General features: G+C 43.3%; 2 protein-coding genes across 3 annotated transcripts in view; one reads left to right on the top strand and one right to left on the bottom strand.

Annotated features, from left to right (window-relative positions):
- Window positions 1-2,202: 2,202 nt before the first annotated feature.
- On the bottom strand, window positions 2,203-195,086 carry pkd1b (polycystic kidney disease 1b). The gene is made up of 40 exons (XM_073026674.1): window positions 194,969-195,086; window positions 180,604-180,713; window positions 177,362-177,518; window positions 173,656-173,930; window positions 166,552-167,313; window positions 159,734-159,865; window positions 158,077-158,252; window positions 153,374-153,510; window positions 147,933-151,564; window positions 146,092-146,241; window positions 136,570-136,707; window positions 134,350-134,632; window positions 130,912-131,131; window positions 115,959-116,118; window positions 108,654-108,788; window positions 105,858-106,002; window positions 104,556-105,143; window positions 99,019-99,175; window positions 95,577-95,832; window positions 94,135-94,330; window positions 89,195-89,362; window positions 81,454-81,597; window positions 67,823-68,033; window positions 67,389-67,512; window positions 66,876-67,025; window positions 66,670-66,734; window positions 64,588-64,808; window positions 63,222-63,342; window positions 61,032-61,177; window positions 57,532-57,734; window positions 54,621-54,815; window positions 52,423-52,577; window positions 45,687-45,799; window positions 36,596-36,734; window positions 29,193-29,318; window positions 24,472-24,646; window positions 20,490-20,777; window positions 12,491-12,625; window positions 10,841-11,155; window positions 2,203-4,921 (listed from the first exon to the last, which is right to left on the bottom strand). The coding sequence occupies exons 1-40, from the start codon at window positions 195,015-195,017 to the stop codon at window positions 4,196-4,198; spliced, it is 11,778 nt and encodes a 3,925-aa protein (XP_072882775.1). The 5' UTR covers window positions 195,018-195,086; the 3' UTR covers window positions 2,203-4,195.
- A 69,357-nt stretch (window positions 195,087-264,443) lies between these two features.
- The window catches only part of LOC140714971 (ras-related protein Rab-37-like), a 387,517-nt gene continuing 363,602 nt past the window's right edge, over window positions 264,444-288,358 (top strand). The window contains exon 1 of one of the 2 annotated variants that reach the window (XM_073026681.1): window positions 264,444-264,957. In XM_073026681.1, the coding sequence (XP_072882782.1) occupies window positions 264,802-264,957 (156 nt within the window). In that variant the 5' untranslated portion in view covers window positions 264,444-264,801. The remainder of the gene's footprint in view (window positions 264,958-288,358) is intronic. The other variant, XM_073026678.1, reaches the window with a different exon arrangement.

Raw genomic sequence — 288,358 nt, forward strand, 5'->3', positions numbered from 1 at the left:
AAGATAGCCAAGGCTATCTCCTCTATGCAATTAGGTAAAGCTCCGGGACCTGATGGTTATACGGTAGAATTTTATAAGACCTTTCACGCAACGCTTATACCACATCTTCATCAAACCATCTCAAACCACATCTCCCATTGATGATGCAAAGATCATCGCCAGAGGCTCAGCAATCTCCTCCCTCGCCTCCCACAGTAGCCTGGGGTACATCTCATCCGGTCCCGGCGACTTATCCAACTTGATGCTTTCCAAAAGCTCCAGCACATCCTCTTTCTTAATATCTACATGCTCAAGCTTTTCAGTCTGCTGCAAGTCATCACTACAATCACCAAGATCCTTTTCCATAGTGAATACTTAAGTATTCATTAAGTACTTCTGCTATTTCCTCCGGTTCCATACACACTTTCCCACTGTCACACTTGATAGGTCTTATTTTTTCAGGTCTTATCCTCCTGCTCTTCACATACTTGTAATATTCCTCGGGGTTTTCCTTAATCCTGCCCGCCAAAGCTTTCTCATGGCCCCTTCTGGCTGTCCTATTTTCCTTCTTAAGCTCCTTCCTAGTAGCCTTATAATCTTCTAGATCTCTAACATTACCTAGCTCTCTGAACCTTTCGTAAGATTTTCTTTTCTTCTTGACTAGATTTATTACAGCCTTTGTACACCACGGTTCCTGTACCCTACCATAACTTCCCTGTCTCATTGGAACGTACCTGTGCAGAACTGTACACAAATATCCCCTGAACATTTGCCACATTTCTTCCGTACCTTTCCCTGAAATCTGTTCCCAATTTAAGCTTCCAAGTTCCAGACTGATAGCCTCATAATTCCCTTTACTCCCATTAAACTCCAATTTGGGGGAGTAAGTTTAGGATGGAGATGAGGAGGAACTGCTTTTCCCAGAGAGTGATGAATCTGTAGAATTCTCTGCCCCATGAAGCAGTGGAGGCCACCTCAGTAACTATATTTAAGACATGGTTGGATAGATTGTTGCATAGTAGGGAAATTAAGGGTTATGGGGAAAAGGCGGATGGTGAATATGAGTCCATGGCCAGATCAGGCATGATCTTACTGAATAGTGGAACAGGCTCGATGGGTCAGGTGGCCTACTCTTGCTCCTATTTCTTATGTTGTTATGACATCCTCACATGTCTGTCACCCCACCCATATTGCTGGCTTTCAAGCGTGGAGTAGAGGCCTGAACTCCAGATGCCCTTTGTCACCTATCCACATCACTGGACTTCGAACATGGAGCAGAGGCCTGACCTCTAACTCTACCACATCCCTATCCCCAAACCTTCACATGATTCGTAATGTCCTTCCGTCTCCGATATCATCCCTATGAACTTAGAGACACAACTAAATCTGAGCCACGACCTCGACAGAGACCATTAGAATTGTACATAATTTCCATAAATTAGCAGCCTTGGAACAAAAACAATCCCATTGTATGTGGTATGTCATTACTGTTTGAAAACAGCCAACAGCCCAAACAGAAACATATTAAAGACAGAAGCCATGTTAACGAATACTTCTCTGTATTGTAATAACAAGGAGCAAAGTGTTTTGTGGAATAGTTGACTAGAAATTAAGACCGCTTTACAAATGCTCTGTTACTTCTCTGCTGACAGCTAGGAAGAGTGGCAAAGTTTGAGGAACTCTCCCCAGGTTAGCTGCTCTGGAAGTGTGAAAACATGGGGGAGACATTCTGTTTCTGGAGACACATGCTTTGATTGATTCGCATCCTATACCCCGGTGAAATATAAGATAAATAAAGTCTGTAGCTCAGACGTGATTTATACAAAGCAGCTGCAATCAGTGTAGAGAGCACCACTGATGTAGATTCCATAACCCCAACCATTGAAATCTGAAACTGGTGAATGGCCCAAGCAAGATATTGATAGGATAGTGTAGATGACCTAAATGCTGATCCTTAAACAATGTGTGATGAGGTTTCCTGTGAGTATTCAATTAAGCTCATAAGTTGCAGCAACCATGAAAAAAGATGCAATCTGTTTCATGGCATGTTCTGTGACTAATACTTCTGCCATGCTAAGGTGAACATTGCGATGGCTGGGTTAATTTTCCTATGGATGTGATTTCACCTGAACATGGTTACTAACACAATCTACTGTGGGAAAATCACTCGGAAAAAAAGGTTCAAATGGATCAGATTTATAAGCTTGTATAATAAGTGTTTATTTGATGGTGTTTGACACAAAGTAGTTTGCTGCTCAGTTCCTGTAGTCATGTTCAATAGTAAATATCATATAATGCAAAAATCTTTCACAGTAAGTGATCATATCCATTCTCCTACTTCCTGCTGACCACTCTAAAACCTGCATTATGGGTTTATTTCAAAGCAACATATGGAGCTTTTGCAGAAACAAAATTAACACTCCTCCAATGGTCCCAATAACTTAATCCCATTTGTATCTTGCCTGTACATAAGCCTTCAGACTCTGTTGTTTTATAAGCCTAGGCTGTTGCCTCTATCAGTTTAAGACTAATTATCTCCTGTTCTGGTGATATGTTCAAAGATTAAAGATTATCTTTATTTGTCACATATACATGTAAACATGCAGTGAAATTCATCGTTTGTGTTAAATCAAATCAGTGATAATTGTGTTGAGCAGCCTCCAGTGCCAACATAACCTGCCCAAAACTCACTCACCCTTAACCGTACATCTTTGGAATGTAGGCGGAAACTCACGAGGTCAAGGGGAGAATGTATGAACTCCTTACAGGCAACGGCAGGAATTGAATCCCAATCGGTGATCACTGGCTGGTGCAGGAAAGTGATGCATTAACCACCATGCCGCTGTTATAAATTGGTAATATTAATGAGATACAAGCTATGTTGACTAAACTATGTTGGGAATCTCTAATAAACATTATATCCTATTTATAACTATTGCAGCTTTTGTACAAGCAGCTTCAAGCTCAGCAGACTATCCTTTCTGATTTTTAATGTTAACTCCTAATGAATACATGAAATATTGGCTCATTAAACTAATATTCCATTCCTTTCACTGACATCTTCAAACAATTTAACTGAGCACTGTAAAGCAAACTGTATTGCTTCCATTGGTTTATTTAACTAAGAGCAAGATTTTATCTTGTTTCTAGAAGGGGTTGGTGAGCAAATATTCTACAGCGTCTCCCACTGCCATTCCCATTTTATCATTGCTTTTGTAGAGGCTGAAGGTTTACAATGCGAGGGGCCTACAATGGAACAGGTTCTTCAACAGGATCTGTCAACAGTGATTTCCCATCAGGCAGAAGCAGAACAGCAGCTGATGTAAAGGATGGATGGGCCTAGAAGGTTAGCTGTGCTCCTCTGCCTGGTGTCCCTCCAGCTTGAGACATCCTTTGCGCACATCCATTTCACTTACCTGCAAGGTAGCAAGTGGCCAAAGCCTAGGTATTTTATGCATGTAGGAAGTAAGGCAATAGCAATGGAGAGGCCTGGAAACCAACATCTTATGGGACAAAAATGGACTTGAGCCCCTTTCACATCCACTCTGCCTGCCACTTTTCTAAAGACTCAGTTTAAAATTGATTTAAAAAGTCATTCCTGTAGTGATTTCAATAAACTGGTTCTACCTCTGGTACCAGGACCAGAACACTACCCCAGTGGAATTCTTATTCAGTTTTTTTGACATAATTTGACCCTCGTACTGAATCCTACCAGGATTAAAACCCATCATGTAGACTTTCTTTCAGAGTCTGAGTATTGCCCACTTTAGGTCATTAGCATTCTTGATCTCCAATTATTATTTATTGTACTTGTATATATAGCCTTTCTACTGATTTTCTAACAAGGTGAAGACTGGTTAATCCATTATGGACCCCTATTTTGTTATGCATCTTACTAATAGAAAGGTCCTGCAAGAAACATGTAAAAATGCTCCTTTGCTCAGACACCCACTCAAACATACTTTCAAATCATGATATAATCATATTTAAATCAACAACTTAAAACAACTGCAATCCTACCATTTCATTATTGCCATTGTCAACTTCATATAAGATGACTACCCCTGGATCACTAAACATAATGAAGCATTCTCTCTTCTATGCAGAATAAACTACTAATTGAGCCTTGCTTTAATCAATGAAGCACTGGTCATAAACAGTGTCATTGAATGTCTTTAAACATTCAGTAGAGCATCCTTATGGTTTCCATGTGTAATCATGGATGGTTTCCCTCTGCACTTTCAGTGTGCCATGCTCTCCTCATTACTGGGGCCAGCTGCCTATCAAGTCCTCGATCCTGGCCTTCCTCACTTCTGGGCCGGGCCTTTGAAACCAGCCCTGAGCATGCCAGTGACCTCTGGTTGACGCCCGCTGACAGTGGTAGTCCAAACTGCCAGACTTTTTGCCTAGAGGCATCAGCAGGCTTACATTCACCTTGTAGGTCCCTATGACCTGATGCCACCACTTCTGCACAAGCTGGACCTTTGCTTGGCTGGTGGCTGGAGATTGCTGATTTGGAGGTTGCACTATATGTTCTGGGCTGAAGGAGCTGCATGCTTGGTAGAGGAATAATTCTCTTCTCAGCATTGTTTTTCCCTCTCGTGCACTGTCCCCTCTTCTTCTTATTCATTCTGTCCTGTAATTTCTCCAGATCGGTTTCAATACGATACAAGTCGTCGGTGACTTTATTGACACGGTCAAACTGATCAAGGAGACTATTGATGGTCGGCAGCAGTCGATCCAGATAGGTCTGAACACCATGTGCCTCTGTGCTCGGACTCTCGGCAAGGTTCATCTCCTCAGATTGCACCGAGCCAGATGAAATGGTGCATTCGGAACAGTGGGACTCGGTACCAGCAGATGGGAGCCGGGAAAATCTGGAAGTTTGGGTATTGCCTGTTGGCAGGGACTCCATCCCTTCAAACTTCACTTTGTGACGGAACTACAATAAAATTAAGGAAATGTCACTGAGAGCAATGATTAAATGAGACAACATTTCCATTTTGATGTTTAACTGCTGTGCAGAATGTGGCTAGTTGAAGGAGCTGAAAGGTTTGTTGGAGCGATTAATTCCCATACAAGTCGAACCACTGGTCCAGCATTCTGTGCACTGACAGGTTTTGAATCTGTACTAATTAACTAATTGAAACTGAGCTCTAACATTAATTAACATTTGTACTGATCAATAGCTAATTAACCTACCAGTGCAACTTTTGCAATATCAGTTTACAGTGTTTCCTATTTACAGAAATTCAGTTTACAGACAGTTCGCAGAACCCTTATAGGACCCTTATAGGAGTGTCTATACTCAAAAAGACCAATTTGCCTGCTCAGCAGGTGTTCAGGGGCAATTTTTGTGGTTTGGATGTTCTGTGGTCCGGTACCAATCAGGTGAGAGTTCAACATATATTTGTTTCTGATGCTGATTGAACAAGTACCACCTTCTTCTTTTGGGTCCTATTCCAGAGAGCTGGAATAAATAAAACCCAGTGTTGGAAATGTCAACCTTGATTTTGATTTCTTAATTTATTTGCTTTATCCTTCATAACTAAATGTATCCGCATGCCTAAGGAATGAGTTTAGTTTAGCAGTTTTCTGACCAGAAGCACAGGTTGATTCTGCTTTATAATTAAGCTGAAGGAGTCTGACACAAGTACATTCACAGGGTTTTAGACTACAAGATCACTATAGCTCCTGCGAGATCAGGGAATTTTACTATTGACATGCATATAGATTGGGAGAATGTGGGAGTTAGGATGAAAGGGAGCATAAGAACATAAGAAATAGGAGTAGGCCATCCGGCCAATCGAGCCTGCCCCACCATTCAATAAGATCATGGCTGACCTGTCTGTAAGCTCGGCTCCACCTACCTGCCTTTTCCCCATAACCCTTAATTCCCCTACTATGTTAAAACCTAACTGTATCTTAAATATATTTAGTGAGGAAACCTCAACTGCTTCCCTGGGCAGAGAATTCCACAGGTTTACCACTCTCTGGGAAAAACAGTTTCTCCTCAACTCCACTCTAAATCTTCTCTCCTGAATCTTGAGGCAATGTCCCCTAGTTCTAGTCTCACCTACCAATGGAAACAACTTTCCTACTTCTATTTTATCTATCCCTTTCAAAATTTTGTATGTTTCTATAAGATCCCCTCTCATTCTTCTAAACTCCAGAGAGTACAGTCCCAGGCGACTCAATCTCTCCTCATAGGTTAACCCCTTCATCCCTGGAATCAACCTGGTGAACCTCCTCTGCACTGCCTCCAAAGCCAGTATATCCTTCCTCAAGTATGGAGACCAGAACTGCACACAGTACTCCTGGTGCAGCCTCACCAGTACCCTGTATAGTTGCAGCATGACCTCCCTACTCTTGAATTCAATCCCTCTAGCAATGAAGACCAACATTCCATTTGCCTTCTTATAACCTGTTGTACCTACAAGCCAACCTTTAGTGATTCATGCACAAACACTCCCAAGTCCCTCTGCACAACAGCATGCTGCAATCTTTCACAATTTAAATAATAATCTGTTCTCTATTATTCCTTCCAAAGTGGATGATCTCGCATTTACCAACATTGTATTCCATCTACCAGACCTTGGCCCACTCACTTAACCTATCTATATCCCTCTGTAGACTCCCCCACATCCTCTGTACAATTTGCTTTTCCACTCAGTTTAATGTCATCAGCAAATTTTGCTACACTACACTCAGTACCCTCTTCCAAAATCATCAATGTAAATGGTAAACAGCTGCGGCCCCAGCACCGACCCCTGCGGCACCCCACTCACCACTGACTGTCAACCAGAGAAACACCCATTTATACCAATTCTCTGCCTTCTATTGGTTAACCAATCCATTATCCATACCAATACACTTCCTGACTCTATGCAACCGTATCTTATTTATAAGTCTCTTGCACAGCACCTTATCGAACGCTTTCTGAAAATCCAAGTATACGACATCCACCTGTTCCCTCTATCCACTGCACTCAATTTGCCCTCAAAGAACTCCAGTAAGTTTGTCAAACAGGACCTGCCCTTTCTGAAATCATGCTGTGTCTGTCTAATGGAGCCACTCCTTTCTAAATGTTTCTCTGTTTCTTCCTTAATAGATAGATAGATAGATAGATAGATAGATAGATAGATAGATAGATAGATACTTTATTCATCCCCATGGGGAAATTCAACATTTTTCCAATGTCCCATACACTTATTGTATCAAAAACTAATTACATACAATACTTAACTCAGTATAAATATGATATGCATCTAAAATCACCCTCTCAAAAAAAAAGCATTAATAAATAGCTTTTAAAAAGTTCTTAAATAGTTTACTAAAATACATTGAATGGTAACTTAAGCTCAGTCATAACCCCGGCACTTTAACATATCTTTCCCCTGGCGGTTGAATTGTAAAGCCGAATGGCATTGGTGAGTAATGATCTCTTCATCCTGTCTGAGGAGCATTGCATCGATAGCAACCTGCCGCTGAAGCTGCTTCTCTGTCTCTGGATGGTGCTATGCAGTGGATGTTCAGGGTTTTCCATGATTGACCGTAGCCTACTCAGCGCCCTTCGCTCTGCTACCGATGTCATACTCTCCAGTTCTGTGCCCACGACAGAGCCCGCCTTCCTTACCAGCTTATTAAGACGTGAGGCGTCCCTCTTCTTAATGCTGCCTCCCCAACACGCCACCACAAAGAAGAGGGCGCTCTCCACAACTGACCTATAGAACATCTTCAGCATCTCACTACAAACATTGAATGATGCCAACCTTCTAAGGAAGTACATTCGACTCTGTGCCTTCCTGCACAAGGCATCTGTGTTGGCAGTCCAGTCTAGCTTCTCGTCTAACTGCACTCCCAGATACTTGTAGGTCTTAACCTGCTCCACACATTCTCCATTAATGATCCTTGGCTCCATATGAGGCCTAGATCTCCTAAAGTCCACCACCATCTCCTTGGTCTTAGTGATATTGAGACGCAGGTAGTTTGAGTTGCACCATATCACAAAGTCCTGTATCAGTTTCCTATACTCTTCCTCCTGTCCATTCCTGACACACCCCACTATGGCCGTGTCATCAGCGAACTTCTGCACATGGCAGCTTCAAGCATTTTCCCGACTACAGATGTTAAGCTAACTGGCCTATTGTTGCCCGTCTTTTGCCTATATCCTTTTTAAAAAGTGGCGTGACATTTGCTGTCTTCCAATCCGCCGGGACCTGCCCAGAGTCTAGAGAGTTTTAGTAAATGATTACCAACGCGTCTACTATAACCTCTGCCAATTTATTCAGCAGCCTGCAATGCATCCCATCAGGACCAGGGGACTTATCTACCTTCAGGCCCTCTAGTTTGCTCATCACTATCTCTTTAGTGACAGTGATTTTATCGAGGTCCTCACCTTCCATTTCATCAATAACATCCTTCTTTGGCATATTAGACATGTCCTCCACCGTGAAGACCGGCACAAAATAGCCCTTCAATGCCTCAGCCATTTCCTTATCACCCGATATCAATTTCCCCTTCTCCTCTTCCAAGGGATCTACGTTGACTTTAGCCACCCTTTTCCACTTTATATATTTATAAAAACTTTTGCTATCTATTTTTATATTTTGTGCTAATTTGAGCAGGAGGGTTGGAGAGAGTGGATGGATGACAAATGGGAAATAATACAACTTCAGGTCAGAGACTAGCAAGATTGGAGCAAGAAGGAGAAGCAGGAAGCTGAGATACAGAGAATGACATGAGCCAAGAAGGACTGAGGACAGGGAGAGATGCCAGCAGTTGGAGGAGGGTGTAGTGATGAAAATCAGACAGGAGAAGGAGACCTGATCTCTGACATGGACAGTGTGAGGTGAGATTTGAAGAAAATGAAGGGGAGACTGTAAACCACAAACATGAGAAAGTCTGCATACTGCTGGAAATCCAAAGCAACACACACAAAATGCTGGAGGAACTCAGCAGGCCAGGCAGCATCTATGGAAACGAGTGCAGTCAACGTTTTGGGTCAAGATCCTTCTTCAGGACTGAGAGGGAAAGGTGGAAGTGCCTGAATTATACAGTGGGGGGTAGGGGGGAGGGAAGGAGGCGGGGCTGGAAGGTGAAAGGTGATGGGGGAGACTAGCTAGTGAGGGACAAGTGTGGAGCAGCAGATGGTAGCGGATGGTGGTGAGCTCACAGAATGAATGAATGAATCATCTACAGCACCCAGAACATTTATGTTGACCAGCTATAACTCATCCTTGCCCAAAATAGTTCCAAAGACAAATTTCCCAGGCATACACACATTAAGAATGTGAGAAATGGAAGCAAGAGCAGGCCAGGCCATTCAGTGCCATGTGCCAGTTCAGCAATTCAAGAGAATCATGGTTGATGTTATGAAAATCAAAATAACGTCGATACTAAAAGTTGGAAATAAAATCAGAAAATGCCAGTACTTCTGGAAAATGGAACAGTATTAAAATTTAATTTGGAGACCCATCTTTGCTACTTCATAGCGAATCCTTCATTTTGAAATTGTGATCCTGGTTCTACACATCCCAGCCAGGGGAAACCTCATCCCAACATCTACCCTCTCAAGAATGTTGTATATTTCAAAGAGATGATTTGTCTAAATTCCAGAGGGTGTAGATCTTGTCAGATTAATCTTCGTGATAGGGAAAGCTCCTAATGTAGGAATTAAATTTGCCAACAACACTACATTGGCCTTACCTCAAACAATAACGAGGTGGCCTACAGGGAAGCAGTCATCAATCTGACACAGTGCTGTTAAGTAAACAACCTCATCTCACTGTCACAAAAACAAAGCAGCTGGTTGTGGACTACAGGAGGAATGGAGACCTCTATTGACATTAATGGATCTGGGGTTGAGAGGGTAAACAGCTTCAAGTTCCTCGGCATCCACATCACCAAGGACCTCACGTGGTCTGTACACACCAGCTGCGTGGTGAGAAAGGCACAACAGTGCCTCATTCACCTCAGACATTTGAGATTAAGGAAGTTTGGTATGGCCCCCCAAATCCCAAGAACTTTCTACAGGGGCACAATTGAGAGCATCCTGACTGGCTGCATCGCTGCCTGGTATAGGAACTGTACCTCCCTTAATCACGAGACTCTGCAGAGAATGGTGCGGACAGCCCAGCGCATCTGTAGTTGTGATTCAGGATATTTACATGGATAGGTGTGAAAAAAGGGCCCGTAGGATCATTGGGGACCCAAACCATCTCAACCACAATCTATTCCAGCTGCTACCATCCAGGAAATTGTATCGCAGCATAAAAGTCAGGACCAGCAGGCTCCGGGACACCTTCTTCCACCAGGCCATCAGACTGATTTGAGTATACTCTATATTACATTGACTGTTCTATTTATTATAAATTACTATGATTGCACATTGCACATTTAGACGAAGATGCAATGTAAAGATTTTTACTCCTTATGTATGTGAAGGATGTAAGAAATGAAGTCAATTCAGTTCAGCCTAGTGAACCTACAATGCACTACCTTCCTATAAAACATTTCAGATGCAGTCTCACCAGGGGTCCATCTCTTTTCAGTATTTGGTCTTTAGTCTTGTATTCAAACCCACGTGCATTTAAGGTCAAATTATCGTATGTCAGCTTAACTGCTTGCTGGCTTGAACATGTACAACGATACTTGTGGTCTATTGAACAGCAATGACTTTCAATCTTTCACCCTTTAAACAAATACTTTGCATTCCCACTAAAGTGAATGGCTGAACATTTTTTCACTTTATATTTCATTGCATATGCCATCAGCCATTCACTGAACCAGATTGGCAGAGTGACACTTTTAAAACTCCAGTGCAACTGACATGGTGGCCCTGACTAAATTCTACATTTACCTCCTTCGCTTTAGTTAGTCCAATCCAGAGTTTAAACCTTTTAATGAAGAACTCAATCATCTCATAATCTTGTGGCTCAATGGCAGGACGATACATTTCTGCTCGGACATGCCTGTAATTCTGGATGATGATGGCGCTGAAGAGGTTCCTTGTAATCCACACCAGACACAGCAGATAGCTGGCGAAGTAGACCGAGGCGGTGAAGGGAAATTTGCGAAGTGCATGCTGCAATGCCACTGCTCCTCGGGAGAAGGCAACCAAAGATAGCACGGTGTGTTTGAATGTTCTAAAGTCTTCCAGAGTTGGAGAGAATATCTGCAGGAAACACCAGCGAAAGAGAGTTGGAGTCATTCCTTCTAGCAGAATTACATAAGAGATTACACCAGGACTCAACCCAACCTGTCAATACTTTCTGCAATTCTCCATTGTGTGGGGATTCTGTTTCTGAGGAGACAACTGTAGGCATGCTCCTATGGTGGGCTTTTCCTGCCACCTTAACTCTCACTGCATCTTCCTAACCATGTTTCTGAGTAAGTTATGTGGTTCCCTTCTGCTGAAGTGTGTATAACTGCTCTGGGCAGTATGCCCTTAAAAGCTGATACTCTTTGAATGCTGAGTGACAATGTTAGGAGATGTATGGAAGTCAGGAAACTCGCTTATCTCTTTTAACATTTATTTCAGGGTGTAAACCAATCAAAACAGAATTTGATCAGTTGCATAGATGTTTTTCAAGGGGTCTAACTAGCCATTAGCTTAAATGTGGCCGCATTTCAGTGTACCAAAAATAAGTACAATCCTATTTCGAGCACTAGTGGCCCAAACTGTGGTCCCTTTGTGACTCCTGTCCTAACTGTGGCTCTCACCTGTCACCTCTCTGGCATCCTGACCTTTGTCCTCTGGTCTTGCAGCATGGATTCAACCCTCACTTGAGGTTCTCGTGCTTTGTGTCCTGACTCTGGTGCTGTGTACTGGAAGCCCTGACCCTCTGCCACACTTGTCCTGTGTTGTGCATCTTGCTAGTTTTCAGCATCACATTTCCTCCTTCATTCACAGATGGTGGAAGTCACTGTAATTACCAGCAATTATTGCCCATTCCTAATTAGCTCTAAACTGCAAATGCAGTGAATAACTAACCTCTCTGATAGGTCTGAACTCACTACAAGCCAGGCTTGACAAGGATGACAGATTTTGAGAAAGTCTGTAGATGCTGGAGGAACTCAAATGGTCAGACAGCATTTATGGAAAAGACATTTCAGTTCAAGACCCTTCTTCAGGAATGGAAAGGAAGGGGGAAGATGCCTGAATAAAAAGGTAGGTGGAGGGGAAAGAGGCTAGCTGGAAGGTGATAGGTGAATCCAGGTGGGTGAGAAAGGTCAAGGGCAGAAGAAGAAAGAATCGGAGAGGAGAGTGGACAATTGGAGGAAGGGAAGGGGAAGGGGACGGGGGGGGGGGGGGAAGTGATCAGCAGGTAAGAAGAAGTGAAAGGTCAGAGTGACAGGTTTCCTTCTCTCACTGGCTTCTGTGGTTTGAAATTCAGCTCAAATCGTCACTTGGATAAAATTCCGAAGGAAACCCAAATGCCAAAGAGCATCCAACCGTAACTGGCTGCTACTACTCGTTTATTGTACTGTACAAGGTCCCAATACCCACCATGTAACCACACTGTGCATAGGCCAGAACAAGCAGGAAGAAGACTAAGGTGGCCACTGTCAGCTCTTGGAACGTATACTGGAAAGTTTTCCCGAACACACACCACCTTCGGAAAAAACGAAGCTGTCCTACGATCTAAAGGAAGGAAGAATATATTTAGCACCTTCTTCCAGCTCTTGACAAAGTAAGGCTAAAACTTTCCTTGGCTTTAAGAACTGAAATGAGAAGCTTCTTCACTGGGTAATCTTTGGAATTCTCTGCCCAGGCGGTATGGGGAGGCTGTCACTAAGTATACTCTGGAGGGAGTGGAATAGCATTTTAAATATATAATGGAACCAAGGAAAATTATGTCCATACAGGAAGGTGGCACTGAGATAAAGGATCAGTTACCATCATACAGAATAGTGGAGGAAGCTTCCATATTTTACATTCATCTTCCACAGTATTCCAAATCATATTATCCAAATTATAAATGCTTTGAAGACCAGTCACCGTCCTAGGATTTACTGCAGCAAAGATGCACAAGCAGCCATTTTTATATATAAAACAGAATAGTCCTTCAGCCAATCTCATCCTTACTGACCGTGATGCCTATCTACATTAATCCCACTCACCCATGTTAGGTCTTTATGTCCCTACATTTTACCTATGCAAGTACCTGTCCAAACACCTTTGAAATTAAACTTTATCTATTTCCACCACCTCCTCTGGAAGCACATTCCAAATATTCACCACCCTCTGTGTGACAAAATACCCCTCAGAAATCCTTTTAATTTCTCCCCTCTCACCTTAAATTCGTGCCCTCTGGCCACTCCTGCTGGTGCTGCCCTCTAGTGTTAGTTCAGTGGAATTACAGGCTGGGCTGCAGGGAACCATCAACCTGCAAGACTTGTTGTTCAGGGTCTTGGACTAAAAATGTGCTTTTTTGTGTGACTATGTTCTTTTTTGTTCTCCCTCTCTCTATTTTGAGAGCAAAGTTTTTGCACTTTGGTCCCAGAGGAACACTGTTTCGTTCATCTATACTTATGTACAGTTTGAATGCCAATTAAAACTGATTTGATTTTTACTCCTCTGCTCTCTGGCCCATCTACACTCAGTGGCAACTTTATGAGGTACACCTGTGTTCCTGCTTGATAATGAAATATCTAATCAGCTAATCATGAGGCAGCAACCCAAGAGGGAGACATAGTCAAGAGGTTCAGTTGTTGTTCGGATCAAACATCAGAATAGGTAAGAAACACAGTCTAAATGATTTTGACTATGGAATGATCGTTGATGCCAGACAGGGAGGTTTTAAGTATATTTAAAACTGCTGATCTCCTGGGATTTTCATGCACAACAGTCTCTAGAGTTTACAGGGAAAGGTGCAAAAAGCAAAGACATCCACTGAGCAGCAGTACTGTGGGCAAAAATGTCTTGCGAATGAGAGGGGTCAGAGGGGAATGGCCAGACTGGTGCAAGCTGACAGGAAGAAGACAGTAACCTGTTACTGCAGAGGTATGCAGAATAGCATCTCTGAATGCACAACATGTTGAATCTTGATGTGGATGGGCTACAGTAACAGAAGACCATGAACATACACGCAGTGACCACTTCAGGAGGTATAACTATATAAAGTGGCCACTGAGTGAATACCCCTCAACCTCCTGTGTGTCGGCAATAATAAGCACAGTCTATCCAATCTCTGCTTATTGCTACAGCACCTGGCAACACGCTAGTGAATTTCTTCTGCACTCTCCCCATTACTACCAGCCCCTTTGTAGTGTAGATGTCAGAACTGTTCACTGTACTCCTGTCAGCATTTATTCCTTTACTTCCTCTTCCTGCCTCCTCGGGAAATGTTGTCCCTGTATTGACTAGCTTTGCATGAAGTGTTTGAATCTCTTGTGTGATCTCCTTCTTCTTGGCCCACTTTATTCCTTCACAAGATGTGGCAATGCTAGCATTTATTGTCCACCTTCATTTGCTCCTCAAGCAATGGGGCATTTGAGGAATCACATAAAGACCGGACCGGGGTGAACAGCCTGAAGAACATGAGTGAATTGTGTAGTTCTACAACAGCTTTGTGGCTACTATCCAGACTAGTTTGCCGAGTTTGTTACTCAGAGAGAGGTGGATGCCTGGTACGACAGTAGAGGCTTTAGAGGTCCATGGTCTTCTGTTGCCCTAGCCCATCCACGTCACGGTTCAACATGTTGTGTGTTCGGAGGCTTTTGAGAGGTTTAGATAGGCACATGAATATGAGGAAAATGGAGGGATATGGACATTAGGTAGGTAGGAGGGATTAGTTTATGTTTTTTAAATATATTTTTCAGCGTTGTGGGCCAAAGGGCCAGTTCCTGGCTGTACTCTTCTATGTTCTGAATTCTGCAGCTGCTGTTGGAGTTGGACTCTTGCCTCCACATCGGTATACTACTGCACTTGACTTGAACAAAGGATTCTCAGTCAAGTTGAGTTTACTGTCATGTACACAAGCACAGCAAGGTACAGGTTTCTGAAAACTCACAGGCACAGAGATGCACAGAGCACACAGAATATAAGTTATTTGTAAATTATAAAAGATAGTGAAGAATATTGTGAAGATATTAGTGCAAGAAGTAATTAATTGGTCATTGTAAATTAGGCTAGGGTTAATTCGGGGGATTGTTGGTCAGTGCGGCTCAAAGGGCAGGAAGGGCTCGATATAGGGGACTCGATAGTTAGAGGTACAGACAGGAGGTTCCGTGCTCGTGACAGAGACTCCCGGATGGTTTGTTGCCTCCCGGGTGCCAGGGCCAGGGATGTCTCTGATTGAGTGCATAGCATTCTGAAGTGGGAGGGTGATCAGCCAGATGTCATGGTACACATCGGTACCAATGACGTAGGAAAAAAGAGTGAGGAGGTCCTGAAGAGTGAGAATAGAGAGCTTGGTAGGAAGTTAAAAAGCAGAACCTCGAGGGTGGTAATCTCAGGATAGCTACCCGTGCCATGTGCCAGTGAGGGTAAGAGTAGGATGCTCTGGAGGATGAACATGTGGCTGAGGAACTGGTGTAGGGGGCAGAGTTTCAGATTTCAGGATCATTGGGACCTCTCCTGGGTCAGGTGGGACCTGTACAAGAGAGACAGGTTACATCTGAACTACAAAGGGACCAATATCCTTGCAGGGAGGTTTGTTAGAGCTACTGGGGAGGGTTTAAACTAGACTTAAACTAGATAGTGGAGCAGGGGTGAAAATGAATGATGTTAAAAGTTCCTGCAAAGTCACAAATGGAAGGTTTGTGCATGGTGGTAATAGTCTTCTGAGGTGTGTATATTTCAATGTGAGGAGTATTGTGGGGAAGGCTGACGAGCTGAGGGCATGGATTGACACGTGGAATTATGACATTGTAGCCATTAGTGTAACTGGGCTACAGGAGGGGCAGGACTGGCAGCTTAATGTTCCAGGCATGATAGAGGCAGAGGGATGAAAGGGTGGCATTGCCAGTCAGGGAAAATGTTACAGCAGTGCTCAGTGCTCAGGCAGGACAGATTAGAGGGCTTGTCTACCGAGGCCATATGGGTGGAGCTGAGAAACAGGAAAGGTATGACCACATTAATGGGGTTGTATTATAGACCACCCAATAGTCAGTGAGAATTGGAGGAGCAAATTTGCAGAGATAGCAGACAACTGCAGGAAACATAAAGTTGTGATAGTAGGGGAATTTAATTTTCTACATATTGATTGGGACTCACATACTGTTAAATGTCTAGATGGGTTAGAGTTTGTAAAATATATCCAGGGAAGTTTCTTAAATCAATATATAGAGGTACCAACTAGAGAGGATGCAATATTAGATCTCCTATTAGGAAACAAGTTAGGACAGGTGATGGAAGTGTGTGTAGGGGAACACTTTGGTTCGCAGTGATCACAACACCATTAGTTTCAACTTGATCATGGATAAAGATAGATCTGGTCCTCGGGCTGAAGTTCTAAACTGCAGAAAGGCCAAATTTGAAGAAATGAGAAAGGATCTAAAAAGAGTGGATTGGGACAGGTTGTTCTCTGGCAAGGATGTCATTGGTAAGTGGGAGGCCTTCAAAGGAGAAAATTTGAGAGTGCAGAGTTTGTATGTTCCTATCAGGATTAAAGGCAAAGTGAAGAAGAATAAGGAACCTGGGTCTTCAAGGGATATTGGAACTCTGATAACGAAGAAGAGAGAGATGTATAACATGTATAGGCAACAGGGAGCAAATGAGGTGTTTGAGGAGTATAAAAAGTGCAAAAAGATACTTAAGAAAGAAATCAGGAGGGCTAGAAGAAGACATGAGGTTGCTTTGGCAGTCAGGGTGAAGGATAATCCTAAGAGCTTCTACAGGTATATTAAGAGCAAAAGGATAGTAAGGGATAAAATTAGTCCTCTTGAAGATCACAGTGGTCGGCTATGTATGGAACCAAAAGAAATGGGGGAGATCTTAAATGGGTTTTTTTGCATCTGTATTTACTAAGGAAACTGGCACAGAGTCTACGGAAATAAGGCAAACAGGTAGTGAGGTCGTGGAACCTATACAGATTGAAGAGGAGCAGGTGCTTGCTGTCTTGAGGCAAATCAGAGTAGATAAATCCCCAGGACCTGACAGGGTATTCCCTTGGACCTTGAAGGAGACTAGTGTTGAAATTGCAGGGGCCCTGGCAGATATATTTAAAATGTCGGTATCTATGGGTGAGGTGCCGGAGGATTGGGGGATAACTCATATTATTCTGTTGTTTAAAAAAAGGCTCTAAAAGTAATCCTGGAAATTATAGGCTGGTAAGTTTGATGTCAGTAGTAGGTAAATTATTGGAAGGAGTACTAAGAGATAGGATCTCCAAGTATTTGGATAGGCAGGGACTTATTAGGGAGAGTCAACATGGCTTTGTGCATGGTAGGTCATGTTTAACCAAACTATTTGAGTTTTTTGTGGAGGTTACCAGGAAAGTTGTTGAAGGGAAGGCAGTGGATGTTGTATACATGGACTTCAGTAAGGCCTTTGACAAGGTCCCGCATGGGAGGTTAGTTAGGAAGATTCAGTTGCTAGGTATACATGATGAGGTAGTAAATTGGATTAGACATTGGTTCAATGGGAGAAGTCAGAGAGTGGTAGTGGAGGATTGCTTCTCTGAGTGGAGGAGTGACTAGTGGTGTGCCACAAGGATCAGTGCAGGGTCCATAGTTATTTGGCATCTATATCAATGATCTGGATGAAAATGTGGTAAATTGGATCAGCAAATTTGCTGATGATACAAAGATTGGAGGTGTAGTGGACAGTGAGGAAGGCTTTCAAAGCTTGCAGAGGGATTTGGACTGGCTGGAAAAATGGGCTGAAAAATGGCAGATGGAGTTTAATACAGACAAGCGTGAGGTATTGCACTTTGGAAGGACAAACCAAGGTAGAACATACAAGGTAAATGGTAGGACACTGAGGAGTGCAGCAGAACAGTGGGATCTGGGAATACAGATACAAAATTCCCTTAAAATGGCATCACAGGTAGATAGGGTCGTAAAGAGAGCTTTTGGTACATTGGCCTTTATAAATCAGAGTATTGAGTATAAGAGTTGGAATGTTATGGTGAGGTTGTATAAGACATTGATGAGGCTGAATTTGGAGTATTGTGTGCAGTTTTGGTCACCAAATTACAGGAAGGATATTAATAAGGTTGAAAGAGTGCAGAGAAGGTTTACAAGGATGTTGCTGGGACTTGAGAAACTGAGTTACAGAGAAAGGTTGAATAGGTTAGGACTTTATTCCCTGGAGCATAGAAGAATGAGGGGAGATTTGATAGAGGTATATAAAATGATGATGGGTATAGATAGAGTGAATGCAAGCAGGCTTTTTCCACTGAGGCCAGGGGAGAAAACAAAAACCAGAGGACATGGGTTAAGGGTCAAGGGGGAAAAGTTTAAACATGGGGGGGGGGACTTCTTCACACAGAGAGTAGAGGGAGTGTGGAATGAGCTGCCAGATGAAATGGTAAATGCGGGCTCACTTTTAACATTTAAGAAAAACTTGGACAGGTACATGGATGAGAGGTGTATGGAGGGATATGGGCCAGGTGCAGGTCAGTGGGACTAGGCAGAAAAATGGTTTGGCACAGCCAAGAAGATCCAAAAGGCCTGTTTCTGTGCTGTAATGGTCTATGGTTCTAAGGTCCTTTTCTGGGCTGTATTTAAATAAATTAATAAGTCTATGGTAGTTTAAGAGATGACCTGTAGAGTTTCATTGCTAAGGTAGGATCAGGATTGTACTTCTTGCATCTTTTAGCTCTGTTCTGTGCATCATGGAGGTGATGAGCAGCTCAGCAGCCCCTTGTAGCTCTGTTGCATAGATTGGCTGCACTTACCTCTTGCTGGCCAGACTGAGACTGAGATCCCATGGGGGAAAGACTTGCTATACTAGAGCAGTTTTGTCCGATACAACAAAACTGCCAATTTCACCTTCATTCACACAGTTCTTTTCAAGGAGTGTGTAAATAAAGACTTCACTAAAATTTTCACACTACAAATTTCAGCTTTCTATTTGGTGCAGCTGGTAGAGCCTCTGCCACACAATGCTGAATATCCTGACCTTGTGTGCTGTTTGTGTGGCGTCTGAATGTTCCCTCTGTAATAATATGGGTTTACACCTGGTGCTCCAGTTTCTTCCCTCATCCACTGGGCATCACGTTAGTGTGACACTATTACAGCTTGGGGCATCAGATTTTGGAGTTTAGTTCTGATGTCATCTGTAAGGAGACCGTGGAATGCATGGGTTTCCTCCAGGTGCTCCAGTTACTTCTCACAGTCCAAAGACGCACTGGTTAGTAGGTTCTAATCCTTGCAAGTGGAACAATTGCTACACCTACCCCTACACCTCCTCCTTCCCTACTATTCAGGGCCCCAAACAGTCCTTCTATGTGAGGCAACAGTTCACCTGTGAGTCTGTTGGGGTCATCTACTGTATCCAGTGCTCCCGGTGCAGACTCCTGTATATTGGTGAGACTGTTTCGCCAAAGAAGCCAGAGATCTGGCCAGAGAAAGCAGGATCTCCGGGTGGTCACCCATTCCCATTCCAACATGTAAGTCCATGGCCTCCTCGACAGCCAAAATGAGACCACAATCAGGCTGGCGGAGCAACAACCTATATTCCATTTGGGTAGCCTTCAACCTGATGGCATGAACGTCCATTTCTCAAACTTCTGGTAATACCCCCCCTTCACTATTCCCCAATCCAGCTTTCCTCTTTCACATCTCCCTACCTGCCTCTGGTGCTCATCCTCCTTCCCTTTCTTCCATGGTCTTCTGTCCTCTCCGATCCGATTCAATTCATCTCCAGCCCTTTATGTCTTTCACCAATCAACTTCCCAGATCTTTACTGCACCTCCTCCCCCTCTCCCAGTTTCACCTCTCACCTACCACCTTGTACATTTCCTCCCCTCCCCCCACCTTCTTACTCAAATTTCTCCTCTCTCCTTCCAGTCCAGATGAAGGGTCTCGACCTGAAACTACGACTGTTAACTCCCTTCCATAGATGCTGCCTGGCCTGCTGAGTTTTTCCAGTATTTTGTGTGTGTTGTTTGGTTAGTACATTAATTGGTTATTGTAAATTGTTTCGTGATCAGGCTAGGGTGAACTGGGGTTTGCTGGACAGCATGCCTCGATGGGCCGGATGGACCTATTCTACACTGTATCTCAATAAGTCAATCCCAAAGACATGCAGGTTGGTGAGTTAACTGGCCATTCTTAGTTTCCCCAGTGTGTAGGTGAAGAGATGTGGAGGAAGGTTGGTGGGAATATGGGGAGAGTAAAGGTGGTTTGTGTAGAACTATTGTAGAGAGAGCACAGACTCGATGGGTTGAGCAACGTGTTTCCTTGCTGTATAACTCTATAACTTTAGAAAATGAGCAGAGGATTGGATAAATCGTTCAATGATCTAACACGGTCCAAAGGGCCAAATAGCCTCAGGCAGTAATTTTCTAGTCCTTGTCATGTCTTGCTCTGACAGATTCACTCAGTTGCTGACCTACCTTCAGGGTGAGAACAGTGAGCAGCAAAGCTGCAAAGCCAGTGGCTGTCTCAGACAGCAGGGCAACGCGGGAGAAGCTGACAAATGCCCAGCGGTTCCTCTTGTGATGGTCGAGCTGCATGTCAGCCAGTCTGAGGCGGCTGAAGTGGAAGATGGGAATGAGGATGGAGAGGAGGATGATGAGCAGCTGGAGGTACTTCTGTCTCTCTTTGAAATAAGAGAGACCCGCTCTACGCATGGCAACAGCTTCAGTGCAGAGGAAGACAAAGCTGAAGAGGAGAAGCAGCACCTGGACGGGAAAGACAAAAGTCATTTTGCTAACAACATGAACTGTCATCAACCTACGTCAGAGCTGAGCTCAGATCCGTGTGCAAAGAGACTCGATGGCAGTACAGATTTGAACTCGGCATGCTGGAGGATCTCAGCAGGTCAGGAAGCACCTATGTTGGCAATAAACACCTTTGGAAGGACTGCTTATTTCCCACCATAGAACTTGCTGAGTTCCTCCAGCATTTTCCTCATATTACTCAAGATTTTCAGCATCTGCAGCCTCTTGTGTAAACAAGTTCAGAACGACCTGATTGGAACCTGCAATTCTAGTGCGGATGAAAACTTAGAGCACAGTTTTCTGAACAGCTTCTTTCTTCATTCTCAGAACACTGTACCATTTCTTCCAGAACTCCAACATGCTTACCAGACCACATCATCTCTCCTTGGGCCCTTGGTGAGATGGGACCAAAAAAAAACTGGAGCAGTCAACCAAGAACTAAGTGAATGCAATTTTTAAATTATGTCTGTTCTTTGCACTACTATTTTTAAATGTAATTATTTAATATACATTTATATACTTAGTGTGATTCATTTATTTACAATTTTTTCTATATTATCATGTGTTACATTTTACTGCTGCCACTAAAAACAAATTTCATGACATATGTCATTGAAATTAAACCTGATTCTGAGTAGGAAGTGGCAGAGTGTTCAGAGTGACTGAAGCGTAAAGAGGGCTCAGCCGAGGAACGTGAAATAACTAAAGTTCGTGTCTAACAGTTAGGAAATACAAGGCAACTGGAAATTAACACAAGCAACTGGGTTCCTCCCTCTTTTTGGTGCACACGTCATCTCACATGAGCACACACTTGCCAATCTCCCAAAAGAAATTTGTGGAATTCCATTAAAAGCAGCAATATACTGTTTGTCCAGGGTTATGTGCTAAAACAGGCCATCAGACCATCATTGTTGTGCTGCTCCCTTGGAGAAAGGTCAGAACCTGCAGGACCTCTATCCCTGGGAGGCACAGAACAGTTGACTGGACTAGAGATGCCAAGGAAGGGAGTGGAAATATGGGGAGAGGGAGATGGCAATCCCATGTGTTGAATGGCACTCGTTTCCATCTGTCTGTTCTGATGAAATCCAATGCCCTGAGTGACAGCCTATTACTGTGGGGCCTGGGTTGATCAAAGGGCTTTGACTTCCGCAAGGCCATGATTTGTAGCAGAACACTACACTAGGAGGAGGAGGGAGTATGTGTGACTGGTAGGTGCTGTGGGCAAAGATTTAACGTCATAATTCTATCTCCTTTACAATAGCATTGGAGAGAGATAGGAAACAGACAAATTATAAATGCATTTAATTGGAGTAAGGGAATTTTGAGGCTAACAGGCAGGAAATTGGAAACTTAAATTGGAAACAGATGTTCTCAGGGAAAAGTACAGAAGAAATGTGGTAAATGTTCAGGGAATATTTGTGTGGAGTTCTGCATAGGTACGTTCCAATGAGACAGGGAAGTTATTGTAGGGTACAGGAACTGTGCTGTACAAAGGCTGTAATAAATCTAGTCAAGAAGAAAAGAAAAGCTTACAAAAGGTTCAGAGAGCAAGGTAATGTTAGAGATCTAGAAGATTATAAGGCTAACAGAAAGGAGCTTAAGAAGGAAATTAGGAGAGCAGAAGGGGCCATGGGAAGGCCTTGGTGGGCAGGATTAATGAAAACCCCAAGGCATTCTACAAGTAGAATGAGAGGTGACCTGATAGAGGTGTACAAGATGATGAGAGGCATTGATCGTGTGGATAGTCAGAGGCTTTTTCCCAGGGCTGAAATGGTTGCCACAAGAGGACTCAGGTTTAAAGTGTTGGGGAGTAGGTACAGAGGAGATGTCAGGGGTAAGTTTTTTACTCACAGAATGGTGAGTGCGTGGAATGGGCTGCCGGCAATGGTGGTGGAGGCAGATACGATAGGGTCTTTTAAGAGACTTTTGGATAGGTACATGGAGCTTAGAAAAATAGAGGGCTATGGGTAAGCCTATTAATTTCTGAGGTTGGGACATGTTCGGCACAACTTTGTGGGCCGAAGGGCCTGTATTGTGTTGCAGGTTTTTCTGTGTTTCTCTGTTTCTATGTCACAGGACAGGCCCTTTAACTGATGGCACATTGCTGATCCGTGCATGGTATGCCCTATGTTTGGTCTGAATGAACAGCAGAGGTAGTAGGTTGCATCCAAAAGCACCTGTTCCCACTGGACGTGTGCACTGTAGGACCTGTGAATTTGTGAACAGTAAGACTGACACCAGGGCATTGGGCAGAAATCCACTGATCATTCGATAATTCTAAAAGGTTTTTTTCAGTCATCCAAGAAAGAGAATGGTGTCATCGGAGACACTGCCTTCCTCAGACAGCAGAGGAGAGTCATCGAGGTACTCGCTCAATACCATGCAGTAGGGCATGAGTACATCGTCTCTGACCCTGACGAAACGGTGCCACCATAGAGCTATCTTTGACAGAACAAGAAGCTGCCAGTAACATCAAATACATAATGAGAGAGGGGGTGTTTGAACTAACATAACATCAATTGTGGTGTCCCACAAGGATCGGTTCTGGGACTTCTACTTTTCGTGATTTTTATTAACGACCTGGATGTGGGGGTAGAAGGGCGGGTTGGCAAGTGATTTTTATTAACGACCTGGATGTGGGGGTAGAAGGGCGGGTTGGCAAGTTTGCAGATGACACAATGGTTGGTGGTGTTGTAGATAGAGTAGAGGATTGTCGAAGATTGCAGAGAGACAATGATAGGTTGCAGAAGTGGGCTGAGAAGTGGCAGATGGAGTTCAACCCGGAGAAGTGTGAGGTGGTACACTTTGGAAGGACAAACTCCAAGGCGGAGTACAAAGTAAATGGCAGGATACTTGGGAGTGTGGAGGAGCAGAGGGATCTGGAGGTACATGTCCACAGATCCCTGAAAGTTGCCTAACAGGTAGATAGGTTAATTAAGAAATCTTATGGAGTGTTAGCTTTCATAAGACGAGGGATAGAGTTTAAGAGACGCGATGTAATGATGCAGCTCTATAAAACTCCGGTTAGTCCACACTTGGAGTACTGTGTCCAGTTCTGGTCGCCTCACTATAGGACGGATGTGGAAACATTGGAAAGGGTACAGAGGAGATTTACCAGGATGCTGCCTGGTTTAGAGAGTATGGATTATGATCAGAGATTAAGGGAGCTAGGGCTTTACCCTCTGGAGAGAAGGAGGATGAGAGGAGACATGATAGAGGTATACAAGATATTAAGAGGAATAGACAGAGTGGACAGCCAGCGCCTCTTCCCCAGGACACCACTGCTCAGTACAAGAGGACATGGCTTTAAGGTAAGGGGAGGGAAGTTCAAGGGGGATATTAGAGGAAGGTTTTTTACTCAGAGAGTGGTTGGTACGTGGAATGCACTGCCTGAGTCAGTGATGGAGGCAGACACACTAGTGAATTTTAAGAGACTACTAGACAGGTATATGGAGGAATTTAAGGTGGAGGGTTATATGGGGGGGCAGGGTTTAAGGGTCGGCACAGCATTGTGGGCTGAAGGGCCTGTAATGTGCTGTATTGTTCTATGTTCTATGTTCTAATTGATGTAACCCAATAATGGTCTTAACTTACTGTAGGCTGAAAATGTACAGTTTATCCAATAACTTTGTTAAGTTTACAGAGTGATGCTTACCATAGACATGAGCAACAGGTTCAAGCCCTGGTCTGAATGCAACAGAGAGAAAGGTTTAATGTCTATGGTTGGTCTTGTAGGTTTCGTTGGCTGGAATTCCACAACTAATTTCACCACTGCATACAAATTCACATCCTGGCTATACTGGGTGAACTCAACAAATAGGGCCTGTGTCCTGTGATGGGGAAGGAAGTAGAACAGAAGACAGTCACATTAAAATCCAATATCAGCAGAAAATATCTACAGAGTACAAGTATGTGGAAATTATTACCACAGGATAGATCCATTTATGGGAAAACTGGATATACATAGAAAGGAAGAATAATCTAGGATTAGAGGAAAAGAGATGGGCAGATGCTTTTGGGGAATATCCACACCACCACAGATGAGCTGACTGAAGCTTCAATACTTCGCTGAGCGTAACATTCCCTGAGCAATGTGGCATTGCGAGAACAGGAACTTATTCTATACAAATAACTGCAGAGAAAGAGACCACTAGCCAATGCCAGCAAGAATTCAACTAGTCCCCTTCCCTCTCCCCTTTTTTCCTTGAAGCTCTGCAACTTATTCTCTCACGTGCCCACCAACTGCTTCTTTTTGCCACTAACCTGCACCAAAGGGTAAAAGCCAACAGCTAATTGACGTACCAACACATCTTTGGGACGGAGAAAGAAGCTGAAGCACTAGAGAGGTCGATCCCAGGTCCTTCAGGTTGAAATGACAGCATCACCAAGTCACCCTGAACTGAAGCTATGCCCTTTGCTACACAACATGTGCAGGGCCAAATAACATTGTCCAAGCACTGAGGTGTTTTTAAAAGGAAGATCATTTTCTTCTGGCAGACGTGCCATGGATAAGGAGACTCAAACTGGTAAGAGCCTGAATAAATGTATTTACAGGAAACGTATTGCTCAAAGGGTGGTATGGAAGACAAAGGTACTGATTCAGAGGGCACTGATTCCAGTACTGGATTAGTGGCAGTTCGTTCTTTGGGAGCAGATCTACTTAAGCCTGGCTGGGACCAAAGTCCTGGCAAGCCTTATAATTAGGGCCATACAAAAGGTTTCAATTGAGAAAAGTTAGGGGTGGAGTTGAAGCTTTGGGGTTCTAATGTTTTTACTGTCACTCATTCTTTGAGGCACTCTTCTGTTTTCATGGATGTCTGTAAAGAAGAAGAATTTCAGGATGTATATTTATACAATCACTGATATTAAATGTAACTATTGAAAGTAACAATCTGGGCAGAGTGAGTCTAGCAACAGCATTCACCAAGACTCCTTAGACAGCACTTTTCAAACCTACACCTTCTACTAGTTAGGACAAGGGAATCAAATACGGGGACATAACCACCTGGAAGTTTCAGTCCAGTCACACACCATCCTGACGTGAAAATATATTGCTGATCTCTTATTGTAGCTGGACCAAAATTATGGAACTCTCTTCCCAACAGCACGGTGGGTATACCCACACCTCAAGGATGGCAGCATTCAAGAAGACTGATCACTGTCAGCTTCTCAAGGGCAGCTGGGGGTGGACAGTTAAGTACTGCCTCAGCCTGCAAGGCTCACACCTCTGGGATGAGCCCAACAGTAAAAGTGCATTAACAAGTCAGGAGAAACATTAGAAAGATAACATTAAAACATTCAGGATGAAGTCTTCTGCATTAATGAATGTATTCAGAGAAATGTTTACATGGTGGGTGATCAGGAATGAAAACTACAAATTCCAGGCTAGTTGACATGTAGACAGACAAAATAGGGAGAATCTAGGTAGATGGGGTTAGATTCGTCAAGCTCAAAGACCATCAGATTCTATTGGGCCTATTGCAGAGAGAAATGTCTGAGCTAGGAAGAGCTGGAGAGACAGCAACTTCCAACACAACCAGCAGGGAGTTAACGCCACTTATACCAACCAACTGGATGTCACCCTGCAAGGCAGCCTCTCCAAAATAAGCCTTTGTTCGGCAAATGCCACCTGAGTTCCCAGCTCGAGAAGCACACAGCCTGAATTAATGTCTGTTGATGTCGGTTGTAAAATCTGTGTGCTGGGAATAGAGATTGGCTGCTGAATCAAATTAGCACTCTGTGAGGCAGTGCAAAGCAGGGTATCAGTGTAAAATTAGCATGAAATTAGAAGCAAAGAGGGATGGAATTACCTGATAAAATTAACAAGTGAAATCAGTTCATACTCAAAGATAAGGAACATAAGTGGAAGTGGTATTGTTAGACCAGAGCATTAGTCAAGAAATAAGAGCTTGTTCTACAATAATCATGGGAACTTTAATTATGTCTTAGGCAGGCCAACATGGTTTGGAGCACAACTTCAAAGAACAGATCTGAGTAACCAAGGAACAGCTTTATTTTAGATGGTGCGTTTAACTAGCTAGTTATCAATTTCATACCAAAGGATACGCTGGTTAAAACAATCACATTATATTAAAACTTAACAGGTACAAAACTAGAAACTTAAATAAATGCAAATATATAGTTATGACTGGTCTTTTGGTTAAGTCTGGGAATTTGGCTTAAATAATAGAGCAATAAATAAGCTTTAGCAAACATTTAAACACATTATAGTGTACACTGAAAACAGATGCAGGAAAAAGACTATCTATAGAAAAATGTTCCTTCTCTGGGCAGTTAAAGGGATTAGAAAATACTTTAAACTTTTAAAACAAATCTGAAGATGGATAACCAAAATTGTGAAGGAAGGAAAATAAGAAAATGAGTAAATTAACAAAAAATCTTTGAAACAATGTTGTTAAGTCTATCTAAGACTAAGGAACTAAAGAATGAAAGTTCATAAATTCCTGAGAGACAAATAGAGGAAGTTTCAGACGTGGCTTAGAAGATAAACAAGTATTATGTATCTACCTTCAGAAAAATCCTGAAGAAATCAATAGGAGTAACAGCTAATAAATCTCTTGGGCCTGACTGCATACGATCCAGAATTCTAAATGAAGTGGATTTCTAAATGAAGATACATTAGTGATGAGCTTCTAAAATTCCCTGAGACTGAGACAGCTAGAGTATATGAGAAATTAGTAAATTTAACAGTAGATTTCAGGTCAACAACCTTTTCATTAGAAAACAGGAACCTCGCTGATATGAAGTGAGACCATAGCTCACTCCACAGATGCTGCCAACTTGCTAAAGGTTTTCTGCCTCTGTGCTTGTCTTTATTTTGGAATATGTTGAAACTTTATAGTGATCCTACTTACAGTAAATTGTAAGTACAGGTGATATCATGAACTTAGAAAAGTGTAGATGGGTCGCAATAGTGCAACTAAATCACAATTATGGAACTTTCTCAGTAGGGTAAGTGCTCCTGATGAAGCACATGTAGAAAACAGTGAACTAATAGGATTAACAAGTACAGTCGGCCCTCTTTATCCACGAGTTCCGCATCCGCGAATTCAACCAACTGTGAATCGAGAAAACCTGGAAGTGCTCTTCCAGCACTTGCTGTTTGAGCATGTTAAGACTTTTTTTTCTTGTCATTATTCCCTATTTTACATAGCATTTAGATTGTATTAGGTATTATAAGTAATCTAGAGATGATTTAAAGCATACGGGAGGATGTGCATGGGTTATCATGGATCGGGATTAAAAAAATCGGAAGTTCTCTTACTAAGTCGGAACAGGTACATCCAGTATTATTTAGCTTCAGTTAGTCAAACGTTTGTCTTAGTATGTAGTATATATTTTACCTTTCTATGCATATAAAACACTTAAGAATGTATGTTTCAACTGAAATTGAAACTGAAGTTCCGGAGTTCAATCCAGTGACAGACCGCTCCCGAGAGTTGATGTGGAGGATCAAAAACTCAAAACCCCAAAACCCAATAATTAAACCACTGTGTTGCTTAGTTATAATTGTAGCTTTCATCGGGGCAGGGCCTTTCTCACTTTATCCTTTAAAATTGTTCCGATCATTGACCGACTGTAGCCTAACGCTTTTCCAATGACCGATGGCATTTCACCTCTTTCTGATCACTTTATTATTTCCACTTTATTTTCAATCGTGATCGTGATTATTTTCGTGAACAGAAACACTGCAGATTCAGAGCTCTGCTGCTGGGTCCTAATGTCCACCGCACTGAGACAGGTTAAATAATGTCTGGGGTTCCGCTGGGTCCTAAGGTTCGCTGCATTGAGACAGGTTGAATAAGGGGCTTGTGCATCCACGTTTTTTGGTATCTGCGAGGGGTCCCGGAACCAATCCCTCGCGGATAAGGAGGGCCGACTGTACTTCCCCAAGGCTCCAAACAGAATTCTATCTCCACCAGCAGCTTTCAGACGTGGTTGCCTCTTCTGCCATACCACCAAAGCTTTATGGATCCCTTCCTCTGTATAATCAGAGCATTCATTAAGACTCTCATTTCTCATATCTCAGCAGGACCCTGCAGTGGACAGCACATCAGCAGGTCTGGTACCAACTCTTCCACACATCTTCAGGGATAAAGTCTGCAAGCCACTCCCTCACATAGCCAATTCTCAAACTAGGCGTCTTTAACCTTGGCACAGCTGGGTCACAGATTGGAACTTCACTCCAGGCAGCCCACTGACCTGTTGCTTCCTAATACTGAGAGAACTCCCTATTGTGTCTCCTGGAACCCCACACCTTATCAGAGCCCCACACATCTCTGCTCTTAGGACTTATCAATTTACTCTAGCTAACTAAATAATAACTATTCCTTTAGTTAAAAAGAAGTTACTTACTTTGCATCAATCCAACCATTCTGGTTCAAGTCCTCCAAAATTGCTCTGCTTACTTCGGAATTATTGCCAAGCTCCAGCGTATATCCATCGCTGTCGTGGGTCGCCATCTCTTGAGTGGACCATCGACTGTAGAGCATAGGAGCAGACATTTCATTCACCGCTGGTTTCCAGTTAATGTTTTCTGGCTTATTGTTCATCAGAGGCTATAATATCACAAACTGCCCAGTGTAACATCACTGAGTTTTCCTTTATTTACAGTCACTATCTGGTAATGACTTTTTGGGGTATACTTTTCATTATAACAAATAGCACATCATTCTCCATGCAGAGGAGAGTTTATAGGCATCCGTTAGTCTTGAGAGACCATGCAAGACTTCTCTCTCCACACCACCGATGTTGTCCAAGGGAAGGCCAAGGGCTGATACAGCTTGGCCCCAGTGTCGTTGCAGAGCAATGTGTTGTTAAGTGCCTTGCTCAAGGACACAACACACTGCCTTAGCTGAGGCTCGAACTAGTGACCTTCAAATCACTAGACCAATGCCTTAACCACTTGGCCACTTGGTCACGCAGAGAAGAGATCTGTATCTAAAATCCCATAGTGCAGTTTCAGCCAACTTTTTCTATTTAAGGAATATTATTTCATAAAATGTTTTCTAGGAAGGTTTTGAGAGATACAGTGCTCCTTGCCCACTGGTCACTCAGAATTATTCAAAATGTTTACTCCATCCTCCCTGGAGTCGAACAATACTGCTTCCCAAAATTCAACAAGAAGCTGATGATGAGATCTGCATTCCAGAGCCAACTCACTGAGGCGAGGAAAAAGAAAAAGGAATGAATCCTTAACCAAGAGGGCATTAAATAAACTGGATGCACGAGTCCTGGAAGGTCGGGTGCACTCAGAGTTTGGCCCCCTGTTCAGATTTCCAACACTGTCAGCTACACATGGGATAACATTTCAGCAATTCTTCCTTGCAAGAGAAAAATGACTCATGACACTGATTTTTATTACACCTCCACTGGCCCCTCGAAGTAAGATGCTGTTCAAAATGGGAAGAGCATGAGGCTCCTGGTTTCATTTACTTTAAACCTTGAACCTACTTCATTTCAGCCTAAACTTAGCAAGGTCAGGAGTGGCAGAGCTCTGGGTACACTGATACCCCGCTTTGCACTGCCTCACAGAGGGCTAATTTGATTCAGCAGCCAACCTCCATTCCCAACACTCATGGATTTGTACTTTACAACAGACGTCTATTCAGGCTGTGCGCTTCTCAAGCTGGGAATTTAGCTGGCATGTGCTGAACAAAGGTTTATTTTGGAGAGGCTGCCATGCAGGGTGACATCCAGGTAGCTGGTATAAGTTGGTATTCCTGTTGGTTGTGTTGGAAGTTGCTGTCTCTCCAGCTCTTCCTAGCTCAGACATTTCTCTCTGCAATAGGCCCAATTGAGTTTGATGAAAAGAGACTATAGGATTGCAGTGGTCTGCCTGCAGACGGAGCAGATACTGCCCTGCCAGACAGAGTGACCTCACAGTGCCAGCCCCTCCACACTAAGCCTCAGCTGATTCAGCGCCCCAACATCAGAGTAAGAATCACATGTATAATTACTGTCACATATGGCATTAAATTTGTTATGTTGTGGCAGCAGTACAGTGCAAAGACAAAGTTTCAAAATAAATTAACAATGCAAAAAAGGCATAAACACGGAAATGGTTCACGGGTTTGGAAGGCCGCAGGTCGGCAGCGTGGCAATATGCCGGTCACTCTTCATGGAAGGACTGAGTTCGAATATGACGGGGGCATGTTTTCAAAATTCTAAAACTGATGTAATTATTGGACTGTAACTATTATTGCTCTCCTTCAGTTTTCGGTGTTAACTTCCTTGTTGCCGTTTGGTGGGTTGGGGTTACAGGTGGGCAATATGTTAGTTTTGTGTGAGGGAGGGGTTGGAGATTTAGGGTATGATGTTCTTGTTAGTTTTTCTGTGTGGACCATGTTGCTTTTTGTGTGTGGGGGGGTAGGTGGGGTTTGATGTTATTGTAGCTGGGATTTTTTTGCGTGGAAGGGGGTTGGCGGTTTGACATTATTGTCATTTTTTTTGTGAGAAAGCGGGTTGGGGGTTTGATGTTATAGAAACATAGAAACATATATCCGCCTCTATCACCGTTGCCGGTAGCCCATTCCACGCACTCACCACTCTGAGTAAAAAAATTACCCCTGACATCTCCTCTGTACCTACTCCCCAGCACCTTAAACCTGTGTCCTCATGTGGCAACCATTTCAGCCCTGGGAAAAAGCCTCTGACAATCCGCACAATCCATGCCTCTCATCATCTTGAACACCTCTATCAGGTCACCTCTCATCCTTCATCACTCCAAGGAGAAAAGGCCGACTTCACTCAAACTATTCTCATAAGGCATGCTCCCCAATCCAGGCAACAGCCTTGTAAATCTCCTCTGCACCCTTTCTATGGTTTTCATGTCCTTCCTACAGTGAGGCAACCAGAACTGAGCACAGTACTCCAAGCGGGGTCGTATATAGCTGCAACATTACCTATCGGCTCCTAAATTCAATTCCACGATTGATGAAGGTCAATACACCGTATGCCTTCTTAACCACAGAGTCAACCTGTGCAGCTGCTTTGAGCGTCCTGTGGACTCGGACCCCAAGATCCCTCTGAACCTCCACACTGCCAAGAATCTTACCATTGATACTATACTCTGCCATCATATTTGACCTACCAAAATGAACCACTTCACACTTATTTGGATTGAACTCCATCTCAGCCCAGTTTTGCATCCTATCAATGTCCCGCTGTAACCCCTGACAGCCCTCTACACTATCCACAACACCTCCAACCTTTGTGTCATCAGCAAACTTACTAACCTATCCCTCCACTTCCTCATACAGGTTATTTATAAAAATCACAAAGAGTAGGGGTCCCAGAACAGATCCCTGAGGCACTCCACTGGTGACCGACCTCCATGCAGAATATGACCCGTCTACAACCACTCTTTGCCTTCTGTGGGCAAGCCAGTTCTGGATCCACAAAGCAATGTCCCCTTGGATCCCATGCCTCCTTACTTTCTCAATAAGCCTTGCATGGGGTACCTTATCAAATGCCTTGATGAAATCCATATACACTACATCTACTGCTCTTCCTTCATCAATGTGTTTAGTCACATCAAAAAATTCAATTAGGCTCATAAGGCATGACCTGCCCTTGACAAAGCCATGCTGACTATTCATAATCATATTATACCTGTCCAAATGTTTATAAATCCTGCCTCTCAGGATCTTCTCCATCAACTTACCAACCACTGAGGTAAGACTCACTGCGCTATAATTTCACGGGCTATCTCTATTCCCTTTCTTGAATAAAGGAACAACATCCGCAACCCTCCAATCCTCAGGAACCTCTCCCGTCCCCATTGACGATGCAAAGGTCATCACCAGAGGCTCAGCAATCTCCTCCCTTGCCTTCCACAGCAGCCTGGGGTACATCTCATCTGGTCCCAGCGACTTAACCAACTTGATGCTTTCCAAAAGCTCCAGCACATCCTCTTTCTTAATATCTACATGCTCAAGCTTTTCAGTCTGCTGCAAGTCATCACTACAATCACCAAGATCCTTTTCCATAGTGAATACTGAAGTAAATTATTCATTATGTACCTTTGTTATTTCCTCTGGTCCCATACACACTTTCCCACTGTCACACTTATGGTCCTATTTTTTCATGTCTTATCCTCGTGCTCTTCACATATTTGTAGAATGCCTTGGGGTTTTCCTTAATCTTGCCCACCAAGGCCCTCTCATGGCCCCTTCTGTCTCTCCTAATTTCCCTCTTAAGCTCCTTCCTATTAGCCTTATAATCTTCTAGATCTCTAACATTACCTAGCTCTCTGAATCTTTTGTAAGCTTTTCTTTTCTTCTTGACTAGATTTATTACAGCCTTTGTACACCACGGTTCCTGTACCCTACCATAACTTCCCTGTCTCATTGGAACATACCTATGCAGAACTCCGCACAAATATCCCCTGAACATTTGCCACATTTCTTCCATACTTTTCCCTGAAATCTGTTCCCAATTTAAGCTTCCAATATCCTGCCTGACAGCCTCATAATTCCCCTACTTTTCCCCTTACTAAATACTTTTCTAACTTGTCTGTTCCTATCTCTCTTCAATGTTATTGTAAAGGAGATAGAATTATGATCACTATCTCCAAAATGCTCTCCCATTGAGAGATCTGACACCTGGCCAGGTTCATTTCCCAATACCAAATCAAGTACAGCCTCTCCTCTTGTAGGCTTATTTACATATTGTGTCAAGAAACATTCCTGCACACACCTAACAAACTCCACCCTTTGCTCTAAGGAGATGCCAATCGATATTTGGGAAATTAAAATCTCCCATCACAACAACCCTGTTATTATTACACCTTTCTAGGATCTGTTGCCTTATCTGCTTCTCGTTATCCCTGTTACTATTGGGTGGCCTATAAAAAAACACCCAGTAAAGTTATTGACCCCTTCCTGTTCCTAACCTCCACCCACAGACACTCCGTAGACAATCCCTCCATGGTGTCCACCTTTTCTGCAGCCGTGACACTACCTCTGATCAACAGTGCCATGCCCCCACCACTTTTGCCTCCCTGCCTGTCCTTTCTGAAACATCTAAAACTGTCATGGTCTGGATCGGTTCCCCTTTAAATTTAGTTAGGTTGCCATCCAGACCATTGACTCCTTGTTCCCTTCTAATTCCGTTTCACGTGTCCCTTGAGCTTGGCAATCAAGGTAATCTACCCTTGACCTGAACTGGCAGCTTATAAGCCCCTGGCTTTAGCTGTTCGGGGTGAGAGTGTTAAGAAGCCTTAGAAAGTTGCCGTCACTACCACAAGCCAGAGTTATCCAGCCCGCATCGGAGTACAAGCGATTCGCCTTTCTTCACCAGAGTGGGTCCGGGCAAGGTCAATCTGCCAGGGGTGAGTTGAAGGCGGAGTCCTGACTCGATGTTCATGCCCATTGTCTGTGTCTATCCCCCTCGAGGAGTACCGGCTCGGTGGCTGAGTGGAAGGCGGAGTTCTGGCTCGATGTTCATGCGCATTGTCCGTGTCTATCCCCCTCGAAGAGTTCTGGCTCAGTGCCTGAGTGGAAGGCAGAGTCCTGACTTGATGTTCATGCCCCTGTGTCCGCGGCTGTCCCCTTTGATGAAGAGTCCCGGCTCGGTGCCTGAGTGGAAGGCTGAGTCCTGGCTCGATGTCATGCCCATTGTCCATGTCTATCCCCCTCGAAGAGTCTCGGCTCGGTGCCTGAATTGAAGGCGGAGTTCCGGCTCAATGTTCATGCCCAGTGTCTGTGTCTGTCCCCTTGAAGAAGAGTCCCAGCTTGATGCCTAATCTGGAGTTCCTTGTCCTGTGTTTTGGTGTCCACATTTCTGGCTGCGGTGAATCAAGGTCCTAGTCTCCTAGTCCAGGGTCCGCGATGATCCAGGTTCCATGTTCCCGGCTGCGGTGATCCATGGATCCCAGTCTCCAAGTCCAAGGACCATGGCAGTCCCAGTCCCCAGAGTCCCAGTCATGGCCGCAACGATCCATGTTCCCACTGTCCAAGTCCAAGGTCCGCGGCTGTCCATGTTCCCACTGTCAATGTCCAAGGTCCGCGACTGTCCACGTTCCCACTGTCCAAGTCCAAGGTCCGCGGCTGTCCATGTTCCCACTGTCCAAGTCATGGCCGCGGCAATCCCGTTCCGTTTCCAAGTTCCAGGTCCGCGGCAATCCAAGTCCCTAGTCCCCTAGTCCGAGGTTCGCGTTCCTCTTTGTCCTCCTTGATTTCCCGATCTTCTGTGTAGTGAGTAATAAATGCTATTTTATTGTACCTAAGAAAGACGTGTTTGTGTCCTGCTTGTGGGTCCTCTCTCCCAACACCCTTGCCCCCACTTCGTGACAAAAACAGTGTGAGGGGTGGTGGGGTTTGATGTTATTGTCACTGGATTTTTGCGACGGAGTGTGTTGGGGGGTTCTGGGGTCTGTGAGTTTTGTTTCTTTTTCCTTTTCATGTGGGGAGGGGTTGATGTCTTTCTCTTTTCTGTACTTCATGACTATCTGGAAAAGCATAGTTGGGTGTATAAAAGGAAGATGGGAGGATGAATACAGGGCCCTGGTGGAGGACTTTGTCAAATGGTACAAGTTGAATCATCTGCAGCTCAACATCAGTAAGACATAGGAGATGGTGATGGACTTTAGGAAGACTAAGCCTGCACTGCTCCCTGTTACTACTGATGGTGAGATGTCGGTGTGGTGAGGACCTCACTCTTGACTCCTCAATGAGCACTGGTGTGTGTTCTCCTGATTTCCACAATCAGTTCCTTGGTTTTAGTGATGATGAGTGTGAGCTTGTTGTGACACTACTCAACCAGTTAATTTATCTCACTCCTGTAAGCTTCCTTGTTGTCATAGGACAATAAGATGTAGGAGCATAATTACACCAGTCAGCTCATCAAGTCTGTTCCACTGTTCCATTACGGCTGATTTATTATCCCTCTCAACCCCATTTTCTTGCCTTCTCTTGATAACCTTTGATGTACCCAATGACTTGGCCTACACAGCCAAGTGTGTAAGCACATTCCATAGCTTCAACTCCCTCTAGTTAAAGAAGTTCTCCATCTTTGTTCTAAACTGACACCTATCTATTTTGAGGCTGTGTCTCCTGGTCCTAGACTCCCCCACTACTGAAAACATCTCAATGATACTCTATCTAGGTCTTTCAATATTTGATAGGTTTCAAAGACACACCCGTCATTTCTCTGAACTCCAGTAAGTACAGGCCAAGAGCCTTCAAATGCTCCTCACACATTACCCCGTTCATTCCGGGAATAATTCTCGTGAACCTCTTCTGAACCTGCTCCAATGCCAGTACATTTTTTCTTAGATAAGGGTAATCTTTGATTCCACCAACAACTGCAGTAACTTGGGTGAAATTACAGATGGTATCTGAGCTGTGCTTAGCCACACAGTCATGAGCGAGGATGTATAATGGTGGGTTAAGTATGCATCTCTTAAGGTGTGCCTGCCTGGATTGTCAGTGATTAGGCGGTCAGTTATTACCAATCTACACTCACTGTAGTCTTAGCATCCCTTGATTAATGATGGGAGAGGGCGTATATGGAGTAGGGTTGGCACCAGGATCCCAGCATAGGAGCAGTAATGTCAGTAATGCATCTCCCTAAATACAATGTTATAACAATCCCATTTGGTGCCAATTTGTTCCGTGTTCTCGTTCCTCGCTCAGCATCCTGTGCAGAGTCATCTCCAGTGTACACCAAGAGAATTTTAAGATTATGTGACTGGAAAAATACAGATAGGGCATACAAAAATCAGCAGTACCATCAATAGTAATAACTACTCTTACCCAGCAGAGTCATCTGATGCATAAACCCCACTGCGATTGGTACTCTTGGCCATTGCTTTGTCTCTCAGGTTATAATGGCTGTAGGTAACTCCAGGACAAATGCCAGACATTGGCCTGTAAACCCATGAGCACCAATATCCTGAAATAGGTACATACAGAGAGTTAAGACATTTTCACCTTTTGTGACTGCTGAGTGTTTATATGACAGTGACAGTATATCTTTGTAAAATGGAATGAAAATTGCTGAGTCTAAAATTTATGTTAACAGGAAGTATGGTCGTAAGAAAGGGGTATCAGGTATAATTGCTTAATTGGTTGAAACTACTCAAGGTATTGCTTGTTTTTGGAGGCTCTGATTCACATTCACAGAGCCTTTAAAAACTCTTCATTCTGTAGCTCCAGCTGAACTCCAGGCTCAAAGGTCAGACTACAAGGTAAAATCAGTTCCTTCAGAGTTGGACATACAGGTTATATTGCACTTCTTAGTAGAGATGTAATAAACCCATAAAACCATTAACTTTTTGCAAAGACAATTACTCATGTTTATACATATGCAAATTCATCTACATACATTTTCTGATATAACTACCTTTTTTGTTTACTGGTCCTTTAAGTGCAAGTTAAATTTAACGACCCTGATAACTCCTTGTCAATCACTTTTACTCACTGACTTCATACACATGTTCTCACATCCTGTTCTACAATTAAAGATTCAAAGTACATTTATTATCAAAGTATGTATGCAATATACAACCCTGAGATTCATCCTCCCATGAACCAAAGAAAACCATGGAACCTGTTCAATGAAAAACATCAAACCTCGAACACGAGAAACAAAAATAACAAATTGTGCCAATGATAAAAAGTAGTGAGAAACACAGAATATAAAACATCAAATCACAAAATCATCAAATCAGTCCAGGAATGTTCAGTTTCAGCTCAGTTCAGCATTATAATAATTTTATGTCTATGAATACACTGCATTACATATTGTATGACGTAAAATGTCATAAGACCATAAGACATAGGAGCAGAATTAGGCCATCTGGCCAATCGAGTCTGCTCCACTAATCAATCATGACTGATCCTTTTTTACTATCTCCTCCTCAACCCCAGTTTCTGACCTTCTCCCCGTAACCTTTGATGCCATGTCCAATCAAGAACCTATCAATCTCTGCCTTAAGTATACCCAACAACCTGGCCTCCACAGTTGCACGTGCCAACAAATTCCACAAATTCACCACCCTTTGGCTAAAGAAATGTCTCTGCATCTCTGTTTTGAAAGGGCGCCCCTCTATCCTGAGGCTATGCCCCCTTGTCCTAGACTCTCCCACCATGGGAAACATCCTTTCAACATTCAAAAAGTTTCAATAAGATCCCCCCTCATCCTTCCAAATTCCAGTGAGTACAGACCCAGAGCCATCAAATGTTCCTCGTATGATAACCCTTTCATTCCTGGAATCATTTTTATGAACCTCCTCTGGACCCTCTCTGACACCAACACATCTTTTCTAAGATGAGGGGCCCATTCCCTAGATTACAATACTTATTTCAATCACTACCAATACAATTACCCCAGAAGTTTTTTCAAGAGCTAAATAAATATGTGAGGAAGTTTCTTTGGAAAGGTAAGATGTCAAGAATATCGTTGGAAAAATTGACATGGAAATTTGAGCTAGGAGGGTTACAACTTCCAAATTTTAAGAATTATTATAAAGCAAATCAACTTAGATTTATTGCATCTTTTTTTTGAGAAAGATAAACCAGCATGGATTAGAATAGAACTAGATAAAATAGGAGAAAACACACCAGAAGATTTTATATATAAATGGGAATCTAAATGGATATGGGAAAAGAAAGAATCTCCTATATTAAAACATTTGATTGATTTATGGAATAAGATAAATGTTGACGATGAGACAAAGAAATCCTTATTAGCAAAGAGATCTTTAATTCAAAATAGACTTATTCCTTTTACAATGGATAATCAACTTTTATATAACTGGTTTCAAAAAGGGATTAGATATATAGGAGATTGTTTTGAAGGAGGTATATTAATGTCATTCGATCAATTAAAGAATAAATATAAAGTATCAAACAACACTCTTTTTTGTTACTTTCAACTAAGGGCTTATTTAAGAGAAAAATTAGGTCAAACAATGTTATTACCGAAATCCAATGAAATAGAAACTTTAATTCAAAAAGGAAAGATTTAAAAATTTATCTCTTGTATGTATAATTTGATTCAAAAACAGGCAATTAAACAAGGAGTCCATAAGTCAAGACAAAAATGGGAAAGTGATTTGAATATTAAAATTGAAGAAAAAAATTGGTCAAGACTATGTCTTGAGAGTATGACAAATACAATAAACGTCCGATTAAGATTAGTGCAATACAATTTTTTACATCAATTATATATTACACCACAAAAAATAAATAAATTAAACCCAAATTTATCTGATCAGTGTTTCCGATGTAACCAAGAAATTGGTACTTTTTTACATTCTACTTGGTCTTGTTCTAAAATTCAACCTTTTTGGACAAATTTAAGAGTTTTATTGGAACAAATTATTGGAATACAACTTCCACATAATCCAATATTACTTTTACTAGGTGATATTGAAGGGATAAAACCGATATCCAAATTGAATAAATATCAGAAAGAATTTATAAAAATTGCATTGGCAGTAGCCAAAAAAGCTATTGCAGTTACTTGGAAATCGGATACATATTTAAGTATAGATCGTTGGAAGAAAGAAATTTATGGCTGTATTCCACTTGAAAAAATTACTTATAATTTAAGAGATAAATATGAAACATTTTTGAAAATTTGGCGCCCTTATTTACAAAAGATAGGATTTAATATATAGGTGCTCCGAAGATGAAATAATTGGTTACTTGGGGAAATAAATAAATATATATACTAAAGTTATTATGAACTCCATGGAGCATGTGGGGATCTTCCAATATCCAGGCATTCCTTTTTTTTTCTTTCTTTCTTTTTTTCTTTCTTCTTTTTTTTCTATAGGGATGTTGGGGGGAGGGATTAAGGGGAGGGGGATGGGTACACATATTTTCTTTTTCACACACTTTTATTCTGTAACTATTTGAAAACACAATTAAAAAAGTTTTTAAAAAAAGATGAGGGGCCCAAAACTGTTCACAATATTCAAGGTGAGGCCTCACCAGTGCTTTATAAAACCTCAGCATCACATCCTTACTTTTGTATTCTAGACCTCTTAAAATGACTGCTAACATGGCATTTGCCTTCCTCACCACTGACTAAACTTGCAGCCTTCAGGGTGGTCTGCACAAGGACTCCCAAGACCCTCGGCATCTCAGATTCCTGGATTTTCTCCCATTTAGAAAATAGTCTGCACATTTATTTCTACTACCAAAAGTGCATGACCAAGCATTTTCCAACATCGTATTTTACTTGCCACTTTCTTGCCCATTCCCCTATTCTGTCCAAGTCCTTCTGCATCCTACCTGTTTCCTCAATACTACCTGGCCCTCCACCAATCTTCGTATCATCTGCAAACCTGGCAACAAAGCCATCTATTCCATCATCTAAATCACTGATATACAGCATAAAAAGAAATGGTCCCAACACCAACCCCTGTGGAACACCACTAGTCACTGGCAGCCAACCAGAAAATGAGGCAGGAGAAATAACAACGGGGGACAAGGAGATGGTAGATGAACTAAATGAGTATTTTGCATTAGTCTTCACTGTGGAAGACACTAGCAGTGTGCCTGATGTGTGTGAAGGAAGAGAAATGGATGCAGTTCCTGTTATAGGGGAGAAGGTGGTAAACAAAAAGCTGATAGACCTAAAGGTACATTAATCACCCAGACCAGATGAACTGCACCCTAGGGTTCTGGGATTGTGAGTAGAGATTGTGGAGGCATTAGAAATTATCTTTCAAAAATCATTGGACTCCGGCATGGTGCCTCCAACCAATCAGCCAATGCTCTAACCATGTTAGTAACTTTCCTATAATACCATGGGCTCTTAACTTGGTAAGCATCCTCATGTGTGGCACCTTGTCAAGGGCCTCCTGAAAGTTCAAATATACAACATCCACTGCATCCCCTTTATCTATCCTACTTGTAGTCTCTTCAAAGAACTTCAACAGGTTCTTCAGGCAGGATTTTCCCTGAAGAAAACCATGCTAACCTTGTATTATCTTGTCCTGTGTCACTAAGTACTCCATCACCTCATCCTTAACAATTGATTCTAACATCTTCCCAACCACTGAGATCAGGCTAACTGGTCTATCATTTTCTTTATGCTGCCTTCCTCCTTTCTTAAAGAGTGGAGTGACATTTGCAATTTTCCAGTCCTCTGGCACCATGCCAGAGTCCAATGATTTTTGAAAGATAATATCTAATGCCTCTGCAACCCTAGGGTGCAGTTCATCTGGTCTGGGTGACTTATGTACCTTTAGGTCTTTCAGCTTTTTGAACACCTTCTCCCTTGTAATAGTAACTGCACCCATTTCTCTTCCTTCACACACATCAGGCATACTGCTAGCGTCTTCCACATTGAAGACTGATGCAAAATACTCATTTAGTTCATCAACCATCTCCTTGTCCCTCATTATTTCTCCTGCCTCATTTTCTAGCAGTTCTATATCCACAGTCATTTCACTTTTATTTTTAACATACTTCAAAAAACTTTTACTATCCATTTGATATTATTTCCTAGCTTGCTTTCATTTTTCACCTTTTCCCTTCTAGTGATTTTTTTGTTGTTGTTCTTTATAGGTTTTTAAAAGCCTCTATCTTCCCACCAATTTTTACTTTGTTTTATGCCTTTTCTTTTGCTTTTATAATTGCTTTGACTTCCCTTGTCAGCCATGGTTGTACTATTTAACCATTTTTGGAATACACCTGTCCTGTACCTTCCCCATTTTCCCCAGAAACACACGCCATTGCTACTCTGCTCTTATCCCTGCCAGCATCTCCTTCCAATTTACTTTGGCCAACTCCTCTCTCATACCACTGTAATTATCCTTATTCCACTGAAATACTGCTACATCGGACTTTACTTCCTCCCTCTCAAATTTTATGTTGAACTCAATCATATTATGATCACTGGTTCCTAAGGGTTCTTTTACCTTAAGCTCTCTAAATTCTCTTTTCAGGATCTCATTGCTTTTCCTTCCTATGTCACTGGTACCAATATATACCAAGACATCTGGTTGCTCCCCCTCCCTCTCCAAAGTGTTGTGAACACTCTTGACCCTGACACCTGGGAGGCAACATACCATCCGGGTGTCCCGTTCATGTCCACAGAATCTCCTGTCTGTTCCCCTCATTATCGAGTCCCTTATCACTCCCATTCCCTTCTCCTCTCTCTTTCCCTTCTGCACCACGGACCCATGCTCAGGGCTGTCGTGGTGTTCTCCCAGGAGGTCATCTCCCATAAAAGTATCCAAAGCAGTATACTTGTTTCCAAGGGGAATGGCCACGGGAGTGCTCTGCTCTAAGTGCTTGTTCCCATTTCTTCTGACAGTCACCCAGCTACTCATCTCCTACAACCTCGAGGTGACTACTTCCCTGTAACTTTGATCAATTATCTCCTCACTGTCCCATACAAACCAAAGGTCATCAAGTTTCTGCTCCAGATCCCTAACACAGTCTTAAAGGAGCTGCAGCTGGATGCATTTCACACAGATGTAGTTCCCCAGGAGAGCCTGGGTCTCCCAGTTCTCCAACATCTGGCATGAAGAGCACAACACAACCATACAGTAAGAGAGGAAAAAAACACAAAAAGGAAACCTTAATAGACCCTTTACACAGAGCCGACACCTCTTCCGAGCCAAAGCCTACCACTTCTACTCTCGCCACTGGCCTACTCCGCTTATCCCTTCTGTACTATTATTTAGTTTGTAGAGCTTGGTTGTCGCCACTGATAGGACACGTACAATGGACAAACACTCTCAAAGCTCTCTTTTTAAATAACAACCGTTGACCTGCATGTAATCCCTCTTGGTAGAGCTCTGTTGACACTTTGAAGACACTGAGATATTCCTCAAAGCTATTGCCAATCATTTTTCACTCAGTACCGTCTCACATCACTACAATGGCTCATGTAGCTATTGTCCTGAAACTTTAATGAATTGTTCTTTTTCCACCAATCAAACAATAATGGGACCTTCCTCTAAACTCTTGCTATTGATGTTTCTAAATATTGCTTTAACATTGCTGTCATTCTCAGATAATGATTTTGACTCAGACCACAGAAAAGATTACCCTTCACTGCTGATGGGTTTAGAATATCTTTTCCTCTGGGACATCTCACCCTGCACTGGTTCTGGAACTAGCTTGTTACTTTGCTTTGCGGGTTTCTTTCTCAACAGTGGTCTTTTTCTCATCTACCAAAATATCACTGCCATCGTGAAGCCACAATGTTTCACTTTGACCCACAGTGAAATATAAACATAGTCAGCCCACGTGGACATCCAGACAAGAGTACTGTAAGTCCAATGACTCTTGAAGAATGCCCTCAATGTCCCTCTCCCCATTTGTGAAGAATTATTCTTTATATTTTTTTCTACTCATTGAAAAACTGTCACGGAGATATCATGTTCCGTTGTGATGAGATCTGAAGGATTATTCTAAAGTGGACTCTTCCTTTAACAAGAGAGAGAGGGAGTGAACAGCCTGTGTGCTAATTCAGCAGCAGAGAGAGAGAGAGAGAGAAAGTCTGTGAGTTGCCTTGGAAACTGAGAGATGGAGCTAAATGTTGGACAGTTTGTGTTCCGCACTTGTGAGATATATACAAGGTTGATTGACTTTGTAGTCAGACACACAAGAGACACACGACGCCAGAGGCAAGGAGGACCCAGGTGAGCTTTGTGTGCCCACGACAAGGGTGGGGATTTTGCTCACAGTGTGGACAAAGGAGTGACCCGGTGGAACGCTATCAGTGTGTTTAACCCTGGCCTGGGTTGATAGCATTACCGTGGAAACAGTCCCCTTTTTGTGGTCACAAGTTGGTGACTTTAAATGAGTTTCAGGAGCAGGAGGACAACTTGGAGGATTGGCATTGGGAAGACAAACCAACTCTCTCTCTCTCCAACTCTACTCAAATCAAATTCCAGAACTGAACTGATTACTTACTATACCACCGTTAAGACTGTATCACCTAACCAACCACCTGAGCTGGGAAGCTTGGGAACTTTATTTGCTCACTTATATATGCATATACTCTGCTAACCTGTTTACCTTATCTTGTTTTATATTACTTTATCATGTAGTTACTAATAAAATTTATAATGGAAGACTCAGACCCCAGGTGTGTCCATTTCTGCTGGTTCTTTTTAACCCGTTACAGGGTACGTAACACTGTTCACTGCCAACAGCTCCATAACAGCTGTGGCTTCATATCTTTTTTTAATATTCCTTCAAGGGATATTGGCTTCACAGGTCCAACCAGCACCTAACAGCCTATCCCTAGTTGCCTTAAGACGGTGGTGTTGATCTGCGTTCTTGAACCACTACATCCCGTGAGGTGTGGGTATACCCAAATGTTGTTAGGCAGAAAGTGCCAAGATTCTGACTCAACACAGGAATGGCAACATATCTCCAGGTCAGCACTGTGTTTGGCAGTTACACTGAGGGTAACTTCCAGGGGATGGTGTTCCCATGCTTTTGCTACCCTGCCCTTCTAGCTGGTTGTAAGTTTGAAAGGCACTGTCTAGGATTCTTGCCGAGTTGCTGCAGGTGGTACAAACTGCTATGACTATCCATCAATAGTGGAGTGACAAATGGTTATGGATGGGATGCCTATCCCGTGGGCTGTTATGTCCCACGTGGAGTTAAACCTCCTGAGCGTTGTTGAACTGCACCCATCCAGGCAAATGGAGAGTATTCCTTCACTCTCCTGACTTGAGCCGAGTAAATGGTGGACAGGCTATGGGAGGTTAGGAGCCCAATTACTCACTGTAACCATACTAGCCTCTGACCTGAACCTTCATTTGATCTTCTCTGCAACATCTGCTGCTTTAGCCAGACCACAGGCGTCCCTCATCCACTAAGGTCTCATGCTTAGCACCCTGTCTGGGTTTTTTTTAGCTTAAACTTTACATTCCTCATCTAATGGAATATTGTCAAACTCCATCTGCAGTGCTGCTGGTGCATCACTGCCTGGACCTCCATCGTCAGACCTGCACTCAGAGAGAAAGCCTCCTGTTATTGGAGCTTTCTCTCACTGTCACAAGTCACTGATGGTAACTAGACTGCCGCCTGGAACCCTGGTCTGCCAGTTTCCATTAACTGAGCATTTACTGCACCTCCCAAGGCCACCTAACCAGTGGTGGGACCAGGGCACCCCTGAAGTGTGAGTGTCTCCTGGAAATTCTCACCGTCTAGAGTAATGATCCTTCAAAAACAAAACTCCTTCAATTGGATTACTTTATCCAATATACTGTATATGTCCATGACCTCTACAACCGCTCACAATGTATGTGAGACGCCTGACTCGTCTGTCTCTCAATATGTCTGAGACGCTTGACTCGTCTGTCTCTCAATATGTCTGAGACGCCTGACTCCTCTCTCTCAATGTGTGTGAAACACCTGACTCGTCTGTCTCTGCTTGCAACCCAACACCTCCTTCATAGAGCTCCCTCCACACCCCGTCTAAATGCTGTATCAGTTTAACACGGCTTTGCTTCACCTCAGTGAAGCATGGTTGAATCAGGTTACATGTCCTGGTCAACAACAGAACAACCCACCACAGTTTCAATGTACATGGTTACAGTTGCCTCCCAAGTCTTAAACATCCTGTCCTTATTACCCTACGCAGTTATGCAATAAATACCAGTCAGTACTCCTGCTTCCAACTCCTCATTATCTAACCCTACTGTTTGAATAGTATCCACTGTGACTATACCCTTGCGTCAGAGGCAAACAGGGTCTCCCAACTTCACTGGTAGTTACCTTCTTGAAAGGCTTCCACCTGCATACATTATAGTCCAAACCATGCCAGTTGCAGCAACATCCCAGTCTCTGTTGGACATGTTTGACTGGAACATAATAGTCAGCAACAACCTCTGCTGGTTTAAGCTGTAGATGTTCCTACCTTCTTTCGACCGGACTTGTTGTAGCTGTGGTACTCCGAGTAGTGTCAGCCGAGAGTTATTATACAAGTGAGGGAGTAGTCTGGTCCCTATCCATTGCCAGGTTTCAGTTGGCCTGTGAACAAATTAAATCTATTATCATCAAACATTCAGACATCAGAAACAGTCAGTCACCTCCCATGCTTCTCAAACCAATGAGTACTCAATCTTTTATCACATATTACCACTTTGTCCCAGGAGTCAGCCTCTTGAACATATTCGACATTGCCTCTAATGCAAGTAATATCATCCTAATTAAGACCAGAGCTTTCAGCAATACTCCAGGTTCAGTTTGAGTGACAATGTGTAAAGTTATAGCAAAACTTTTTACACTCCATGTATGCATTGGTCTTTATAGTTACTCATCTGACTTTTTTGTTTTAAGTAGCAGAACTCCAAGTTCACTTTGTACAACATTTTGTGACATCATGTCACTTAAATAATAATATGGGATTTCATTACTTTTTCAAAAGAAGATAACCTAATTATTCCTCATAATACTCCATCTGACAACTCCTGCCCACACACATACCTAACGATAACCCTTTGTGGACTTCTAACATCCTGTTACCATATAACCATATAACAATTACAGCATGGAAACAGGACATCTTGGCCCTTCTAGTCCATGCCGAACACTTACTCCCACTAGTCCCACCAACCTGTACTCAGCCCATAACCCTCCATTCCTTTCCCGCCCATATACCTATACAATTTTACTTTAAATGACAATATCGAACCTGCCTCTACCACTTCCACTGGAAGCTAGTTCCACACAGCTACCACTCTCTGAGTAAAGAAGTTCCCCCTCGTGTTACCCCTAAACTAGTGCCCCTTAATTCTCAACTCATGTCCTCTTGTTTGAATCTCTCCTGCTCTCAATGGAAAAAGCCTATTAACGTCAACTCTATCTATCCCCCTCATAATTTTAAATACCTCTATCAAGTACCCCCCTCAACCTTCTACGCTCCAAAGAATAAAGACCTAACTTGTTCAACCTTTCTCTGTAACTTAGGTGCTGAAACCCAGGTAACATTCTAGTAAATCTCCTCTGTACTCTCCGTATTTTATTGACATTTTTCCTATAATTTGGTGACCAGAACTGTACACAATACTCCAAATTTGGCCTTACCAATGCCTTATACAATTTTATCATTACATCCCAACTCCTATACTCAATGCTCTGATTCATAAAGGTCAGCATACCAAAAGCTTTCTTCACCACCCTATCCACATCAGATTCCAACTTCAGGGAACTATGCACCTTTATTCCTAGATCACTCAGTTCTACTGCATTCTTCAATGCCCTACCATTTACCATGTATGTCCTATTTGGATTATTCCTACCAAAATGTAGCACCTCACTCTTATCAGCATTAAACTCCATCTGCCATCGTTCAGCCCACTCTTCTAACTGGCCTAAATCTCTCTGCAAGCTTTGAAAACCTACTTCATTATCCACAACACCACCTATCTTAGTATCATCTGCATACTTACTAATCCAATTTACCACACCATCATCCAGATCATTAATGTATATGACAAACAACATTGGACCCAGTACAGATCCCTGAGCCACACCACTAGTCACTGGCCTCCAACCTGACAAACAGTTATCCACTACTACTCTCTGGCATCTCCCATCCAACGACTGTTGAATCCATTTTAATACTTCAATATTAACACCTAAAGATTGAACCTTCCTAACTAACCTTCCATGTGGAAACTTGTCAAAGGCCTTACTGAAATCCATATAGACAACATCCACTGCTTTACCCTTGTCAACTTTCCTAGTAACCTCTTCAGAAAATTCAAAAAGATTTGTCAAACATGACCTTCCACACAGAAATCCATGCTGACTGTTCCTAATCAGATCCTGTCTATCCAGATAATTATATATACCATCTCTAAAAATACTTTCCATTAATTTACCCACCACTGACGTCAAACTTACAGGCCTATAATTGCTAGGTTTACTCTAAGAACCCTTTTTAAACAATGGAACAACATGAGCAATACGCCAATCCTCCGGCACCATCCCCGTTTCTGATGACATTTGAAATATTTCTGTCAGATCCCTTGCTATTTCTACACTAACTTCCCTCTAGGTCCTAAGGAATATCCTGTCAGGACCCGGAGATTTATCCACTTTTGTATTCCTTAAAAGCGCCAGTACTTCCTCCTCTTTAATTGTCATAGTTTCCATAACTTCCCTACTTGTTTCCCTTACCTTACACAATTCAATATCCTTCTCCTTAGTGAATACCGAAAAGAAATTGTTGAAAATCTCCCCCATCTCTTTTGGCTCCACACATAGCTGTCCACTCTGATTCTCTAAGGGACCAATTTTATCCCTCACTATCCTTTTGCTATTAGCATAGCTGTAGAAACCCTTTGGATTTACTTTCATCTTACTTGCCAAAGCAACCTTTTATCTTCTTTAAGCTTTTCTAATTTCTTTCTTAAGATTCTTTTTACATTCTTTATATTCCTCGAGCACCTCATTTACTCCATGCTGCCTATATTTATTGTAGATCTCTCTCTTTTTCCGAACCGTTTCCAATATCCCTTGAAAACCATGGCTCTCTCAACTTTTAACCTTTCCTTTCAACCTAACAGAAACATAAAGATTCTCTACCCTCAAAATTTCTCCTTTAAAAGACTTCCATTTCTCTATTACATCCTTCCAATAAAACGAACTGTCCCAATCCACTCCTTCTAAATCCTTTTGCATCTCTTCAAAGTTAGCCTTTTTCCAATCAAAAATCTCAACTCTGGGTCCAGTCCTATCCTTCTCCATAATTATATTGAAGCTAATGGCATTGTGATCACTGGACCCGAAGTGCTTTCCAACACATACCTCCGTCACCTGACTTATCTGATTCCCTAACCGGAGATCCAACACTGCCCCTTCTCTAGTTGGTACCTCTATGTATTGCTGTAAAAACCTATCCTGCATACATTTTACAAACTCCAAACCATTCAGCCCTTTTACAGCATGGGCTTCCCAGTCTATGTGTGGAAAATTAAAATCTCCCACAATCACAACCCTGTGCTTACTACAAATATCTGCTATCTCCTTGCAAATTTGCTCCTCCAATTCTCACTCCCCATTAGGTGGTCTATAATACACTCCTATAAGTGTTACTACACCTTTCCCATTCCTCAATTCCACCCAAATAGCCTCCCTAGACAAGCCCTCTAATCTATCTTGCCAGAGCATCGCTGTAATATTTTCTCTGACAAGCAATGCTGCACCTCCCCCTCTTGCCCCTCCAATTCTATCACACCTGAAGCAACGAAATCCAGGAATATTTAGTTGCCAATCACACCCCTCCTGCAACCATGTTTCACTAATAGCTACAATATCATATTTCCAGGTATCAATCCATGCTCTAAGCTCATCCACCTTTCTTACAATGCTCCTAGCACTAAAATAAATGCATTTAAGAAATTCTCCACCTCTCCTTTTGTTTATCTCTAATGGTGCAAACAACTTTACTATCTTCTTTTTCTTCCTTCTCCCATACATCTGTTCCTACACTCTGGTGCCCCCCCCCCCCCCGTATCTAGTTTAAATCCACTGGAGCCTCTCTAGCAAACCTACCTGCAAGAATATTTGCCCCCTCCAGTTCAGATGTAAACCGTCCCGCTGGAACAGGTCCCACCTTCCCTGGAAAACTGCCCAATTATCTATAAATCTGAAGCCCTCCCTCTTGCACCATGTCTTCAGCCATGTGTTGATCAGCGCTATCTTACTATTTCTAAACCCACTTGCACATGGCACTGGTAGCAATCCTGAGATTGCTATCCTGGAGGTCCTGTCCTTTAACTTGGCACCTAGCTCCCTAAACTCACCTTTCAGGACCTCCTCACTCTTCCTACCCACATCATTGGTCCCTACATGGATCACGACATCCGGCTGCTCACCCTCCCTCTTGAGAATACTGAGAACTCGATCTGAGATATCGCGGACCCTTACACCAGGGAGGCATCAGACCATCCGGGATTCTCGATCTCTTCCCCAGAACCTCCTATCTGTCCCCCTAACTATCGAATCCCCTATCACTACTGCTCTCCTCTTTACCCTCCTTCCCTTCTGAGCTGAGGGTCCAGTCTCGGTGCCAGAGATTGAACCACTGCAACTTGTCCCTGGTAGGTCGTCCCCACCAACAGTATCCAAAATGGTATACTTATTATTGATGGGAATGGCCACAGGGGTGCTCTGCTCTTCCTGTCTATTACCCTTCCCTCTCCTGACAGTCACCCAACTACTTGTCGCCTAACTCCCAGGGGTGACTACCTCCCTGAAACTCCTGTCTATTTCTGCCTCTGCCTCCGGAATGATCCGAAGTTCATCCAGCTCCAGCTCCAGTTCCCTAACTCGGTTTGTCAGGAGCTGCAGCTGGATGCACCTTTTGCAGGTGTAGTCATCAGGGACAGCTGTGCTTGCCCTGACTTCCCACATACTGCAAACGGAACACTCAACTGCCCTAACTGCTGCCTCCATTACCTACTCCTAAGCTAATTAGATTAATTAAAGGAGCTTACCCGGCCTTACCTCACCTGGAGTGAAGCTCGTACACAGCCTCTGCTCGCTTTTTAAATTCCCCCACTGATCTCAGAGGCCGACTTTCACGCACTTGCGCAGTCGTGCCCCATTCAACCTCGCCTCTGCCTGTTCTCTCCGAAGCCTGATTGAGCCAAGTGCGTCCCACTCTGCCTCAGTCCACTCCGACGATGCCCGCTACAACGATGGCCACTGTACATGGCAGTCTTTTTTTTAAACTTTGGTGCGCTACGTCACATGTCTGTGCAGTCTAGCCTCTTTTCCCCGATCAGTTAGAAAAAACGGCTTTTCTCCGAGATGCCTTTACTTCTTCCCTCTCCGCCTCTTGCTTCGATTTAAAAGACCGTTGAAACCCAACCTTTGGCAAATTTCACCACAGTTCATTCTGTCTCTTCAACATTACGAACATAGATTGTATGTAGTTGATACCCCAGCACTGACCCCTATGGATCTCCACTGGTTACACATTGTCAGTCTGAAAATAATCCATTAATCACATGAATGTAGCCCCTATCCATTTTACACTGCCAGCCCCAGATACTCTTACCATATAAAAGGTTACAGCTGAAATGGCATGTCTGGAATGTCTCTAAAATGCAGTTTGTTCTAATCAAACTATGATCATTTTGCTTGATTGTCTTGTGACTTTCTAAAAGTCCTGTCTCTTTAATAATGAAATCCAGCATTTTCCCAATGAAAATGGCCTAAAGTTTCCTGATTCTGTGTCTCTCCTTTCTTGTTTGGTGGTGTTACATTTGCTGTTTTTCAGTGCCCTAGGAGCTCTCCAGAACCACTGGCCTGACTCCCCACAGGAGATACAGTGGCTGTCAACCCACATCCGAAGTGATGGTGCCCAAACCCACAGCCGTTTCCTTTCCTGCTTTACGACTGCAGTGACCGTGCTACCAGCAATGGCCCGAGAAGCCGTATCTGACCTGCAGGAGGAGAAGCACATGCAGTGCTGTCACACAACTAGGTCAGCTTGAGTAGCTGTGTCTGCGAGGGGTGGTGGAAAGGGAGGAGAAGCACTCACCTACTTCCTATAAGTATGGTTTTGTATATCCTGTGCATTAGCACTTCACATTCATCCTACAGCCATGGTATTATCGACAAAAGCGCATATGGCACTGGAGCTGTGCTTAGCTATGCAATCAGTAGATCAGGGGGCTACTAGGAGAAGATATTGTTACCAAGCCTCACCGACTGAGGTTTACTAACGAGGAAGTCAAGGTTTCAGTTGCAGAGACAGGTACAGAGGCCGAGGTCTTGAAGGATGATGGTAGGTTTGGAAGGGATTGTGTTAAATGTCAATGAACAGCAGCTTGATGCACGTGCTCCTGTTATGTAGGTGGTCCAGAGTAGACTGGGGAGCCATAGTGCAACCTGCTCTCTGAAGATTTACTCATTATAATCATTCTACACTTTTAAATCTCTGCATTCTGTTACTGTCTACCCTCAATGCACTGTTGTAATGAAATCTGCATGGACAACAAGCTTTTCACTCTACGTCAGTACAGTTGTTGTCCTGTTGTGGTGCTTGACAAACTGAGGTGGATCCAGGTCTTCTGAGGCAGGAAATAAGTAACGGCAAAACCAATTCTCTAAGCACTTCATTTGGCTTACTCTCATACTATACAGTTTTTTTTTCTTTTTATAACCATTTTAACCATTTAACCATTTAACCTTTTAACCATTCTTTTGTTGGTTCCAAAACATCTCCCAACCCTCTGGCCTACCACTAAACATCATACAAGTGAATACAACCAAATGACCCTCTAACTCTGTTCAAATTGAGCCCACTCTGATGAGTGGAAGAGTTCTCATGCTACTGTCTGTACATAGAATGAGTTTGGTTATTTAAAATGTACCAAGATACACGGCATGTACTTGATTGGGATTAATTTTGCTCAGAGAAGAATGTATGGGATCGAGAAATCTGGGACTGAGGAAGAAGATTGGCCATGACCTTACTGAATGGTGGATCAGACACAAGGGACAACAGGACCCATCCTGCCTCTGCTTTTGCTCTGATCAAAGCCGAGGAGCCAGCTAGTGCAAAGAACAAGATAGCACAAGTTATTTAGAGTCAAACATGTAATCCAGTTCTTGGAATGATGTAAATCACTGACCTCGGAGTAACACCAGTGTTGGTTGCACGTGGATTCTTGCCAACTATTGACTGCTGAATAGCAGCTCGCAGAAGCCGTGCATTGGTGTTTTCAGAGCATCCCTGGTAGTTGATGATGAGCACTACCAGCAGGAAGAGCATGTGCACAATACAGTTCTAGAGAGAAAGGAATCCCAGTCTGATCACATCAAGTAAAAACATTCCTGACCCTTCTCTATTAATCCATCCAAGGCCTTGCCTCTCTTTCTCCAGATCATATCCATGCTATTGCATCTGCCCTAACCCCATGCCTTCCTTCCATTCAGTTTGCCCCTATATTCCGGAGCTGTGCTTCATTTCCTCCTGCCTTCAAAATTCACCTGGAAGACTCCTTCTACAGCCCATCCTCTTTATAATTGTCTGAATTTTTTTCTGCCTCACTGCTTTGCAAATGCCATGTTACTCCTGGACTTTAGCTAGGTCTCGGATATGGTTAATAGATACTGCCAATGATTAAATAAGATCAGCGGTAGCAGGGTGGGATGTAAAATTCCTAGACTTATCTGGGGTATGAGCAGAATTGTTGTATCTGACTCAAGAATAAAGGAAGAGGATGCAGCCCTTCAGTTCTTAATGTAGACATCTTGGACCCTAACCTCAAATATCAGCTTGGCTCTGTATCCCAAAATGCCTAATAAAACAAAACATCAATTTCAGTTTTCAAGTTCTTAATTGACTCATAATATTTTCTTTGGGCAAGACTGCTTGCAATTTTCTCTTAAGGCTACCCCTACAAGAGAAAATAAGAACGTAAGAAAGAGGAGCAGAATGTAGGCCATTCAGCTCATCGCGTCTCCTCTGTCAATGAATTGTAATGAGTGACCTTTTGCTTCAGCACCACCTTCTGCAGTAACTCCTTATCTCTACATTTCTTTAATATCAAAAATTCTATCAATCTTTATCTTCAATATGCTCAGTGACTGAGCCTCCACAGCTCTTTGATAGATAATTCCAAAGATTCACTATCCTCTGCGAGAAGAAATTTCTTTTCATCTCTGTCTTGAATGGCCAACTCTTTGATTTTCAGACTGTGACATTTGCTTCTGGACACCCCAGTTATCATCTCTTCATTTACCCTGCCTTGTAAGACTATGATCACCTTTCCTTCTTCTACACTCTAGAATTTAGGTTTCATCTCTTCTCTTGCAACAATAAGCCATTCCATTCGTCAATGTGGTGAATCTCTCTTAGATTCCTCCTACAAGAATGTCCTTCCTCCACTGAGGAACTCAGACCTATAAACAATATTCCAGGTGGGAGCCCTATATAATATTTATCGTATTATTGAAACCCTGTTGCATTGAATCCTAATCACTTATTGTACCTGCACGCCAGCTTCAGGTGATTTTTATACACTGCCTGTCAAGCGCTTTCGACGTTTCACCATTTAAAACAATCTACCTCTTGAATAAAATTGCCTCAGTTTTCCACACAATCTGCTACGTTTTCATCCCTTCATTTAGGCACTTTCTGATTTTCCCACACAGGAGGAATTAGTTTGGTAAGAAAGAGCAGCAGGGACAAGCAGGGGTAAAAAGCCCTTCAATATCAGGGTTGATCTTCTACCTCAATGTTACTCTTTTTCCTATCTTTATAACCTTATACATTTAGCATCCCAAATATTATTGTTATCTGGAATACATCCAGTAACTTTTGTACCAATGTTATCATATTGTGAAATGGGACATCTCTTTTTCTCTTTATGAGTGAGTGAGAGTGAGTGAGTGAGTGAGAGAGTGATATATATATATATATATATATATATATATCCTGTGGTACGTAGAACTGTCGGGTGAATGATTAGTTTTTGTTGTACTGCAGATCTTGGTCGTTCTTGGGGGGGGCTTACTATTACATGCTTGGTGGGTGGAGAGTGCTGATGCTTTTTTGCGGAAGTGGGTGGGGGTGGGAGAGGGTCATTGTTTTGCTATTGCTTGTGCATGGAAGAGGGCCCGGGGGGGGGGGGGGCTTTAGGGTTCTAACGTTTTAACTCTCACTCATTCTTTGGGGCACTCCTCTGTTTTTGTGGATGTCTGTAAAGAACAAGAATATCAGGATGTATATTGCATACATTTCTTTGATATTTTTAAAACTACTGAACTATTAAACATCTCAATCAGTTGAGGTTATGCTATTAAGAATGAACTGCAAATCTTGTACCTTCATCAGTGTGTACAATACTCTCACTTTTCGCGCCTCTTCTTTGGCTTGAAGGAGACTGTAACCATATGGTGCTCGAACTTTACTGATTCTTTCTGAAGTTTTCTTAATCAAGGGTTCTTCAACCAGTTTATCATCCTCATCAGGGTCTACTGGCTTGGTAATGAGAGCAAGGATCAGAGCTTCACACAACACCTGCATGAGTTTCAATAACAGGATATCAAATCAATTCCATTCCTTTTTCAACACTGAGTTCACAGGTTAAAACATCCAACTCTCTACAGCGTAGGATCTCCTTCCAAACTTCACCTACTTCCTCTTCATATATCATACAGTTTCTAACATATTTTCCGAGATTAATATTATTCTCAAGGGAAGAGCTGGCTCTAATGCAACTATTTTTTTTCTTTTGTTGGGAATAAGCACACAAAGAAAAGAATGGCAAAGATGCAACAAACTGTGGAATGGGATGGGTGTGGAGTGCTGTGGAATGGGACTGATGCGGTGTATTGTGGAATGGGACGGGGGACAGTATTGTGGAATGGGACGGGGGAGAGTATTGTGGAATGGGACGGGGCAGAGTACTGTGGAATGGGACGGGGCAGAGTACTGTGGAATGGGGCGGGGCAGAGTACTGTGGAATGGGGCGGGGCAGAGTACTGTGGAATGGGACGGGGCAGAGTACTGTGGAATGGGGCGGGGCAGAGTATTGTGGAATGGGACATGGGGTGGTACAGAGCATTGTGGAATAATCCTCTGGGCTTTCAAACAATTGATCAGAAAATAAACTCTCAATGTGAGAATTAGATATGCAGAAGATGGATAGATCAGAAGGTTAGGCTGTCTGTTTTATGATACAGTAACTGAAGGGCAATTTATGAAGGAGCAGTAAGTTTATTAACTTGCCATGACTAACACAGCTAAGATAAACTGTTAATCTGACAAGATTACAATGCTACCATGTGAACATGCTACCATTAGTAAGGAGAACACAGCCCAGGTGGATTATCTGTCTGGAACCAATAATGCAGTTTTACTTCAGTGGTTGGTAAGTTGATAGAGAAGATCATGAGAGGCAGGATTTATGAACATTTGGAGAGACATAATATAATTAGGAATAGTCAGCATGGCTTTGTCAAGGGCAGGTCGTGCCTTACGAGCCTGATTGAAATTTTTTGAGGATGAGACTAAACACATTGATAAAGGTAGAATCATAGATGTAGTGTATATGGATTTCAGCAAGGCATTTGATAAGGTACCCCATGCAAGGCTTATTGAGAAAGTAAAGAGGCATGGGATCCAAGGGGCATTGCTTTGTGGATTCAGAACTGACTTGCCCACAGAAGGCAATGAGTGTTTGTAGATGGATTATATTCTGCATGGAGGTCGGTGATTAGTGGTGTGCCTCAGGGATCTGTTCTGAGACCCCTACTTTTCATGATTTTTATAAATGATGTGGATGAGGAAGTGGAGGGATAGTTAGTAAATTTGCTGATGACACAAGAGTTAGAGGTGTTGTGGATAGTGTGGAGGGCTGTCAGAGGTTACAGCAGGACATTGATAGGATGCAAAACTGGGCTGAGAAGTAACAGATGGAGTTCAACCCAGATAATGTGAGGTGGTTCATTTTGGTAGGTCAAATATGATGGCAGATTATTGTATCAATGGTAAGACTCTTAGCAGTGTGGAGGATCAGAGGGATCTTGGGGTCCGAGTCAATAGGACACTCAAAACAGCTGCACAGGTTTACTGTGGTTAAGAAGGCATACGGTGTATTGGCCTTCATCACTCGTGGGATTGAGTTTAGGAGCCAAGGGTAATGTTGCAGCTATATAGGACCCTGGTCAGACCCCACTTGGAGTACTGTGCTCAGTTTTGCTTGCTTCACGATAGGAAGGTTGTGGAAACCACAGAATGGGTGCAGAGGAGATTTACAAAGATGTTGCCTGGATTGGGGAGCATGCCTTATGAGAATAGGTTGAGTGAACTTGGCTTTTTTTTCTTGGAGTGACGGAGGATGAGAGGTGACCTGATAGAGGTGTATAAGATGATGAGAGGCATTGATCGTGTGGATAGTCAATGGCTTTTTCCCAGGGTTGAAATGGCTAGCACGAGACGACACAGGTTTAAGGTGCTGGGGAGTAGGTACAGAGATGTCAGGGGTAAGTTTTTTACTCAGAGAGTGGTGAGTGCATGGAATGGGCTGCCGGTGACGGTGATCGAGTCGGATACGATCGGGTCTTTTAAGAGACTCTTGGACAGGTATATGGAGCTCTAAAAAATAGAGGGCTATGGGTAACCCTAAGTTAATTTCTCAGGTAAGGACATGTTCAGCACAGCTTTGTGGGTCAAAGGGCCTGTATCGTACTGTAGGTTTTCGATGCTTTTATGTTTCTAACCAAGGTCCCCAACTAATCTAGTCTCATTTGCTTGCATTTGGCCCATATTCCCTAAACTCCTCCAATCCATGTGCTCATCCTCATGTCTTTTAACTGTTGTTATTTTACCTGCCTCGACTAGAGGACTTTGTTTGCCAGTTCATTCCACACACCCACCTCCCTCTGCATGAAGTTGCCCCTCCAGTTCTTTTAAATGTTTTCCCTCTCACATGTCTTCTAGTTCTTTTACAGAGGAATTTAAGGGAATTCCTCCTTCTACAGAGGAATTCCCTTAAATTCCTCTGTATCCTTTGCAAGCTACACTACAGCCTCCCTGCACAAGGTTGATGTCCTGTGCCAAATCTATTCAACTAAAGCTTGGACTGAGAAAACACAAACTCAATTTACATTGGATCAGTGCCAAAGGATCTTTACCCACAACTAGTTGAGCTGTGCCTAAAAGGAAATCCCAACATAACGAGCATGTGATTACTCCCCAAGCCTTTGGCATTTTGAGAGTTGGGCAAACTTACCTTTAGAGGTTCCAGGAAGAAAAATGATGTCAGGAAGGAGAAGGAGGCAGAAATCAGCCACATGAGCAGAACGTGGTTGGGGAATAACATGCCATAAGAGATGGTCAGACTGATGCATGTGGCAATGAGAAGGAAACACAGGATATAGATCACATAGAGGGCTGAATGAGGGAAGAGCCACTTTCTTGGTTTCTTTGAGATTCCTGTAATACATGAGCAGTGACATCAGATCCAACCATTACAGATGGCTTGTGCAGTTATAGCACATTCATTCCCAACTATCTTACCCATTTCAGATTCAGATTCAGTTTATTGTCATTTAGAAACTACAAATGCAATGCAGTTAAAAAATGAGACAAAGTTCCTCCAGAATGATATCACAAAAGCACATGACAAAACAGACTACACCAGAAAATCCACATAACGTTTGGTAATCCCCAATCCAGAGTCCGGAGAGGCTGCTGCGTATTAATATCACGCTACCATCTTAGCGCGTTCCCCGGAAAGGAGCTCCAATTCCACCAGACAAAACAAGACCAAAACCTAAAGCTACAAGACCTGCACAAAACCACATAGTTACAACATATAGGTACAACAGTGCAAACAATAGCATAATTGATAAAAAAAACAGACCATGGGCACAGTAAAAATAATCCAAAGATGTTTTGATGACGTCTGGAAAGAGAAGGAGGCAGAAATCAGCCACATGAGCAGAACGTGGTTGGGGAATAACATGTCATAAGAGATGGTCAGACTGATGCATGTGGCAATGAGAAGGAAACACAGGATATAGATCACATAGAGGGCTGAATGAGGGAAGAGCCACTTTCTTGGTTTCTTTGAGATTCCTGTAATACATGAGCAGTGACATCAGATCCAACCATTACAGATTTTGGATCCAAAGATCCAAATAAGTTCAAAAGAAACCACCACACAGTTTCCACAAGTCCTCAGGGTCCCCAATAGACTCGTCATCCCATGCAGGCGGCAGAAGGGAATACCCCCGCTATGGACTTCCACAGCGCTGCCCGACTCAGCCTCGCAGACGCAGCACACAATGAAAGCTCCGTCAAACCCAGCCTTGCAGACACAACACACAGTGAAAGCGACCTGACCGCAGCGGACTCCGAGTCTGTCGAACCTCCGACCATCCCCTTCAGCACAGCTTTTCCGAGTACCATCCTCTGCTGAGCGTATTAAGACGTCCCCACCAACGGCCATCGACAACGCGACCCTGAGGACTGGGGGCCTGTTCTTCCCAGCAGAGACCCGGACCTCACAGCATCAGCAGCAACGAAGAAGGTCTTCCTGGAGATTTCCTGATGTTCCTCCGTGCTCCCACGTCCGTTTTCAATCGATTATGATTGTGCACGGCACCCCACTTCACAAATAACAGATAATCAGCTCCGGAGCGGCCACTGCAAGCTGCGTCGCGCCGCCATCTTGGGATGTCACCTCCCATGATATAAAATACTAGTGGCTAATTGGGAATTAACTTTCAAAATCAGCAGAAGGACAGAAGATGTGTTAGAGTACCTATTGCTCATGCCACAAAGCACCCATCAAGTTTTGCATGCAGTGAGGGAGTAGGAGGTGTGGAGAGGAACAGTTGTTGCAACAGGAAACTGCAAGCATAAACAATACCTAGGGCAGTGGGGAGACCTGAGAGAAAGGAAGCAAAACCAGAGGGAATTGGCAAGGGTTGGAAATTTCACAGCAATGGACTGATAGCACACACTGATAGATGATTCTCATCTGTTGTAGGCTGGGACTAGTATATTGGGAGAAGCAGCTTTGAGGTGAACCAAATATGTATGTTGGTACAGTCCAACTCCCATGCCCACTCTCCCCACATGGCCCAGTTCAGAAACAAGAAAAAATGAAAATGTTTGCAAAATCATAATAAAATACAGGTTACTGAAGACACAGCAAGGGCATACCTGAAACGTTAATTTACGTTTCCTCTTCCCAACCTGAACTGCATCTCCAATCAATATTTTCTTTGTGAATAAACTAATTCTTAGTAAAAGGGTGCAGTTCCCAGAATGACATGGTTCGAGGGAAGAAAGAGATGCTCGTAACAAACAGCAGGAGCTTATTATAGCAGAATTATCAGGGCATGGTAGTGTTCCGGTTAGTGCAATGCTATTACAGCACCGGTTGTACAATCGGGCTTCAATTCCCACTGCTGTCTACAAGGAGTTTGTATGTTTTCCCTACGATCAGGCGGGTGTCCTCTCAGTGCTCTGGTTTCTTCCCACATTCCAAAGGCACACGGTTAGGATTAGTAAGTTGTGGGCATGCTATGTTTGCGTCAGAGGCACGGTGATAGTTGTAGGCTGCCCAGCACAATCTTCACTGATTTTTGATTTGTTGGAAAACGATGCATTTGCCTGTATATTTCAATATACATGTGACAAATAAAGCTAATCTTTACTATCTTCAGAATACCTGGTAGAGCATATGGAGTGTAGTGATATTTAAGGCAAACTCAGGAGTGTAAAGAGGATGAAGAGGACATGCAAAATAAAAATAATGTTTTGTATGTTCGCAAGAGCAAGAGGATGTTTAAGGAAAGATCAGGAATTATATACATCTTTGAAAGGCTTAGATGAAATATATTGTAGGCTGTGAAAAGGACCTAGGGCTGCATCAGTTAAGCAGCCAGCCTAATCAAAGATATTCTTTCTTTTCTCTCTCCCTTTGGCAGAAGATACCAAAAGCTGAAGACGTGCACACCAGGCTCAAGGAAAGGCCTAGAAGGCATTTCAGCAGAGTGATGTAATAACTTCCGCAGTTCTGGATGGGTAAAGCTCCAAGAACAAGCAAGAAGCTTGATTCAATCCTGGTCAAAGCAGCCCATTTGATTGGCACCCCGTCAACCAATCTAAGCATCAATACCCTTCACCACAGGTGCACTACACCTGCAGTGTGCACATCTGCATAACAGCACTGCAGTTACCTGTCAAGATTATGTTGGCAGCACTTCTCGAGCCTGTGATCACCACCATCACAGGGTGTCATAATGACTAGGGTAACAAAAATATGGAAACGCCACTTCAAGTCACACAACATCCTGACCAAGAAATGCATTACAGTTCTTTCACTATCCAAACCCTGGGACTTCCCCACCCCACCTCCCACCAAATGGCCCTCACCAGATCAAGAGGGAGTTCACTACCCCCATTTCAAATGTATTTAGGAATGAGCAATAAATACCAGTCTTGGCAATGACCTACAGTACAGTACATGCTGAAAAATGGATAAATGAAAATCTAACTGTGAGAGGAAATGAACTCCTACAATTTGAAAAGGAAATGAAAGAAGATTTGTTTGTTTGAGATGTAATGTATTTTAGAGGAAGAAACTCCAGGTAAAAATTTCTGGAATATATTAAATTATGTGTGTATGTAAATGCTACAAGGAGGAGTTGTTACTTGAAGTACTACATTCTCTAAAATTATACAACTGACTACTGGGATTGGTGGAAACTCCCTCACCGATACGAGTGGAAAAGGCTGAGCCTGGTTTGAGCGTTGGCTCCAGACGAGTCAAGCAACTGCTGGCTATTCTTCCAGATGAGCTGAACGATTTACACGGCTTCTTCTCTCCAAGGTCAGTCCAGGTACTGAGAGAGCTCCCCCAGCTACAGCAAGGTAAAAGAAAACCGACATCAGTAAACACTGCTTACCCATGATCTTATCAATATTACCACTGGCCTACCACCAATGCCACTCTACATCTCAGTGACGGCAGCAGGTATTCCTCATCAAAATAGAACAGCAAGGAACACAAGGTTTGCTTCCTTCATCCTGCTGCTTTCGGGGAACACAGGCAGCACCAGGTACACAGCTAGCAGTTAACACTTGGGTGCTTGTAACCTCCTGACTGGTTTTATCAGTTGATTAATTTCTTTAGAATTATTTATTACATTAATGACTCTACATTTTAAAGTAAACTGCTGATTTGCTGAGAGACATGGCTATGGCAAAAAAAGTTGCCCTGGACTCTGAGGTGCCATAGGATCATTTATGTCCCAAAGACAAACAGTTTAACCTTTGTTTGACAGTCACATCTCCAAGCAGCATTATCCCAGTGTCTCACTGGAGCCTACAACTTGATTAGAGAATACAATTCAAAGTCCAATTCATCCCTGTCAATGGCGAGCATCTTTTTTGCACTTGGAAGAACCTGACTGGACATTCCAATGAAGGCCTGCTTTTGGTAGATCTTCACAAAGAGTGAAAGCTGATTCCTGAAGTTTTGATTACAAACTGAATTGGCAGGTCTGTAAGGACTTAGTGAACCATTCAGCTGTACTAAATAACTCTGTAATAAAAATGGATATAGTCAGCATTCCTGCATCTGCGGGTTTTCTCATTTTCATCTATTAAGCAGGTCTGGCAGCATCTGTGGAGAGAGAACTGCAGAGGATCAGGTTACTACATCAAAACTAAGAATGTTAGAAATGGAACAATTGAAAAGTTTTGGTGGGAAGTATTTCATACCTTCTCTCAACTTTTTAGGGTCCAATTTGACCCAAATCCCCTTACTGCCTTGTTTGGTATTATTGCAAATGAAGATATAACTTTAAATACTCCTAACCTACAGGTTTTAGTTTTTACCTCTCTTTTAGCATGAAGAGCAATCTTGCTTAAATGGAAGGAGTCTACTCCTCCTACACATCTTCAATGGCTACGTGATATTATGTCGTATTTAAATTTAGAAAAGATCCGCTGCTCAGTCTTAAATTCGAAACAATCTTTTTATGATATTTGGGGACCTTTCCTAAATTACTTTTCCAATTTATAAAGTTTAACAGTGCACAGACTTTTATGTATATTTTTATCTTCTATTCTTAAGTGAATATGTTTTTTTTTTCTAATTATCCATTGTCATCCATCAGCTTTTTTCTTTGGTAGTTGGTAGGGGGTTGACTTTTTTATATATAAAAAAATTCTTTTATGATGTATGACCTATCTTTAAATTTTTGATTACAGAGTGGTATACCTTTATGTGTTATGCTATAACATTTTGATCAATTTTATTACAATATACGACTGTACACAAGTTATGTTGAGATGCATCTATGTGTTGTACTCTGTAAATCTTTTTTTTCTTCTGAATAAAAATATTGTAAAAAGGAAAAAAAAAGAAATGGAACAAGTTTACAGTTAGAGAGAAAGGGGGTGCCAAGGGCAAAAAATAAGAAGGTAACAGAGGAAACTAAAAGACTGAGTAACATTCTGATGTTGGCATTAACTGTAACTACATTTATGATAGGCCATTTTAAATGAAGAAGACAAAGGGAGTCTCATATTTAGAAGAGGGTTGAGGTTCTCTTGCATTTCTATTTTTATTTCAGATTTCCATCATCTGCCGTAATTTATTTGTTTGATGCACCATGGCATGGTACGGACACTTCCCACTCCACTGAAAACCAAATAATCTACTAGGGGATTAAATATTAAATCTAGACAAGTGCAGGCCAGTTTCAGAAAATATAATGTGAAACTGTAGAAAGCAAATTAGAACGCAATCCACCGAGTTCTGGGATAGGAACCACTTCCTCACATTTAAAAAAACAGGTGTATTGACATAACTTGCAACTTCTACAACCTCCAAGAAATATGGTCTCTATCTCTTTTACAGCTTAATTGATCAAAGTGGTGACAATAAGTTAAACACACTTCTCAGAGACAAGGTCCTGCTCCACCCTTGGTGAGAAACGTCCACTGTCTGAGGTCACCTGGTCTGATGGCCTGTCATTACATTTTGCCTCTTCTGCAATGCTTCTCATGAGATCTTCTTCTGGGAATAAAACACAAGGTAAGTACCAGGAACTCAGGCATAACAACATTGAAAGACGTCAAGGGCTGATTCACAACTGGGAGTGCAGAGGTTGTCCATGTACGTGACCTATGGTCTATGCCCCATGTGCCCTGTGTATGTGTTCTATGATCTGTGCTCTATCGTCTGTGCTCCATATATGTGACATATGGTCCATGTTCCATGTGCTGACTGTGCTTAGGATCTAAGAAGTGGCAAATTTACTTTGATACTGCTATGAATGGGGCCTTCACTGGTATATTGGGAAGTGAAGGTATTACCAGAAAAAATTCTCTATCATAAGAGGTATATGACAACAGCATAAATTTTATAGCAGTCTTAATGTGGCATAACATCTATTGTGTTTTCAGTCCAAACCAAAGGAGTAAATTGTAGAGCAGGAGACCAGAAATGGGATGATTTAAAAGAACATATTAATGGAGGAACAAGATACAGGAAGGTTTACTGATGAAAATCCAAAGCTAAGGGCTCCTTTTCCTCAGAGAGTGCCTCAGGATCAAAGATACTCTCCAGTTCTGAGGACTTTATGAGGCTGATGTGGAAGCTACTGATTTTACTACAGGTGGATTGGGTGAGTGGGATGTTGATGTCAAAGTCCGTTCTCAGAGTAATACAGTACAAATACAGGTCCTTCAGCCCATGCCAACCATGGTGCCCAACAAACTATTCCTAATTTCATGTATTTAGCTCAAGTCCTTCTAAACTAGAGATTCCCCACCATTTTTTAATGGTATGAACCCTTACCATTAACCAAGTGATCTGTAGTCCCCAGGTTGGAACCCCTGCTCTAAGCCCTGCCCCTCTATGTACCTTCCGAAATCCTTCATTAATGATACCATTGTATCTGCATCACCACTTCCTCTGTCAGCTTGTTCCATAAGCTCACCACCTTCTACATAAAAATGTTGTCTGTCAGATCCTTTTTAAATCTTTCTCCTCTCACCTTAAACCTATGCTCCCAGGTTTCAGATTGCCTAAAGGAGAAAAGGTTTATCAACCACCTTCTTTATACCTCTCCTAACTTTAAATACTTCTATCAGTTGCCATTCATTCTCCTTTGCTTTGTTGGTTTGAATGCTGGCCTTCATGTGCTGCTGATGAATGAATGATCAATGTCATCTCCAATGCTCCTTCTGCACACTATGTGCCATCCACCAATGAGGCTACTCCCAATTATTGAAGAAGATTACTTTCTCTTCTTCTTACCCGATGCCATAAGGTGACTGTGCTTCAAAGTCCTGCTGTCGTAGGAGTCCGAGATGGAAAAGGAGAGTGCATCCTCATCTGAGGATGAACAGGGCAGAACCCCTCGTTTCTGCAAAGGTTTCTTCCGCTTCAAAATTTTGTTCCGACTTAACAACGGGTCATGGTTCAACAGGTCGGGCAGATTGAAAAGACAGTCATATGATGGCCAACTGTTCAAGAGGCTACAGGTTTGAAGAAGGAGAGAACACAACACTTAAAGCAGCAGTATTTATTTATTTGTTTATTTATCAAGATACAGCACAGAATAAGCCCTTCCAGCCCTTTGAGCCACACCACCCAGCAAACCCCAATTTTAACACTTGCCTATTTGCAATGACCAGTTAATCCATCAACTGGTATGTCTTTGGACTGTGGGAAGAAACCGAAGCACCCAGAGGAAACCCACACAGCCACGTGGGGGCATGTAGACAACAGTGGGAATTGAGCCCATGTCACTGGCACAGTAAAGTGCTGTACTAACTGCTACACTACCATGCCTACAGTTCACACAGTGAGTTAGTTCCCAGTTTTAAGGAGGGATACAACCCACTTAAATTCTGAATGGTGTTTACAGCATCTTCTTCAACCTTAGGGTATATATTTTATTTACACGAGAGATTCTGCAGATGCTGTAAATCCAAAGTAACACACACACCACACAATGCTGGAGGAATTCAGCAGGTCAGGTAGCATCTGAATAGCTGGGAGGGCAGACCTAATGAAAGGACTAAGGTCAAAACATCAACTCTTTATTCCTTTCCATAGGTGCTGCTTGACCTGCTGAGTTCCTCGAGCAGTTTGATATAATATAGTTTTTTTAATTTATTCATTTTCAAGAATCTGATTATAGACAACATTTATCACCTAGCCCAAATAGAAACACAGAGAACCTACAGCACAATACAGGTCCTTCGGCCCACAAAGTTGTGCCGAACATGACCCTACCTTAGAACTACCTAGGCTTTACCCATAGCCCTCTATTTTTCTAAGCTCCATGTATCCATCCAGGAGTCTCTTAAAAGACCCTATCGTTTCTGCCTTCACCACCACCGCCGGCAGCCCATTCCACACACTCACCACTCTCTGTGTAAAAAACTTACCCCTGACATCTCCTCTGTACCTAATTCTAAGCATCTTAAAACTGTGCCTTCTCGTGCTAGCCATTTCAGCTCTGGGAAAAAGCCTCTGACTATCCACGCGATCGATGCCTCGCATCATCTCATATACCTATATCAGGTCACCTCTCATCCTCCATCAAATGTCCTTGGAAGAGTGGGACATTCTTTGTCACCCTCTTGAACCACAGCAGCAGTGCAACCATACACTCGTTCCAACATCCCTCAGCTCAAACCACAGAGCAGATGGTTCACCCAACAACCACTTGGACTAACTATATCAGTTGGACAAATATTCATTAATAGATAGCTCAGTGTTTGAGTAATCCCATTGAAATCAGTCAAGACTCCAAGCTCATCTCACAAGAAACTTAGTGCTTAAAGACTTGAAGAGGATTTTATCCCATTTGTATCAAATGGATGCACAGATTGGTCCAAAAAATGATATTCAATCTAGACCCAAGGGATGTAACTAAAGGAAAGGTGTACTGTTTTGTAGAGAACTGGGGCAGGACAGCTATGACAGATGGATAAATGTTGTTCTATTTTGTCATACACTCTAGCCATAAGCCATTTTTTCCAAAGTCAAGCATCTTTGCTGACATACATTTGGACTCATCACCTGTGATTAACTTACTGTGACTGTCTTCCATGCATGAGATGTGAATCAAGTGTGATTCAATTACTCACCCACACTGCCGCTGCAATGTCCTCAGCCAGTATGTGCTCAGAAATAACCCATTAGCCATCTAATGCAGGGACAACTAGACTGCCACTACTTAGACCAGGGACACTCAAGCAGGACTGTGGTTTTCTCAAGTGCTGACTCAGCTCAGAACGGGTCAGCTCTGGGGTTTTATGCTGGTGTCAAAAGCAAAGCACCTACTCTACCATGAGGTGGTTTTTGAAGAAAGCAAAGCATCTTCACCTCTCATTGAACCGCTTCGGAGCAAATCCAAAACCAGGTTCTGTCTGTTCACTGCCAAGGGATTCCTGCCCGACACAAAGATACAGAGTTACTGAGGAGATTCCATTAGTTCATTAACCAGCCTGTAACTCACCACAAGATATCCGCTGTTTTTTATGTGAGTTTCTCTTCACAGACCATCTTAGCCACAGCAACTTCACACTTACACAACTGTCTGAGCTTCCATCCAGAATGGAGTCCTTTCCCCTGGGGATGGACAGAAAGGAGGAGCCGCCAAGCTCAGAGTGGTCTAAGTACACATCCATTTCCACGGACTGCGTCTCTTTGGTGGAGGGTTCAAGGTTATCCACAGTGACCTGAGATAGAGTGACAATGTCATCATTGGAAGCTATATTCTTCAATAACTGAGTTGTGATACCATGAGTAGCCTGCCTGCTCCCTCTGTATCACTGGAGTAAGGCCAAGCATAGCACCACACAATACAAACCCCAACATTATAGACCAACTCGAACACCATCCCAACATGAAGGAGGGGATGCAAAACTCAGTGTCTTAGTTCACAACCTCTGAGCTAACAGAAAAGTGAAGAGAATATGAAACAAAAAGCAAACATTTGTTTGTGATGGAATAAATATTATGTTAAAGAAACAATGGCAAAAATGGGAACTAACTGCTTCCACCCATGGTCTCAGACAGCAGATATATAACACCAACCTCACCTTGCTACGTGTTCTCCTGAAAAGGAAAGTGAAGAGGAGGTGGACTGGGAACACCACGCCAGCCAGGACAATGCCAACTGCCACCGTCTCACCTGTGACAGTGGCCAGGTACGCCACTGGGAGGCTGTTTACAAGACAAAATCAGTTAAGTATGTTTCTCAACGTAACAACAAATTTTATTGTTTTCCACTGTTAGAGAGGGTTTCCTGCAGCAGTTGGTTTTGTTCCTACCCTGCTCCACTGAGCCAACAGCAAGGTAATGTTCTGGACATGACACTCAAGAGGGTCAGCACATTATTATCTATCCACACATCAGAAAGCAGATCACAGGAAGATGAATCCTTGACCCCTACAACAACTCATTGACCTGGATCATGGGCCACTGACTCAGTTACAAGAAGGGGTACAAGAAGGAATTTTGACCGGGTACAAACCTCTTGCTTTTGATTCCGACAGCTCCATACCACACTGCCCCCACAGTAAAGAACAAGTATATGAGGAGAGTGCAGCAGGTGACTCGCTGGACTCGAGTGAAATGACTCCGTGGCAGACGATCCCACACCGAGAGCCAGATGTGCTTCTCTGACATACCTCGCTTTAGCTGTGAAGTAAAGATGCGGGAAAAACGACGCAGCTCCTGGGGGCCTGGTGACAAAGCAGCAGGTAATGTGAGTCAGCATCACCCATTTTGCCTGCATCCAGTACTCAGCCTTTGATCTCCTGCTGAAGCACATTATGGTCAAAGCTGCCACCTAGTTAACACACAAACACTGGTGAAATAAACATTCAATTAATCTGCTCTTAGTGAGTTTATGAGGGATAAGCATTGTACAGGATCCCAGGGAAAACTTTCTTCTTCAAATACAATCATGAGATCTTTAAGCTCACATGACGGAACAAAAAGGACCCCAATTTAACATCTCCATGAAGTTATACCTCTAGCAGAAAGGCACTTCTGTAATCAAGGTTAGTGCTTCTGCCTTTTCAAGAGCAAAACCCTCAGCTTTCTGATATCAGCCAAACACTCCACTACAATGAATCTCTTATTGCTCATGAGAGCAAAGGTCCCAAACTAATGGAATAAGCAATTGGTGCTCCAGGATTCCAGGAAAGGCCATGGAATTTCCGGAATGAAGGAGTTCTGGAGGAATGAGGAGACTATTCAACTCAAGTGGACGTAATGAGAGGACAAGAGAAGAATTTGTCACCACCAGCCCATTTTGAAATAAGGTTTTTGAAAGCGGCGAGTACAGGAGACTATCTGCAGAGAGAACGGGCTCCCTCAAAAACACTGGAAGCTGACCAACAGCCTGAAATAAAGGAGCTGCCCCTACCCTATCCTCATTGTGCTCTCCCTAGGGTGCATCAGGTGATGAAGTATTTTGCAAACAAGAAGATCGGAAGATCACCCATTTCCATGCTTTCAATCATGCTTTCTCACCACCTGCAATGATCGGAAGATCAGCCGTCTACAGACCACAGAACCTGCTGACTCCAACGCCACAGTCCCGGAGGTCTCCAGATCATAATCCCTGCTACTGACCTCAATGGCTCTAACGACCCAGAGCAGGTTCAAAACCTGGACTCCATGACCATCAATGCAGGTTCCAATGATCTCAGACACTTCCAAAGTGCTGACAGCGTAATTCCCAACTTTGACTCCAGCCTTGACCTCCAAGCCAGGTCTTCACACACTGCTGCTTGAAACCCTGTCTCCCCTTCCCCCACCACCACTCTACAATCCTGTCTCTCTCAGGTCCCACTGCCAGCTCTTGGGCCCTCGGAGACTCCACCTTCCTCTCACCCACCATCCCTGAACAGCCCAAACTTCCCTTTCCCTCAGATACAACCAACCCCCTTCTCCCCTCTGATTCCAGCTCTCATCATGCCAAGTCTTCACTATCCTCTTCAAACTTCCCCTCTCTGAGGCAGAATGATCTGTCCTCAGGAAGGGCCTCACCTTTGTCCACCTACACCCACACCTCCGTGAGCTCTGCGCCTGCCTTAACACTAAGCTCTTCTTCTGCCACCTCTGTCTCTGTGCCTACTTTGGCAAGGGCTCTCCACCCCACACTGATGATCCTTTCTCCTGTCTTAAAACCTTCCTTCTTCCTGGACACCCCACCCTGGTCTTCTGCCTGGTCTGGACCTCTTCATTGCCAACTGCCGACGGGACATCAACCGTCTTGACTTCACCACTCCTCTCTCCTATTCCACCCTCACTCTTTCCGAATGCTCTGCTCTCCACACCAATCTTAACCTCACCACCAAACCTGCAGATAAAGTAGGTGCCATAGTAGTTTGGCGAATTGATTTCTACCTTGCTGAGGCACAGCGACAACTTTCAGGTACTCCCTCTTACTTACCCCTTGAACAGGACCCCATTAAGAAGCACCAGACCATTGTCTCCCACACCATCATTAACCTTATTAGCTCTGGTGACTTCCCATCCACTGACACCAACCTTATAGTTCCCTCACCCGCAACTCCCATTTCTATTTCCTACCCAAGATTCACAAACCTGCTTGTCCAGGTAGACCCATTGTTTCAGTTTGTTCCTGCCCAACTGAACTCACATCTGCATACTTCAACTCTGTTTTATCCCCCCGGTTCAGTCCCTTCCCACCTACATCCATGACATCTCACACACTCTTGATCTTTTCAATGATTTCAGGTTCCCTGGCCCCATCATCTTATTTTCAACTATGGATCTACAGTCCCTATACACCTCCATCCCCCACCAGGAAGGCCTCAAAGCTCTCTGTTTCTTTCTGCACACCAGGCCCAACCAGTTCCCCTCCACCACCACTTTCCTCCACCTAGCGGAACTTGTCCTCACTCTTAATAATTTCTCCTTTGGCTCCTCCCACTTTCTTCAAAACAAAAGAGGTAGCCATGGGCACTCACATGGGCCCCAACTATGCCTGCCTGTTTGTTGACTACGTGGAACAACTACATGTTGGTTCTCCCTCCCCACTTATCTCCCTCCTAGCATTTATCCTTGCAAGCAGAATAAGTGCTACACCTGCCCCTACACCTCCTCCCTCACTCCCATTCAGGGCCCTAAACAGTCCTTGCAGGCGAGGTAACACTTCATCTGTGAGTCTCTTGGGGTCATTTACTATATCTGGTGCTCCTGGTGTGGCCTCCTGTATATCAGTGAGACCCAACATAGATTGGGAGACTGCTTCGCCAAGAATCTATGCTCTGTCTGCCAGAACAAACAGGATCTCCCAGTGATCACCCATTTTAATTCCACTTCCCATTCCCATTATGTGATGAAGCCACACTTAGGTTGAAGGAATGACAGCTTATATTCTGTTTGGGTAGCCTCCAACTTGATGGCATGAACATTGATTTCTCAAACTTCTGGTAATGTCCCCCCCACACCCCCCTTCACCATTCCTCATCCCCTTTTCCTTCTCTCACCTTATCTCCGTGCTTACCCATCACCTCCCCCTGGCAATCCTCCCCCCCCCCTTTTCTTTCTTCCATGGCCTTCTATCCTCTCCTATCAGACTCCCTTTCTTCAGCCCTGTATCTCTTTCACCAGTCAACTTCCCAGTTCTTTATTTCACCCTTCCCTCTCCTGGTTTCACCTATCCCCTTGTGTTTCTCCCTCCTTCCCCCCACCTTTTAACTCTACTCCTCATCTTTTTTTTGTTCAGTTCTTTGAAGGGTCTTGGCCCGAAACATTGACTGTACTGCTTTCCGTAGATGCTGCCTGGCCTGCTGAGTTCCTCCAGCATTTTGTGTGTGTTGCCAGTATTTTGCAATAGAGGTAGTTGATCTGACCTTATGATGACTGACATTATTTTTCCTGTGGAAGTTCACTGACGTGCAAAAGTTGGACATTAATCTGCACCCCTCCACTTCCTCAGGCATTTTAAATGTAGTATTTTAAATGCAACTACAAACCAGATTCTGTTGCATGGATGTTATTACACACACACTGGTGACCATGTCCCAAGGTAAAAGAAGCAGCTCAGTGGACACCTGAAGGATGAAGTCCAGCAAAAAAGCTACAAACTAAAGAATAGATGGTGGGTAAAAAGAGTGCTTTAAGTCTAACAATGAAAATTCTTCAAGGCCACCTATGGGCTAAACACCTACAATTCGTGCCACCCCAAACCATGGAGTTAAAGATCCCATTCCACTGAGAAGCAGGAGAGATGGGTAAACATCAAAATCAGAGAAGCCACGAGCTCCAACTGGAAAGAATATCAAAAGCTTTCTCGGATGCAAAGTTGCCCTTGATTACCTTCCAGAGCAATCTATTCAGTCTGGCCTTGCTGTCATTCCTGATTGACAAGCAGCTGAAAAAGTCATATGCCTTGGGAGCAGATGGTATCCCTGCTGAAGTCAATGGTAAGGAACTTCAGCTACAAATCCAGAATTTTATTATCCACACCTGGGAAAAATATGTTGGGGACATGGTATGTCACAACCACAGACTTGGCTTGAATGCAAGCAGGCTTTTTCCACTGAGGCTAGGGGAGAAAAAAAACAGAGGACATGGGTTAAGGGTGAAGGGGGAAAAGTTTAAAGGGAAAATTAGGGGGGGCTTCTTCACACAGAGAGTGGTGGGAGTGTGGAATGAGCTGCCAGATGAAGTGGTGAATGCGGGCTCACTTTTAATATTTAAGAAAAACTTCGACAGGTACACGGATGAGAGGAGTATGGAGGGATATGGTCTAGGTGCAGGTCAGTGTGACTAGGCAGAAAAATGGTTCAGCACAGCCAAGAAGGGCCGAAGGGCCTGTTTCTGTGCTGTAATGTTCTATGGTTCTATGGCTGAGCAGCAGATTTAGCAATTTGACTCGTAAATATGCACATCAGCTAATTATTATTTCATTATGCTGGTATTTAACTTCTTTCTTTTCGTTGTAGCACTTGTTGAGACTTGAACAAACTACAGCAACATTACGCTGCCTGCTTGCCTTCGGCCTTGCCTGAGAAAGTGGACTATCACGTCAACTGACGCTGAGACTAGTACTATTCGTTTTATATTTAGAAATTTCTTTCATCTGTGGTGATGGCATAGAGATTTCCATTTGAGAGTTTTAGTTAATGGCCCTGTTTGGCCTAGCATTTATTGTTTTTTTTCCCCTTAAAAACTGTTTGTATTGAAGTCTGGAATTATCGACTCACTTCAGTGCCTCTCTCTCTGCACTTGGGCCACATCTGAACGTACTGACAGCAAGTCTCAACGACACAAAGATGGACCCAGCAGTGAGAGGGCAGCTGATCTTGGGATTGAGATTCACTGATCAGGTCGGGATCAAGCTGCAGGCAATTGAATCTATTCTGGATGAAGTTACTGAAGCAATGAGGCAGATAACTTTGAGCCAACAAGCTCTGTCTCATCTAGAGGAACAGGTATCATCTCTGACGGCAACTCTTCAGCAGCTCACCAGAGACAATTGAAGTCAGGTGTCTGCATCTTCTACTCTCACAGCCACCGTCCTCGAACCTCACTGTGGAGAGCCTGGATCAGCTGACTGCTATTAATGGTCTTGCCAACGCAACTCAGTAGCCTTTGGTTGCCTCAGCCGCACCCCCAGCACCTCCTTTTCTGCTGCCCTGACAACCTCTACCACTACTGCTCCCACTCCCATGCCCAGTTCAGAACTCACTCCCATGCCCAGTTCAGAACTGACTCCCACTTTGGACACTCTAGTGATCTCGATTGTTGCTGGAATTTTACTACCCAATGTGAGCTGACATTCCAAGCCCAGCCTGGTCATTTTGGTGATGATGCACGAAAACTGGCATACGTGCTTAATCTTCCAGATGGACCGCCACTTAGCCTGTTCAACGCTTTACGACAAAAAATGATTCCCACAGCCCAGTCATTCAGGCATTTCGTGGCAGAGCTAAGAAGGCTTTTTGACCTTCCAGTACGTGATCAGGAGGCTGTCCACTGAATCCTGGACTTGCACCAAGGCAGAGGTGCGATGAGAGCCTATGCGGTCAAATTCCACACACTTGCAGTAGATACAGGATGGAATGAGAGATCTCTCATCACTGCCTTCCAGCATGGACTGAATGCAGGAGTCCAGCAATAGATTGCTGTCCACGATGAACAGGATAGTCTGGATGATCTGATTAATCTGGTTTAATTTCATCCTCACCTATCACCCCGGCAGCCAGAATACCAAGACCAACACTCTCTCCTCGCAGTTCAACGGATTTGAGGACAATGTTAATCCTTCCTCACTCATGGAACGCTGCTCCAGTGATCTGGGGAATAGAGGCGGAGGTGAGGGCTGCCCAACAGTTAGACCCAGGCCCTGGTGGGGGACCTCCCAACCAGCAGTTTGTCTTTGTTGCGGTGTGTTCCAAAGTGTTGGAATAGTGTCACTCCTTACGTCTGGCTGCCATCCGGGAATTCAATGGACCAAACAATTTGCAAAGAGACAATTTTGGTGACCATCTATGTCCAAGGATATGCACGACTTGTATCTGCCTGCCACACCTGCATTCAGAACAGGATGTCACACCAGCATCCTGAGGGTTTGCTATGTCCATGCCTGTACCCCACCGTCCCTGGTCCCACCTCTCGGTAGATTTCATCACTGGTCTGTCCCCATCTAATGAAAATACTACCACTTTGGTCATTGTGGATTGAATTTCTAAGGCTGCCCACTTCATTGCACTTGCTAAGCTCCCATCGGCTATTGAGACTGCCACACTCATGGTTCAAAATTTGTTTAGGCTTCATGGCTTCCCTTAAGACATAGTGTCTGATCGTGGACCACATTTTACTTATCTTTTCTGGAGGGCTTTCTGCTCTCTTGTAAGAGCCACAGTCAGCCTCTCATCTGGTTTCCACCCCCAATCCCATGGCCAAATGGAGAGAGTGAACCAGGAGATGGAGACAACCCTGTGCTGCCTTGCCTCTTCCAACCACATGCGCTGGAGCTCCCAATTGGTATGGGCAAAGATCGGCCACAATAACCTCCAGTTATCCTCCACAGGTAAGCCCCCCCTTTAACTGCCAGAGGATTCCAGCCACCGTTCTTCCCTGACCAGGGGACTAACATGGGAGTTCCTGCTGCTGAGCAGCTGATCCAGCGCTACAAGCACACCTGGTGATGGGCCAGGGCTTCTCTGCTGCGTGCCTAGAAACAACATTCCCAGTACACTGATCGGTTGTTCCGTTAACAGGTGAGGCCTTTCGAGCCTGGACAGGAGGTCTGGTTGGCATCGAGGGATCCTCCCCTGGAAGTCGAGAGCCGGAAATTGGCTCTACACTATGTAGGACCATTTGTAGTGGAAAAGGCTGTCAACAAGGTCTCGTATAGATTGCATCTACCAACACCACTGAAGATCCATCCAGTATTCTACATTTCCCAGCACAGGCCAGTTACTACCTCTCCCCTGGCCCCAGTCACCCCACCTCCCCCTCCTCCACACTTGGTAGACGTTTCCCTGGTATATACTGTGCAGCGCCTCCTGACATCTCAGGGGTAAGTGGTAAAGTCCTGTACCTTGTGGATTGGGGTGGATATGGTCCTAAAGAACATTCTTAGATCCTGGTGAAGGACATCTTGGACAAGTTGCTCATCCGGGACTTCCTGTGCCGCCTCAGAAGCTGCGCCTAGGGAAGGTTCCCCTGTCACAACCTTGGATTCGGCAGCGCAACAGATTTGGAAATTGCACTCATGAATATGCATGTGTCAGCTTATTATTTCATTATAGCTGTATTTAACTCCTTTCTTTTCATTGTAGCGCTTGTCGAGATTTGAGCAAAGCACAGCAACATTATGCTGCCTCCTTGCATTTTGCCTTGCCTCAGAAAGTGGACTATTGAGTCGACTGTCGCTAAAGCGCTAAAGACTAGCGGTATTTGTTATTAATTTAGAAATTCTGTTCAGCCACAGTATTGGCATCTAGTTTTCTGTTTGAGAGTTTTAGTTAATGGCTCTGTTTGGCCTCCTAGCGTTTATTGTGCTCTTTTCTCTTAAAATCCTATTCACATTAAAGTCTGTGAACTACCGACCCACTTCAGTCTCTCTCTCTCTCCACACTTTGGCCATATCCAAACTTACTAATGTAGTAATCATGATCACCTTCAAGGAAGGAGATAAATATGGCTTTGATATCTACTGTGGTCTTCATGTGTCTGCCATGGTGAAAGTCCTTCTCCTCAACCATCTCCGCCCATAAACAAAGAACAGCTCCCTAAATATTAGTATGGATTCTATCTATTTAGAAGAAATAGCATCAACCACTAAACGTGACCTTTTGATACAACCACAGCCTTTAACTTCATCACCTGCATGGGAGTGGAGCAAGATCCTTAAACTCAGCAGTCTGCAAAAATTTGTCAACACAAAGTACACTGCAGATGCTGTGGTCAAATCAACACGTACAAAAGCTGGATAAACTCAGCAGGTCGGGCAGCATCTGTTTATTTCAACGGATGCTGCCCAACCTGTTGAGTTCATCCAGTTTTTGTACATGCAAAAATTTGTCCCCGTCTTTTGCTTGTTTTACTACAGCATGCAAGTCATGATGCTAACTGACAGAGCTAATCTCAGTGAGAACGTGTCACCAACTGTCCTGGCACTTAGTCATTGCTGCATCTCACCTTTAATGCATTTCCTGCAGGAATGGAGCTAATTCTCAAAACCAATGGGAAACTGTTCACCCTACATCCTCTCTATTTCAGAACACCCCAACCTCAACAGTTGAGTTGCAGTACAACAATGACATTCGAACTGTGCACATTCAGAGGATGAGCTCCAAGTTACTACCAACTGGTTCCTCACAGCAAAGAGAATGTCGGGGATGGGGTACTGGGTAGCCTCCAACCTGATGGCATGAACATTGACTTCTCTAACTTCCGTTAATGCCCCTCCTCCCCTTCTTACCCCATCCCTGACATACTTAGTTGTTTGCCTGTTCTCCATCTCCCTCTGGTGCTCCCCCCCTCCTTTCTTTCTCCTGAGGCCTCCCGTCCCATGATCCTTTCCCTTCTCCAACTCTGTATCACTTTTGCCAATCACCTTTCCAGCTCTTAGCTTCATCCCACCCCCTCCGGTCTTCTCCTACAATTTCACATTTCCCCCTCCCCCCACTACTTTCAAATCTCTTACTATCTTTCCTTTTGGTTAGTCCTGACGAAGGGTCTCGGCCCGAAACGTCGACAGTGCTTCTCCCTATAGATGCTGCCTGGCCTGCTGTGTTCCACCAGCATTTTGTGTGTGTTGTTGTTTGAATTTCCAGCATCTGCAGATTTCCTCATGTTTCCTATCTATAGTCAGTTGGCTCTGTTTCATCCACATGCCCAACAACACTAGATGCTGAAAACAGACAGCCTGTTCTAGTTCCTGCAGAAGGTAGATCGAGAAATAGATTCTCAAAGCCCTCTTGGAAATGGAAATTGAAACATGCCCACTAACACCTGGGAAATGTGCAGAAGGATCATTGGGGACAGCACTGGGAACCTGGAGTCCAGGCATCAGGAATATCATGTTAGGTATCCACAGAGCAAGAACGACAATGGAGTAGTTTGTGAGTCATCTTAGCCCCTGTACACACTGGGCAACTTCAGTGCAGGAGCAATGAAGCAGGTCCGCCCAGATGAAAAACATACACACTTGAAAACCCACGCAATGACAGGGGCTTTCCGCACATAGGAGACCCAGTCAACTCATCATGTGATCAATCGGCAGGCACACGTATGTGCATTTGCCATATTCTCACAATCAATCCAATACAGTTCACACAGAAACCCAGTGTAAATGGCAGAAGGAGGGCACCAGCCAGCTCCTAACTTACCCACCAGATACTCCCCTATGTCTAGAGTAGTGCCTGTGGGTCCCACATGAGCCTCATCAATAAGAATGGGAGTGATGTGTGGTGAAGTGCCTTGCTCAAGAACACACGCAGCCTCAGCCAAGGCTCGAACTAGCGACCTTCAGATCACTAGATGAATGCCTTAACCACTATGTATAGAGTAGTGTCTGTGGGTCCCACATGAACCTCATCAATAAGAGTGGGAGTGGAAGCAAGAATGGGTGGGGCTGCCTAAGAAAAAAAAAGATTTTTAAAGAGAGCTTCTTTCTTTCTTTTTCAATCTTTTTATTAATATCAACATGATAAGATTAATACATAGTTATTGGGATTACAAAATTAAAATGAACATAAAAGGATACCCAAGCAATAAGTACAATATAGTTAAGTCTTCCCAAATCATGAATGATACAACTATCATATAAACGAAACAAAAAAAAACTAGGTATATCATGTTGAAAAAAACAGAAAAGAGAAAAAGAGAAAAAAAAATATTACCCTAAGAAAAGCTAATCTAACAAACTAACCACTATCTAATAAAGAAAAAAAAAAGGAAAAAAGGGAAAGAAAAAAATGGGATGTTTATAGTATCTATAAAAAGACAAAGAATCATCAGTGTCCCCAACTCCAATCCTCTCAACATATATATATAATCAAAACCGGAAAAACAAATAGGATTGGAACAGGGTCAAATTACATCATGTGAAAATATTGAATAAATGGCCTCCCAGTCTTTTCAAATTTAATAGAAGGGTCATATATGACACTTCTAATTTTTTCCAAATTTAGACATAACATAGTTTGAGAAAACCAATGAAATATGGTAGGGGGTTTAATTTCTTTCCAATTCAACAAAATAGATCTTCTAGCCATTAATGTAAGGAGTATGGAGCTCCTCTTAACATTGGGCAGGTGTGACCTATACAAAAAGGACGGGTTGCACTTGAATCCCGGGGGACCAATATCCTGGTGGGGAGGTTTGCTAAGGCTACTGGGGAGAGTTTAAACTAGAATTATTGGGGAGTGGGAACCGAACTGAAGAGACTGGGGAAGAGGAGGTTAGCTCACAATACAGAAAGCTTGTAGACAGTGTGAGAGGGAGGATAGGCAGGTGATAGAGAAGGGACGCGCTCAGACCAAAGGCTTGAGATGTGTCTATTTTAATGCAAGGAGTGTTGCAAACAAAGCGGATGAGCTTAGAGCATGAATCGGTACTTGGAGATATGATGTGGTGGCCATTACAGAGACTTGGATGGCTCAGGGACAGGAAAGGTTACTTCAAGTGCCGGGTTTTAGATGTTTCAGAAAGGACAGGGAGGGAGGCAAAAGAGGTGGGGGAGTGGAACTGTTGATCAGAGATAGTGGCACTGCTGCAGAAAAGGTGGACGCCATGGAGGGATTGTCTACAGAGTCTCTGTGGGTGGAGGTTAGGAACAGGAAGGGGTCAATAACTTTACTGGGTGTTTTTTATAGACCACCCAATAGTAACGGGGATATCGAGGAGCAGATAAGGAAACAGATCCTAGAAAGGTGTAATAATAACAGAGTTGTCATGATGGGAGATTTTAATTTCCCAAATATCGATTGGCATCTCCCTAGAGCAAGGGGTTTAGATGGGGTGGAGTTTGTTAGGTGTGTTCAGGAAGGTTTCTTGACACAATATGTAGATAAGCCTACAAGAGGAGAGGATGTACTTGATCTGGTATTGGGAAATGAACCTGGCCAGGTGTCAGATCTCTCAGTGGGAGAGCATTTTGGAGATAGTGATCATAATTCTATCTTCTTTACAAGAGCATTGGAGGAAGATAGGAACAGACAAGTTAGAAAAGCATTTAATTGAAGTAAGGGGAATTATGAGGCTATCAGGCATGAAATTGGAGGTTTAAATTAGAAACAGATGTTCTCAGGGAAAAGTACAGAAGAAATACTGCAAATATTCAGGGGATATTTGTGTAGAGGTCTGTATAGGTACCTTCCAATGAGACAGGAAATTTATGGTATGGTACTGGAACTGTGGTGTACAAAGTCTGTAATAAATCTAGTCACGAAGAAAAGCTTACAAAAGGTTCAGAGAGCTAAGTAATGTTAGAGATCTAGAAGATTATAAGGCTAATAGGAAGGAGCTTAAGAAGGAAATTAGGAGAGACAGAAGGGGCCATGAGAAGGCCTTGGCGGGCAGGATTAAGGAAAGCCTCAAGGCATTCTACAAGTATGTGAAGAGCAAAAGGATAAGACGTGAAGGAATAGGACCTATCAAATGTGACAGTGGGAAAGTGTGTATGGAACCAGAGGAAATAGCAGAGGTACTTAATGAATACTTTACTTCAGTATTCACTATGGAAAAGGATCTTGGTGATTGTAGTGATGACTTGCAGCAGACTGAAAAGCTTGAGCATGTAGATATTAAGAAAGAGGATGTGCTGGAGCTTTTGGAAAGCATCAAGTTGGATAAGCCACCAGGCCCGGATGAAATGTACCCCAGGCTACTGTGGGAGGCAAGAGAGGAGATTGCTGAGCTTCTGGCGATGATCTTTGCATCATCAATGGGACGGGAGAGTTTCCCGAGGATTGGAGAGTTGCGGATGTTGTTCCTTTATTCAAGAAAGGGAGTAGAGATAGCCCAGGAAATTATAGACAGTGAGTCTTACCTCAGTGGTTGGTAAGCTGATGGAGAAGATCCTGAGAGGCAGGATTTATGAACATTTGGAGAGGTATAATATGATTAGGGATAGTCAGCTTTGTTAGGCTTTGTAAAAGGCAGGTCGTGCCTTACGAGCCTGACTGAATTTTTTAAGGATGTGACTAAACACATTGATGAAGGAAGAGCAGTAGATGTAGTGTATATGGATTTCAGCAAGACATTTGATAAGGTACCCCATGCAAGGCTTATTGAGAAAATATGAAAGCATGGGGTCCAAGGGGACATTGCTTTGTGGATCCAGAACTGGCTTGCCCACAGAAGGCAAAGAGTGGTTGTAGATGGGTCATATTCTACATGGAGGTCCATCACCAGTGGGGTGCCTCAAGGATCTGTCATGGGACCCTTACCCTTCGTGATGTTTATAAATGACCTGGCTGATGAAGTGGAGGGATAGGTTAGTAAGTTTGCTGATGACACAAAGGTTGGAGATGTTGTGGGTAGTGTGGAGGGATGTCAGAGCTTACAGTGGGACATTGATACAATGCAAAACTGGGCTGAGAAGTGGCAGATGGAGTTTAACTCAGATAAGTGTGAGGTGGTTCATTTTGGTAGGTCAAATATGATGGCAGAATATAGTATTAATGGTAAGACTCTTGGCAGTGTGGAGGATCAGAGGGATCTTGGGGTCCGAGTCCATAGTATGCTCAAAGCAGCTGCGCAGGTTGACTCTGTGGTTAAGAAGGCATATGGTGTATTGTCCTTCATCAATCGTGGAATTGAATTTAGGAGGCGAGAAGTAATGTTGCAGCTATATAGGACCCTGGTAGACCTCACATAGAACACTGTGCTCAATTCTGGTTGCCTCACTACAGGAAGGATGTGGAAGCCATAGAAAGGGTGCAGAGGAGATTTACAAGGATGTTGCCTGGATTGGGGAGCATGCCTTATGAGAATAGGTTGAGTGAACTCAGCCTTTTCTCCTTGGAGCGAAGGAGGATGAGAGGTGACCTGATAGAGGTGTATAAGATGATGAGAGGTGTTGATCATGTGGATAGTCAGAGGCTTTTTCCCAGGGCTGAAATGTTTGCCACAAGAGGACACAGGTTTAAGGTGCTGGGCAGCAGGTGCAGAGGAGATGTCGGGGTAAGTTTTTTACTCAGAGAGTGGTGAGTGCATGGAATGGACTTCTGGCAATGGTGGTGGAGGCAGATATGATAGGGTCTTTTAAGAGGCTTTTAGAAGGTACATGGAGCTTAGTAAAATAGAGGGCTATATGTAAGCCTAGTAATTTCTAAGGTTGGGACATGTTCGGCACAACTTTGTGGGCCGTAGGGCCTGTATTATGCTGTAGGTTTTCTATGTTTCTATATTCTGGTCAATATCTGTCCGATTACCTACAGTACCAACAAATGACTTATCTAGTCCTTATCACTGATCTCACTGTATACAGGTACTGTTTTTCCTCTTTAGAACAATGATCACATTTCTAAGAGTACTTCATAAGCTATGAAATGCTTGGGGACATCCAGAAGTTTGGAAAACCACAATATCAATGCATGTGTCATTTTTTCTTATACTGTTAATTTGATTGACACAATATATGACTTCATATGTACTTACATGCTGCCAACACATCCTTCTCCACCATCCCTTCATTCTTCTCATTCTCAACAGACAGCCAGTCCTGAGCCAGGAAGTAGTACAAATTATCTGTCTGCTTGTCCCAAACTGCCACATGCTCCAGATACCACGAAGGGTCTAAGCCTGCACAGAGCACCAAGGTTAAATCAAACATTTGGCTCATCATACAAGTAAGGTTCTTGCAAATTTAAAAATGTTTGGAAAATAGCTGTCGAGTTTTTGGTGTTCTTCCTCAGTGAGCGAAGCACACTGCCTGCAGAACATTAATGAGAAATTACTCCAGTTACAAGCCATCAACTGCAGTATTTCTAAGAAATTTAACTGTTGCTTGTGTGAGAGTCAGTAGCATCTCTATCTTGGTAGTTGCTCTCCTGAGGGAGCTAATTATGATATTCAGAGACAATTACTTCGCTCACAACTTCTGTCTCCCCTTCCTGTCAGTTCACACTGATCTTAAATACTGCAGTATGATACTTTAACTTGTTTTAATTAGACACTCACACCACCAGCAACCAAAGTTCAATCCCGACCTCGGGTGTCATCTGTATGGACATTGCATATTTGCCCTGTGATGGCACAGGCTTCCCACCACACACCAACGATGTGGGAGCTGCTAGGTTAATGGGTCCTGTAAATTGGTCCGAGTGTGTAGGTGAGTGGTAGAATCTGGGGAGAGTTGAAGGTGGTGTGAATAAAATAATATGTGGTTGGTGTCAAGTTAATGTACATACGTGTTTGATAGCCAATGTGGACTTGGTAGCCAAAGGGGCTGTTTTCATGCTCGACGACTCTATGACCTGTGTGAACATACAGACATGGATTTATGTGTGGAAGGTCATGTTCAACAAAACTTACTGAATTTTTTGAAGAGGTTATTAGGAATGTTGACAAGGGTAAAGCAGTGGATGTTGTCTATACAGACTTCAATAAGGCCTTTGACAAGGTTCCACATGGAAGGTTAGTTAGGAAGGTTCAATCATTAGGTATTAATATTGAAGTAGTAAAATGGATTCAACAGTGGCTGGATGGGAGATGCCAGAGAGTAGTGGTGGATAACTGTTTGTCAGGTTGGTGGCCGGTGACTAGTGGTGTGCCTCAGGGATCTGTACTGGGTCCAATGTTGTTTGTCATATACATTAATGATCTGGATGATGGGGTGGTAAATTGGATTAGTAAGTATGCAGATGATACTAAGATAGGTGGCATTGTGGATAATGAAGTAGGTTTTTAAAGCTTGCAGAGAGATTCCGACCAGTTAGAAGAGTGGGCTGAAAGATGACAGATGGAGTTTAATACTGTTAAGTGTGAGGTGCTACATTTTGGTAGGAATAATCAAAATAGGACCTACAAGAAGGGCATTGAAGAATGCAGTAGTACAGAGTGATCTAGGAATAATGGTGCATAGTTCCCTGAAGGTGGAATCTCATGTGGATAGGGTGGTGAGTATAGGAGTTGGGATGTAATGTTAAAATTGTACAAGGCATTGGTGAGGTCAAATTTGGAGTATTGTGTACAGTTCTGGTCACCAAATTATAGGAAGGATGTAAACAAAATAGAGAGAGTACAGAGGAAATTTACTAGAATGTTACCTGGGTTTCAGCACCTAAGTTACAGAGAAAGGTTGAACAAGTTAGGTCTTTATTCTTTAGAGCATAGAAGGTTGAGGGGGGACTTGATAGAGGTATTTAAAATTATGAGGGGGATAGACAGAGTTGACGTGGATAGGCTTCTTCCACTGAGAGTAGGGGAGATTCAAACAAGAGGTTAGAGTTAGGGGCAAAAGTTTAGGGGTAACATGAGGGGGAACTTCTTTACTCTGAGAGTGGTAGCTGTGTGGACCAAGCTTCCAGTAGAAGTGGTAGAGGCAGGTTCGATATTGTCATTTAAAAAAAAATCAGATAGGCATATGGACAGGAAAGGAATGGAGGGTTATGGGCTGAGTGCAGGTAGGTGGGACTAGGTGAGAGTAAGCGTTTGGCACGGCCTGTTTCTGAGCTGTAACTGTTATATGGTCATATGGTGTGAAGTTCATTAAAGAAAATATTCTTAGATTGGAGCAGTTAATTTCCAACCTGCCAATCCAAGAACATGCCCTTGTAACCTATCACCTATTCCTGTGGAATCAGTTAGCAAGTCTCTGTACTGAGAACTATCACCTTCTAGTTATCCTCCTTCCCCTCCCTCCACCTTTTTATTCTGGTGTCTTTGCACTTCCTTTTCAGTCCTGAAGATTGTGGAGGAGATGCATTTGCCAATTCAAACTGACTGGTGTCTACATCTGAGGAATTCCAGGATCCAATTGCACAAGGGGCAAGGGGGTTGTTGCGAAGACTGGGTGAACCCAAGCGCAGGACACTGACACGGGGGTAGAGTAGTCTGAAGAGTGTTTATTAATGGATGTAGGGAAGGCAGGGGATTGAGGATTAGGCAGAGGAAAACAGAGGAATGAGCGAGGCTTGACTGGGGATCGAACCCGGGTCGCTGCGATGAGAGTGTGGCGTTTAACCACTGAGCCAGCAGAGAGTGTAGGTGGGTGGTGGGACGAGGCAGAGCAGGGATGCAGACCAGGGTGTGAGTGTGGCTGGAGGAGAACAGCAGGCAGGAGGATGAACGGGAAGGCAGGCGGCATGCGATGCTCCTATTAACCCGGAGAGACAGAGTTAACACCGGCAAACAACAGCGCAGAAACAAAACTTAGAATACACAGTTCTAAGTGGCCTAGAACATGAACTACCACACTGGCTGAAGCAACGATCTGGCGATGAGTGGATGGAAAGCCGGGGTATTTATGCTGCAGGTTAGATGAGGTTCAGGTGCACCGCAATCAGGAAGCCCGTGAGAACAAGAAGAATGCCACTAAACACAAAGTACACTGCAGATGCTGTGGTCAAATCAAGACGTACAGAAAAGCTGGATGAACTCAGCAGGTCGGGCAGCATCCGTTGAAAGAAGCAGTCAACGGATGCTGCCCGACCTGCTGAGTTCATCCAGCTTTTTTGTACGTCTTGAAAAGGTACGTCACGCCCACCGCGTACACACACACACACACACACACACACACACACACACACACACACACACACACACACACACACACACACACACACACACACACACACACACACACACACACACACACACACACACACACACGGACGGACAGACAGACAGACAGGGGAGCAGGAGAAACATAGGGAAAAGGAAATTAGGAGAACACGAGGAATGAATGGCTGGGACTGTGAGGGGTATTGAGTCGCAGGTCTTGGAATCTACTGATTAGTTTTGAGGGGATGATGGCGTTAAATGATGAGTTGTAATCAATAAAGAGCATTCTGATGTATGCATCTTTGCTGTCCAGATGCTTCATGGTTGTAGGAAGAGCCAACGAGATAGCATCTGCTGTAGACCAGTTGCTTCGGTAGGTGAATTGGAGCAGATCAAAGTTCCCATTAAGGCAGGAGCTGATATACTTCAACACCAGCATTTCAAAACCCTTCATCCTTGTGTAGAACACCCTGAAGGTTAACTTGCAGGTTGAGTCGCTGGTGAGGAAGGCAAATGCCACATTGGCATGCATTTCAAGAGGTCTTGAATACAAGAGCAGGGATGTGATGCTGAGGCCTTATAGAAAAATAGAAAAATCTACAGCACAATTCAGGGCCTTTAGCCTACAATGCTGTGTTGAACATGTACTTACTTGGAAATTACATGTACTTACCTAAGATTACCAATAGCTCTCTATTTCTCTAAGCTCCGCATACTAAAGGCACTGGTGAGGCCTCACCTTGAGTATTGTGAACAGTTTTGGGCTCCTCATCCTAGAAAAGATGTGCTGGCATTGGAGAGGGTCCAAAGAAGGTTCACAAAGATGATTCCAGGAATGAAAGGGTTATCATATGAGAAACATTTGATGGCTCTGGGTCTGTACTTGCTGGACTTCAGAAGAATGAGGGTGGATTTCATTGAAATCTTTCGAATGCTGAAAGACCTAGACAAAGTAGATGTGGAAAGGATGTTTCCCATGGTTAGGAAGGTTAGTTAGGAAGATTCAATCATTAGGTATTAATATTAAAGTAGTAAAACGGATTCAACAGTGGCTGGATGGGAGATGCCAGAGAGTAGTGGTGGATAACTGTTTGTTGGGTTGGAGGCCGGTGACTAGTGGTGTGCCTCAGGGATCTGTACTGGGTCCAATGTTGTTTGTCATATACATTAATGATCTGGATGATGGGGTGGTAAATTGGATTAGTAAGTATGCAGATGATACTAAGATAGGTGGTGTTGTGGTTAATGAAGAAGGTTTTCAAAGTTTTCAGAGAGATTTAGGCCAGTTAGAAGAGTGGGATGAACGATGGCAGATAGAGTTTAATGCTGATAAATGTGAGGTGCTACATTTTGGTAGGACTAATTAAAATAGGACATACATGGTAAATGGTAGGGCATTGAAGAATGCAGTAGAACTGAGTGATCTAGGAATAAAGGTGCATCGTTCCCTGAAGGTGGAATCTCATGTGGATAGGGTGGTGAAGAAAGCTTTTGGTATGTTGGCCTTTATAAATCAGAGCATTGAGTATAGGAGTTGGGATGTAATGTTAAAATTGTACAAGGCATTGGTAAGGCCGAATTTGGAGTATTGTGTACAGTTCTGGTCACTGAATTATAGGAAAGATGTCAACAAAATAGAGAGAGTACAGAGGAAATTTACTAGAATGTTACCTGGGTTTCAGCACCTAAGTTACAGAGAAAGGTTGAACAAGTTAGGTCTTTATTCTTTGGAGCATAGAAGGTTGAGGGGGGACTTGATAGAGGTATTTAAAATTATGAGGGGGATAGATAGAGTTGACATGGATAGGCTTTTTCCATTGAGAGTAGGGGAGATTCAAACAAGAGGCCATGAGTTGAGAGTTAGGGGGCAAAAGTTTAAGGGTAACAAGAGGGGGAATTTCTTTACTCAGAGAGTGGTAGCTGTGTGGAATGAGCTTCCAGTAGAAGTGGTAGGTCAAGGCGGCATAGCCTCAGGATAGAGGGGAGCCCTTTCAAAACAGAGATGCAGAGAAATTTCTTTATCCAAAGGGGGGTGAATTTGTAGAATTTGTTGCCACATGCAACTGCGGAGGCCAGATCATTGGGTGTAGTTAAGGTAGAGATTGATAGGTTCTTGATTGGACATGGCATCAAAGGTTACGGGGAGAAAGCCAGGAACTGGGGTTGAGGAGGAGATAGAAGAAAATGATGAGCCATGATGGGCAAGATCTGCTCCTGTCTTATGGTCTATCACTGCGGATATGTGCCACTGAGAGATAGTCATTTAGACAGGTTACTATGTTCTTCTAGGCACCAGTATGATTGAAGCCTAATTGAAGCAGGTGGGTACCACACACTGCCGGAGCGAGAGGTTGAATATTCCTGTGAACACTCCAGCCAGATGTTTGGCAGAAGTCTTCAGTATTCAGACAGGTACTCCATATGGACCAGATGCTTTCCTTGGATTCACTTTCTTCACATCATCTTCAGATACTGAGACCAAAGGATCATCGGGAGACATGGGGGTGCACGATGGTTCCTCCTTGTCCTGGTGATCCAAATGAGCATAGAAGGCATACAGCTCATCTGGAAGTGAAGCTCTGCTGTTGCCTTGTAGGAGGTTATGTAGGAGGTCTTTCAGGTTCCTAAGGTTGTCATAACCGGGGATGGTGGTGGGGATAAACTCCCACTATCTATAAAGTGCTCCAAATGGCGTGCGTCTCCAACAGCCTCTGACAACCAAGTCCAACTCTTGGCCTTCACATGTGGCTTAGCTACTAGGCCCAGCAGCACTGTTTCTACTGACAAGAGAAGGAGCAAAGGCAGGCCACTGGCGCCTCAAAGCCAGTTGCTTTGGGCAGGTGGGGCTCGTCAGCCCACCTCAGAGAAGGAAAACTCTGACTTTAAACCTCCGCTGCCTTGCGGCCATATCTACCCATGGGAAAAGCTTTGGGAGTAAACCCTGAAGAAGAAATCTGGAGATGTTGTTTACAACTTCACTCCAGCAACCTCGGCGACGACACTGGTGTCAAGCTGTATCAGCACTTGCTCTTCCCTTGGACTACATCAGTGACGGGGAGAGGGGGAACCCACTGCATGGGCAACAGCCGGTTCTTCAAATCTTCCCACCCAGGCTTGCACCCTGGAGAGGACACGGTCCACCAGAGGCGCAAACCCATGATCATCTGGGATCAACGGCTGCCTACTACTACTGGCATTCAAACCCTGCCACAGCTATCGAACATCCATCATCGATTCCAGTCTAGTCCAGAATCTCCACTTCACCTGAGAGGTGGCTTTCTGGAGATCGTACCTGTACATCTTGTAGCATTCTTGATCTCCAGACTTAAATGCCTCTGATCTGGCTCACAGCAGGTTCTGGATTTCATTGTTCATCCAGGGCTTCTGATTGGAGAAAACCCTGAATGATTTCCGTGCTGTAATTGTTATATGGTTATATATGGTTATTTTGTGGGGTCTCACTACAGTTGTTTTAATAAAGTCTGTAAGAACTCTGGTGTAGTCATCAGGTCCTAGATGAGTTCTTGAACACAGCCCAATCCACTGATTCAGGGCAATCCTGTAAGCATTCCTCTGCCTCTCTCAACCACCTTTTACCTGTCTTGATCTCTGGAGCCTTGCTCATTAGGCTTTGTCTGTAGATGGGTATCAGGAGTACAGCCAAATGACCTGACTGGCCAAAATGTGGTCTCAGGAAGGAATGGTAGGCATTCTTTATCGTAGTATAGCAGTGGTCTTGTGTGTTGGGACCGCTGGTACAACAGGCTACATGCTGATGATAACCGGGCAGGGTTTTCTTCAAATAGGTCTGGTTAAAGTCACCGACTATAACTTGAAATGAGTCGGGATGGGTTATTTCTTGTTTACAGACCACATCATGCAGTTTCACGAGTGCATGCTTATAATTGGCTGGTGGTGGTATGTAAACTGTGGTCAGGATCACAGATGAGAACTCCCGAGGCAAGTAGAATGGTCTACATTTAATTGTTAGTGTTCTAAGTCAGGGAAACAAGAAGTTGACATAACACCAATGAGAATTGACTAAAAAGCATACACTGCCACCCCTTTCCTTACCAGAATTTGAAGTTCACCCATTCCGAAAATCATAAACTTTCTGGTTGGATAGCTGCATCCGGTGCATTCACTGACAACCAAGCGTCAATGCAACAAACAATTGAGATTGCCCTCATCTGCCTCTGATACAGCCGCTTTGCCCTGCGATCGTTAATCTTATTTTCAAGTGACTGTACGTTCGCCAACAAAGTGCTCGGAAGAGGAGGCCTCATTCTTCTGTGCTTCTACCTGCTCTGAATCCCACCTCTCCTGCTGCGTTTTCGGCCACGGCTCTGATGCCTAAAGGCACCATGCTTAACTGCTCCGCACTTAACCGTTGAATGTCAGGTCTGAAGATCATTGATGTAATTTCGTACTTCGATGCTAAGAGGAACTTTACATGCTGCAGATTGCAGCAAAAGTAGTTTCAAAAGGAGTATACTTAAGAGGAAAACCAGTACAATTCGCTATGGCCCACAGAGAGTCATCGATGCACACATAATTTCTATTGGAACCAGTCTATTGGAATGCTCTGTCGGGTGGGCTGCTGAATCAAAGACATTCAATAGGCAGCCGTGGCTTCACACCTGATGTGTTGGGCAGTTTGCTCATTTACACCTACCTGTGTTGTCATGCCAGATTCGGATTTTCCATATCTCACCCAGGTTGGCATCTGTCTCAACCTGGAAAACATCCAGACTGTTCCTTTGGAATGCTCCTTCTTTGTCCAGGTGGCGAGACCCACTCTTGTTCACCCCATACAGGCTGATGCCCACGTGAGCTGTAGTACCTGCAGGAAAGGAAGAACCTTAATTTAAGAGCAGCACACACAGGTAGAGGCAGTTCAGATCAAATGAGGTGCTTGAGGAGTATAAGAGAACACAAGACAGAAATCAAGTGCTAAGCAGGTGAGGGAGGGGGGCAGTGGGAATGATGAAGGCAGCAGGGAGGTGATAGGTGGAAGTGACATGGGAGAAGGAAAAGAGATGGGGTGGTGAGGATCAGGAAATAAGACAGAAGGGACAGAGGGGAAGTTAGGGAACTTGATGTTCATCCACTTGGTCAGAGACAATGTTAAATATGAGACGTTGTTCCTCTTATCTGTGTCTAGCTTCAACTTGGCAGTGGAATTGTGTGAAAGACATGTTGGTGTAGTAACATCTCCTTTGTTGGCTTCTCCCTTCTCATCGATCCCTCTCCAGGCACTGAATCCTGCAAACGTACTAAGTTTTATAACTGTTCCTACATCTTATTCAGGGCCATAGGCAGTTCTTCACGTGTGACACACACAAGATGCTGGAGGAGCTCAGCAGGCCAGGCAGCCTCAATGGAAAAGAGTACAGTCGATGTTTCAGGCCCAGACCCTTCGGCAGAGGACTCGTATGTGAATTCAATGGTGTTATTTATTATATTCAGTGCTCCCAGTACATTCTCCTCTACATCACTGAGACCCAACGCAAAGTGCTGGGGGAAAAAAATCGCTTTGTCAAGCTTGTTCACTCTGTCCACCAAAACAGTCAAGATCTCCTAGCAGCCAGCAGCTTTAAGTCCACTTCCCATTATCAGACTAACATGTCCAGCCATGGCTTCCTCTACTGCTAAGTTGAGGCTAGAGGCAGGTTAGAGGAACAGCACCTCTTATTCTGCTTTGGAAGTCTCACACTTGAAGGCATGCACATTGATTTCTCTAACCTCTGGTAATCATTCCCTGCTGCCCACCAGTTTTCCCTACCTATCCCACTCTCATCTCTTTCCCTACCCCACTCTATCTGCCCATCACCCACACATTCCTCCCACCAGTTCCCCTCCTCACCTCCTTTCCTTTATTCTACAGTTCACTGCCCTTTCATATTAGATTCTTTCTTCATCACTTCCACCTATCACATTTTGCTTCTTACATCACTCCCTATTTGCCCCTCCCTCATCTGCCTATCACTCTCACTCAACTAGATCAGCCTATCACCCATTAGCTTTCACGCCGACCCCATTCCCCACATTTTTATACTGGCTCTCGCCCCCCCTTCTTTCCAGGCCAGAAATTCAATTGTTCATTTCCCTCCAAAGAAGCTGCCTGACCCACTGAATTACTCCAGCAATCTGTAAATTGTCCAGACTTCCAGCACCTGCAGTGTCTTATGTGTCTCTTCCCCTCCACTATACAAAGATATGATCCGAATGCCTGAGTATTTCCACAATTTCCTCTTTATATTTCTGATTTCCAACATTAATTTCCTTCAGGATAAATATAGTTTGATCTTATTATGTGAATAATGATGCCATTAATAAGAAACAGATAATCAGGTACTTGTACAGATATAACTGTTTACCAACAGCCAGTCATTAGGAACTGTATCATACAGCCAGAGTTTCCCTTCCTGATCAATATCCAGGAGAACCCTTGCAGCTACTTGCATTTGGGAGATGGAAAGTGAATGACAAAGAAAGAGATTAAGAGTCATAGAGCACAACAGAACAGAGAAAAAGCCCTTTGGCCCATCTATTCATGCTAGCATGGTCTTCTGCTTGTTCTACCTACACTCAGATCATAGCCCTCCATACCTGTCTCATCCACGTACCTAATCAAATTTCTCTTGACATCGCATCTACCACTTCTGCTTGCAGCTTGTTCACATTTGCACCACGCTGAGAGAAGAAGGTCCCCCTCAGATTCCCCTTAAATATTTTGCCTTTCATCTTAAACCTATGACCTCTAATTCTAGTCTCACCTAATCTGAGGGGAAAAAAGGCCTGCAAGTATTCACCCTATCCATAGGTCTCAATTTTGTACACCTCCATAAGATTTCCCCTCATTCTCCTGCACTCCAGTGAATAAAGTTCTAACCTATTCACCCTTTCCCTGTAACTCAGGCCCTCAAGTCCTGGCAATAGTCGGGTAAAATTTCTCTGCATTTGTTCAAGCTTATTGCTATCAAGTGACCAGAACTGCACACAATACTCCAAATTTGGTTTCACTGTCACCTTACAACTTCAACATTTCTTTTCATTCCTCAGTTCCAGTCAAATTGCCTCAGTAGACGAGCCCTTCAATCTGCCCTGTCTTAGCACTGCAATATTTTTTCTGACTAATAATGTCAACCTTCCTCCTTTAATACCTCACGCTCTATCATGTCTGAAGCAATTAAGCCCCAGAACATTTAGCTGCCAGTCCTACCCCTCCTACAACTAAGTCTCACTAATTGTACACTCTACGTTCATTTGCCTTACCCACACTAGTCCTTGCATTGAAATAGACAACTCACAACATTAGTCCTACAATGCTCAACCTTTCAGTTCCTATCTTTGCTTGAAGGCTTAACGTCTACTTTTCCCATTACCTGTCCACTTGCTTTTTTGCCACTCCAGTTCCCACACCCCTACAACTCTAGTTTAAGTCCCCCAGATTATTGCAAGGAATATTGATACCCCATCCGGTTCAGACACAAGCTGTCCCATTGCACAGGTTCCACCCGCTCTGGAGGAGAGTCCAATGATTCAAAAACTGGAGCCCTTCCTCCTGAACCATCTGTTCGTCCGTGTGTTAAACTGCAGTATCTTCTTTTTTCTTGCCTCACAAGCATGTGGCACAAATAGCAATCCTGAGGTCACCACCCTGGAAATCCTTGTTTTTTAACTTAGCATCTAACTCTATGAGCACACTTTGCAGGACCTTGTCACCCTTCCTATGCCATTGGTATCAATGTGAATGAGAACTTCTAGCTGCTCCCCCTCCCCCTTAAGGATGCCTTGGACTTGATCTGTAGCATCTTTAACCTTAATACCTTGGAGGCAGCAACCATCTGCAAGTCTCAATATCATCCACCGAATCTCCTGTCTGTTCTTCTAACCAATGAATCTTCCCTTTGAGCCACAGGGCCAAACCCAGTGTTGGAGACTGGGCCATTGCAGCTTTCCCCTGGTAGGTCATCCTCTCCAACAGCATCTAAAATGGTATACTTTTTATTAAGGGGTATGGCCACAGGAGTACTCCGTGCTGTCTACTTATTTATTTTCACTCTCCTGACAGTTACCCAACCAATTGCAATCTTCAACTTAGGTATGATTGCCTCTCCGTAACTCTTATCCATCAACCCCTCAGTTTCCTGAATGCTTTGCAGGGAGAGTGGAGTAGTAAATCTGTGGAGGCCAATTCCGTGTGTATATTTAAGGCAGAAGTAGATCGTTTCCTGATCGGTCAGGGCTTCAAAGGATATGGCGAGAAAGCAATGTATGGGGTTGAACAGGATCTGGGATCAACCATGATGGAATGGCGGAACAGACTCGATGGGCTGAATGGCCTAATTCTGCTCCTGTGACTTATGGTCCCTGACTTCCTACATCATGCAAGAGGAGCACACCACTGCTGACACTACAATTCCCACTGCTCAAGCCTGTGAAATAATAAATAATAAAAAATAAGCCACCAAGTCTTTGCTCACAACCTCCGCTTCTTCTTACTGCAGCCTCTTGAGCCAAAGCCTCAAGGTCTTCTTCTTACAATCAGCCACTCCTACAATGACCACTCCACTTGAGCTGACCTTTTTACTTGCCAGAGCTTGTCAGTGCTTTTTATAGGCTCCTGACATTCACCTCTTCCAGAAGTTCCAGTGTCTTGTTCTGAGTCCCTGTACCTGTGAGCTGAACCTAAACCGTCCTGCCAGTCACATCTTATAGAAGTTCCAGTGTCTTGTTCTGAGTCCCTGTACCTGTGAGCTGAACCTAAACCGTCCTGCCAGTCACATCTTATAGAAGTTCCGGTGTCTTGCTCCGAGTCCCTGTACCTGTGAGCTGAACCTAAACCGTCCTGCCAGTCACATCTTATAGAAGTTCCAGTGTCTTGTTCTGAGTCCCTGTACCTGTGAGCTGAACCTAAACCGTCCTGCCAGTCACATCTTATAGAAGTTCCGGTGTCTTGCTCCGAGTCCCTGTACCTGTGAGCTGAACCTAAACCGTCCTGCCAGTCACATCTTATAGAAGTTCCAGTGTCTTGTTCTGAGTCCCTGTTCCTGTGAGCTGAACCTAAACCGTCCTGCCAGTCACATCTTATAGAAGTTCCAGTGTCTTGTTCTGAGTCCCTGTTCCTGTGAGCTGAACCTAAACCGTCCTGCCAGTCACATCTTATAGAAGTTCCAGTGTCTTGTTCTGAGTCCCTGTTCCTGTGAGCTGAACCTAAACCGTCCTGCCAGTCACATCTTATAGAAGTTCCAGTGTCTTGTTCTGAGTCCCTGTTCCTGTGAGCTGAACCTAAACCGTCCTGCCAGTCACATCTTATAGAAGTTCCAGTGTCTTGTTCTGAGTCCCTGTTCCTGTGAGCTGAACCTAAACCGTCCTGCCAGTCACATCTTATAGAAGTTCCGGTGTCTTGCTCCGAGTCCCTGTACCTGTGAGCTGAACCTAAACCGTCCTGCCAGTCACATCTTATAGAAGTTCCGGTGTCTTGCTCTGAGTCTCGGCTCCTGCAGGCTGAACCTAAACAGCATGTTATATCTATACCCACATCCTTTTTCTACCTCTTACCTGCTGTTATCACAATTGTCAATCCGTGCCCATTACAAGTTCTCTCACCTGAGTTCCTGTACCAGCCAGTTTTCACCATAACTTCATACTTGTAGCGACCGTGCTGCCCACAGAGAGGGACGATGCCAACACGGTTGATATCGATGTAGTCCAGCTTGTTGGCGATGAGAGCTACCATGACATAAAGAGCAAAGACCAAGGCACAGGTGATTGCCACAATCGAATTCTGCACTGGGCTGTTCACCTGCAAAGGAATCACTGCTGAATCATACAGGGTACCTGCAGCTACTTGGAGATAGTCAGATTCCTAACAGTAGCACACACATTATCAGCATGTTTCTGACGACGAGAACAGAAAGACAGAAACTTCTATCTAAGCTAGCTTTACCAGCCAGAATCTTGCAGATGGACCACTTACACTCCAGGGCAGGACAGCAGACCAAGTTAAATGGACTTCAACCCGCTAGAATAAAAGTACTTGCCCAGGGAAGGGGAAGGGGAAGGGGTTGGTTAAACTAAATTGAAAGAGTTTAATACTCAACTCACAGGGCATGCATTTGAGCATTTAGTAGCAGAGAAAAAGAGCTGAAGAGAACAAGAATAGAGGAGCATTAGGTTGTATTGAAAAGGTGGTTGAAAGGTATTGAATAGGTACAAGCTGAGACAGACTACACCAAACGCAATAATAGGTTTGCATCCATAAATGGAAATACAGAAAATGTCGTGAATAAATGTGAAGAGCTGAATTTTCACAGATCTGCTTGGGATCATAATGCAAAAATCAGAATTAAATAATGACTCGAAAACAGGTCAGGAACTGGGCACCTAATATTCCATAATACAAGGAGTTCAGAAAAGATACGGAAGGGAAGAAATGAAGTGGGGCAGCAGTACTGGTTAAAGCTGAAGAGAGGGAATGTCTTTAAGTGACAAAATGCAGCTAGTTAAAGTGAAGAAGCAGGAATAGTGTTATCACATGACAAGAAGCATTCACTAGGTCACTGTAATGAGAGGGCATCGGAGGAACATGCTGGCAAGAAATAGGTAATTAACAGTGTGATCAAAACTATGTTAGATGAAGGGTAAAAACTGGGGAAACATTGAAAAGTGTTCTGGAGAATTTTCGTGATCAGTCTGCTTCTGATGCAAGGAGAATAGAGATATTGTTGAATCTGTTTTTGGGGAATGAAGAGGGCCAAGTGACCAGGTGTCACTGAGGGAAAACTTAACAAGCACCAATCATTAGATTATACAGTTAATATTGATAATAGAAAAGGGCAAAGAGAACTTCTAAATTGTAAAAGGATGATACAAGGAGGTAAAATAACATTAATTTAAAAGGATGCAACCCAAGAAAGATGCATTAGTAGGAGGATAGAATACGGGCTGTATAATTTACAGGGTATCCTCCTCATTAGGATAACTCTGAGGCTGTTCTACTGTTGGGACAGAAGTTTATAGATGTGTTGTGGAAATATCAGTGTTCATACAGGAGGCAGAAACTGGATAGCCTCTGGATACACGAATAAGCTTGCTCCAAAGACGGTGAGGTGCTGAGTGAGGCACACTGTTTCCCCTGGCCTGGTCCAGTGTGTGGGGAAGATGCCGTCTGTTCTCCACCGAAGGCTCTGGAAGTCAAAGTACTGACACAAGGAGGTGTACACAATGACGGAAACCTTTACTGGAGCAGAGGAGAAGTGGCTGGAGATGGTGACACTGAGCTCCTCACTGGTGGTATCATACACCCTGTAACAAACAGAAGACATCAAGTCAATGATAGGATCCCAGCACAGAGCGGAGAGAGCAGAAGTACATCTGTTATCACAGAATATGATTGCTTGGCATTTCTAGGCATAATAGAATCTTAGAGTCATACAGCATAGATACAGGGTTTTATCACACCGTGACTACACTAAATATCGAGTACCTATCAATACTAATCCCATTTAGCAGCATAATGAGCTGAACCAGCTCACTCTGAATTCAGTAGACTAGGTTAAGTGCTCATAATTGAGGTCATAGAGTCACAAAAAAGTACAGTGCAGAAACAGTTCATTCAGAATCAGGTTTGTTATCAACAGGATGTGTTGTGAAATTTGCCAACTTAGTAGCAGCATTACAATGCAATACACGATAATACAGAAGTAGATTACTGTAAACATATATATGTATATTAAAATAATTAGATAAAAATAGAAATAAACAGAAATAATATATGTAAAAAGTGAGGTAGTGTTCTTGGGTTCAATGTCCATTTAGGAATCAGATGGTAGAGGGGAAGAAGCTGTTCTTGAAACCCTTCAGGCTTCTGTACCTCTGTCCTGATGATAACAAAGAGAAGTGGGCACGTCCAGGGTGTTAGGGGTCCTTAATAATGGACACCGCCTTTCTGAGGCACCGCTCCTTAAAGATGTCTTGGATACCCATCTAGTCAGTGCTGAACTACTTAAACTGCCTACTCCCATCAACCTGCACCGGGACCACAGCCCTCCATACCCCTCCCATCCAAGTATCTATTGAAACTTCTCTTAAACCTTAAAATCGAGCTCACATGCACCACTTGTGCTGGTAGCTTGTCCCACACTCTCATGACCCTCACGACCCTCTGAGTGAAGAAGTTTCCCTTATGTTCATCTTAAACTTTTCACCTTTCACCCTTAACCCTCTAGTTGTAGTCCCACTCAACCTCAGTGCAACAAGCTTGCTTGCATTTACCCTATCTATACCCCTGATAATTTGTGATGGGCTGATCCTTCCAGTGAGAAAGTGAGTCAGTGGAGGGGGTTGTCTTTCAGATGAAACCTACTATCCTTGGCCTTGTCTGTTCCTTCAACGCGGATATGGGAAACCAAGTCAAATCTACAGTGAAGGGAGCTTTCTCCTTAGCTCCTTAGGCAGTGCTTCACAAAGGCAGCATCCATCATTAAAGACCTTCACAATCCATGACCTGCCTTCTTTTCATTATTACCATTGGTGAGGAGGTACAGGAGCTGGAAGACCCACGATCAAAGAACAGCTTCTGCCATTCCATTACCAGATTTCTGAATGGTTCATGAACCCATGAATACTACCTTTTTATTTGTCTTTTGCTCTATTTTTGTAAATTATAGTAATTTTTATGTCCTGCACTAATGCTGCTGCAAAACAGCAAATTTCAGGGCATATTCCAGTGCCAATATATCTGATTCAGCTTCTCATTCATTGTATACAAAGCAGCTTGTGATATCTTGTGGTTAAGTAAGACATGACACAAAGTTTGTTACTTATTTCTCTCTAATTCTACAACAAGATCTATTTATTTGCCAGTGTATAAAGTGGTTTGAATTAAACTTATTGCAGCAAAGACTGGGAAACCCCTGCAATTTGCCTATCACCACAATGGGTCTCTGGTGGGAACAATCTCATTGGCTCTCCATGTGGCCTTGGATCAGCTGGACAACACAAAGACCCGTGTTGGGATGCTGTTCATTGATAAATGCTGAGAACTTAACACAATCATTCCTACAGTTCTGATCAAAAAGCTCCAGTACCTGGGCCTCTGTAACCTCCTCTGCAACTGGATTTTCAACTTCCTAACCAGAAGACCACAATCTGTGTGGATTAGAAATAACTTCTCCACCTTGCTGACAATCAACACTGGCGCACCTCAGAATTGTGTGCTTAGCCCACTGCTCTACTCTTTCTACACGAGTGGTTCCCCACCTGAGGCCCATGGACCCTCAGTTAATGGTAAGGCTCTATGGAGAAAAAAAGGTTGGGAACCCCTGCTCTACACCCATGACTGTGTGGCTAGATATAGCTGAAATGCTATCTGTAAATTTGCTGATGATACAGCCATTGTTGGCAGAACCTCAGGTGACAAAAGAGTGCGCCGGAGTGAGATATACCAGCTAGTTAAGTGGTGTTACAGCAACAACCTTGCACTCGATGTCAGTAGTCCAAAACAACGACTTGTTGACTTCAGAAAGGGTAGGATGAAGGAACACACACTAGTCCTCATAGAGGGATCCAAAGGTGAGAAGCTGAGCAACTTCAAGTTCCTGAGTTCTCTGAGGACTTAACCTAGACCCAACATATTGATGCAGCTACAAAGAAAGCAAGGCAGCTGCTATATTTCATTACGAGTTTGAGGAGATTTGGTTTGTCAATAAAACACTCACAAATTTCTACAGATGTACGGAAGAGAGCATTCTGACTGGCTGCATCACCAACTGGTATGAAGTGGGGGTGGGGAGGGTCTACAGCACATGACCAAAGTAAGCTGCAGAGCTGTAAAATTAGCCAGTTCCAATATGGACACTAGCCTAGCCTCTGTAGTATCCAAGACATTTTCAAGGAGCATGCCTCAAAAAGGCAGTGTTCACCATTAAGGACCCCCATCACCCAGGACATGTCTTCTTTTCACTGCCACCATCAGGAAGGAGGTATAGAAGCCTGAAGGCACACGCTCAACGATTCAGGAACAGCTTCTTCCCCATTGCCATCTGATTTCCAAATGGACATTGAATCCATGAATACTACCTCTACTTTTTTATTTCTGTTTTTGCACTACTTATTTAATTTAACTATTTAATATATATATTATTTACATACTTACTATAATCCAGTTGTTTCTCTCTATTACTGTATATTCTATATATTGCTGCCGCAAAGCTAACAGTTTTCATGACACATGCAGCTGATAGTAAATTAGATTCTGATTCTGAATCTGATTCATTTCTGGTAAAGTAGCTGTCTGATTGCTGTACACACACACGCATCACATGTTCCAGTTTGGAGAATAAACTCTGCAGCTGCCATGAGGGAAGTGCCAGTAATTGCTCCTCTCTCCACAGATAAAGCATTTTCCATTTTTATTACTATGGACATATTCAGCCAAGCAACAGATCCTAACTATTATCAGGAAGCTGATTTTGGACCAAATCCACTCACTCCGGCAACAGGAAGATTGTGTGCTCAGCACTCAGACTGCCAGTATCAGAAGGTAATACGACTCCTTTGGTCATTTTGTAGTGAGTCCCATTAAACCGGGAGTCATTATGAACACGAATATGGATGAAAGGATCCAGGTCCTGAGCTCCTCCAAGTTCTAGAGAAAGAGAGAAAAAGATTCCAAAGTAATTAGCCACATGATTATAGTTCCGTTGTTTAAAAAGGGCTCAAAAAGTAAGCCGCGAAATTATAGGCCGTAGGTTTGACGTTGGTAGTAGGTAAATTATTGGAAGGAATACTAAGAGATAGGATCTTCAAGTATTTGGATAGACAGGGACTTATCAGAAAAAGTCAGCATGGCTTTGTGCGTGGTCGGTCATGTTTAACCAATTTATTAGAGTTTTTCGAGGAAGTTACCAGGAAAGTGGATGAAGGGAAGGCAGTGGATGTTGTATACATGGACTTCAGTAAGGCCTTTGACAAGGTCCCGCATGGGAGGTTAGTTAGGAAGATTCAGTTGCTAGATATACAAGGAGAGGTAGTAAATTGGACTAGACATTGGCTCAATGGAAGGAGCCAGAGAGTGGTAGTGGAGGATTGCTACTCTGAGTGGAGGCCTGTGACTAGTGGTGTACCACAGGGATCAGTGCTGGGTCCATTGTTATTTGTCATCTATATCAATGATCTGGATGATAATGTGGCAAATTGGATCAGCAAATTTGCTGATGATACAAAGGTTGGAGGTGTAGTGGACACTGAGGAAGGTTTTCAAAGCTTGCAGAGGGATTTGGACCAGTTGGAGGAATGGGCTGAAAAATGACAGATGGAGTTTAATGCGGACAAGTGTGAGGTATTGCACTTTGGAAGGTCAAACCAAGGTAGAACATACAAGGTAAATGGTAAGACACTGAGGAGTGCAATAGAACAGAGGGATCTGGGAGTACAGATACATAATTCCCTAAAAGTGGCGTCACAAGTAGATGGGGTTGTAAAGAGAGCTTTGGGTACATTGGCCTTTATAAATCAAAGTATTGAGTATAAGAGTTGGAATGTTATGGTGAGGTTGTATAAGACATTGGTGAGACCAAATTTGGAGTATTGTGTGCAGTTTTGGTCACCTAATTACAGGAAGGATATTAATAAGGTTGAAAGAGTGCAGAGAAGGTTTTCAAGGATATTGCCAGGACTTGAGAAACTGAATTACAGAGAAAGGTTGAATAGGTTAGGACTTTATTCCCTAGAGCGTAGAAGAATGAGGGGTGATTTGATAGAGGTGTATAAAATTATGATGGGTATAGATAGAGTGAATGCAAGCAGGCTTTTTCCACTGAGGTTAGGGGAGAAAAAAAAGAGGTCATGGGTTAAGGGTGAAGGGGGAAAAGTTTAAAGGGAACACGGGGGGGGGGGGGGTTTCTTCACACAGAGAGTGGTGGGAGTGTGGAATGAGCTGCCTGATGAAGTGGTAAATGCAGGCTCACTTTTGACATTTAAGAAAAACCTGGACAGGTACATGGATGAGAGAGGATTGGAGGGATATGGGCCAGGTGCAGATCAATGGGACGAGGCAGAAAAATGGTTTGGCACAGCCAAGAAGGGCCAAAAGGCCTGCTTCTGTGCTATAATGTTCTATGGTTCTATGATAACTTCAATCTGTTATGGAGAGACAGCCACAGCCACTGGAACTGCACTTCATAAGAAGCAACGTCTATATGTCCTTGGGAAAACTGCAAGCTGGAAATGTGTTGTTGGGATCACCATTGTGACATTCTTGGAATCCTTCCACTAACTTATTTCATTTCCCAAGACCACCTTGTCTTTCCTGAAAGTGACAGCTTACACTGTATGCTGTTAGGTAGCAGCCACTCCCATCGTAGAATTGCAAAACCCCTGACTGGTAGAGCAGAGATTTTTAGGGATGGTGCATGTAGAAGGCTCAAAGACAGTAACATCTGGATGAGGCTACAAAATTCCAAGGAGAAGGTTGGTGAGGTCAATGTGGACTTTCAGTATGAAAAGTTGTGGCTTACTAACTTGATTCAGTTTTTTGAGGTTGTGATGAAGGCAAAGTTCAAGTTTAATTGTCATTCAACCATACATAAATACCAATGAATACAGCCAAACAAAACACTGTTAAATGAACAGTGAAAGTAGAGCTGTGGATGTTTTCTACATGGAGTTTAGTAAGGCATTTGATGAGGTCCCTCACAGCAGGCTCATCCAGAAGAAGCATGGGATTCCCAGGGAATTGCTGTTAGGATTCAGAATTGGCTTACTCATAGAAGATGGAGGGTAGTGGTCAATGCTGCTGGAGGTCTGTGACTAGTGGTGTTCTTAGTGCTGTTTGTGATAAAAGACCCAGGTGAAACTGTAGACATATTGCAGGAAGTATGAAGGTTGGTGCTGAGGACAGTGTAGAAGATTGACAAAGGATACAGCACAATATAGATAATTTACAGATATGGGCAGAGAAATGGCAAATGAAGTTTAACTCAGCAAAATGTGAGATGTTGTATGTTGGGAGATAAAATGTAAAGGGGCGGTAGACTGTGAATGGAAAACCTTTAACATTGTTGATGTGCAGAGGAATCTTGGGGTCTAAGTCCATAGCTCCCTGCAAGTGGCTACATTGATAGGGTGGTACAGAAGGTATGTTGCATGCTTGTCTTTATCAAGGAATTGAATTTGAGAGTCTGGAAGCTATGTTGCAGCTTTATAAAACTCTCGTTAGGCCACATCTGGAGAATTTTAGAATTGTTACCACTTCTATGTCAATCTAACTAGTCCCATCTACTGGCATGTGGTCTGTATCCCTCTATTCCCTGCTGTTCACATGTTATCATCATGGTTAGATAGGATACCAAGACTGTAAACAAGAAACACAACCTGTGACAGACTTCCTATACTCTACTAGAACTGACAGGCTGCTTAACATTAGAAACAATCTGAAGCAGATCATCTCTAAACCCCTTCAGTTAATGTAACATAAATTAATAAACCTTCAGCCCCAGACCCATTCTGGTGAATATACAGTAGGTGTGGTGGCCACAGACCAGTTGTACCGACAGATATTTACAAATCCAACAGTGTTGTCATATAGAATAAGTTGGTATTTTTTCAGATTTTGAATGTCATTTTCTGCTCCAATTATATCACTAGCAAAGGCAGCATTTAACACTGGTCATTAACTCTCCCCAAGGACAGGGTGGTGTAGCTATATTTTAAGACACCTCCTATGTTTGATACATGGGAAAGATATACAAACTGCTATCAGTAATGTCCTGGTAAGTTTTGTAGTCAAGTGCGTCAAGGTGGGAGTCTGACTGTGAGTCTATTGGGCTGCTTAGTCCTAGATGATTCACCAAGACAAGCACTAACACTATCTATGACACCTTTTCATTTCATCACTTCATTGGAAGCAGGTTGCTGGGACGGTAATAGGTGACATTTATTCTGCTGTTTATGATCAGGATATACTTAGTTAATTCTACATTGTTGGGTGGACACTAGCGTTGTAATTAAACTGGAATAGCTGTGCTAAAGAGAGAACTAATTCTGGACTGCATCTTCAGTACCACAGCTGGTCAGTTATTAAATATTCAAAGCATTAGGTGTTTCCTATTTTCCCAGTCATTTCTGGAGATACATAAATGAATCAAATTGGCAGAATTCCATTTGTGATATTGTCAAAATTCCTGTTCCCTATGACCTTTAGCTGCTTCTGTAAGAACTTTCCTTCCATCATACAGTCATAATTGGGATGCCAACTTATGACTGTACAATATCCAGTTCTATTATTCTCTCATCAAATGAAGTAGTCTATGCCTGTAGGCAGGAAGACTTCAGGAAGGTGACAATAACTGCTATACAAATGCCTAGCAATGGCTACCTGCTTCTGATAGTCAATGGCATTACATCAGTGAGTTCACATCCATTAACATCATGGTATCACCTTTGATCAGAAACTCATCTGGATGAGCCAGACAAAAGTGTGGTTACATAGGCTGGTTGTAGTCCTGGTACCCTGCAGACTTACCTGCAGACACTGTAAACTATTTCCATCTATAAGTTACAGGTCAGGAGTGTGATGGAATACTCTCCTCTTGTCTGGATTAATGCAACTCCAGCACACTCTCCAGAAGTGTGACACCATCCAGGATGAAGCAGCCTGATATATTAGTATCCCATCCACATTTCCTTCACCACTAACACACTTTGGCTACACTGATAATACCAACAAAACATACTGACTACAAGCAGAGCAAAGGATCACAGTCAGAAGCAAGGAAGGACCCATATTTCCCAACCTCAGAGGAGAACTTTAAACTTAGTCTACATGCCTTTTTTTTCAAATCTCTGATCCTGCCTCTAGTGGGGTTGCCTGGATTAAGGTGGTAATGCAGGGCTGCAGTAACTCTGCTAGAAATAGTTCATCTTATTAGTTTGCAGAAAAGGAGTCCCTTCAGGCTGAAAGTTACAATTCCAGGTTTTCATTTTGAATCAGGAATTGAGTGGATAACTTCCCCCATTTAAGTTCCTTGGGCCTCTTGAGGACTGAGCCAGAGTCAAAGTTCCTGGGAACAGAGACTGAGTTCCGGTTGTATGCATGTCTGAACACAGGCCCCTTTGGCTGGTGCCCCATGGTCATCACCAGACACTGGCATACCCAAGGTCAGAATCTGAACACGCATCAGCTGAAGCCTGCCATCTGGACCCATCTCCTGAAACATTTGCAGGCGATTCTGCACTTCAGCATAGCTCTACAATCTCCAGCAATTAATTGTCAAACCTTCTCCAGAAACATTATCATTCAATTTATCTCTACAATCTCCAGCCGTTAAAAACTAGTCTCCACTTTGTCTTCTTTTGCTATTGGTCATTTGTCAGCCTTTGTCTGTTCAAGTAGACAAAGTAAAATTGGATAGGTATATGGACAGGAAAGGAATGGAGGGTTATGGGCTGAGTGCAGGTTGGTGGGACTAGGTGAGTGTAAGTGTTCAGCACGGACTAGAAGGGCCAAGATGGCCTGTTTCTATGCTGTAATTGTTATATGGTTATATAGATTTTCATTAAATTATCTTGTATTTCTATATTTTTTCTATGAATGCATGCAAGAAAATGAATATCAAGGTAGTATATGGTAACATATATGGACTTTGATACAAATTTACTTTGAAATTTGATTAAAATCAATTAATCAAAACATCTTTGAACATTTTGGTTATTAGGTAATAATCAGCTTGGGATAAAAAGGATAAATGGATGAGATGAAGATCATCCATTCAGGTGATGGAGAGTCTACTTGTTATCCAGCTGGGCGAGGAAGGCTGGTTCCTTTGGGGCTTTGATAGGAAGGAAGCCAGATGATGGCTGTTGAGGAATACAGCTCTGTAGCTACTCTATCTAATAGATCATCCACTCTCCCTCCACAATCCCACCCCACACATCAGCATTTTCCATTGCCTGAGAAGTAAAGCCAATGGGAGGATTTATACTCTAAGCAGACATCACAGCACAGGAATGACTGAACGAACACTCACCCAGCAGGGTGAATCGCAGGCAGACATGGAGTCCAGCTGCATGGTTGCTGCTCACGGGCTGGACTGTGAAGTTCGTGCTCTCTCCAGGACCAAGGATCTTTGTCACTGCACCGTGCCGCCAGTGTTGCGTTCTCCTGTCTGGTAAGATAACGCGGATAGACGTCTCTGCGGACAGGCCGCTGATGGGGACAGGGAGGCCCTGTGGACTGCTGAACTCCATGGATCCGAGGTGGGTAGAGATGCTGTCATTGCTGACAGAGCCCATCAGGAACGGGTTGACTCGGAGGCTCATTGTGATCTGGATGAGTTCACGGTTTGCTGACAGCTGATGGGACAGTGCCTGGGGGACATGGAAGTGGCAGTGGTCCTGAGGCCAGGCACACAGCAAATTGAAGGGGTCTGTTCTTTTCCCATGCACGTCAATCTCTCGGACAGACAGGGACAATAGTTCCTCATTGAACACACGAGAGCGCATGAGAGACTGGACAAGATCGTTGGTCAGCCTGAAGATGGAGGCAGAAGTGACAAGGCCACTGGCTGCATCACTGCCATTATTCTGATCGGAATTTACCGCAGCTATTACAGCACCTGCATTCAGAAACAATAAACAATTATTTATTCCAGTCTTCCCCACCCCAGTTAAATCTGCTCCTGTCTCCTTGAAATTGGCCTATTCTGAGAAAGGGTTTTCAAGCTGAAACATTTCTCTCCACACTGATGATGGTTCCATTTAATATTGGAGGATGTATACAGTAAACAACCTGAAACCTGATTATACCTAACATGTTAGGTTTTCAGTATTTTCTGTTTTCATTTTAGATTTCTAGCATTTGCAGCTTTTTTGATTATGTTCTTCTCTTATTGACTAATTTACCTTAAAATTGGCCGGCTGGTGGCGCAGTGATATCAGCACCAGGATCCGGAGCGAAGGTTCCCGAGTTTCAATCCAGTCGGGCCGCTCCCGGTCACGCTTTCCACCCATGCCGGGTTGAGTGTCGACCTCGCAACTCGGTCTCATAAAAAAAAACACTGCGCTGTGAGAAGGACGTGGGGGACCACTCACAGAATCTTTCCTCCAGGACAACAACTTGAAAAAAAAAGTGGTCGCCTAGGCTCTGGCAGAGTATGGCACACAAAAAAAATCTTAAAATTCAACATCCTCTTTAATTGCTACCCTAAACCTTGTCTACCTTGTACAGCGTCTCTAGCCAGGTTTGATACAATACTGGCAATGTGAAGAATTCATCACCTACAACAAAATATAATAATTATAATACAGTATTATACAGAAGTTCCAGGTACCTAGGACTCGCAAGATATTTCTTCCAGCTTCTGTGGGTGTGGCTGATCCTTGACCTGTCTTATTCCCAATTATGTCAATCATTTGTCTGCTCATCGCCAAACTTCTGGCTAATCCTTCTCCCCTAACAAACTCTTCAGGGAAAGCCTAGGAAGAAGAAAGATGTAAACTCATGAAATGACCAGCATCCGACTGTGCTCTGACTGATGATTTTGTTTCTGGAAGAACATTGTCCTGGCATCACGCATCTCATCCCAACAAGAACATAAAAGGCCAGCAACAAATAAAGAAAAAAAATTTCATAAAGGTGGGTTAGCGGATTGGTCTTAAGGCAATGGCAACAGATGAGTAAAAGATGAATTAGAAAGGGAAAATCAGATTGTGAGATAAAGTTGACTAGAAATGTAAAAGACATTAACGACAGAGCTAACAGTGAACATTAGTCTTATAGGTAGTCAATCTGGAGAATCAGTCATGGAGAACATGGACACGGCAGATGAATTAAGCAGGTATTTTGCATCAGCCTTCACTACAGAGGAAATAAAATTAAATGCAAGCAGTGTACGATTTTTGGTCAGCAATTCACTAGCATTTCTGCAATCTAATTGCATTCAGAGTTCAAAATGCAGACCGAGTGAACACTTTGCAGAAAAAATGCACTGAACATGCATGGCTAGTGTGTAGGTGCTCAGCGAAGTGGTCTCCCAGATTGGATTTCCAGCATTTGCAGGTTTTCTTTTGTGTGTAATAATTACTCAGTTTTACTTTTTTCATTGACTTGAAAACTGGGTCTGTCCTATAACTCTACTATACATTTCAGTTACATCCTTTGATTGTCTTATCTTTCACCAACTGCCTCATTAATGTATCAACCAGGTAACTTCAATAGCTTGCCTCCATGGCAACTTCACCCTAACCCTGTCCCAGATACTTCAGCCAATCCCTGTCAGAGATACTTCAGCCAATCCCTATCAGAGATACGTCAGCCAATCCCTGTCAGAGATACTTCAGCCAATCCCTGACGGAGATACTTCAGCCAATCCCTGTCAGAGATACTTCAGCCAATCCCTATCAGAGATACGTCAGCCAATCCCTGTCAGAGATACTTCAGCCAATCCCTGTCGGAGATACCTCAGCCTGTCCCTATTGGAGACACATCCTTTGTCCTATCCATCCCTCCTCCACCATCTCTGCAACTTAAAATTACCTTGATTTCCCCCTTTCCCTGTTCTGATGGCCAGACTTTGACCTGAACTGTTTAATTGGTTTATATATGCTCTACCAGATCATGAAAAATTTTAGTGGCCTAACTCACTGCTTCCAGAGAGCCTGAAATGAAAATATAATGAACTACCACCTCTGGAAACCTCACATGGCAATCTCCATTCTGAACTGCAGCAAACGGGAAGGCTCTACAATGGGTAGTTAAAACTGCCCATCGTATTACCGGTGCCAGCCTACCCAGCACCAAGGACAAACGTACAGAAAAGTGCCGGAAAGTGTCAGTAACCATGAAGGATCCCTCACACCCTGTTCATGGACTGTTTGTCCCACTTCCATCAGGGAAGGGACTACATACCATCCATGCAAGGACATCCAGACTCAGAACCAGTTACTTTCCCCAAGCAATAAGGCTGATCAACACTTCCACCCCCTAAAACCCCAACCACTGCTACTTTATCACTTCCTGTCGGTCATGTTATATACAGACAATCAACACTTTGTGGATATACAATCAATGTATATAAGTTATCTTACAAGGGGTGATTGATAAGTTTGTGGCCTAAGGTAGGAGGAGTCAGTTTTAGAAAACCCAGCGCAATTATTTTTCAACATAGTCCCCTCCTACATGTACACACTTAGTCTAGTGGCTGTAAAGCATATGGATCCCTTCTTTGTAGAAGTGGTCCACAGCAGGGGTGATTGATAAGTTTGTGGCCTAAGATAGAAGGAGATTAGTTATTAACTTCAAACTTTCTTCATTATCAAAGAGTAGAACTGCACGTGCATGTAACGAGAGCATCTTGGACCTCCAGGTGGTCTACAGCAGGGGTGATTGATAAGTTCGTGGCCTAAGATAGAAGGAGTTGAGTTATACAGCTCTCATTACATGCACATGCAGTTCAGCCCTTTGGGTGAAAATGCAGAAAGCTTGAAGTTAATAACACATCTCCTTCTACCTTAGGCCACAAACTTATCAATCACCCCATGCTGTGGACCACTTCTGGAGATCCAAGACACCGACTTCTACAAAGAAGGGATCTGTATGCTCCATGACCGCTGGACTAAGCGTGTAAATGTAAGAAAAATAAATGTGCTAGGTTTTCTACCTTAGGCCACAAACTTATCAATCACCCCTTGTATGTGTTTTTTATTATTGTGCTTTTTATTTTATTGTGTATTTTTTGTGCTGTATCACATCTGGAGTAGCAATTATTTTGTTCTTCTGTGCACGTGTACTGGAAATGACAGTAAACATCATTAATCTTGAATTTTTTGAAAAATTAGAGCCCAGAGTCACTTCATCAGTAAGATAGGGACAATTTAAATACAAATCTGCCTCTCTTTTACTTTTACCTAAGACCTGAGTTCACAACTTGCTATAGTTCCTCTCCTATCTCACCAATCTGATCAGCTTTCTCAGTGAGTGCTAGTGAAGCTGCCTCTGAGCATGAGTAAAAGAAAAAGAATACTTCCTAACTTGTGTATGAGCTGAGAAAATTGGACCTGATTTTGCAAACTGCAACATGATTGTAGCTGAGTGGTGAAGACAATGAGAGAAGTTTCTGTGTTCTCACCGCACACTGAGCCAGCACTGCGCTGACCTGGGTCACCTCCTCCAGCGTGGAGATGCGCAGGGATGTCATTGCCAAGGTCACATTACTACGGATGGCGATCCGGTCCTGCAGGACGTCTCCCTGAGCACCAGAGTGCTGGAAACAAAACATCAAACAATGTAGTTGAAATAAAGCATCAAACAATCTGCCTCACTGTGTAAGAGACTGTGGCCACAAAACATGGAGCAATGGCTTCCTGCACTGTGGTATTTAATCATCACCTCTACTGCAATCCATTTACAGTCTACACAACCACACACCTTTAGTAAAAGTGGGTGGAGAGAGAGAACTAATTTAGCCATTCATAGAAATAAACATAAGTATGTTGGACTTCTGTATGTATGTATGCTTGTCTACTGAGGCCATATGGGTGGAGCTGAGAAACAGGAAAGGTATGACCACATTAATAGGTTGTAATATAGACCAGCCAATAGTCAGCAAGAATTGGAGGAGCAAATCTGCAGAGAGATAACAGACAACTGCAGGAGATAGAAAGTTATGATTGTAGGGGAATTTAATTTTCCACACATTGATTGGGACTCCCAAACTGTTAAAGGTCTAGATGGGTTAGAGTTTGTGAAATGTGTTCAGGAAAGTTTTCTAAATCAATATATAGATGTACCATCTAGGGAGGATGCAATATTAGATCTCCTATTAGGAAATGAGTTAGGGCAGGTGACGGAAGTGTGTGTAGGGAACACTTTGGTTCCAGTGATCATAACGTCATTAGTTTCAACTTGATCATGGATAAAGATAGATCTGGTCCTCGGGTTGAAGTTCTAAACTGGAAAAAGGCCAAATTTGAAGAAATGAGAAAGGATCTAAAAAGCATAGATTGGGACAGGTTGTTCTCTGGCAAGGATGTGATCGGTAAGTGGGAGGCCTTCAAAGGAGAAATTTTGAGAGTACAGAGTTTGTATGTTCCTGTCAGGGTTAAAGGCAAAATGAATAAGAATAAGGAACAAACACGAGGAAATCTGCAGATGCTGGAAATTCAAACAACACACACAAAATGCTGGTGGAACACAGCAGGCCAGGCAGCATCTATAAAGAGAAGCACTGTTGATGTTTCGGGCTGAGAACCTTCGTCAGGACTAACTGAAAGGAACGATAGTAAGAGATTTGAAAGTAGTGGGGGGAGGGGGAAATGTGAAATGATAGGAGAAGACCGGAGGGGGTGGGATGAAGCTAAGAGCTGGAAAGGTGATTGGTGAAAGTGATACCGAGCTGAAGAAGGGAAAGGATCATGGGACGGGAGGCCTCGGGAGAAAGAAGGGGGAGGGGAGCACCGCAGGGAGATGGAGAACAGGCAAACAACTAAATATGTCAGGGATGGGGTAAGAAGGGGAGAAGGAGCATTAACGGAAGTTAGAGAAGTCAATGTTCATGCCATCAGGTTGTAGGCTACCCAGCCGGTATATAAGGTTTTGTTCCTCCAACCTGAGTTTGGATTCATTTTGACAGTAGAGGAGGCCATGGATAGACATATCAGAATGGGAATGGGAACCTTGGTTCTCGAGGGATATTGGAACTCTGATAAAGAAGAAGAGAGAGATATATAACATGTATAGGCAACAGGGAGGAAATAAGATGCTTGATGAGTATAAAAAGAGTAAGAAAATACTTAAGAAAGAAATCAGGAGGGCTAAAAGAAGACATGAGGTTGCTTTGGCAGTCAGGGTGAAGGATAATCCTAAGAGCTTCTACAGGATAGTAAGGGATAGTAAAAGCAAAAGGATAGTAAGGGATAAAATTGGTCCTCTTGAAGATCAGAGTGGTCGGCTATGTATGGAACCAAAAGAAATGGGAGAGATATTAAATGGGTTTTTTGCATCTGTATTTACTAAGGAAACTGGAATGAAGTCTATAGAAACAAGGCAAATAAATAGGGAGGTCATGGAACTTATACAGATTAGAGGAGGAGGTGCTTGCTGTCTTGAGGCAAATCAGAGTAGATAAATCCCCAGGACCTGACAGGGTATTCCCTCGGACCTTGAGGGAGACTAGTGTTGAAATTGCAGGGGCCCTGGCAGAAATATTTAAAATGTCGACATCCACGGGTCAGGTGCCGGAGGATTGGAGGATAGCTCATGTCATTCTGTTGTTTAAAAAAGGCTCAAAAAGTAAACCGGGAAATTATAGGCCGATAAGTTTGACATTGGTAATAGGTAAATTATTGGAAGGAATACTAAGAGATAGGATCTACAAATATTTGGATAGACAGGGACTTATTAGAAACAGTCAGCATGGCTTTGTGCGTGGTAGGTCATGTTTAACCAATCTATTAGAGTTTTTTGAGGAAGTTACCAGGAAAGTGGATGAAGGGAAGGCAGTGGATGTTGTATACATGGACTTCAGTAAGGCCTTTGACAAGGTCCCGCATGGGAGGTTAGTTAGGAAGATTCAGTCGCTAGGTATACATGGAGAGGTAGTAAATTGGATTAGACATTGGCTCAGTGGAAGAAGCCAGAGAGTGGTAGTGGAGGATTGCTACTCTGAGTGGAGGCCTGTGACTAGTGGTGTGCCATAGGGATCAGTGCTGGGTCCAGTGTTATTTGTTATCTATATCAATGATCTGGCAAATTGGATCAGCAAATTTGCTGATGATACAAAGATTGGAGGTGCAGTGGACAGTGAGGAAGGTTTTCAAAGCTTGCAGAGGGATTTGGACCAGATGGAGGAATGGGCTGAAAAATGGCAGATGGTGTTTAATGCGGACAAGTGTGAGGTATTGCACTTCGAAAGGTCAAACCAAGGTAGAACATACAAGGTAAATGGTAGACACTGAGGAGTGCAGTAGTACAGAGGGATCTGGGAATACAGATACATAATTCCCTAAAAGTGGCTTCACAAGTAGATAAGGTTGTAAAGAAAGCTTTTGGTACATTGGCCTTTATAAATCAAAGAATTGAGTATAAGAGTTGGAATGTTATGGTGAGGTTGTATAAGACATTGGTGAGACCGAATTTGGAGTATTGTGTGCAGTTTTGGTCACTTATTTACAGGAAGGATATTAATAAGGTTGAAAGAGTGCAGAGAAGGTTTACAAGGATGTTGCTGGAACTTGAGAAACTGAGTTACAGAGAATGGTTGAATAGGTTAGGACTTTATTCCCTAGAGCGTAGGAGAATGAGGGGTGATTTGATAGAGGTGTATAAAATTATGATGGGTATAGATAGAATGAATGCAAGCAGGCCAGGGGAGAAAAAAACCAGAGGTCATGGGTTAAGGGTGAAGGGGGAAAAGTTTAAAGGTAAAATTAGTGGGGGGCTTCTTCACGCAGAGAGTGGTGGGAGTGTGGAATGAGCTGCCAGATGAAGTGGTGAATGCAGGCTCACTTTTGACATTTAAGAAAAACTTGGACAGATATATGGATAAGAGGGGTTTGGAGGGATATGGGCCAGGTGCAGGTCAGTGGGACTAGGCAGAAAATGGTTCAGCGCAGCCAAGAAGGGCCAAAAGGCCTGTTTCTGTGCTCTAATGTTCTATGGTTCTCAAATTCAAATTCAGGTTAAATTATCATTCAACCATATATGAACACAGCCAAACAAAACACTGTTTCTCTGGGCCAAGGTCCAGGACCTACTGTACATAGGACATTCAAAAGAGCATGCAAAATATAGTCACCAAAAAAACACATAACACATATATTTTATAAACTTATTGATATTTTTATGGGAGCTCATCTATACGTGAGGGTGTCTACAAGTTGAGCGTTTGTAACCTATATCTGTACCATACTCCTGCCTATCCTGTACTACACCCTATCATGTGCTCCTTGTACAACACAAGAGTCAAGAACTTCTACAAGGCTTTGGCAAGGACAGGTGGAGGCAGGGTAAGTAGGTAAGTTCATTCCATATTTCTTCTTTCTTTTGTTCTTGAAAGTATGGGTATGTCTGCAGAGACAGTGTTCTGTTCTGGGTGTCAGATGTGGGATTTCTGGGAGACTTCCAGCCTCCCCGATGGCCACATCTGCACCAGGTGCATCGAGATGCAGCTCCTCAGGGACCGCGTTAGGGAACTGCAGCTGCAGCTCAATTACCTTTGGATTGTTAGGGAAAGTGAAGCAGTGACAGACAGGATCTACAGGGAGGTAGTAACTCCAAGACTACAGGAGACAGATAAATGGGTGACTGTCAGGAGATGGAAGGGAGAATGTCAGAAAGCAGAGAGCACCCTGTGGCTGCCCCCCTCAACAAAAAGTACTCCATTTTGAGCAGTTAGCTCAGATGGGTAGGGAGCTGATATGATGGAAGCAGTAATAGGGAACTCTACAGACGGGAGACAGATAAGCATGAAAAGGAAACTCAGATGGTAATTTGCCTCACCGGTGCCAGAGCTCATGATGTTTCTGAATGCATCCACAAAATCCTGAGCAGCCAAAGGTCATGGTACATATTGGCTCCAATGACAGGTAGAAAAAGGCAGGAGGTCCTGAATAAAGAACACAGGGAGTTAAGAAAGAGACTGAGAAGCAGGACCTCAAGGGTAGTAATCTTGGGATTGCTCCCTGTGCCACACGACAGTGAGGATAGGAATAGAATGAGGTGTCAGATAAATGTGTGTTTGAAGAATTAGAGCAGGGGCAGGGATTCAGATGTAAAAAGGGACAGGCTGCACTTGTATCCAAGGGGGACCAATATTCTTGCAGGCAGGTTTACTAGAGCTGTTGGCAGTGGTTTAAACTAATATGGCAGGAGGATGGGAATCAGGATGATAGAGCTGAGGATGAACCAGCAGGTTTACAAGTAGATGATGGGTGTAAAATGAATGTAAGGAAGGACAAGGCAATGATTGGGCACAAATGCAGACAGAGAAAAGGGTATGCTTAAAGCTGAAGTTGATAGTTTGCTGATTAGTCAGGGCATCAAAGGATATGGCGAGAAGGCAGGTGTATGGGGTGAGTTGGATCCAGGATCAGCCATGATGGAATGGTGGAGCAGACTCGTTGGGCTGGATGGCCTAATTCTGCTCTTATGTCTTATGGTCTTGATGGACAGTCCATGTTGGCAGCAACATCTCTAGCAGCATCATGCTGATCACTGGCAACACCACCACCCCCCCACCACCTCCAGAGCTGTACGCTTAGCCCGCTGCTGTTCACACTACTGACGCATGACTGTACTGGTAGTTCCAGCTGTAACCATTAATCCAGCTCATCTTTAATGATGACACAACAGAGATAGTCCTCATCAGCAACAATGAGTCGGCACACCTTCAAGGAGTATGAATTTGGACCCCAAGATCTCTCTGCTCAGCAACACTGTTAAGGATCTTCCATTAAGTGTGCACTGTCTCCTTGCAATTGCCCCACTGAGGTGCAACACCTCACATTTATTTGGGTTAAACTCTATCTGCCATTTCTCAGCCCATATCTGTAACTCATCTATATTGCACTGTTTTCACTGCCAGTCCACTACACTGTCCACAACTCCACCAATCTTGGTATCATCTGCAACCCACCTGTCTATACTTTCATCTAAATCATTTATATACATTACAAGCAGCAGAGGTCTCAGCACAGATCCCTGCAGAACACCACTAATTACAGACTTCCAGTTCAAATAAGTCTCTTCAGCCACTAGCTTCTATCTTCTATGAGCAGTCCAGTTCTGAATCCAAACAGCCCTTGCATCCTGATCTTCTAGATTAACCTCCCATGAGAGACTTTGTCAAATGCCTTACTAAAATCTATGTAGACCGCATCTACTACCCTACTCTCATCAATCTCTCTCGACACCTTGTCAAAAAGATCAATCAAGTCGTTAAGGGATGACCTGCTCTGCACAAAACCATGCCAGCTCTCCCTAATTAGGCCATGGGTTTCCCAATGCTCATATATCCTATCCCTTGGAATTTTCTCCAGTCAATTCCCTACAACTGACATGAGACTCACCAGTCTATAGTCCCCGAGATTTTCCCTTGTTATTTTCTAAAATAGAGGTACATAGTCTCTTATCCGTCCTCTGGGACCTCACCTGTGGCTAGAGAGGACAGAAAGATCCTGGTCAAGTACCTCTAATACTTAATACTCATTAGGAGGCCTCCTCCTCCTTGACCTCAAAACTTCCAAAACTTTACATACATTTCCTTTTTCTTCTTGACTAAATTCATCACCGCTCTGGACATTCATGGCTCTCTTATCTTTCCATTCCTTCCTTCCTTCTGAGACACCTTTCTTGTGCTCTGTGCAATTGATCTTAAGCACTGTCCTCATGTCTGATGTGGATTTGCCAGAGAAAAGGTGTTCCCAATTAACACTTCTTAGTTCCTGCCTAATGCCCTTGTAATTTGCCCTACTCCAATTTAAAACTCTCCCACAAGAACCATACCTGTCCTTATCTATACCTATCCTGAAAGTTAAGGAGTTGGGGTAACGATTCCCTAACTTTCCCTCACTGTTCACCCACTGAAAGGTCAGTCACCTGGCCAGGCTCATTACCCAACACCAAGTTCAGTACAACCCCTTCTCTCGTTAGACCGTCCGCATATTGATTTAAGAAACCTTAAATAATGCCCCATCTAAACCCCTTACATTAAGAAGGTCCCAGTTTATATTAGGGAAGTTTAAATCCCCCATGACAACAACCCTATTATTTTGACATATTTCCTTAATCTGATTATATATCTGTTCCTCAATATCCAGGGGTCGGTAGTACAATTCCGTCAGTGTGGTTGCACCCTTCCTATTCCTGAGTTCCACCCAAATGGGCTCAGAGTCTGACCCCTCCATTATGTCTCCTCTGAGTGCAGCCGTGATATTGTTCCTGATTAGTAGTGCAATTTCCTTCCCTCTCCCAGCTTTTCACCTCCTCCTCTATCTTTTCTAAAACTTTGAAAGCCTGATACATTCATCACCCTTTCCTACCCCTCTCACAACCAAGTTTCAGTAATGGCCACAACATCATAGTTCCCTGTACTGATCCATGCTCATCCGAGTTCATCACCCTTACCCATATTACTCACGTGTTCACTCTACTTCTGTAACTGTACCATATAACACATACACTCCTACTGTATTTCACCAGGCATGTAACATGTATTTCTGCTGTGTCCTATATTATTTGCTTCTGTTCTCTCAGTCCTACCATAGTCTACTCTACACTCATCGTGATATACTCTGCCTATGTCATTGTTTTATGTGGATGTCATAACCTGAAATTATATTTTTGTGCTAAAGGCTTCGGCTGTATTTTGAAGAGACAGTAACACTAAGAAGAACTGGATTACTCGAGGATAATGCAAGTTGCCGAGTACTCTCACCTGGTTTAGAGCGCTGATGAGAGCGACGGAGAACGGGATCACTTTATCAGGATTCCCCTGTTGTACCAGGCCCCATAATCCTGACTGGCTCTTATGTTTCAACCAGTCAACGACAGAGTGTGAGTCTAATGGGAGATCCGGCGTTACAACCATCAAGGTCCTGTGAGGAAGGCAAGGACACGATGAGACAGATATTGAAATGTCACTGACATTAGACCGGTTAATCGGACAGTGGGACTCTGCCACTGACTTGTGTGGATCAGCTACCGGTCTGTGCAAATACATTGTTGTTCCTTAAGAAGGGAATCATTACTCCCTCCTCAATCAATCCCAATGTGACTTCAGAGTAGTGGTCGCCAACCCGTCAATCGCGTTCCTCTGGTCAATCTTTGAGACTTCCCCAGTAGATCCCAAAAAAAAATGAAGAATAAATACACAAATACTGTTGAGAGATTGTTTCAGGGTTGCGGGGTTTTAGTTCCGTTCTTTCTGCCCAGTGCGCATGTGTGTAGCTCCACCGCCATGCACCGCAGTAGAAAAGACCGGAAGTAAAACCCCTCAACCCGGAAGCAACCTCTCTTTACAAACAGCTTCCATAGCAGGGCGTATTGCTAGATTATCATTATCCTAATTTGTATTAACTTATCTTTATAATGCTCACTTTAGAACACTTCTCCCCCTTTAAATTCTAACATTCCCCAAATGTAAATAACTGGGAAACAAAAAACAGTGTCATTATCTTGAGTACCTCTGAAACTTATACTGATGTCTCAGTAACAGTTTAGCAACACAAAACACCTGAAAAACGTGGCAGGTTCAACATTCAGTCTAACAAAGGAAACTGTTCATTCAAATATTCAGTCTGTCAGGAGGTTTGCGAGGGCGCTGTGCTGCAATAGATGAAAATTATGGAATCTAAGTACAGGAGCTGTCTTACTGATAGACACCTCACAGACTGTCTCAGACTGGCTGTCTGGAGTTATGAGTCAAATTTCTCACTCCCAAATAAGGGACAAAAGTAGCAGTCAAATACGGGACATTTGTGTTTACCCCGAGAAAGACTACCATGACTATGAAGCCCTGCATGGGCACCTGTGTGCGCATGCTTGTATGTGCTGATTTTTTCCTCTACAATTCAGTTTTGGCTTAATCTTCCCGATTCTGTTCAGTGAAACTACACAATATACATACATTATTTCTACTTCCAGGTTGCGGGGTTTTACTTCCGGTCTTTTCTGCCTGGTGCGCATGCGTCTGACTAACTGATTTAGTAGGTCGATCTTGCCTTTCACTAAGGCCGAGGTAGTGGATCTTAGGCTTAAAAAGGTTGGTGACCACTACTTTAGAGCCTGCAGTCTGTACAAGTTGTTTCTAGCAGAGATGGGCAGGCTGAGACCTAGTGTCAGGCTGATCAGCCAAAAATTCCAGTCCTAATCGCCATTCAGTAACAGCTGGGAGTAGTCACCCTCTGCATTCCACTGCAACCCTGTTTATGGTGCCATTTTTCCTGACTAAAGGGAGCTTACTCCTTGTTCAACAGAAAGCAGGCAAGGACACAGTACACTTGGACAGAGTGGGTGAGGTAGGAGGGGTGTGGGAAGAAACCCACAACATGTGCAGCTACCAATACCCACAGGAGTGTCCACACAAAGGGTGTTTATCTACTGAGACCTCTGCATCATTCAGCAAAGGCCGTTATCAGTAAACTGCACATAAAAAGTAATAGTGACCCTTTATGATCAGCCAGCCCAACAATCCAATGCTCACTTTTGCCCTGCCTATTATGAAACTCCCATGGGCAAGTATGATCCACCTCCACCACAAAACTGCCTGATCTGCATGTCCCTGTAACTCTAGGGTCACTGTATAGACTGCCTGTCCCCGTAATCCTACAATCACTGTGCAGAATGCCTCTCCCTGTAATCTCACGGTCACCGTGCAGTCCACCTGTCCTCATAATCCCATGGTCACTGTGTAGTCTGCTTATCACTAGTATGCGAAGAGCAAGAGGATAAGACATGAGAGAATAGGACTTATCAAGTGTGACAGTGGAAAAGTGTGTATGGAACTGGAGTAGATAGCAGAGGTAACTTAATGAATACTTTGCTTCAGTATTCACTATGGAAAAGGATCTTGGCGATTGTAGGGATGACTTGCAGCAGACTGAAAAGCTTGATCATGTAGATATAACCATATAAACATATAACAATTACAGCATGGAAACAGGCCATCTCGGCCCTTTTAGTCCGTGCTGGATGCTTACTCTCAACTAGTCCCACCGACCTGTACTCAGCCCATAACCCTCCATTCCTTTCCTGCCCATATACCTATCCAATTTTACTTTAAATGACAATAGCGAATCTACCTCCACCACTTCTACTGGAAGCTCGTTCCACACAGCTACCACTCTCTGAGTAAAGAAATTCCCCCTTGTGTTACCCTTAAACTGTTTCCCCCTTAACTCTCAACTCATGTCCTCTTGTTTGAATCTCCCCTACTCTCAATGGAAAAAGCCTATCCACGTCAACTCTATCTATCCCTCTCATAATTTTAATTACCTCTATCAAGTCCCCCCTCAACCTTCTACACTCCAAAGAATAAAGACCTAACTTGTTCAACCTTTCTCTGTAACTTAGGTGCTGAAACCCAGGTAACATTCTAGTAAATCTACATCTTTCCTATAATTCGATGACCAGAACTGTACACAATACTCCAAATTTGGCCTCACCAATGCCTTGTACAATTTTAACATTACATCCCAACTCCTATACTCAATGCCCTGATTTATAAAGGCCAGCAAACCAGAAGCTTTCTTCACCACCCTATCCACATGAGATTCCATCTTCAGGGAACTATGCACCATTATTCCTAGATCACTCAGTTCTACTGCATTCTTCAATGCCCTACCTTTTACCATGTATGTCCTATTTTGATTAGTCCTACCAAAATGTAACGCCTCACAATTATCAGCATTAAACTCCATCTGCCATCTTTCAGCCCACTCTTCTAACTGGCCTAAATCTCTCTGCAAGCTTTGAAAACCTACTTCATTATCCACAATGCCACCTATCTTAGCATCATCTGCATACTTACTAATCCAATTTACCACCCCATCATCCAGATCATTAATGTATCTGACAAACAACATTGGGCCCAGTACAGATCCCTGAGGCACACCACTAGTCACCGGCCTCCAACCTGACAAACAGTTATCTACCACTTCAATATCAATACCTAACAATTGAACCTTCCTAACTAACCTTCCATGTGGAACCTTGTCAAAGGCCTTACTGAAGTCCATATAGACAACATCCACTGCTTTACTCTCATCTATTTTCCTAGTAACCTCTTCAAAAAATTCAATAAGATTTGTCAAACATGACCTTCCACACACAAATCCATGTTGACTGTTCCTAATCAGACCCTGTCTATCCAGATAATTATATATACCATCTCTAAGAATACTTTCCATTAATTTATCCACCACTGATGTCAAACTTACAGGCCGATAATTGCTAGGTTTACTCTTAGAACCCTTTTTAAACAATGGAACTACATGAGCAATATGCCAATCCTCCGGCACCATCCCCGTTTCTAATGACATTTGAAATATTTCTGTCAGAGCCCCTGCTATTTCTACACTAACCACCCTCAAGATCCTAGGGAATGTCTTGTCAGGACCCAGAGATTTACCCACTTTTATATTCTTTAAAAGCGCCAGTACTTCCTCTTCTTTAATCATCATAGTTTCCATAACTACCTTGTTTGTTTCCCTTACCTTACACAATTCAATATCCTTATTAGTGAATACCGATAAAAACAAATTGTTCAAAATCTCCCCCATCTCTTTTGGCTCCGCACATAGCTGTCCATTCTGATTCTCTAAGGGACCAATTTTATCCCTCACTGTCCTTTTGCTACTAATATAACTGTAGAAACCCTTTGGATTTATTTTCACCTTACTTGCCAAAGCAACCTCATAACTTCTTTTAGCTTTTCTAATTTGTTTCTTAAGATTCTTTTTACATTCTTTATATTCCTTGAGCACCTCATTTACTCCATGCTGCCTATATTTATTGTAGTTCTCTCTCTTTTTCCAAACCAAGTTTCCAATATCCCTTGAAAACCATGGCTTTCTCAAACTTTTAACCTTTCCTTTCAACCTAACAGGAACATAAAGATTCTGTACCCTCAAAATTTCACCTTTAAGTGAACTCCATTTCTTTATTACATCCTTCCCATAAAACAAATTGTCCCAATCCACTCCTTCAAAATCCTTTTGCATCTCCTCAAAGTTAGCCTTTCTCCAATCAAAAATCTCAACCCTGGGTCCAGTCCTATCCTTCTCTATAATTATATTGAAACTAATGGCATTGTGATCACTGGACCTGAAGTGCTCCCCAACACATACCTCTGTCACCTGACCTATCTCATTCCCTAACAGGAGATCCAACACTGCCCCTTTCTCTAGTTGGTACCTCTATGTATTGCTGCAAAAAACTATCCTGCACACATTTTACAAACTCCAAACCATCCATCCCTTTTACAGTACGGGCTTCCCAGTCTATGTGTGGAAAATTAAACTCTCCCACAATCACAACCTTGAGCTTACTACAAATATCTGCTATCTCCTTACAAATTTGCTCCTCCAATTCTCACTCCCCATTAGGTGGTCTATAATACACCCCTATAAGTGTTACTACACCTTTCCCATTCCTCACTTCCACCCAAATAGCCTAGACAAGCCCTCTAATCTATCCTGCCAAAGCATCACAGTAATATTTTCTCTGACAAGCAATGCAACACCTGCCCCTCTTGCCCCTCCGATTCTATCACACCTGAAGCAACGAAATCCAGGGATATTTAGTTGCCAATCACACCCCTCCTGCAACCATGTTTCACTAATAGCTACATCATCATATTTCCAGGTAGATATGAAGGAAGAGGATGTGCTGGAGCTTTTGGAAAGCATCAAGTTGGATACGTCACCGGAACCAGACGGGATGTACGCCAGGGTACTGTGGGAGGTGAGGTAGGAGATTGCTGAGTCTCTGGCAATGATCTTTGCATGTCAATGAGGACAGGAGAGGTTCCAGAGCATTGGAGGGTTGTGGATGTTGTTTCCTTATTCAAGAAAGGGAGTAGAGATAGCCCAGGAAATTACAGACCAGTGGGTCTTACTTCAATGGTTGCGAAATTGATGGAGAAGATCTTGAGAGTCAAGATTTATGAACATTTGGAGAGGTATAATATGATTAGGAATAGTCAGCATGGCTTTATCAAAGGCAGGTTGTGCCTTATGAGCCTGATTGAATTTTTTGAGGATGTGACTAAACACATTGATGAACATACAGCAGTAGATTTAGTGTACATGGATTTCAGCAAGGCATTTGATAAGGTACCCCATGCAAGGTTTATTGAGAAAGTAAGGAGGCACGGGATGCAAGGGGACATTGCTTTGTGGATCCAGAACTGGCATGCCCACAGAAGGCAAAGAGTGGTTGAAGATGGGTCATATTCTGCACGGAGTTCAGTGACCAGTGGTGTGCCTCAGAAATTTGTTCTGGGACCCCTTCTCTTCAGGATTTTTATAAATGACATGGATGAGAAAGTGGAGGGATGGGTTAGTAAATTTGCAGATAACACAAAGGTTGGGGGTGTTGTGGGTAGTGTGAAGGGCTGTCAGAGGTTACAGTGGGACATCGATAGGATGCATAACTGGGCTGAGAAGTGGCAGATGGAGTTCAACCCAGATAAGTGTGAGGTGGTTCACTTTGGTAGGTCAAATATGATGGCAGAATATAGTATTAATGGTAAGACTCTTGGCAATGTGGAGGATCAGAGGGATCTTGGGGTCCAGGGGCATAGGACATACAAAGCTGCTGTGCAGGTTGAGTCTGTGGTTAAGAAGGCAGATGGTGTATTGGCCTTCATAAATCATGGGATTGAGTTTCGGAGCTGAAAGGTAATGTTGCAGCTATCTAGGACCTTGGTCAGACCCCACTTGGAGTACTGTGCTCAGTTCCGGTTGCCTCACTACAGGAAGGATGTGGAAATCATAGAAAGGGTGCAGAGGAGATTTACAAGGACGTTGCCTGGATTGGGGAGCATGTCTTATGAGAATAAGTTGAATGAACTTGGTCTTTTCTCCTTGGAGCAACAGAGGATGAGAGGTGACCTGATAGAGGCATATAAGATGATGAGAGGCATTGGTCATGTGGATAGTCAGAGGCTTTTTCCCAGGGTTGAAATAGCTGACATGAGAATGTCAGGTAGGTACAGAGGGGATGTCAGGGGTAAGTTTTTTTACGCAGAGGGTGGTGAGTGTGTGGAATGGGCTGTGAGCAACGGTGGTGGAGGCGGATACGATACGATCTGTTAAGAGACTTTTGGATAGGTACATGGAGCTTAGAAAACTAGAGGGCTATAGGTAAGCCTAGTAATTTCTAAGGTAAATAAATGTTCGGCACAGCTTTGTGGGCCGAAGTGCCTGTATTGTGCTGTAGGTTTTCTATGTTGCTAAATCACTTTTCCAGCCTGTCTCTGCAATCTGAGTCATTATGTAGTCTGTTTGTCCCTTTAATTGCATGGTCACAGTGCAGTCTGCCTGTCCCGTTAATCCCATGGTCATTGTGTAGACTGCCTTTCACCATAATCCCATGGTCATTGTGCAGTCTGTCTGTCCCTGTAATCTCACATTCACTGTTTAGTCTGCCTGTCCGTCATCCCACATTCACTCTTTAGTCTGTCTGTCCCTGTACTCCCACGCTCAATATGTAGTGTACCTGTCCCTGTAAACATACAGTCAATCTCTCATCTGCACATCCTTGTAATCCTACTGTCACTGTGCTGTCTGCCTGTACCTGCAATCCCAATGTTCACTGCATGGTCTCTCTGTCACTGTAATACCATGATCACTGAGTAGTCTGCCTGTCCTTAAAATCCAACAGTCACTGTGTAGTCTGACTGTCCTTGTAATCCAGTGGTCACACTGTAGTCTGCCTGTCCCTGTAATCACACAGTCTCTGTGTAGTCTGCCTCGTGTTCCTGTGGTCACTGTTTAATCTGCATGTCTCTGTAATCTCTTGGTCACTCTTTAGCCTATCTGTCCTTCTAATCCCATGGTCACTATGTAGTTTGCCTGCCCCTATAGTCACTGTGTGGCCTGTCTGTCCCTGTATTCCAATGATCACACTGTAGTCTGCTTGATGATGTAATCCCATGGTCACTGTGAGGTCTGCCTGTCCCTGTAACCCCTTAGTCACTCAGTAGACTGTGTGTCCTTGTAATCTCATGGTCAATATACAATCTGCTCATTACTTTAATTTCACAGTCACTGTGTATTCTGCCTGTCGCCGTAATCTGATGGTCAGGTATAATTTACCTATCCCTGAAATTCCATTGTCACCACGTAGAATGCCTATCCCTATAATCCCACATTCTTGTGTAGTCTGCCTGCCCCCGTAATCCCATGGGTATTGTGTAGTTTGCCTGTCCCTGTAATCTTGTGGTCACTGTGAAGTCCACTTGTCCTCATAATCCCATGATCACTGTGTAATCTCTCTCCCCAAACAATCCCACAGTCACTGTGTAGTCTGCCTGTCCCTGTAATACAATGATCACTGTGTAGTCTGCCTGTCCCTGTAATCCAGTGGTGACTGTTTAATCCCATGGTCATTCTGTAGTCTGTCTGTACTTGTAATCCCACGGTCACTATGCAGTCTGGCTTTCCTTGTAATTCCATGGTCAATGTGTAGTCTACCTGTCCCCATCATCCCACAGTCACAGTGTAGTCTGTGTGTTGCTATAATCCCAGGGTCACTGTTTAACATGTCTGTCCCTATAATCCCACGGTCACTGTGCAGAATGCCTGTCCTTGTAATTTCACCATCACTGTACTCTGCCTGGTCCTGCAATCCCACAGTCACCGTGTTGTCTACCTCTCCTTGTAATCCCATGGTTATTGTGTGGGCAGCCTATACCTCTAATTGTATGGTCTCCATGTAGTGTGCCTGTCCCTGTAATCCCACAGTCACTGTGTAGTCTGCCTGTCCCTGTAATCCCACAGTCACTGTGTAGTATGTCTGTCCCTGTAATCCCAGTCACTGTGTAGTCTGTCTGTCCTTGTAATCCCACAGTCACTGTGTAGTCTGTCTGTCCCTGTAATCCCACAGTCACTGTGTAGTCTGTCTGTCCTTGTAATCCCAGTCACTGTGTAGTCTGCCTGTCCCTGTAATCCCATGGTCACTCTGTAGTCTGTCCCTGTAATCCCACAGTCACTGTGTAGTCTGTCTGTCCCTGTAATCCCACAGTCACTGTGTAGTCTGTCTGTCCCTGTAATCGCACAGTCACTGTGTAGTCTGTCTGTCCCTGTAATCCCACAGTCACTGTGTAGTCTGCCTGTCCCTGTAATCCCATGGTCACTCTGTAGTCTGTCCCTGTAATCCCATGGTCACTCTGTAGTCTGTCTGTCCCTGTAATCCCACAGTCACTGTGTAGTCTGTCTGTCCCTGTAATCGCACAGTCACTGTGTAGTCTGTCTGTCCCTGTAATCCCACAGTCACTGTGTAGTCTGTCTGTCCCTGTAATCCCACAGTCACTGTGTAGTCTGCCTGTCCCTGTAATCCCACAGTCACTGTGTAGTCTGTCTGTCCCTGTAATCCCATGGTCACTCTGTAGTCTGTCTGTCCCTGTAATCCCACGGTCACTCTGTAGTCTGTCTGTCCCTGTAATCCCACAGTCACTGTGTAGTCTGTCTGTCCCTGTAATCCCAGTCACTGTGTAGTCTGCCTGTCCCTGTAATCCCAGTCACTGTGTAGTCTGTCTGTCCCTGTAATCCCACAGTCACTGTGTAGTCTGTCTGTCCCTGTAATCCCATGGTCACTCTGTAGTCTGTCTGTCCCTGTAATCCCACAGTCACTGTGTAGTCTGTCTGTCCTTGTAATCCCAGTCACTGTGTAGTCTGCCTGTCCCTGTAATCCCATGGTCACTCTGTAGTCTGTCCCTGTAATCCCACAGTCACTGTGTAGTCTGTCTGTCCTTGTAATCCCACAGTCACTGTGTAGTCTGTCTGTCCCTGTAATCCCACAGTCACTGTGTAGTCTGTCTGTCCCTGTAATCCCACAGTCACTGTGTAGTTTCCCTGTCCTTAATCCCACACTCACTGTTTAATCTGCATGTCCCTGTAAACTCATGGTCACCTTGTCGTCTGTCTGTCCCTGCAATCCCACAGTCACTGTGTAGTCTGTCTGTCCCTGTAATCCCACACTCACTGTGTAGTCTGCCTGTCCCTGTAATCCCATGGTCACTCTGTAGTCTGTCCCTGTAATCCCACAGTCACTGTGTAGTCTGTCTATCCCTGTAATCCCACGGTCACTGTGTAGTTGGCCTGTCCCTGTAATCCCACGGTCACTGTGTAGTCGGCCTGTCTTCATAATAGAATCATTGAACACTACAGCACAGTACAGGCTCTTCAGCCCTCCATGTTGTGCTGACCCACATAATCCCTAAAAAAAAGAGTACTAAACCCACACTACCCCATAACCCATTTTTCTTTCATCCATGTGCCTGTCCAAGAGGCTCTTAAATACCCCTAATGTTTTAGCCTCCACCACCATCCCTGGCAAGTCATTCCAGGCACTCATAACCCTCTGTGTAAAAAAACTTACCCCTGATGTCTCCCCTAAACTTCCCTCCCTTAATTTTCTATATATCCCCTCTGGTGTTTGCTATTGGTGCCCTGGGAAACAGGTATTGACTATCCACCCTATCTATGCCTCTCATAATCTTGTAGACCTCTACCAAGTCCCCTCTCATTCTTCTACGCTCCAAAGAGAAAAGTCCCAGCTCTGCTAACCTTGCTTCATATGACTTGTTCTCCAAACCAGGCAACATCCTGGTAAATCTCCTCTGCACCCTCTCCATAGCTTTCACATCCTTCTTATAATGAGGTGACCAGAATTTCACCAGAGATTTGTAGAGTTGCAACATGACCTCTCTACTCTTGAACTCAATCCCCCTGTTAATGAAGCCTAGCATCCCATAGGCCTTCTTAACTACCCTATCAACCTGTGCAGCAACCTTGAGGGATGTATGGATTTGAAACCCAAGGTCCCTTTGTTCATCCACACTCTTAAGTAACTGACCATTAATCCTGGACTCAGTCTTCTGGTTTGTCCTTCCAAAATGCATCACCTCACACTTGTCCGGATTAAACTCCATCTGCCATTTTTTTGCCCAACTCTGCAGTCTGTCTATATCCTCTTGTAACCTTCAATCACCTATAGGTCCATCCACAACTCCTCCAATCTTCCTGTCATCTGCAAACTTACTCACCCATCCTTCCACCTCTACACCCAGGTCATTTATAAAAATCACAAATAGCAGGGGTCCCAGGACAGATCCCTGTGGCACTCCACTAGTCACCGACCTCCAGGCAGAATACTTTCCTTCCACAACTACCCTCTGCTTTCTTCCTTTAAGCCAATTTTTTATCCAAACAGCCAAGGTTCCACTTATCCCATGTCTCATGACTTTCTGGATGAGTCTTTCATGAGGGACCCTGTCAAATGCTTTGCTAAAGTCCATGTAGACCACATCCACTGCCCTACCCTCATCAATTTCTTTTGTTACCTCTTCAAAAAACTCAAACCGGCTCGTGAGGCACAATCTTCCCTTCACAAAGCCATGTTGACTATCCATGAGTAGACTGTACTTCTTCAAAATGCTCATAGATCCTATCCTTAAAATCCTTTCCAGTAGTTTGCATACCACTGACATAAGACTCCCTGGTCTATAGTTCCCAGGTTTCTCCCTATTACCTTTTTTAAACAAGGGAACTACATTTGCCATTCTCCAGTCCTCTGGCACTTCCCTTGCAGCCAAAGAGGATTCAAAGATCATGGCTAATGCTCCTGCGATCTCTTCTCTCAATTCCCACAACAACCTGGGGTGTGTCATATCCGGCCCTCAGGATTTATCAATTATAGAACATAGAATAGTACAGCACAGTACAGGCCCTACAGCCCACAAAGTTGTGCCGACCCTTAAACCCTGCCTCCCATATAACCCCCCACCTTAAATTCCTCCACATTCCTGTCTAGTAGTCTCTTAAACTTCACCAGTGTATCTGCCTCCACCACTGACTCAGGCTGTGCATTCCACGCACCAACCACTCTCTGAGTAAAAAACCTTCCTCCAATATCCCCCTTGAACTTCCCACCCTTTACCTTAAAGCCATGTCCTCTTGTACTGAGCAGTGATGCCTTGGGGAAGAGGCACTTGCTGTCCACTCTATCTATTCCTCTTAATATCTTGTATACCTCTATCATGTCTCCTCTCATCCTCCTCCTCTCCAGAGACTAAAGCCCTAGCTCCCTTAATCTCTGATCATAATCCGTACTCTCTAAACCAGGCAGCATCCTGGTAAATCTCCTCTGTAGCCTTTCCAATGCTTCCACATCCTTACTACAGTGAGGCGACCAGAACTGGACACAGTACTCCAAGTGTGGCCTAACTAGAGCTTTATAGAGCTGCATCATTACATCGCGACTCTTAAACTCTGTCCCCCAACTTGTGAAAGCTAACACCCCAAAAGCTTTCTTAAATACCCTATCTACCTATGAGGCAACTTTCAGGAATCTGTGGACATGTACCCGCAGATCCCTCTGCTCCTCCACACAACCAAGTATCCTGCCATTTACTTTGTACTCTGCCTTGGAGTTTGTCCTTCCAAACTGTACCACCTCACATTTCTCCGGGTGGAACTCCATCTGCCACTTCTCAGCCCACTTCTGCATCCTATCAATGTCTCTCTGCAATCTTCGGCAATTCTCTACACTATCCGCAACACGATCAACCTTTGTGTCATCTGCAAACTTGCCAACCCACCCTCCTACCCCCACATCCAGGTCATTAATAAAAATCATGAAAAGCAGAGGCCCCAGAACCGATCCTTGTGGGACACCACTAGTCACAACCCTCCAATCTGAATGTACTCCCCCCACCATGACCCTCTGCTTGCTGCAGGCAAGCCAATTCTGAATCCACCTGGCCAAACTTCCCTGGATCCCATGCCTTCTGACTTTCTGAATAAGCCTACTGTGTGGAGCCTTATCAAATGCCTTACTAAAATCCATGTAGATCACATTCGCTGCACTACCCTCATCTATATGCCTGGTCACCTCCTCAAAGAACTCTATCAGGCTTGTTGGACACGATCTGCCCTTCACAAAGCCATGCTGACTGTCCCTGATCAGACCATGATTCTCTAAATGCCCATAGATCCTATCTCTAAGAATCTTTTCCAACAGCTTTCCCACCACAGACGCAAGGCTCACTGGTCTATAATTACCTGTACTATCCCTACTACCTTTTTGGAACAAGAGGACAACATTCGCCTCCCTCCAATCCTTCAGTACCATTCCCATGGACAACAAGGACATAAAGATCCTAGCCAGAGGCTGAGCAATCGCTTCCCTTGCCTCATGCCTGTGGAATATTCCGTCAGGCCTTGGGGACTTATCCATCTTAATGTATTTTAACAACTCCAACACCTCCTCTCCCTTAATGTCAACATACTCCAGAACATCAACCTCACTCAAATTGTCCTCACCGTCATCAAGTTCCCTCTCATTGGAGAATACCAAAGAGATGTATTCATTGAGGACCTCGCTCACTTCCACAGCCTCCAGGCACATCTTCCCACCTTTACCTCTAAGGTAATCCCGTGGTCACCGTGTAATCTGCCTGGTCCTGTAATCCCACAGGCACTGTGTAGTCTGTCTTTCCTTGTAATCCCATGGTTATTGTGAAGTCTGCCTGTACCCGTAATCCAATGGTCACTGTGTAGTCTGTCTGTCTCTCTAATCCCACTTTCACTGTGTGGTCTGCCCGTTCCTGTAATCCCATGGTCACTGTGTAGTCTGTCCTTGTAATCCCATGGTTATTGTGTAGTCTGTCTGTCCCCGTTATCCCATTGTCACTACTTGACCATCTGCCCCAATAATATCCACATACATTGAGCTGTGTGGTAAAAACAAAAGTATAAATTAACCTTTTCATGCTTTCTAATTCTTTAAACTTGTTGTTAGCAGCCTGAATGCAGATTATTTCATTAAGTATTTAAATTCAGAAGCAAAGCGCAAAGTAAAGAATTTCAATGACAAACAAGAGCAAATCTGCAGACGCTGGACACACAAAATGCTGGAGGAACTCAGCAGGCCAGGCAGCGTCTATAGAAAGAAGTAAAAACCCCATTTCCAGAAAAGTTGGGATATTTTCCAAAATGCAATAAAAACAAAAATCGGCGATATGTTAATTCACGTGAACCTTTATTTAACTAACAAAAGTACAAAGAAAAGATTTTCAATAGTTTTACTGACCAACTTAATTGTATTTTGTAAATATACACAAATTTAGAATTTGATGGCTGCAACACACTCAACAAAAGTTGGGACAGAGTTAAAATAAGATTGAAAAGTGCACAGAATATTCAAGTAACACCGGTTTGGAAGACTCCACATTAAGCAGGCTAATTGGTAGCAGGTGAGGTATCATGACTGGGTATAAAAGTAGCGTCCATCAAAGGCTCAGTCTTTGCAAGCAAGGATGGCTCGTGGCTCACCCCTTTGTGCCAAAATTCGTGAGAGAGGAACATTTCTCAACGCAAGATTGCAGAGAATTTAGGTCTTTCAACATCTACAGTACATAATATTGTGAAAAGATTCAGAGACATCTCAGTGCGTAAAGGGCAAGGTCGGAAACCACTGTTGAAAGCGCGTGATCTTCGAGCCCTCAGGCGGCACTGCCTAAGAAACCGTCACTACTGTGACAATTATAGCCACCTGTGCTCAGGAGTACTTCCGAAAACCATTGTCACTTAACACAGTCCGTCGCTGCATCCAGAAATGCAACTGAAACTGTATTACGCAAGGAGGAAGCCATACATCAACTCTATGCAGAAACGCCGGCGAGTTCTCTGGGCCCGAGCTCATCTCAGATGGACCGAAAGACTGTGGAGCCGTGCGCTGTGGTCAGATGAGTCCACATTTCAGCTAGTTTTCGGAAAAAACGGGCGTCGAGTTCTCCGTGCCAAAGATGAAAACGACCATCCTGATTGTTATCAGTGAAAAGGTGCAAAAGCCAGCATCTGTGATGGTATGGGGGTGCATCAGTGCCTACGGCATGGGTGAGTTGCATGTATGTGAAGGTACCATTGACTCTCAGGCGTATATTAGGATTTTAGAGAGACATATGTTGCCATCAAGGCGACGTTTCTTCCCGGGACGTCCATGCTTATTTCAGCAGGACAATGCCAGACCACATTCTGCACGGGCTACAACAGTGTGGCTTTGTAGACACAGAGTGTGTGTGCTTGACTGGCCTGCTGCCAGTCCAGATCTATCTCCTATTGAAAATGTATGGCGCATCATGAAGAGGAGAATCAGACAACGGAGACCACAGACTGTTGAACAGCTGAAGTCTTATATCAAGCAAGAATGGACAAAATTTCCAATTGCAAATCTACTACAATTAGTATCCTCAGTTCCAAAATGATTTAAAAGTGTTATTAAAAGGAAAGGTGATGTAACACAATGGTAAACATGCCTCCGTCCCAACTTTTGTTGAGTGTGTTGCAGCCATCAAATTCTAAATTTGTGTATATTTACAAAATACAATTAAGTTGGTCAGTAAAACTATTGAAAATCTTTTCTTTGTACTTTTGTCAGTTAAATAAAGGTTCACGTGAATTAACATATCACAGATTTTCGTTTTTATTGCATTTTGGAAAATATCCCAACTTTTCTGGAAATGGGGTTTGTACAATCGATATTTCAGGCCAAACCCCTTCGATTATAAACTTCAATGACAGAGTAAGATTTGGCATTATATTTGCAAGGGCAATGCTGTTTTACTTTTACTGATCTGTTATCAGTGCCTTGTCCTCGCTTACTTGTTGATGGCAGTGTTACGGGCACCCAGTATGTCTTCCACCTCAATGATCACAGTGACTGCTGTGGCTTTGCTCCACGAGCCCACAGGCAACAAAGCACTGAAGGAGGGTTTGATGCCCCAGTACAGCCGGAACCTTTCACAAATGGAGTCTCTGGAACAGGTGACAGCCACCAGGGAGTAAACCAGTTGATCAACAATTCCATCCTCATCCCACCAGCCTTAGAAAAGAAGAGGAAAGCAGAATTAGACTCCACAGGCACACTCAGACACATTGCTGGCAAAGTTTTTGTTCCTGAGATATGAGATTATGAAGCAAAATGCAAACTGGGCCTTCTAAACTCGGTTAGAAATCAGAGCAAAGAAAAAAGAAGATGTGACAAAAATTTCTAGACAATTGACATAGAATGGTGTGTCTTCAGCATAATAAAAAGACTGGAGAGAGTATTCCAGAAGTAAAGAACTTGACAGTTAAAAATTACAGTTACAGTACAATCATGGAAAAAAGGCAAGTTGGACTGTATAATGCGTTTGAGAAATGCAAAGGGTACATCTCAAAGTTAGGGAAAGGGACCACAGTAACACTGATGTAAGGAAACATGTGTGGCTTGATGTGGATGTCACTTGTTGACTCAGTTTAATCACGTTGCTCCCTCCACAGTCTCCAATGGATTCATTTCTGACCAAGTCATTAGCATACAACTTTCCTGCATTCTTCTGAATATCTCTTGAAGGGATTATTTTTGTGCTCACTTCCCTCTCCTATTTTAAGGAAAATATTTCTTTTTACCTGAGAGCTGTTAGATGGTGTTAGCATGTGAGCTCTACAATGTAGCCTCCCTTTTAATTTGAATAATAATTTCATTTCTGCATCAACTGTTCTTTTTTTTACTCTCCCCTCAAGATTTGACTTAACTAAGCTGAACTGTGTTATGAATCTAATGTGCATTGAGTTCACTTCGAGTATATGCAATTGTGGAATGTGGCATCCTGCTGAAGTTCAGCAAAAATCTCACTGATCAATGTATCCTCATTAAAGTTCAGCACTATTGTAATATTTGTTCCTTCAGTGTTTCTTTGTCAATTCTCACTGACCCCTCAGCTGCACCACTTGAATAATCTGGTGTCTAATAATGTATGTGTTTAATTATATTTTGTTTCATAAGACAGTCAGACAGAAATGAATGAAAGGATGTACAGATATTAGAAAGGAACACTTAAAAACCATTGCAAATTTGGACATAGGATCAGATATGAAATTCTATGTGTTTAGCAACTTTAACTTCATTTGCTTGTTGATTAAATCACAGACTTGCCATTCTGTGTGCAGTCTAAATGTCAGATCTGCAGTACCCAACAGATCTTTCAAAGAGATGATGTACACACTGAATTTATAACTCACATTCTGGAGTTAGAGATCTCCACTATATCTGAATGGATTAATGGGACTATTGAACAGTTGCTCTGCTTCACTAAACAAGAATTGATGATATGGTATTTGCTAACATGCAACATGTTTCTGAACCCATTTCACTGATCTATCAGCAGCTTTCTTATCCCAGTGCACAAAACACACCCAAAATTCTTCCACCAGCTGCAGTGTATCTGTGTAGCCTCACTCGTCCCTGGAAGAAATGTGCCAATCATCAACCAAATAATTTACCCAGGAGCCTTCCAAGTAATGGCCAACCCTCTTCTTCGGTAGAGTTTTGGCTGGATGTTCTTTGCTGTGTCCATAATCAGGGTTGGTCACAGCTGGTGCACAGAATGTCGCCAAACCAATTAACACCCCCAGTAAGTCATCTTTTTTCAACTATCTGTATTTCCTCTCATGTGGGGCTTGTTCTTTATTTTTCCAACCCTTGTTGCCAATTTATAACATGTACAAATTTTTAGTCTACACAATGATAAGAGACACGGGCAAGTGCTACATATTCCATTCATTCCAAATATATTGCACATGCCCTTAACTTAGATGAACCACATAAAGTACAGGATAGCATTGTGATACACTGGTAACTACCCAGGTGTATCCCTGACCACAGTCACTGTCTGTGTGTAGTCTATACAGGGAGCGATGTGATACACTGGTAACTACCCAGGTGTATCCCTGACCACAGTCACTGTCTGTGTGTAGTCTATACAGGGAGCGTTGTGATACACTGGTAACTACCCAGGTGTATCCCTGACCACAGTCACTGTCTGTGTGTAGTCTATACAGGGAGCGTTGTGATACACTGGTAACTACCCAGGTGTATCCCTGACCACAGTCACTGTCTGTGTGTAGTCTATACAGGGAGCATTGTGATGCACTGGTAATTACACGGTAACCATGGACTGATTCCTACACAGCTTCAGTCTTGACTGTGCAGTCTGTACATTCTCTTCATGGCGATGGAAGTTTCCTTAGAAGCTCCCCCCATGCCCCAGAGATGCTCTGGCAGGTTAATCAGCCAAATGAAAATATACTTTGGCAAAAGAACCAAAGCGGAGTTATTGGGCACATGTGAAGAGAATAAATAAGCTACCATGAATTAGAAAGAAGGGAATGTTACTGACGGGAACTCGCATTAACTCAACGGCCAGATTCTGTGTTGATCTGATAAGTCTGGGGCAAACTTTGCCAAGTCTTGGTCACTTGGAACTTCCTTCTCATGGTTGGTGAATTGAAGATGAAGATGTAACCAATTAAATATTTTAAAAAATCAATGCATTAAAGTTCCACAACAAAATTCTTTCTCAGCTAAAGCAGGTTAACATAACATAATAAGGACTCAGTCCTCCAGCAGTGGTGGGATCTCCCTGTGTCCACACACTTCAATTCCACAGACCACTTCCACTCCGACATGTCTGTCCATGGCCTCCTCTACCGTCAAGATGAGGCCACGCGCAGGTCGATGGAGCAATACCTTATCTCCCGCGTAGGTAGCCTCCTACCTGCTGGCATGAACATCCAACTCACAGACATCCGTTGATACCCCTGCCCCCCCTTACCCCCATTCCTATCTATTATTTTAGTCTGGTTCTCTTTCTCTCTCTTTTCCCCCCTCACTATAATCTCCCCCCAGCCCTACCTTTCTTTCTCTTTTATTTCCCATAATTCTCCATCTTCCCCCTAGCCCATTTCCCTCCAGCCTATCACTTCCCAGCTCTCTACTTCATCCCTCCCTCCACTTCTTATCCCCTCTCCACCATCCCATGTTACTTCACTCCTGATGAAGGGTTTCGGCCCAAAACGTTGTCACTACCTCCTCCCATAGGTGCTGTCTGGCCTGCTGAGTTCTGCCAGCATTTTGTGTTTTTATTTATTTCCAGCATCTGCAGATTCAGTCGTGTGCATGATAAAACTTGCCTTAAACAAAATCATCAGAGGAGGAGTGCAGGTGGAAGGAAGGAGGTCGGAACTAGTAGTAACAATCAAAAATAAATCACTAGTTACCTGTGCAATTAAAACTAAGAGGGGTTTCCAACAGATAGAGAGCTTGATCTGGATGGATGGTACAGTGTCCCCCACTGGGAGGGTAGTTAGGGCTCAGAATGATACTGGAGAAGCCTGAGGTTTCCTCTTCAAGATCAGTTATGTTCAAGGTGAAAGTGTAGTTGACTCCATCTTGGAGGACCCCCTGTCGAATGACCAGGTTAGCATTCGAGTCTCCTGTGGAGGTGGTTTGGTTGTCTAAGATCAAAGGGTGGCCATCAGGATTTTGAACCGTCCACTTGTACTACAGGGAAAATGAAATATGAGTAACTCTAGTGAATAGGCTGCCCACAGAGAAAGATGCAGAACAGCTAGCCCTTAGAGTAATTAAATTCCAATCCTTATGTGTTATCAATTATGGAGAATGAAATCAATGATGTGCAACTCTACAGAGCCTTTCACAATCTCAAGACATCCCAACAGTGCCTCACAGTCAGTAAAATACTTTTAAAGTTAAGTTGTAATTTGGGAAATACAGCAGCTAACTAGGGTACAGTAGACCCCATAGCAGAGTAAATAGAACTATAGAACATTATAGCACAGAAACAGGCCATTCGTCCCTTCTTGGCTGTGCCAAACCATTTTTCTGCCTAGTCCCACTGACTTGTACCTGGCCCATATCCCTCCAAACCCCTCTCATCCATGTACCTGTCCAAGTGTTTCTTAAATGTTAATAAAAGTGAACCCACATTTACTACTTCATCTGGTGGCTCATTCCACACTCTCACCACTCTGTGTGAAGAAGTCCCCCCCAATGTTCCCTTTAAACATTTCCCCCTTCACCCTTAACCCATGTCCTCTGTTTTTTTTTCTCCCCTAGTCTCAGTGGAAAAAGCCTGCTTGCATTCACTCTGTCTATACCCATCATAATTTTATATATCTCTATCAAGTCGCCCCTCATTCTCCTAAGTTCCAGGGAATAAAGTCCTAACCTATTCAACCTTTCTCTGTAACTCAGTTTCTCAAGTCCCAGCAACATCCTTGTAAACCGTCTCTGCACTCTTTCAACCTTATTAATATCCTTCCTGTAATTAGGTGACCAAAACTGCATACAATACTCCAAATTTGGCCTCACCAATGTCTTATACAACCTCACCATAACATTCCAACTCTTATACTCAATACTTTGATTTATAAAGGCCAATGTACCAAAAGCTCTCTTTACAACCCTATCTACCTGTGATGCCACTTTTAGGGAATTATGTAACTGTATTCCTAGATCCCTCTGTTCTACTGCACTCCTCAGTGTCCTACCATTTACCTTGTATGTTCTACCTTGGTTTGTCCTTCCAAAGTGCAATACCTCACACTTGTCTGCATTAAACTCCATCTGCCATTTTTCAGCCCATTTTCCCAGCTGATCCAAATCCCTCTGCAATCTTTGAAAACCTTCCTCACTGTCCACTACACCTCCAATCTTTGTATCATCAGCAAATTTGCTGATCCAATTTGCCACATTATCATCCAGATCATTGATATAGATGACAAATAACAATGGACCCAACACACCACTAGTCACAGGCCTCCACTCAGAGAAGCAATCCTCCACTACCACTCTCCAGCTTCTCCCACTGAGCCAATGTCTAATCCAATTTATTACCTCACCATGTATACCTAGCAACTGAATCTTCCTAACTAACCTCCCATGTGGGACCTTGTCAAAGGCCTTACTGAAGTCCATGTATACAACATCCACTGCCTTCCCTTCATCCACTTTCCTGGTAACTTCCTCGAAAAACTCTAATAGATTTGTTAAACATGACCTACCACGTACAAAGCCATGTTGACTCTCCCTAATAAGTCCCTGTTTATCCAAATACTTGTAGATCCTATCTCTTAGTACTCCTTCCGATAATTTACCTACTACTGACTTCAAACTTACCGGCCTATAGTTTTTCGGATTACATTTGAAATAATGACTACACTTAGTTTTAAAGTTGTCTCAGGCATAGACATTGGTTGGGAACATTGGAGAGAAATCAGCAGCTCACCTCTATTATTATAGCCTGAGTTTCTTTCACAGACCTTGAACATCTTGTGACCCCTGATGCACCACGATGGAATAGCACCCTGGATTACCACATTCCTCTTAAAGGGCACAATGGACACATCTTCAAAATGGCAAAGACCTGTGGTGACAACCCCAAACAAGAAAGCAACACGGCGAGTGGGAATGCTTACCAATAACTGGCTGCTGCAATTGGCACACCTTCCAGCCAACGAGACATGCGTACTCCTGCTCACTCCATAGCTCCAGCGGACACGGCAGGAGATACACTCCAAAAGCACGCTCGGGATCTTTCCAGCTTGGACCAGAACCTGCATGTTAAAATGTCACAGTCAGCACAGACACATAGGGACTGACACAGAGAGTCAGCACCAGATATAGGCTCTGCAATCTTCCACACTGGGTGAGACCAGACCAGCACTGACACATGACTGTTCAATACCTGTGACAGACACCGCAGTGACCAACACCAAGCATGCACTTACAAACATTGTTACATATGTTCAGTAATAGGCAGAGATTGAAGATTAAGCAACACACACAAAATGCTGGAGGACCTCAGCGGGCCAGGCTGCATCTACAGAAAAGAGTGCAGTCAACATTTCAGGAAAACAACTCTTCAACAGGACTGGAGAAAAAGATGATAAGACAGTTAGAAGGTGGGGAGAGGGGACGGAGGAATACAAGGTGATTGGTCAAACGGGGGGGTGGTGTGGGGAGGGTGATGAAAAGAGCAGGAAGGTTGATTGGTGAAAGAGATACAGGGCTGGTAAAGGAGAGGACCTCTCACCCCCCCCCCCCCCCACCACCTTCTAACTCTAACTCCTCATCTTTTTTTCTCCAGTCCTGCTGAAGGGTCTTGGCCCAAAACGTCGACTGTACTCTCTTCCATAGATGCTGACTGGCCTGCTGAGTTCCTCTAGCATTTTGTGTGTGTTACTTGGGTTCCTTGTTTATGAGAGGATTGAAGATTAGTTTTATTTGTCACATGTACATTGAAACAGAGTGAAATGTGTTGTTGTGTCAATTCAAATCAGTGTGAATTATGCCACCTCCTGACTAACACTAGAAACACTTGACCAACAGAAAGGGCTGAATCAAGGCTTTTACTTTAATATTTTACATACTAATTACAACATCAGCACCGACCCCCTCTTTTGTGAAGCAAACTCAGAACCCTACACACTATCCCACAAGTAGGTTATTTTTCCCATATCAGTCCCAACTCTCTCCTTAGTCATTTTGTTGTGATTTCTGTCAGAGGCACAGAGTTGTATAGCACAGAAATAGGCTCTTTGACCCATCACATCCATGCTAAAACCTTTGCTCAGCTACACTAATCCCAATTACCTGTATTAGCATGGGAGCCTAATGATTTCCCTATTGAAGAAACTACCCAATGGCTTCTTGGACATAGTGATGTATCTGTGTCAACCATCTCCTCTGGCAGCTTGATACTCTCATTGCAGGGTTGATTTTCAGATTGCAGACCTGAGCTCAGTTGTGGCCTAAAGGGATTCCTACTGAGTCCTTTATCATACATGTTGATGGTATGGATGAGAATGTAAGTGGTATGATTGGACGATTTGGAGAAGGCTGCATAAGTGGTGGTATAATAATGGACAGTGAAGAAGGTTATATGAAGCTACAATAGGATCTCCAGATCAACTGGGCAAGTGGGTAAGAAATGGCAGATGGAATTTAACTCAAGACAAGGTGAAGTGGGAAGTTAAACTTGGACTCACACAGTGAATGGCAGGACCTTGGAAAGTGTGGGTGATCAGAGAGACCTTGGGATACCAGAAAAAAGCTCCCTGAATCCTCTTAAATTATGCCCTGACTATGAAGATAAACATTTACCACCTGTGTCAGTACTTTCAGGAAACTATTGGTATAGACCCCGCAGACCCTCTAATCATGAACTTTCCTTAGCCCCTATCATTTACTGTTTATGTCCTTCCCCATTTGACTTCCTAACAAACATTACCATGTACTTGTTGGAACTAAATTCCATTTGCCAGCACTCTGCCCAACTTTCAAACAGATCTAAATACTGCTTCCTTGCTATACACAACGTTAACCATTTTTTTTTGCATCATTTGGAAACTTTCTAATCATACCTCCTGAATTCACATCCAAGTTATTAGCATAAATCAGTAACAGCTGGCATCCCATCAGCAATCCCTATTGTACACAACTAGTCAGTCAGTAAAACACCACTGCCCTGAGCCATTCCAACTTTGGATCCAGTGGACAGCTTAATCGTCTAGATCAGCTTATCATAGGGAACCTCGGCAGATGACTTACTGAAGCCATCTACCGTGCCGTCATCAATCTCCTTTCTTTAATTCCTCAAAAGTACATTTATGTTAGTGAACAGGATTTTGCACCACAGAGCCATGCTGATGATCCCTAATCAATCCCTGCCTTTCAAAATGTATAGAGATCCTGTCTCTCAATAATTGCTCTACCACTAACATGTTTACCATTTGTAGTTACCTAGCTTATCCTTGCTACCTTTCTTAAATAACAGAACAATACTAGCCACCCTCCTTCTGGCACCTCACCTGTAGCTAATGAAGATACAAAAATCTCTATCAGGGTCTTAGTGATCTTCTCCTTTGTTTCCCATAACATTCTGGTAGATCGCAGCCAGAGATTTACCTGCCATTGTGTATTCCAAGACATCTAGCACCAGACAATGTTCCAGCCAATCAACAAGTCCCTCCCTGAACTCACTAACGTCCACATCCTTCCCTTTGGTGAATACAAGTGAGAACTTGGACCCATTACAATTTGCCGATTGCCAGAATAGGTCAATGGCAAATGCAATCTCAATGACTCTTCACACAGCATTAGACCACCTGGACAACACAAACACCTATCTCAAGATGCTTTTCTTCGAGTACAGCTCGGCATTTAATACCATCATTCCCACAATCCTGATTGAGAAGTTGAAGAACCTGGGCCTCTGTACCTCCCTCTGCAAATGGATCCTCAACTCCTTACCAGAAGACCACAATCTGTGCAGATTGGTGATAACCTATCCTCCTCACTGATGATCAACACTGGCGCACCTCAGGGATGTGTGCTTAGCCCACTGCTCTACTCTCTGTATACACATGACTGTGTGGCTAGACAAAGCTCAAATACCATCTATAAATTTGCTGACAATACAACCATTGTTGGTAGAATCTCAGGTGATAACAAAAGGGCATACAGGAGTGAGATATGCCAACTAGTGGAATGGTGTCTCAGCAACAACCTGGCACTCAACACCAGTAAGATGAAAGAGCTGATTACAGATTTCTGGAACGGTAAGATGAAGTAACACAGACCAATCCTCATAGAGGGGTCAGAAGTAGAGAGAGTGAGCAGTTTCAAGTTCCTGGGTGTTAAGATCTCTGAGGATCTAACCTGGTCCCAATGTATCAATGTAGTTATAAAGAAGGCAAGACAGCAACTATACTTAATTAGGAATTTGAAGAGATTTGGCATGTCAACAAGTACACTCAAAAACTTATATAGTTGTACCGTGGAGAGCATTCTGACAGGCTGCATCACTGTCTGGTATGGGTTGGGGGGGGGTCTACTACACAGGGCTGAAAGAAGCTGCAGAGGGTTGTAAATCTAATCAGCTCCTTCTTGGGTACTAGCCTACAAAGTACCCAGGACATCTTCAGGGAGCAGTGCCCATTAGTAAGGACCTCCAGCACCCAGGGCATGCCCCTTTCTCACCGTTACCATCAGGTAGGAGGTACAGAAGCCTGAAGGCACTTACTACCTCTATATAATTATGATCTGTCTTACTTTGTCAGATCTTCTCTCACACTGTCGAAATCAACCATCCCATAATTTAGGACTTTGACTTGAGGACCAACTTTATCCCTTTCCATAACCAAATTGAACCTTACAGAATTATGATCATTCTTTCCAAAATATTCCCAAACTGGATCTAGTGTTTTCCTGGCGTATATGGCAAATAACTTCTTCTCAGGTTTCCAGCCAGGTACAGGTATCGACTTTAACTGATGGTTCGATCACAAACTCCGCCATCCTCATCAGGGATGATGCCTAGGTGTGTCTAGTCAGGTGCTCTTTATAACCTTATCGTTCCTCCCTCCTGACTGGTTACTCCAATCAGGTTTCCACTGTCCAACTTTGTTTACAATCGAATTCCAGTTCTTACTTTGAACTAGACATTCGTCCTTGTTAAAATTCTTTTCCTCTAGTTTTATTTCAATGGCTTCCGTTACCAGGCCATCCCAAAAGTCACTGGTGCAGCACATTGGTTTTGTGCTGAAGTCAATCCTATGACCATTTCAAATGTAATGCTCTGCTATTGCCGATCTCTCTGGGTAACCCAAGTGGATACAACTCCTGGGATCCTTGATGCAGGTTTCCACTGCGTGTCCCGTCTGGCTGATATATGCTTGTATTTAATTGGGATTCGATTGTAAATAAGGTGGGGCAGCGGATGAGACTAACCAATCAGAAAAGATGGACAACGGGATTGTATACCACCAGACTAGACATGCCCAGGCGTCACCCCTGATGAAGATAGCAGAGTTTGTCATCAAAAAGTCGGTTAAAATAGTACCTGTACCCAGCTGGAAGCCCAATAAGAGTTTATTCCCAAACTGACCGCCCAGTCTCATTTCCAAAGTTAAAGTTAAATTCAACAATTTTTCTGGTAGGGTTGTATAATACGAAGACGATCAAAGCTTGCAACAGGATCTGGAGCAGGTAGTGAAAGGGGCTGAAAAATGGCAGGTGGAAGTTAATGCAGCTGAGTGTGAGGTATTGCGTTTTGGAAGAACAAACCAGGGTAGGACTTACATGGTGGGCCATAGGGCACTGAAGAGTGCGACAGAACAGAGGGACCTGGGAATACAGATCCATAATTGCATCACAGGTTGATCGGGTCGTAAAAAAAGAATTTGGCACCTGCCTCGGAAGGTAGTGGAGGCCAATTCTCTGGATGCTTTCAAGAAGGAGCTAGGTAGGTATCTTATGGATAGGGGAATCAAGGGATATGGGGACAAGGCAGGAACCGGGTATTGATAAGGAATTGATCAGCCATGATCTCAAAATGGCGGTGCAGGCTCGAAGGGCCGAATGGTCTACTTCTGCACCTATTGTCTATAAATCATTATACTGACTACAGGAATTGAAATGTTATGTTGAAATTTTGTGAGATATATGTGAGGCCTAATTTGAAGTATTGTGTCCAGTTTTGGTCACTTACGTACCAGAATGATATAAATAAGACTGAAAGAGTGCAGAGAAAATTTACAAGGATGTTGCCAGGACTTTAGGACCTGAGTTACAGGGAAAGGTTAAATAGGTTAGGACTTTATTTCCTACGAAGTAGAATATTGAAGTGAGATTTGATAGAGGTATACAAAATTATAAGCTTTATACTTAGGGTAAATGCAAGCAGACTTTTTTCCACCGTGGTTGGGTGAGACCACAACTAGAGGTCATGGGTTAAGGGTGAAAGGTGAAATGTTTAAGGGGAACATAAGGGGGAACTTCTTCAGTCAGAGGATGGTGAGAGTGCAGAACGAGCTGCCAGCACAAGTGGTGGATGCAGGTTCAATTTCAACATTTAAGAGAAATTTGGATAGGTACATGGATAGGAGGAGAGGGAGTGCTATGGGACAAGGCAGATTAATGGTTTGGCATGGGCTAGATGGACTGAAGGGCCTATTTCTGTGCTGTAGTGTTCTATGACTCGATGGCTTAACCCCAGCATAGTGATTGTCCCCTATAAGGCCTCATTGGGTGATCCCTCCAGAATATCCTTTCTACATACTTCATGATGTTTCCCAGTTCAGTAGTGTGACTCCTTCTCCTCCTTTACATTGCACTCCGTCACAGCTGAAACTCCTATATCACAGAACATTGAGCTGTTGGACTTGTCAGTCCTTCAGTTAGGAGGGACAGGACAGCAGATGCTGGAAATCTCAAAAAAATGCTGGAGGAGCCTCTATGGCTGCAATAATGTTGTAATTTTATGCCAGTGGATAGATAGATAGATAGATAGATAGATAGATACTTTATTCATCCCCATGGGGAAATTCAACATTTTTTCCAATGTCCCATACACTTGTTGTAGCAAAAACTCATTACATACAATACTTAACTCAGTAATAATATGATATGCATCTAAATCACTAACTCAAAAAGCATTAATAATAGCTTTAAAAAAAGTTCTTAAGTCCTGGCAGTTGAATTGTAAAGCCTAATGGCATTGGGGAGTATTGACCTCTTCATCCTGTCTGAGGAGCATTGCATCGACAGTAACCTGTCGCTGAAACTGCTTCTCTGTCTCTGGATGGTGCTATGTAGAGGATGTTCAGGGTTTTCCATAATTGACCGTAGCCTACTCAGCGCCCTTCACTCAGCTACCGATGTTAAACTCTCCAGTACTTTGCCCACGACAGAGCCCGCCTTCCTTATCAGCTTATTAAGACGTGAGGCGTCCTTCTTCTTAATGCTTCCTCCCCAACACGCCACCACAAAGAAGAGGGCGCTCTCAACAACTGACCTATAGAACATCTTCAGCATCTCACTGCAGACATTGAATGACGCCAACCTTCTAAGGAAGTACAGTCGACTCTGTGCCTTCCTGCACAAGGCATCTGTGTTGGCAGTCCAGTCTAGCTTCTCGTCCAACTGTACTCCCAGATACTTGTAGGTCTTAACCTGCTCCACACATTCTCCATTAATGATCACTGGCTCCATATGAGGCCTAGATCTCCTAAAGTCCACCACCATCTCCTTGGTCTTGGTGACATTGAGACGCAGGTAGTTTGAGTTGCACCATATCACAAAGTCCTGTATCAGTTTCCTATACTCCTCCTCCTGTCCATTCCTGACACACCCCACTATGGCCGTGTCATCAGCGAACTTCTGCACATGGCAGGACTCCGAGTTATATTGGAAGTCAGATGTGTACAGGGTGAACAGGACCGGAGAGAGTACGGTTCCCTGTGGCGCTCCTGTGCTGCTGACCACTGTGTCAGACCTACAGTCTCCCAACCGCACATACTGAGGTCTATCTGTCAAGTAGTCCACTATCCAATCCACCATGTGAGAGTCTAATCCCATCTCCGTTAGTTTGTGCTTTAAGATCTTGGGCTGGATGGTGTTAAAGGCACTAGAGAAGTCAAGGAATGTAATCCTCACAGCACAACTGACCCCATCTAGGTGAGAGAGTGATTTGTGCAGCAAATACGTGATAGCATCCTCCACTCCCACCTTCTCCTTATACGCAAACTGAAGCGGATCCCGGGCGTGCCTGGTTTGTGGCCTCAGATTCTGTATTATCAGCCGCTCCATGGTCTTCATCACGTGCGACGTCAAGGCAACAGGTCTGAAGTCATTCAACTCCTTTGGTTGTGGTTTCTTCGGTACCGGGACAATACAAGATGTTTTCCACTGTCTGGGTACTCTTCTCTGATCTAGACTCATGTTGAAGATGCGCTGTAGTGGTTCTCCCAGTTCAGTCGCACAGGCCCTCAGTAATCGTGGGGAAACTCCATCCGGTCCAGCCGCCTTGCTGGTACAGATCTTCCTCAGTTGACCTTCCACCTGTGCAGCCGTAAACCTGGGCGTGGGCCAGGTCTCCTGTGAGTGGATATTTTCCTGTGAGGGAAGTAAGCCTGTTTGTTTGTTTGTTTGTTTTTAGCTGCCAGTATTTTCGTACCCTCGCTTTACTTTCCACATCTCCCTTTGAACTTTTTTGCTATTTCCATAAAACTCTTAGCTTCTAACAACATTAATTTGTGGACATCTGGCCAACTTCTCTTGCTTTTTAAGAAAAACTTTTCAACTCTTTAAGAAGGGAGGGTGGCAGGAAAAAGGATTATATAGGCCAGTTTACATGACTTCAGTGGCTGGGAAGGCAGGGGCCCTATAAAGAAGGTGGGGGGAGGGTGGGAAGGAGAAGGCTGGTAGGTGCCAGGTGAAAAACCAATAAGAGGAAAGATCAAGGGGTGGGGGAGGGGAAGCAGGGAGGGGATAGGCAGGAAAGGTGAAGAAGGAATGTAAGGGGAAAGCACTATGGGTAGTAGAATTACCGGAAGTTGGAGAATTCAATGTTCATGCCAAGGGGCTGGAGACTACCCAGACGGTATATGAGGTGTTGTTCCTCCAACATGAGTTTGGCCTCATCATGGCAGTAGAGGAGGCCATGTATAGACATATCCGAATGGGAATGTGAAGCAGAGTTGAAGTGGGTGGCAACCGGGAGATCCTGTCTGTTGTGGTGGATGGAGTGGAGGTGCTCGACGAAGTGGTCCCCCAATCTGCGTCGGGTCTCGCCGATGTAGAGGAGGCCGCACCGGGAGCACCAGATGCAATAAATGACCCCAACAGACTCACAAGTCAAGTGTTGCCTCGCCTGGAAGGACTGTTTGGGGCCCTGAATGGTGGTAAGAGAGAAGGTGTAGGGACAGGTGTAGCACTTACGCTTGCAGGAATAAGTGCCAGGTGAGAGATCTGTGGGGAGGGACATGTGGACCAGGCAGTCACGGAGGGAATGATCCCTGCGGAAAGTGGAGAGGGGTAGAGAGGGAAAGATGTGCTTAGTGGTGGGATCCTGTTGAAGGTGGCGGAAGTTGTGCAGGATAATATGCTGGATCCAGAGGCTGGTGGCGTAGTAGGTGAGGACAAGGGGAACTCGGTCCCTGTTGTGGTGACAGGAGGATGGGGTGAGGGCTGAAGTGTGGGAAATGGAGGAGATGTGTGTGAGGGCATCATTGATGACGGCAGAAGGGAAACCATGATCCTTAAAGAAAGAGGACATTTGAGATGTCCTGGAATGGAAAGCCTCATCCTGGGAGCAGATGCGGCGGAAATGGAGGAACTGGGAATAGGGAATAGCATTTTTGCATGTGGCAGGATGGGAAGAGGTATAGTTGAGGCAGTTATGACAGTCAGTGGGTTTATAGAAGATGTCAGTGAACAGTCTGTCTCCAGAGATGGAGACCGAGAGATTGAGAAAGGGGAGAGAAGTGTCCGAGATGGACCAAGTGAATTGGAGGCCAGTTGATGAGGCAACAGTTGATGAAATTGAAGCAAAGTTGATGAAATTGATGAGCTCAGCATGGGTGCAGGTTAATACTTGAGGGCTTAACATCTTCCTCTATTCCCATGTAGGTTTTGTGTGCAAGGATGTTTCAACTGCCGCAGGAACTGCTGGTGCTGCTTTTCCTGATGGTTTCCAGAATCTGCTGCTGATTGTCATCTATCACACTGCTGTTATTTCTATGCAAAGGCACATTCCAACGCAAATGTGCATGCATGCACACAATTGCACATGTACACACACATACACAGCACAAGCCTGCACTGGCACTGCCCCTCTCTAGCCAAGCTGTGTAACTCTGTTGTATCCAACAGCTGATACAATATCTTCTGAGAACAAAAGCTGTGGTCTTTCCTATTGCCATCCACACTGTGTTGCCTCTGCACTATCCTGCAGATTTCACCATATAACTGCAGGTCTGCAAGGGCTGATAGGCAAATACAGGTATGTATTGGTAGATATGTAACTGCAGATATGTATTGATAGAAAAAGAATGTTGAAATGTGAACTTCCATTCTCATGTTATCCTTGTTCCTCAGTGTATCTGCACTCTCCAAGTCCTTTCTGTACAACAAGTCCATTATCAGTCAGGACTCACCGTTTGAGTGGCATGGACCTCCTCCCTCCCAGGCTTGCCGACGGTCAGTGTGAATGTGTATGTAGCACCCAGCACCAGTGTGTGCCCAGGGATGGTGACAACAGAATTGCAACAACTGGGAGCAGGAATACAGAGAGAAGTGGACTGATCCTGAAGCAGAGAATAAAATGGTAGTTATTCATATGAGTAACACAACAGCCTGCACTCAGGTTTCACCCCTCTCCTTCGCCCCTACCACCTTCAGAGGTAATTGAATGGACAAAAGTTTGACTCTCTCAGCTAGATTTTGATCTAAGCCAGGTCTGATATAAGATAGTCAGCATCATACCCACAGCCTCACACCTTTCCATCTGTTGACTAAGAAAGAGTTCTCATCAGACAGAGGACAGGCAGTTTCACAGGTACCATTTGTCCTGTCTGATCTCTAGACTGGCTTGATTTCCCCAAGGGGTCAGACAATTCTCGCAAATATTTTCTCCCACATTGGTTCTGCTTTTCATTTCTCGCCTCACTCTACCTGATAATAGGAAATGGCCATGCTTGATTTGCAGGACATCGTGGTATGGTCAGGCTCAGAGCACACACTGACCCATTCCAGGCCCTTTACTTTCCTGATGTTGACAATGAATTTCAAGTAACTGTTTTATCCAACTAGCAGTTAGGATCTAAAAATCACCCGAGGCTGGTGCAAACAAATCCAATGTTAATCTTCAAAAGTGAATGGGATAAGCGCCCCGAGGACCAAATGTAGAGTGGATAAGTGGGGTTACTTGGATATTCCTTCAAATCTGACTGACTAAACACAATGACTCTGCCATGTGCAGAGAGTAGCACAGGGAACTTGGAAGTCTACAACAGCACCACCCTTGTCTGCAGGCTTGATAGTGAAGGTGGGATTGGTATGGAGAGCAATACGTTCCCTGGGTGTGAGGCTGGAGTGAGCGAGGGGAATAGAGAAGTCATAAATGGATTCTCGTTTTTACCACTAGCCCCATTGCCCATGTCTGTCCAGTGAAGGTGAGCTTTGCCTTACTGTGCTCCAACATCCGTCCGGTGAAGGAGCTGAACTTTGCCTTACTGTGCTCCAACATCCGTCCGGTGAAGGAGCTGAACTTTGCCTTACTGTGCTCCCTGCTTCTGTCCAGTGAAGGTGAGATTTGCCTTACCATGCTCCCCCGTCTGTCCAGTGAAGGTGAGATTTGCCTTACCGTGCTCCCCCGTCTGTCCAGTGAAGGTGAGATTTACCTTACTGTGCTCCCCCGTCTGTCTAGTGAAGGTGAGATTTGCCTTACCGTGCTCCCCCGTCTGTCCAGTGAAGGTGAGATTTGCCTTACCGTGCTCCCCCGTCTGTCCAGTGAAGGTGAGATTTGCCTTACCGTGCTCCCCCGTCTGTCCAGTGAAGGTGAGATTTGCCTTACCGTGCTCCCCCGTCTGTCCAGTGAAGGTGAGATTTGCCTTACCGTGCTCCCCCGTCTGTCCAGTGAAGGTGAGATTTGCCTTACCATGCTCCCTGCTTCTGTCCAGTGAAGGTGAGATTTGCCTTACCGTGCTCCCCCGTCTGCCCAGTGAAGGTGAGATTTGCCTTACCGTGCTCCCCCGTCTGTCCAGTGAAGGTGAGATTTGCCTTACCGTGCTCCCTGCTTCTGTCCAGTGAAGGTGAGATTTGCCTTACCGTGCTCCCCCGTCTGTCCGGTGAAGGTGAGATTTGCCTTACCGTGCTCCCCCGTCTGTCCAGTGAAGGTGAGATTTGCCTTACCGTGCTCCCTGCTTCTGTCCAGTGAAGGTGAGATTTGCCTTACCGTGCTCCCCCGTCTGTCCGGTGAAGGTGAGATTTGCCTTACCGTGCTCCCCCGTCTGTCCAGTGAAGTTGAGATTTGCCTTACCGTGCTCCCCCGTCTGTCCAGTGAAGTTGAGATTTGCCTCTTGCAGTGCCAGCTGTACACCAGGTGGTCCTCCTCTCGCATCTGGATGTCTGGGTCATAGGACTGGGAACCATCCAGCACCAGGTCCTGGTGTATAGCCCAGCTTCGGCGTGCACCCCCTTCAATGATGGCTACCAGCCTGCTTCGCACCACTTGGACCAGTGCTTCTGCCTTCCCATGCAGCTGAGTTCCACCCAGTGCTGCCGTGACCTGCAGGCAGATTGGGCCCAGGGGCAGGGCCAGCCGAGGAAGGGTCAACAATGACTTGCTGAGTTGGACAGTGGGGAGAGGCAGGGGTCGGTGGTGACCCGGCCTGTGGCAGTCAGCCCCCATTACCACCTGCCAGAGATAGTGAACTGGGTAGGATGTGCACCCGGTCAGCTCAACATCAGCCTCAAAGTAACTGGGTTGGGCTCTGGCCACAGACGGGGGTGGCTGCACCAAGCGGACAGCTGGAGCCTGGCAGTTGGGCTGTGGCAGCACCGTGACCAACAACCTCAGCACCCCAGTCACGCTCACCTCATTGAACGTTCGGGCGTGCACGGTGTAGCGGCCAGCAGCCCTGTAACGGTGTTGGGCTGTGCAGCCCTGACTAACGAAGGTCCCATCCCCATCCCCAAAGTCCCACCAGTACTGGACATTGCTACCCCCAGCTGCCGGTAGGTGGATGGTCGCCAGTTCACCCGCTAATAGCGGAGTGCGGTTGATCCGAAGGCCTTCCGCTGCCATCACCACCGGCAACTGCACCCGAAAGCGTTGGGTGACAGTCAATGATCCTAGCCTGCTGGCGGCCCGCAGGCGGACAGTGAGCAGCCCGGCAGTGCCAGGTGTGTAGGCGACGCTGGGCCCGGCCAGGCGGCAGTCGGAGGAACCGGGCAGCTGGAAGAACCAGATGAGGCTGGCAGCCCCACCAGCCCACAGCTTGGCGCATATCCTCAGCTCTTGGTGCACCTCCACCGCTGGCCATTGCCGACTGGTTTGCAAGAAGGCGAGGCTGTGGGTGTCCCTGGGCAGCCAAGCAGCCGTTTCCAGGACGGGGATAGAGAGGACAAAGCGTACGATGCTACCCTGTTCCACTGACAGGTTGAAGGCAACAGCATCCACCACCCCAGCGACTGTCTCGTTTGGCATTATTACCAAGCCTTGAACCGCGATGTCATGGTGGACCCATTCCCAGCTGATTCCATTGGAGGCATTGAGACTCAACAGACAGACACCCACTCTCCCGAGGGCGTGCTCCGTGGTATGGTTCCCCTGCCAGGTCTGGATACCTCTGTCTCCCAATAGACTCCATTCCCAGGCTATGTCAGTGCCTGTGCCCACAAAGCCATGGAGGAAAGTAGTGGCATTGGGTGGCAGAAGGAAGAAGGGTGACCTGCCCATGGTGGAGGAGTTAGCTTCAGAAATGGGGTCCAGAATCCTCAAGGTCAATGAGCTCTCAGCACACCCCAGCTTGTTGCAGGCAGCTGCCGTCACCGTTGTGGTCCCTGCAGAGGTGGGAAGGTAGGCCAGTGTGGAGGTATTGGTCCTGGTGTGATTCTCATCTCCCTCAATGGTCCACTCATACTGCAAATCTGTCCCTGAAATGACAGCCACCTTCAGATGCACCAGTTGTCCCGTGACTACCTCATGTGCTGATGCAGTAACCTCCATTCCATGGATACGTTCTTGCACAAAGATCTCCTTGCTTTGGTTGGCCTCTCCGAGACCATTTTTGGCCACCAAAACTGCCAGGTAATGCCCAGCTTCCTCTGGTTGAAAGACCACAGTCGAACCTTGACCAGTAATGACTTTGACAGGACCCCGACTGATAATCCACATATAGGACAGATTGGAGCCATGGGCCAGGTGTGCATGCAGCAGGCACGCCTCTCCGGTGGCAGAAAAACTGCCCTCAATCAGGTCACTGCTGGATATCTCCAGGTCTCGGATCCTCTCCACAGCCTGAACAGTGATGGCTCCTGTCTCTTCACTCACTTCATTTCTTGCTGTCACTTCTACAACATAAGTGCCAGGTTCTTCAAAATTGTACTTGAAATTGGAGGATCCCTGGTGTTGGGCACGTTCTCCCTGAACAGCCCACAAATAGGAGACCCCATCACCTGTGCCCAGCCGGGTGGCAAACACTACATCCTTTCCCATCTCTACTGCTGACCGCTGGGTACTAATGCTAAGCTCTGTGATAGGCGTTACCACCCGGATGCTCAGATGCTTCTCTAGGTGACTGACCAGGTTCTCCCCAACAACAGTGACAGTGTATGGGCCGGGTTTCCAATATATGTGTAATTGTCCTTGACCCAGTCTCGGCACAGTGCCGTCGCCAAAGTCCCAGCGGAAGGTGGAGTTTGTGCCCAAAGCCCCGCTAAGGTGGAAAGTGTAGGTCTTGTTCAGGGAGAGGTATTGCTGACCATGCCCATCATGGGAGATGGTGAAGTCCCCAACCTTCTCCTGGACAATCAGTGAGCAGGAGCTGCTTTGCTGGTCGACATGGTTCCTGAGGTGGACCGTGACCAGGTAGATACCTGCCTGGCTGTAGCTGAATGTCACCTCCCTACCACCGGACCAGAAGGATCCTGACACCCCCAGATCCCATCGGTACTCGTAAGGATGCCATTCATCTTCCCTGGGAACCACTTCGGCTACCCACTGCACCTGCTCCCCCAGCAACGCTGAGGAGTGGCTGGCCGAAAGGTGGACAGAAATGATGGGCGCCTGGATGCAGACAGTAGCTTGCTGGTGGGCCTTGCTGTAGGGGCTGCTGGCAACAAGTGTGACGGTGTAGTTGCCAGCAGCGGCGTAGGTGTGGTGAGCCCTAGAACTGCCCAGCACAACCAGGGATGGGCTGCCGTCTCCAAAGCTCCAACAGAAGCGGGTTCCATTTCCCACCCTGGTCAGCCAGGCCTGGAGGGATACTTGGCTCCCTGAGGCCATGCAGCCTGGACCTGTGATGTTCACCACCCTCAATACATAGACCTGGGCAACCACCGATCGGCTGGCTGAGCTGACTGCGTTTCTGGCGATGACGGTAATGGTATAACTCCCTTCGGCTGCATACGTATGGGAGATGGTGGCTGATGTCAGGTTGCCGAAGGAGTTGCCATCTCCCATGTCAAAGGTCCACAGTATGTTGGTCCCAGCTGAAGTCTTGGCATGGACCAGCATTGGGGAGCTCACCTCCCCTTGACCACTGATGGTCACCGTAAGGCCAGTGATCTTCTCCTCCACCCTTACCACCACATGGCAGCTCAATACACTGGCCATGTTATCGGCCACCAGTGAGACATTGTAAACCCCCTTCTCTTTAAACCGGTGGCACATGGTGGCATTCATCCCCTCAACTGCAGGAGTTCCATCACCAAAGTTCCACGTGTAGAATATCTCATTGGACAAGGGTTGAGGGGAGGCTTCAAATGTAACAATCCCATTGACACTAGGGTGGTCTGGAGCCAGGTCACAACTCAGGTCTAATAGAAGGCTACGGACATACACAAGGATGCTGGTCATCACACGGCTCCACTGAGCATGGATCTCCACTTCCACGTGGTAGACACCTAGAAAAACACCATTTCAATTATTGGTAGAATTCTGGTGCTTCTACACAACTGCTCTCCAATGATTTTTGGGGGACTGATGTAAACTTCCCATTTGAGAAAGTTCAAAAGGATGGTGCCAAGCAAAGTCGTGACATGACAGAATGGGGAACAGAAAGGAGTGAGACTTGAGAGAGGGGGAGGGAAATAGTGGCAGTGTTTGAAAGAAAGAGAAAAGAGACGGCAAAGAGAGGCAGGTAGACATAACAAAAGAGAAACACATGATCAGGTCATCAAACCCTTCAGCCCATCTCTTCCATGCTGCCCAAGATGCCCATCTAAGTTAGTCCCTCTAAATCTTTACTATTCATGTAGCTGTCCAAGTGTCTTTTGAACATTGTTGATGTACCTGCCTCAACCACTTCCTCTGACAGCTCAATCACTCTCACGTTCTTATTAAATCCTTCACCTTAAACCTATGCCCTCTAACCCAAACCTGGGAAAAAGACCAAGTGTATTCATCATACCTATGCTGCTCATGACTTTATACACCTCTGTTTCAATAGATTGCTAGCTGCAAACCTCTATAACCCAGTTCCCCCCCCCCAAAAAAAAAAATCACTGTAACTCTCCTCTTCCCTGCTTATGGCATCTCTCCTATTGCAAGGTGACTGTAACTGAACGCAATTTTCCAAATGTGGCCTCACCAACATCTTGTACAACTGCACCATAACATCCCAACTTCCATATTCTGACTGATGATAGGCAGTATGCCAAAAGCTGCCTTCACCATCCTATCAACATATACTACCACTTCCAGGAAACTATCTCCATATACTGCTAGGTCCATCTCTTCTACACTTCCTAGGACCCTCCCATTAACTGTGAAAGACCTACTCTTATATGTCTTCCCAAACTGCCATACCTGCATTTATCTGAATTAAATTCAAATTGCCATTCCTCAGTCCACTTACTCAGGAGATCTCTCTAATTCTTAATAACCACCTTCAATTCCACAAACAGCAACTATTTTAGTAACTCACTAACCAGGTTTCTGTATCATGCCTGAGGTGCTGTAACATTTCCATTTTCCAAGCCAATCGATCTTACAAAAAAAACGTATTGCTACATCAAGGTTCAACATGAGGTCAAGTAACAACACCTCATCTTTTGTCTGGATACATTGCAGCCTGCAGGATCGAATCTCAAATTGTCCAACTTTAGATAACTCACTTTAACTCCCTTCACATTAACTCCTCCTTAATTGGCATATTACTTCATTCCATCAGAGAAATTCCCTCTACTCCATTCCTTGTCCACTCCACCTTCTCCACCACCCCTAGACCATGCCAGGAAATGTAGAGATTCAAACGGTTCCTCTGCTAGGAGCCAACAATGACTCAATGAGCAGAATCTTTTGATTCTATAGTTCTCTGAGACAACAAAGTACCAACCCCAATTTAACCATCAGTCAATGCTGTCAAGCCTTTCAATGTTTCTGAATGTCTATTACAATCAGAAACATTTGAAAACTATTACAACAGAAAATAAAGTGTTAAAACGTTTTAGAAATCAAAAATTTAAGTGCAGCCAACTAAACAATAATATGTTTCTTTTTACAGAAGTAACTTACTGAAAACATACACTTCCATGCAAAATTGCTGCTAAAACCTTGTGAAATCTGCCCACTGTGTATTCAACAAGGCAGGATTACTCACTACTAATGTACGGTGTTGCTGTTTACTCAATGGGTACCACTATGTCGATATGAAGAGTGAAGTTTACAAATCTCGAATACATCAAAATGTAATACTAAGACAGTGTCCTTACCAGGCTCGTTGTATGTCCAGTTCATGCAGTTCTGTAGGTTCCGGCGTGCAGAATCATGGTTTCCCTCAGCCAGGGCAGAGGACAGCTGTGAGGGTGTGGAATGCGTCACTGGGGCACTGCCATCACCAAAATTCCATCTAATGAAGAAAAGTGTCAAACTGAACAGAGAATAAAAAAGACCAGTGGCATAAGCTTACAACTACACAAATGTACTCATTGGTATTCGTTCTCTCTCTCTCCCTCTCCCTCTCTCCCTCCCCTTCTTTGGTTGTCCATTGGAATCCGATGACGATGTCCACTCCTCTAACGGTGAGATCTTTGATGACTACACTGTCCTATGCTGGAACCACAAGTTCTATTGCAGGTGGGACATGTATATGTGGTAGTGGTGGTAGTGATGGCAACCACGGCTGCATTTCTCCTGGCTCTCTTCTGCTGTCTTCTAGTTGTTCTTTCCATCTCCAGAATATGAACCCCGTCCCTACACAGCTGTCACCAAGTGTTACAGACAGCATCAACATCCTCCAGGTCCTCAGGTCTGATCTTGCACTTCCTTAAAGCATTCTTCATCTGATCCTTATAGCGCTTCTTCAGCCCTCCAGCTGAGTGTTGACCATGATGTAGCTGGCCGTATGACACTCTGTGGAGTAGCAGACATGGGGGCATCCTTATCATGTGCCCCAGCCACTGCAACTGACGCTGGGTGATCATGGCCTCAATACTTCTGCAGTTGGTCTTTACAAGTATTTCAGTGTGAGGCACCCACGGACGCCGGGTAATTCCCAGGATGCGCTGAAGGCAGCTTATGTGGAAGCGCTCCAAGGACTCGATGTGACTGCTGTAGGTTACCCAAGCTCCACAGCTATAAAGGAGAGTGGTGACACAGACCGCTTGGTATACAGCGACCTTTGTGCAGGGACAAAGGCTCCTGTTCTGAAAGACTCTACGCCGAGGTCTCCCAAAGGCAGCTGATGCCTGTTTAATGTGGCTCTGGATGTCATTGTCAATGCCACTATCCTCAGAGAGAATGCTCCCCAGATATTTGAAAGGTGACACTACTGACAGCTTTTCATCACCAACAGTGAAGGCAGGTACGGTGGGCGGGACACTGGTACTCCATTGGCAAACCACCGAGGCCTGGACTGGTGAGAACATCCCAGAGCAATGGAGGAATGCAAACATCGTTGTCATTTATAAGAACAAGGGTGACAAGGCCATCTGCGGCAATAGTAGGGGCGTATCACTCCTTTCTGTTGCTGGAAAGGTCCTGGCTAAGGTGATGCTTCAGAGGCTCATCAGCAACATCACCGAGTCAATGCTGCCTGAATCGCAGTGTGGATTTAGGAAGAACAGGAGCTTCACAGCCCGGCATGATCTTCACAGCCCAGCAGCTTTAGGAAAAGTGCTGGAATCAACATCAGGACCTGTTTATGGCCTTTGTCGAGCTCTCCAAAGCATTCAACACTGTGCAAAGAGAGCTCTTATGGGATGTCCTCCTCAGGTTTGGCTGTCCCAATAAATTTGTTAACAGCCTCCACCAGTTCCACGATGGGCTGACTGCTCGGGTGACCATAGGAGGACAAGAGTCTGAGCCCTTCTTTATACGCACAGGGGTGAGGCAGGGGTGTGTGCTAGCACCAGTGCTCTTTAACGCTTCCTCTTGTGTGTTACCAAGCTTCTCAACAATGAGATTGAGGACAGCATCGGTGTGGCAGTGGACGTCAGATTAGATGGCAACCTCTTTAACATCAAGAGGCTCCATGCAACCACCAAACTCCGTAGAGAACAGATCCTGGAACTACAGTATGCAGATGACTGTGCTCTTGTGGCCCATACTCCAGAGGATCTTCAGACTGTCCTTGCTGTGGCGGTGAGAGCGTACAGCAGGATGGGGCTGACTGTCAATACCACCAAGACAGAAGTGGTTTGCCAGTGGAGTACCAGTGTCCCACCCACCCTACCCGCCTTCACTGTTGGTGATGAAAAGCTGTCAGTAGTGCCATCTTTCAAATATCACACACACAATGCAAATATTGGTATACACATGCACACACCAAATGCACACATTGGTACATTGGTACACACACACACGCACGCACGCACGCACGCACGCACGCACGCACACACACACACACACACACACACACACACACCCACACACACACACATTGGTACACACGTTCGTCATGAAGCACATCAAGACCCTGCTGCCCCCTCACTAAATCCCCTGCAGTTTGCGTACCGTCCCAACCGCTCAACAGGTGACACCATTGCCACCACCCTCCACCTGGCCCTAACCCACCTGGACAAAAAAGACACATACGTTCGGATGTTGTTCATAGACTTCAGTTCAGCATTCAACACAATCATCCCTCAGACTGATTGGAAAGCTGAGCCTACTGGGCCTGAACACCTCCCTCTGCAACTGGATCCTAGACTTCCTGACTGGGAGACCTCAGTCAGTCCGAATCGGGAGCAGCATCTCCAACACCATCACACTGAGCACGAGGTCTCCCCAGGGCTGTGTGCTCAGTCCACTGCTGTTCACTCTGCTGACCCACGACTGTGCTGCAACACACAGCTCGAACCACATCATCAAATTCGCCGATGACACGACCATGGTGAGTCTCATCAGCAAGAATGATGAGTCAGCTTACAGAGAGGAGGTGCAGTGGCTAACGGACTGGTGCAGAGCCAACAACCCGTCTCTTAATGAGAACAAAACAAAAGAGATGGATATTGACTTCAGGAGGGCACGAAGTGACCACTCCCCGCTGAACATCGACGGCTCCTTGGTAGAGATCATTGAGAGCACCAAATTTCTTGGTGTTCACCTGGCGGAGAATCTCACCTGGTCCCTCAACACCAGCTCCATAAGCAAAGAAAGCCCAGCAGCGTCTCCACTTTCTGCGAAGGCTGTGGAAAGTCCATCTCCCACCCTCCCCCCCCATCCTCATCATATTCTACAGAGGTTGTATTGAGAGCATCCTGAGCAGCTGCATCACTGCCTGGTTCGGAAATTGCCCCATCTTGGATCGTAAGACCCTGTGCGGATAGTGAGTCAGCTGAGAAGATCATCGGGGTCTCTTGTTATGCCTGCGCCCCAACTCTGAGGGGCCGAAGGGTATAAAGTAGCCCCCTCCTTTTTGAGAATCACAAGATCGCTATTAATTCAGGTCAGGAGACCCAGGAAATTAGAGAGAGACGCAGAATCCACAGGGGGTTTGGAATGTCCTGGCCCCTCAATGATACAAAGCCACGGGAAACGGCCATTGTCTCTTGGAGACGGAATTGTGTATTGAGCACTGTACTATTCATCGACGTCCTCAAGGAATGAGCAACATGGGCTGGTTGGGGGGATGGCATCCTCCCAACCTGATTGACATCTGAGACCCCGTGAGTAAGGATAAAAGAGGGTCTGGGGAACAACCCCTTTTCAGACGCACCAGGAGACACGCTAGAAATCCCGTGACAGCGTAAAAGCGACAGCCAGTGGAAAGCCCACGTGCGTCCTTTTCCATTTGCCTCGGAATTGGTGGGACTGACCACGGAAGACGGCTTAGCTAAAAGGAAAAGGACACCGACGATATTTCAAAGGATCGACATCATAAAAAGGAAAATGGGCAAGTTCTAAACTCCGTCTCTCTCTCCAACCAAAAGCTACAGCTTGAATGAACTTGAGTGACTTTTATATTTCCATCGGACAATACATTATCCCCTAGACAACGATAGAGCTATTTCTTATTGATTATTATTATACCCGCGCTTTAGATTTAGTATTGATGACGTATATTATCTGTATGTTTGCATTGATATTATTTTTGTGTATTTTTATCAATAAATGCTGTTAAAAATAGTCCCATCAGGCTTCAACGGACCTCTCTATCTTTGCTGGTAAGTGACCCAGTTACGGGGTACGTAATACTCTCTTCCCGCCATCACGGACATTTACACTACACGCTGCATCCGCAAAGGAAACAGCATTATGAAGGACCCCATGCACCCCTCATACAATCTCTTCTCCCTCCTGCCATCTGGGAAAAGGCTCCGATACATTTGGGCTCTCACGACCAGACTATGTAACAGTTCCTTCCCCCAAGCTATCAGACTCCTCAATACCCGAAGCCTGGACTGACACCTTGCCCTACTGTCCTGTTTATTATTTATTGTAATGCCTGCACTGTTTTTGTGCACTTTATGCAGTTCTGTGTAGGTCTGTAGTCTAGTGTAGCTTTCTCTGTGTTTTTTTTTACATAGTTCAGTCTAGTTTTTGTACTGTGTCATGTAACACCATGGTCCTGAAAAACGTTGTCTCATTTTTACTATGTACTGTACCAGTAGTTATGGTCGAAATGACAATAAAAGTGACTTGACTCACACACACACACACACACACACACACACACACACACACACGTACGCATCTGCACATTATAAGATTATTAAACAACATTAAACAGTCACCTGGTATAGTAAAATGGACTCTGTCGGAATTCTATTCAGTATAGTCTTGTATCCTACTGTCTGTACTTTCTCTCTTACTGTACCACTGATTCTGCACTTGTTTATTGTTTTCGTTGGATTGTTTGAGGACACAGTTGTGATGAAATGATCTCTATGGATGGCAGGCAAGATAAACTTTTTCACTGCACCCTGCTACATGTTATGATAATTTTCCAAGTTATGCAAGCTTTCGTTCTCACCGGAAGGTAACTTCTGCCAAGCTGTCCGCTTTAACTGTGACAAAAAAGAGTTGGGGCTTGTTAACAAGAATCACGTTGGTCATGTTAATAAACTGTGGATCCATTAGCGGGTGCATGGTGTCGGCTACCAGCTTGGTCGTCACACTCTGACTGCTCACTGGGTTCACTGCCGTCACCTGTTACAAAGTAGCAAAGAACGTTGTAAGCTGGAATCTAGTTGAGGATTCAAGTGGTTTATATATAGGATATAAAAATATTCTATATATGAAGAAATGACAGGCTGCCATAAAACAAAAATATTCAGTTGAATTAAATGTAAAACATTTGATACACAACTGTGTGTTGGTCCAATCAAGACATTTGATATAATAGCAACAGGTATCAGTTGGAAATAGATTGGACTCTATTGAAGGATATGGTACATTTTCATGATATGCTATTATCAGCAGGGAGCAGGTGATGGATGGTTGTATTAACAACTGATGCATATCATAAGTCCTGATTCTGTGACCACTGACACCAGGCAGACAATCTCCGAAGAGTATTGATAATGGCTGGTGTCACCATTCTTGTAAAGACACTGTCCAGAAGGAGACAATGGGAAACCATTTCTATAGAAAGATTAGCCAAGAACAAACAATCATGGTCATGATCGTCTATGTTAAACAACACGGCACATAATGATGATGATGGTTATCAATAGATATGAGATGTTTAATGAGTTACAGGGCTGGAATCCAATTCAGAAATCAGGTGCAAACATGAGGAAATCTGCAGATGCTGGAAATTCAAACAACTCACACAAAGTGCTGGTGGAACATAGCAAGCCAGGCAGCATCTATAGGAGAAGCACTGTCGACATTTCGGGCCGAGACCCTTCGTCAGGACTAACTGAAAGGAGAGATACTAAGAGATTTGAAAGTACTTTCAGTTAGTCCTGACGAAGGGTCTCGGCCCGAAAAGTCGACAGTGCTTCTCCTATAGATGCTGCCTGGCCTGTTATGTTCCACCAGCATTTTGTGTGTGTTGTCAGAAATCAGGTGAATGGCATACTCAACTGAGTAGCACAGATGGGGTTATGATCCAAAAAAGATGAAACCTATGACAAACTAAACCCCTAGCATCATTGCAACTGCCAGCTGCTTACTGGAAGTGGGTCAGTGCACAAAGTGTGAAAGGTCAAGAGTTACTAGCAAAACATCTGGGAAGTGGAATGTAGGAGTAAAGGAAGGAGTAGCCAATCAACAGAATGTAAAAGGAGCAAGAGATTAATAGATGAGAACAATAATTCAGCACATAGAATTGAACAATGAGACAGAAAAGAGGGAGAGAGAGCTCTCAGAGAGAAAATGTAGACCATCATAGAAAGGAGAGACACCATCAGAGAGAAAGGAGACATCCTAGTGAAAACCATGGTGGAACAATCAGAGAGAGAGAGAGAAGAGGTGAGATAAAACGAATGAGAAAATTGGTTGTGAGTGAGATAATGTACAGATAGAGAGAAGAGTAGAACCAGAGAAACAGGTCAATACAGTTTTTCAGGCCCCTCAAGTCCAGCGCTTCAGGCCATAAGCCTCTACTGTCCTTTGTACTCACCCATACTGCATGGGAGGCTTCCACCTCACTCAAGTATTAGGAGCAAGAAAATATCACTCACCTTCAACCTGTAGGTAGCAGCACGTTTAAAAATCACCGCGTAGGTTTGTCCGGTGTAGGAAAAGACTGACAGGTTGTCAATCACCCAGGTATAAATAATCGAAGTGCCATGGGTAACCTCAGCCGAAAACACCTGCAAGAATTGGTTTGTTATAAATGGTAAGACACTGCCAGCTATTTGTTTGTGTCATTTTAAATCTGCAAATTAGGAACTTGTTGGTGATAATGATTGTACTGGTTGCCATCTTTCAAACTTCCATGCATTCTAGAATGGAAGATTGGAAATGTAACCCTGCCATTTCAGAAGGAAAGAGAGAGGAAGTGGGGAATTATATACCACTGGTAATAGGCAAAATGTTGGAATCTATCATTAAGAAAGTAGTAACATACTAAATATTAAAAGAATGAGATTTTTCTGGTGTAGGAGAAAACTGTCTAGTCATCGATCACCTCAGTGTTTTCTGTGTGTCCTTCCATGCCGACAAACACTAAGTACTTGCTTCACGTCTGCCATTTCTATACTGCTCTTGTTTTTCAGGGACACACATCAGCTCTTGCTGTTTATTTCCTTTCATATACCTGTGGACGTTGGGGTGGGGAGTCAACATAGATTAATAAAAGGGGAATTGACAAATTGGGGGCTTTTTGAGTCCAAGATGTGCAGAATAAACAAGATAAACATGTTGTTATGGTATAGTTGCACCTCTCAATCTGTAGAACCATTTTAGAATATATGAGCTATTGTAAGCTGACAACCAGTGAATCAAGTCATCCAATGCTGGAAATTAATTTCTCCTGTATTATTTCATTCAGCTTCTTATTCACTCTAGGCCTGCTGTTCTCCACTATTTCTGGTATGTTATCTGTGCCATCATTTTCTATTTAAATTCCCTGCAGTCTCTTATTTTGCAACATAGAACTGTCCAGCACAGTGCAGGCCTTCCAGCACGATATTGTGCTGGCCTTTTAACTGTAAAAGATTGATCTTTACTGTAAGATCAATCTAATGCTTCCCTTCCACGTAGCCCTCCATTTTTCTTTGATTCATGTACCTATCTAAGTGTCTCTTAAATCTCCTAATGTGTTGTCTTTACCAGAACCCCTGGCAGTGCGTTGCATGTGCTTCCAAATTTCTATGTAGAATATCTACCTCTGACACTACCCTCTGTATTTTCTTCCATTCACCTTAAAATTAAACTATTTTCACCATGGGTAAAAGGAGCTGTCTGTCAATTCTATCCATGCCTTTTATGACCTTTGACACCTCTAACAAGTCACTTCTCATTCCCCTTTGTTCCAAAGAGAAAACTCCTACCTTGCTCAACCTCTCCTCATAATACATGGTCTTTAATCCTGTTAAATCAGCTCTGCACCCTCCCTAAAGCTTCCACATCCTTCCTATAATGAGGTGAGCAGAAATGAACAGAATACTCCTTGTGATCTGACTAGGGTTTTTTAGAGCTGCAACATTACCTTGTGGCTCTTGAACTCAATCCCGATTTATGAAGGCCAACATGTTCTTAACCACCCTATCAACTTGCGTGGCAACTTTGAGGAATCTATGAGTGTGAACCCCAAGATCCCTCAGTTCCTCTGCACTGCTAAGAATCCTGCCATTGACTTTGTACTCTGGCTTCAAGTTCAACCTTCCAAAATGAATCACTTGTCTCTATTCCAGCTTGAACTCTATCTGCCATTTCTCAACATGGCACTGTTCCTACAAATGTTCTATTGTAACCTATGATAATTTTCTACACAATCCACAACATCACCATCCTTCACATCATCTGTAAACTTACTAACCTACCCTTCCACTTCCTCATCCACACCATTTATTTAAAAAAATCACAATGAGCAGAGTTCCATATTCAGATTTGTTTATTTATCAAATGTACACCGCAACATACAGTGAAATGTGCCAGCTGCATTAATAACCAACACGCCCAAGGATTACTGGGGGCAGCCCGCAAGTGCCACCATACATTTTGGTGCCCACGTAGCTTTGCTACGATGTTCAGCAGAACCATACAAGTGCAGAAACAACATCAATTTTCCACCTTTCCAAAATCTGCCTCTCAATCTACTCCTCTGTGTTTCTGTTGCTATTGGGGAGTCTATAGAATACTCCCAATAGGCTGATAGTTCCCTTCCTGTTTCAGACTGACCCACAATGACTCAGCAGACATGTCCTCCATGGTGTCCTCCCTTTCTACAGCTGTGATACCATCCCAGATTAGCAATGCCACTCCCCAACCTCTTTTACCTCCCTCCCTCCCCTTTTGAAACATCTAAACTCAAGAACATCCAGCAACCATTCTTGCACCTGTGACAGCCAAGTCTCCATAATGGCCACAATGTTGTGGTTCTATGTACTGACCCATGCTCTATGTTCATCATCCTTCTTCCTGATATTTCTTACATCAAAACAGACACATTTTAATCCATCCAACTGTCTGCATTTATGCCTTCTCATACCCATCCTTCTTCACAGTCTCTCTGCATATTGCTCCTACCTTTACACTAACTGCACCGTTCTCAGCTCGATCACTCAGGTTCCTTTCCCCATGCCTACCTAGTTTAAACCCTCCCTAACGGCTCTAGCAAACCTGCTCACAAGGTAATTGATTCCCATTCAAGATCAGACATAACCTGTCTCTTTTGTATGGGTTCTCCTGCCCAGAAGAGATCCCAATGATCCACAAATCTGAAACCCTGCCCCATGCACCAATTCTTCAGCTACACGTTCATTTGATATCATCCTATTCTTATCCTCACTGGCGCATAGCACAGACAGCAATCTAGAGATTACTATCCTTGAGGTCCTGCTTTTTAGCTTCCTACCTAGCACCCTATATTCTCTCTTCAGGACCTCATCCTTTTTCCTAACTCTGTCATTGGTGCCAATATGTACCATGGTTTCTGGCTACTCACCCTCCCCCTTAAAAATGCTGTGGACCCAATCGGAGATGTCCCTGGCCCTAGTACTTGTGAGGCAACATACCACCGGGAGCCTCGTTCACATCCACAGAATCTCCTGTCTGCTATGGAATCTCCTATCACCACTGCACTCCTAGTTCACCCCTTCCCTTCTGAGCCACAGAGTTAGAATCAGTTCCAAAGGCCTGGTTACTGCAGCTTTCACCTGCTGGGTGTTGACCCCAGAGAATCCAAAGCTGTCTACCTACTATTGAGGTGAATGGCCATAAAAATACTCTATACTTCCTGTCTATTCCCTTTCCCTCTCGATAGTCACTCAGCTACCTGCTTCCTGCAACTTCAGTGTGACAGCTCCTGTCTAACACCTCCTCATTTTATCAAATGAGCCATAGGATATTCAGTTCCACCTCTAGTACCTAACCCAATCTGTAAGTAGCTGCGTCTAGATAGAGTTCTCATATATGTATAATCAGATCTCCTACATCGTGCAGGAGGAGCACGCCACTGCTCTGCAATCTATTCTTATTGCTCTAACTAGGCCCCAAAAAGAACATAAAAATCTACAGCACATTACGGCCCTTTGGCCCACAATGCTCTGCCGACCATGTCACCTACTGTAGAAACTCCCTAGAATTTCCCTAGCGCATTGTTTTTCTAAACTCCATGTACCTATCTAAGAGTCTCTTAAAATACCCTATTGTATCCACTTCCACCACCGGCAGTGCATTCCACGCACTCACCACTCTCTGTGTGAAAAACTTACCCCTGACATCCCCTCAGTACTTATTTCCAAGCACCTTAAACCTGTGCCCCCTCACGTTAGCCATTTCAGCCCTGAGAAACAGCTTCTGGCTATCCACACGATCAATGCCCCTAATCATCTTATACATCTCTATCAGGTCACCACTCATCCTCCGTCGATCCAAGGAGAAAAGACCAAGTACACGCAACCTATTCTCATAAGGTACACCCGCCAAATCAGGCAACATCCTTGTAAACACGAGGAAATCTGCAGATGCTGGAAATTCAAGCAACAACACACACAAAATGCTGGTGGAACACAGCAGGCCAGGCAGCATCTATAGGGAGAAGCACTGTCGACGTTTCGGGCCGAGTCCTGACGAAGGGTCTCGACCCGAAACGTCGACAGCGCTTCTCCCTATAGATGCTGCCTGGCCTGCTGTGTTCCACCAGCATTTTGTGTGTGTTGTTGTTTGAACATCCTTGTAAATCTCTTTATAGTATCTACATCCTTCCTGTAGTGAGGTGACCAGAACTGAACACAGTACTCCAAGTGGGGTCTGACCAAGGTCTTATACAGCTGTCACATTACCTTACGGCTCTTGAACTCAATCCCATGGTTAATGAATGCCAATACACCATACACCTTCTTAACAACACTGTCAACCTGTGCAGCAACTTTGAGTGTTCTATGGATTCAGGCCCCAAAATCTCTCAGATCCTCCACACTGCCAAGAGTCTTACCATTTATATTATATTCTGTCTTCAAATTGGACCTACCAAATTGAACCACTTCACACTTATCTGGGCTGAAGTCCATCTGCCACTTCTCAGCCCAGTTCTGCATCCTATTGATGACCCACTGTAACCTCTGACAACCCTCCAGACTATCCACAACACCCCCAACCTTTGTGTCATCAAAAAAAGAGAAACATTTCCCACTCCCAAAATGGCTGGTCTGTTTAAACCTAACTTCTTTTTATTGATCCTTGCCAATTGCCTGATAACCCAAATCATATCAATGTCAGCCCCAACAACCCCGAACACTTTTTAAACTGGCAGTACTCACCACCACTCCTGCAATCTCGAGCTCAAAAGGGTGTCTCTTTCTTTACTCTTAGTTTACAAGGGATGTGCATTAACTATAAAAGATTTTATAATCTGATTTTATGTTTATTATTATTCTTGCATTCTACTCTCACATCCCATATCATTGTCTTTACCCTCCTGTACCGAATTGTGAAATATTCCTGAATGTCAAGCCTATTGCCTTTCATTAACATTATAAGCCTTTTCCTTTAAAATAATTCTGTTTTTAATCTCATTAGCCATAGGTCAAACACTTCTTATTGAGTTTTTTTTGTGTTTATTCTTGTAATGTTACTCATTTTCTTGCTTACTGTTATTTCCCAATCTATCATGATCAACAGAAGTGATTTTTCTTTCATAAACCAATGTTGCCTCTGCACGATCCTATCATGGCTTTTGTACCACCCTACCACATTTAGCCTACAGTGGCACTTTCCCTGCCTCTGATGTCATGTCTTCATGATTTTATTTGTTTAGATTTAGCACAATAGTTTCCAATTGAATTAAATCATTTCTCAATTAAACTGAGATCAATTAAATGACTTCTAATTCTATCATAAAATGATTACTCCTCCATAAAGGCCCCTTAATTACAGGATTATTAACAGATCCTTTATCATTACACAATACCATGTGTTCCCTTGTCAGTTCCTCCACAGAAAACCATCTCTCATATGCTCCATACTATTAGTACTAGTTTAGTTTTCAATACGTAAAGGAAAACCACCCCTAGACAACCCCATAAATATCATTTCATATTTAGTATGAGCCCTTTCAGTATCCTCATTTACATCCTGTCCTGCATTATCAATACTATTCAGTGGTTTGTAGACCACTACCACCAATGAGCTCTTCCCCTTTGACATTTCTTGGATTTTCTAAGTTAACAGTGTGTTGCCCTTAAGGCATTCGTTTAGTTTATTATAATTTCGCTTTAGTAATTCGTTTGTAATCATTTTCAAGTTAAAGTTAAGGTTGTTGAAAGTAAATTCGTTGTCTGTGATATATCGCGGCATGTGATGACGTCACACCTGGTTTCGCTGCGTCCTGTGGGAAAATACCGGTTTGGAGAAACGGGAAGGAGGGGGCTTGTGTGTGTAGGATCAGCGCGAGAAAAGTTTTCTTTCTACGCACTAGAAACATCAGAGAAGCAACGCCGTAAGTTCATAAGATAATCGATATGTTGAAGTAAAAATGTTAACGCTGATTCTGTTAAAAGTAATGACAGTTGATAAAGTTTATGTTCTTTGTTATTTAAAGAGTTGTGGATAGTTTGTGTTGAAGTATATTTAAAGCAATTGATGGCGTAGGTAGATTCTGACTGTATGTTGTACTTTAAAGTAATATAGTCTGTTGTAGTTTTATTTTTGCAAGTATTTATGATGTAAATGTGATGCCAAGAAGGAAACAAATACTGTATATATTTTGTATTGTTTTAGCAACAGTTTTCACCATATGTTAATGTGGAAGAGTGAACAGTAAACGGTTAATCTTACTGGGATCGCGCCTCATTGACCAGTTTATACTTGGTGTTTAGTTCAGAGTTTTTACACCTGTGCGAGAACACTACAAAGAGATCTTTTCTCCTTATTATCATTATTACACTTTGCTTAAAATCAGGCATCTTTTTCTATTTTGTCTAAGCATTCTGAAATATTTAATTCCCAGTTTTGGTAACTTTGAATTGTCCCCATTTATTTTGATTTGTGCCATTAATTTAATAAATGGTCTTCAGTTTACAATTTTCTTTCATCTGACCAGTTAGGATACAATCTTATGTTCTCTGCCCAAGAACCTGGAGACTGGCTTCAGCTGCAAAACTTCTAAACTGTAATTCCCTTCTTCACCTCTCTCTCTTTCCCTGTCCCCCTCTGTCTCTCTATCCTTGAAGCTCTTCCACAATATCATCTTCTGACCTTATTCCCATTCACCTGTGCTTCAATATTCATCTGATCTAATTATGCAGCTGTGGAACGTTTTCCTGCTAAAGCCTCAATTAGAGTAACTGCTCAGTAGAGCACCAAGCTGCCAACTGTTGCAGAAAGACCTCACCTGAGAGGCATCCACCAGCATTCGTCTGTGTTGGCTGGGGACAATGCGAAGGCCCTGGATCACATCATGGGCGTGGATCACTACGGACATGTTCTGGGAGCTAACCCCGTTGTTCACGCTGACGTTCAGGATTTGCAGTCCTGGGTGGTTGATGGTAATGTGAATGGAGGAGAACCAGGTGTCAGCCGTCTCCCTGCGACAAGCAGGTATGAAAAGAGGCATGTCGGTCGGGCAGTGGGCCACAAAGCTGATTCCTGACTGGTGGGCTGGCGGACCCCACCACGAGGTGGCGCAGCTGCCAGAATGGATCTTGGTCACGACGAGCATCTCGTTCTTTGTTGGTACTGAAATCCTTTCACCTTCAGATGGTGGGAAGATGAGCTGCAGGCCAGTAATCTCTGTCTGAGTGCGCAGCGGATGGCAGTTGGCCACAGTCGGGCCTTTCCCATTAATTGCGGTTACGGGGGATGTGTCCGTCCCAGTGTCAGGGGATGGGGCGATGGCCACTGTCCGCAGCTGGTCTGTGCACAGGATACGCACATCACAGACAATGCCATCGACCCAGCTGGTGCTGAGCCGTGCTGGCTGAGAACCCATCAGCAAACTCTCTGCCCAGCTCCCACCCACCAACCCAATGTAACTCTGTCGCCATGGCGACATGGAGCTAGGCAAGCAATGCAGGAGGGCTCCAGGGCCAGCATCATGCTGAAGAGCGATGACATCGTCCGGGAAGACAGGGATCTCCTCGCCGGCCAGCACCACCTGGAACACAGCACCAGCCAACTGGTCAGTAGGCAAATCAGAAAAGTAAAGAGAAACACAAGGAGATGAAAGCTCTCCAGGGGTCAAGCTGTGTCTCTGGAGAGAGAAACAGAATTAATATTTGAGGTCAATGATTCTTCTTCAGAAATAGGCAATACATTACAAACTTAAGCAAAGGAAATGGGTTGAAGAGTCCGAAAGAATATCAGTCACAGGGCAAAGACCAGAAGCCACAGCCTTGACCCTGCCTTGTGCAGCTGGATCCTGGACTTCCTGTCAGGTTGCCAGCAGGTGGTGAGAGTGGGCTCCGTCACCTCTACCCCTCTGATTCTCAACACAGGAGCCCCTCAGGGCTGCATACTGAGTCCCCTCCTTTACTCCCTGTATACCCATGACTGTGTCACCACCCACAGCTCTAGTCTACTAATTAAATTTGCTGATGAAACTACATTGATTGGCTTTATCTCAAACAATAATGAGATGGCCTACAGGGAAGAAGTCATCTCTCTGACACAAGTGGTGTCACGAAAACAACCTCTCCCTCAATGTCACAAAAACAAAAGAGCTTTTTGTGGATTACAGGAGGAATTGAGATGGGCTAACCCCTATTGACATCAATAGATCTGGGGTGAGAAGGTAAACAGCTTTAAGTTCCTCAGCATCCATATCACCAAGGGACCTCACATGATCTGTACACACCAGCTGTGTGGTGAAGAAAGCACAAGAGCGCTTCTTTCACCTCAGATGGTTGAAGAAGTTTGCTATGGGCCCCCAAATCCTAAGAACCTTCTACAGGGGCACAATTGCGAGCATCCTGACTGGCTGCATCACTGCCTGGTATGGGAACTGTACCTCCCTTAATGGCAGGACTCTGCAGAGAGTGGTGCAGAGAGCCCAGCACATCTGTAGTTGTGAACTTCCCATGATTCAGGACATTTGCAAGGGCAGGTGTGTAAAATCATAGGGGATCCGAATCACCCCAACCACAATCTATTCCAGCTGCTGCCATCCAGGAAACGGTACCAACCATAAAGGCCAGGACCAACTGGCTCTGGGACAGCTTCTTCCACCAGGCCATCTGACTGATTAACTAATGCTGATTTGAGTGTACTCTAAATTACACTGACTGTTCTCTTTATTATAAATGACTATGATTGCACATTTAGATGGAGACGTAACATAAAGATTTTTACTCCTCATGTATGTGAAGGATGTAAGAAATAAAGTCAATTCAATTCAATACAGTAGATCTAGCTACTCTGCTGAAGTACAAACAGAAATGCTGGAAATGCTCAGCAGGTCAGATGGAAGGAGGAAGAGAGTGGAAGAACTGTTCACTCTGTTTTACTTTCCACAGGTATTGTCTAACCTACTGAGTTTTTCCAGCACTTTTTGTTTCACGTTTCCAGCATCGGCATATCTCTTCATTTTCACATTTGTTCCAGGGCATTCCCTTTCTCCAGCACTCAATTTCTCACTGTTCTTCTCTTCCCTACCTTTCCTTAACGGACCTCACCATCTAGAAACGCCCACTTCACACTGGGGTGGATCCCAAAAAATCCACATTCAATACTTAACGTTGCATCAGATTTCTGAATAGCCAATGAACCAAAGGCTCTAGCAAATGTCTCCAGATGTGTGGCAGAGAGCATTTTGAGTGTCTGTGTCACAGCCTGGTGTGGAGTCAACAATGTGCAGGCAGCAACATCATGATCACAAACTTCCCCATCATCGAAGACATCTTCAAAAAGTGGTGCCTCAGGAAGGTGATATCCATCATTGAGGATACTCGCACTCCAGGACATGATTCATGCTGACACAACTGTATTTCTATGTTATACTGACTGTCCAGTTGTACATAATATTTATTATAAATTTCACATTGCACATTTTGACAGAGACATAACATAAGGATTTTTACCCCTCATGTATATGATGTAAGTCAATTAGAAACATAGAAAACATACAGCACAATACAGGCCCTTCAGCCCACAAAGCTTTGCCGAACATGTCCCTACCTTAGAACTAACTAGGCTTTACCCATAGCCCTCTATTTTCCTCAGCTCCATGTAGCCATCCAGGAGTCTCTTAAAAGACCCTATCATTTCCGCCTCCACCACCACTGCCGGCAGCCCATTCCATGCACTCACCACTCTCTGTGTAAAAAACTTACCCCTGACATCTCCTCTGTACCTACTTCCAAGCGCCTTGAAACTGTGCCCTCTCATGCTAGCCATTTCAGCCCTGGGAAAAAGCCTCTGACTATCCACATGATCAATGCCTCTCATCATCTTAAACACCTCTATCAGGTCACCTCTCATCCTCCGTCGCTCCCAGGAGAAAAGATTGAGTTCACTCAACCTATTCTCATAAGGCATGCTCCCCAATCCAGGCAACGTCCTTGTGAACCTCCTCTGCACTCTGGTAATAATAATTCTTGTTATTACCATTGGGGAGGAGGTACTGGAGCCTGGAGACCCACATTCAATGGTTTAGAAATAGCTCCTTCCCCTCCACTATCAAATTCCTGAATGGTTCATGAACACTATTCCTCTTTCACACTATTTATTTATTTGTTATAACCTAATAATTTTTATGTCTTGCACTGTACTGCTGCCACTAAACAACAGATTTCATGTTGTATATCATATTTCATGGGGTTACTGCACAAGATCAAAGTAAGCTGCAGAAAGTTGTTAACATCATGGGCACTAGCCTCCAAAACATTCAGGGCATGCCCTGTTCTCATTGCTACCAACAGGGAGGAGGTACAGGAACCGGAAGACACACATTCAACGATGCAGGAACAGCTTCTTCCCCTCTGCTATCCGATTTCTGAACGGATATTGAACCCATGAACACTACCTCACTACTTTTTTATTTACACTACTTATTTAATGTAACTATTTCATATACAGAAAATACTTACTGAGATTCACAGTTTTTATTAATATGTATTGTAATGTACTGCTGCTGCCAAAAACAACAAATTTTACAGCATAAGCCAATGATATTAAACCTGTTCCTGATTATAAACACACTACTTTGTTATTCATCTTTTACACAATTTGTTTAGTTTGTGACTTATAGTAATTTTTATGTTTTACAATACATTTCATAACAAATGTCAGCAACAATATATTGATTCTGATTCCTGGGACACTCAGAACCAATCTTCATCTATCACCTTCATCCACTGGTCCATGTTGGACTGCTGCTCCTTTCATCTTTGCTGGCTCGGGAGACCAGATACTCTCCAAATCATTCAATATCTGGACTGGAGACTGTAAGCAGGGGTCAGCCTGACAATTCCAAGGCCTGAGAGTTGTTGGATTAGGGTCTAAATGGTTATTTTTCTTGTAGTTTAACTTCCTTTATGCTTGCCTATATGTTTGTATAATCACCTGTTTGTCTAAGAGATCAATGGATATTCAGCAATTTATAGTATAGCTGGTCTGTACATCTGTGGTTTCTTCATCTGTGAGCCTGAGATGTCATGGCAGCCTAAATCACAGGCTGTCCTTGTGACTCACAGGCTGTTCTTATCAAAGCTTCACTTATCTGTCCAACTTGAACTGGTTTTCAATATAAAGAAAGGAAGATTCATTGTTGAAGTGAGTTGGTTACAGTTAGAGTTTGATCACTATGCTTTACTGTTATCTTTTGTTATGAACATTTAATAAAGTAACCGTAACAACAAGACTTGCACCTCATTCTTGACTTCCAAAGAACGTTCTGGGCAATATCAACTCCAGATCCAACGGAGTCCGCACCCACTTCTGGTTGAAGCTTTGAGCAAGAGTCACTGTGCCAGAGGGAGCTGTGACCACAACATGGTGCTGAGGTTTGCCTCAGTGAACCAAATCTGATTCTCACATCGGCTCCCTTGATGCCTTCTTCCAGAGTAATGACTCAATAAAAACCACCCCACCCTAGAATTTTGCAATGTGGCCTCGACTAAACTGGCAACTTTAGTTTCCAACAGAATTATGATCTCACTTCAAAACATTGAAATGGCTATGGAAAGCATGGCCTTCTGAGAACATAGGGCTGTGCACCACCCAGCATTATTTGTTAATCAGTCTGTACTCACAGTTGTATCAAAGTCCTTTTATTTATAACTCTCAGAGCCCAGTTACAGGCTCTCTTCCATAAGGACACAGTCATGGGATGTTATTGCATTTAAGGGCCTCGGTCCTCAGGACACTGAACACCCGCTCAGAGGCTTCACATCCAGTGGTTGCTTTCTAACAGTTACTGTAAACATAACCTGATGTCTGGAGACTGATTAATAGCAGGTCGTGGCAATGGCGTTCTTCAGCGGGAATACTCAACAAGCCCTTGTGCACGAGTGTCCCAGAAGGTCCATCTGGAGTATGGGACATGACCATAGTACTGAACTGTCAGCCTTGGTTATACACTTAGCTCATAAACTAAAACCAAAAAGCAAAATGTAACAAAATGTAAATTAGAGCAAGTGACTTACCTTGATACCACAGGTAAATCTGTCCACTGTGGATGTCTCAGGAAAGGTGATTCTGCCCTGCACAATCCTGTGATTTAATACTGATCGGTCCAGTGTAGCAAATATTGGTCAGACACTGTATAATGCTGGGTACTGTTACATACCCGTGACACGTGACAGTGGTGTACTTGTCACGTGACAGGTGTTGAAGCTATACTGGACTTGAGGTAATGGTCTTGTGATGGTGGAGTGACATCATTTTCCTGCCAGTAGAGGTCATGTGACAGATTTTTTTTACAGGGTATAAAAGGAGGACCCCTCCCTGTGAGGAGGGGCAGTTCGTGGCTGGATTTGCCATGTTGACTTCATGCCACTGCATGATTTAATGTTATGACGCAGTTTAGTTGAAAGATGGAGTTTTATTTAATGCCTAAAGTTTAAAAGGTCATTGCCAGCAGTTTCTTTATAATACTGCTAGTTAAAAATCAGTGGAGAGTGAAGATCGGAGTTTGGGAGTTAAAAGATCGAGGAAAGTTGATTTCGACTGTGAAACAGTGTTCGACCTTGTTTGATCCTCATTCGGAAGGAATTCGTTGGCTGTCCCCATGTTAATCCCTGCAAATGGTAGCAGAAAGGATTGGGAACAGTTTTGTAAAGGAAAGGTCAGTGCCTTTAAGCCGTTTCATTTTTCATCTTCGTAAATTCTTCGTGGGAAAAGTATAGTTCAACTGAGAACCGCAACAACACAATGTGAAAGAGAATTTAAATCGTCTTAAAAAGTCTCTCCCTTAAATAGACTGTAAGCATTTTGAACTTTTGCAGTACTACTTTGAAGAACTGTTTTTGCAACATCGCTTTAAGAACTGTTTAAGCTTCATTGCTTTAAGAACTGTTTAAGCTGCCGCACAACAGCTGATTTCCGGTTACGTTAGTGATTTGTTTACTTTTGGGGGTTTGTTTTTCAGTGTTTAATAAATGTTTTATTTGTTATACAAACCCCTGCCTCACTCATATATTTACTATTGCTGAATCCGTAACAGTACATAATTACAAGATGGCCACACAGCTAGTGGGGCCACTGCCTCACAAATCCAGCCACATGGTCCAGTGCTGTCAGTGTGGAGTTTTCAATCTCCTCGCTTCTGTGCGAGTTTCTTCACACATCCCCAGACATGGAGCTTTATACGTTAATTGGCCACAATAAATTACCCCTAGTGTGAAGGTGAGTGACAGAATCCATGAGGATTCGATGGGAATGTAGAGTGAATGAAATGGGATTGGTACAGGATTAGTGTACACAAGTGTTTGATGGTTAGTGCACACTCTCCGCTGTGTGACTCTATGACTTTAGTTCTGTACGGTCCAGGAGAAGCCATTTCCTTCATTCTTTCACAGTGAAGTACACCATTGTCAGGTCTGTTTTGTCTCATCACTGTATACTGTTGTGACACAGTACATATGGATATAGGTCTTCCATGGTATTACACTAGTTACAGTGTTAGAGGCTGCAGGTTCACCACTCTCTGGTTCCCCTCATGGTGAAATAGACAACTGTCATCATTTTACAGCTAGTGCCTCCAGGATGGGGATGGTGGCTAAGGATATGGAGTGTGCACATAAGCATATGAACAGAGAAGGAAAACAAGAAAGCTGCCCAAAAGTTGAGATGGGCTGAACGGCCTGTTTCCTGCTGTATGACTCCACGATGAGCAAAATAGCAGATGTCACATTTGGAGCAACAGAAGAGAGAAAAATCAGAACTCATTCATTCAGGACCTCTTGCAAACAGCTGATAATCTTTTCACAAAACCATTTACTCATTACAATTCCACTGAATCAAAGCGAGGTTATAAAGGATCCCAGAATTGATAACTTACATTTATTTGCACGGCACTGAAGTCAGAGGTGATTGTCAGGGGTATATCTGCCACCTGTGAGTAGAATGGCTGTGTTCCTCTGTATCTAGGGGGGTTTGCAATTGGCAGGATGTTCGTGGTGATGTTCTCAAATGCATATGAGCTGCAGGGGCTGGTGATGGGCAGACATTGCTCCCTCAGATGGCACCACTGCTGCCCACTCAGACATCCCCCTGTGGTATTACACACTGGCTGTGAATGGCAGCTGGCAAAGGGAGTCCGGAGTGCTTCACAACCTGGAGAACCAGACAGGCATCAGGTTAAAACTGATGACACACAACACCAAAGAGAACAGATACTCAGAAGACAAGTTCAGCAGCTCTGAAAGATCCACTGGGACTGAAGTCAGGCTTCAAAACTGATAGGTTTTCATTGGATAAGTTTGCTCTGTCTTAGGGAACTAAGCTAACTAGGTGGTTTTAAGATACAGATAAGCTAGCGCCTGTCTAGATATTAGAACTAACTCGAAGTATTTAATGGGCACGTCTGGGTAGAAAAAATTAAAATGAAGTTTAACTGCTGGTGGTGAATGAAGGATTTGGAAAATTCTAATGATTCATACCTCAAGGCCAGATTTCTCATCTCTCACCTCCCACCTCTCAATCCATACAGACTTCTTCCAAGGAGATCCCACAGGGAACAAGGACATTCCACTTCATGGGCTTCAACAGGTTCACAATCTGTTGACAGATACATTGCCATTTGAAATTATCTGGCCTTTGTTTACTGCCAGTCACAGCTGCTCTGCAATACGGTAACACCAGCTCACTGTGTGAAGGGCAATGGACAGTGGACATCTTGGCCTGGGAATCATTATCTGGAGCTCAGATGGAGATTATAAAACCAAAACATCAGCTATTTGAGCTGTCGGGTCTCGCCAATGTAGAGGAGGCCGCACCAGGAATCATCTATTGCATCCAGTCATTCAGGGCCCCAAACAGTCCTTCCAGGTGAGGCAACACTTCACTTGTGAGTCTGTTGGGGTCATCTATTGCATCCGGTGCTCCTGGTGCGGCCTCCTCTACATTGGCAAGACCCGACACAGATTGGGGGACTGCTTTGTCGAGCACCTCCACTCTGTCCACCACAACAGAGAGTTTCTCCAGGTTGCCACCCTCTTCAACTCTGCTTCACATTCCCATTCGGATATGTCCATACATGGCCTCCTCTACTGCCATGATGAGGCCAAACTCAGGTTGGAGGAGCAACACCTCCTATACCGTCTGGGTAGCCTCCAGCCCCTTGGCATGAACATTGAATTCTTCAGCTTCCGGTAATTCCCTCCCCTTCCCTTCCCCATCCTACTTTCACTCTGTCTCCTCTTCTAGCTGCCTATCACCTCTCTCATAATTCTGCCTTCTACTACACAGTGCTTCCCCCTTACATTCCTTCTTCACCTTTCCTGCCTATCCCCTCCCTGCTTCCCCTCCCCCACCCTTGATCTTTCCTCTGATTGGTTTTTTCACCTGGCACCTACCAGCCTTCTCCTTCCCACCCTCCCCCCTCCTACTTTATAGGGCCCCTGTCCCCTCCCTCATCAGTCCTGACGAAGGGTCTCGGCCCAAAACGTTGACTGTTTGTTTCCATGGATGCTGCCCGACCTGCTGAGTTCCTCCAGCTTGTTGTACATGTAACATGTTCCCGATGTTGGGGGAGTCCAGAACCAGAGGCCACAGTTTAAGAATAAGGGGTATTCCATTTAGAACGGAGCTGAGGGAAAAAAATTTCACCCTGAGAGTTGAGAACCTGTGGAATGCTCTGCCTCAGAAGGCAGTTCTCTAGATGCTTTCAAGAAAGAGTAGATAGAGCTCTTAAAGATAGCAGAGTTAAAGGATATGGGGAGAAGGCAGGAACGGGGTACTGATTGTGGATGATCACCCATGATCACAGTGAATGACAGTGCTGGCTCGAAGGGCCAAGTGGCCTACTCCTGCACCTATTGTCTATTAATACTATATTCTGCCATCATATTTGACCTACCAAAATGAACCACCTCATACTTATCTGGGTTAAACTCCATCTGCCACTTCTCAGCCCAGTTTTGTATCCCATTGATATCCTGCTGTAAACTCTGACAGCCCTCTGCACTATCCACAACACCTCCAACCTTTGTGTCATCAGCAAATTTACTAACCTGTCCCTCCACTTTCTCATCCAGGTCATTTATAAAAATCCACAAAGAGAAAGGGTCCCAGAACAGATCCCTGAGGCTCACCACTGGTCACAGATCTCCATGCAGAACATGACCCATCTACAACCACTCTTTGCCTTCTGTAGACAAGCCAATTCACAAAGCAGGGTCCCCTTGGATCCTATGCCCCCTTACTTTCTCAATAAACCTTGCATGAGGTACCTTATCAAATGTCTCGCTGAAATCCATATACACTACATCTACTGCTCTTCCTTCAGCAATGTGTTTAGTCACATCCTCCAAAAATTCAATCAGGCTCATAAGGCACGACCTGCCCTTGACAAAGCCATGCTGACTATCCCTAATCATATTATACTTCTCCAAATACTCGTAAATCCTGCCTCTCAGGATCTTCTGCTTGCGTGGCTACAGTGCAGTGACAAGAACATAGTATTTTCCAATTCCAGGTAACCTGCAACCGCTGTGACCCTCTCTTCATCCCTCTGATCTCTCCCTGTATCCAGAGATACCGGCCACGTGACAGATGCACTGCCACCTGGCTGGTCGGAGGACACACCACATGCCAATCAACATTTGGTCCCTCCCAACTAATCAATGCACACCTAAATTATTGGTCACCTTAATTGGATTATCGCACCCAGCCCCATGCTATAAAAGGTGAGACTTGTCCCTAGATCAGCCTCTCTTACAGACCACCTCATTGAAGGTAAGTGCATTGATTTATGTTTGGGAAGGTCTATCGTTTGTCCTGGTAAGGGAGCCGTGGCTATCCAAGGTCAAGGGGGATAGTTGTTGTAGTGCTTTTCCCTTGTTCTTTGTATGTGTAACCGTACCCTGTCCCCACACCGCTTCCTGTGTATTGTAGTTGCTTGTGTTGACCTGACTTCCCCTTTGATAATAAATTCCTTATTATTAAAACTGTGTGTGTCCAGGCCTCTACTGTTGAGACTCAAAGAACCAGTTATTTTCCATCACAACACTCCCCCACCCAGTTCCACTTGCATGTCATTCTGACTGGGTCTCCTATTCCCTCCCCCACTGGTTCCATCTGCCCAGTCCATCCCAGCTATCACCTTCCAGCTTCTGTCTCTAACTTCACCCTCTACTCCCTCTGCCCTCTTTCACTCTCTCCCAATCTACCTCCCAGCAGCCACTGTCTCCTGATCCTTCTCTTCCCCCTGCCCCCCCGCCCCCACCCTCACCTGGCTCTGTCAGCCCATCATCTCCCTCTCACCGTGGTTGCCAGGCAGTCTCACCTCTTCATTTTGACTGTTTCCCCTCTGTCCTGCTGCACGAGTATCAGCTATCCCTCTGCCTTCACAGATCCTGCCTGACCTGCTGAGTTCCTCCGACAGCTTCAACTTCCAGCACCTCCAGTTCTTCATGTCTTTATGAATGCCCTCATTACTGGGTCAAATTTCAACTGAGGTGTTGTTATGTAAAACGGGGGAGCTACCACCCTCCAGATTTTAATTTGTTATCATATGGTATCATCTCAGAAATAGTTCCTCTTACCTGGAGGGATGAGGAACAGATTCGGGGCACAGTATGGCCTGAATACTTTGAAATGTACCCGGGTTGCTCTTCTTAAAGGCTGTACCACAAATTCAATGGAGCTCACCAATCCTGAGTGACTGAACCACAGGCCAGGAAACAGCATGATCTGCAAGAGCTTAACCACAAAGAAAAATGATTATAGTGTCTCGTATATCGGCACAGAATAATCCAGCGTCTCAGTGTCGGGGCTGTCAAAGGGAGAGCAGTATATCCCTCAGTTGGAAAGTTGGGTGGGGAAAAGGCAGATTGAGTTGAAGCTGGACAAATGCATTTTGGGAGGTCAAAGACAAGAAGGAACTATCTCGGAAAATGCAGAGGGATGTTAGAATGAAGTCCATAGTTCCCTGGAAGTGTCAACAAAAGTGGATAGGATAGTAAAGAGGCCATTTGACATTCAACAACTGGGCATTGAGTGCAACAGTTTGAAAGTCATGTTGCAGCTGTATAACACTGAGCTGTTTGGTCATATTTGGAGTACTGTGTACAGTCCTGGCTGCCACACTATAGGAAGGATGTTGAGAATTTGGAAAGGTTACTGAAGAGATTTACCAGGATACTGCTAGATCAGGAGTCTTGCTAATAAACTCCTTGTAGGCATTAGCTATAAAGAGAGCTTGGACAAACTTGGATTGTTTCCACTGGAGTGTCAAAGTTATAGAACATATATAAAGTTGTGAGAGGCAGGTAGTCGGAGTCTTGTGTGCAGAGTTAAGAAGAGACGGGCAAAGTTTAAAAGAGATTTGTGAGGCAAGTTTTTTTGTACACAGTGTTAATGTATGCCAACAATGTGCAGGTAAAACCTGGTGATGGGTTTCTCTAACTTACAGCGATAACTCCCCCCTACACCTTCTCTCATTTTTCCATTCCCCATTCTGGTTACTCTCTCACCTCTTCTGTCACATGTATATCACCTCTTCCTGATTCTCCTCCGCCTTCCCTTTATTCCCTGGTCCATGGATTAGTTTAGATTGGCACCATGGTCAGCACTGATATTGTGGGCTGAAGGTCCTGTTCCTGTGTTGTACTATGATCTTGTATAGGGAGCTTTATACACTTGATCTAACCTTCACTATCCTTGACCTGAAAATATTTGATGGACAGTATAGAGACAAGTATTTTTAAAATGATGTTATTTACTAACTTACAACATTCACATAGATTTAGGGTGAGAGGGGTAAGAGGGACATGGGGGCAACTTTTTCACTAGAAGGTGATGAGTATATGGAACACATTGCATGCACAAAATGCTGGAGGAACTCAACAAGGCAACATCTATAGAGTGAAATGAACAGTTACCATTTTGGGCCAAAATCCTTCAAGACTAGAAAGGAAGGGGACAGAAGCCAGAATAATAACGTGGAAGGTAAGAGTACAAGCTGGCAGATGATGGGTTAGACCAGAAGGTAGGGGTAGTTGGGCTGAAGAAAGAAGCTGGGAGGTGACAGATGGAAGAAATATAGAGCAGAACAAGAAGGAATCTAATAGGAGAGGACATTGGACCATGGAATAACAGACAGACAGACATACTTTATTGATCCCGAGGGAAATTGGGTTTCGTTACAGCTGCACCAACCAAGAATAGTGTAGAAATATAGCAATATAAAACCAATAAATAATTAAAAAATAATGTTAATCATGCCAAGTGGAAATAAGTCCAGGACCAGCCTATTGGCTCAGGGTGTCTGACACTCCAAGGGAGGAGTTGTAAAGTTTGATGGCCACAGGCTTCCTATGACGCTCAGTGTTGCATCTCGGTGGAATGAGTCTCTGGCTGAACGTACTCCTGTGCCTAACCAGTACATTATGGAGTGGATGGGAGACATTGTCCAAGATGGCATGCAACTTGGACAGCATCCTCTTTTCAGACACCACCGTCAGAGTCCAGTTCCACCCCAACAACATCACTGGCCTTACGAATGAGAAAGGGAAGGAGGGCTGTACAGCTCCTCCCTCACTACCATTCAGGGAACCAAAGAGTCTTTCCAGCTGAGTGTGGGAGTGTATCAGTGAGACCTGACATAGACTGGGAGACTGCTTCATTGAGCACTTTCGCTCTGTCCACTACAAAAAATAAGATCTCCCATTGGCAACCCATTTCAATTCTACTTCCCATTCTCATTCCAACATGTCAGTCCATGGCGAAGAGCAACATTCAATCTGAGTAGCCTCCAACCTGATGGCATGAATATCGATTTCTCGAACTTCCAGTAATTGCCCCACTCCATTATCATTCCCCAGTTCTGCACTCCTGCCCCTTCCTTTTCTTCCATGTTCTGTTCTCCATTATCAGATTCCCCTTTTCCAGCCCTTTATCTATTTCTACACTCAACTTCCTAGCTCTTTACTTCATCACCTCCCCCCTCCTGGTTTTACCTATCACCTGCCACCTTGTACTTCCTCCTCTCTTTCTCATTCTGACTCCTCCCTTTCCTTTCCAGTCCTGATGAAGGGTCTAGGCCCAAAACATCAACTGCTTATTCATTTCCATAGATGCTGCCTGATCCGCTGAGTTCCTCCAGTGTTTTGTGTGTATTGATTTGGATCTCCAGCATCTGCTGATTTTCTCATGTTTGTGACCTGGTTTTACCTACCACCTGTCAAGCTTGTAGTCCTCCCCCTCCCCTTCCCTTCCCCCTCCTGTTCTGGCTTAGGCTGCCTTCCTTTCTATTCCTGATTATGTCGACTGTTCATTCCCATCCATTTATGCTGCCTGACTTGCTGAGTTCCACATTCTATGTGTGCTGCTCAAGATTCCCAGCAGCTGCAGAATCTTTTATGTATATGGAGTCAGCTGCCAGAGGAAGTGGTTGAGGTTGGTACAATAGTATCAATGAAAATTATTTAGTTAAGTACATAGAGGGTATAGATTATACAAACATAAGCCAATGCAGGAAATTAGGACAAACTGGGTGGATGTTATCAAACTTAATCAGTATGGAATGAATGGGCCAAAGGGCTGTATTGCTCTGTGACTTTATGTACTATGTGATCAAATGAAGGTCTTTGATGGGACAGCATTTAAACCCATTGGACCCTTTTTTCAGAGCAGATTAAAGATGTGATATCATGGGAAAATACCGTTATCCAGTAGTTCCTCCTTTGCAATACAGAGTCAAGTTTAGAGCACGTCGTACTTTTCACTTGTGACTGCTCGGACAAAGTCCTGGAATTCCCTCCCTCCCCTATAGGTGTTCCTATACCTCAGCAGTGGCTGCTTCGCTCCTGGAGGGGGTGGTCAGTACGGTGACATTCTTCAACCTGTACATTCCGCTGAAAGTCGGCACTCCCGTGAGGAAATAATTGCCAGGGGCTGCATTCAGACAGGGAGAAGTCAAGTCAACAATCATCAGCAAATTGTACACAACAACATGGATTTACAGATCACCCACATGCAACCAAATGACTCAAGGTGTTTCACGGGACAATGCATTCAATATAACACTGAGGCATGTTTAAAGATATGAGAATGCTGATCATTCAGATCCCACATCTGCGTTGGTGGAAGTTAAATACCTTTCTCCAGATCAGTCAAGCCTTGCACGTATCAGCCAGGAATGTTATCATAAACATCAACCTCAATACTATCATCTCCTCAAAACTAATCAATAAACTTCAAGACCTTGGCCTGAAGACCTCCTTGTGCAATTGGATCCTCAATTTCCTCACTTGCAGATCCCAGTCAGACTGGATTGGCAACAACATCTCCATGATCCTCATCAGCACAGGTGCAGCACAAGGCCGAGTGCTCAGGCCCCTGCTCTACTCACTTTGTATTTGACTGTGGGACTACACACACCTCCAATGATGATACCACTGTTGTTGGCCAAATCAGCATAGAGGAGGGTGCCACAAGAAAAACCTCTCACTCAATGCCATCAAGTCCAAGCAGCTGATTATTGACCACAGAAGGAAGAAAACCAAAGGTCCATGAGCCAGTCCTCATCAGGGATCAGCAGTGAAGAGGGTCAGCAACTTTAAATTCCTTGGTGTTATCTCAGAGAATCTGTCTTGGGTCCTGATTTGATATGACATCTATAACTTTGACAAACTTTTATAGATAAGTGGTAGAGAGTATATTGACTGGCTTCATCATGGCCTGGTGTGGAAACACCCTCCCCACTGCTGAGCACACCTACACAGAGCACTGTTGCAGGAAAGCAGCATCTGTCATCAAGGCCCCCCAGCATGCAGGCCATGCTCTCTTCTTGCTGCTGCCATCAGGAAGAAGGTATAGGAGCCTTAGGACCCACACCACCAGGTTTAGGAAGTTATTACCCCTCAAACATCAGATTCTTGAACCAGTGGGGTAACTTCACCTGCCCTATCACTGAAATGTTCTCACAATCTATGGACTCACTTTCAAGGACTCTTCATCTCATGTTCTCAATACTTTTTTTCTTTTGTATTTGCACAGTTTGTTGTGTTTTGCTCACTGGTTGTTTGTCTGTCCTGTTGGCTGAGGTCTTTCATTAGTTCTATTGCGTTTCTTGGATTTACTGTGCATGTCCACAAGAAAACACATCTCAGGGCCATAAATGGTGACCTATATATACGTTGATAATAAATCAATATACATAGGGGCACAGGAACTGCAGATACTGGAACCTGGAATAAGAAATAAACTGCTGGAGAATCTCACCAGGTCAGGCAGAGGGACAGTCGAGGTTTCAGGTCAAATGCCTTGCTGAAATCCATATACACTACATCTACTGCTCTTCCTTTATCAATGTGTTTAGTCACATCCTCAAAAAATTCAATCAGGCTCATAAGGCACAACCTGCCCTTGACAAAGCCATGCTGACTACTCCTAATCATATTATACCTCTCCAAATGTTCATAAATCCTGCCTCTCAGGATCTTCTCCATCAACTTACCAACCACTGAGGTAAGACTCATGGATCTATAATTTCCTGGGCTGTCTCTACTCCCTTTCTTGAATAAAGGAACAACACTCGCAATCCTCCAATCCTCCAGAACCTCTCTCGTCCCCATTGATGGTGCAAAGATCATCGCCAGAAGCTCAGCAAGCTCCTTCCTCACCTCCCACAGTAGCCTGGGGTGCATCTCATCCGATCCCAGTGAGTTATTCAACTTGATGCTTTCCAAAAGCTCCAGCACATCCTCTTTCTTAATATCTACATGCTCAAGCTTTTCAGTCTGCTGCAAGTCATCACTACAATCACCAAGATCCTTTTCCATAGTGAATACTGAAGTAAAGTATTCATTAGGTACCTCTGCTATTTCCTCCGGTTCCATACACACTTTCCCGCTGTCACACTTGATAGGTCCTATTCTTTCACATCTTATCCTCTTGCTCTTCACATACTTGTAGAATGCCTCGGGGTTTTCCTTAATCCTGCCCACCAAGGCCTTCTCATGGCCCCTACTGGCTCTCCTAATTTCCTTCTTAAGCTCCTTTTTATTAGCCTTATCTTCTAGATCTCTAACATTACCCAGCTCTCTGAACCTTTCGTAAGCTTTTCTTTTCGACGAGATTTATTTCAGCCTTTGTACACCACAGTTCCTGTAACCTACCATAACTTCCCTGTTTCATTGAAACATACATATACAGAACTCCACACAAATAGCCCCTGAATTTTTGCTACTTTTCTTCCATACTTTTCCCTGAGAACTTCTGTTTCCAACTTAAGCCTCCAATTTCCTGCCTGATAGCCTCAATTCCTCTTACTCCAATTAAACACTTTTCTAACTTGTGTGTTCCTATCTCTCTCCAATGCTATTGGAGAGACCTAAAGGAGACAGAATTATGATCACTATCTCCAAAATGCTCTCCCACTGAGAGACCTGACACCTGACTAGGTTCATTTGCCAATACCAGATCAGGTACAGCCTCCCCTCTTGTAGGCTTATTTACATATTGTGTCAAGAAACCTTCCTGAACACAGCTAACAAACTCCACCCCCATTGAAACCCCTTGCTCCAGGGAGATGCCAATCGATGTTTGGGAAATTAAAATCTCCCATCATGACAACTCTTATTATTACACCTTTCCAAGATCTGTTTCCCCATCTGCTCCTCGATATCCCTGTTACTATTGGGCGGCCTATAAAAAAACACAGTAAAGTTACTGACCTCTTCTTATTCCTAACCTCCACCCATAGAGACTCCATAGACAATCCCTCCATGGCATCAACCTTTTCTGCAGCTGTGACACTATCTCTGATCAACAGTGCCACACCCCCACCTCTTTTGCCTCCCTCCCTGTCCTTTCTGAAACATCTAAAACCTGGCACTTGAAGTAACCATTCCTGTCCCTGAGCCATCCAAGTCTCTGTAATGGCCACCACATCATATCTCCAAGTACTGATCCACACTCTAAGCTCATCCGCTTTATTTGCAACACTCCTTGCTTTAAATTAGACACATCTCAAGCCTTCAGTTTGAGTGCATCCCTTCTCTATCACCTGCCTATTCTCCCTCTCGCACTGTCTACAAGCTTTTTCTATTTGTGAGCCAACCGCCTCTTCCCCAATCTCTTCAGTTCGGTTCCCACCCCCCAACAATTCCAGTTTCAACTCTCCCCAGTAGCCTTAGCAAACCTTCCTGCCAGGATATTGGTCCCCCTGGGATTCAAGTGCAACCCGTCCTTTTTGTACAGGTCACACCCGATCCAAATCTTTTCCACATGTTTAGCCAGAAAGTTAATTTTTTCCAAAGTTGATCTTGTTATGGGTTGCCTCTGTGCTCAGAGGATGTTCCCAAGATAGTTGTGTAACCCTATTTGGCCTCTTTGAGTTTCTGCGCATGCCATTTGTTACTGAAAAATGCAGCACAGACTTTCCAACAGCTGATGGACTCTATTAAAAGATTTGGACTTTCTTTTTGTTTACCTGGGAATATACTAGTCACCAGTGCATCCAAATCCAAAAATGTATCTCATCTCTGCACACTTTTCAAGCACTTAAGCCGACACTGATAGATTATTAACACTGCTAAATGCCAGCTTGGGTTGCCAACTATTGACTTTTCCAGCCATCGCATCTCCACAGAAGGCGCAAAACCCCTCCCATCAAAAGTAGCCACTATTATGAATTTCCCACCACTCCACACTACAAAAAAGACAGGAGTTTTTAGGCATGGTGAATTTATATCACCACTTCATTCCATGAGATGCTGAATTTATGCTCCCCTCCCCGCCGTATAATGTGCTTGAAGGCACTACCTCTAATTATGTGCCTGACTGGTCAGTGGACATGACCAGTGCATTTCATGATACCAAACAAGCTCTTGCTAATGCAACCATACTGGTGCACGCACTCCCCAGTGCACCTCTTGCCATTATTACTGACACTTCAGACAATGCTGTGCATGAATAGCTGATCAGAGGCTTGTGGCAGTCGCTCTTCTTCAACCAACAGCTCTGTCCCCCCAGAAAGAAGCACAGCACTTTTGACCATCTCTGTTTGGCTGTATGCCATTTTAGTTTCCTTCCAGAGGATATGTTAGTTGACCACAAACCCCTCGAGCACACAATGGCCAAAATATCTGACCCTCTGTCGACACAGTAGCAACACAATCTGGCCTATATATCTGATTAAACAACATATCAAGAGGAAAAATAATACAGTGGCCAATTGCCTCTCAAGGCCAGCCACTGAGGTCCTACACAAGGGTTGACTGCCAGCATGACAGCCAATCAAGCTACTGATCCAGAGGTCCAAGCTTACTGAACTGCAGTCACGGGCTTGAGGATGGCTGACATTAAGTTCGGGAAAGCTGGGGTTTCTCTCCTGTGCGATGTCTCAGCCAGTTGCCCTTGCCCCATGGTACCCACAAACTCGCAAACTAGAGGTTGACTGTTTTCCACTCAATACATGGGCTCTTGCACCTAGGCCGGAAGGCCTCACAGAAACTGGTTGCACGAAAGTTTGTTTGGCACGACCTCAAAGGGCATGCATGATTGGACTGCAGCCTGTGTGGAGTGCCAGTGGACAAAAACTCACCTAAAATTTCAGGTGCCAATTGGCACCATTTGAGGTCTCGGACCAATGGCTTGACCTTGTCAGTGTGGACCTTGTTGGTCCTCTTCCCTCCTCCCACGGCTTCACCCACCTTCCTATCATGGTGGACCGTACCCCCAGATGGCCAGAGGTTGTCCCTCTAGCATCGACAATGGCCGCAGACATTCATCAGCACCTGGGTGGCTCAGGTTGGCACCCTATCTGATATTTCCTGACTGTGATCCCTAATTCACATCAAACCTTTGGGCTGTGATAGCCCAGAACTCGGTATTCACACCACAGGGTATCACCCACTCTCCAATGGCCTGTGCAAGCAGTTTCACTGCCCCTTAAAAGGCTGCTCCCAGGGCTTCCATGATGGGTGAGTGTTATCATGATCATCTCCCACTGGTCCTGCTGGGGCTCAGAACTGCTCCAAAAGAGGACCTGCAGTCGCCTGCGGCAGAGTTGGGACACAGACAGCCGTTATGAGTGCCAATTGATTTTATTCTTGACTGGTCACCCACTCAGCAGCGTTCCACCCTCAGTAAATTCAATTCTTTCTCACCTACTCCTACCTCCCAGCACTCTTGGGTTTCTGTTGACCTACATTCTGCCTCGTTTGTTCTCATCCACATTTTGGAACAAAGAGAAAAGACCCCTCATGGATAAGAGGGGTAAACCTGAACATATTTTGGTTAATCACCCTAAACGGCCTGCCAAGATTTGGAAGATTCTGCTACCATGCCCCTGCCATCACAACATGACCGTGGTCAGTACAGTCAACAAAGATGTCTTAATGCATTTAAATGAACTATCACTGCTTAAATCCGATGGAAACAACACCGATTGCGGTTGGAAGTGCCCACGTAGGATACCTCGGAGGAAGTGTGGGCGCAGAGCAGGGTTATAAGTGCATTTAAGGAAACAGGGTTTTAAACTCCCTTTACCGACTATCTTGCCAGCAAACGTGCAGTCTCTGGTGAATAAAATTGATAATCTCACGGCTAGGGTGCTGAATCAGAGGGACATTAGGACCGCGTGTGTCCTTTGTTTCACGGAATCCCAGTTAACCCCTTCCATACTGGATGCAGCGATTCAAATCAACGGGTTTACTATACACTGTCAGGATAGATCTATAGAGTCTCTCAAAAGCAGAGGTGGAGTATGCCTCATGATCAACTCTTCCTGGTGCACAAATCTATCAGTGCTGTCCCAATTCTGCTCACCAGATCTGGAATATCTAGTAGTAAAGTGTAGTCCTTTTTACCTACCACAGGAGTTCTCTGGGGTCATTTTGGTAGCAGTTTACATTCCACCTCAGGCCAATGTCAAGGAAGCTTTAGATGATCTGAGCAATGGGATCAACATCCATGAAACAGTGCACCCTAATGCCTTCACCATCATTTTGGGAGATTTTAACCAGGCCAGTCTGAAAAAAAATCACTGAACAACTACCATCAACAGATCACTTGCAATACCAGAGGAAACAACACACTGGACCACTGTTACACCACCATTAAGAATGCCTACCATGCTATTCCATGCCCTCACTTCGGGAAGTCTGATCACCTGGCTGTACTTCTACTCCCTGAGTATAGGCAGAGACTGAAGACTGCAGCACCAGTAGTGAGGACCAAGAGGTATGGACAAGGGAAGCACAGGAGCATCTACAGGACTGCTTTGAATTGGTGGACTGGACTGTCTTCAGGGATTCATCTTCAAACCTGGATGAGTATGTTGCAATTGTTACCGACTTCATTAAAACCTGTGTGGATGAGTGTGTGCCTACAAAGACTTACTGTACATTCCCAAACCAAAAGCCATGGATGAACCAGGAGGTACGTCGTCTGCTGAAGGCCAAATCTGTGGCATTTAAGTCTGGCAACCCAGGTCTGTACCAGAAAACCAGGTATGATTTGCAGAGGGCTCTTTTAAGGGTGAAGAGACAATTTCGAATGAGGTTGGAGGTGACATCAGATGCACGGCAACTATGGCAGGGGTTGCAAGACATTACTTCCTACAAAGCAAAACTTAATAGCAAGAATGGCAGTGATGCTTCACTATCAGATGAATTCAACACCTTCTATGCCCGCTTTGAAAGGGAGGATATAACTACATCTGTGAAGATCCCTGCTGCACCTGATGACCCTGTGATCTCTGTCTCAGAGGCTGATGTCAGGCTGACCTTAAAGACAGTGAACCCTCACAAGGTAGAAGGTCCAGATGGAGTACCTGGTAAGGCTCTGAAAACCTGTGTCTACCAACTAGTGGGAGTATTCATGGACATTTTCAACCTCTCACTGCTACGGGCAGAAGTTCCCACTTGCTTCAAAAAGGCAACAATTATACCTATTGAAAAACTCGTACACTGAATTTTCATTGACATGAAATCATGGTTGCTGTACAACTAACTGTGCAAAAGATTTGCATGAAGTATAATCCATATAATGGTAAATCAACAACTATTCACTGCTGTGTGAGGCATCAGAAGATCACTTTCATCAGCTTCAAGTACTGCCATACATCGATAACATTCAGCTGAGCCTCAGGGCCAGGCAAGTAAAGCCTTGATTTAATATCTTAAACAAGTGAGGATATCTCTGATACTTGTGTCCTGTCTTCACCCTGGTAAAGCTCAAACCCACTACTTTCACATATACAGGTAAAGTTGTTACATTGGAAGTAATGAATGGATATCTTTCTAATATCCTTGGCTAACGTGTGAGGAGCCTCCCTCACTCTTGCCGTAGGTCTTGAAATCCATCTATGAAACGTGTTAGATTGTGTAACGTATTACGGAATAATAGCAGGAGTAGATTTTAGGTGCTGTTGGGTCTGTTTCACCATTCCGTAAAAATGTGCCTTAACTTTATTTTCTTTCTTCCCTTAACCCTTGGTAACCGTGTCCAAAATTGCTTTTACCTCGGCCTTGAATGGGATGGACAATGTCATTAAAATATATTCGAGGCTGAGACAGAAGCATCATATAAAGGGATGCTGCTTAGGATAGAGCAGTGATGGGAAGCCTTGTGAAAAGTACAAAGAGTTAAAAGTAGATCTGTGAGGTTATGTGGATTGGAGAGGCTGAGTATGATGGCATATGTGGAGAATGAAACTGTAACATAATAAAACTAGGATGTATTCCAAATGAGACATAAACAAGCAGATGGAAACAAGTAATCAAAAAAATACTGGAAAAAAGTGGAAACAGCAGAGCAAGGTAATGTCTCAGAACCAAAAGAGTTCAGAGCATTAGCACGATGGTTGTAAATAGGACCCACAGTTAGTTCTGCACCAAGAGCAGGAAAGAGATTTAGAGCTGTCCGGTATGGTTAACTGATTGATGATCAATAATCCATGAAATCTTCGTGCTCTCCTATGACATCAGTGGAGTTGCAAAGAACAGAGTAAATGTCAACCAGTGACAAGATGATTTTATGCTACAATTGCATTCTGTTTGCTTGTCCCTCTGCCAGGCTGCCCTTCGTACTTCTCCAGGGAGAAAGCAAACAAACTCTGTCTATTCAGGAGCTGTTCATCACCACAGCAACCAGTGCAGGGCTACATCTAGCATCAATTCCCAAGACAGTCAATAAATAACATTCCAAATGACTGAAAGCAGCTCCAACCACCAACCCTGCACTTCAACTTGACGTAAAGAGACACCTCAATTAAATGGACACGCAATTTATGAGAATCTTGGAGCACAAGGGGGCATTAAGCCTATAATAACTGTAAAAGCTTTCAAACAGTTATTCACTTTGTGCCTTGCCCTGAATCTTTCCCCTAAGTGCAATGCAGATCCATTCCAGCTCCTTCTGTTCTAAACCAAAGATACTGGGTGCTCTGGTTTTTTCCAGCTCAAAGGTGTTCTGGCTGTTAGACTTCTGTGAATTGTCCTCGAAGTAAGTAAGAGAATCGGGGAGTTTATGGGCAACAGGTTGTAGGAAAATTTGAGAAAGAGATTGATGGTTGTACAGAGAGTTGGTATTGGATCAATAAGCTAAGTGGCCTCTTTCTGTGCTGTAAGAAATTATGTTACACCATAAAATATATGAGAAATCACTGCTCTTTCTTTGTTTTGGACCACACCAAATCCCAGATAATCCTGTAATAAATGCTGTACTTCATCTGAATATTTTCTTGCCTTTCTTTGCCAAGATTCTAAGAGCCTCCTCTGCTTCTAGTTAGTGGGTAGAAGCACTGCCTTGTGTAGTGCTGGCCCATATATGCCAGGAAATCACAATGTAAATTACAGGACAGAATGAAACCGTTTAGCTCCCTGAGCATATTTGCAATAGAATCAGTAGTGCAATAGAAGCAGATAGGTATGTAAGGTAAAATCGTACATCTGTAAGATAGAAACAGCTGAGACGTGCCAGAAAGAATCCTAAGATATCTAAAATACAGGCTTTTGTAACAATCTGATAAGGAAATGATTTTATAGATAGTAAGTACAGCTGTGTGAAAGAGCATAATTTTACCCCATGGGACAAAAGATAGCTTTCATATCCTTTAGTCTAATCCGAAGTAAAGAAGTAGCATCAGTTAGCCATAACAAAGAGACTTTGTGGTAGTTCAGAATGAAACAACAATCTGCAGGCTTCTCTAGAGGGGTCAATATTTGACCAACACCCTCTCCTCAGATTCATGGGGCAAAACTTAGAACCAGACCTGGCTCAAGTAAGATACATTCACAGAATTAGTTCCTGGTCACCATCACTACTGTGATTCCTTTCCATCCAAAGATTCAAAGTACATTTATGATCAAAGTATTTATGTAGCATACAACTATGAGATACATCTTCACTCACAGCTATGAAACAATAAACCATGGAACCAACCTGTTTAAACAAAAACATCAACCCCCCCAAACAAAAAAAAATTACATATCCAACATTAAATATTGCAAATATGGCCAAAAAATGTATACTGCTGTTAACTACTGGTGTTAACAAATTAAACTAATTTCTCTTGGGTGTCAGATTAAATTATTGGCACAGGAGTAAATCTTACACATTAAAGCAGATAAACAGGCCCCCCCCCCCCCAAGCTGTAATGGAGTGTGTCAGCAGAAATTTCTCTTCCTTCCACCTCCTTGTGGTACACTTCCCCAAAATGTCCCTTTATAAACTTCATAACTAATCTGCATCTCAGCTCATTGCCGATCTTCCTCGTGAATGATACCGATATTAATGCTGTGTTGTCACTGTCTTATAATTGGTGCTACCAGTTTTTAACTGATGTATATAATAATGACAAAAACACTTGTAATCATTGACTGTGAAGTGAGCTTGAATAAGCGAAATGGCGCAATTTTAGAGTAAAATTGGTAAAGCCTGAAGCAATTCTTTGAAGGTGGCTGGGCAAACAGAAGTTATTTAAAATTACACAGGATCCTTGTCTATATTAAGATGGGGTCAAAGTGAAAAAATAAAGACTATGCTGCAACTTTATATAACAAGCATTTGAGTTGAGAGTTAGGGGGCAAAAGTTTAAGGGTAACACGGGGGGGGGGGAGAATTTCTTTACTCAGAGTGGTAGCTGTGTGGAATGAGCTTCCAGTAGAAGTGGTAGAGGCAGGTTCGGTATTGTCATTTAAAATAAAATTGGATAGGTATATGGACAGGAAAGGAATGGAGGGTTATGGGCTGAGTGCGGGCCAGTGGACTAGGTGAGAGTAAGTGTCGGCATGGACTAGAAGGGCCGAGATGGCCTGTTTCCGTGCTGTAATTGTTATATGGTTATTATGGTTATAAGCATGGAATTCCTTGGTTAACTTTCTGAGTTAAATTACATAGAAGGAAGCAGAAGCAAGTAGAGGTAATTTATCATTCCTCTATCTCCACACCTGCTCTGCCATTCAATACGATTGTGACTGGTGTTTTACTGCACCTTGGTCTCACTTTCCCATACCCACTGACTCTCTTAAACTCTGGACACCACACTTTGTGGGAAATTTCAGCCACTGGGACACTCTAGAGAAACAGAGTTATTCCCACTGCAGGAAATATTTAACTGCACTGGTTTAAATTATTGAGGAATTTGATAAGATAAGCAAGGAAGAAATTATTTCTAATAACATAAAAAGAAAACACCAAATTAAGAGGCTAGAAGCAAGCAGCCGAAGTACCTGGAGGGTCGGACAGCATCTGTGGGAGAAAGAAATTGTCAGTGTTGCAGGTGGAGGTCCTGCATCAGGACTGAGAATGGAAAGAGGAGATAACTGGTATAAAGATGAGAGAGTGAGGAGCTGCTGGGTGATGGGGGGATCACGAAAGTGTGATCAACTTGAGCAGAGGAGATGTGGAGAGTGGCTAGTGGATAATAAGTTGATGAAGACAAGGGGAAAGGAAGGCAAATGAAACTGGGGAGGGAGAGGAGGATAGAGAGGGAAGGGTAAGAGGAAGGGGGAAAACAGCTACGGTAGACAAAAGAACCAAAAGTGACAAGAATACTGGGATGAAGTTACTTCTGTCACGGAGTGCTATGGATCTGGTTCCATCCTGACCTTGTCTGCATGGACATTCTCCCCATGACTGTCTGGGTTTCCCCCGTTGCTCCAGTTTCTCCCCAAAGACATGGTGGCAGGTTTATTTGACAGAGCAATGTACCACTTAATGTACGGGAGGAGCAGAAAATTCAGAGAGTTGCTGATGGGGAAGTGAGGGAGAAGATGCAAGAGTACAGGGAAATAGGAAGGGGAGGGGGAAAAGGGAATACAGCTGATGGAATTATTTTGTTTGGAGCTGGTACAGACCTGAAGAGCCAAATGGTCTCCTTTGCTACTGTAAGTGAAGCGTTATTTTCCACAGTGAGTAATGTACTGCATGAAAGGTGGGCCACCGCTCTTGTAGCAGGAGTGACCTCCTTCTCCCTCAATGAGAGAGTGATCCTATCTGGTCTGCAGACTGATGACTTTGAATCAATGGACTCTTTGGGGGCTTGTTCTGCTGCTCCCGTGGTAGGGGATGTGAGGAGCCTATGCTTCTGCTGGCAGGGGTGGGTGGGGATGGAGGGGGAGGTCAATGACTCGGTAGACTTGGATTTTTGTATCATTCTGTGGGGTTTCTTTGTTTCATGGATGTCTGTGAAGAGAACGAATTTCAGGTTATGTACTGGATCCATACTCTCTGATATTTTAGGAATATTAAACAAATTCTTGAAAGGGAAAAGATTTGCAGATCAATGGAAGATTAAACAGCTCCTGCAAAAAGCATGGGTAGTTAATAGCAAGACAAATAGCTGCTTTCTGTGCTATACTTCTGCAGGGTTCTCTGAGAATACATCAGTGGAATTTACCAAGTTCATGATCTGCTTTATACTGACTTCAATTTTTATGTATTGCCCCACCTTCATTAATTATTTTTAAAATTTGATTTAATCTGAAATTTTTAAAACTGCAAAAGTGACTTATTTATCTGCAGAATCCTACTTACAACACACTCGCTTACTTTTCCAATCAGAAAATGTACTTGGTGATTGTGTCTCGCTTCTGTTTCTCCCACTGCTAACCTACACTACTATTTGCAAACTGCATGTCTTGCCGTTTATACTGTACCTATCTGAACTTATTCCAAAAAACCTATTAGTTATAATTATTGTGCTCTTTTTTTTACAAATTTTATCCCAGATCCCTGCATGAAAGTTTAACACTTTTAAGTATGCATGATGTCATAATTTCTTTTCTGTGACTACATGTGGATCAATATTCGATTAAAACTTTAAACAAAGAATTTACATTTATGCTACACTTTTCACTTTAGGGATTGTTGGATTAGATTGTAAAAATGTTATTTTTCTCAAAGTTTAACTTTTCCTATGCTTGTATTTTTATACAAAAACCTACATGTATGCATTTGTTTAGTAAATTTTCTAGTAATTGTATTATAGATTATTCTGTTATTTTTCTAGAAGCTTCTCAGTTTATTTGCAGCAGGTGTCAGTAGACTTGACTCTGGCTGCTTTACAGGTTATTGTTAGCAATGGGATGTGCTGTTATCTCTAGTCTGAGTATGAGGTGCACACTTTCTTTCTCTTTGTCTTATTTTTGTCACTTATAATGCCAGGCATTTGGCCAGCAACTTCTGCACAGCAGCATCCCATATGATGGTGATAGGGATGTTGGTTGAGGACTATATTTGTCCAGAAGAGTGGAGAGCATTGCCCTGTATCTCACCCAGGACCATGGGATTATCTGTCTACTCAGGGAGCTGAGTGGACCTAGGTTCAAAGTTCAATATCTGCTATAGTGCTGCTCTCCCCAATACACAGGATAATCTTAAATTCTCAGTTTATATGCTGGTATGCAAATTAAACCTACAACCTCTGACAGAGTTGACATGGATACAATTGAAGATCCCCAGTGCTATGATGTTAGAGGACTTGGAACCCCTTGGCAGTGAGTAAATCAGTTGTTTTAACCTTGGTAGAGAGGTTTATTCTGGCAAAAGAGAAATGTTAATCCCACAGATCTGTTGCTGGAGTTGTAAGTATCCCTCCTTACCCACTTCCATGTGCCTTAACTCAAAGCCCCAGCCCTCTTTCCTTTCCAAATCCCACTTAAACAGCCCAGCATCACCGAAAACAACCATTTTTCTTTGGTCCCAGTGTAACCCTGCATGTCCCAGATGGAGACCCAGGCCAGGATGGAGAATCATAAACACAAGAGATTCAGCAGATATTGATGATACAGAACAAACACAAAATCTGGAGGAACTCAGCAGATCAGGCAGCGTCTATGGAGGGGAATAGCAGTCAGCTGAGACTCTTCATCAGGACTGGAAAGGAAGGGTGAAGAAACCAGATTAAGAAGGTGGGGAGATGGGGAAGAAAGACAAGCTGGCAGGTGAAAGGTAAAGCCAGGTGCAGGGGAAGGTGAGTGGGTGGGTGGTTGGGGAGGGGGAAGTGAATTGAGAAGCTGGCAGGTGAAAGGTAGAAGCAAAGAGCTGAAGAAGGAATCTGTTTACTTATTTTTTATTTATTGAGATGTAGCATGAATTGGCCTTTTGTCACCCACCGAGTTAATCCTGGTCTAATCACGGAGCAATTTACAATGACAAATTAAACTACAAACCGGGGGAAACCCATCCGGTCACTGGGAGAAGGTACAAGCTCCTTAAAAGCAGTGGCGGGAAGAGGATTGTGGACCATGGGAGAAAAGGATTCAGGAAGTGCATCAGAGGACGATGATGGGCAGATGAGGGGAAGAGAATGAGTAAGAGGGGAGGGGAGCCAAAATGGGGAATAGAAAAAGAGAGAAGGGGGTAGAGGGAGAAATTACCAGAAGTTGGAGAAAGCGAAATTCGTAAAAGCAGCTTGGAGGCTACCTAGATGGAGTATGAGGTGCAGCTCATCCAATCTGAGACTGGCCTCATCATGGCAACAGAGGAGGCCGTGGAGCGACATGTCGAAATGGGAATGGGAAGTGGAATTAAAATGAGTTGCTACCGGGAACACCTACCATGTGTGACGGACGGCGCGAATGTGCTCGACAAAGCGGTGCCCCAATCTTTGTGGGGTCTTACGAGACGGGACACTCTGATTTGGTTTATCACATGCCCATCCCTATGTGACGCCCACGGAAGAAGGGTTCACCTACCTGAAGTATCTCCAAGGAGAACGGAGAGCAGCAACAGCCATGGAACCATGTTCACAAGCTCAGATCAGTTAAAACTGAAATCCGACTTTGGAGGGGGTGGGGGTATCTCTGCCCTCGCCAAACAGGACTGCTCCCATCCCTGTTGATCGTAAATTCCTAGAAGCTGCATGAATCGGTGTTCCCGCAGCAACCGGCGTCAAACTATGTTCCTAAACCACCTCCGGAGATTCTAAGCACTGGGGGAGTCGCCGGGGCGATGGTATGAAGCAGCGAGAACGCAGACTTTCGCCAATTCTTCCCTCTCCTTCCCACTAACGTCACTAAAAGAGACCATAGTCCCCAACCCCTGACCCTGCATCCGCCAGTAGAATAACAATCTTTATCCTCTTAATTACAGGCTACAGAGACTGGAATAAGGGAAAGGCGAGGACACAAACCTACCGGCTGTAAACTAGTGAATGGAGCTCAAACTGAGAGCAGTAAGAACTCTGACAAACTAAACTACCCGATAACTCGGGTACACCAGAATCTTGAATTCAAAGTGGATATATGTCACTCAGAGATTCAGTGTTTTGCAGACATTTACAGGAAAATAAGAACATAAAATAGAATTAATGAAAGTCTACATAAACAAAGACTGTAAAACAACCAATGTGCAAAAGAACAAACACGAGGAAATCTGCAGATGCTGGAAATTCAAACAACAACACACACAAAATGCTGGTGGAACACAGCAGGCCAGGTAGCATCTATAAGGAGAAGCACTGTCGACGTTTCCGGCCGAGACCTTCGTCAGGACAGTGCTTCTCCTTATAGATGCTGCCTGGCCTGCTGTGATCCACTAGCATTTTGTGTGTGTGTTGTTGTTTTAATGTGCAAAAGAAGATAAACTATGCAAATAAATACTGAGATTATGAGTTGTAGAGACCTTGAAAGTGGGTCCATACCTTGTAGATTCAGTTCAGAGTTGTGTTGAGTGAAGTTATCCATGCTGGCTCCAGAGCCTGGTAATGACTATTCCTGAACCTCCTGCCTGACAGTAGTAAGAGGAGAGCATGGCCTGGGTGGTGGGGTCCTTGATGATGGGTGCTTTTTTCATGTGGCAGTGCTCCCTATAGACCTCAAAGCTGTTACCTAACTGGTCTCCAAAGTGACCCTAGGAGAGGGTATCCTAAAGCATTTGGGATACTTGCCTTCATTATTTGCTGCATAAGAACAGGGTAGTTTGGTACAGCCCTATAAATCATTGAGTAAGTCACAGCTGGAGTGTTCCAGAGTCACTTAGATCACATTTCTTCCCCATTCTGATGTTTGATCTGAAAAACAACTGAACCTTTTGACCTCGTCTGCATGTTTTTATGCACTGAATTGCTGCCACAAGGTTGGCTGATTAGGTATTTGCATTAACAAGTTGGTGTACAGGTGGCCACTGAGTATATTAATGAGTTAATGTAAGGGGTCTGATAAATAAGTTTCCTTCTGTTAATTGGGTTTATGTGAAGAGGATTGGAAGACAGGGCCTGAACAGATGGGCAGCCAAAGAGAGGATGAAATTGAACCCAGGGAATGTGACGTAGTGCATTTGGGGAGTTGCCCAAGGCCAGAGAATGTGCCAAGTCCATCTCAACTATCCTAAAATCCCTAAAAGACAACTCTGAGCTAATTTAATTGACTCTGCGAGATATAAGGAAACAGTTAAGAACATATACAGCAAAGGCAAAATACAAGTAACAGCAGAGAGGAAGGAAATGAGAAAAGGGAACAGCATTTTTTGCGGGAGATGGTGGGAAGAGGTATAGTCAAGATAGCCATGGTACTCTGTAGGTTTATAAAAGATGTCGGTCGACAGTTTGTCTCCAGAGATGGAGACAGAGAAATCAAGAAAGGAAAGGAAGGTGTCAGAAATAGACCAAGTGAATTGAAGGGCAGAATGGAAGCTGGAGGCAAAGTTGAGGAAATTGATGAGCTCAGCATGGATGCAGTAAATATGGAAACATAGAAAACCTACAACACAATACAGGTGCTTAGGAAGCTTAATGGTCTGAGGGTGGATAAATCTGGACCTGATGGAATGCACCCTTGGGTTCTGAAGGAAGTAGCTGGAGAGATTGCAGAGGCATTAACAATGATCTTTCAAGAATCGATAGATTCTGGCATTGTACCAGATGACTGGAAAATTGCAGATGTTACTCCACTATTTAAGAAGGGTGGGAGGCAGCAGAAAGGAAACCTAACATTAGTGGTTGGGAAGTTGTTGGAATCGATTGTTAGGGATGAGATTACAGAGTACCTGGAGTCACGTGACAAGATAGGTCAAAGCTAGCAAGGTTTCCTGAAAGGAAAATCCTGCCTGACGAACCTACTGCAATTTTTTGAGGAAATTACAAGCACGGTAGACAAGGGTGATGTAGTAGATGTGGTGTACTTGGATTTTCAGAAGGCCTTCGACAAGGTGCTGCACATTAGGCTGCTTAACAAGATAAGAGCCCATGGAATTACAGGGAACTTACTAGCATGGATGGAGCATTGGCTGATCAGCAGAAAACAGAGTGTGGGAATAAAGGGATCCTATTCTGGCTGGCTGCCGGTTACCAGTGGAGTTCCATAGGGATCAGTGTTGGGATTGCTGCTTTTTACAATATATGTCAATGATTTGGACTATGGGATTAATGGATTTGTGCCGATGATACAAAGATAGGTGGACGTGTGGGTAGTGTTGAGGAATCAGCCTGCAGAGAGACTTGGATAATTCAGGGGAATGGGAAAAGAAATGACAAATGAAATACAATGTTGGAAAATGTATGGTCATGCACGCTGGTGGAAGAAATAAATGGGCAGACTTATTTAGGTGGGGAGAGAATTCAAAATGCAGAGCTGCAAAGGGACTTGGGAGTCCTCATGCTAGATACCCTAAAGGTTAACCTTCAGTTTGAGTTGATGGTGAAGAAGGCAAATGCAATGTTGGCATTCATTTCTAGAGGTATAGAGTTTTGGGCTCCTTATCTTAGAAAGGATATACTGACATTGGAGAGATTTCAGAGAAGATTCACATGAATGATTCCAGGAATGAAAAGGTTACTGTATGAGGACTATTTGGTAGCTCTTGGGCTGTATTCCCTGGAGTTCAGGAGAATGAGGGGGAATCATAGAAAAATTCCGAGTGTTAAAAGGCCTGAACAGTTAAGATATGACAAAGTTATTTCCCATGGTAAGGGCATGTAGGACAAGAGGGCATGACTTCAGGACTGAAGGACATCCATTTAGAACAGAGGTGTGGAGAAAGGGTCAGAGGGTGGTAAATCTGTCAAATTTGTTGCCATGAGCGGCTGTGGAGGCCAAGTCATTGGATGCATTTAAGGCAGAGTTTGATAGGTTCTTAATTAGTCAGTGCATCAAAGGGTATGGGGAGAAAGCAGTGTGGTGGGGAATTGGATCATCCCATGATTGAATGGCGGAGCAGACTTGATGGGCTGAATGACCTACTTCTGCTCTTATATCTTATAGTTGTATGGTCTTTGGAATGTGGCAGGAAACCCACAGATTGGGTTAGACTCTACAGGACATGACAGGCAGCTGAAGCTGTACTGTGGGCCATAGGGCAGGAGTGGGGTGAGGCTATGGTGAGCCATTGGGAGGTGAGATTGTAATGAGTGAGACTGTAGTGTGGTTACATCTGTTTTGAGAGCCATCAGTGAAATTTCAGAGACAGCCACTGAAACCTATAGGCAGGTATAACTGCAATGAAGATGAACAAGTATTAGACGGTACAAGGACCACCACCAAGTGAGATTGTAGTAGGAGTAGCAAATGGGTTGGACTGTACTGAGGGCTACAGGTGGGCTAGACCTTACACAATGTTACCACCATCAAGTAACTGTGTTGAGAATCCCAGCTGGATGAGACGGGAGTACAGTGGGGTGACTGTACACAGATGCCGACCATTACTCAACAAAGCTTCAGTATATTTCCCTGTAGTAAATCCCCAGATTTCCCCAACCTACTCTCTCAGCTGAAGTATGGAAAGTACCTTTTCTAACCAATGGCCTCTTTTCTTCCAACTTCATTGGTGTGGTTTAAAAATGATGAATTTTACAATTTACCGTTCCTGTGTTGTTGATGGTATGCCCACTCGCTGGGTGAATAGACAGTGTCTGACCCATAGTACATAGACCCTGTGTGAAAGGACAATATCTGACCCACTGTACCCAGTCCCAGGGTGAATAGACAGTGTCTGTGTCAGGGTAGATTGAAGATGTGTCCAATTAATTAGAGATGTCATGACAATTCGGTTTCAAATAAGTTTTGCTGATATTTAGGTTGGGAACAGATCAAGTCTTCAGGCCTGGATGGGTGAAGGGCAGCCAGCCAATTAAAACTGGGGAAGTGCTGGAGGCTGAAACAGTTGAGCAGGACATCGGAGGTTGGGGAATGAGAAGTTGTTATGCAGATAACATGAGAAACCCAGGTAGAGAACTGAAAAGGTTTGCGAAATTTTTTTAGTTGAGTCACTACCAATCAAAGTCAGTGAGAACATGGGTGATGGGTGACCAGGGAGGTAGCAGTTAGGATATGGGCCAGAGAGGTAAGGGTTTGTGCAGGGTGTAAATCAGAGAGTGTTTGCAGTTGTTGAATCTCAAGTTCAAGTGTAATTGTGATTCACCCATACATGAATTGAGCCAAACAAAGGAGCGTTACTCCAGGGCCAAGGTGCATGACACAGTACCAGCAGTCCCATAAAGTTATATAGTACAAGTCCATGACTGTTGCAGCAGTCTGCAGTCAAATACAATACAGCTCATCACTGGCGGCAGCACCAACTCGAGAATGGATGCCACACCACACCACCTCCAGCACTCCAGTGGAGCACCCAGCTCCAATGCCTGCCCCTGGGCAGCAGCAAACAGGCCACACCACCACTTGAGATCTAATCCTCTCTGTGACCAAGGCCATCTGCTCCCACCATTTGCCAATAATCCAATGAATTGGACTTGGAGTATTCGACACCACCAATGTTGAGCAGGGTCTTGCGATCGCAAGAGAAGTGACTAAGGTGATGACTCGCTGTTAGACTGCACACAGACGCTTGTCTCAGGCAGCATCACAGTCTGAACCAACTCCAGCTCCTTTAGTTTCTCCACCAACTAGCAGCTCGCTGATGGAGTAGACCTGTAGTATTTTAAGTTCTTAATGTCCAGCAGGGTCTTACGATTGCAAAAATAAATTTTAAAAGACCAGATGAAAGAAAGAATCTGATACTACATCAGGCATGAGCACGGGCTTCGCAGCACGTCTGAGGCAGAGGGTGAAATAGAAATTACAGCAAATGACCTCAGTGCTGGAAATGCTACAAGTTCAAAGTAAATTTATTATCAAAGTACGTATATGTCACCATATACTACCTTGAGATTCATTTTCTTTCAGGTGTTTACAGGGAAAAAGAAATACAATTGAATTTTTCAAAAAACTATAGATAAACAAAGATTGACAAATAGTAGAATCAGAATTAGGTTTATTATCACCAGCATATGTCGTGAAATTTGTTAACTTAGATCAGCAGTACAATGCAATAAGTAATGAATAAAGATCAAACAATCAATTAATTACAGTATATGTATATTGAATAGATCAAAAATCATGCAAAAACAGAAATAACATATATTTTAAAAGTGAGGTAGTGTCCAAGGGTTCAATGTCCATTTAGGAATTGGATGGCAGAGGGGAACAAGCTGTTCCTGAATCGCTGAGTGTGTGCCTTCAGGCTTCTGTACCTCCTACCTGATGGCAATAATGAGAAAAGGTCATGACCTGGGTGCTGAGGGTCCTTAATAATGGACGCTGCCTTTCTGAGACACCGGTCCTTGAAGATGTCCTAGGTACTTTGTTTGCTAATACCCAAGATGGAGCTGACTAAATTTACAACCCTCTGCAGCTTCTTCCAGTCCTGTGCAGTAGCACATCCCCCACCCCCTTACCAGTCAGCAGCCTGTCAGAATGCTCTCCACAGTACATCTATAGAAATTTTTGAGTGTTTTTGTTGACATACCAAATCTCTTCAAACTCCTATGAAGTAAAGTTGCTGACTTGCCTTCTTTATAGCTGCATCAATATGTTAGAACCAGGTTAGGTCCTCAGAGATTTTGGCACCCAGGAACTTGAAACTGCTCATTCTCTCCACTTCTGATCCCTCTCTGAGAATTGGTACGTGTTCCTTTGTCTTATCCTTCCTGAAGTCCACAATCAGCTCTTTCATCTTACTAACATTGAGTGCAAGGTTGTTGTTGCGGCACCATTCCACTAGTTGGCATATCTCACCTCCTGTATGCCCTCTCATCTCCATCTTAGATTCTACCAAAACTGGGTGCATCATCAACAACTCTATAGATGGTATTTGAGATATGCCTAGCCACACAGGTATAGAGAGTAGAACAGTGGACTAAGCACACATCCCTGAGGTGCACCAGTGTTGATTGTCAGCGAGGAGGAGATATTATCACCAATCTGCACAGATTGTGGTCTTCCAGTTAGGAAGTTGAGGATCTAATTGCAGAGGGAGGTACAGAGGGCCAGGTTCTGTAACTTTTCTATCAGGATTGTGGGAATGATAGTGTTAAATGCTGAGCTATAGTCGATGAGCAACATAGGTGTTTGTATTGTCCAGGTGGTCTAAAGTCATGTGAAGAGCCATTGAGATTGCATCTGCCGTTGACCTATTGTGGTGATAGGTAAATTGCAATGGGTCCAAGTCCTTGCTGAGGCAGGAGTTAGTCTAGTCATGACCAACCTCTCAAAGCCTTTCATCACTGTAGATGTGAGTGTTACTGGGTGATAGTCATTAAGGCAGCTCATGTTTATCTTCTTTGGCACTGGTATGATTGTTGCCTTTTTGAAGCAAGTGGGAACTTCCACTTGTGACAATGAGAGGTTGAAAATGTCTTTGAATACTCCTGCCAGTTGGTTGGCATGTTTTCAGAGCCTTACCATGTACTCCATTGGGACCTACTGCCTTGTGAGGGTTCACTTTTTTTAAAGACAGCCTAACATCGGCCTCTGAGACAGAGATTACCAGGTCCAGCAGGGATCTTCACAGCTGCGGTTGTATTCTCCCTTTCAAAGCAGGCATAGAAGATGTTGAGTTCATCTGCTAGTGAAGCATCTCTGCCATTCATGCCTTTGGGTTTCACTTTGTAGGAAGTAATATCTTGCAAACTCTGCCAGAGTTGCCGTGCAACCGATGTCGCCTCCAACTTCGCCCATGAATTAGCCCTCCACAAATTATACCTGGTTCGCCAGACTTGAATGCCACAGATCTAGCCTCCAGCAGACAACGTACCTCCTGGTTCATCCATGGCTTTTGGTTTGGGAATGTACAGTAAGTCTTTGTAGGCACACACTCATCCACACAGGTTTTAATGAAGTCGGTACCAACTGCAGCATACTCATCCAGGTTTGAAGATGAATCCCTGACTACAGTCCAGTCCACTGATTCAAAGCAGTCCTGTAAGCACTTCTGTGCTTCCCTTGTCCATACCTTCTTGGTCCTCACTGCTGGTGCTGCAGTCTTCCGTCTCTGCCTATACTCAGGGAGTAGAAGTACAATCAGGTGATCAGACTTCCCGAAGTGAGGGTCTGGAATAGCACGGTAGGCATTCTTGATGGTGGTAACAGTAGTCCAGTGTGCAAAAGAAGGGAAACTGCAAATAAAAAATAATACAGAGAACATGAGTTGTAAAGAGTCCTTGAAAGTGAGTCATAGAATCTGCTCAGAGTAATGTTGAATGAAGTTATCCACTCTGGTTCAGTAGCCTGATGGTTGTAGAGTAATAACTGTTCCTGAACCTGGTGGTGTGGAACCTAAGTCTTCTATAACTCCTGCCTGATGCTAGTAATGAGAAGATTGCATAGCCTGGATGGATTGGGTCTGTAGTGATAGATGCTGCTTTTTGTGGGGGTGCACCATGTAAATGTACTCAGTGGTGGGGGCTGGGTGGGGTAGTTTTGCCTCTGGTAGACTGGGCTGTATCCGCCACATTCTCTTTACTTCTCCATTCCTGGACTTTGGTGTTTCCATGTCCGGCTGTGATACAACCAGTTAGAATGCACCCCACTGTGCATCTATAGAAGTTCGTCAAAGATTTTGGTGACATGCCAACTCCACACAAACTTTTAAGCCAGTAGAAGCACTGTCATGCCTTCTTGGTGATGACACTTATGTGATAGTTCCCAGTCTATTCCTTTGATATGCTAATGCCAAGGAATTTAAAGCTACTGACCCTCTCAACTTCTATTCCTCTGAAGACTGGCTCGTGGATGTCTGGATTCCTCCCCCTGCAGATAATCATCTCTGGTTTTGCTGACATTGAGTGAGATGTTGCAGCACCACTCTGCCAGATTTTCAATTTCCCTCCCATGTGTTGATTTGTCACTATCTTTGATTCATGTTGTGGAGAAACCTTTAAGTACCACAAAAGAACTGTCCATAGCTGCTCATCATAAGTATAAAGCAAATAGAGCTGGGATCTAAACATCATCAAAGATCCACAGCAGCACAGGTTATTGATTGATGGACCAGCCTTGATAGGCAAAGCGGGCATTACTCCTGTTGTAATTTCCGCTGGTCCTCCTGAGGTAACATTATTAATAACTTTGCGAGCAGTGACATCTGGGTGAGAAAGTAAATTAAAAATGTTGTGCCAGCCAGCTGTATCAAGTTGTAAATTCTAGTTTAAGAAAAATAGTGCAAAGAAGAGTTTTTCATATTTTACTGCAACACCTAGTGGTTCTTCTGGAGGTTTTTATATTTTTAGAACAGGAGAGTTATATTCAGAAACCCATCCTGTGCCCTACACTACAGTTTACGTAAAATTATAACCCTTCCAGCTGGGTGGCCGAGCTTTGCTCTTTTAAGAGATGCATCAATGAGAGGTGATAAAATAGGATTGAGGAAAGCAGAGGATAAAACTGACTCTGATCGGCGACCTTTAGAATATGTAACAACCTGGACCAGTCAGTTTTACACATTGCAAGCACAGCTCTAAGGGCCCTGAAGCAGCTTCTGACTCATTACTTCACGGTACAACTATGCGTCAGTGTGGGAGAAACAGAACACATTATCATCACTGTCACTAAGTGCCAACTCCATGCTCCACAGTAAGCCCCATCCGGTTCAGTGCAGTGCCAAGACATTGTGGTTCACTGATAGTGCGCTTGCCTCTGGGTCAGAAGTCTTAAGGCTTAACCCAGAGCAAGGAAGAGAACAAGTTCATAAACTTTAATTCATAATCTGGGCTGGTAGTGCAGATTTAATGTGGCTTTAGCCTAATATCTCTTCTACCCTTTCAACCAGGTTGAGCTTATGATACCCTAGAGTCTTGCTGAAGGTCTTCAGTGCATTGGTTACTTGGGCAGCTTGGTGCTCGAATACCTGAGGCCAACCTATCTACTGAGATAGCTCAGTCACAATGCTTCCACTTGTGGCAACACACAATGTTTGGGAAGGCACTCTCTTACTTTGTTCCAGATCTTTCACAGAATCTCCCTGCTGTTGTAGAACAAAGCTGTGGGAATATCAGATTATTCTGTTTGGAATTGGCTCATGCAGCTCCTGCAGGAAGCCCATCGCTAAAAGGGGTCCTATGGTCCACTCAGAGCTCACTAACGATCAGAACCAGGTGTGGCCGTACCATTGGTCCTGGTGTACTGCTGTGACTGGGAAATCAACATGGGAAATTGGGTTGTACAATGGCAGCCCACCTGATCTTCCTCGTAACTTAATAAACCAGATCGTATCACTTACATAGGAATTTTTTAAAGACTGACTATGAATTGTAATGAAGTTGGAGATGGAGTTAAGATGGCACTAAATGACGACTCCTTTGCTTGCATCTTTAGAAACAGCTCTATTTCCATCTTTAATATCTTTATTTTTCCTTTTCAGGGTTCTTTTGAAGGCCCTGACCTGGAGTAACACGCAGACTTCGGTTCTTTGCGGGATGGGATCCGTTCTGGGATTTCAGGACCAGCTGTTGTTCAGCACACCAAGGGGTCGGCTTGAGAGCTGGCCACATGTTTGGAAGCCTAAGATCTTAAGACTTTGGAGACAGGCAGATTGAGGGTCGGTTTCACAGCAGGAGACCTGTGTCTCGTCGGGGAGGCCAGAAAATTTTTCACTGTGGGCCCAAAGACCCCAGATCTTTGCCATCTTCAGGCACAGATATCGTAAAAAGCAACGAAACAGACTTTTTAACATCAAACCAGTGGGTTGTTGTTATGTCTCCCGCTCGCTGTGAACATGGGGGCACCTCCCTCTCCCTTGCCAGGAAGAGAGAGAACCTGTGGGTTGTTGAATGCGAAGCCTTTCAGTCTGCAAGTCTGTGTCTTTGCTATTGCTTAGTTCACGCTTGTGCTCAGTAGTAGGTGCATTTTTTTTGCCGAAGTGAAAGGAGGATCGTTGCTTGCTGCCACTTGTGTACAGGAGGGGGGAGCTGGGGGGGGGGTACTTTGGGGTCCTCACGTTTAACTGTCGTTCATCCTTTGGGGCACTTCTCTGTTTTTGTGGATGTTTTGCGAAGAAAAAGCATTTCAGGATGTATATTGTATACATTTCTCTGACATTAAATTGGACCTTTGAACTTGACCGCATTGATTTGAAGATTTAAGGATCGATTATCTTTATTTGTCACATGTACATTGAAACATGCAGTGAAATGTGTTGTTTCAGTCAATGCCCAACACAGTCCAAGAATGTGCTGGGGGCAGCCTGCAAATGTTGCCACACTTCCAGTGCCAACACAGTATGCCTACAACTTACTAACACTAACCAATATGCCTTTGGAATGTGCAAGGAAACTGGAACGCTCGGAGAAAAACTATGCGATCATGGGGAGAAACTCCTTTACAGACAGTGGTGGGAAATGAACCTCTTATCTTCCGATTGCAGGTGTTAACTGCTACACTAGCCAGCTGCCTTTTTGATTTTTTAATGTTTTATGTTAAAAAAACAAAAAACATTATCTGTGACTGCAGGAATTAGATGTTGAAATCCTCTATTCAGAAACATATTTTATGTTTTAAAAAAGATCATTTTATGTAAAGGTGATTCTAGGCTTATGGCCTCGTGGAGAATGTAATACCCTCTGCAACCTAGCCCCATTACATTTCCTGGCTATTCTCAGAACGTGTGTTACAGCAAGTACTAGAAGTGCATTTCAACCACTGCTTTGATATTAATTTGTGTTCACTTTATGTAGGCAAATAAACAGCCCTCTTAATGAATAAGGCTGCCATGCTAAACGAATAAAGTCAATGAGGCACTGTAAAATCTTACTGATGAAACTTTGAGAGTAAGATTTTGCAATTAGTTAGCTGAATTTCTGTTACCAGTTGCAATAACGTTACTGATTATATGACAGATGACATTAATGGTGCTTCTGCACTGATGATTTTTGTGCTTGTAACCACTCTGTTAACTGTAGCACCAACATTTACTGCAAAGGGCAGAAGAGCATAATGAATTGTCAGACACAGGAATGTCTGGTCCCTTGAACCTGTTCTACCATCCAGTGAGATCAAGCTGACATACTGTACAATATAGGCTGATATAACTGTTTTCATTCCTTCAGTATATGGTTATCAAAAGCCATCAGACTTTAAACGTAGCCTGTTGTTGCTGTAACATTAGCCCTGCCTTCCTCTTTCCAGTCTGCCTTACCTGCTCTGTATTTCTAAGACTTTGCATGGAGTTTTGCTGTGGTGCTTTAGTTGAGAAATAGATATTGGCCAAATAATTCTGAGCTCAAGCTTCAGGGCTTTTTCTTACTCTTCAAACTGGGCTGAAACACCAGTCTTCTGGGTTTCTACCTTCATTAATACCAAAGAGTACTAGCAGGGTAAGGGAAGGAAAGGAGTAGGCAAGACTCCTGACTGTGCTGTGTACAGTGCCAGTATGATTTATAGGTCAATGCTTATGCTTGACGTGATTGAACCAACTTATTGCAAGTTCCAGTTCAAATTCAGGTTTAGTTATAATTTATCCAGACATGAATACCCAGGAATACAGCCAAATGAAGTAGCACTCCTCTGGAGTCAAAGTGCAAAGCACAGTATCAACAAAGCCCAGCAACTACACCGGCTCCAGTGTCAATTTTCATGGACTGCTGCAACAGGCATGCCCACGGCTTGAGGCCTACTGCTCGCTACAACTGAGGCCCCGCAGCTCGCTGCCATATGTCTTCCCAATAAACAAGGGAAACAGACTTGCAGCATTTTTCATTACCAAAGTCAAACAGGGTCTTTCAATTGCAGGAGAACTGCCCAAGACAGTCACTTGCTGTTAGACTGCATACTGCGGGCCAACTCCGAACAAGCAGTAAGAGTTTGCACCAAGTCCAGCTCCTCTGCCAATAAGCAGCTCACTGATGGGGTAGACCTGCGGTACTTGAAGTTCTGAATGTCCAGTATTGTATTGTGATCATAAAGAATACATTTAAAAAAGACAAAGCCACCTTAGCTTGGCCCCTGAGAGGCTGCTGTGTCTGAACAAGTTGCCATCTTACTGGAAAAATCCATAAATACATATAATAAATGAAACATCCACTTTAGAAAATAATCACAAGTAAATCTTAGCCCCAAGAATGGATGTATCAGACCCAATCTTCCTGAAACACTGTAACTGTCACAACTGCACTCAAGCACACAAATGTACTGATCAGTACAGATTCAGAAAAGATGCATATGATTTCTGGAACTTATTCCCAGCAGAAATATACTTTTGATCAAAGAATGACAAGAAAAGACAAAACATTACAATCATCTCAGGGTAGAAACTCCTTCATTACTCATAAACACATTCATCATAGCTGGATTCAGTAAACTATTAGTGAATGCTGCACTGCGCGAGCTGTTGACTTTTGGGCACAATGTTCATCCTGAGATCTGCCTGTCAGGTGTCTATCAAAGATCCATTGTTCTTCCAGCTGAATCCACCTGATCTGGACAATACTTATCCTGCATCTAATATAATTAAAAGTAGATTTCTGATCTCATGAGCGTCCTTCACCCTTCTAGATTATCGATTGGAGTTGAGGATGGTTTGCTTCCACTCTAATTTAGACCCACGGAAGATGCCTATGCAGGAATTCTTTTAACATATATGGCTATTGTATACCAGCGATTACATGGAGTTGACAGAGTGGAGACTTGATCCAAAGGTAAGGAGGTCTAAGATGATCAAAGTCAAGTCTTTGCTGCAGAGACATGACACCTGCACATTCATGGACTCTAAATGCACAGATGTAGACAGAGTAGTACATTCTTGGTCATATCCTTCCCTTTTCCTTCACACCCTGCTGCTGCTCCCCTCCTTCCCTCCTCCTCACTACTTCTACTATTTTCCAAAACTTCAAAAACGAATATGTATCTCAAGTGTTTTACACTAAGTGTAAATCTTGATGTTGAAAGTCACCTTTTTTTCTAAGATTCAGCTGTTGTGCTAGAGCCCTTAAATCTGGCATCAGCTGGGACTATGCCTTGGCAAAGATGATGGTGCTGGCTCTGACTGAGTGTACAAAAGGTTGTCTAGGAGACATGACTAAAATAAACATCACACTCTGAGGACAATTCCTAGCTGGCAGCTCATCTAGAATAATTTTCCTTCAGTCTATCCTGTTCTAATTTGAGAGAATTTCACCAATTTATATTTTTCTTGTCATACTCCAACTCCAGCTCAGTGTAAATGGATATTACAAAGCTCAGCCACACAGGACCAAAGGTCCCATTCTTGGCTGACATCCTATTCACCACCTTAAACATTTCACTTCTGCATAAGTACACCAAGGCTCTTGTGTGTACCATCTACAGGACACACAGCAGCTTTGTCTGTCCCTCTCAATTCCTCTGCTTCTGACCCTTAAGATCAGGGTGAAAGTCTATTACAATGACAGCAGATAGTGGGGAATAATAGTCAAGGTATACTGTATATCTGCTGGAAATTGTGTGGGCTACAATTGGGTATGGGGGAAAGTCTGACCAGAAGGGGTGGGGGCATCATGAAACAGTGAAGACCCAATCTTTGTATTTCCATCCAAACGTCATCTCAAGTTCTAACACTTCCATGTGACCTAATCCTGCGCTCCATCTCTAGCCCCTAATAAAATTCAATAATGTCCCAAGGTACAGCATTTCACTTTCTGACTGGGCATGTGACAGCCCTACTCACAAACCCACATAGTTGCTGATCGCATTGTGACGCTGCCTGATTATCTAACCCAGCTGACAGTCTTATCACACCAAACCTCACACAGTCCTCACTACTCATGGTAAAATATGGCTCTTAACATAACCTGCTCACTTCAGTTGATGTACAGATATAAGCCAAGACTAACCAGCAATAAAGAACAAGAAGCCTTCCTTAGCAGCCGAATGTCACCACTTGCAGCTGTCACTGAGGCCACTGTATATTCAGCAGGATCTCTGCAATTGACTAATACTAACTGAAGACCTGACTTTGCCTGAAATGAGCAGTGCCTGAAATAGTTACTGTATTTCCAGTTGTACTCAGTGAACTGCGCTTTGTTTATTAAGAGCCTTGCCTTTGTGGCTGACTTCTACAGTAACATAGTTTGGCCATAGAATGGTGCAGGAAATACAGGGTAGTAGTTATGGGTGATTTCAGCTTCCTTCATATTGACTGGCATCTCCTGAGTGCAAGGGGGATAGATGGGGCTGAATTTGTCAGGTGTGTTCAAGAAGGATTCCTGACACAGTATGTGGACCGGCCGACGAGAGGAGAGGCTAGACTGGATCTAGTTCTGGGTAATGAACCTGGTCAGGTGACAGACCTCTTGGTGGGGGAGCATTTTGGTGAGAGTGACCACAACTCCCTTAGCTTCAGCATAGCTATGGAAAGGGATAAAATCAGACGAAATTGTAAAGTGCTTAACTGAGGAAGGGCTAACTTTGAAGGGATGAGGCAGGAACTAGCGGGAGTAAATTGGAAACAAAATGGAAGGAAAATATTCTGCCTGGAGGTCGGTGACTAGTGGAGTGCCGCAGGGATCTGTCCTGGGACCCCTGCTATTTGTGACTTTTATAAATGACCTGGATGTAGAGGCGGAAGGAAGGGTGAGTAAGTTTGCGGATGACATAAAGATTGGAGGAGTTGTGGATGGAGCTGTAGGTTGTCGAGCGTTACAAGAGGATATAGACAGGCTGCAGAGCTGGGCAGAAAAATGGCAGATGGAGTTCAATCCGGACAAATGTGAGGTGATACATTTTGGAAGGACAAACTAGAAGACTGAGTCCAGGATTAATGGTCAGTTACTTAAGAGTGTGGATGAACAAAGGGACCTTGGGGTTCAAATCCATACATCCCTCAAGGTCGCTGCACAGGTTGATAGGGTAGTTAAGAAGGCCTATGGGATGCTAGGCTTCATTAACAGGGGGATTGAGTTCAAGAGTAGAGAGGTTATGTTGCAACTCTACAAATCTCTGGTGAGACTGCACCTAGAGTATTGTGTTCAATTCTGGTCACCTCATTATAAGAAGGATGTGGAAGCTATGGAGAGGGTGCAGAGGAGATTTACCAGGATGTTGCCTGGTTTGGAGAACAAGTCATATGAAGCAAGGTTAGCAGAGCTGGGACTTTCCTCTTTGGAGCGTAGAAGAATGAGAGGGGACTTGATAGAGGTCTACAAGATTATGAGGGGCATAGATAGGGTGGACAGTCAGTACCTGTTTCCCAGGGCACCAATAGCAAACACCTGAGGGGATATGTAGAAAATTAAGGGAGGGAAGTTTAGGGGAGACATCAGGGGTAAGTTTTTTACACAGAGGGTTGTGAGTGCCTGGAATGACTTGCCAGGGATGGTGGTGGAGGCTAAAACATTAGGGGTATTTAAGAGCCTCTTGGTTGATTATAGATTATAGAAAGAAAGGAGATGAGGCATAATCACAGCCAGTGGGATGAGTTACAGGGTAATAAAGGCATGGTGCAGTTAAAACAGAAAGCAACAAATCCTGGACTGAAAGTGTATTTGAAAGTATGCAGCATAAGAAATAAAATGGACGATCTTGAAATTCAGCTACAGATTGACCATTGACCATAAGACCATAGACCATAAGACGAAGAAGCAGAAGTCGGCCATTTAGCCCATCAAGTCTGCTCCACCATTTCATCATGAGCTGATCCAATCTCCCCTTTAGTCCCATTCCCCCGCCTTCTCACCATAACCTTTGATACCCTGACTACTCAGATACCTATCAATCTCTGCCTTAAATACACCCAATGACTTGGCCTCCACTGCTGCCCGTGGCAACAAATTCCACAGATTAACCACCCTCTGGCTAAAAAAACTTTTTCGCATCTCTGTTCTGAATGGGCGCCCTGCAATCCTCAAGTCATGTCCTGTCGTACTAGACTCCCCACCATGGGAAACAACTTTGCCACATCCACTCTGTCCATGCCTTTCAACATTCGAAATGTTTCTATGAGGTTCCCCCTCATTCTTCTAAACTCTAAGGAGTACAGTCCAAGAGCGGTCAAATGTTCCTCATATGTTAACCCTCTCATTCCTGGAATCATTCTAGTGAATCTTCTCTGAACCCTCTCCAATGTCAGCACATCCTTTCTTAAATAAGGAGCCCAAAACTGTACACAGTATTCCAATTGAGGTCTTACCAGTGCCTTATAGAGCCTCAACATCACATCCCTGCTCCTATACTCTATTCCTCTAGAAATGAATGCCTTCTTCACCACCAACTCAATTTCCGACATTGTAATTCATTTGCCACTTCTTTGCCATTCCCCCAATCTATCCAAGTCTCTTTGCAGACTCTCTGTTTCCTCAGCACTACCAGCCCCTCCACCTATCTTTGTATCATCAGCAAACTTAGCCACAAAGCCATCTATTCCAGAATCCAAATTGTTGATATGCAACGTAAAAAGGAGCGGCCCCAACACAGACCCCTGTGGAACACCACTGGTAACTGGTAGCCAACCAGAATGGGATCCCTTTATTCCAACTCTCTGTTTCCTGCAATCAACCAACGCTCTATCCACGTATGTAACTGTCCCATAATTCCATGGGCTCTTATTTTGTTTAGCAGCCTCATGTGCGGCACCTTGTCAAAGGCAAGTATGATGTTGTGGCCATCTCTGAAACTTGGCTAAAGCATTGCTGCCATTGGGTGCTGAATGTCCAAGGATATATGGTGTATGAGAAAGATAGGTTAGTAGGCAGAGGGGGTGGTGTGGCCCTGTGTATAAGAAATAATATTAAATCATTAGAAAGGGATGACATAGGATCAGAAGGTGTAGAGTCTCTATGGGTTGAGTTAAGAAATGGGAAGGACAAAAGGACCCTAATGGCAGTTGTATACAGGCCTCCAAACAGCAGCCAGGATGTGGATTACAAATTACAGCAGGAGATAGAAAAGACATGTCAGAAGTCAATGTCATGGTAATCGATGGTGATTTTAACATGAAAGTGGATTGGGAAAACCAGGCCAGTTTGCAAGAGAGAGAATTTGCAGAATTTCTAAGGGCTGACTTTTTAGAACAACTTGTTGTTGAACCCACTAGGGGATCGGCTGAGCTGGATTAGGTGTTGTGCAATGATCTGGAGGTGATAAGAGAGCTTGAGGTTAAGGAACCCTTAGAGAACAATGATCACAGTATGATCGAGTTCACTTTGAAATTTGAGAAGGAGAAACTAAAGTCCAATGTGTCGGGATTTCAGTGGAATAAAGGAAATTACAATGGCATGAGAGGGGAACTGGCCAAAGTTGACTGGAAAGGGACACTAGCAGGAAGGACAGCAGAGCAGCAATGGCTGGTGTTTCTGCAGAAAATAAGTGAAGTGCAAGACAGATATATTCCAAATACATTAAGAAGAAATTTTCGAATGGAAGAAGGACACTGCCGTGGCTGACAAGTGAAGTCAGAACCAAAGTAAAAACAAAAGAGAGGGCATACACGGAAGCCAGAGCTAGTGGGAAGATAGAGGACTGGGAAGCTTTCAAAAACTTGCAGAAGGAAGCTAATAAAGTCATTAGGAAGAAAATGATTTTTACCCTTTTATCCTTTACATACTTTAAATAGCTTTTAATATCTTCTTTGATATTAGTCACCAGCTTCCTTTCATAATTCAAGAGAGTTGAGGGTAAATATAGGACCAATACAAAATGACTCTGGATATATTGAAATGAGTGAAGCTGAAATGGCAGAGGAACTGAATGCATATTTTGCATCAGTGGAAGACATCTGCAGTATACCGGACATTCAAGAGTGTCAGGGAAGTGAAGTATGTGCAGTGAAATTACAACTGAGAAGGTACTTAGGAAGCTTATTGGTCTGAGGGTGGATAAATCTCCTGGACCTGATGGGTTCTGAAGGAAGTAGCTGGAGAGATTGCAGAGGCATTAACAATGATCTTTCAAGAATCGATAGATTCTGGCATTGTACAAGATGATGAGAAAATTGCAAATATTATTCCGCTATTTAAGAATGGTGGGAGGCAGCAGAAAGGAAACTATAGACCTATTAGCCTGACATCAATAGTTGGGAAATTGTTGGAATCGATTGTTAGGGATGAGATTACGGAGTACCTGGAAGCACATGACAAGATAGGCCAAAGCCAGCAAGGTTTCCTGAAAAGAAAATCCTGCCTGACGAACACACTGCAATTTTTGAGGAAATTACAAGCAGGGTAGACAAAGGAGATGCAGTAGATGTGGTGTACTTGGATTTTCAGAAGGCCTTTGACAAGGTGACACACATGAGGCTGCTTAGCAAGATAAGATCCCATGGAATTACAGGGAAGTTACAAACATGGGTGAAGCATTGGCTGGTCAGCAGATAACAGAGAGTGGGAATAAAAGGATCCTATTCTGGCTGGCTGCCGGTTACCAGTGGAGTTCCACAGAGGTTGGTGTTGGGACCACTGCTTTTTACAATGTATGTCAATGATTTGGATTATGGGTTTAATGAATTTGTGGCTAAATTAACCAATGAAACAAAGATAGGTGGAGGAATGAGTAGTGTTGAGGAAACAGAGAGCTGGAAGAGAGACTTGGATAGTTTAGGGGAATTGGCAAAGAAGTGGCAAATGAAATACAATGTTGGAAAGTGTATGGTCATGCACTTTGATGGAAGGAATAAACAGGCAGACTATTTAGATGGGGAGAGAATTCAAACTGCAGAGATGCAAAGGGACTTGGGAGTCCTTGTGCTGGATACCCTAAAGGTTAACCTCCAGGTTCAGAAGGCAAATGTAATGTTAGCATTCATTTCTAAAGGTATAGAATATAAGAGCAGGGATGTGATGTTGAGGCCACACTTGGAGTATTGTGTGCAGTTTTGGGCTCCTTATTTTAGAAAGGATATACTGATATCGGAGTGGATTCAAAGAAGATTCATGAGAATGATTCCAGGAATGAAAGGGTTACCATACGAGGAATGTCTGGCAGCTCTTGATCTGTATTCACTGGAGTTCGGGAGAATGGGGGGATGGGATCTCATAGAAACATTCCAAATGTTAAAAGGCCTGAACCGATTATATATGGCAAAGTTATTTCCCATGGTAAGGGAGTCAAGAGGGCACAACTTCAGGATTGAAGAACATCCTTTTAGAACAGAGATGCAGATAAGTTATTTAGTCAGAGGGTGGTAAATCTGTGGAATTTGTTGCCACGAGAGGCTGTGGAGGGCAAGTCATTGGGTATATTTAAGGCAGATATAGATAGGTTCTTGATTAGCCAGAGTATGGGGAGACTGCAGGGGAGTGAAGATGAATATAAGAATTAGATCAGCCCATGATTGAATAGTGGAGCAGACTTGATGGGCCAATTGGCTGGTGCTCTCTCTCTCTCTCTACCTCTCTCTCCCCCCCCCCCCCTTATTTGGGTCCTGAGGCTGAAATGTACTAGTTAGACAATGAGGTGCTTGCCCTGAGATTACATTAGGTTTTGTTGGAGACCAAGGAGGCCATGAGGGATCATAATGGCTTTGGTTGGGGCCTGAGATTTCCTCAGTCTTGTGAATATTTAGATGGAAATTCACAGATTAGGACCTTACGATTTCCTCTCGTGACCTCATTCTGCGCTTTATGATTTTAGGATGATTACAGTTATGGGGAATGGGTAGGGCATGGAGTTCAGTTGTTCAGCTTTTTGATAGAAGTAGCTTAGAAATAATGGATCAATAGTGTCTAATGCAGGGAAGAACTTGCTGCTTCTTTGATTATAGCAGTGACAATACTTCAGAAGTGATTTATGAACCATCTCATGAACACTAACTCACTATGTTTGCTCTCTTTTTGCATTTCTTATTTCCTTTAATATTTATATATAGTTTTTATTTTGTTATGTTTTGCAATGTACTGCTGCCACAAAACAATAAATTACACGACAAATGTCAGTGATATTAAACCTGATTCTGATTGTAAAGTCTCGAAGTGACCAGTGGGGTACCGCAAGGTTTGGTGCTGGGACCGCAGCTATTTACAATATACATTAATGATTTAGATGAAGGGATTAAGAGTAACATTAGCAAATTTGCAGATGACACAAAGCTGGGTGGCAGTGTGAAATGTGAGGAGGGTGTTAGGAGAATGCAGGGTGACTTGGGCAGGTTGGGTGAGTGGGCAGATGCATGGCAGATGCAGTTTAATGTGGATAAATGTGAGGTTATCCACTTTGGTGGAAAGAACAGGAAGGAAGATTACTATCTGAATGGTGTCAAGTTAGGAAAAGGGGAAGTACGAGATCTAGGTGTCCTTGTTCATCAGTCACTGAAAGTAAGTATATAGTACAGGAGGCAGTGAAGAATGCTAATGGCATGCTGGCCTTCATAACAAGGGGAGTTGAGTATAGGAGCAAAGAGGTCCTTCTGCAGTTGTACAGGGCCCTGGTGAGCCCACACCTGAAGTATTGTGTTTAGTTTTGGTCTCCAAGTTTGAGGAAGAGCATTCTTGCTACTGAGGGAGTGCAGCGTAGGTTCACGAGGTTGATTCCCGGGATAGCAGGACTGTCATATGTTGAAAGATTGGAGTGACTGGGCTTGTATATACTGGAATTTAGAAGGATGAGAGGGGACCTGATTGAAACATTTAAGATTATTAAGGGATTGGACATGCTAGAGACAGGAAACATGTTCCCGATGTTGGGGGAGTCCAGAACCAAAGGCCGCAGTTTAAGAATAAGGGGTAGGCCATTTAGCATGGAGTTTAGGAAAAACTTTTTCACCCAGAGAGTTGTGGATCTATGGAATGCTCTGCCTCAGAAAGCAGTGGAGACCAATTCTCTGGATGCTTTCAAGAAAGAGTCAGATGGAGCTCTTAAAGATAGCGGAGTCAAGGGATATGGGGAGAAGGCAGGAACGGGTTACTGATTGTGGATGATCAGTCATGATCACATTGAATAGCAGTGCTGGCTCGAATGGTCTACTCCTGCACCTATTGTCTATTGTCTTTTGAAGGTGTTGTGAGGTCACAAAGATGCTGGAAAATGTCTTTCTTTAGGTGTGGTGTTATTATCATATTTTGTGTCTTACATCTCAAATGGCAGGGAGCACGGAATAGAAACATAGAAACATAGAAAACCTACAGCACAATACAGGCCCTTTGACCCACAAAGCTGTGCTGAACACATCCCTACCTTAGAACTACTTAGGCTTACCCATAGCCCTCTAATTTTCTAAGTTCCATACATCCATTCAGGAGTCTCTTCAAAGACCCTATCGTTTCCGCCTCCACCGCTGCCGCCGGCAGCCCATTCCACGCACTCACCACTCTCTGCGTAAAAAACTTACCCCTGACATCTCCTCTGTACATACTTCCAAGCACCTTAAAACTGTGCCCTCTCGTATTAGCCATTTCAGCCCTGGGGAAAAAGCCTCTGACTATCCACATGATCAACGTCTCTCATCATCTTGTACACCTCTATCAGGTCACTTCTCATCCTCCGTCACTCCAAGGAGAAAAGACTGAGTTCACTCAACCTATTCTCATCAGGCATGCTCCCCAATCCAGGCAAAATCCTTGTAAATCTCCTCTGCACCCTTTCTATGGTTTCCATGTCACATGGTTACTTTCGGGAGCAGCAGATAGTTCACATAACAATGCTCGATAGGACTCTGGATGCCAAGTAAAGCCCAGAATTAATTTGTTAGTTTAGAGTTTAATAAAGGTGGACCTTGCCTTCCTGTCCATTAGAGATGTATCTTATTGATTCTTTATGTTCTTGGCTCCTTGATTTACAACCCTGGCCCCTGACACCAGCAAAATGAAGTAAATCAAAATGACTTAATTATACCAAGAAGAACAAAGGGCATGGGAGAGAAAGCCATTCTTTGACAACCTGGCTAACGGCTGCCTTTCCAACAAGTAGATTCTGTCTTTACTTCCCACCCTGTGTATCTGTTTACTTTTAATGGCCACATTCCTTCTCTGAGCTTCTCTCATGGAGCACCGTTGCCCAGCAACCACTGTTTATTATGGGTGGGACTGACCTATTCAATGGGAGCCTAAGCAAACCCACCATGGGGCCTCCATTGCCTGCAGGTTGGAAGCACTGGGTTTCGTATCCTTGTTGTCCTGGCAATGGGAATTCTTGTAGCTGCTTAACCCATGTCTAGGAGATGCTTGTTAAGCAAATGAACTATGCTTGGAATGGAATTTACCTTCAAAATTGTTGTTTCAAAGCTTACTGCTTAATTCTGGCAGCAGTCAGATTTATGTGGTGGTTTAATGGGCTATACTTCCCTGACTGATGGATTCAAGACAGACTCCATAAATTTAATATGATATAAAAAAGAAACCTTCATCACAGTAGTTAATTGTGGTGGTTTGTGTTTTTTTTTGTATTTCCTGCTCGGTGGGAGAAGGGAGAAGAGAGAATGTCCATGGGAAGTGGGGTCTTTGAATATCCCCTCTCTGAGACATTAATCCCAGCTGTAACTTGTACATTTGTAAATTATTGTCACATATACTGAAGTGCAGTGAAAACTTGTCTTGCCTACTGTTCATACAGATCAATTCATTACAAAGGTATATTGAGGTAGTATGGGGTAAAACAATAAAAGAGTGTAGAATAAAGTGTTATGTTACAGAGAAAGTGCCAAGCATGTCAACAAAATGGTGCTGGTCAACAATAAGGTGCAGGTCAACAAAAAGGTGATGGACAACAATAAGATTCAGGTAGACAATGAGGTGCAGGTTGACAGCAAGTGCAGGTTGACAATAAGGTGCTAGACAACAATAAGATTCAGGTAGATAATGAGGTGCAGGTCAACAATAAGGTGCAGTTGACAATAAGGTGCAGATAGACAATGAGGTACAGGTCAACAGTAAGGTGCAAGTCAACAAAATGGTGCTGGTCCGTAATAAGGTGCAGGTCGACAATAAGGTGCTGGACAACAATAAGATTCAGATAGACAATGAGGTGCAGGTCAACAATAAGGTGCAGATTGACAGCAAGGAGCGGGTCAACAAAATGGTGCTGTTCAGCAATAAGGTGCTGGTCAACAATAAGGTGCAGTTGACAATAAGGTGCAGATAGACAATCAGAATCAGACTTTAATCGCCAAGTACCTATGCACATACAAGGAATTTACTTCTGGCAGATGTTGTCTCTCTGCTCATAACAATAATAATGATAAATATAAATGAAAATATAGATTATACATGCAGGTAGTGCAATCCAAGTAATAGTTAGCCGACAGTTAACCGGCAGTTAACTGTTCAGCAAAGTGACCGCAGTAGGAAAAAAACTTCTCCAGTGCCTATTAGTCTTAGTCTGGAGGGATCTGAAGTGCCTACCAGACGGAAGCAGATCAAACAGTCCGTGTGCAGGATGGGAGGAGTCCTTTATGATGTTCCCCGCCCTCTTCTTCAACCTGGAAGAGTACAGGTCCACGATAGAGGGCAGGGAGTCTCCAATAATGTGCTCGGCAGTCCTCACTGTGCGCTGTAGTTTGGTTCTATCCTGCTTGGGGTAGACTCAATGACTGCAATGAGGTGCATGTTGACAATAAGGTGCAGATAGACAATGAGGTGCAGGTCGACAGGGAGATTCAGGTAGACAATAAGGTGCAGATAGACAATAAGGTTAAGTAGACAATGAGGTGCAGGTAGACAATAATATGCAGGTAGACAATCAGGAGCTGCTCGACAGGAAGGTGCTGGTCGACAATATGGTGCAGATTGACAATATGGTGCAAGGCCATAAAGACGTAGATTGAGTTCAATAGTCCATTTTAGCATACTAAGGAACTGTTCAATCATTTGGACTAAGGTCAGGATAGAAGTTATCCTTGGTTGTGGAGGTATGTGCTTTTTGTGTCTTTTGCTCAATGGGAGAGGGGAGAAGAGTGAGTGTTTATGGTAGGTGGGGTCTTTGATTATACTGGCTTCTTTACAAAGTCAGTGAGAAGTGTAGACAGAGTCCATGGGGGGGGGGGGGGGGAGGCTGGTTCCCATGATGTGCTGAGCTGTGTTCACAACTCTCTTCAGTCTCTTGTGGTTGCAAGCAAAGCGGGTGCCGTGATGCATCCAAATAGGATGTTTTTGATGTTGCCTTGGTGAAAATTGGTGAGGGTCAAATGGGACATGCTAAATTTTTTTAGTCCTCTGAGCAAGTAGAGGCTCTGGTGAGTTTTCTTGGGCATAGCAGCTATGTTGTTGGGCCAGAACAGATGATATTCACTCATAGAAATTTGTATCTCTCAACCCTCTTGACTTCAGCTCTGTTGATGTGAACAAAGCAAATCCTGAATTGCCCATCCTGAAGTCATCACCAGCTCTTTTATTTTACAGACCCTGAGGGAAAGGTTATCATCAGGACAGCATGTCACTAGGCACTCTATCTCCTTCTTGTATTCTATATCATTGTTATTTGCAAATTTATAGTTGGAGTTAGAGTGGAATTTGGCCACACTCATGAGAGTGTCGGGAGTAGAGTAGGGGACTGAGGATACAGCCTTGAGAGGCGGATTATTTGGGAGGCAGAGGCAGTGTTAATGAACCTTGTAGTGGGCAGGCTGCAGAATGCCACACGAGCCAATGTTTGACCCCATTTCACTGATTAGAGCTTCCAATGTTCACTGATTAAAGCAATGAGGGAGATTGAAGCATCAAAGTGAGTGCAGAGGGTGAGTGGGGGCTGCTTGCATTTTGATTGGCTACTCTATACTGGAGAGGGAAAGCCCACTGCTGCACTTCCCCAGGTCTTTCCTGCGTTTTGGATGGGGCATTGGAAGTGGGTCTGGACTGAGCCTCCTTTTCTGTCTTATACTTTCTATATTCTGTTTTGTTGCCTGGTCTTGCTTTTTTTTGTGCAGGGAGGGGGATTTGGAAGTCGATATGCCTTGGTGCATTTTGATTTTTTCTTTTAGTGGCAGGATGGATTTGGGTTTGATGTGCCTGATCCGTTTTGTACATTGCGATGGATTTGGGTTCGATGTGCCTGAGCCGTTTTGTACATTGGAATGGATTTGGGTTCGATCTGCCTGATCCGTTTTGTACATTGGGATGGATTTGGGTTCGATCTGCCTGATCCGTTTTGTACATTGGGATGGATTTGGGTTCGATGTGCCTGATCCGTTTTGTACATTGGGATGGATTTGGGTTCGATGTGCCTGATCCGTTTTGTACATTGGGATGGATTTGTGTTCGATGTGCCTGATCCGTTTTGTACATTTGGATGGATTTGGGTTCGATGTGCCTGATCCTTTTTGTGGGAGGAGCAAGAGAGAGAGAGAGGGTGGGGTTGTGGGGGAGGAGAGATAGAGAGAGAGACCTTTTTGGTGCAAGAGGTCGGCCTAACCCAACACAACGTGACATTCTGTATGCCAAATATCAAAGGACAATTGCCTATTTACTATGTTTCCTTGAAATACACACCACCATCACACCTTCCTCTTCACACTCATACTACAGACATCCAAATAACGAATTTAAATCAGCATTGTCTGATCTCCAATTAACTGTGGTTCACCGTTCTTAGGAACCCATTGTTCAGAGCTGCATTTTCATTTTAATGCACAGTTCATATTCACATCTGAAAACCAGTGGCTGAAGTCAGTTGCTGAAGTTACTTGCCATATATGCTAACCCCTATAAATGCTCTAACAGTGTTTGTAGATTCATGGTCTATTCAGAAATTTGATGGTAGAGGGGTAAACGCTTTTCCCAGATGATTCCCTCTGCCATCACTGTCGTTCAGCATCACTGTAAGCACCCTGACCAGTTTGTACTAAATGGAATTTATTTTTATTATAATTGTATTTACTTGTAAAAATTGCGTATAATATTTTTCTTATAAATGCTGCTTCTGTGATGTTATGTGCCTGTGATATTGCTGCTAGTTAGTTTTTCCATTGCAGCTGTGCATACGTGTACTCGTGCAGATTCACCTTTCGATTTATTTATCACACATACATGGAAACATACAATGAAATGTCTCATTTGCATTAGCAACCAACATGTACTGAGGACAGTCTGTAAGTGTCGCTTCACATACCAGCACCAATGTAGCATGCTCACAGTGCCCAAGCAGAATAACACAGAACACAAAACAAGCAAGAAAGCAGCAACAGCAAAACAAGCCCCATTTCTTTCTCCCACCCCCCACCATCACCACACGCAGTCCTCTTATCCCAGGGCAGACCATCTCCTTCATCCTCCAGCCCCAATGGACTCATGGCTTCATAGACTCTGGACTTGCAGAGATTTGCAGACACAAGATCAGGCCTCGTCTTCTGGACTTCTGATTGACTTTGGGCATCAAACTAAACCTCCAATTGACCTTCGGGCTTCAGTCTGGAGCTCCAATTGATCATTGGGCTTCAATATTGATCTCCCATTGTTCTTTGGGCTTTGATCTGGACTTCCAATTGACCTTTGAACTTCAGTCTGGACTTCCAAATGACCTTAAACTCAGCTTTTGACTTTGTCTATAGTCCGGATAAAGCAGTGCATTTTACAAGTTTCAGCATTCGAGACTCCAGCATGAAATACCTGCTTTCCCTTTACATTATCTCTAACACAGTAATGTTAATGAGCATTTGCCAGACACAAAATGTTTGGACCTTGACTTTGTTTACAAGTTAGTAGCTATTCTTAAAATGCCATGGGGCATACCCTGATATGGAAGGGTCTGGGAGTGTGATGAGTTTAGCCCAGACGAATAAATGCACTGCATTTTGTGGATTGTGCAGTCACAATCAACTAGTGAATGTTTAGAATAAGGATGTGATGCAAATAAAGCTAGGTGGCATCAAGCACATGCACTCACACGCACTCACAATCACAATCCCAGGATGTTCATGAGATAGGATAGTGAGAAGATTTTAGGATGTCAAGAGTTACTTGTCACATGATAACCCCAATTCTGCTCTGTTCTGAAAAACACAGAAAACCTACAGCACAATACAGGCCCTTCGGCCCACAATGCTGTGCCGAACATGTGTACAGTTGCTGCTCTGCTTAAGCTCGTTGTTGATGCTGGGACACTTGGCAGTGGTAACTGCTGTAGCAATAAAGGGAATCCAATTGCAATCTTGGCTCTGGAGGAAGTAAATATTCAGCACTACCAGTCTTGTTTCTAAACAGCTACAAACCTCTTCTTCATAAGTCCAGATTCAGAAAAAAAACGTCAGTCATTCTTAAAGATGGGAGTAGCTCCAATGGCCCAGCACTGTCCTTAGGAACACCAAGCAACTCATTGCTACTAGAGCTGCAGCTCAGTATTAAAGCTTTCATCTGAGTCACGTGGTGGAAGTTTAAAACTTGTAGAGAGGAGTTTATTACCAGTCATTGGTGTCCAAATCAGATATTAAAGCTACATTCTGTTTCTGTCTGCCCTCTGCTTTTTAAATTTTTTAAGCCCATCACCCCTACAGGGGCATCGACAACTGACAGCAACTCGACAGGATCTTCTGTCTTGCGCCAGTCTTTCAGTTGTTCCCAGATGTGGCCGTATCCTCCTTCTTCTCCCGGGGGATGAGGGCTTTGGAGCTTCTGTTTCTGTAGCTTTGGTTTTTTATGGGATAAGGTTGCTATCCCCAGGCCCAGCCCACCTCCTTTTGTAACCGGGCTTGGAATTGTCCATGGTGGAGTCTCTGCCCTCTGCACTGTCCAGCACTGTTCAAAAGCAGGAGCACTCTTCATGATCTCCATAATCTCTGAAGCAGATCATCTTGATTATCGCGTTTCTGGGTGAGCTGATTGGGAGGGGGAACAGAAACCACATTGAGTTAGGGTAACAAAGTGGGCAGAAGAAGCAGACTGGAGGGCAAAGGGGGAGAACAGAGTGTGGCATAATTCTTCAATGGTATGTATGCTGGGGACAGGGTGAGTGGGAGAGAGTTGGCAGGAGGACACAGTGGGGAGATGAGTAATAAGAATGCAGAAGGGGGTTAGAATGAGGAAGTGAGGGGCAGTGAATGGAGGATAGGGAGAGGGATATCAGAGTTTTGGTTGGGAAAGGATGGGTGGATGGTGTAGGGAGAGCAGGTAGAGGACAGAAAGTGGGGAATGTGAGTGCAGATGAGGAAATGGGTGTAGGAGGATAACTGGCAATGAGAATATTGAAGAGTGAATATCAAACAGAAGTGAGGCAGGAGAAGGATCGAGAGGCTAAGGGAATGGGAGCTAGGGATGGAGAGGGAATTCAGGAATGAGAAGATAAGGAAAAATGGAGGAGAAGGAATAGAGGGAAAAGAGTGGGAGAAGCAGTGGGTTTCAAGATTATGCTACAGGAATGAAAGAGAGGAAATTGCAGCAGTGGAGAAATCGGGAAACAGAAATGGTGCGATGAGAATCACAGGAATGAGCACGTGACTCAGACTGGAATGGATTGGAATGGAAATGAAAATGGGTAGGATTAGGAGTAGAGGGAATGGATTTGGGAAAGGATTGGTTTGATGCAAGTTTCCCCTACCTAATAGTGTCTGCAATACAGCATGGAGAGCCAATTGAAAGTTCTGTTTGGTCTTGTAGGAGTGGGAGATAGCAGAACCAGCTGCTCCAAAGAAGAGTGAAAGATTCAGGCAAGTGCAGGCCTTCACATGTTGTGGTTCAGGACCTTCCTCCAAGAATATAAATAAATATTTTATGGGGGAATAATTGAGAGAAATATTTAATAGTTGTGGTCAGCTCTGTGCAATTTCTTTAGCAGCATGGAGGGGAGGAAGATGTTGAGTATCACCCACATTCAAAGTAACCCTCGCATTTTCAAACCAAGGAGCTACTAAACACCCAATACCAGAAACTGGGAATGTATATAAAGGGATCAGTACTCTGAATCCTGGCATCCATGAAAATATTTGGGGCTATGGAATGCATCATCTTCTCTGGCATGTTGACAGACTCATTTCACTTGAGGAATGGAGAAGGGTTGATGCTTTGCTGGTGCTTGTGTTTGGGCGGGGGGAGAGGGGGCTTTGGGTTCTAATGTTTTTCTATCATTTATTCTCTGAGGTTATCTTCGGTTTTCATGGATATCTGTGAAGAGTAAGAATTTCAGTTTGTATACTGTATTCATCCTGATTCAGACACTAAGTGGAACCATTGAACCATTGATTTGCTCTCTCTGGGATGTCCAACACACCGACCTGTCAGAAATGCATCTGTTGCAAGGTGCTGTTTCCAGCAAGTGACCATGAGATGATAAAGTCTTGAAATAGCAAACAATGATTTTCCATTGGCCAGTGGGTTGTAATTAGAGGGCAAACACAACAAAAGGCATGTGTTATTAAAAAAAAACAACTGAATGATCATTTACAAAAGATGTGTGGGGGCAGAGCAGAAGCATGGGACGGCTCTAACTATGTACAAACAGTGAAAGAATGAAGAAAGCAGAAACTTACCAGATATTGACCTCACCCAAAACTGATCTCTCCCAAACTGCTCCTATCCTGGACCTAAATAAGCCCTCCGACTGGAGAACACAGGCTACAATTCCTCATAAATTATTACCTTTTAGGTGAGAAGAATTTAATATTTGACACTGGTCATTTTCATACCTTCCTTCATTATCACTAACCACTGCTTCTTGTCACGCTGGTGAGAAACTGTTAGAAAATTCAGCAGTCTAATGAACAAGGAGGCAGTTAAAAGAGAGAGAGGACTCTGACTTGGTTTTGATAACACTTTTAATTGTGACCTTGAGAGAGAGAGTACAGCGCCAGCTGAGACACGAGCTGGGAAGTCACCATGGTGACAGCTCAGAGTGGTTGAGCTAACGGACGACTGGAATTTCGAATGGATTATAAAAAGTTGAAGCTTTTGGTCTGATAACAGCAGTGACATGACACGGGAGAAGTGCGGAAGCTACCCGAGAAACCACTGGTGGAGTTTAAGACCACCGCGAGGGTGGAGGCCACGGACCGATTAATTTCAACCCGTGATTACCAGTGCGGGTAAAAGCTTGCCTGTGGGGGTCTGCTGGTGGTGAACTTTGTGGGTGGAGTTAAGAAATTGCAAGGATAAAAAACAATTATGGGAATCATATATAGGCCTCCAAATAGTAGCCAAAATGTTAGGTTGAGTTTGCAAATGGAGCTGGAAAAGGCATGTAATGAGGGTAATGACACAATTGTAATGGGGGACTTCAATATGCAAGGGGATTGGGAAAATTAGGTTGATGTTGGATCATAAGAGGGAATTTGTTGAATGCCTACGAGTTGGCTTTTTAGAGCAGCTTGTGCTTGAGCCTATTTGGGGAAAGACCATCTTAGACTTGGTGTTGTGTAATAACCCAGATCTTATTAGGGAGCTTAACATAAAGGAACCTTTAGGAGGCAGTGATCATAATATGATTGAACTCATACTGTAATTTGAGATGAAGAAGCATAAGTCACATGTATCAGTATTGCAATGGAATAAAGGGAATTACAGAGGCATAAAAGAGGAGCTTTAAGAAATGAGGAAGGCAAAAGGAAGGAAATTTTAGGCCAGTTAGCTTAATCTCAGTGTTTGAGAAAGTGTTGGAGACTATTATTAAGGATGAGGTTTTGGGGTACTTGGAGACTAATGATAAAGTAAGTCAAAGTCAGCATTTTGTCTGTGAAGGGAAATCTTGCCTGACAAATCTGTTAAGAGTTCTTTGAGGAAGTAACAAGCATGATGGACAAAGTAGAGGTAGTGGATGTCATTTATTTGAATTTTCAAAAGGTGTTTGATAAGGTGCCACACATGAGGCTGCTTAACAAGATAAAATCCTACAGGCAGCTGGAGCTAAAAGACAAATTTAAAGATTCGCAAAGATAATGGAGATATAGTAAGTAATCATGAAGACACTAATAATATTTTTCAAAAATATAACTCTAATCTTTATAAATCTCAATTTCCTGCAGATTCCTCCAATATGAAGGCTTTTTTACACAAGATTAAATTTCCTCAAATTACTGTTGAAGATCAACAGATGCTTGATGCTCCAATTACTGAGCATGAAATTCATAAAGCTATGTTGTCAATGCAATCAGGTAAAGCTCCTGGACTTGATGGTTATTCGGTAGGATTTTACCAAAAAAATGGAAAAATTACTTTCTCCATATCTTTTGGAAATATTTCATGAATCTTTTGAGAAGAGTAATTTGCCTCCTTTTTATGAAGCTTCTATTTCCTTAATCCTTAAGAAAGATAAAGATCCTACTGTTACGTACCCGTGACACGTGTACTGTATACACGTCCCATGACTGGGGTTGAAGCTGTACTGGACTTGAGGTAATGGTCTTGTGATGGTGGAGTGATGTCATTTTCCCACCAGTAGAGATCATGTGACATTTTTTTTTACAGGGTATAAAAGGAAGACCCCTCCCTGTGAGGAGGGGCAGTTCGTGGCTGGATTTGCCATGTTGACTTCAATCCACTGCGTGATTTAATGTGATGACGCAGTTTAGTTGAAAGATGAAGTTTTATCTAATGCCTAAAGTTTAAAAGGTCATTGCCAGCAGTTTCTTTACAATACTGCTAGTTGAGAATCAGTGGAGAGTGAAGATCGGAGTTCGGGAGTTAAAGATCGAGGAGAATCGATTTCAACAGTGAAACGGGTTCGACCTTATTTGATCCTTATTCAGAAGGAATTCGTTGACTGTTCTCATGTTAATCTCTGCGAAATAGCAGAAAAGATTGAGGACAGTGTGATAAAGGAAAGGTCAGTGCCTTTAAGTTGTTTCGTTTCATAAAATTCTTCATGGGAAAAGTTCAACTTTGGGAACTGAAACAAAACGACGTGAAAGAGAATTTAAATCATCTTAAAAAGTCTCTCCCTTAAATGGACTGTGAGCATTTTGAACTTTTGGCAATACCTCTCTTTCAATCTTTTTATTAATATTTAGAATATTATGAATGAGATACAATTCAAATAATGGTAAGGGATTACAAATATATAGACTCCCATTATACATAAAGAAATACATAAACAATGAATACAGCATAAGTAAGTTTCCCAAAACATAAACCATATAGTATATATATGAACAAGGTAAGTTTAGATATTCCATAATATATAGTATAAAAAAGAGAAAAAAAAATCTATCTAAGAAAGTTAGCTAATCTACTAATCTAGTATCAAGAAAAAGAAAAAAAAAACAAAGAAGAAAAAAAAAACTAAAAAAAACTTTTAAAAAAGAGGAAAAAAAAGGGCTGTTCATAGTATCTCACGAGCATACATAAACATCAATGACGTCAACTCCGATCCTCTCAACATACATACGATTAAAGCTGAAAAAAAAACCGATAAGCCTGGCACAGGGCCATTACATCATATGAAAATATTGAATAAATGGTCTCCATATCTTTTCAAATTTAATAGAAGTATCAAATACAGCACTTCTAATTTTTTCTAAATTTAGACATAACATAGTTTGAGAAAGCCAATGAAATACCGTGGGAGGATTAATTTCCTTCCAATTCAACAAAATAGATCTTCTAGCCATCAAAGTGAGAAAAGCAATCATTCGACAGGCGGAAGGAGATAAGTGAAGTAAGTCCATCATCGGTAAACCAAAAATTGCGGTAATAGGATGGGGTTGTAAATCAATGTTCAATATCGCCGAAATAATATCAAAAATATCTTTCCAATATTTTCTCAAAAGTGGACATGACCAAAACATATGAGTTAAAGAAGCGATTTCTAATTGACATCTGTCACAAATAGGGTTTATATGAGAATAAAAATGAGCTAATTTATCCTTGGACATATGGGCCCTATGTACAACCTTAAATTGTAATAATGAATGTTTGGCACATATAGATGATGTATTAACTAATTTAAGAATTCTATCCCAATTCTCAATAGGAATAATAAGATTAAGTTCTCTTTCCCAATCATTTTTGGTCTTATCAAAGGGCACTGAACGTATCTTCATAATTATATTATAAAGTTTTGATATAAGCCCTTTTTGAAAAGGGTTTAATTCAAACAGACTTTCCAAAGTATCTGAAGACAGAGAATTTGGGAACGAAGGAAGTACCGTACTTAAAAAATGCCTAACCTGTAAGTATCTAAAAAAAAGAAATCTAGGCAAATTATATTTATTAGCTAGTTGCTCAAAGGACATAAAACAGTTGTCCAAAAATAAGTCGGAAAATCTTAATAATCCCTTAGTTTTCCAAGCCAAAAAAGCATGATCTATAATTGAGGGGTGGAAAAAACAATTAGATACAATAGGACTATTTAACACGAATTGAGTCAACCCGAAAAATTTCCGAAATTGAAGCCATATACGTAAGGTATATTTAACTATCGGGTTGTCAATTCGCTTCGGCAATTTAGAAAGAGCAAAAGGGAGAGATGTCCCTAAGATAGAACCCAGAGCATAAGCAGAAACCGATTTGGTTTCCAAACTCACCCAATGAGGGCCAAAAGGACCATCCCATTCTTTCAACCAACATATCAAATATCTAATATTAACTGCCCAATAATAAAATCTGAAATTGGGTAATGCCAACCCACCATCCTTCTTTGTCTTCTGTAAGTATATTTTACCTAACCTGGGATTTTTATTCTGCCATATATATGAAGAAATTTTTGAATCAACATTAGTAAAAAAGGATTTCGGAATAAAAATTGGTACCGCTTGAAAAACATATAAAAATTTAGGTAAAATAACCATCTTAATAGCATTAATCCTACCTATCAGAGATAAAGATAATGGTGACCGCTTAGTAAACAAACCTTTAATCTGATCAATTAAGGGTAAAAAATTAAACCGAAATAATTCTTTATGGTTTTTGGTAATTTTAATCCCTAAATAAGTATAAGAATCATTAGCTAATTTAAAAGGTAAAATACCATAATTTGGGACCTGTCTATTCAAAGGAAACAATTCACTCTTATTAAGATTTAACTTATACCCAGAAAACTCACTAAATTGAGCCAACAATGATAAGACTGCTGGAATAGATTTCTCAGGATTAGAGATGAATAATAATAAATCGTCTGCATATAAAGATACCTTATGAATATCTGTTCCACGATTAATACCCAAAATATCCTGTGATTCTCTGATGGCAATTGCCAAAGGTTCTAAAGCGATGTTAAATAGTAATGGACTAAGAGGACAACCTTGTCTAGTGCCCCGAAATAAACGAAAAAATGGAGATCTTTGATTATTAGTAAACACCGAGGCTACTGGAGTTTGATATATCAGTTTAATCCAAGAAATGAAGGTCGGACTGAAATTAAACTTCTCCAACACATAAAATAAGTAAGGCCATTCAACTCTATCAAATGCTTTTTCCGCATCTAATGAAATAACACATTCTGAAGTATTATGTGAAGGAGTATAAACAATATTCAATAATCTCCTAACATTGAAAAAAGAATAGCGATTTTTAATAAAACCGGTTTGGTCTTCCGAAATAATTTGGGGTAATACCTTCTCCAACCTAGAAGCCAGCAACTTGGAAAAAATCTTAGAATCCACATTCAATAAAGATATTGGTCTGTAGGATGCACAATCAGTAGGGTCTTTATCTTTCTTCAGTATTAAAGAAATGGAAGCTCTATAAAAAGATTGTGGCAACTTCCCCAATCTAATTGCTTCTTCAAAAACCTTGCATAGCCAAGGAGATAGAGTATCAGAAAAACATTTAAAAAATTCTACTGTATACCCATCTGGACCTGGTGCTTTCCCAGAATTCATTGAGGAAATAACCCCTTTAATTTCCGCATCCGTAAATGGAGTATCTATTACTGAAAGATCATCAGATGATAGTTTTGGAAAATTCTATTTCCCGAGAAAATCACACATGGTATTATGATCCTGAGGGAATTCAGATTTATACAGGGAGGTATAAAAGTCTTGAAAAGATTTATTTATGTCATCATGGTTAACTGTCAAATCCCCATTCTGCTGTCGAACCTTAGTAATCTGGCGTTTAACTGAAACATTCTTCAGCTGACTAGCTAACAGTTTTCCTGATTTATCACTATGTATATAGAAATCAGATCTGGTTTTCATTAATTGATTTTCTATCGGAGATGTAAGTAATAAACTATGTTCCATTTGAAGTTCAACCCTTTGTTTATAAAGTTCCATGCTAGGAGTAGTCGAATATTTCTTGTCAATCTCTTTAATTTTATCAACCAGTAAAAGAGTTTCCTTCTTAATGCGTTTTCTCAGACCAGCAGAATACGAGATAATCTGTCCACGTATATACGCTTTTAAAGTGTCCCAAAGTGTTCCGCATGAGATATCCTCCGTGGAATTAGTTGAAAAGAAGAAATCAATCTGTTCCTTCATAAATTTAATAAAGTCCGGTTCTTGCAATAAGGTAAAGTCAAATCGCCATTGTCTAGCATTTAAAGCTGTATCCATAAAATTAATAGAAAGTTTTAATGGAGCATGGTCAGAAATAGCTATAATATCATAATTACAACCAATTACCGATGGAATAAAACAAGAGTCAGTAAAAAAATAATCAATTCTCGAATAGGAGTGATAAACATGTGAGAAAAAAGAAAACTCTTTGTCATTAGGATGACGAAATCTCCAAATATCAAAAACTCCATTATCAGTCAAAAAGGTGTTAATACAAGTGGCCAACTTATTGGGTAGAGTCTGAATAGGTGTAGATTTGTCCATCAAAGGAATTAAACAACAATTAAAGTCACCACCCATTATTAACTTATATTCATTTAAATTAGGTAAAGAAGTAAATAAGGACTTAAAAAAGTCAGGACAATCCACATTCGGGGCATAAACATTAACCATAGCAACCTTTTTATTACCGAGTAAACCCGTAATTAACAAAAATCTACCATTCGGATCCGAAAGGATATCGTGTTGAACAAATGCAATAGAGGAGTCAATAAAAATTGAAACTCCCTTAACTTTGGCATTCGAATTCGAATGATACTGTTGACCCCGCCAAGACCTAAAAAAGCGATATTTGTCCTCCTTCCTCACATGAGTTTCTTGTACAAAAATAATATGAGCATTAAGTCTTTGGAATACTTTGAAAATCTTCTTTCGTTTAATCGGATGGTTTAATCCATTAGTATTCCAAGACACAAAGTTAATGGTTTGAGCCATGTTTCTAAAGTCATCCCTTTGGTATATAAAGGGTTAACCTTGTTATAAACTCATGCATCCGGAAGAGGGACAAAAATAAAGAGCGGACCCGGAAGTGACGACATCGTAGACATATTTGTAGTTCAAGAACAGCCCAAGTAAAAAAACTAAAACAAATTGATAAGAGAAAAATTAAAAAAGAAAACAGACCAACCCCCACCCCCGTATGAAAAAGAAAAAAAGCCAAAATATGGCTAGAAAAAAGAAAAAATGAAACTAACTCTACCCCCATATCAGCGGCAGACCACTCCGTGTTTAACGGATATATATAAAAAACCACCCGAACTTTAAGAATTATGATCGCAGTACTAAAAACTGCGCTTCTTAATATGCTGAGTTGTAAAGAAAAAGGGAATAAAATCATTAAAAGTTTATAAATCGGATTATAACCCAAACAAATCAAGAAGTATTTAAACTATGATAAGCGATGCATTATAGGAAGAAGACGAAAAAAGAAACAATAACGCCATCTTAAACTAAACCAATACTTTGCAAAAAACCATTATCTTGATATTAAACAAAAAATTCACTTCGAAAGGTTAAAAATATACCTTCAAGGGAACAAAAATAATAGACAAAAATATAGTATAGTAGTTAAAGTGTATAAGACAGAGCGATTAATATAACGAAAACACACTTTAACTTAAATATGAAGTATAGGATAAACCTACACCAATAACCAGAGACTAACCCTGGTTTAAGAAATCGAAAACCATCTTTCACAATCAGAATCACTCATTTAATGGAGAGTAGTAACTGTATCAGTAGGGAAGTTCTCCTCCAAATACTTTTTCGCTTCAAAGGTAGACAAAAATACTTTACGCGGAGCATTCGGGGGGGAGATCCTGAGCTTCGCCGGGTATAAGAGCGCAGGTTTTAAATTTTTCTCATAACATTCAGACATCAGAGGTTTAAAAAGCAGCCTTTTTTTCATAACTTCTGGGCTGAAATCTTGCACCAAACGAAAACAATAATCACGAAATTTAATCATCCCAGCCCTTCGAGCTTCACGAATGAGTTGTTCTTTATCGTGTACGTAATGAAATCGGACGATTACCACCGGGGAACTTTTGGCAATACCACTTTAAAGAACTGTTTTTGCAACATCACTTTAAGAACTGTTTGAGCTGCATCGCTTTAAGAACTGTTTAAGCTGCTGCACAGCAGCTGATTTCCGGTTATGTTAGTGTTTGTTTACTTTTGGGGGGGTTGTTTTCAGTGTTTAATAAACGTGTTATTTGTTATAAATACCCTTGCCTAACTCATATATTTATTGTTGCCTGAATACGTAACACTACTGAATGTTCAACATATAGACCTATTTTGTTATTAAATGTGGACACAAAAATTCTCTCTAAGATAATGGCTAACCATTTGGAAAACAATTTAAGTAAACTCATCTCTATGGATCAAACAGGCTTTATTAAAGGCCATTACTCTTTCTCCAATGTTCGGAGATTAATGAACATTATATATTCATCACTATCTAAGATACCCCAATGTGTTATTTCTCTTGACGCAGAAAACGCATTTGATAGAGTTGAATGGACATATCTGTTTATGGTATTAGAAAAATTTGGCTTTGGTAATAATTTCAACAGGTGTATTTAAATGATCTATAAGAATCCTATTGCTACTGTTATTACTAATAATCTCAGGTCCCTTTTTTTCACTTTCACGAGGTACTAGACAGGGATGTCCATTAAGCCCTTTATTATTTAATCTTGTATTGGAGCCTTTGGCTATAACACTCCGTGAAGCTAAAAATATTCATGGTATCTCTATAAATGGGACCAAACATAAGATTTCTCTTTACGCAGATGATCTTTTGGTTTATATTTCAAACCCTGAAGAATCTATTCCTAATCTTTTGGAAATACTAAATGATTTTGGAAAATTTTCAGGATAAAAACTTAACTTAAATAAAAGTGAATTGTTTCCATTAAATGCTCCTGTTTTTATATACAACGACATTCCATTTAGAATTGTTAATTCTTTTAAATATTTAGTTATTATAATTACTAAAAAATGATAAAGATCTCAATAAAGCTAATGTAGTTCCTTTAATGGACTCTATGAAACAATTGTTTTCTAGATGGAACCCACTTACACTTTCTTTAATATGTTGTATCCATGCCATGAAGATGATGATTTTACCTAAATTTTTATATATTTTTCAAAATATACCTATCTTTTTAACTAAAATTTTTTGATCAAATTGACTATTATTTCGCCTTTTATTTGGAACAATAAAAGACCAAGAATTAATAAGCATCATTTACAAAAATCTAAAAAAGTTGGTGGACTTGCTTTTCCTAATTTAAGATTGTATTATTGGGCTGTTAATATTCGACAATTATGTTTTTGGCTATATTGGCTCGATAAGAGCCAAAAATCAGCTTGGATTGATTTGGAATTAAAAGCTATCAAACAATTTCATTTAACCTCGTTATTAGGAGTTTCATTACCTTTACAACTCTCTAAAATTCCAAATTTAAATCTCTACCCTGTTATTAAACAGTCCTTACAGATTTGGTTTCAGTTTCGCAATTTTTTAAATCTTAAGCAATTTAAATTGTCTAGTTCTTTATATCGAAATTTTCATTTAAACCTTCAATAACCAATCCTATTTTTCTCTTATGGAGAAATAAGGGGATCTGTTTTTTTGTGGATTTATTTTATGATGGTCGATTGATGACTTTTGAAGAGTTAATTAGCAAATATTCTCTCTCTCATACACATTTTCTGCAATATCTTCAGGTCAGGCATTTTTTACAAAAATACTTATCTAAGTTTCCACAAATGCAAGAATCTGATTTGTTGGATACTATTTTGAATATGAATCCTTTACTAAGAGGTTCCATTGGTAGAATTTAGAATTTATTTTTACTACAAAAAGATAACCTCTCACTAAAGATTAAACAAGATTGGGGGAGAGAACTTAATATGACCTTTGTTAATGAAGATTGGTTGCAAGTTCTGAAAATGGTCAATTCTTCTTCGATGTGTGCCAATCACTGTTTAATTCAATTTAAAATTGTTCACTGTTATTATTTAACAAAGGAGAGACTATCCAAAATATTTCCTAATATAGACAATTATTGTGATAGGTGTAAAACTGAAGTAGCCACTTTGTCACATATGTTCTGGTCATGTTCTTCATTAAAATCCTTTTGGAAATCTTTATTTTCTACAACTTCTAAAGCTTTGAAAATTAATTTACAACCTAACACATTGACTGTTGTATTTGGAATAGTTCTGCATCATATTCAGGGTATTTCATCTTCAGATCAACATGTAATTGCATTTGTTACATTGTTGGCAAGAAGGGCAATTTTATTGAAATGGAAAGATACCTCTGTCCCTACATTAATTCAATGGTTTTCTCAAGTAATGCTATGTCTCAGTTTGGAAAAAATTAGAAGTAGAACTTTTGATCCTCGATTTGATTTTGAGAGAAGATGGGGCTCTTTTGCCAAATATCATCATTTAATTTGAATTCATTTATATGGTTCTTTCCAATTTTATTTTGTATAAATGTGAATTGGCGGTTGACAATTTTTCTTCCATATATATATATATATATAGATGATGGTAAGACGTATTGCTCTGGGAATTGATTCCTAATGGGTTTTTTTTCTTTTTTTCTTTTCTTTTTCTTTTGTCTTCTTTTTCCTTCTCTTGTAGTTAGTGGGGTTTCTTTTTTTTAGCTAGTTGGGAATAGTTTCTTTTTTTTCCTTCTTTTCTTTATAAAATAATTTTTTTTCATTATTATATATTACTCTTTTTTGATAAGTTTTTTTCTTCAGCTTTACTAATTGTATATATATCAACTTGTTGAAGTCTTGTATCTTGTTATAACTGTAGAAGATTATGTATCAATAAAAAGATTTTTAAAATGAAATGAAAATCCTATGGTGTTACAGGAAAGATACTGGCATGGATAGAGGAATGGCTAACAGCAGGAGGCAGTGAGTGGGAATAAAGAGGGCCTTTTCTGGTTGACTGCCGATGACTAGTGGTTTTCCTCTGGAGTTAGTATTGGGACTGCTGCTTTTCACATTGTTTGTCAATGATTTGGATAGTAGAGTTGATGGCTTTGTGGCAAAGTTTGTGGATGATACAAAGATAGGTGGAAGATTAGGTAGGGGTGAGGAAGCAATGCGAATGCAGCAGGACTTAGACAAATTGGAAGAATGGGCAAAAAGGTGGCAGAAGGAATTCAGTGTTGGGAAATGTATGATAATGTATTTTGGTAAAAGGAACAATAATGCGGACTATTATCTAAATGGGGAGAAGGTTCAAAAATCAGATGTGCAGAGGGACTTAAGAGTCCTCGTGCAAGACTCCCAGAAGGTTAATTTACAGGTTGAGTCTGTAAAGAAGGGAAATGCAATGTTGGCATTTATTTCAAGGGGAATAGAATATAAAAGCAAGGAGATGGTGCTGAGGCTTTATAAGACACTAGTCAGGCCATGCTTAGAGTATTGTCAACAATTTTGGGCCCCATATCTGAGAAAAGATGTGTTGTCATTGGAGAGAGTCCAGAGGATTCTGGGAATGGAGAGGTTAATATATGAAGAGTGTTTGGCAGCTTTGGGCCTGTACTCACTGGAAATTAGAAGAATGTGCGGGGATTTCATTGAAACTTATCGAATGTTGAAAGAACTAGATAGGGTGGATGTGGAGGGGATGTTTCCTATGATGGGGGCATTCAGATGGCTCAGCCTCAAAATTGAGGGACAACCCTTTAGAAGAGAGTAAGGAGGAATATTTTTTAGCCAGAGAGTAGTAAATCTGTGGAATGTTCTGCCACAGACTGTTGTGGCGGCCAAGTCAATGCGTATATTTAAAGTGGAAGTCAATCATTTCTTGTTAGGTCAGGGTGTCAAAGAATATGGCGAGAAGACATGTGTAGGGTTGAGTGGGATCCAGGGTCAGCCATGATGGAATGGCAGAACAGACTCAATGGGCTGAATGGCCTAATTCTGCCCCTCTGTCTTACAGTTAGGGTTAGTAAGTTGTAGGCATACTATGTTAGTGCCAGAAACATGGCGACACTTGCGGGCTGCCCCATCACTTTGCAAATGATGATGCAAACAACACATTTAATTGCTTGTGACGAGTAAAGCTCACCTCTATCTTATTTTTATCTATCTTTATGAAGTGGCTATAATTTACTATCCAGATTACAATCTAGATGAACTGGGGAAGTGGGCCAAGGAATAGCTGATGGAATTTAACTTGCCATGAGCAAGGTGCTGCATTTGGTTAAGTTAAACTAGGGCAAAACTTAGAGTGAATGATCGAGTCTTGGAGAGTGTTAGAAAACAGGGAGGCCCAGGACTACAAGTACACAGGTTACTGAAAATACTGACACAGGTAGACAGGGTTAAGAAGGATTTTGGCCGATTTGACTTCACAGAGTACAGGATTTCAGATCTCATGTTATAACTGTACAAGGTGTTGGTGAGACCACACTTGCAATATAGTTGCAGTTCTGGTTGTCTAGCTAAAGGAGGAATGTCATTGAGCTGGAAAGGATACAAGACAGATTAATGAGGATGTTACTGGGACTGGAAGAAATGAATTACAAGATCATCCTGCATTGGCTGGGGCTTTGTTCTCTAGAGTGAAGGAAGCTGAGGGGTGACCTTGTATAGAATCATGAAGCGGTGGGTAAGATGGTTGACCAGAGTGGGGGGATTCTAAAACTAGACAGCATGGATTTAAGGTTTGAGGAGAATTTTTTAAAAGGAAATTAAGGAACAATTTTTTCACATGGAGGTTGGTAGGTAGAGTGAGTGAGCTGGCAGAGGAAGCTGTAGAGGTGAGTTTAAAACTTATTTGGACAGGTACAGGGATAGAAAAAGTTTAGAGGCAAACAGAGACAAAAGGGATTGGCTTAGGCAGGCATCTTGATTGGTATGAGTGAGTTGGGACAAAGGGCATGTTCCCAGGTTGTGTAACTCTATGTCTTCCATACCTTACATAGCAGAGGAATAGGCCTTTCAGCTCACAAACTCATGCCAGTCATGATGTCAATTTAAATTGTCCATCATTGTTTATATAACTCAATTCCTTGTCTGTTCAAATTACTCCTAAAATTTCCTGTCACATTTGCTTCCAGCAATAATCCTGACAGCACATTCTGGGTACCTAACACTCTGTAAAAAAAATCACACAAACGCATCTCTCCTATTTCCCGCACATCTGCCCTCACCCCATCCGCCCGCCACCCCACTCAGGATAGGGTTCCCCTTGACCTCACCTACCACCCCACCAGCCTCCAGGTCCAACGTATAATTCTCCATAACTTCCGCCACCTCCAACGAGATCCCACTACCAAGCACATCTTTCCCTCCCCCCCCCCTTCTGCTTTCCACAGGGATCGCTCCCTACGTGACATCCTTGTCCGCTCGTCCCCCCCATCCCTTCCCACCGATCTCCCTCCTGGCACTTATCCTTGTAAGCGGAACAAGTGCTACACCTGCCCTTACACTTCCTCCCTCACCACCATTCAGAGCCCCAGACAATCCTTCCAGGTGAGGCGACACTTCACCTGTGAGTCGGCTGGTGTGGTATACTGTGTCCGGTGCTCCCGGTGTGGCCTTTTATATATTGGTGAGACCCGATGCAGACTGGGAGACCGTTTCGCGGAACACCTACGCTCAGTCCACCAGAGAAAGCAGGATCTCCCAGTGGCCACGCATTTTAATTCCACGTCCCATTCCCATTCTGATATGTCTATCCATGGCCTCCTCTATTGTCAAAATGAATCAATGAATCCACACTCAGGTTGGAGGAAAACACCTTATATACCGGCTGGGTAGCCTCCAACTGATGGCATGAACATTGACTTCTCTAACTTCCGTTAATGCCCCTCCTCCCCTTCTTACCCCATCCCTGACATATTTAGTTGTTTGCCTGTTCTCCATCTCCCTCTGGTGCTTCCCCCCCAACTTTTCTTTCTCCCGAGGCCTCCTGTCCCATGATCCTTTCCCTTCTCCAGTTCTGTATCACTTTCGTCAATCACCTTTCCAGCTCTTAGCTTCATCCCACCCCCTCCGGTCTTCTCCTATCATTTTGCATTTCCCCCTTCCCCCACTACTTTCAAATCTCTTACTATCTCTCCTTTCAGTTAGTCCTGACGAAGGATCTCGGCCCGAAACATCGACAGTGCTTCTCCTTATAGATGCTGCCTGGCCTGCTGTGTTCCACCAGCATTTTGTGTGTGTTGTTTACACAATTTTTAAAAAAGTTTTCCCCGTCTTACCTTAAAGCCATGTTTTCTTGAATTTGGCGTTTCTATCCTGGGACTACGACAATGACCTATCTAACCAATCTATGTCTCTCATAATTTCATACACTTCTATCAGTTTAACTTTCATTCTTTGATGCTCCAAAATCTTAATTTTACCATAAAAGACAATGATTGAAGCCTTGTCAGTAAGCTCATGGCTAGTGACTCGATGTGTGTGTTGATTTACGTTCTCAGTTTTACCAAGATTGATAGACCAAGGGTCAGACCTTCTACGTAGTTTAAGGTTTTAGGTCTTTCTGACTGCTGGGAAAAGATCCTGATGTGTAGTCATGAGCAGAGTCAAGTCTGCAACCTTTTGCTCTTTCCCTTCAGAATCAGAATCAGGTTTAATATCACTGGCTGTGGTTATATCTGGTTGTGAAATTAGTTGCTCCACTCCCATTCCCAGAGATGGGTCCTTATTCAATACAATGTCACTTGATGACTTGATTTTGGGAATATACATGAAGGATTGCTGAGGTCACACTTTGTAGGAAAACTGGTTTTTGCACAGTCACAATGTTTCCTTTGCCATATTACTGAGAGAGTTAATTGTCATTTCTGAGAAAAATTAAATAAGACGTAAAATATAAAGAAAATGAGGTGTGTACCAGGAAATTAAATGCATCAGGATCAATATTATTAAGGATGCCTGCTATCCTGGCCATTGTCCTCTTCTGCCTTCTTGAAGAAGTTACAGGACTCTGAGTCAACCAGACTCAAGTACAGTTCCTTTCACACTGCTGTGAGATTCCTGAACCAATCTCCTCTTTCACGTCCCTCCCCAAATGGTGTTGCTACATTCTTGAACCCGTAATTTTATTGTTCCATTATTGCCATTTCAGCATTTATTCTTGCATTTCTTCAGTTTGTACCCCTAGAAATCATACTGTACAGCAATAAGTTAATAAACGTATACTGTTTTGTTGTTCTGTGTTTATTGTTGTATTTATTACACAATATGAGTCTCATGTGAGCAAGGAATGTCATTGCGCCTGGTGTATACGACAATAAACCGATCAGAATCTGATTCTGAATCTGCCTCTCACCTAACTGGAAACTCTTTCTGAGGGAGATCAAGTCCTAATGTAGGAGTTGGTCACTCAAAGCAACTGCAGAATGATCCAGTTCTGTATAGAAATTTTAAGAGTCTCTTAGATAGGTCCATAGAGCATAGAAAAATAGAGGGTTATGCCCTCAGGAAATTCTAGGCAGTCTCTAGACTAGGTTACATGGTCACAACATTGTGGGCCGAAGGGCCTGTAATGTGCTGTAGATTGTCTCTGTTCTATGTTCTAAATCCAGGAGAAGCCCAGGTTTAATGGAGATATCCAGTTGTAATTAAGACCATAAGACCATAAGATCTAGAAGCAAAAGTAGGCCATTCAGCCCATCAAGACTGCTCTGCCATTCAATCATGGGCTGTTCCAATTCCTTCAGTCATCCCCACTCCCCTGCCTTCTCCCCATACCCTTTGATGCCCTGGCTAATCAAGAACGTATCTATCTCTGCCTTAAATGCACCCAATAACTTGGCTTCCACAGCTGCTCATGGCAACAAATTTCACAGATTTACCAACCTCTGACTAAAGTAATTTCTCTGCATCTCTGTTCTAAATGGACGTCCTTCATTCCTGAAGTTGTGCCCTCTTGTCCTGGACTTCGCTACCATGGGAAATAACTTTGCCATATCTAATCTGTTCAGGCCTTTTAACATTTGGAATGCTTCTATGAGATCCCCCTCATTCTTCTGAACTCCATGGAATACAGCCCAAGAGCTGCCAGATACTCCTCATACAGTAACCCTCACATTCCTGGAAAAATTCTCGTATATCTTCTCTGAACCCTCTTCAATGTCAGTATATCCTGTCTAAAATAAGGAGCCCAAAATTACACATAATACTCTTAGTGTGGTCTCATGAGTGCCTTATAAGAACCTCAACATCACACCCCGCTCTTATATTCTATACCTCTAGAAATGAATGCCAACACTGCATTTTCCTTCTTTACCACCGACTCAACTTGGAGGTTAACCTTTAGGATATTCTGTACAAGGACTCCTAAGTCCCTTTGCATCTCTGCATTTTGAATTCTCTCCCCATCTAAATAATAGTCTGCCCATTTAGGTTAATATCAGTTGGTATTAAATTATTTAAAGGAAACAGTTCACTCTTATGTAAATTTAATTTATCTGAGAACTGACTAGAATTAGTCAGTAAATGGAACACAAATGGTAAAGAGGTTGCAACATTAGATATAAAAAGCAATAAGTCATCAGCATAGGGCGACACTTTATGGATAGAACCTCTCCTTAAAATACCAGTAATCTCTTTAGACTCTTGAAAAACAATTGCTAAGGGTTCTAACGCCAAATCAAAAAGCAGAGGCTCAAAGGACAACCTTGTCTAGTTCCGTGTTGGAGTTTAAAGGGTTTAGAATTCTGAAGATTAGTAAGAACCCAAGCGGAGGGAAATAAATAAAGTAATTTAATGCAATGAATAAAATTAGGTCCAAAATTAAATTTTTCTAAGGATATAAAAAGATAATTCCATTCAACTCTGTCAAAGGCCTTCTCCGCATCCAAAGATATCACACATTCCAATAATTCCTAGATGGAGAATGCATAACATTTAACAAATGCTGTATATTAAAATGGGAATATTGATTTTTAATAAATCCTGTCTGATCATCCAAAACTATAGAAGATATAATATTTTCAAGTCTGTGAGCCAACACTTTAGATAAAATTTTAGTATCAAAATTGAGTAAAGAGATAGGTCTATACGAAGAGCATTCAGTAGGATTCTTATTCTTTTTGAGAATAAGCGAAATGGAAGCTTCATAAAAAGACTACGGTAATCTTCCTACCTTGAAGGAATCTGTAAGGGTAGAACATAAGTGTGGTATAAGCATGGAGAAAAAAGCCTTATAAAACTCTCCAGAGAATCCATCAGGTTTTGGGGTTTTCCCAGAATGCAAATCTCGAATAGCCTGAGCAATTTCCTCCTGGGAAATGGGTAGATCCAATTGCCTACAATCGTCTATCGAAAGATTCGGAATATTTAATTGATCTAAAAATTATTCATTGCAATATTATCATTGACAGAACCAGAACTATACAATTTGGAATAAAATTCCCTATAAGTGTCATTAATTTCAAAGTGGTCAGTTGTCATATCCCCATTAATTTTACGTAGTTCTTTAATTTGCCGCTCGGCTATAAATGGCTTCAATTGATTAGCCAGTAACTTAACAGTTTTATCTCCGTGAATGTAAAATTGGCTTCTATCTTTTAAAAGCTGGCTTTCAATTGGATATGTTAAAAGGAGATCATATTTAGTTTTGGTTTCAGTACGTCTCTTATATGTTTCAGGGTCGGGTACCGAAGTATATTTACGATCCAGTTGTTTTAACTGATTAGCTAGTTCGTTTTTCTCTTTGATAGCTTTTTTAATGATGTTTGCAGAATAAGAAATAAATTGACCCCAGATATATGCTTTAAAAGTATCCTATATAATAAGACTAGACGTATCTTCCAACGTATTTTCTTCAAAAAAAAGAGTAATTTGATTCTTCATAAATTTTAAAAAGTCCTCATCGGATAGCAGAGTTAAATTAAATCGCCAAAATCTACTCATAGGGATAGGACCAGGAAGATTTAGAGATAAAAGTACAGGAGAGTGGTCAGAAATAGCAATCTCTTTATATTCGATCAATCGAATCAATGGAATCATTCGACTGTCAATAAAAAAAAAATCAATCCTGGTATAAGAATGATAGACATGAGAGAAAAAGGAATACTCCCTGTCCGTCGGATGAAGAAAACGCCAGGCATCTACTATACCACATTTAATTAGAAAGGATTGGATAAACAAAGCTGATCTATTAAGTGTGGCTGGTTTGACAGATGAGCGATCTAATACTGGATCTAACCAGCAGTTACAATCTCCTCCCATTACAAGACAGTAAGTACAGAAATCTGGCAAAAACGAAAAAAGACGTTCAAAAAATCCTGGATTGTCTACGTTGGGGGCATATACATTAACAAGAACAATCAATTTACTGTCTAAACTCCCTGATACAATAACAAATTGACCATTAGGATCCAAAACAACTTTATGCTGAACAAAGGAAGCTATATTATCTATAAAAATTGAAACTCCATGTGATTTTGCATTAAACGAAGAATGGAATTGCATACCCTTCCACCCAATAAAAAATCGTAAGCTATCACAGCTGCGTATGTGCGTTTCTTGTAAGAAAATAATGGGTGATTTTAATTTTTTAATATAAGCAAACACTTTGTTTTGTTTAATGGGGTGATTCAGCCCTTTTACATTCAAACTAAATAAGTTAATATTTCGAACCATTTTAAATACAAATCATCATGTAATTAAAAGATCTGGCCATAAGTTATTAAAACTGGAAAGCAAATGGTAAGGTAAGGTGGTCAAACAGGCAATCATATAATCAACCCAATGCAGCTCCCAGAAAGAAATAGACCCTAGCCCCTCCCCAACTCAAAGCCAGAAGGCTGACCAATAGGCAGTCAGCGAGCTAAGACTAAGTTCCCTCCCCAAAAAATCCTGTTGACAGAATCTCCGATCCTTCAAAGTCAAATTATGTCCCTACCAAGACACAACATAAAAAGACAAATAACTCAGTATTCAAAAATATAAAAGGGTCAATTTAAACAAATTCAAAGAAAACTATATTAAAATAAAGCCTCAAAAAGGGATATAATAAAGAAGTATCAAAAAAAGACAGTACATGAACAGCCAAACCTTATTTCAAATTCATAATCACAGAAGAAAAAAATTGATCAGATATGAAATATAAGTTTTAGACTTCAGCCTGCAGAAACTCTTTTGCATCTTCATCCGACTTTATTCTTCTTTGCAATCTGTTCTTCAAAACAATACTCAGACGGGCGGGAAACTGAAGGGATGGTTTGAATCCTTTATTGTAAAGATCCGACATTACTTCTTTGTATTTCATACGATCAGCCATAACTTCAGGCGAATAGTCTTCCACAAATCTGACCTTGTAACCATGGAAATCGATCATTCTGAGTCAACAGGTATGGCAAATTAAAAGGTCCTTAGTATGAAATTAATGAAAACTTAGAATGACTGACCTGGGTCTCGCTGCCGACGACAATGGCTTCAAAGTCGGCGAGCGATGTGCTCGATCGAGCTTTGGCTCAGAAGTGAATAAAACATGAAGTAACTGTTTCAAAAAGTTTACAAAGAACTTCGTAGGGTCAGCTCCTTCAATTGATTCTTCAAGACCCAGAATTCGCAAGTTATTTCTCCTGTTTCTATTTTCTGGACTGATAATCCTTTTCATCATTTTTTCATTAGATAAGGATAACTCTTTGCAGAGTTTAATTGTATCTTCAACATCCTCTTCAAGTGACACCAGCTTTGCAGTATTTTCCTGAATTCCGTTTTCATGCTCAGTTAAAGTTTTTGCATTGTATCCAATTTGCTGTTAAGTCATTGAAACTCCTCAGAAAATTCCAATTTTTGCTTTTTAAGGAAGTCACTGATCGAATCCAAAGTGACTGGGGATTCAGCTTCTGTTTCTCTTTCTTTTGCAAAAGCTTTTGTTCTTTTCCCAGCCATAGTAGAGCAGTATTAAAGTATTATAATAAGGTTCCTAAAAAAAATGGTAGGAGACAAGAAAGTAAGTAGGGTAGGAGCAATCTATAACCATATAACAATTACAGCACAGAAACAGGCCATCTCGGCCCTTCTAGTCCGTGCCGAACGCTTACTCTCACCTAGTCCCACTGACCCACACTCAGCCCATAACCCTCCATTCCTTTCCTGTCCATATACCTATCCAATTTTACTTTAAATGACAATAGCGAATCTACCTCTACCACTTCTACTGGAAGCTCGTTCCACACAGCTACCACTCTCTGAGTAAAGAAATTCCCCCTTGTGTTACCTTTAAACTGTTTCCCCCTTAACTCTCAACTCATGTCCTCTTGTTTGAATCTCCCCTACTCTCAATGGAAAAAGTCAACTCTATCTATCCCCCTCATAGTTTTAAATACCTCTATCAAGTCCCCACTCAACCTTCTACGCTCCAAAGAATAAAGACCTAACTTGTTCTATCTTTCCCTGTAACTTAGGTGCTGAAACCCAGGTAACATTCTAGTAAATCTTCTGTGTACTCTCTCTATTTTGTTGACATCTTTCCCATAATTTGGTGACCAGAACTGTACACAATACTCCAAATTTGGCCTTACCAATGCCTTGTACAATTTTAACATTACATCCCATCTCCTATACTCAGTGCTCTGATTTATAAAGGCCAACATACCAAAAGCTTTCTTCACCACCCTATCCACATGAGATTCCATCTTCAGGGAACTATGCACCATTATTCCTAGATCACTCTGTTCTACTGCATTCCTCAGTGACCTACCATTTACCATGTATGTCCTATTTGGATTATTCCTACCAAAATGTAGCACCTCACACTTATCAGCATTAAACTCCATCTGCCATCATTCAGCCCACTCTTCTAACTGGCCTAAATCTCTCTGCAAACTTTGAAAACCTACTTCATTATCTACAATGCCACCTATCTTAGTATCATCTGCATACTTACTAATCCAATTTACCACCCCATCATCCAGATCATTAATGTATATGACAAACAACATTGGACCCAGTACAGATCCCTGAGGCACACCACACCATCTAAAACAATGTTACTCCATCTGCTGCCAACAGGGCTCTTCCCTTTTCTACCTCCTGCTGTAATTTGTAATCCACATCCCGGCTGCTGTTTGGAGGCCTGTATACAACTGCCATTAGGGTCCTTTTACCCTTGCCATTTCTTAACTCAATCCATAGAGACTCTACACCCTCCAATCCTAAGTCACCCTTTCTAATGATTTTATATTATTTCTTATACACAAGGCCACACCACACCCTCTGCCTACTAACTTTCTGATACACCGTTTATCCTTGGATGTTCAGCTCCCAATGGCAGCCATCCTTTAGCCAAGTTTCAGAGATGGCCTCAACATCATACTTGCCAATCTGTAGCTGAATTTCAAGATCATCCATTTTATTTCTTGTGCTGCATGCATTCAAATATAACACTTTCAGTCCAGTATTTGTTGTTTTCTGTTTTAACTGCACCACGCCTCTATTGCCCTGTAACTCATCTCACTGGCTGTGATTATGCCTCATCTCCTGTCTGTACTTTCTATCATCTCTGTTGCACCCTATCTTTGATTTATTTCTGTTTTCCCCTTCCTCAGCCCTATCACTCCTGTTCCCATCCCCTGCCAAATTAGTTAAAACCCTCCCAAACAGCTCTATTAAACCTGCCTGCTAGGATATTGGACCACTTTGGGTTCAGGTGTAACCCGTCCTTTTTGAACAGGTCATACCTCCCCTAGAAGAGGCCCCAATGATCCAGGAACCCGAGGCACTGCACCAGTCTCTCTGCTACATATTAACATGTCTGATCATGCAATTTTGCAATCACAAGCACGTGGCACAGGCAGCAATCCTGAGATTACTACCCTGGAGGTCCTGCTTTTCAGATTCCTACCCTACTCCCTGAATTCTCTCTTCAGGACCTCCTCCTTTTTTCTACCTATGTCATTGGTACCAACATGTACCAAGACTTCTGGCTGTTCACTCTCTCCCCTCAGAATACTCTGCACCCTATCCAAGATATCTCGTACCCTGGCATCTGGGAGGCAACACACCATGCGGGTAACTCTATCAGGCTGACAGAAACTCCTGTCTGTGCCCCTCACTATGGAATCCCCTATGACTACTGTATTCCTCATTTTCTTCGCTCCCTTCTGCACCACAGAACCAGGCTCAGTGCCAGAGACGTGATCACCATGGTCGTCCTCTGTCAGGTCACCCCCCTCAACCGCATCCAAAACAAGATAACGATTACTGACGGGGGTGACCACAGGGGTGTTCTCGACTATCTGAGCTCTTCCCTTCCCTGACCGTCACCCACTTGTCTAACTCCTGCAGCCTCAGGGTGACTAACTCCCTGTAGCTCCTATCTGTCTCCTGTTCACTCTCCCTGTAGGTCATCCAGCCGCAGCTCCAGATCCCTAACACAGTCTCTCAGAAGATGCATCTCGGTGCACCTGGTGCAGATGTGGTCATCTGGGAGGCTGGAAGATTCCCAGGATTCCCACATCTGACACCCAGAGCAAAATACTAACCCTACAAGACATGCTCTCTATTCCTCCAAAAAAAACAAAGTCCACTCACCCACTTACCTCGCTGAAGCCCGAATGAGCCAAAGCCCCGCCACTCTGCTTCAGATCACTCCGTCGATGGCCACTCCTTTGATGACCGCCCTGCTAGGCAGTGTCTCCTTTTTATGCCTGAACCTTCCTTGCTCTCCAACTCACAATGGTGCTTTGGTTGTAGCCGAGTTCCCGCGAAGCTTTCCCCTTTTAAACTCCTCTCCCGACCTGTGTGCTGCCTCTCTCTCTCGGAGCTCTCCAACTCATGTGTAACTGTCTCAGAGACATATTTCATTGGATGCTTATTTTATATGCTTCTGTCATAAATTCATGATTATTTGAGTTCATACAGCTGTAAAAAAAGATTAAAAATGTAAGAAGTAAGATGTTAAAAAGGTAACATTGATAAAAAATTAGTTTAAAACTTTGGTGGGTAAATTAATGGAAAGTATTCTTAGAGATGGTATATATAATTATCTGGATAGACAGGGTCTGATTAGGAACAGTCAATGTGGATTTGTGCATGGAAGGTCATGTTTGACAAACCTTATTGAATTTTTTGAAGAGGTTACTAGGAAAGTTGACGAGAGTAAAGCAGTGGATGTTGTCTATGTGGACTTCAGTAAGGCCTTTGACAAGGTTCCACACAGAAGGTTAGTTAGGAAGGTTCAATCATTAGGTATTAATATTGAAGTAGTAAAATGGATTCAACAGTGGCTGGATGGGAGATGCTGGAGAGTAGTGTTGGATAACTGTTTGTCAGGTTGGAAGCTGGTGACTAGTGGTGTGCCTCAGGGATCTGTACTGGGTCCAATGTTGTTTGTCATATACGTTAATGATCTGGATGATGGGATGGTAAATTGGATTAGTAAGTATGCAGATGATACTATGATAGGTGGCGTTGTGGATAATGAAGTAGGTTTTCAAAGCTTGCAGAGAGATTTAGGCCAGTTAGAAGAGTGGGCTGAACGATGGCAGACGGAGTTTAATGCTGATAAGTGTGAAGTGCTACATTTTGGTAGGACTATTCAAAATAGGACATACATGGTAAATGGTAGGGCATTGAGGAATGCAGTAGAACAGAGTGACCTAGGAATAATGGTGCATAGTTCCCTGAAGGTGGAATCTCATGTGGATAGGGTGGTGAAGAAAGCTTTTGGTATGCTGGCCTTTATAAATCAGAGCATTGAGTATAGGAGTTGGGATGTAATGTTAAAATTGTACAAGGCATTGATGAGGCCAAACTTGGAGTATTGTGTACAGTTCTGGTCACTGAATTATAGGAAAGATGTCAACAAAATAAAGAGAGTACAGAGGAGATTTACTAGAACGTTACCTGGGTTTCAGCACCTATATTACAGAGAAAGGTTGAACAAGTTAGGTCTTTATTCATTGGAGCATAGAAGGTTGAGGGGGGACTTGATAGAGGTATTTAAAATTATGAGGGGGATAGATAGGGTTGACGTGGATAGGCTTTTTCCATTGAGAGTAACACGAGGGGGAACTTCTTTACTCAGAGAGTGGTAGCTGTGTGGAACTAGCTTCCAGTAGAAGTGGTAGAGACAGGTTTGATATTGTCATTTAAAAAAAATCGGATAAGCATATGGACAGGAAAGGAATGGAAGGTTATGGGCTGAGTGCAGGTAGGTGGGACTAGGTGAGAGTAAGCATTCGGCACGGACTAGAAGGGCAGAGATGGCCTGTTTCCGTGCTGTAATTGTTATATGGTTATATCACCTTAAAATATTGTTTGATTAAGAATTTTGTGTTCTTTATATAAGGGTTATTTAATGTAGAGTGTAACAGGTCACATAACCAAAGTTTAGTAAGAGCATGACTGTGGCATTATGGGTCAGAACCAACACGGAAGTAGAGAAAGACATATGGCCCTAAAATAACTTTATTCTGCATGTGGTCCAAGAGGCGCACGCGGTAATTGTTTATTGTTTTATATTGTGTATAATATTGTTGATGTGCCTTTACATGAACAGTGTGATACGTTTTTAGTGATTTCATTTGATTTCAGCACACTTCCGTTGTGCTGACGTGTTTTGGACCTGTTTATCAGCAGACACTAGCTTGAGAGACTTTAAAAGACTGAGAAATATATGCTTCAAACCTTTTATGTCTTTTATTTTCTTGTAGTTTTCACAGTGTCTGCTGAAGAAAGAGGGAAAGAAATAAAAATAAATCTTCAAGGACATCTGTATGATGCGTGGCCATTATTTCATTGGACCAGTGTAGTTACATCACGATTGGTGTGCCAGTAATTGAGTTATCAGCTACAGGAGGATGGTATTTAACACATAAAGAACCTTAGTAAGTAATAGATCATCTTTTAGGTCCAGCAGTAAATGACCTTGTACAGTTTCTCATAGTAGCAACACAGCAGAATGGAAACATTTTCATTAAATAATGAAAATTCACAGCTCTCTCCAATAAATGTGCAATTAAAGGCACTGTGTAATTAATCTGCAGGTAATTAGCTCTTCATTTCACTGTTTGCCCTACTGAGGGAAATAGTATTAGGAATGTGTACTTGTCTTTCTGTGCATGGGTAGAAATTGATCAAGGGTCCTTCTTCCAGTGGGAATTCAATGATCCCCTGTGTAAAGTGTAAGGAGCTGAGAGGTTGAGGTGCCAGGAGGAGAGATTCCTGATCAATTGCATTGATGGCACTAGGCATCAGGACCAAGACCTTGAAAGTCCACTGACTCTACGTGTAGGGATGGGAAGATGGGGAAAAGATGAGGACAAAGAAAAGGAGGAGTTGAGAAAGCAAGGGGGAGATGTGGAAGGGTGGGTGGGGGAGGGAGCTGGATATAAATAGAGGAAGGAGGGGAAGAGGCATAAGGAGAGGTGATGCGGGAAGGGAAGGTGGTGATGGAAAGAGGATTGAAGATGGGAGAGAGAGGGAAAGGTGGGGAGTGATGGGAGGAGGTGAGATGTGAGAGATCAGAAGGATTGAAGGGAAGTGAGGTATATAGAATAGGTCCTTTGGTCCATAATATCCATGTTGAACACTTTCAATGAATTCCATCTAACTGCTCATTTTCTATATCCCTCCAATCCCTGCTTCTTTATGTGCCTATTTAAATACCTCTAAAATATTGCTGTCACGTCTCCTTACAGTATCCACCACACTGTGCAAACATTTGCCTCTCAAACTCCTTTAAACTTCCCCTTTCCTCACCTCAAAGCTGTGCCCTCCAATGTAAAGCATTTGCACTTCAGGGAAAAGGCTCTAAGTATCTGCCCTATTATGCCTCTCTTAATCTTATAAACCTCCATCAAGTTGCCCCTCAGCCTCTGATGCTCCAGAGAAAACAATCCAACTTTGTCCAACTTCTTTTTATAGTTAGCACCCTCTAATCCAGGCACAATCCTCTCCAAAGCCTCGAAACATTTCTTGTAATGCGGAGACCAGAACTGCACACAAGTATGGTCTAACCAAAGTTTCATACAGCTGCAGCATAACTTCCAAACTTTATACTCTAGGCTCCAACCTATAAATGCAGGAATTATGTATGCCTTCTTTACCACCATAGCTGCTTGTATTGCCACTTTCAGAAAACTATCTACTTCACCTCAAGATCTCAAGATCACTCTGTACATCAACGCTCTTGAGAGACATGCCATTTACTGTATACATCCATCTTATATTTAACCTCCCAAATTGTAACACCTCGCACTTGTCAAGATTAATCTCCATCACCTTTTTCTCCACCCATTTTTCCAAATGATCTATGTCCTGTTGTACTTCTTTTCACATTGTACATTAATGAAGGAATTTATGACTCTGTGGTCAAGTTTGTGGATGATCCAAAAATAGCTGGAGTGGAAGCTAGTGTTGAGAAATCAGGTTTCTGCAGTCAAGTTTGAAAAGATTGGGAGAATGGGGAAAAAAGCAGCAGATGGAATTTAGTGTAAGGAAATGCCTGGCCATGCACTTTGTTAGAAGGAATAAAGTTGTTGACTTTTCTCTAAAGGGGGAGAAAATTCAAAAATCAAAGGTACAACGGGACTTGGGAGTTCCTATGCAGGATTCCCTAAAGGTTGACTTGTAGGTTGAGTCGGTGGTAAGGAAGGCAAATGCAATGTTAGCATTCATTTTGATAGAACTAGAATACAAAAGCAAGAATATAATGTTGTGGCGTTAGTTAGACAGCACTTGTAGCATTGTGAGCAGTTTTGGGCCCCTTACTTAAGAAAAGAAGTGCTTATATGGGTCTTACTGTCCTATGTCCTTATAGAAGAATCTTTCCAATTATTTCCTACCATAGGTGTAAGGCTCGCCAGCCTATGATTTCCCAGTTTGTCTCTATTCCTTCTGGAACCTCACCTCTGGCTAAAGAGGATACAATGCTCTGTGCCTAGGCCCCAGAAAACTCCTCTCTTACCTCCTCAATAAGGTGGGATAGATTCTATCAGTCTCTGCAGCTTTATTCATCTTAACTTTCTTTAAATGACTCAACATGTTCTCTCCTCCAGAAGGGCTGTTCTCCCTCCCTCCTGCAGTGGGAGGGAGAACAGCCAGAGGTCGTGGTACATATTGGTACCAATGACATAGGTAGGGAAAGGGAAGAGATCCTGAAAACAGACTACAGGGAGTAAAGAACGAAGTTGAGAAGCAGGACTGCAAATGTCGTAATCTCGGGATTACTGCCTGTGCCACGTGATGGTGAGTATAGGAATAGAATGAGGTGGAGGATAAATGTGTGGCTGAGGGATTGGAGCAGGTGGCAGGAATTCAGATTTCTGGATCATTGGGACCTCTTTTGGGGCGGGTGTGACCTGTACAAAAGGACTGATTGCACATGAATCCCAGTGGGACCAATATCCTGGCGGGGAGGTTTGCTAAGGCTACTGGGGAAAGTTTAAACTAGAATTGTTGGGGAAAGGGAACTGAACTGAAGAGACTGGGGAAGAGGCGGTTGGCTCACAACTAGAGAAAGTTTGGAGACAGTGCGAGAGGGAGGATAGGCAGGTGATAGAGAAGGGACGCGCTCAGACCGACGGTTTGAGATGTGTCTATTTTAACACAAGGAGTATTGTGAACAAAGCAGATGAGCTTAGAGCGTGGATCAGTACTTGGAGTTATGATGTGGTGGCTATTACAGAGACTTGGATGGCTCAGGGATAGGAAGGGTTACTTCAAGTGCCAGGATTTAGATGTTTCAGAAAGGACAGGGAAGGAAGCAAAAGAGGTGGGGGAATGGCACCGTTGATCAGAGATAGTGTCACAGCTGCAGAAAAGGTGGACGTCATGGAGAGATTGTCTACGGCGTCTTTGTGGGTGGAGGTTAGGAATAGGGAGGGGTCAATAACTTTAGTGGGTGTTTTTTATAGGCCGTCCGATAGTAACAGGGATATCAAGGAGCAGATAGGGAAACAGATCCTAGAAAGGTGTAATAATAGCAGAGTTGTTGTGATGGGAGATTTTAATTTCCCAAATACCGATTGGCATCTCCCTACAGCAAGGGGCTTAGATGGGGTGGAGTTGGTCCGATGTGTTCAGGAAGGTTTCTTGACACAATATGTAGATAAGCTTACAAGAGAAGAGACTGTACTTGATCTGGTATTGGGAAATGAACCTGGTTAGGTGTCAGATCTCTCAGTGGGAGAACATTTAGTTCATAATGCTATCTCTTTTACAATAGCACTGGAGAGGGATGGGAACAGACAAGTTAGAAAAGCATTTAATTGGATTAAGGGGAATTATGAAGCTATCAGACAGGAAATTGGAAGCTTAAATTGGAAACAGGTGTTCTCAGGGAAAAGTATGGAAGAAATGTGGCAAATGTTCAGGGGATCTTTATGTGAAGTTCTGCATAAGTATATTCCAATGAGACAGGAAAGTTATGGTACGGTACAGGAACCATGGTGTACAAAGGCTGTAATAAATCTAGTCAAGAAGAAAAGCATGGTTCAGAGAGCTAGGTAATGCTAGAGATCTAGAAGATTATAAGGCTAACAGGAAGGAGCTTAAGAAGGAAATTAGGAGAGACAGAACAGGCCATGAGAAGGCCTTGGCGGGCAGGATTAAGGAAAACCCCAAGGCATTCTACAAGTATGTGAAGAGCAAGAGGATAAGACGTGAAAGAAGAGGACCTATCAAATGTGACAGTGGGAAAGTGTGTATGGAACTGGAGGAAATAGCAGAGGTACTTAATGAATACTTTACTTCAGTATTCACTATGGAAAAGGATCTTGGTGATTGTAGTGATGACTTGCAGCAGACTGAAAAGCTTGAGCATGTAGATATTAAGAAAGAGGATGTGCTGGAGCTTTTGGAAAGCATCAAGTTGGATAAGTCGCCGGGACCAGATGAGATGTACCCCAGGCTACTGTGGAAAGGCAAGGGAGGAGATTGCTGAGCCTCTGGCGATTATCTTTGCATCATCAATAAGGACGGTAGAAGTCCCAGAGGATTGGAGGGATGCGGATGTTGTTCCTTTATTCAAGAAAGGGAGTAGAGATAGCCCAGGAAATTATAGACCAGTGAGTCTTATTTCAGTGGTTGGCAAGTTGATGGAGAAGGTCCTGAGAGGCAGAATTTATGATTTTGAAGAGATATAATATGATTAGGAATAGTCAGCATGGCTCTGTCAAGGGCAGGTCATGTCTTACGAGCCTGATTGAATTGTTTGAGGATGTGACTAAACACATTGATGAAGGAAGAGCAGTAGATGTAGTGTATATGGATTTCAGCAAGGCATTTGATAAGGTACCCCATGCAAGGCTCATTGAGAAAGTAAGGAGGCATGGGATCCAAGGGGACATTGCTTTGTGGATCCAGGACTAGCTTGCCCACAGAAGGCCAAGAGTGGTTGTAGATGGGTCATATTCTGCATGGAGGTCGGTGACCAGTGGTGTGTATCAGGGATCTGTTCTGGGACCCCTACTCTTTGTGATTTTTATAAATGACCTGGATGAGGAAGTGGAGGGGTGGGTTAGTAAGTTGGCTGATGACACAAAGGTTGGGGGTGTTGTTTGATAGTATGGATAGTTGTCAGAGGTTACAGCGGGGCATTGATAGGATGCAAAACTGGGCTGAGAAGTGGCAGATGGAGTTCAACCCAGATAAGTGTAAAGTGGTTCATTTTGGTAGGTCAAATATGATGGCAGAATATAGCATTAATGGTAAGACTCTTGGCAGTGTGGAGGATCAGAGGGATCTTGGGGTCTGAGTCCAATGGACATTCAAAGCAGCTGTGCAGGTTGACTCCGTGGTTAAGAAAGCATACAGTGTACTGGCCTTCATCAACCGTGGGATTGAGTTTAAGAGCTGAGAGGTAATATTACAGCTGTAAGGGCCCTGGTCAGACCCCACTTGGAGTACTGTGCTTAGTTCTGGTCACCTCACTACAGGAAGGATGTGGAAACCATAGAAAGGGTGCAGAGGAGATTTTCAAGGACGTTGCCTGGATTGGGGAGCATGCCTTATGAGAACAGGTTGAGTGAACTCGGCCCTTTCTCCTTGGAGCAAAGGGGAAACTAATAGATGTGTATAAGATGATGAGAGGCATTTATCGTGTGGTAGTCAGAGGACTTTTTCCCAGGGCTGAAATGTTTGCCACAAGAGGACACAGGTTTAAGGTGCTGGGGAGTAGGTACAGAGGAGATGTCAGGAGTAAATTTTTTACTCAGAGAGTGGTGAGTGCGTGGAATGGGCTGCTGGCAACGGTGGTGGAGGCGGATACGATAGGGTCTTTTAAGAGACTTTTAGATAGGTACATGGAGCTTAGAAAAATAGAGGGCTATGGTTAACCCTAGTAGTTTCTTAGGTAGGGACATGTTCGGCACAACTTAGTGGGCCGAAGGGCCTGTATTGTGCTGTAGGTTTTCTATGTTTCTATGTTAACATCTTCTCCTTCTTGTATCCATGTGACCTAGAATATCAACATGCGCCTTCACAATTCTCCAGTCCTTCTCCTTGATGAATGCAAATGCAAAATACTTCTTTAGTATCTCATCCATTTCCTCTCAATCCAGGTATAAATTTCTTCTTTTGTCTGAGAGTTTCCTGCCCTCTCTATGGCTACCCTCTTGTTTTTAATGTATGTATAAATTGAACTCTACCAGTTGGCTTTTAAATATCTCCTGCAGGTCAGAGTGGACCCAGCTATTACCCAATAACACTTGCTTCCAATCTACTCTCCCAGCCTCCTGCCTAATAATGTTGTCGTTTGCTTTCCCTCAATCTAACCCTTCCTCTGAGGTGAAATCTTATCCTTATACTTCACTATCTTAAAACTCAGGGAGTTCTGATCCAAGTCACTAGAATGCTCAACTACTGCACGTCCAATCACCTGGCCAGACTCATTCCGTAATACAAGGGCTAGTGTGGCTCTCTTCCCAGTTATCCATACATTTGTCTGAAGAAACAATAGACAATAGACAGTAGGTGCAGGAGTAGGCCATTTGGCCCTTCTAGCCAGCACCACCATTCACTGTGATCATGGCTGATCATACACAATCAGTACCCCGTTCCTGCCCTCTCCCCATATCCCTTGACCCCGCTATCTATAAGAGCTCTATCTAACTCTCTCTTGAATGCATCCAGAGACTTGGCCTCCACTGCCTTCTGGGGCAGAGCATTCCACATATCCACCATTCTCTGGGTGAAAAAGTTTTTCACATCTCTGTTCTAAATGGCCTACCCCTTATTCTTAAACTGTGGCCTTTAGTTCTGGACTCACCCAGCTTCCTGCCTCCAGCATATCCAATCCCTTAATAATCTTATATGTCTCAATCAGATCCCCTTTCATCCTTCTAAATTCCAGTGAATACAAGCCCAGTCGCTCTAATCTTTCAACATATGACAGTCCCGCCATTCCGGGAATTAACCTTGTGAACCTACACTGCACTCCCTCAATAGCAAGAATGTCCTTCCTCAAATTTGGAGACCAAAACTGCACACAATACTTCAGGTGGGATCTCACCAGGGCCCTGTACAGCTGCAGAAGGACCTCTTTACTCCTTTACTCAATTCCTCTTGTTATAAAGGCCAGCTTGCCATTAGCTTTCTTCACTGCCTGCTGTACCTGCATGCTTGCTTTCATTGACTGATGTACAAGAACACCTAGATCTCGTTGTACTTCCCCTTTTCCTAACTTGACTCCATTTAGATAGTAATCTGCCTTCCTGTTCTTGCCACCAAAGTGGATAACCTCACATTTATCCACATTAAACTGCATCTGCCATACATTTGCCCACTCACCCAACCTGTCCAAGTCACCCTGCATTCTCATAACATCCACCTGACATTTCACACTGCCACCCAGCTTTGTGTCATCTGCAAATTTGCTAATGTTACTTTTAATCCCTTCATCTAAATCGTTAATGTATATTGTAAACAGCTGCAGTCCCAGCACCGAACTTTGCGGTACCCCACTGGTCACAGCCTGCCATTCCAAAAGGGACCCGTTAATCGCTACTCTTTGTTTCCTGTCAGCCAGCCAATTTTCAATCCATGTCAGTACTCTGCCCCCAATACCATGTGCCCTAATTTTGCCCACTAATCTCCTATGTGGGACTTCATCAAAAGCTTTCTGGAAGTCCAGGTACACTACATCCACTGGCTCTCCCTTGTCCATTTTCATAGTTACATCCTCAAAAAACTCCAGAAGATTAGTCAAGCATGATTTTCCCTTCATAAGTCCATGCTGACTCGGACTGATCCTTCTACTGCTATCCAAATGTGTCGTATTTTCCTCTTTTATAATTGACTCCAGCATTTCTGGATGTGCCTAACAAATCCTTTAAGCAAGTCCAAGAAAATGTTGGGTAAATTAAAGTCATTCACTATAACACTGTTGCTTTCACATCATTCCATAATCTGCCTGCATACTTGGTCTTCCATCTACTCTTGGCTATTGTGAGGTCTGTGGTATAACTCCATCAAAGGTATTTCTTACTCCTGAGCTCTACTTGTACGACCTCACTGGATGAGGCCACCAGAGTTTGCAATCTATGTGCAGATGTGACATCTCCTGATCAGTGATGCAATTCCCCCACTTCTTTCACATCCCGCTCTATTGTGTTTGAAACATCTGAACTCTGGAACTTTGAGCTGCCACTCCTGCCCTTCTCTCAGCCACGACTTTGTAATGGACAGACTTTGTAGTTCCATATAGTTACTACAAGCTCTAAGTTCATCTTCCTTACCCATAATACCCCTTATAAGAAGGGGCAAGAAGGCATAGGAAGGGTGGTAATGAAGGAATGCAGAGGCGTTGAGAGAAAAGGACATTGAGAAATGAAAGCAAAGGGATTTCAAGTTAGAGGAAAGAAAGTATAGAATAGAAACAGATTGACTTGTCACTGATCATACAATTTGTAGGAGTTTGCTGAATGCAATTGCCTGATAATTGCAGTTGATCATTGTTAGAGAAAGGACACACATTTATGCACATTAACTGCAAAATCAAGTCATATAAATTTTCAAAGTAGCCCTGAAAATGGGAGAAATATGGAGGGAAAGTTTCAGAGATGTGCATGATCTTGCTGGAAATAGCATAGCAACAGAAATGATCAGGCCTGCAGAGAGCATTTTTAATGGGCAGTGAGATCCAGATAGTGACTGTGCCTCAGGGTTAGCAGGTTCATAGGTCCTAGCCTAGAGTGGCCTGACAGTCTTAGGCAAAATGCAAAGGTAATAACTAGGCTTGGTCTACTATCAAAGCAAATTATAAAATCATTTTAAAATTCAAGTTAAACATATATTAAACTACATAAGAGCAAAACTGCGACAGTAGATAGAGCCCAGCCATGGGAAGCAGTGACCAGTACCGCCCCATGGATCACACAGTGTCCCCCACAGATCGAGAAGTCAGCAGTCCCCTATGGGACTAATGCTTTGGATGCAAAGCCTTAAAGATCGGGTTAGCTGGCATGCAGAGTCCTTTACAGGTCTGGGTTAACTAAGGAAGAAGAAAAAGATAAAGTTCAAAGGTCAAATGGTTTGAGAGCTTGAGCAACTGAACAACTGCTTTGGGGCTTTGCCAGACAGAGGTTGATTTTTGGGAGGTAACTTCTGGAACCAATATTACTATAATGTAGTACCTTTCACTATTACTATACCATAGTGCGAAGCGCCTCTTATGACACAAGACCTCTCAGTATTTTGTATCCAATGAAATGTGGTCACTGTTGTAGATAACTTGTATCATTATAATCAGGTAATCTACTTCAATGACATTGACCGATGTACAGTATATTGCTTGGGGTACAGGACACAACTTCTCTTTCCCTTGTTCTAAATTGGGCGTGGAATCTCTTGCATCCCCTAGTAAGGGCACTTGGCCTTCAGTCTTCCTCCATAATTAAAATAAGCTTCTGTCGATGCAACGTACTTTCAATACTGTACAGACTGGATTATAAATCATGTGGAAATCCTACCAACAGGATAACTGGCTGTCTTGTTGATGTATGTATTACCCAAAGTAACACAGCCACATGTGTGAAAAGAGCTGGTTCCATCTAATTGACAAATCCATTTCCACATATGTACATGAGATTGATTCCATATGAAGCTCCACATGGTTTACTGAGACACCTCTCTAATCAAGGGGACAATAAAAGCTCATTGAATGTGTATGCTGCTTTATAAAGAGCTAAATACAGATGCTTTCCGCAACAGAACCAGACATCTGAGTAACGGGATCACCATGAACTTAAAATAATAACACTCTCCTCAATACATTCAAAGCAGCAGGTGGACTGCAAATATCACAAAGAACAAAGAACAATACAGCACAGTACAGGCCATTCAGCCCACAATGTTGTGCCAACCCTTAAACCCTGCCCCCCCATATAACCCTCTACCTTAAATTCCTCCATATACCTGTCAAAACAATGTGCAAATAACAATGTGAATATTTGAAATTCCTCGTGAATCTACGGATGATAGAGTTTGAGAATAAAAATGAACTATATTAGATGACATACTGTAAACCACATTTTAAAATTTCACTTGTTGCATGTGCACATGGACCCAATGCTGTTTGGAAGTTACAGCTAAAGGGCATCCTGAAAGGAGCAAAGTACATCCCACACAATAGCAAGTTGGAAGGTCTTGGGGTAAAATAAAGTACTTGTATAAGGAAATGGACAACCATTGTTTTTGTAAGTAATTTGCTCTTCTGTTTTTTCAGAAGTGTCATTTTAATGCACTTACAAGAATCAAGGCTGCAGATGAAAATCAGAGTTATTGGTTATCACTCAGACTGAGGGCTAATGATGACCTGCAGAAACTGTCATTACCAGTATTAATGACCTAGATTGTAGAGCTAGGAATATCATCAGTAAATTTTTCGCTGACATGCATGCTTGTGCAAGTAAGGACTACCATCAAATACTGAATAATAAATGGTTATTAATCCATCAGCCATGATGAAGTGGTGGAGCAGACTTGATGGGCTAATTCTGCTCCTATGCCTTATGGTCTGTTTCTGTAGATGACTGTTGTGTCACATATGTTGGGAGGATTGCTGCAATCCTCCCAACATTCAGTACATTAGCAGGGAATAATGCAGAGGGAAAAGTTGAGGTTAAATGAAACTCTTGGTGCTAATGTATACAGAACACTGAAGGTTGTATGTCACTGTAGAGACACTGCATTAAAGCCAATACCATATTGGGTTGTATTAATAGCTCAAATCAAATGACAATATTTTGACTCAGGTTGCAGGTCAGAGTCCAGTTTTTATCTGTTACATGTCAAGCAAAGGTCTGGAAGAGAGCTACATGAATGATTCTCTGTTTAAAACGTCAGCTTCTCAGAGACATATAAGAATCTTAGTCTATTCACTTTAGAGCAGGATCAGCCTAAAGGAGAACTAATCTAAGTCTGCGAAGTAGTTGAAGGTTGGGAGCGTGCCTCTGAGTGATTATTCTAGACTTGCACAGTGAAGAGGACCAAGGATCATGATTTAGACTATACACGAAGACTGGATACAAAGCAGAGGTTAAATTGGAGGGGGCTGATACTTTCCACAAGAATATGCAGAAAACAGTACATAGAACGTATAAAACCTATAGCTCAATACAGGCCCTTTGGCTACAAAGCTGTGCCAACATGTACTTACTTTAGAAATTACCTAGGGTTACCCATAGCTCTCTATTTTTTGTAGCTCCATGTACCAATCCAAGAGACTCTTAAAAGACCCTATCATATCCACCTCCACCACAGTCACCAGCAGCCCATTCCACACACTCACCACCCTCTGTGTAAAAACTTACCCCTGACATCCCCTCTTTACCTACTTCTAAGTACCTTAAACCTGTGCCCTCTCATATCAGCCATTTCAGCCCTGGGAAAAAGTCTCTGACAATCCACATGATCAATGCCTCTCATCATCTTTTGCACCTCTGTCTGGTCACCTCTCATCCTCCGTCGCTCCAAAGAGAAAAGGCTAAGTTCACTCAACCTGTTTTCATAAGGCATGCTCACCAAGCTAGGCACATTCTTGTAAATCTCCTCTGCACCCTTTCTATGGTTTTCACATCCTTTCTATAGTGAGGTGACTAGAACTAACCACAGAACTTCAAGTGGGTTCTGACCAGGGTCCTATACAGCTGTAACATTACCTCTCAGCTCCTATAACCATATAACAATTACAGCACGGAAACAGGCCATCTTGGCCCTTCTAGTCCGTGCTGAAAGCTTACTCTCACCTAGTCCCACCTGCCTGCACTCAGCCCATAACCCTCCATTCCTTTCCTGTTCATATACCTATCCAATTTTTTTTAAATCACAAAATTGAACCTGCCTCTTCCACTTCTACTTGAAGCTCGTTCCACACAGATAGAGCTTCTTGAACTCAATCCCTTGGTTGATGAAGGCCAATGCACCAAATGCCTTCTTAACCACACAGTCAACCTGTGCAGCAGCTTTGAGCGTCCTATGGACTCGGACCCCAAGATCCCTCTGATCCTCCACACTGCCAAGAGCCTTACCATTAATACTATATTCTGCCATCATATTTGACCTACTAAAATGAACCACCTCACACTTATCTGGGTTGAACTCCAACTTCCACTTCTCAGCCCAATTTTGCATCCTATTGATGTCCCACTTTAACTTCTGACAGCCCTCCACACTATACCCAACACCCTCAATAAACAGAACATTATATTAAAGGTCAGCTTCTGTACAATAATAGAACATAGTTTAAAGATAGCATATCCTCAATGTAATCCAGGCTGGCTTTAAGTGACTCATAAGAATTATTTTTCTCACTTGCCTTTGTTTTATCTCTTTTCTTAAAGAGATATGGTTAATGGTCTGTGGTCATTGGGAAGTGGGATAGTTTGAAGGAACTGGACAAGTGGCCTGTTATGACGTTCCAGCCACCATGAGATCTGGAGCAAGTCTGATTCCATCTGCTGATTCACATGAGCTTCAGATTCAGATTCATTTATTTATCACATGTGCGTCGAAACACACAGAGAAACATATCACCTGCATTACCAATGCACCTAAAGACGCGTTGGGGACAGCCCACAGCTTTGCTACACATAGCTTATCCACATGCTAGGCAGAACAGAACAGACCACAACAAGCAAAAAAACAGCATCAAAGCAAGCCTCCTTCCTCCCTCCCACCCACCCATTTACACTCACAGACAGTCCCCAACTCCAGGGTGGGCCTCTGGACATCAGCCATCAAGCTTTGACTTCCAGACTTCCAATTGATCTTTGGACTTTGATCTTCAGTACTGACCCCTGGAATAGCTGATGATGGGACTATGAACTCTAAGCTCCAATCTAGGCATACTGACTCACTGGCCCTCCTTGTACCTCCTGCTGACACAGACATCTGATACTGGGACTCAGCAACCCAGGGCAGCCTGACATCAATGGATATCCTTCACCACCTGTTTATGTTGCTGGCCTTCCAGTGTTGGGCAGAGGCCTGGAATCTGAATGCCCTTTGTTCCCAGGTCCACACCACTGACCCTCGATCACAGAGTCTAGATGACCTTTATCATCTGTCCATGTTGCTGGACTTTGAACGCAGAGTGCGGAACAAAGGCCTAGACTTTGGCCTGACTCCTATTTCCTCCTCATCCGTGTCCCTAAACCTAATCTAACCTTTAGCTCCACCACATCCCTGTTCTTAAACCTTAAATGACTCCTAACTCACCTCAATATCCCCAAAACCATCCCTATGAATTAAAAAATATAAAGACTGAGTCATTATCTCGATGGAGATTGCAGATCACACCATCTTATAACATTAATTATTATATTAATATGTTTATTGTCATTTCCTATTAAATCTGGTTGGCAGGCTTTTGGCCTTGATGAATGCATGTAATTTCTACATTTTCCACAGATCTCATGTATAAGGCAATTTTTGGAAGAGCAAACAAAAAAAGCAGAGCTGTTAATGTTTTGGGGGACAATTATTATTGTTAATTAACTGCTATTATTTCAAAATTGCAAAGGGATCATTTACATCTGTCAAGATCTGCCAGCTTGACATTTTCTCAGACAGGAGCAACATTCCATCACTATTGAGCTGTCAGCATGGTTTAAATGATAAATGCTTATGTGGGATTTCCTAAACAAAATACCACTGGACTGAAGTTTTGCCAAGTAAACATGTGGCATTTCTATGAGTTGTGATAAAAAGAGGCATCAGTTAAATAGTTTTACTTGGGTTCATGTCACTACTAAAATACTAAAGTGTTAGCTTTCCTCCTGTTGCTGTATTTCACAATTCCCAGTGTTGTGTGTGTACAACTGTATGATCGCAAGAAGTGAGCTGTAGTGATGCCAGAAGCTAACATTAGAAACAGATTTTAGTCATTGGGAAAGCAGTAAGCTCCTCAGTCCCTCAAGGTTGTTGCACCATTCAGTTTGGTTGTGGTTGAACTGTACCTCAATTCCAGCCATCTAAACTGCTAAACTTTCAATACCTTTCCTCAAAAACCTGTTTTAAAACTTTTAATTAACCCCCGCCAAGGCTCAAGAGCTGTTTGAGGGAGGGTTGTGAACTCAAACAGAATGGTCAAACATGATGTCCTTTCCATAAATCTATATTGACTTAGTTATTATTTTCTATTATGTCCAGTATTAGGGGCTCCAGCATTTTCTTCTCATTCAGCGTCAGTCTAATAGGTTGGCTTTCTCTCCCCCTTTGTTCTTAAAAAGTGATGCTGACAGGTTTTGTTAGCCAAGTATCGTCAGTGAATTAGGGTTAACAAGTATATGAAGTCCTACTGTGGCTCAGCCTCAGTATAGTCCAAGGATTCCCAACCTTTCTTATGCCATGGACTAATACCATTATGCAAGGTGTTTGTGGACCCCAGATTAGGAACACCTGGTCAAATCAAATGGCACTACAAAATGCCTTATTCACTCCCACCTTTCCAATATTCTTGGCCTGTACACGTTGATCCATGGGAACAGACTAAATGGAAGTGTTTCATGTTCTGTGGAACCAAGAGATTAACCTATTCAGATACTTTCAGGATGTGATTGGGCTAGGTAGAGAGGATTATTTCCTCCAATAATAATATGAAATACTAAAGGAATGGGGGGGAGTGAGTGAGAGGGGGGGGAGGGGGGGAGAGAGATGGGGTAAAGGGGAAGGAAGGTGCATTTGGGCACCGTTCAGCTGAATTTCTGGGGGAAGTAGCTGACAGATTTGGTGAGAAGGTGGATTTTAACTAGATAACTTTTTAATCGTTGATAGAATGTCCTGTTCTGGCATTGGAAACCTTTGCACTTCTCCCAAAAATCCAGATATCTGTGAAGAAGGACCGAGATAGTCCCCAGCTGTCTCCTTTCACCTTGGTGCCAATTGCCTGGCATTCCGTTCATGTGCTCCGTTAAATATTTAATACATGGGATCTCCTGATCGAAGCACGAACACATCCCCCGCATTCCAAAGCAAAACTCTTAGGAAAAATGTTATCTTACCGGCACCTGAGCAAAAGTTATCAAACTGAAATGTATGTATTAATATGACATTAAGGGTCTGGGTTAAATATGGGGCGTGTTCTGGGCTGCTCATGGCGAGAAAATGATTCATTCTGCGGTAAAGAGAAAAGAAGCTGGTCCAAAGCCCAGCTTGCACAGGTACCAATGGATATCGTCCTGTACTCGGAGCTAGGACCCCATTCATAAAACTCGGCGCTTCACTTCCAGTTGCCGACGCTGCACTATTTCATCCTCATCCTCCAAGGAGATAAAAGTGCGCATTGAAATCTGCATTGACGCGTTTAAACTACGGGTCCAGGGTGCGCAGCTGGGCTGAGAGGGGGGCGAAAGACCTCCCTGAACGATTTTTGGGTTGGGAGATGTCAAGGATGCTTGCGTCCTACGTCACTGCGCTTTTCTTTCTTCCCCCGTGTGAGTTGTGATGGGGAGGAGTAGAGCAGCGGGAGAAGATTGAGGGCGGATGCTTCACAGTGCTGAATTGGGAAAGGTTGAGCCTCGACACTCCTCTCTTGCCACCCACTGATAATCGGCCTCTTTTGAAAGTGAAGGGAGGAGGAGTTAGCCGTGGTGTGAACGTCTTCAGGCCGCCAGGGCTCCGTGAACTCTCCATTGTGCTGAACCGCACAACTAGCCGCGGTTGAAAGCGCTGGAAACCGCGGCGAAGGAGCTGTCCCTGCTGTTGTACCGTCCTCCCTGCCGGCTTCGAGATCTTCACGCTTCCCTTCCAGACTTGCTTCTGAAGATAAAAACGCGATGGAACCACGGCTAGAGTTTCAGAGTGTCCCTGATGGGGAGCTCTATTGCCCAGACAGTGCTTACGGATCTTCTGCGATGGACACAGACACGGAAGAGAGCCACACGCCGTCCTCCAACAATGTAATTCACTACAACGAGGAGCTGATGCATAAGGTGAGTTCTTTACTATTTATAATACAGCAAGAGCTTCTAATTAGAGAGCGTCCCTGGCGTAATAAAACTCCACATGGGGCTTAAAGGATGCCTGCTACCGGCGGAAATACAATTCTAGATAAATAATCGATTCTATGTCGCACCTTAAACTTCCCAAGAACAGAAAGTGCAGAAGGAAATTAATAAAAGTAATGTGTGGATAAAAAGTAGGTATGAAGAAATATCAGTGGTTATCATAAAGGTAGACCAAATGAGTCCGAATTTGGAGTCAATAAAAGGGAAATGAAGGTGTCAAGTGGGTATTTAAAAACTGTATTCACCACTGAAAAGAATTCTCTCTGTGTCCTAATGAAGGAGAAGATAACACAAGGAAAAGACGGGATAAAAAATGGACTTAAGTGTGCTTTTGAAAAAAAAAATCCAGATTGACTGCATTTTTTTCTAATTGGCTGAGGAGAAAAGATTAGTTACATCCTTTAATCCTTCTCAGATAGGGAGAACCTTTCAGAATACTTTTCATGGAAACTTACATCCGCTTCAAAATAGAAGGGAGTAATATACCTAGCAGTTAAAAGTCAATTGGGAAAATATACTGATTATCAGCTGGAACAAAATTAGTTATCACTTAGAAAAGCATAAGTGGATAAAAGGATGGAACAAGTATGGAGTTATTATAAAACAATCTTTGTTTGGCAAACATGACTAAATTATGTGATGAAGTAATGGAAGTATTGACTGATTGAAATGTTATGGCCTTTTAAAAATAATTCAATTAAGTTCCATGTAACAGACATCTTGGTGTAACAAAATGACTAAGAGACTGACCGCAAAGTATAGTAGGTGTTAAGTAATTTTCAAACTAGGAGAGATGCAAAGTAATCTCCCAAGTGATCAGAACAGGAGAATTAGCCTTTTGGAAAGTCTCAATTACTTGTTCTTTTACACACACAATTACTTCACACACCTGTACTTCCTCCTTAATAGTAGCAATGAGAAGAGGGCATGTTTGAGGCAATGGGATCCTTAATGATGGATGCTGCCTTCTTGAGGCATCATCACTTCAATGTTGGGCAGGAGAGAGTGTCCATAATGGAACTGGCTGAGTTTTCAATCTTCTGAACCTTTTTCTGATCATATGCAGTGGTCTCACCATACCAGATGATGATGCAACCAGTTAGAATGCACTTCATGGTACATCAGTAATGATTTGTGAGAGTCTTTGATGATATAACAAGTCTCCTCAAACTCCTAATGAGATATAACCACTGTCATGCATTCTTCATAATTACATTAACATCTGCCAGGATAGATCCTCAGAGATGTTGACATTCAGGAACCTGAAACTGATTACCCTTTCCACTCTGATCTCGCAATAAGAATTGATATGGGTTCCCTCAAAATTCCCTTTCTGAAGTCTACAATCAATTCCATGATGTTCAGTGCAAGGTTGAGCTGTGACACCAGTCAATCAGCTGATCTATGTTACTCCTGAATAGCTCCTCATCACTATCTGAAATTCTGCCAACAATAATAATGTCATCAGCAAATTTATAGATGGTGTTTGGGCTGTGCCTAGCCATACAGTCATGGGTGTGCATATCCTAAAAGCATATTTTAAAACCTTTAAAAGGATACAGAAAAAAATGTATGACCGCTTGCCCTAAAGTATGAAGTCTACTCCATAATGCATCTCAACACCAGAGTTACCATAGATCTTGCCATATACATGACAGTGCCACACACACATTGTGACAGTATAATCCCAATGCACCAAGAAAAGCCAATTTTTATAAATGTTTAATATACTGCACACTAATTTCCAATGGTTACTTTTGAGAAAGGAGCATTATGTTGACCAATTTTTTGAAGTTCTTTGAAGAAGTAACATGTTAATTAACATAAAAGTGAACTGCTGGATGAACATCTCTATGGATTTATCCTGGGCCCAGCTTTTCGATGCAATTACAAAGAAGGCACAACAGGAGCTACACTTCATTGGAGTTTGAGGAGATTTGGTAAGTCACCAAAAACACTTGTATTTCTACAGATGTACTGTAGAGAACACTGGCTGGTAAGAGGTGGGGGGCACTGCACAGGATCAAAATAAGCTGTAAACTCAATCAGCTCCATCATGGACACTGGCCTTCCCAGCAACCAGGACATCTTCAAGGAGCAATGCCTCAAAAAGGTGGAATCGATCATTCAGGACACCCATCATTCAGGATATGCCCTCTTCTCATTGCTACAATCAGGGATGAGGTACAGGAGCCTGAAAACACACACTCAATGATTTATGAACAGCTTCATCCCCTCAGCCATCAGATTCCTGAATGATGAACCCATGAACACTACCACACTATTTTTCCCACCTTTTGCACTAATTTAATTTAAGATCCTGAGGGGTGGATGCAGAAAGTTTTCTCTTATGGACAATCAAGAGCTAGGGTCATTCTAAGAAAATATGGAAAAGAACATGGAGATGAAGTGATTTGTTTTCTCTCTCTGAGACTCTGGAGTCTTTGGGACCCTCTTCCCCAATGGGCAGTGGAAGTAGTCTTTGAATATTTTGAGGGAAATGTAAATAGATTCTTCGTAAACAAGGGAATGAAACACAGGAATGTAGAGCTGAGGCTAGCTTCAGATCAGCCATGATGTTATTGAATGATGTTTGATGGGATTAATGGACACAAGTAATTTGTATGTTCTTGTGTATTATGTATATTCACATGAATAACCAGGTCCAACATTATAACATTTAAATTGTTTAATTATTCACTCAACATCTCAAAATACATAACAAAAATAATAAATCAATGTCATAGCATATGTACGGCTATCTTTACCTTACTAATGGCTTTGTAGAGCCCAATGAAGTGTGTAATTTGAGCCTGAGTTGATGGCACAAAATGGGTCATGTAGTGATAGTTGTCTATTGAGGACAACTGAAAGAAAAGTCAATTAGCTAGAAAATGAATGACTAATCTACTACTACCTACTTCAAAAACTGACCAAGGCTGTAAGTTTTGGGAAAAAGGGTAGAGATGCAAACTGCCAAGATTTAATTGAAGGCTGACCTTGTATCTCAAACTAATTCTAAAATAAAATTGTTAATCCAAAGAAAGTAGTTTCCTAGGTTAAAAAAAAAAGTATCACCAGCTTAAGGCCTATATTTAGCGAAAAGAATAGTGATCCAATCATTAATTAGTGAGGTGGAAAGATAGCTCGGTAGTGACCCAATCATTAGTTTAGTGAAACCAAGGGCGGTTCAGTTGTGACCCAATCATTAGCTTAGTGAGGTGGGAGGGTGGTTCAGTGGTGACCCAATCAGTGAGGTGGAAGGGTGGTTCATAGAAACACAGTGCTACAGCCACAGTGCTGTGCCACACATGTACTTCCTTTAGAAATTACCTAGGGTTACCCATAGCCCTCTAATTTTCTAAGCTCCATGTACTTATCCAGGAGTCTCTTAAAAGACCCTATCGTATCCACCTCCACCACTGTCACTGACAGCCCATTCCACGTACTCACCACTCTCTGTGTAAAAAACTTACCCCTAACATCTCCTCTGTACCTACTTCCAAGCACCTTAAAACTGCTCCCTCTTGTGTTAGCCATTTCCACTCTGGGAAAAAGCCTCTGATTATCCACACAATCAATACCTCTCATCACCTTATACACCTCTATAAGGTCACCTCTCATCCTCCATCGCTCTAAGGAGTAAAGGCCGAGTTCACTCAACCTATTCTCATAAAGCATGCTCCCTAATCCTGGGAACATCCTAGTAAATCTCCCTTTCTATAGTTTCCACATCCTTTCTGTGGTGAAGTGACCAGAACTGACCACAGAACTCCAAGTGGGGTCTGATAAGGGTCCTATACAGCTGTAACATTACCTCTCAGCTCTTAAACTCAATCCCACGGTTGATGAAGGCCAATGCACCATATGCTTTCTTAACCACACAATCAACCTGCACAGGATTTGAGTATCCTGCGGACTAAGAACCCAAGATCCCTCTGATCCTCCACACTGCCAAGAGTCTTAACATTCTGCCATCATTTTTGACCTGCCAAAATGAACCATCTCACACTTATCTGAGATGAATTCCATCTGCCACTTCTCAGCCCAGTTTTGCATCCTATCAATGTCCCGCTGTAACCTCTGACAGCCCTCCACACTATCCACAACACCCCCAACCCATGTGTCATCAGCAAACTTACTAACCCAACCCTCCACTTCCTCATCCAGGTCATTTATAAAAATCATGAAGAGATAGTGGTTCCAGAACAGATCCCTGAGGCTCACCACTGGTCACCAACCTCCATGCAGAATATGACCTGTCTACAACCACTCTTTGCCTTCTGTTGGCAAACCAGTTCTGGATCCATAGAGATCCCCTTGGATCCCATGCCTCCTTACTTTCTCAATAAACCTTGCATGGGGTACCTTATCAAATGCCTTGCTGAAATACATCTACCGCTCTACCTATGTGTTTAGTCACATCCTCAAAAAATTCCATCAGGCTCGTAAGGCACGACCTGTCTTTGACAAAACCATGCTGACTATCCCTAATCGTATTATTCCTCTCCAAATGTTCATAAATCCTGCCTCTTAGGATCTTTTCCATCAACTTACAAACCACTGAAGTAAGATTCACTGGTCTATAATTTCCTGGGCTATCTCTACTCCCTTTCTTGTATAAGGAAACAACATCTGCAACCTCCAATCCTACAGAACCTCTCCTGTCCCCATTGATGATGCAAAGAGCATTATCAGAGGCTCAGCAATCCCCTCTCTCACATCCCACAGTAGCCTGGGGTACATCTCATCTGGTCCCATAGATTTATTGAATTTGATGCTTTCCAAATCTCCAGTACATCTTCTTTCTTAATGTCTATATGCTCAAGCTTTACAATCCACTGTAAGTCATCCCTACAATTTCCAAGATCCTTTTCCGTAGTCAATACTGAAGCAAAGTATTCATTAAGTACCTCTACCATCTCCTCCAGTTCCATACACACTGCAACTGTCACACTTGATTGTTCCTATTCTCTCATGTCTTATCCTCTTGATCTTCACATACTTTTAGAATGCCTTGGGGTTTTCCTTAATTCTGCTTCCCAAGGCCTTCTCATGGCCTCTTCTGGCTCCCCTAAATTCATTCTTAAGTTCCTTCCTGCTAGTTTATAACCTACTAGATCTCTATCATTATCTAGTTTTTTTGAATCTTTGATAAGCTTTTCTTTTCTTCTTGACTAGATCTTCAATAGCTTTGTACACCACAGTTCCTGTACCCTACCTTCCTTTCCCTGTCTCATTGAAACATACCTATGTAGAACGCCACACATTACCTGCACATTTGCCCCATTTCTGCCATACATTTCTCTGAGAACATCTGTTCCCAATTTATGCTTCCAATTTCCTGCCTGCTAACTTCATATTTCCCCTTACTCCAATTAAATACTTTCCTAACTTGTCTGTTCCTATCCCTCTCCAATGATATGATAAAGAGTTGTGATCACTATCTCCAAAATGTTCTCCCACTCAGAAACTTGATACTGGACCAGGTTCATTTCCCAATACCAGATCAAGTACAGCCTCTCCTCTTGTAGGCTTATCTACATATTGTGTCAGGAAACCTTCCTCAACATGCCTAACAAACTCTACCCCATCTAAACCCCTCACTCTAGGGAGATGCCAATCAATATTTGGGAAATTAAAATCTCCCACCATGACAACCCTGTTATTATTTCACCTTTCCAGAATCTGACTCCCTATCTGTTTCTCAATGTCCCTGTTACTATTGGGTGGTCTATAAAAAACACCTAGTAGAGTTATTGGCCCCTTCCTGTTTCTAACTTCCACCCACAGAGACTCTGCAGACAATCCCTCCATGACTTTCTCCTTTTCTGCAGATCAGTTGTGCCACGCCCCTCCCTCTTTTACCTCCCTCCCTGTCCTTTCTGAAACATCTAAAGCCTGGCACTCTGATTAACCATTCCTGCCCATGAGCCATCCAAGTATCTGTAATGGCCACAACATCATAGCTCCAAATACTAATCCATGCTCTAAGCTCATACGCTTTGTAGTTCAGTGGTGACCCAATCAGTAGTTTAGTGAAGCCAAGGGGTGGTTCAGTGGTGACCCAATCAGTAGTTTAGTGAAGCCAAGGGGTGGTTCAGTGGTGACCCAATCAGTAGTTTAGTGAAGCCAAAGGGTGGTTCAGTGGTGACCCTACCATTAGTTTAGTGAGGTTGGAGGGGGGTTCAGTAATGACCCAATCAGTAGTTAATGAGATGGAAGGGTGTTTCAATAGTGCCTCAATAAGTAGTTAGTGAGGTGGAAGGGTGGTTCAGTGGTACATTTTCTAGAGCTACTACCTCATAGCTCAATGACCCAGGTTCAGTTCTGACCTCCAGTGATATCTTTGTCATGTTTGTATGTTCATCCTGTGATTATGTGGATTTCTCACAAATGCTCTATTTTCTTCCCAAATTGCAAAAATTATTTTGGTTGGTTGGTTAATTAGCCACTGTTGCAAGTGAGTGCTTAGAATCTGGAGAAAAGGGAGATGTTCAATTACTGTGTTCAATTCTGGTCAGCTATGAAGGAAGGATGTGGAAGCTATGGAGAGGGTGCAGAGGAGATTTACCAGGATGTTGCCTGGTTTGGAGAACAAGTCATATGAAGCAAGGTTAGCAGAGCTGGGACTTTTCTCTTTGGAACATAGAAGGATGAGAGGGGACTTGATAGAGGTCTACAAGATTATGAGAGGCATAGATAGGGTGGATAGTCAGTACCTGTTTCCCAGGGCACCAATAGCAAACACCAGAGGGCATAGGTACAAAATTAAGGGAGGGAAGTTTAGGGGAGACATCAGGGGTTAGGTTTTTACACAGAGGGGTGTGAGTGCCTGGAATGACTTGCCAGGGATGGTGGTGGAGGCTAAAACATTAGGGGTATTTAAGAGCCTCTTGGACAGGCACATGGATGAAAGAAAAATGGAGGGTTATGGGGTAGTGTGGGTTTAGTACTTTTTTTAAGGATTATATGGGTCGGCACAACATGGAGGGCTGAAGAGCCTGTACTGTGCTGTAGTGTTCTATGATTCTATGGTTCCATGTTGATGGGTATGAGGGGAGGTGGGGAAATAAAATAGGATGAGAGGAAACGTTGCTTGGGGCTAAAAGGCTTGTTTCCAAGCTGTATGATTGTATGGCTCTACAGTGGGATTAGACTGGGCAGCTCTAGTTGATCAACAAACACAATGGAATGAATATCCAGTTGTTCCTCATTTTACAGGTGGCAATTTCTGGAATACAATAACAGAATTCCTGACATCAGCTGTTCTTTAAAAAAAAAAATCCTGCACATTGAAATGGATTACAACAAATCAATGGGAAAAGATTCAAATACATGGATTTCGTAGTAACTGGGCATTCCAACATAATTGCGAACAAGCAGAACTCAAAGGAACAGCAAACTCAGTTGTTCAGGCAATGTGTCATGAAGCTTTGAGCCAATTAATGTCCCAGAACAGAGGAGTTATTGATTATAAGTTTTTGAGGATGTTCTGGAGAAGATGAGAAAGCGCACACAAGTGGAGCTACACTACCACATAGACAGATAGCAAATAACACATGGAGTGCTAAAGAGCAGAGACCAGAGGGGAGAAATCAGGGGAGCAAGAGGGGAGTAATCGGTCAAAGAAAATGAGGGGGGGGGAAGAAGTATCAGTGAAATGGAGAGTAGTGCAAAAAATAGAAGAGAATCAGAGATTCTGCATGCTGCTCAGGTCTCTAAACACCTGGTCTGAGGGAAGAACAACATGGGATGATGATTAGTCGATTGGGAATATATATTGGTCAAACATATTGTTATATATAGGCAGCACAGTTGCACACTTAGAGCTTCAGCCTCACAGTACCAGAGACCTAGTTTCAATCCTGACATAGAACAGTATAACACACACGTTGTCTGTCTGTGTGGAGTTTTCACATTCTCCCTGTAATTAGCTGGCTTTCCTCCAAGTGCTCCAGTTTCCTCAATGATGTGTGGTTTGCCATGGTAAATTTCCTTTAGTGCTTAGATGTGTTTTATTATCAGAGAGAAGTTTATGACAATATGGGAAGAATAAAAAAAATCGGATTGATGTAGGATTAGAGTAAATGGATAGTGACGAAAGGTCCAGATGAAGGATCTCAGCCCAAAACGTTGACTGTTTATTCATTCCCATCAATGCTGTCATTGTGTGCATTAGTTGATGGTCAGGGTGGTTTCAGGAGTCCAGTTGCCTGTTTCTGTGCTGTACTTCTCTGTGCCTCTGTGAAGAAAATTAAAATCTCACATAGGAATAAACAACTAATAAATCTGCAATCTGTTAAAATGCTATTATTATTGACCAAAATTATTAGGAGCTAATTGTTTAAGGAAAAAAACGAACTACATATGCAGGCTAAACCAGCAGAAATGTTTCTGACAACGAAGTTTAGCAAACGGAATGTTAAAGCAAGCAATGCCTATTGCTCTTCAGATGGGCAAGTCTGGCAGAAGGTCAGAGAAGTATCCCCTACCATTAACACAACCATCATCATCATTATGTCGTATGATGTGAATGATCATGGTCTTCAATCTGTCTTTAATCTGAGAAGTTCTAACATGTTCTTGAAAACATTTGCCTGTCCATCGCTTGATGTAACTCATGAACGTCATATGCTGTTGACCACAACTTTTTCTTCCATCAATTTTTCCCATCACAGCAAGATGTTTGAGCTTCTCTTTCCTCAGTACATGTCCCAGAAATTCCAACTGCCATTTCCTGATTGATGATATCAGCTCTCTTCTTATTCTGGCTTTTTGCAATCCTTCATTTGTTAATCTGTCCTTCCACGATATTTTCATCATTCTTCTCAAAAACACATTTCTGCAGCTTTGAGTCTTCCCTCACTTTGCTTTGATATTGCCCAACATTCACTCCTATGTGTGGAATTAATGTAGTAGAACTTCGACACTGAGTTTCGAACCCATAGAAATTGTTATTTTTTAGTGTCCTGTTCAAACATGAGAACAAACATCAGCCTATGTCAGATGTTATCATGCCCCCTAAGTAAATGAACTTCCATCTTTGTTTAATTGTTTTATTTCCCACTTTCAGTTTGCATTTCTGTATTTCTTTCTTCTTCGTGACAACCATATATTCAGTCTTCTTGTAGTTGATGGTCAATCCACTCTCCATTCTGTATTTTCTTTAATGGGTTAGGGTTAGGGTTTATCTAGTATTTTTGGAGCTTCTTTCTAGCTATCAGTACCGTGTAACACTATTCTTTCTAAAAGGTTGAGTCTGATAGACTCCCTGTCAAATTCTTCCTGAATAAGACCCTAGCTGGTATTTTCAATGCAACCCAATCAACTGTAATTGACTGTGGCAGTGATTATAAAGTGGCAAGTTTATGCAAGCAATATAAACACGGACATAAAGTTTTATAACTAATGAATATAAATATGAACATAGGGGCTAAATTCTGATTTCTTGTCCTGTTCCAATTATTTCACACCAACTAATTTCACTTTGATTTAACCCTGTACTTGCTTCACTATGTGCTGCACTTCAAGAGATTGACAAACATTTTTATTCCCTGCTTGACCAGCATCAACTTTAAAAATTGTAGAAATGTGTGGAAGACTGAAATAAATTGCACTAAATTAATTAACTTCCACAAGGTCATAGACAAGTTGAATTATCAGTGAATTTAGTGATCTGGCTGGTGAAGAATTTTCAAACATTTGATTCTGAAGGCTGGCAAACACTTCGTATTCAGCATCTTTGTGAACTTATTCTAATTAGTTTTGTTGCAAGTGTATCAGTATCAGGGAGTGTGCTATACAGCAGCTCCAGAGTTTTGCATTAGTTGCAGACAGAGCAACTTTGAACACAGTTCTATGACCTTAGTGTTTCTATTTTAACTTGATTTCTGACTGTCCTGAGGGAGCACTCGATGAATTCAATGTGAAAGTCCACAACCCACCACTAAATCTGGATATGGATAATACATTGAGTCTCTTACCATTCACAACATCCATTCACCAGAGCCTCAGGAACTGTAGCAAAACCCAGCTTGCTGGGGGAACTCAATGGGTCAGGCAGCATCTCTGGAAGTAAAGGAATAGTCAATGTTTTGGGCCAAGATCTTGCAGCAGGACAGTGTATAAAGGGGAGAAAATCCATAATAAAACGCAAGGGAGGGGGTGAAGCAGGAGGTGGCAAGCAATAGGAGAATCCAGAAGAGGAAGGATTAATGGACAGTGGAGCCAGGTAGGGGAGGGAGAGTTGGAGAGTGCAACACAGACTGGGAGAGTGAGGAAGCTGATAAGAAAGGGAGGTAGTTGAGTGAGCAACACACATAAAATGCTAGAGGAACTCAGCAGGCCAGACTGAATATATGGAGGGAAATTAAATGCCAATTTTTTGGGGCAAACACGAGGAGATCTGCAGATGCTGGAAATTCAAACAACAACACACACAAAATGCTGGTGGAACACAGCAGGCCAGGTAGCATCGATAGGGAGAAGCGCTGTCAATGTTTCGGGCCGAGACCCTTCGTCAGGACTAACCAAAAGGAAAGATAGTAAGAGATTTGAGAGTAGTGGGGGGAGGGGGAAATGTGAAATGATAGGAGAAGACCAGAGGGGGTGGGATGAAGCTAAGAGCTGGAAAGGTGATTGGCAAAAGTGATACAGAGCTGGAGAAGGGAAAGGATCATGGAACAGGAGGCCTAGGGAGAAAGAAAGGGGGGAGCACCAGAGAGAGATGGAGAACAGGAAAACAACTAAATATGTCAGGGATGGGGTAAGAAGGGGAGGAGGGGCATTAACGGAAGTTAGAGGTCAATGTTCATGCCATCAGGTTGGAGGCTACCCAGTCGGTAGATAAGGTGTTGTTCCTCCAACCTGAGTTTGGATTCATTTTGACAACAGAGGAGGCCATGGATAGACATATCAGAATGGGAATGGGATGTGGAATTAAAATGTGTGGCCACTGGGAGATCCTGCTTTTTCTGGAAGACCGAGCGTAGGTGCTCAGCGAAACGGTCTCCCAGTCTGCGTCGGGTCTCACCAATATATAAAAGGCCACACCGGGAGCACTGGACGCAGTACACCACACCAGCAGACTCACAGGTGAAGTGTCGCCTCACCTGGAAGGACTGTCTGGGGCCCTGAATGGTGGTGAGGGTCCAACGTATAATTCTCCGTAACTTCCGCCACCTCCAACGGGATCCCACTACCTAACACATTTTTACCTCCCCCCCCCCCCTTTCTGCTTTTCACAGGGATCACTCCCTATGCAACTCCCTTGTCCACTCGTCCCCCCCATCCCCTCCCACCGATCTCCCTCCTGGCACTTATCCTTGTAAACGGAACAAGTGCTACACCTGCCCTTACACTTCCTCCCTCACCACCATTTAGAGCCGTCTACTTACAAGGGTTGGAAGAGAGCACAGCAAACTCTGTGCCTTCTCTTCACTGAAAATGTGTGGACTAAACCCATTCATCAGTCATTTCTGTTTCTGCCCCATGCAAAGATTAAACGTCGATATGGAGGTAGCATCACACTCCAGAGACATGGACCTTAGGTTTACACTGAAGTATGCTGGCATTATGGGATATTCTGACAACTCTCTATCCTGACCAATCATTTTCTCCTCCTAAATCACTAAGTGCTTTGAGAGGATGCACCATACAGACTGGCATTACAGAACTGACTGTATTTCAAAAGGTAGCTCGACTCTGCAGGCATCCTGAGATAGCTCCTTTCACATCGGTCAAAATCATTATGAATGCAAGACATTAAACAGCCGAGGCAGTCACCACATGAAAAATAATGCTAGACCGAAATCACAGATGGAGCTATGCATAGTGGCATCACATTATAAGAAGGAAGCACTGTAAAACTGATAGTTGAGCTTTCTAAGAAACACAGTATACTTTTTGATGTTGCTCAGGGAAGCTGTCTTGGTCCCCTACTCTTCTCCTTATGCATGCTCCCCTTTGGAGACCTCATTAGAGAGCATAAACTTGATTTTCACAGTAATGCAGACAATTGTATATCTCGGTTGAGCCTGATGATGATAACACCCTCTCTATCTGACTTCTGGTATAACTACAATAAACAAATGAATGATTAAAAGATTTCCTAAAACTAAATGAAGATAAAACTGAAATACTTTTGGTTGGCCCCAAAGCCAAAAGAGATCAAGTTTCTTGATAAACTTGGGAACTTGGCTCCCTTTGTAATATCAGAAGAAACAATCCTACATGTTACCCTTGATTCAGATATGAATTTTAAATTCCATATAAAGAAAGTGATCAGAGCTGCATTTCTACACTTAAGAAATATTGCAGAGGTATGTCCATTTCTGTCACGTAATGATGCTGAAAAACTAATTCATGCTGTATATCGAATAGGCTAGATCACTGCAATGCACTTTTTACTGGCCTTCCAAAGTAATTTATTCACAAACTTCAACTCATTCAAAACACCACTGCTAGACTTTTAACTAAAGCCAGCGTGAAGAAACATATCACTCCCATCCTAGCTACATTGCAATGGCTTCCTGTATCTTTTAGAATTGATTTGAAATTTCTCTTATTTGTTTTTAAACCTGGTCTGGAACTGGAGGACATCACAGAATCACTTTCATTTTATAACCATATAACATCTAACAATTACAGCACGGAAACAGGCCATCTTGGCCCTTCTAGTCTGTGCTGAATCCTGCTCAGGCTCTCAGGTCTCTTCAACCAGTCTCTTAACTTTAAACAATCTCCCTCAAAAGATAATTGGCAAGTCCATTTTTTGAACTATGCTCCTAAATTGTGGAATTCAATACCTAAAACTACAGGGGATACAGACTCAGTTGACACTTCTGCACACTAGCTGAAAACCTAGTTATTTAACCTTGCTTTGAACTAACATCTTTGTCTTTTATTTTTATTTTTTAATTTTATTTTCATATTTATCTAACCCATTGTAAAACACTATATCTATAAAAATGCTCTCTATTATTATAAGTACATTAAGAGTGTTAACATGGAAAGATAGGGAGAGAAGCTAGGAGCCTTTTCTCCAAGGAATGGGAGGACTTGATGAAAATAATTAAATGGTCACTTATCAAAAGATATAGATTGTTTTCATTGACTAATAATTTTGCTCAAAGACATAATAATTAAAATAATAAATAGAATTTTAAGGTGAGGAAAGATAAGGTGATTAGTTTGAAGTATCTGTTTCTTAAACCATTGTTAAAAAGAAATATTGAATTCTATCAACAGAGCTTCTGACAAGGAGATCCCATATGATCTAAGTCCTAACATCCTTTCCTGGTGGCTTACAAGTATCTCTAAGTAACTTCTTGAAATCTTACAACCAGGCTTCCAGTTCTTATTTTAGAATGACACAGTTTGTTCCTAGCTGCAGCATTTTCTGCTTAGGAGCACAGAATAATCACAGCAGCACCAATATTGTACCAGAATCAGATCAGGTTTATTATCACTGACATATGTCATGAACTTTGTTGTTTTGCAACAGTGCAATACCTAGAAGATTATTGAGGCCTCTGTTGATTGAGGTCAACCATAGAATGTTGTATCATAGCTGTCTACATGATATGCAACCCAGTATGAAAGCTAGGACAGTATGTTATTGAGAGCAAGCTATTGCCCATGCGGCAGGCTCCCCCTCTACATGCAGCTGATAAATCCAAAGGAACAGCAGAGGCTGATACAGTTTTACTCCCATGATCAGGTGTAGCCGCAAAGCAGCAGAGGTTAGAGATCAGAGCTTTCCTTCTCCTGGATGAGCTGCCAACCACGGCTGATCTGCCCAAAGCAATTGGTTTTAAGGCTCCAGTAATCTGTCTTTTTTCTTTTTCCTGTCAGTAGAAATGGTTCCATCGAGCTTAAGCCACATATGAAAGCCAGGAGCTAGACTTAGTTGCCAGAAGCTATTTGAGATACACGCTATTGAGAGCATTTAATAATTAGTGGGACTTTATCCCCACTACCACCCCAGATAGGACAACCTTAAGAAGCTAAAATATTAATATAAATTACAATAAGAACTTCCTTACCTACAGAGAAATGGGAGAAACTTTTTCAATTAGTTAACTCCTCCTCTATATGTGCTAAACATGCGTTGATACAATTTAAGGTGGTGCATAGGGCCCACGTGTCTAAAGACAAGCTAGCTCGTTTTCACTCCCATATAAATCCAGTCTGTGATAGATGTCATTCGGAGGTAGCCTCTTTGACACAGATGTTCTGGTCTTGACCTCTTTTGGAGAAATATTGGAAAGACATTTTTGATATTATTTCAATAGTTTTGCGTATTGATTTACATCCTTATCCTATTACTGCTATTTTTGGCTTACCAATGGTGGAACATAGTTATCTATCCTCTTCAGCTCGTCGGATGGTTGCATTTGTTACATTAATGGCCAGAAGATCCGTTTTATTGAATTGGAAAGAGATTAATCCTCCTACTACATTCCATTGGTTTTCCCAAACCATATCTTGCTTAAATTTAGAAAAAATCAGGAGTGTCACTTTTGACCCTTCGGTTAAATTCGAAGAAACTTGGAGACCATTTATTCAACATTTTCGTATGATGTAACTTGACCTTTTCCAAATCCTTTTAATTATCCTTAAATATTTGGATAGAAGAGCGGAGTTATTGACATTATTGATTGTATCCGATGTAATATAATAGCCCAGCTTTGTTTAGTTTAGTTTAGTTTAATTTTTTTTAATTTCTAATTTGGGTTTTTTTTTATATGGTTTTTTTTCTATCAAGAGTTTGGGAGGCTTAGTACATTTGTGTTATCTATAGCTTAGACTCGTATACACTGTTTACCAACAATGTATTCCCAATCGCTCTGTACCACTATTGTTATTCTGCCTATGTATTTGAAAATTAATTAAAAGATTTAAAAAGAAAGAAGTAAGAACATGTAAATATAAATATACAGAGCAAAAAGAGAACAAAACACTGAGGTAATGTTCATGGGTTCATGGACTGTTCAGAAATCTGGTGGTAGAGGGGAAGAATCCATCCCTAAAACATTGAGTGTCCACCTTCCTTGACAGTAGTCATGAAAAGTGGGCATTTATTGGATGGTGAGGGTCCTTCATGACGGATCCACCATCTCGAGTCATCACCTCTTAAAGATATCCTCGATGGTGCGGTTGCTAGTGTCCATGATGGAGCTGTCTCAGCTTATAACTCTCTGTTGCTTTTTCTGATCCTGTGCTGCACCCCCCCCCCCCCCCCACCCATACCAGACAGTGATGCACCAGTTAGAATGATCTTCACGGGATATCTATAGAGATTTGCTAGTCAATGGTGACATACAAAGCTCTTCACACTCCAAATGAACATGGCTACTGGCATGTCCACTTTGTAATATGTTTGGCCCAGGAAAGAACTTTAGAAATATTGACACCCAGGAACTTAAAGCTGCTCACTTTTTCCACTGCTGACCCTTCTATGAGGACTGCTTTGTGTTCTCCCAGTTTCCCCTTCCTAAACTCCACAATAAATTCCTTGCTCTTATTGACATTAAGTGCAAGGTTGTTTTTGTGATGCTACTTAACCAGCTGATCTATCTCACTCCTGTATGCCTCCTCTTCACCATCTAAGACTTTGCACTGACTGTGGTCTCCCAATGAGGAATTTAATGATCTGGTTACAGAGGGAGTACAGTGTTTGTTAATTAGTACTGAGGGTATGAAGGTGTTGAACCTTTGGTGTCTTCCTCAGTGACAAGAAGACAAAGGAGATGGTTACTGACTTCAGGATAACTCGCACTACTCACACCCCACTTCACGTTGCTAGCACTGTAGTGGACGCCATGTGCAGTGCACATCTCGCACAGCTTCTCACGGTCCCGTCCCAAAACACATCCTACACAATCAAGAAAGCTCAGCAAGCTTCTACTTTCTGAGCCTGGATTATGCATATCAATACTCACAACCTTTTTGCGATATCTTAATATGCTGCATCACTATGTGGTCCGGAAGCTGCATTGTGGCAGATAAGAGGCTCTGGATTTAGTAGCTAAAATTGGCCATGCATCACCAGCACAAGCCTACCCACCATCAAGGCATTCTATACAGAAAGGAACTGGAAGAAGGTCAGTAATATCATGAAGGAGTCCCCCACCCTGTGCATGGACTGTTTGTCCCACTCCCATCAGGGAAGAGGCTACACAGCATCCATGTCCAGACCTGCTAGACTCAAAAGTAGTTACTTCCCCAAGACTCTCAGGCTGAGTAACCCTCCACCCATTAACCCAACCCAGCACGTCCCCCCAACAGCACTACAAACACATCAGCCATTTTATGTCCTCTACGTACTTTATGCACATACAATCGGTCTATATACGTAAGCTAACCTTATGTATAATACCCGACCACACTCTGTTACTTGTACGTTGTTCACATATAAGTACCTGCTTATATGATTGTTCTTATATAAATGTGGGTATTTTTTGTTTAGAAAACAATCATTCTGTTCTCCTTCACACTTGTGAACTGAGGAAGGTCAAAAAGCAATCTTGAATTTTGAATGCTGAGCTTTAATCAATAAACAGCAATCTGAAGTAGGTATTGTGTTGTTCAGGTGGCCTAAAGCTAAGTGCAGAGTCAGCGAGACTGCATACACTAAAGACCTGTTCAAGTTTAATCATCTTTCAACCACACATGAATGCCCATGAATACAGCCAAACGAAACAGCGTAACCCCGGGGCCAAGGTGCAAAACACAGTACCAGCAGTCACACACAGCACAAGGCACAGGTAGAACATATAAGATATTAATAAAATACGTACCACAAAAAAAAATTTGTAGTCCAAGTCCCTGAGTCCAGGAATGTTGCAACAGTCTACAGTCGAAAACAATACAGCTTGGTTTCTGCTGAGTGAACACTGGGGAAAGCACTGACGCCAGCTTGGGCGCCATGCCACACTGCCTCCAGTGATGTGTACTGACCCGGCTCCTCTCTCCTGGGTGGCTGTAAACAGGCAGCACCACAGTTTAAGGCCTAGTCTTGCTACAACTGAGGCCACTCAGTTCCCCTGTCGTCCGGCAATAAATCAGTGAATCAGGCTTGCAACATTCCACATTAACAATGTCCAGCAGGGTCTTGTGTTCCTGTTGCAGTGGTAGACAAATTGCAAGGGTTCTAGATCCTTTCTCAGGTAAAATTTAAGTCTGGCCATGACCAACCTCTCAAAGCACTTCATCACAGTAAATGTGTGAGTAACAGACATTGAGGCAGTTTGCCCTGCCCTCCTTGGGCACTGGTATGATTGATGCCCTTTTGAGGCAGGTGGGAAACTCTGACGGCAGCAGTGAGAGATCTGACGTGCCTTTGAACACACCATTAATTGGTCGGCACAAGTTTCAGTGCCCTGCCAGGTACACCATCGGGGCCTGACACCTTACGAGGGTTCACCCTCTCGAAAGGTGTTTTGACGTTGGCCTCTGAGACAGATTTCATAGAGCTGCCAAGTCCTGCAGGGATTCACATTTCAAAGTGTGTACTAAAGGCGGGGTGTGAAGCATAACAGACATTTATGATTTTCCTTGTTGGAAGTAATGGCCTGCAAACCCTGCCATAGCTAATGTGCATCTGATTTCATCTCTAACTTCACTCGGAATTGTGTTTTTGCTCTTAAGACCTACAAACCTAGAAAACAAATAGGCCACTTTCCTTTGTGGCATCCGGTGTCAATACAAATTTAGATACAACACAGTAAGAGCAGTCCCTGGGTTAGGGAGAGATGCTGTTGATGAGAACTATTTATATTCCAATTTCTCCACAAGTCAAAACATGTGTTTTCTATAGTTACCCACTTGGCCTAGATGCTGTGGTGGACTCATTCCTCTGCTGGACTGGAAATGTTCTTAAATCAAGCAACCATCTCCAAGAACCGAAGTTGTATAATCTACATGCATCCCTAGAGGAAGACCTTAGAGATGTTAATACAAGTAAGAAGAGAAAGTGCTGAGAATACTCAAAATGTCAGAGAGTATCTCTGGAGAGAGATATTGAGTCAAAGTCCTTTTATCAGTTTGGTTTTTATTTTGTATTCCTGGCCTCTGCAGTTTTTCTCTGCCTTTCAAAATGTATTTTTTTAATTACTTGAATGCTCATTGGTTCTTTTAAAAAAGGGTGGGAAGGAACATCTGATTGCAGTCCAGTGTGAACTGGGGGTCACACAGATGGCTGTAACAATCATTCAATTGTATCAGCCTGGGTTGGAGCAATGTGTGTCCAGCCAGAGGTACACTTCCAAACGCAGTGGCTATCTGACCCAGCTACTAGTCATAGGGCTAAAACAAGAGCAATAAGTCCAGGTGAGCTTCTACAGACTGAATTACACTGCTGCTTAAGACTGGAGGTTGGGTTTTTTTTTGGTCTCCAGATACAAAAGGAGCCCAGGCCTACGTGACTCACCGCCTGCCTGAGGGAGACATTGGACAACCTTTCTCACTGGTTCCTGAGAGTGATAGTGATGTAAATGTCAGTACACATCACCCACTGGTTCCTACACAGATCTCGGTGCCCCAGGAAATGCTGACAGCTCTGTTCCACCTACTGCCCGAGCTCCCCCACGTGAGAACATCGGGGAAATGTTGTCTTCTTTTCAAAATAAAAGAGCTGCAGTGTTCAAGAATCTTCCTGCCCCACAGCTTCCAGTCACCAATTTTCTTGATTGAGGGTAGATCAGATAAGCTGTCAGTAACCTTGGTGAGTGGTGAAGAGGATGTCACACGCAGTCTCAATACATGTTTACAGAAAGGCTTCAAATGCTGGAATTCTAGAGCAATGCACACAAAATGTTGGAAGAACTCAGTAGGTCAGGCAGCATCAGTGGAGGAAAATGAAGCATTCAACTGTCTCAGTCTGAAACATTCACTGTTCATTTCCCACCACAGATGCTACCTGACCTACTGAGTTCCTCCAGCATTTTGTGAGTTGCTTCAGGATGTCCAGCCAATGAATGATACTAAGTAGAGTTGAGTACTTATGGATAAGTGTCTGAATTGGCAGAATATTTTTGCTGCCAGGATTCCCAACAGATGCAAAAATCACAGTAAGAAAATAAAGGAGTGCGCAGCAGAGTTAACAGCAGACTGGGAGAGTGCAGGGAGAGGGGAGAGAAAGGGCTGTGTAAAGGGTGTAGGTCAGAAGTAACAGGAGACTGGGAGAGGGAGAGAATTGCCGGTGGTATAGGTCAGAAGTAACAGGAGACTGGGAGAGGGAGAGAATGGCCGGTGGTATAGGTCAGAGGTAACAGGAGACTGGGAGAGGGAGAGAATTGCCGGTGGTATAGGTCAGAGGTAACAGGAGACTGGGAGAGGGAGAGAATTGCCGGTGGTATAGGTCAGAGGTAACAGGAGACTGGGAGAGGGAGAGAATGGCCGGTGGTATAGGTCAGAGGTAACAGGAGACTGGGAGAGGGAGAGAATTGCCGGTGGTATAGGTCAGAGGTAACAGGAGACTGGGAGAGGGAGAGAATTGCCGGTGGTATAGGTCAGAGGTAACAGGAGACTGGGAGAGGGAGAGAATGGCCGGTGGTATAGGTCAGAGGTAACAGGAGACTGGGAGAGGGGAGAGAATTGCCAGTGGTGTAGGTCAGAGGTAACAGGAGACTGGGAGAGGGAGAGAATGGCCGGTGGTATAGGTCAGAAGTAACAGGAGACTGGGAGAGGGAGAGAATGGCCGGTGGTATAGGGTAGAGGTAACAGGAGACTGGGAGAGGGAGAGAATGGCTGGTGGTATAGGTCAGAAGTAACAGGAGACTGGGAGAGGGAGAGAATGGCCGGTGGTATAGGTCAGAGGTAACAGGAGACTGGGAGAGGGAGAGAATGGCCGGTGGTATAGGTCAGAGGTAACAGGAGACTGGGAGGGGGAGAGAATTGCCGGTGGTATAGGTCAGAGGTAACAGGAGACTGGGAGAGGGAGAGAATTGCCGGTGGTATAGGTCACAGGTAACAGGAGACTGGGAGAGGGAGAGAATGGCCGGTGGTATAGGGTAGAGGTAACAGGAGACTGGGAGAGGGAGAGAATTGCCGGTGGTATAGGTCAAAGGTAACAGGAGACTGGGAGAGGGAGAGAATTGCCGGTGGTATAGGTCAGAGGTAACAGGAGACTGGGAGAGGGAGAGAATGGCCGGTGGTATAGGGTAGAGGTAACAGAAGACCGGGAAAGGGAGAGAATGGCCAGTGGTGTAGGTCAGAGGTAACATGAGACTGGGAGAGGGAGAGATTGGCCGGTGGTATAGGTCAGAGGTAACAGGAGACTGGGAGAGGGAGAGAATGGCCGGTGGTATAGGTCAGAGATTACAGCAGACTGGGAGAGGGAGAGAATGGCCGGTGGTATAGGTCAGAGGTAACAGGAGACTGGGAGAGGGAGAGAATGGCCGGTGGTATAGGTCAAAGGTAACAGAAGACCGGGAAAGGGAGAGAATGGCCAGTGGTGTAGGTCAGAGGTAACATGAGACTGGGAGAGGGAGAGATTGGCCGGTGGTATAGGTCAGAGGTAACAGGAGACTGGGAGAGGGAGAGAATGGCTGGTGGTATAGGTCAGAGATTACAGCAGACTGGGAGAGGGAGAGAATGGCCGGTGGTATAGGTCAGAGGTAACAGGAGACTGGGAGAGGGAGAGAATGGCCGGTGGTATAGGTCAGAGATTACAGCAGACTGGGAGAGGGAGAGAATGGCCGGTGGTATAGGTCAGAGGTAACAGGAGACTGGGAGAGGGAGAGAATGGCCGGTGGTATAGGTCAGAGGTAACAGGAGACTGGGAGAGTGAGAGAATGGCTGGTGGTATAGGTCAGAGGTAACAGGAGACTGGGAGGGGGAGAGAATGGCCGGTGGTATAGGTCAGAGGTAACAGGAGACTGGGAGAGGGGAGAGAATGGCTGGTGGTATAGGGTAGAGGTAACAGGAGACTGGGAGAGGGAGAGAATTGCCGGTGGTATAGGTCAGAGGTAACAGGAGACTGGGAGAGGGAGAGAATTGCCGGTGGTATAGGTCAGAGGTAACAGGAGACTGGGAGAGGGAGAGAATGGCCGGTGGTATAGGGTAGAGGTAACAGGAGACTGGGAGAGGGAGAGAATTGCCGGTGGTATAGGTCAAAGGTAACAGGAGACTGGGAGAGGGAGAGAATTGCCGGTGGTATAGGTCAGAGGTAACAGGAGACTGGGAGGGGGAGAGAATTGCCGGTGGTATAGGTCAGAGGTAACAGGAGACTGGGAGAGGGAGAGAATGGCCGGTGGTATAGGGTAGAGGTAACAGGAGACTGGGAGAGGGAGAGAATTGCCGGTGGTATAGGTCAAAGGTAACAGGAGACTGGGAGAGGGAGAGAATTGCCGGTGGTATAGGTCAGAGGTAACAGGAGACTGGGAGAGGGAGAGAATGGCCGGTGGTATAGGGTAGAGGTAACAGAAGACCGGGAAAGGGAGAGAATGGCCAGTGGTGTAGGTCAGAGGTAACATGAGACTGGGAGAGGGAGAGATTGGCCGGTGGTATAGGTCAGAGGTAACAGGAGACTGGGAGAGGGAGAGAATGGCCGGTGGTATAGGTCAGAGGTAACAGGAGACTGGGAGGGGGAGAGAATGGCTGGTGGTATAGGTCAGAGGTAACAGGAGACTGGGAGGGGGAGAGAATGGCCGGTGGTATAGGTCAGAGGTAACAGGAGACTAGGAGAGGGGAGAGAATGGCTGGTGGTATAGGGTAGAGGTAACAGGAGACTGGGAGAGGGTGAAAATGGCCGGTGGTATAGGTCAGAGGTAACAGGAGACTGGGAGAGGGGAGAGAATGGCTGGTGGTATAGGTCAGAGGTAACAGGAGACTGGGAGAGGGTGATAATGGCCGATGGTATAGGTCAGAGGTAACAGGAGACTGGGAGAGGGAGAGAATGGCCGGTGGTATAGGTCAGAGATTACAGCAGACTGGGAGAGGGAGAGAATGGCCGGTGGTATAGGTCAGAGGTAACAGGAGACTGGGAGAGGGAGAGAATGGCCGGTGGTATAGGTTAGAGATTACAGCAGACTGGGAGAATGAGAGAATGGCCGGTGGTATAGGTCAGAGGTAACAGGAGACTGGGAGAGGGAGAGAATGGCCGGTGGTATAGGTCAGAGGTAACAGGAGACTGGGAGGGGGAGAGAATGGCCGGTGGTATAGGTCAGAGGTAACAGGAGACTGGGAGAGGGAGAGAATGGCTGGTGGTATAGGTCAGAAGTAACAGGAGACTGGGAGAGGGAGAGAATGGCTGGTGGTATAGGTCAGAAGTAACAGGAGACTGGGAGAGGGAGAGAATGGCCGATGGTATAGGTCAGAGGTAACAGGAGACTGGGAGAGGGAGAGAATTGCCGGTGGTATAGGTCAGAGGTAACAGGAGACTGGGAGAGGGAGAGAATTGCCGGTGGTATAGGTCAGAGGTAACAGGAGACTGGGAGAGGGAGAGAATGGCCGGTGGTATAGGGTAGAGGTAACAGGAGACTGGGAGAGGGAGAGAATTGCCGGTGGTATAGGTCAAAGGTAACAGGAGACTGGGAGAGGGAGAGAATTGCCGGTGGTATAGGTCAGAGGTAACAGGAGACTGGGAGAGGGAGAGAATGGCCGGTGGTATAGGGTAGAGGTAACAGAAGACCGGGAAAGGGAGAGAATGGCCAGTGGTGTAGGTCAGAGGTAACATGAGACTGGGAGAGGGAGAGATTGGCCGGTGGTATAGGTCAGAGGTAACAGGAGACTGGGAGAGGGAGAGAATGGCTGGTGGTATAGGTCAGAGATTACAGCAGACTGGGAGAGGGAGAGAATGGCCGGTGGTATAGGTCAGAGGTAACAGGAGACTGGGAGAGGGAGAGAATGGCCGGTGGTATAGGTCAGAGATTACAGCAGACTGGGAGAGGGAGAGAATGGCCGGTGGTATAGGTCAGAGGTAACAGGAGACTGGGAGAGGGAGAGAATGGCCGGTGGTATAGGTCAGAGGTAACAGGAGACTGGGAGGGGGAGAGAATGGCTGGTGGTATAGGTCAGAGGTAACAGGAGACTGGGAGGGGGAGAGAATGGCCGGTGGTATAGGTCAGAGGTAACAGGAGACTGGGAGAGGGGAGAGAATGGCTGGTGGTATAGGGTAGAGGTAACAGGAGACTGGGAGAGGGAGAGAATTGCCGGTGGTATAGGTCAGAGGTAACAGGAGACTGGGAGAGGGAGAGAATTGCCGGTGGTATAGGTCAGAGGTAACAGGAGACTGGGAGAGGGAGAGAATGGCCGGTGGTATAGGGTAGAGGTAACAGGAGACTGGGAGAGGGAGAGAATTGCCGGTGGTATAGGTCAA

Source organism: Hemitrygon akajei, chromosome 22 (assembly GCF_048418815.1).
Source record: "Hemitrygon akajei chromosome 22, sHemAka1.3, whole genome shotgun sequence".
Taxonomy (NCBI): Eukaryota; Metazoa; Chordata; class Chondrichthyes; order Myliobatiformes; family Dasyatidae; genus Hemitrygon; species Hemitrygon akajei.

What these genes read in the sequence shown, in the direction of transcription:
- pkd1b (XM_073026674.1), bottom strand. Translation starts at nt 195,017, where the DNA reads ATGGTTCCATGGCTGTTGCTGCTCTCCGTTCTCCTTGGAGATACTTCA. An exon ending in CTGGACATACAACGAGCCTG is followed by an intron (nt 151,565 to 153,373) that starts GTAAGGACACTG and finishes GTGTTTTTCTAG; the next exon opens with GTGTCTACCACGTGGAAGTG. An exon ending in TCACTGTTCTCACCCTGAAG is followed by an intron (nt 12,626 to 20,489) that starts GTAGGTCAGCAA and finishes TCCTTCCTTTAG; the next exon opens with ATCGTAGGACAGCTTCGTTT.